Source organism: Bubalus kerabau, chromosome 23 (assembly GCF_029407905.1).
Source record: "Bubalus kerabau isolate K-KA32 ecotype Philippines breed swamp buffalo chromosome 23, PCC_UOA_SB_1v2, whole genome shotgun sequence".
Lineage (NCBI taxonomy): Eukaryota > Metazoa > Chordata > Mammalia > Artiodactyla > Bovidae > Bubalus > Bubalus kerabau.
The window spans coordinates 28,916,069-29,132,377 of record NC_073646.1 but is presented as its reverse complement, the minus strand read 5'-3'; the positions used below and the strand labels follow the sequence as shown (position 1 = coordinate 29,132,377).

General features: G+C 41.8%; 3 protein-coding genes, 2 long non-coding RNA genes and 2 pseudogenes across 12 annotated transcripts; 4 read left to right on the top strand and 3 right to left on the bottom strand.

The window, feature by feature from the left end:
- The first annotated feature begins 2,272 nt into the window (after positions 1-2,272).
- Positions 2,273-3,012, top strand: LOC129637919 (40S ribosomal protein S6-like; annotated as a pseudogene).
- Positions 3,013-14,012: 11,000 nt separating this feature from the next.
- TPST1 (tyrosylprotein sulfotransferase 1) lies at positions 14,013-117,173 on the bottom strand. Of its 2 annotated transcripts, XM_055562241.1 has the most exons (7): positions 116,918-117,173; positions 116,224-116,270; positions 84,284-85,229; positions 39,835-40,033; positions 19,983-20,033; positions 16,995-17,041; positions 14,013-14,571 (listed from the first exon to the last, which is right to left on the bottom strand). In XM_055562241.1, the coding sequence occupies exons 3-6, from the start codon at positions 85,126-85,128 to the stop codon at positions 17,024-17,026; spliced, it is 1,113 nt and encodes a 370-aa protein (XP_055418216.1). In that variant the 5' UTR covers positions 85,129-85,229; positions 116,224-116,270; positions 116,918-117,173; the 3' UTR covers positions 14,013-14,571; positions 16,995-17,023. The 2 variants fall into 2 exon arrangements, with proteins under 2 accessions (XP_055418216.1, XP_055418215.1); XM_055562240.1 differs by lacking the exon at positions 116,224-116,270.
- Positions 106,330-106,535, top strand: LOC129637659 (cytochrome c oxidase subunit 7C, mitochondrial-like; annotated as a pseudogene).
- A 118-nt stretch (positions 117,174-117,291) lies between the features above and the next one.
- On the top strand, positions 117,292-118,299 carry LOC129637921 (uncharacterized). The gene is made up of 3 exons (XR_008707634.1): positions 117,292-117,418; positions 117,840-117,967; positions 118,076-118,299. It is a non-coding gene; the product is annotated as an uncharacterized LOC129637921 (long non-coding RNA).
- Positions 118,300-152,884: 34,585 nt separating this feature from the next.
- CRCP (CGRP receptor component) lies at positions 152,885-194,093 on the bottom strand. Of its 5 annotated transcripts, none has more exons than XM_055562243.1 (6): positions 193,924-194,093; positions 184,542-184,578; positions 180,070-180,168; positions 178,686-178,780; positions 168,012-168,069; positions 152,885-162,396 (listed from the first exon to the last, which is right to left on the bottom strand). In XM_055562243.1, exons 1-6 carry the CDS (start codon positions 193,929-193,931, stop codon positions 162,247-162,249), a joined length of 447 nt encoding a protein of 148 aa, XP_055418218.1. In that variant the 5' UTR covers positions 193,932-194,093; the 3' UTR covers positions 152,885-162,246. The 5 variants fall into 5 exon arrangements, with proteins under 5 accessions (XP_055418218.1, XP_055418217.1, XP_055418221.1 ...); XM_055562242.1 differs by lacking the exon at positions 193,924-194,093 and adding an exon at positions 189,156-189,249; XM_055562246.1 differs by lacking the exon at positions 180,070-180,168.
- A 6,727-nt stretch (positions 194,094-200,820) lies between these two features.
- On the top strand, positions 200,821-209,854 carry ASL (argininosuccinate lyase). 3 transcript variants are annotated; one of them, XM_055562764.1, is made up of 17 exons: positions 200,821-200,908; positions 201,111-201,165; positions 203,602-203,796; positions 204,123-204,206; positions 204,474-204,530; positions 204,638-204,735; positions 205,896-205,973; positions 206,086-206,163; positions 206,547-206,599; positions 206,959-207,021; positions 207,366-207,480; positions 207,622-207,706; positions 207,804-207,863; positions 208,105-208,188; positions 209,223-209,303; positions 209,453-209,559; positions 209,666-209,854. In XM_055562764.1, the coding sequence occupies exons 2-17, from the start codon at positions 201,154-201,156 to the stop codon at positions 209,835-209,837; spliced, it is 1,422 nt and encodes a 473-aa protein (XP_055418739.1). In that variant the 5' UTR covers positions 200,821-200,908; positions 201,111-201,153; the 3' UTR covers positions 209,838-209,854. The 3 variants fall into 3 exon arrangements, with proteins under 3 accessions (XP_055418739.1, XP_055418738.1, XP_055418740.1); XM_055562763.1 differs by lacking the exons at positions 200,821-200,908; positions 201,111-201,165 and adding an exon at positions 201,788-201,838; XM_055562765.1 differs by lacking the exons at positions 200,821-200,908; positions 201,111-201,165 and adding an exon at positions 201,876-201,968.
- LOC129638185 (uncharacterized) lies at positions 205,756-211,232 on the bottom strand. Its single transcript, XR_008707720.1, has 3 exons — positions 211,104-211,232; positions 210,466-210,662; positions 205,756-208,323 (listed from the first exon to the last, which is right to left on the bottom strand). It is a non-coding gene; the product is annotated as an uncharacterized LOC129638185 (long non-coding RNA).
- Between the last annotated feature and the right edge of the window lie 5,077 nt (positions 211,233-216,309).

Sequence of the window (216,309 nt, the reverse complement as noted above, 5' to 3'; positions counted from 1 at the left end):
AAAGGGTCAATGAGCCTTGGAGGGGGCATGGCGTGCAGGGGTGGGTTCTTTCAGAACACAGACACTTACAGTGCTTGGATTATTTTTCCTCCAGGAGTCACTCAAACAGATAGTCCTACAGGCATGGGACCCTGCAATTAGTCAATTGGATTCTATCCTCCATGCCTCATTAAAGAAAAGAACTTTTGAATGCCAACAGATTTCCAAAGTACTGATCCAACTACTGAATTTTCTCTCCCAATTCTAATTCAGCGAATAAGAACAATAAAGGAAATAAAAATGGGAACAAAAGCATCCATCTTCTCTTCCTTCCAGTTGAAGGACTGGCCTTTCCTTTCTCTCCCAGCTTTGAGGAGGAGGCTGTTTGCCAGCAGCTTCCCAAGTCCCAAGGCACAAAAGCTTGGCTAAGGACACACTTGCTCAGAACTCGGCTCAGCTCTTCCTCAGCCTCTGACACACCCCCATTCATTAACCACTGCTGTTCCTTAGCCTTACCCACTGTCCACTTGAAAAATATGGCTGATGTTCAGATTGGCTCTCTCATTTCTTTTCTGAATCCCATCTACCCACCCCGCCCCCCCAAGTGTGCCTCACTGAATGCCAGAACCTTGAAATCTAAAAGCTACTTTTCCACAGTATCTTGAATCCTGGGTTCTACGGGTGACTTAACTTTCACCAAGCAGATCTCTGCACTTGAGATTTGGAGGGGGAAAGTGGACCCTGAGTTGGAGGCCTGCTTCTTGCTCTTTCAGCAGACCATCTCAGATGTGGAAGTGTTAAAACTTTTTTTTTTTTTTTGCTGTGGTGCAGCAGAGGTCCCCTGTTGGTCTTTACCTTCCTGGATTTTCAGAACTAGGGTGAGGGCATCCATTTTGCTGTCTTATTCATCTCTGTAATCAGCCTCCGTGGTCCAGAACAATGCCTGACATAGAGTAGAAACTCAACAGATGAATACATGAAAGAAATGTTCAAATAATTACTTCTCTCTGTAATTTTTTTTCTCCAGTATTTTATTGGTATTATTAGTATATAAAGGCATGGATTGTTATTGATATCATAGAGCTAGGGAATTTCAGGATGGCATCATTCTGGGTTGGTGAGAAGGGGCACCCGTCAAGTTGTGAAAAGTCCTAGGGGTGTTATCCAGGGCAGAACATTCAGTGGGGGGGCTCTTTGGTTTGAAGTGTACATTGGTAACCATGGTACCATATTTTCACTGTGCAAGATGACATGGGCCCCAAAGTGTTCTCATCCTAAGCTCTTTGTATGTCAGTTTTTATGAATGTTTTATATTTCCATGAATTAATTATAATAAAACATAAAATATAGATGCAAAAATAACTCATATCCAACAGTAGAAACTAACACAACATTGTAAATCAATTATACTCCAATAAAAGTTAATGGAAAACAAACAAACAAACTTGGGACTTCCCTGGCAGTCCAGCGGTTAAGACTTCCACTGCAGAGGGTGCCAGTTCAATCCCTGGCTGGGGAACTAAGATCCCACATGCCGCATGGTGCAGCCAAAAAGTAAAAATTAAAATAATGATAATAATCACATCCAGAATCCTATGAAAATAGTGTTTTATTATTCTTTTTTAAATTATTTATTTATTTGGCTGTGCCAGGTCTTAGTTGCAAGTATGTGGGATCTAGTCCCCCAACCAAGGATTGACCCTGGACCCTCTGCATTGGGAGTGCAGAGTCTTAGCTGCTGGACCAACAGGGAAGTCCCCTGAAAATAGTGTTTCATTATTTTGGTTTGAGGGCTTCCCAGGTGGTGCTAGTGGTAAAGAACCTACCTGTCAATGCAGAAGACATCAGAGATGCAGGTTCGATCCCTGGGTCAGGAAGATCCCCTGGAGGAGGGCATAGCAACTCACTCCTGTATTCCCTACTGGAGAATCCCATGGACAAAAGAGCCTGGTGGACTACAGTCCATGGGGTCATAGAGTCGGACAAGACTGAAGCGACTTAGCATGCACGCAATTTGGTTTGAGTTGGTAGCTGTCCTACCAACTGCTGCCGATTACTCTCCCACCCCTTTATGTCTCTAAGTGAACTCTTGTTCCAGGCACCTCTGGAAGCATTACAGTCAAATCTCACTGGTGGCTGGCTGAGTTACCTGGAGCCACATCCCCAGTTCTCCCTCCCACTCTCTTGACTGGCATTTTCACTAGTCTTATCAGTTCAGGTTTAAGCACTTCACAGTTTAAAAAGCTTTTAGTCAGCTCTTTGTGGCGCCTTGGAGGCTGTCGGCTGCTTCAGAATGAAGCTGAACATCTCTTTCCCGCCCACTGGCTGCCGGAAGCTCAATGAAGCGGATGATGAATGAAAACTTCGTACCTTCTACGAGAAGCATATGGCCACAGAAGTTGCTGCTGATGCTTTGGGTGAAGAATGGAAGGGTTATGTGGTCTGAATCAGTGGCAGGAACGATAAGCAGTGTTTCCCCATGAAGCAGGGTGTCTTGACCCATGGCTGAGTTCACCTGCTACTGAGTAAGGGGCATTCCTGTTACAGACCAAGGAGGACTGGAGAGAGAAAGTGCAAATCTGTACGGGGTTGCATTGTGGATGCCAGTCTGAGTGTTCTCAATTTGGTCATCGTGAAAAAAGGGGAGAAGGATATTCCTGGACTCACTGATAGTACAGTGCTATATCGCCTGGGTCCCAAAAGAGCGAGCAGAATCCGCAAACTTTTCAATCTCTCTAAAGAAGATGATGTCCGCCAGTATGTTGTGCAAAAGCCACTAAAGACGGTAAGAAACCTAGGACTAAAGCACCCAAGATTCAGCGTCTCGTGACTCCACGAGTTCTGCAACACAAACACCAGTGTATTGCTCTGAAGAAATAGCATACTAAGAAAACTAAAGAAGAGGCTGCAGAATATGCTAAACTTCTGGCCAAGAGAATGAAGGAGGCCAAAGAAAAACGGCAGGAACAGATTGCCAAGAGACAGAGGCTGTCCTCTCTGAGAGGTTCTACTTCTGAGTCCAGTCAAAAATGAGATGTTCTAAGAGTAACAAATAAGATCAGACATCAAAAAAAAATCTTTTATTCAATATGATTCCATCAAATGGGAAAAGAGTTTATCTGTGCCCTGATAAAATGCACCTTGTCTGCTGGTGTCCCCATCTCTTGGAACGGCTCCACCATTCCACAGCCTTTCTCCCCCGCAGGGACCCCTGCCCACTTAGAAACTGCCCTAGATTTGAGGTTAGAAGTGGCCTGCTTCTCTAAGGCAGTAAAAGAGTATCGGAAAAAAACAATTTGCCATGTGGGGGCTTCCTAGCACTTATATTTGTTCCATTTGTTTGGAACTGTCAGCTAAGAGTCCTTTGCTGCTGCTGCTGCTAAGTCTCTTCAGTTGTGTCTGACTCTGCAACCCCATAGACGGCAGCCCATCAGGTTCCCCCGTCCCTGGGATTCTCCAGGCAAGAATACTGGAGTGGGTTGGTGAAACATTAAAATATCCTGTGGCAATATAGGATTAAAATAATCTATAAGAGTAGGGGGTCTGAAACTTTTTCTGTAAAGGGCCAGAGTAAATATTTTCAACTTACCAGGCCATAGAGTTTGTATTTAGCTCCGTTGCTATTGAGGAAAAGCAGCCATAGACAAGATGCAAGTGATGTCATAGGTTTTGTAGTAAATTATGTCATAAGACATAAATGGTGTGGTCAGATTTGGTTCAATGGTTGTAGTTTACCAACCCCAACACTTCGCCAGTGGACCACATTTTGTCAGAACTCTCCACCATGACCTGTCCATCTTGGGTGGCCCTACACACCATGGCTCATAGTTTCACTGAGTTAGACAAGGCTGTAGTCCATGTGATCAGATTGGTTAGTTTTCTGTGATTGTGGTTTTCAGTCTGTCTGATCTCTGATGGAGAAGGATAAGAGGCTTATGGAAGCTTCCTAATGGGAGAGACTGACTGAGGGGGAAACTGGGTCTTGTTCTGATGGGCTATGCTCAGTAAATCTTTAATCCAATTTTCTGTTGATGGGTGGAGCTGTGTTCCCTCCCTGTTATTTACCTGGGGCCAAACTATGTTGGAGAAGACTCTTTAGAGTCCCTTGGACTGCAAGGAGATCCAACCAGTCCATTTTGAAGGAGATCAGCCCTGGGATTTCTTTGGAAGGAATGATGCTAAAGCTGAAACTCCAGTACTTTGGCCACCTCATGCGAAGAGTTGACTCATTGGAAAAGACTCTGATGCTGGGAGGGATTGGGGGCAGGAGGAGAAGCGGATGACAGAGGATTAGATGGCTGGATGGCATCACTGACTCGATGGACGTGAGTCTGGGTGAACTCCGGGAGTTGGTGATGGACAGGGAGGCCTGGCATGCTGCGATTCATGGGGTCACAAAGAGTCAGACATGACTGAGTGACTGAAATGAACTGAACTGAACTGAACTGAAACTATGGTGGAGGGCTTCCCTAGTGGTTCAGAGGTAAAGCGTCTGCCTGCAATGTGGGAGACCAGGATTCAATCCCTGGGTCGGGAAGATCCCCTGGAGAAGGAAATGGTAACCCACTTCAGCACTCTTGCCTGGAAAATTCCATGGACTGAGGAGCCTAGTAGGCTACAGTCCCTGCAGTTACAAAGAGTTGGACATGACTGAGCAACTTCACTTCAACTTCAAACTATGGTGGAGGTGATGAAGATAATGGCGACCTCCTTCAAAAAATCCCATGCATGTACTGCTGCACTCAGTGCCCCCAACCTGCAGCAGGCCACCACCGATCCACGCCTCCACCAGAGACTCCTAGACCAGTCTCTTGTGGGGTCACTGCTCCTTTCTCCTGGGTCCTGGTGTGCACAAGGTTCTGTTTGTGCCCTCCAAGAGTCTGTTTCCCCAGTTCTGTGTAAGTTCTGGCAGCTCTGTGAGGTTAATGGCAGGGTTAATGGCGACCTCCTCCAAGAGGGCTTATGCCATGCCCAAGTCTGCAGCACCCAGAGCCCCTGCCCCTGTGGCAGTCCAATGCTGACCTGCACCTCCATAGGAGACACTCAAACACAGTTCTGTCTCAGTCCCTGTGGGGTTTCTGGGTCCTGGTGCACAGAAGCTTTGTTTGAGCCCTCTGAGTGTCTCTGGCGGGAATGGGGTTTGATTCTAAATGGCAGTTCACCCCTTCTACCATCTTGCTGGGGCTTTTCTGCCCTTGGATGTGGGATATCTCCTCACAGCTGCTCCAGCACCATGCAGCTGCCACTCCAGTGCCTACCATCTTAGGAGAAAGCAATCTAGAACTTTCCCAATGCAGGGGATCTAGGTTCAATCCCTGGTCAGGAAACTAAATCCCACTAAAGATCCTGCATGCCACAAACATTATGGAGTCCCAGTGACAAATGGAGTTGTGACCACGTCTGTTTCACAGGGGGTCTAGTAGGTTCACAGAGGGTCTAGTAGGTTCACAGAGGCATACGTGGCTATTTCTCCAGCTCACAGTCAGGACGCCTGGTGGCTCACAGGGCACAGCCTGCAGCCATCCAGGACAAAATGTGGTCCACTGGAGAAGGGAATGGCAAACCACTTCAGTACTCTTGCCTTGAGAACCCCATGAACAGTATGAAAAGGCAAAAAGATACTACACTGAAAGATGAACTCCCCAGGTCAGTGAAGTGAAGTCAAGTCACTCAGTTGTGTCCAACTCTTTGTGACCCCATGGACTGTAACCTGCCAGGCTCCTCTGTCCATGGGATTTTCCAGGCAAGAATACTGGAGTGGGTAATATGCTACTGGAGATCAGTGGAGAAATAACTTCAGAAAGAGTGAAGAGACAGAGCCAAAGCAAAAACAACACCCAGTTGTGGATGTGACTGGTGATAGAAGCAAAGTCTGATGCTGTAAAGAACAATATTGCATAGGAACCTGGAATGTTAAGTCCATGAATCAAGGCAAATTGGAAGTGGTCAAACAGGAGATGGCAAGAGTGAATGTCAACATTGTAGGAATCAGCGAACTAAAATGGACTGGAATGGGTGACTTTAACTCAGATGACCATTATCTCTACTACTGTGGGCAAGAATCCCTCAGAAGAAATGGAGTAGCCATCATAGTCAACAAAAGAGTCCAAAATGCAATACTTGGATGCAGTCTCAAAAACGACAGAATGATCTCTGCTCATTTCCAAGGCAAACCATTCAATATCACAGTAATCCAAGTCTACGCCCCGACCAGTAATGCTGAAGAAGCTGAAGTTGAAGGGTTCTATGAAGACCTATAAGACCTTCTAGAACTAACACCCCCAAAAGATGGCCTTTTCATTATAGGGGACTGGAATGCAAAAGTAAGAAGTCAAGAAACACCTGGAGTAACAGGCAAATTTGGCCTTGGGGTACACAGTGAAGCAGGGCAAAAGCCAATAGAGTTTTGCCAAGAGAATGCACTGGTCATAGCAAACACTCTCTTCCAACAACAAAAGAGAAGACTCTACACATGGACATCACCAGATGGCCAACACCGAAATCAGATTGATTATATTCTTTGCAGCCAAAGATGGAGAAGCTCTATACAGTCAGCAAAAACAAGACTGGGAGCAGACCATGGCTCAGATCATGAACTCCTTATTGCCAAATTCAGACTTAAATTGAAGAAAGTAGGGAAAACCACTAGACCTTTCAGGTATGACCTGAATTGTCGGGAGCTGCCTTAGGCATTACTGACAAAATGGAGGCACGGCCCCCAGGCCCCTCTCCTCAGGCAAGGATCCCGGGATGAAGGAGTTAGGCCTTGTAATTCTGACTTGTCTTTTCCTCTCCTCAGCTGAGTTGACTGGAAAGGAATATTAAGGTGCTTATTGTTCTTGAGAGGAGCATGAGAAGGCACAAAGCCTTCTGCAGCTGTGCTCAGAAAATAATTCATAAAGTTAATCATTGACATTTGTTCAAGGACTTTTACAAAAGAGTGTTCCAGGATGAGCACATAGGCTGTAGCTTGAGGCCATGAGAGGGATTGATATCTGAAGCCTATTTGTGAGGAGAATGTTTATGGCAAAGGAGTTTACTGAATTTAGGGCTTAGAAATAATTAAAACAGTTAGAAGTTAAAGATTTAAGGAATGTTATAAAGTTAGCATATTTTACTATACTTATAGAAGTTAGGAATTTTTAGAGACACTATAGCTAGAAGCCTTTTTAAGAGACAGTGAGCTCAGGATGTTAGGGGCAAACAGGATTTAGGAAGATAAGTAGTAAACTGAGGAATGTAGCATGAGTTACAATGTAATCACAAGTTAACTATAGGACACATTAGAAGAGGTAGATAATAGATGATAAGGCTGATTCTGAGATAATCACTGAAGCAGGAACTCTGAAGAACAACAATGATTTATGGAGATAATAAATCTGGGAGAGGGGGAACTGAAAATGTCAAACCTCTGACCTAATGTTTCTGTAAAAGTATAAAAGAGAATCTTAAACTTGAAATAAGTAGGCAGTCCAAGAAAAATGAGAGGATGTCTCATTCACCGACACCGTTCACCTCTTCAGGTTGAATCCCTGGCTGCTGGAGTTGGACTCCGGCACTGAATCAAATTCCTTACGATTATACAGTGAAAGTGACAAACAGAGTCAAGGGATTAGATTTGATAGATTGCCTGAAGAACTATGAATGGAGGTTCGTGACACTGTACAGGAGACAGGGATCAAGACCATCCCCAAGAAAAAGAAATGCAAAAAGGCAAAATGCTTGTCTGAGAAGGCCTTACAAATAGCTGTGAAGAGAAGCAAAAGGCAAAGGAGAAAAAGAAAGATATACCCATTTGAATGCAGAGTTCCAAAGAATAGCAAGGAGAAATAAGAAAGCCTTCTTCAGTGATCAGTGCAAAGAAATAGAGGAAAACAATAGAATGGGAAAGACTAGAGATCTCTTCAAGAAAATTAGAGATACCAAGGAAACATTTCATGCAAAGATGGGCTCAATAGACAGAAACGGTATGGACCTAACAGAAGCAGAAGATACTCAGAAGAGGTGGCAACAAAACACAAAGTATACAAAAAAGATCTTCACGGACCCAGATAATCACAATGGTGTGATCACTCACCTAGAGCCAGACATCCTGGAGTGCAGTCAAGTGGGCCTTAGGAAGCATCACTACAAACAAAGCTAGTGGAGGTGATGGAACTCCAGTTGACCTATTTCAAATCCTAAAAGATGATGCTGTGAAAGTATTGCACTCAATATGCCAGCAAATTTGGAAAATTCAGCAGTGGCCACAGGACTGGAAAGGGTCAGTTTTCATTCCAATCCCAAAGAAAGGCAATGCCAAAGAATGCTCAAACTGCGTATCGCACAATTGCACTCATCTCACACTCTGGTAATGTTCAAAATTCTCCAAGCCAGGCTTCAACAGTACATAAACCGTGAACTTCCAGATGTTCAAGCTGGATTTAGAAAAGGCAGAGGAACAAGAGATCAAATTGCCAACATGTGTTGGATCATCAAAAAAGCAAGAGAGTTCCAGAAAAACATCTACTTCTACTGTATTGACTATGCCAAAGCCTTTTGCTATGTGGATCACAATAAACCATGGAAAATTCTTCAAGAGATAGGAATACCAGACCACCTCACCTGCCTCCTGAGAAATATGCAGGTCAGGAAGCAACAGTTAGAACTAGAGATGAAACAACACTGGTTCCAAATAGGGCAAGGAGTACATCAAGGATGTATATTGTCACTCTGCTTATTTATCTTATATGCAGAGTACATCATGAGAAATGCTGTGTTGGATGAAGCACAAGCTGGAATCAAGACTGCTGGGAGAAATATCAATAACCTCAGATATGCAGATGACACCCCTCTTGTGGCAGAAAGCGAAGAAGAACTAAAGAGCCTCTTGAAAGTGAAAGAGGAGAGTGAAAAACTCAACATTCAGAAAACTAAGATCATGGCATCTGGACTTATCACTTCATGGCAAATAGATGGGGAAACAGTAGAAACAGTGACAAACTTTATTTTGGGGAGCTCCAAAATCACTGCAGATGGTGAGTGCAGCCACAAAATTAAAAGATGCTTGCTCTTTGGAAGAAAAGTTATGACCAACATATTAAAAAGCATATTAAAAAGCAGAGATATTACTTTGCCAACAAAGGTCCATCTAGTCAAAGCTATGGCTTTTCCAGTAGTTATGTATGGATGTGAGAGTTGGACTATAAAGAAAGCTGAGTACCAAAGAATTGATGCTTTTGAACTGTGGGGTTGGAGAAGGCTCTTGAGAGTCCCCTGGACTGCAAGGAGATCCAACCAGTCCATCCTAAAGAAAATCAGTCCTGAACATTCATTGGAAGGACTGATGCTGATGCTGAAACTCCAGTACTTTGGCGACCTGGTGTGAAGAACTGACTCAATCTGAAAAGACCCTGATGCTGGGAAGGATTGAAGGCAGGAGGAAAAGGGGATGACAGAGGATGAGATGGTTGGATTGCATCACTGACAGAATGGACATGAGTTTGAGTAAACTTCGGGAGTTGGTGACGGACAGGGAAGCCTGGTGTGTTGCAGTCCATGGGGTCTTAGAGTCGGACACAAATGAGAGACTGAACTGAACTGAATCCCTACACAAGAGAAATAGATCTAAGTGCATTGTGATCTTTTGCTCCATCTAAATGCCTTAATAGTTAATACCCAGCTTCATGTCTTTTTAGAAATTTTTCTTCTTTTTTATAAACACTTGTGTCAAGGGCTGAGTTTCAATAGACTGCAACAAGGGGGCTGCTTGTTATGTACAGAAATACCAAACCTTCATTTCTAATTCAAGTCTCAGCTACTCATTTGTGACGAACAACTGATAGCCAAGACTTGATTATTAATTTTACTGATTTTTCATCAAAAGGAATGGCTAAATAATGAGACATCAGAAAATAAGTGAATGGAAAGTTCCTGTTAAATCTAACTAGATGGCTCATCTTGGGTAAGTCACAGCACTACTCTAGACCCCAGATTTTCTAAGATTAGGGCATTCAAACTCTTGATTTATTTCTTTTATAAAGCTCTCATTGTTTTTCACTTCTTTACTGAAAGTAATTCATGCTGATTGTAGCGTTTAGAAAACACGGTTAAGCAGAAAGACAATAAAAATACCCACAACTCCACCACAAAGAGATAAGACTGTTAATATCTTGGCACATGTCCTTTCTGTTGTCTTTCAATTTAGTGACTCCATTTAGTTTTCTATCCATCCTTTAAATAACAGAAGTGGGAGCAACCAAACAGCTTTGTGACTTCAAATTTTCACTTAATGTAATGTGAACATTTTTCCATGTTATGAACATTTTCTACAGTATCATATTAGCTGAATATTGTTATGTGGATGTACCATAAATCATTTAACTAAACCTGCCTTTCATTAGTTTTCTTTTCCAGTTTTTTGTTTCTCTAAACTTCATTGCAGTGGACATCTTTGTGGGGAAACTTTTACACATATCTATATTTCCATATTTCAACTTAAAAACTTTTCTGTACATTCAGCAGTTATTCCATGTCTGACCAACAGAGGGCATTTAGAGCTTTCCATCTCAGGGAAAGGCCATAAAGCCATTTCTACCAGACATAACAAAATAGTGGTTTTCTTTGGAAGGAATGATGCTAAAGCTGAAACTCCAGTACTTTGGCCACCTCATGCGAAGAGTTGACTCATTGGAAAAGACTCTGATGCTGGGAGGGATTGGGGGCAAGAGGAGAAGGGGACGACAGAGGATGAGATGGCTGGATGGCATCACTGACTCGATGGACGTGAGTCTGGGTGAACTCCGGGAGTTGGTGATGGACAGGGAGGCCTGGCGTGCTGCGATTCATGGGGTCACAAAGAGTCGGACATGACTGAGCGACTGATTTGATCTGATCTGATTGTGAAAAATATAATTTTGGATGTCCAGTAATAATCAGCAAACTCCAAAGGGAGAATCAAAGTCATTTATTTTTATATATAACCAGAACTCCTCCCTGCAAAACAAACAAACAAACAAACAAACCCTCAAATAGTGTGCTTTATTAAGACTTAAACCCAAAATGAATACAAATTATCTCTTTTGCCCAATTCAGAAAAGGAGAGCTCAGCTTTATGCAAAGACCTAAATTCCCCACAGAAGATAGTGATAAACAAGCAGGGAAGGGAGCTCAATACCCAAAATACAGGTCTTGCCAGAGAAAAGCCCAGACAGCCCCAGGATCTGGAGGTCCCTAGGAAGACAAATTTGGGGGCAACACTGGAGTCCTGCCTAGACTATTACTTATCCATCACCTACCAGCCAGGTTGTGGTAGGTAATACTATAGGTTTTGTTAGCTAGAGCCCATTGTTTTATGTACATTCTTCTTGATTTTCACCAAGATCACAAATTTACAAGGCAGCACTTCTTGGCACAATAATTATACCCAGCAAATGACTAAGTACAAGGTGGGTATTTAAATAGTTGTCACTCAGTGCTAATGACAAGTTTCTATTCTAGTAAAAAGATGATTATTGAGAGGCAGAGTGGTGGGTAAGGGTGTAGGCTCTACAGCCAGGTTGCCTGTACTTGCATCCTGATTCCATCACTTACTAGCTGGTCTGGAAAGCTAGTACTGCCTCCTGACCCAGTGTCTGTGAAAATGCTGCTGCTGCTAAGTCACTTTAGTTGTGTCCAACTCTGTGCGACCCCATAGACAGCAGCCCACCAGGCTCCCCCGTCCCTGGGATTCTCCAGGCAAGAACACTGGAGTGGGTTGCCATTTCTTTCTCCAATGCATGAAAGTAAAAAGTGAAAGTGAAGTTGCTCAGTCGTGTCCAACTCTTCGCGATCCCATGGACTGCAGCCTACCAGGCTCCTCCGTCCATGGGATTTTCCAGGCAAGAGTACTGCAGTGGGGTGCCATTGCCTTCTCCACTGTGAAAATGCAGGTAGAAATAATACCTACCTCTGGTGTGATTTTGAGAATTAAATGAGTTTAGACACATGCATTCAGGCACAGGGCTTGGACCATGAGAAGTTCTTGATAAATGTTTCTAGAGTGATTATGAGCCTTAGTGATTACTAAGATTTTTTTCCTCTCATTTTGAAATTCTATGACTCGTCATGGATGCTGCTGTCTCCAAGCTCCTCCTCAGACACTGAGGACCCAGGCCTCTCCCTGGCTCCACAGGTTCACCTGATGGCTGCAGCCACGGCTTTGCTGGCCCCAGGCAGCTCTCTGATCTTCACAGGTGACAGACACATCTTCCCCTGGTCCCTCACCCGGTTACCCCTTTTTAAATTTTACTCCACGTGTCTTTCATTTGTTCAACAGGAGTTCCATTTAATTCCATCGAATCATAACATTTCACAAATAATAGTCATCTTCATAGGGGTGCTCTAAGATGTCCCATGGAACAGAAATGCTTTCCTTTACAGGGCTCAAAAGAAATGTGCTCAGATGGGAAAATCAGGCTTTCTGAAGGAAGGAATGTCAATGGGGATACAGACATCATAGCGTCTGCTTCTCTGGGCCACTTGTGCAGTGGTTCTTCTTTCCTGAGCCAGCTGTTTTGTGCAATTGTTCCTTTTCCTGTTCCAATACAATCCCAATCATGAAGGTGGAGTCTCCAGAGGTGGGCAGCCATAGGGAATAAAAATCTTTATGTTCACCTGCTGCTGCTGCTGCTAAGTCCCTTCAGTCATGTCCAACTCTGTGTGACCCCATAGACGGCAGCCCACCAGGCTCCCCCGTCCCTGGGATTCTCCAGGCAAGAACACTGGAGTGGGGTTGCCATTTCCTTCTCTAATGCATGAAAGTAAAAAGTGAAAGTGAAGTCACTCAGTCATGTCCGACTCTTTGCGACCCCATGGACTGCAGCCCACCAGGTTCCTCCATCCATAGGATTTTCCAGGCAAGAGTACTGGAGTGGGGTGCCATCGCCTTCTCCGTATGTTCACCTAGGGCTGAGTATTGGAGTCAGGCTGGGCTACAGTTTACAAATGTCCTTGCCTCCCATTCTAATAGGCTCTGGAAGGGTGTGTGACCTCCTCCCTACAATGCTGGTAACATAAGACTAATACAGGAAATAAGGAAAAAACAAAAACACGAATTACATTATGCTAAAGCTGATTTTATTGCTTTCTGGAGGCTGGAGCAGTAATTAGAGCAGTAACAAGCAATGGGACTTAAGACAGCTGAGCCTGTAACAGAGCTGGGATTTCCCAGGGAAACAGGAGAGGGACTGGGTTTCTGGGCATCTGGAAGAAGCAGAAAATAGTGTAAGGGCCCCGGGAGGAAGTGTACTGTTCACAAGGGGTGCCAAGGCCACACTGTGGAGGCAGAACAGTTCAGATGTCATGTGTGAGGCATTAGAGAATCAAAGGTTTTTGAACAAAAGAGTGACTTAAGACATAGTGCTGAACAAAGGACTGCTCTGGCAGCAGGATTCATTTTCAGTTGAAGGGGACAGGGCTAGGGGAGTGGAGTGGAAAGAAGGATTGTAGGGTCAGGCTTGAAACCATGTCCGTGGCACTAGCTGAGGGGCCTCGTGTAAATGACTTGACCAGGCCAGCCTCTGTTTCTTCATCTGAAACTGATACGTTAGAGGCTTCTGGGAAGATTAATCATTTACCAAATATTTTACTAGGTTCTTACAATGTGCCAGACATTTTGCTAGGTGTCAGGGGTACAAAAATGGACACAAAAGACACATCTCTGCCTTCTAGGATCTTACCATCTAACATAAGAGACAATTTAAGAAGTCAAGAAACATTAAAAACTGCAAAGTGTGATAAGATGATATTGTGAATGAGGTTGGCAGAAAGGGCATCAGGGGAAGTCTCTCTGAAATTAGACTTTATGGAGACCAGACAATTGAGAAGGAAACACAAGAACAGGATTCTGAGACAAAAGCATGGTAGTGGGTGTCTCTGAAATAAATTACAGCAAAAACTCCACTCAGAATATCTGAAATACAGCAACTGAAGAAACTTTGGTTTATTAGATCATCATCTGATATGTCTTATTGCTTCTCTAAAATCACGGCAATGAAAACATGTAAACTAGCAGAGTGCTTCACATTTAAAGCTTTTATTTTGAAAAATAAAATACAAAAGTCATCAAGTTGTAAATGTATGTGGTAATTCCTCAACTTCTCAGAAACAATACAATGAATTATTTAAATAATTAAGACATTTAACATTATCCACATCAAACATTTCAACAGGTACAAGCGTTCTACAAAACATTAGAACATGTATAGACAACCTAGTCCAAGATGAAACTGCCCAATTTTGCTTACAGGATCCCATTTTTAAACCTTCCCCTTGAAAACAAAGTTTGGACTCTGGTAAGAAAAGATGAGGGCCAGAGCAGTTTTAACAGAAAGCATACATCCCAGCTGGGTTCCTTCTCCGCAGGGCTGTGCATGTAATTAGGATCGAGAGCGCTGTACATGGGAAGCAGGTCACTCAGGAGGGTCCCAACGTGTGCTGACATCCCACCCTCTCAGGGGAAGGAGACTGGCAAATAAGCAGGAGATGTAGGCATGCTACATACACTCCACTCATCTCAGCAGGGGACAGCCAGTCCTAGAAATTTCTCTGTGGCCAAAAAGGCAGCAGTCTTCCCTAGGGCAGACAAACAGAATGCATCAGAGGTGTGTACTCTAATCTCACTTTGTTCTTCCCTGCACGACACCACTTCCTTTCCAGCTGTGAGCCCAGCACAGCAGGGGAGACAAGCAGGGGGATAGACCACTGAGAACAGCTGCTTCAGAAGGACTACTGGAGAGGCGCACTCCCCCTCAGTTTGGGATGCTTTTAGCTGCCTGCCAGGAGCTTTGATATGCAAAACAAAAGGATGGAAGCCAAAGCAAGGGCTGCTCCTGCCCACTTCCAAATGACTGCAACTGTGATCTGCAATTGAAGCAACTCTGGGGGCATTTGACAGGGATGTCAAACGTCCAGGGGTCGAAGGCTGACTGTTTAATATCAAAAGGCGGATACTGAGGTTCTTTAAAGCAAACTTTAGGAGATACGCTGACTGCTGTTCATACACCGAAGGGATCCCAAAGACAAGACGGAAGACTATGATTTGTCTTGAGATACCTTGGTGTCTTCCTAGCTTGTCCTGAGTTCTTCTCTGATTGCATGAGGGCCACGACAGGCCTCGACAAGCAAACAGGGTGTATTGCTGCTGTAGTGGTAACTCAAAGCTGGAGTCATCTGACCTGCAAACAGCTGGCAGATAATGCATCCAATGCAGCCCTGTATGAATGTTTCCAGGAAGGAATTCATCTATACTTTTTTTTTTTTTTTTTGGCTGCACTGCATCTTAGTTGTCGCACGTGGGATCTTTAGTTGTAGCATTTGAACTTTCGAACTCAGTGGCGGCATGTGGGATCTAGTTCCCTGACCAGGGATTGAACCTGGCCCCCTGCATTGGGAGCATGGAGTCTTAGCCACTGGACTACCAGAGAAGTCTCTCATCTATACTTTTGAAAATATTTTGAATAAACAAAATTACACAAGGCCTGATAAATGCTGTTATACCTGTATGCCCACTGAGTTTAAGTCTAAACATTTTGCTCCTTAGCAAAAGACAATCATATATCCTAAAACCTATGAATAGTATAAATTCACTATCATTGGTAATTTTGACATGGTATAGCAGTATTCACTTTTTTCTATCTGTAATCTATTAATACACAGCATGTCATAAAAGTTTCTTATTCAGACTGAATTTTCAATCTCAGTTTTCTCATCAGTAGAACAGAAAAAATAGCACCTACTTGCCAGACTTGAATGAAATCATTCATATATATGTGTGTGCACATATATATATGAATAATTCATAAATCTTAAAGATATCATTTATCATATATTATTTATATACTATATATACGTGATGCTTGGTATTTCATGCCTGGTATGGAGTACACAGTCAATACATGGCTATTATATAAGGTAAAAACAGAACAGCAAACAAAACTATGACAAAAATCAGATTTTAATGAAAGCTTGAAAGTTTCAAGTTCCAAATGGTTGTAATGGTCCCCAACCTTTTTGGCACCAGGGACCTCAACAAGCAAACAAGGGACTGGTTTCATGGAAGATAATTTATCAATGGACCAGGGGTGGGGGATGGTTTCGAGATGATTCAAGAGCATTACATTTACTGTGCACTTCATTTCTATTATTATTGCATCAGCCCCATCTCAGATCATCAGGCATTAGATCCCAGAGGCTGGGGACCCCTGGTCTACAACATAACCACATTATTCAGACCAAAATGGAATCTTAAAATCTGGAGAGTGGCGTGAGGTCTGAACAGCCATGTCAGGAGGTCTAGGTTCAGAACCAGCTTTGCCACTGGAATCCAAGACATGTACCTGATGATCACTCAGATAGAAAGGGGGCCAAGAAGGCCTGCCCCACAGTAGCCCTTAACTACCAGACAACATGGCTTATAAACATATAACACCATAATGCATTAACATCAGCAAGGGCAGACTTGAAAAACCAACCAAGCAACTCCCAAAAGTATTAGCGCAAAAATGTTGGCACATGCCACACACAGAGGAAGCAGCATGGGTGGCGAAAGAATCCCTGGCTGGACGTCAGAAGACGGTGCTCATTACCACTGGGTTCTTCCGACCTATGATGTGACCTTGACCGATAATCTGGTCTCTCTAGGATCAGTTTCCTTATCAGAAAACAGGTGGTTGAGGGTGTTTCTTCAGCTAAAATATTTTACCATTTAACACCCCTCCTCATACTGAAAATAACAACTAATGCTGAGTGCTCACTGTGTGTCAGGCTTCGGGCAGACATTACTATGGTTCATTCTACCAATCTCTTATTTACATTGTCCTCACTGTACAGATGAAGAAACAAAGACACAGAGAAGTTAAGTAGTCTGCTCAATGCCAAACACAGTCAAGATTCCAATCCAGGTGAACGGACTCCAGAGCTGTGCTCCCCACCCCACCGTGCTGCCTCCTACGAGAGTGAAACCCAAAGGTCCAGGCCAGCAGTGTCCCCAACCTCACCTCATGTATGTAAGAGGTTCCTGGCTCTGCTACTCCACCTGCTCAGACTGTGGAAGGAAGCAAAAGATGTTTTAAAGTCAGTCAGCATGAGAAATGACTGCTCTTGTTGAAATATCAGATGTGGCTTGCAGGCTCTGATTAGACTTCCTAATGAATTCTGTCTGCTACTGCTGACAGTAAAGAAGACTGGCTTTTGTCTCTGGTTCTTAGTAGGGAGACTAAACCCTGGGAATTTTCCAGGTAACATGAATGTCTTTGTTATTTATGAGCCCCTGAGATTATACCTGAGTGTCTGCTAAGAGATAAGATGACTCAGTATGAGGGCTGATCACAAGGAAGACCAACCTGTGATTTGAAGGCTGGGCTGGGTCAGGGCCCCAGCCCAGCTTCTGGGTAGGGGACTTTGGGGATTGAGTTCAATTCTACAACAGTGAGTCAATCACACCTATGTAATTAGACTTCAATAAAAACTCTGGATGCTGAAGTTCAGTGGAGCACCCTGGTTGGTGAACACATGGATGTACTGTGAGGGAGACATACCCGCCCACCTCGGAGAAGGGCACAGAAGCTCTGAGTCTGAGACACTCCCAGACCTTGTCTTATTTGTTTCTTCATTTGGTTGGTCTTGACTTGTTTCCTTTATAGTAAAACTATAATCTTTTTGTTGTTGTTGTTTTTCCACACTGCAAGGTTTATGTAATCTTAGTTCCTAGACCAGGGATCGAACCCGGGTCCCTGGCAGTGGAATCGTTGAGTCCTAACCACTGGACTGCCAGGGAATTCCCAAAACTGTAACCTTAAGTACAGTGCTTTCTTGAGTTCTGTGAGAATTCTAACTAAAGATCAAACATGAGGGTTCTGTGGACTTCAGTTTTCTCTTTATTAGGAATTAAATCAAAGCCTTTTATAGGCTCTTTTCTAAGTACCTATGTGATGCCTTAAATGAAACTAACCTGAACAGGGGGCTTGAAGTGCCTGTATTAAGCCTTTTACTCTATTTTTTGTTATCTTTTCCTTATTTATTACAGAAATTCTCTATACTGATGAATCTTTTGTTTCAAAATTTTCTTCTACTTAAGGTGTACTTTTTTATATGATGCTTTCTAATAAGTAAACCTTCTCAATTTTAATGTAGTCCAACTTATCCATTTTAAAATTAATGATTAGTATTTTTTATAATGTTTAAGAAATCTTTCCCTCTTAAGGTCATAAAGATATTCTCTATTGCCTCCTAAACACTTTATTATTTTGCCTTTCACATTGAGTTCTATAATCAACCTGGAAAGGATTTTTATGTATGCTGTGAATCAGGGCTGTCCCATTAATTTCAGTCTCAAAGTCTCTTTCTTGACTCCTTCAGATTTATTACACAAAACAGCCTTTGGATTGGACATTTCTTTAAGACTGCCTCTTGATTATTCTCTGGCTCCAGCTGCCATAGCCTGTAAGTGACCACTTGTTCATGAATTCATCCAGGTTTCTGGTGCATCTTGCCCAGCCAAGGCTCAGGGCCCCTGTGCCCCCTTGTTGCAAAAGTTGATCAGTCTTTGGATAGACCAGGAGTCCCCTTGAGAAGATCTCTTTTCCCTCTGACTCTTGAGGACACATTCCAATTTCTCATACATAAAAGTAATTCAGTAGACAGTTGTTGAATAAATTAAATGAATGGATGGATGGATTAAAATTAAATATTTGTTAATAAGCATATACCATCAGAGAAGGCAATGGCACCCCACTCCAGTACTCTTGCCTGGAAAATCCATGGACAGAGGAGCCTGGTAGGCTGCAGTCCATGGAGTTGCTAAGAGTCGGACACGACTGAGCAACTTCACTTTCACTTTTCTCTTTCATGCAGCGGAGAAGGAAATGGCAACCCACTCCAGTATTCTTGCCTGGAGAATCCCAGGGACAGTGGAGCCTGGTGGGCTGCTGTCTAAGGGGTCACACAGAGTCGGACACGACTGAAGCGACTTAGCATAGCATATACCATGAAAGTAGTTTAAAATACTCAAGTAATACGTATCAATTATTAATGGTTGTTTTAAGACAAGGATCTGAGAAGACAGAGTTTTCAACCTTGGTTGAGATACAGCTACTCTTAGAGAAAAGCCTGTTTACTCTAGTCTTGCCTCAGGCAACACAACTTCATACAGTCTGTGAGGTTCCCCTCAACAACCCAGATCTGGAACACTTTTAGCGACTGAATTCAGTGCTGGGTCCTCATTTCCTATTAACAAGCTAATTGCTGTTAGCAGCAACCTGGAAGCAACATGCATTATCACCATGCAGGACAGGGACGTTTTCTCTTGGCTCAGGCAATAGTCACTGACTTCTTCCTACGACTACACAGGAATGGCAGAAGATAAGCTCTCGCAGGACACTCTGGGCTACTCTACATCTGTTGGCCATAACATCACCTATTCCCCTTCAACTCAAGAAACAATATTGGAATCCAAGTGAGTGATGGTGTAACATGACAAGGAGACCTCCGGATCTGCTTTAGTTTTTTTAAAAAGTAAAAGTTATAAGCCTCAAACTCACATCACCCACTCCCAGCTTGGTGAACTCGGTAGCTGAAGGCCAATGGCTGTGTGTAACATGTATTCATAAGTCTTCTAGGCTCCAAATGAGGAAAACTAAAAGGCAATGATGTACATGTAATATGAACAAAGGGTGGCTGTACATTATTATTTCAAGTAAGGTATCAGAAGCCTGGAGCAGATTCACCAAGGCAGGTTCCTTATTGGTGGGATGCTGTGCGGTTTGTGAGTGACCTCAAGCAATCAGATTTTAGTTATCAATAAAGTATTTCCCTAGCTTTGGAAGACACTGAGCCCTCTGAAATTGAGACTATGTTAAGTGATTGTCCAACAATTACCAGGAGCCAGTCTTTCTACCCCCAGCATATATCATTATCTCATTGAGAGGATGACTTCAGTGCAAGAGCCCATTTATTATTACACCAAGAGGAGGAAGCAGATACAGTACCTGAGGTTTTTCTTTAAGAAATTCAGGTAGCTGAAATTCTCCTTTATAGACCTAGAAAAAAAATAAAAGCCAAGTATAAGTTTAAGGAAATATTCACTGTTATCATCGCTTTGGGAAGCTTGCATTGCCTGATGGTGGGTGGGTTCACTGCTTCATTCTTGGTGAGTTTTGGAATAGGAAGGAAGTCTGTCAGTTCAAGAGCAGCCAGAGTTGAGGACTGAGTGAAATTTCTATTCACTCTGACCCCACCTGCTCTACTCTTGCCTAGGTGCTCCCAAATGTGGGCTGCCTGGGAGAAGGCTTAGAGTCTCTGAAGAAGAAAGAAAAGCATCCTAATATTCCAAGTTCCAATTATTTTATTAATAGCTGAGAAAGTAAGCCCTTGGCCATTTCTCTCCAGCATCCAACAAAGAATTCACACAATTTAGGAACAGGTTCCTCCTGATTTCCTTCTGAAATCTCCAGCTTTACTTTTCTTAATGTACCCAATATTCCCATAGTAATTTGAATATTAGGTGGTTCTTAAAATGATATATACTTTTAACCTCATGAAATCTTATAATTAAAAACTTGCACTTTTCAATATGTAAAGCTATGTTTCTAAAAGCAGCAATAATTAGGGAATAGTTTTTAAAAAGATGTGTAGGATCTTTACATAGGAAACCATAAAATATTATTGAGAGAAATCAAAGACCAGATAGGCACATCACTTTCAGGGATTGTAACATTCAATATAATAAAGCTGTCCATTCTCCTCACAGGATTTCCAATAAAAACTCTAGCATGCTTTTTGGGGGAAGAGGGAGGGGTAATTTCAAGCTGATTATAAAAGTTTTGTGGAAATGCATAGGGCCAAAAATTATCAAGGTAATCTTAAAAAGAACAAGGTGGAAGGGCTTATTCTAAAATATATTAAGACATTATTGAAAGTGAAGTTGCTCAGTCGTGTCGGACTCTTTGCGACCCCATGGACTGTAGCCTACCAGGTTCCACCATCCATGGGATTTTCCAGGCAAGAATACTGGAATGGGTTGCCATTTCCTTCTCCAGATCTTCCCAACCAAGGGATTGAACCCAGTTCTCCTGCACTGTAGGCAGACGCTTTACTGTCTGAGCCACCAGGGAAGTTAAGACATTATTATTCAGCTATAATTAAGTTACATTAAACATACAAAAGAAGCAGGAAAAGTAGAAAAAGTAGAAGCAGTAAAAGTTTTTCTTTTCTTGGGCTCCAAAATCACTGCAGATGGTGACTGCAGCCATGAAATTAGAAGACATTTGCTTCTTGGAAGGAAAGCTATGACAAACCAGACAGCATATTAAAAAGCAAAGACACAGTCAAAGCTATGGTTTTTCTAGTAGTTATGTAGGGATGTGAGAGTTGTACCATAAAAAGGCTGAGTGCTAAAGAATTGATGTTTTTGAATTGTGGTACTAGAGAAGACTCTTGAGAGTCCCTTGGACTGCAAGGAGATCAAACCAGTCAATCTTAAAGGAAATCAGCTCTGAATCAGTGGAAGGACTAATGCTGAAACTGAAGCTCCAATACACTGGCCACCTGATGCAAAGAGTTGATTCACTGGAAAAGACCCTGATGCTGGGAAAGACTGAAGGCAAAAGAAGAGGGAGGCAGAGGATGAGATGGTTAGATAGCATCGCCAACTCAACAGACATGAACTTGAGCAAATTCCAGGAGATGGTGGAGGACAGGGAAGCCTGGTGTGCTGCAGTCCATGGGGTTGCAAAGAGTTAGACACAACTTAGCAACTGAACAACAACAAAACATACAAAAAACACATACATACAAAAAATATAGCTATAATCAAGACAGTAAGGTTTTGGCACAAAGACAGACACATATATTAATGAAACAGAATGAAGAGTCCAGAAACAGACCCTCATTTACAGATAAATGATTTATGACAAAGGTGGCCCTGCAGAGCAGTGCAGTTAGAATGAATAAATAAATGTGTTTATGTATATAATGATATACCATCCTGAAGTTTTAGAAATGAAGTAATACTATACCAACAACCTAGATGAATCCCAATACATAATGATGATCTCCAAAAAATAATATAACATGTGTCTCCATTAAAATTTTTTAATATTTATTTATTTGGCTGCACTGAGTCTTAGTTGTGTCATGCGGGATCTTTCAGTTGTGGGTCATGGATTCTCTGGTTGTGGCATGCAGGCTTAGTTGCTCTAAGGCATGTGGGATCTTAGTTCCCCAACCAGGGATCAAACTCGTGTCCACTACATTGCAAGGCAGATTCTCAACCACTGGGCCACCAGGCAAGTTCCTCCATTTAAAACCTTTAAAGCTCAAAAACAGGCAAAGCAACTCTGATGTTAGAAATCAGGATAGTGTTTACTGTGGGGAAGAGTGGGGTGGCAGAGCTTGGGAAGAAGGATGAGAGAAGCTTGTAGGGTGCTGATGATTTTCTGTCTTGATATGGGTAGTGATTATAAACATTTTGTGAATATTTACTGAGCTGTGGTTTGTATACTTTTCTGTATATATATTATACTTCAAAAAAAAAAAAACTGAACAAATTAAGCCAGTAGCTTAAGAATTTACTAGGCTTGCTCTTTCACACACACACAATTTATTTAAGTACAAAGATGTCTCTTTCAACACTGTCAACAACGGCAAAAAATTGGGAACTATTCATGTTAATCAAGTGAGGAAGGTTTCCATCAGCAACAGCTTTGATAACTGTTGAGAAACTATAGAAAGAAACTATGGATTGTTACTGAGAAGAGTCAGTGGGTAGCCCCTCCGAGCACAGAACTACCTTTTAAATGGTGAATACTAAAGCCTACTAACTTAAAGGATTTCACTTGGGTATAAGATGACTTTCACTTCTAAAAGTAGCAGTATTCCTTCTGAGACTCAGAGAATGAATGTACTTTTTTCCTGTCTCTTCCTCTGCAATTTCTAAAACCTAGTCTATTCTTTAGGGTCTCTGCTACAGTCCTAGGAAGCCTAAATTAAAGCACAAAGAGACTTGATATTTCTTTAGCAATGCATCACACTGGAAACTGAGGTGGGTGTGCAGGATAACAAAAGTGCAGCTGCTAGGAGGGTCTCAAAAGCTGCCCCCATCTCCTTCATATCTTCAAACAGTCCCAGGTCACTGGAGAGCTGGTCTAACTGCTCTCCAAAGAATCTACATGTAAGAATCCTATTTGCTTTACCCCAGCCTCAGAGTCCAGAGATTGTTTCAGTTCTGTTCATTTCCCCCTAGTTTTACTGAGATACAACTGACATATAACACTGTATTACTGCTCCAGGCTTCTGACATAGGAAGTGTCTATATCATGCTAACACTGACTTCACGGTGCTTCTGTCTACTATCTGTGGGGCAAGCAGACACTATATCAAAACAGGGGCTCAAGTTATCAGAATGGGCTTTTTGTTTTTGCTTTTTACCAGATTCTCAAGTCTTTCCTTCTCCCTCTATTCAGGGAATTGAGTCCGAAGCCCCCCTCTCCAAGCCCTGGGCATAAGCTGCTCAGGCCTAGGGTCCTGCACCCTGGGTCCTTTATGAACCAAAACCAGTATGTTTGCTCTAGTACCCCTTCCACTGTTAGCGGGTTTGGTCCCTAACAAACTTTTCTTATATTCCTCACATCCTCTCAGGAACCGAGTCTTCTTTCTCTGAGCCTCTTCTGCTAGAATTCAAGTAGAAGGTGCAACACAAGCCCACAGCGTCAAATGGCTAGTCAGTGGCAGAATTAGGCTCAGAAGTCCCCAGCTCAGCACTCTCCCTTTATACTATGCTCTGCATCTTATTACTATTAGAAAATTCTTATTGTTAAATTCTTCCTTCTCTTTTTGGTTTGTTGTAAAAACCAGCAAGACCTAACAGAAAATATGAGTGGGAACATTAAATATTATAAGTGTCTTCCAGGAATCAATACGTTCAGAGAGGTAAGGCTCATATGAAAGGGGAAAAAAACACACCAAAACCCTAAATATGTGATATCGCAAATTTAATAAAAAAAAACAAAAAGGGGTCAGGCTAAGACATCAAACAAAAGGCTCAATCAACAAATAAGTGGGAAACTGTGTCTCCTCATTATCCTTTAGGGAAAAAAATGCTTCAAAAGTTAGGAGCTATGGTACTGACAGAAGTTAGGAACTTTCTATTGACCAAGCAATTTCTATTTAGTGCAGGAAACCAAGTACAGAATCACTTATAAAAACAGCGAAGTTAGAAATGGAATTTCCTCTGGCTAAAGGAATAGTGTTTCTGGACATTCTATCCTCTGGTACTAATGAACTGAGGATTTTACTAGACAGAAATGAGCTAGGTACTCAGAATCTAAACGTTCCTAGAGAACTCTCCCACCTCAAGCTCTGCAAACCAAGGAAACAAAAGTAGGCTTCTGATTTAGAGGGTGCACTGGAAATAAAAATAATAACAGCAGCTAAATTTGATTTTCTCTGCATCAGGTTGGTGCTGAGCATGCGTTTCATGTTTCCCCTTATCGAATCCCACAGTCCTCTGAGGGAGGTATTATTCTCTTTTTACAGATGAAGTAACTGAGGCACAGAGACATTAATTTGTCCAATGTAGTAAAATGGCAAGTTACTAAGTACCATGATTGAACTTCCATTTTAAAAGGGTCATCTTAATTGCTCTGTTAGTCTGCAGAGGATAAAGAACAGAGTCTGGAGCAACAGCAGTAATCTAGACAGGACAGGGAGGTGGTGGTGGAGGTGGTGCAAAGCAGTACCTTTGTGGATTTTCCCCCCTAATCATATCTAGATTTCCTAATAGACTAGATGTGGAAAGTTAAAGAGCAGAAGGGAGTCAAGGATGACAAAGTTTTTGGCTTAAGCAACTACCAACTGGAAATATGAAGTTGCCATCAACTCAGCTGGGAAAGGTTCTGGGATATAACAGATTTTCAGGGGTTTAATTTGGAAATGTTAAGCTTGAGACATCTACTGGACAATACATGAAAATATCAAGTAGTCAGAAATACAAATCTAGGATTCATGGAAGAGGTCTGTGCTGGGATATATAAATTTGAGAATCATCAACTTATAGATGGTATTTAAAACTTGATACCTGATGAGATGACCTAGGTGCTCAGGGTAGAGAGAGGGAGCAGAGGGCTTAACACTGAAGCAGGGGGGTATTCCAACATAAAGAGGTCGGGGAGAAGAGGGAGAACCAGCAAAGACTGAGAAGAGGCCACCAATGACAGAGAAGGAAAATTTTAAGAAGTGGGATTTAGAAGTCAAGTAACTCTGACTAATGTCAGATTCAAATTTGTGGAGTGAGGTATCACCAACTCCGTTATAAGCAAACCCTTCAGCTGTGGATTACCTAGAATACAAAGCTAGAGAAGGGAAGATAATTTATCTAAGCTGCCTGTGAAGCTTCAAAAACCCAAGAAAGAAGAGGTTCTGAATACTGACTGAAGTAGCAATGCATCTTCTTGTTATTTGTCCTCAGGCCACTTTCCATTTTCTTACAAGATTAATTAGAAGCTGACCGGCCATGCCCAGTACCACTTCACCTGCTACCACAGCCTCACCTATAGTAATAGTTTACAATTAAGATGTAAACAAAAGTCTCCATGGAGCTAAAATGGATGTTATTAACATACCTGCAGACTGAAGATTGAGTCTTCTATTTAATCAAGTCTTTTAGGTCCCTTTTCCTTTATACACATTTTTAACCATCACAAGTTATCTGGTTTCAACCTATAGCAATCAGATACAGCAAACAGGAAGGTAATGGGCAAGTACTGATAACTGAGAAGTGACAAATGAAACAAAGGAAGACACAGAAATTGTAAAAGGCAGATAGGAAGCCTTGAGTTCTTTAAGAAAGGGACCCACAGTTCTATATCCTATATAAAGAGAGGATGGGCATTTTCTAACACAAACAGTAATTTCCTTTGGATGAAATAAAAATTCAAATTATGATTAATAATTTACTTAAGAAGGTAACGAAATAAATCATCAAAATGCAGAGGAATTCTACATCAAAATATTAAGGTTTGGTCCTAAACGAGACACATCTACCCAGAAACCTGACTTTCTAGAATGATGGGTTCCCCAAGGATCTCAGACAGTCAAGTGTCTACAATTTACAGGAAAAGGTGGCAGACATGTTATGAGGCCTAATTCTGAATCTGGCTTGATCTTATGGAGAATATGAAACTATTTCTAAATTATTTTCATGCTAAAAGTGTTTGTGGCCACATTCCCTGATGATCCCTGTGTCTGGTATTTAAGACCTGTGTAATTCCCTTCCTTTAAGTGTGAGTTGGATCTAGTGACTAGATTCTAACAACTAGAATATGGCAAAAGTGATGAATGTTATTTCTGAGATTAGGTCACAGAAGTCTGTTTCTTCTGGCTTGGGTACTCAAGATGAACAATGACTTAACTCAAAACATTCTTTCAAAATAAGAAAATTTTAAACAACGTCCAGAAACACATACTAATGACCATACTACATGCACTGCGGATTTTAAAGTGCTACTTTTGCTCATTGTTTTCTTCAAAGTGTGTGTATGTATACACATATGTGTATATACACATTCCAAGGGTTAAAAGATTAGTCTTTTAACCTCTGGTTATGAATTCAAATTTCATTGTAAGCTCAAATCTAATTTATTCCTCCTTTCTGCCTTCTTCCTTCTTTCCATCCTCTTTCCAAGAGCGCTCAAGTGCACAGAATTGGATTACTTCTTAGTTCACGACAAACTTTCATCATTGGTCCATGCATGGCCCGCTATTTTTTTTGTTATGCAATTCACTATTTTTAATAATATAAAAAGCATTTCCTCTCGAGAAACAATGTTAGTTTCACATGCAGAGAAAACACAACTCCAGCCAGATATGATAATGCAGAAAGGAATCTAGATTTTGAAATTTACATCTTTAATCCCACTGGGCTCTTCTGGCCCACTAGAGACTTATTATCGCTAAAATACAAACATGAAACAGCTGATAACATGCATGTTTACATATTCTCATTTGCCTTAAAAGTATTCTGGCAGCTTTGCAAACCTCAGACTGGGTTTCTGCAGCATTCAACAATCGTGTGTTACAAACAATGGACAAATGCTATTAGTACATTCCCTATATCAAGAAGAAATATATTAATCAGTTCATAAGCATCATCTACTCCTCCAAAAATGTTTTTAAGAAAAAGTGTATTGACTTTTGGGTGAGGCTGGACAAGATGGATTGGAACGTAAATTGAATTGGGAATGTGTAATAAAAGTGACATAGGAACCTCTACAAGAAAGCAGTATAAATAGAGCAAACTTAGCATCAGGGGATTGATTTCCAGGGGAGAAAAGTTTAACATGCAGGATGATTAAGAAACTGTATCAGTTTACCACGGGATACTTACCAGGCAAGAATGAATACATCTCTATTCAAAGGTAAATGTGTTGAACATAATTTTCAGTAACACTGAAGGACAGTTAATACACACAGGTACAGTCAATAATAATTTTATCAATTTCCTTTCACTGGGGTGCTTTTCCTTCTTTTCTCAAACTAGGAACTTTTAACTTATCCTTTAAACATGACAATCCAGTAGAGCCAGTTCTGTGTTCACCTAGCATCCCAAATGCCTTAAATTTATGGCAGTTATCATGTTGAACTACAGTTAGTTACACATCTATTTTCAGCATACTTCTTAAGGAGAGGGACAGATCCTTAATTATCTGTATATCTTGGATGCAGGGATGAATGGACAGTTGGACAAAAAAAGAAATGAATGAAGAGATTCCTTCATAATGGTCTCCATTTTTACAGATGATGGACCAATGAGGCCAATTTACAGTACAGATTAAGCAGAGAAGCAGAAGAAGCAACTTCATTGGGCCCTCCCTGATTGGAACCTACTGAACCTTGAGGGCTACATATGACATTATGTTATAGAATACTGTTAACTCATTCTATTCAATTCTACTTTTCTATTCAATTCAATTCTACTTTTCAATTCTATTCAATTCTATTTTTGGAAATAAATGAATTCAAGAATCAACCATTAAAAAGAATGAAATAATGCCACCTGCAGCAACATGGATGGACCGAGAGATTGTCATACTGAGTGAAATAAGTCAGAGAAAGAGAAATATCGTATGATACCATGTATAAGCAGAACAGAAAAAGAAATGTTACAAATGAACTTGCTTACAAAACAGAAATAGACTCACAGACTTACAGAATGAATTTAAGTTTACGGGAGGAGGGATAGTTAGGGAGTTTGGGATTGACATGTACACACTGCTATATTTAAAATTAACCTTCTGTAATATTGCACAGGGAACTCTGTTCATTATTAGGTAACAACCTAAACCACTGGACCACCAGGAAGTCCCAGGAATTTCTATTCTTAAAAAGACAGCCTTAACGGAGAGAAAAGCCAAAGCAGATAAGTATGAGAACATATGTGAGATACATAAAAACATCACACATCAAAATACGCAGAGAATTTCTAAAAATCATTAAGGAAAAAGCAAATGATTTCGTAGAAAATTGGGTAAGAGACTTGAAAAAGCATTTCATAACATAGTTCAGTGGCAAATAGCATGAAACAGGGTTTGCTCTCTTTAGTTATTAAGGAATACTCATTTTAACCATAATAAAACATCACTACGCTCCTATAAGAAAGACTAAAATTTTAAGATTGACTCTAACATTGACGATGTAGAACAACTGAAATTCTCATATACCTGCTAGTGAGAGAATACAGTCACTTAGCATTATCTCCTAAATTTGCACATTCAAATGCCCTCTGACCCATACATTCATTCATTCTGTGATGGAAAAGATTAACTTAGCAGGGCTATTTTGCTCAAATGTTGCACATTCCCAAGAAAGGCCTATTTTCAGGACTGCTCTTGGCTGGCTCCAGGGATCTGAGCCTAGAGTGTTCTGTCTATAGGAATGCATGTCTGAGGCCTTGGGCTGGCCTGTCCCAGTTTGAGCAGCTAGTTTATGTTAGTAATTTATTTATGGTGAACATCTGTTTTTTCTCTGGGGGTGGGGGGGGGTCTACATGCCTACATGACCAATCCCCAATAAAAACCCTGGATTCAAAAGCTCTGGTGAGCAACCTGGTTGGGAACAATTCACATGTGTTGTCACACGTGTTGCTGGGTGAATGAAGCAAACCCTATGTGACTCCACTGTGAGGGACATTTCAAAGACAGCACCTGGTTTCCTCCAGAGTTTTTACCCCATGTGCCTTTTCCCTTTGTAAGTTTTACTTTCCATCTTTTTGCTATAATCAGCTACACTTGGAAGCATAAGAATTTTAAGACTACTGTCTTGGAAAATCCTAATGTAACTCTCAGGCATATTCTTAGCAAAAGTGCATACATGAGTTAAGACATGTACAAGGATATTGTATGTACAAGGATATTGTATATCAACATTAAAAGACATGTACAAGGATATTGCATATCAACATTAAAACATCCCTACAACTATAAACAACTCAAATGTCCAAACAGTTGTGCAACTATAGTATCACATTTAAAAACAAAAATGAATTACTGTGAAATGCAACAACATGAAACTCAGAACGACAGAAACCAGACACAAAAGAATACTGTCAATACCCTCCAGCTAAAGACTACCAGGAATATAGCTGTAGTTGAACATGTTGAATTCATTACTCCTTTAAGCAAGGGAACACACACACCATGGAAATGTGGGATGTCTCAGGAAAAGAGCATCAGGAAGGACTCTCATGATTTTGGTTAGGTGATTTGGGGAAAAGTCCAAGGAAACAGGGTTTTTCTCTGGACTGGGGGCTGCCAGCAAGCAGTGATTATTCTCTAAATGGGTATCTTAATAAATCTTATCTAAAAGAAAGGAACAATAGCAGTGAGAATAAGGCTGTTTTTGGTTAAGAAGCAAGAGGTGGGTATTTGGTATTTCATTGTTACTACAAAGTGGTCTTGTCTTTTCTCAGTTCATCGTGGTTAAAGAGGACTCCTGTATTGTGTTGGGGTTCTGTGAGATCATTGATACCCAGGTGAAGACCATCATATTTTAGTGGTGAGCACAAAAAGTCAGTTTCTAATCACCATGGGCTAGAGGTTGTGTCAGATCAGTTCTTTGATGTCTGAGGCTGCTTTTTTCCTTTCTTCAAAATAAACTGTATGATTTCATTTATATGAAATTTAAAAGCAAGCAAAATTAAATCCATGATGGCAGAATTTGGGATAGAAGTTATCCGTGGAAAGAAGGAAAGAGGAGGAAGAAATAATTTGGAGGTGCAGGCACAGGGCTTCTGAGTACTCCTACTGTCTCCTTGAAAAGCAGCAGCATCTCTGGGTTGAAAAGTGGTGGAAAAATAGAAAGGAACTGGCAGTAGTCTGCACAATCTTCATTCAGTGATAAAACACGGTCAATAGGCTTTCACTACAAGATGAAGTCTTTGTATGCTTGCTTGTCTGTCAAATCACTATTTAGGAGAACGTGTCACTCAGTTGTAAAGAATCCACCTGAGATGGAGGAGACGCAACACAAGCCGCATTTTCAATCCCTGGGTCAAGAAGATCCCCTGGAGAAGGAAATGGCAACCTACTTCAGTATTCTTGCCTGGGAAATCCCACAAACAGAGGAGCCTGGCGGGCTACAGACCATGGCGTTGCAAAGAGTTGGACATGACTTAGTGATAAAACAACAGCAGTTACTTGTTGAAATGCAAAATGTATTAAGTGAAAAATATATGAAGAATTCACATGAAGCCCACTGATACTTATTCAAGATTTCAAGTCCCAAAAATGAACATTTGAAAAAAGCAATGTTGAATGTCTATCAGTGTCACTACATTGATTCAACAACAACAGGAAATAATACAGGCACACCTTGGAGATACTGTGAGTTTGGTTCTAGACAATCACAATGAAGCAAATATTGCAACAAAGCTAGTCACACAGATTTTTTTGGTGTCCCAGTGCCTATAAAAGCTATGTTGACACTATCCAGTGAATCATAATCATTTTGCTGGTAGAGGGTCTTGCCTCAACGCTAATGACTGCTGACCATCAGGGTGGTGGTGGCTGTAGGTTAGGGTGGCTATGGCAATTTTTAAGAATAAGACAACAATGAAGTCTGCTGCACTGACTCTTCCTTTCATGAACGATTTGTCTGCAGCATACAATACTGTTTGATAGCACTCTACCCACAAAGTAGAACTTCTTTCAAAACTGGAATCAATCCTCTCAAACTCTACTGCTGCTTTATCTACTAAATTTATATGATATTCTAAATCCTTTGTTTTCATTTCAACAATCTTCATAGTATCTTCACCAGTAGTAGATTCTATCTCAAGAAACCACTTTTCTTGCTCATCCAGAAGAAGCACCTCCTCATGAATTAAAGTTTTATCATGAGGTTACTGCAATTCAGTCACATCCTCAGGTTCTATTTCTAATTCTAGTTCTCTTGCTGTTTCCACCACATCTCTAGTTACTTCTTCCACTGAAGTCTTGAACCCCTTCAAGTCATCTATGACAGTTGGAATCAACTTCTTCTAAACTCCTGTTAATGTTGATATTTTGAGCTCTTCCCATGAATCATGAATGTTCTTAACAGCATCTAGAATGGTGAATCCTTTCTAGGAGGTTTTTCACACAGATTTTTCAAGGAATAATTTTGACTTTCAAGTCTTATTTAAGAAATACCTTCATAATACTGTATCTTAGATAGAAAGCAATTCCTCTGATGGAGCTGAGCAAAGGACTTGCTCATTTTTGGGACTTGAAATCTTGAATCGTTCATTTTTGGGACTTGAAATCTTGAATAAGTATCAGTGGGCTTCATGTGAATTCTTCATATATTTTTCACTTAATACAAATTTCCTTTGCTCAGCTCCATCAGAGGAATTGCTTTCTATCTAAGATACAGTATTATGAAGGTATTTCTTAAATAAGACTTGAAAATCAAAATTATTCCTTGACCCATGGGCTTCAGAATGAATGCTGTGTTAGCAGGCATGAAAAAAAAAACAATCTCATTGTCCATTCCCATCAGATCTCTTGGGTGACCAAGTACATTGTCAATGAGAAGTAATATTTGGAAAGGAATATTTTGGGCTTCCCTTGTAGCTCAGCTGGTAAAGAATCCACCTGCAATGTGGGAGACCTAGGCTGTCTCCTTTCTTAACATTTGTGTGTTCACTGGAGGAGCACTTTTAATTTCCTTCAAGAGCTTTCCCTTTGCATTCACAACTTGGCTAACTGAAGGTGCAAGAAGTCTGGCTTTTGGTCTGTCTCAGCTTTCTACATGCTCTCTTCACCAAGCTTAATCATCTCCAACTCTGATGTAAGGTAAGAGGTATATAACTTTTTCTTTCACTTAACACTTAGAGGCCATTGTAGGGTTATAAATTGGCCTAATTTCAATATTGCTATGTCTCAGGAAATAGTGAGGCCCAAGGAGAGGGAGAGAGATGGGGGAATCACCAATCAGTAGAGCAATCAGGACACGCAGAACATTTGTCAATTAAGTTCACTGTCTTAAATGGGCATGGCTTGAGGTTTCCAAAACAATCACAACAGTAACATCAAATATCATTGATCACAGATCACAAGAAATATAACAATGCATACACAACAGTGCATTACTATTTCTTTCTGGAGGTTCTGCAGGCACAATGATCAGTATGAATGAAACTGTAATGTCATACAGGCTCTGAATAACACTATCAACAACCTTGATTTAATTTCTAATTGATACTTAAAGGACACTACATTCAACACATGCAAAATACACATTCTTAGCACGTGCACATTGTACATTCCCTGAGATAGAACAGATGCAGGACTATAAAACAATTATCAACACAAATTTTGATATGTTGTATCTTCTTTGTCATTCAGTTTAAAATATTTTCTAATATCTCTTATGATTTTTTTTTCTTTGGCTCATTAATTATTCAGAAGTGTGTTAATTTCCAGATTGTTTGGGCTATGACTTCAAATGTTGCCTACAAGAACTTCATATTAGGACACAGTATTTTTGGTCAAAGAAATATTCTTCTTCCTCTGTCTAAGGTTTATTTTTGCTAATAACAATCATTTTATTGAACACCTACTAACTCTCAAGTGCTCAAGATACAAAGTGTATATGTGGTCCATGCCTCTGAAAAACCCTTAGTATAAAAGAAGTAGTAAATAATATAAATGATACTATAACTGCAAGAGCAAAGACAGGCACGAAGAATAGCAGAAGAATCTGTGGCACATAAGAGGCGTCATGTGAGCTGAGTCTTAAAGGACGAAGTTGTAAAATGAAGAAGAGAAGCAAGTTAATCAAGGCAAGAAGAGCAAAGGTACAGGGTTGTTATAAAAATGTGCCAAGAGAATGAAAGGCAGGTAGTGTGGTGTGACTAGAAGGATAAAGAGAGATGAGGTTGAAAAGGAAGACTGAATGCAGCAGACGAAGAATCTTAATGCTGTTCTAAGGAGTTCCATTATGGTTATGAAACAGAAGATCTCATTGAAACGATAAGAAAACATCGGATAAACTTTTCTTTAGAGCCATCAAAGAGCAGTGGATGCAAAGAAGCAATGAAGTCTAAATGACTTCCAGAGAAGGATGAGTTCTTCAAAGGTGAGCGAAGAGTCTCTATCTTGAATCAACTGCCTAATCTGCATATAGGTAGGCAGAAAAGCAGGCCTACCAGAGGTGAAAGATTTTGCTGATAAGACAAAAAGAAGCTGAACTTTAAGTGGCAGTGTGAACTGGTATGATGAATTCAATCTAGAAGAGGCCCAGATGTAAAAATAAATCTCTTGGTCTAATAACTATAACCCAAGGGACTTCTGCTGAGTAAGCAGCAGAGGAAGCAGAGAAAGGAGAGAGATCTCCCAAACTTGTGTGGTCCTTAGATTCCAGGGCCCTGCTGCAGCTGCAATCCAGAGGTGAAACAAATTAATTTAAGCTTCAACCCACTCCCTACCAGCTGCTATTTTTAAAAAGCCAAAGAAATCAGCCTTTCATCCTCAGAACACAGGAAACTGCGGGTTGGGCTAAAGGTCAAATCTCCATAATTTCATTTAAATCTAGAAGTAAATGGACTAAAACTGCTGCTCAGATGCAGCTCAGTCTGACTCACTGAAATGTGAATGATCAGCCAAATACCCCAGCTGCCTGAGAGAGGAAAGAATATGCCCTATCTGGGAAAAATAAAGGAAAAATATTATCTAGGTTACTTCTTTTATAAAAAAGGTCCAGTATGAAACAAACTCTAAAATATGCAAAGAAGTAAATAAGCATAATTCATAATTAAGAAAAAGAGCCAAAAGAAAGACCCATGTATAAGAACTTTAAAATAATTATAAAAATGTTAAAAGAATTCAGAGGAGAAGATGAACAGAATGAGTGAAGAGATGGAGGATTCCAGCAAAGAAACAGAAATTCTAGTTCTGAAAAATAAATTATCTGAAATGAAGTCATTGGATGGGATTAATAGCAGGTTGGACACAGAAGAAGAAAGGATCAATGAATTCAAACGTAAGTTAATTAAAAGCAAATTAAACGTGAAGCAAGAGATGGCAAAAAGAGGATCAATGAATCTGGCACTTTTTAGTCAAACTGGCAAAAACTGAAGAGAAAAATCTTATAGCAGTCAAAAACAAAAAACAGGGCTTCCCTGATGGCCCAGCGGTAAAGAATCTGCCTGCCAATGCAAGAGAGCCTGGCAGGCTACAGTCTATACCATCAAAAAGAGTTGGACACAGCTTAGCAACTAAACAACGACAAATTCTATCAAGTGAACTATGTGTCAGAGAAGTACAGAACTGCTGAACTTTAGTACTCAAAAACAAAAAACAAACAAACAAAAAAATCTATCACATTCATAAGAATTTTAGTTGACTTCCCATAAAAACAATGACAAGCAATAAAATAACATATTCTGGGTGCTGAAAGTAAAACAAACAAGCAAACAAAACTAAAAAACTTGTCAATATAGAACTCTACACCAAGCAAAATATTCTCATATAATGAAAGAGAAATAATGACATTTTCAAGATGGTTGCATAAAAACAATGAAATGGCTATGCTTATATGAGACAAAGGAGATTTCCAGAGAGAAACATCAGAGATGATGAGACACACTTCATAATAAGAGCTAACTACTTACAAATATATAAAAAGGTATGCTCCTAATGATACAGATTCAAAACACATGAAGCAAAATTGATAGAAATAAAAGAACAAATTCACATCTTTATCCAAAACTGATAAAATTAGACCCCCCAAAAGCAATAAGAATTAGAAGATCTGAGCAACACTGTGAAACAATATGACCTAATCAATATTTATAGAATTCTGCAACAATTGCAGAATATACATCCTCTCAAGTGACATGTGAGAACATATGCTGGCCATAAAGCAATTTTCAATATATTTCAAAGGACTGAAACCACACTAGTGTATTCTCTAATTGTAATGGAATTAACTTAGAAACCAACAATAAAAAGTGTATCAAAAAATTTCCCAAGATTTGGTTGAAAAGTACCATTCTAAGAAGTCTGGGCTTTATCCTATAGTACTAGTGGAGCTATTCAAGGTTTACACAAGGGAATAGTATGTTCAGATACATTCAGATTTGAACTTTTAAAAAAAGTAACTGTCATTGAATATTTTTTTAAATGTTGAAGAATGAATACACTCACATACACAAAGGAGAATAAACCATAATTCATGTGAAAAATGAAGAGAAACTGAAATAAATAAGGTAGCTAAAAGAAGAGCTGAGTCAAGATAATTTCAAATATATAATCAAGGGGGCTTGGTGATTAATTAATTACATGTCATCTGCAAAGCTAGGTAATCCTAACTAACTTTGATCACTAGACAAACAGAAATGCTATGATGGAGACAGGAAAAACACAGAGAAGTTTTTGAAAACACAGGTGTGCAGTACAGGCTCTCCCGTTAATGCAAGAACATTGATTCCAACAGCTGTAGCTTCTCTTTTTTTCAGTGTGTCCTTTTAAAAAAAATTTATTTTAATTAGAGGATAATTACAATATCGTGATGGTATTTGCCATATATTAATATGAACTGGCCACAGGTATACATGTGTCCCTTCCATCCTGAAGCCCCCACCACTTCCTTCCCAACCCTATCCCTCCAGGATGTCACTGAGCACCAGCTTTGGGTGCCCTTATTGTTTGGTTCAGGAATATAAACCAACTCCCTCTCCCACCTAACTAATATTCAAGTTCCTTCTTGTTTGCTCTGTGGGTTCTGTACACTGAGACGTGCTCTTCTATTTGACTATTTGTTCTTCCTTAGTACTATCTAATCTGGTCTTCAACTGGATATTCCATTCACACTTGGATTTGCTTTTCAGCTCACTCTTCAGGTTTAGTAACCAGGTCTGCTACTGCTCTGTCTGGGGCTTGACCCATGTGTCCTGAGGGACTCTGCTCCCTGGCTCATAGACAGTGCAAATATAGATAAACACAGCCTAATCTCGCCCCTATTTTATATTCTTGCTCAGTTTAGAGAATAATCTGTTGAGCTTCTATCAGGGAACAGGTATGGACAATAAATTCATTTTGGACATTGAGTTTGAAGTCCTTGTGAACAACCAGGTGGAGAGATACAGAAAGCTGAAAAAAACGAGCTTGGGGCTCAAGAAAGAGACCCTAGGAGATACAGATTTATGATAATCAGCAAATAGATTGTAATCAAAGTTACACGAGTGAATGAGCTTTTCAAGGAGACTATAAAACAGAAGTTCTTAATCTGATGGGCTTTAGAGGCATCTATGAATCCATTAAAATTACAGAATAAAATTCTCTCTATGTATATGTTGTCTTATTTCTCAGACAGGGACCCATAGTTTTATTAGATCTCAAAGGTCTATAAATCTAAAAAGATTAAAAACCCACAGGCAAGGAGATTGCTAGAATGTAACCTGGGGAGGGAGACTGCTGGAATGTAACCCAGAGGGCGCTATTTACTGAAATGTGCTACAATTTGGGGATTAGAGACCTCAGTGATGGGAAAGGACATGGAATATGTTCGCATTTCATTTCCAGTTTACCATCTGAGTCAGAGAAGCCATGAAGCACATGATTTTCTACTCAAAATTGAGCAACATGTCTCCAAAATACACTGACTCAGACACCAATACTTCAAGACTATACAAAGTTGCATGAAAAACAACAATTTTTAGGCCTAGAACTTTGAATTCTATATTCCCAGTCAAAACGTGAATTTTCCCCCTACTCCCATCCCATAAATAAAAGGCACAATCTCCCCAGCCATCTTCTTTCTCTGGAGTCAATCTTATGTCACAGCTGACAAGCGAAGAACAATTTTTAAGCATTACCTTATGAAACTTCACGATCATCAATGCTCGAGATATTAGCATCTGAGCTTTTACAGAAAAAAGCCTTGAAAATATATAGCTTTGGAAAATTCCAGGAAACAAGGATGTCGGCTTGTATGCTTTATTACAAAAAGCTCAAAAATGCAACTTTGGTTCATACTTTATCTTTTTTCTCCCAAAATTACTTGTTAACTTTAGAGATAGACTAGGGAGGTTTTTTCCAGTGTATACTTTGAAACTCTTCAAAAGCCACAAATGTGTATGAAACAAACTCTCTAGTCACAAGGATTCAAACCACAGCATTCTTCCCTACTTAACCACTCAAGCAAGCCAAGAACACTCTAACCAGCCAACTCACATGTAGGAAAACTAGAATGTCTACTGCTTGGGAAACCTCTAAATATCATTTATACATGTACCTTGGTTTATAAAAACCATTTTAGTATGTACAAAAGCAAAAGCTATGAATTACCAATTACCAAGAGATTAAAAAGGACTATGATAATGGATGCTGGACTGTGTACTGTCTTTAGCAGAACATAATTGACAAAACTTTAACACACATAAAACTTTTTTTAAACTTAGGAAATAGTTTCATAAAAGAATATATGCATGTAGGTAATAATTGGAAATGTTTGATTATATTAATGAAACCTATTAAAATTAGCAAAAATCTAAAATAAAATCACCTATATTATGCTGATAGTTCAAAAGATTAAAAAAACTTTATCAACATATATCATGCACCTTAAAATTTTAGATACTCTGACATAGTTTAATTCCACTTTCATTATTCTAACCTTTAAAAAGAGAACCCACTAAAATGCAGTATGTGCAAAGATGTTCATTGTAGCACTGTTTGCCGAAGAGAAAATTATAAACAACAAAAGAAAAACAGTGAAATGAATATATAACATATACTAGGGAAACCTCATTCATTCATTCACTTTTCATTCATTCATTCACTTACTACTGTGTTTCAAAAGGATTTAAAGTGGTTCATATAATGTTATTTATACAACCATGAAAAATTATGTTAAAAAACATGTGCACGATGAGAAAATGCTCATGAATATTAAGTGGAAAGGGTGGGATATAAGATTTTGTGTGTGCAAAAGTAAGATTAAAAGTTATGCAATCTTACCTTTGTTTAACATGTACAGAAGAAAGGAAAATTCATCAAAATACTAACAATGGTATTTGTCTGGGTGGTAACATTATAGGTGAATTTTTTCCTATCTTTTTAATTTTGTAAGTTTTATAAGCTGAGCTTATAATTTTATAATAATGCTTATATATATGAAAAATATTAAAAGGATAAAGATAATTTTAAAACTAAAAAAATCTGCCTCCTTATATGATGGTTTATAAGAAAATAGCTCATTCCAAATAGCCACTAATGACTTGAAAAAAGAAAACAAAAGTAATATCTAAGAGGTAAAAATCCACATGGAAATCAGCCTCATGAAATGTAAGTTAGTCAATTAAAAGTATCAAAAGAAGGACAGAATAAAGAGATGATATAAGATTGTGGGGAGGGGAGAACACTGCATAAAAAGAGAATACCAAAAAAAGAAATTTTAATCTTGAAAATCAAATAGCCTATCAGTGACTTATGCTAACATGTTTGTCTTATTTAAACTGTAGTTTCAAAAAAGACTAAATCTAGAGATTGAAAGTAGAATTGTGGTTGCCAGGGGCTGGAGGAAGGGGGAATGTGTAACGAGTATGTTGTTTCAAATTTGAAAGATGAAAAAAGTCTTTGAGATGGATGGTGGTGACAGCCGTACAACAATGCAAATGTACTGAACTGTATACTTATAAATTGTTAAAATGGTAAATTTTGTTATTTGAATTTTACCACAATAAAAAAAAGAATACATTAAGATCCGATTTGAGATAGATTATTCAGGTAAGGTATATATTCAGATTTTTTGAGTTTTGAGCTTTTCTCAAATAAGATTATAGAGATGTGAGCATAACTTATTAAAAGATATAGTTGTAGTCATACTTTACTAGCAACTTTCTCTCGATCAGAGGGTAGTTTATTGTACCTATTTATAATTCTTCTTCTCATGTAGTCAATGCTTAGTTTTCAAATACCAAGAAATCATGCCTCATCTAACCAAAGTAAAGCAGCCATTAGATTCAGAATAAAAAGAAACTAGAAGTGAGGTCACTAACAATTCTGGTGTTTAGACTAGTTTATGATAATCAGCTAATAGGATAAATCTCTTCAACAGTAAGCACTACTCGTAGAAAATGGGAAAAAAGAGATTGAAGAATTGTCCCCACAGTCCCTGGAAAGAGCCATAGTTATCCTTAAAAAGCAGTGGAAGATTTCTGACGATGAAGCATTTTACAAATAGGATTTTTCTAATTTAAAATAATTTTCCAATCATAAAAAAAGCAAGAAATAAAACAAAAAACCTTCCCAGACCCAAATTCCATACCCAGTTTTCTCAATTCACTTGGAAGGTCTCACTTACCCTTCTGGTGTTTTCAAGGATTTTGGGATCAGGTTTTCCATAGTTAGGTGGATTGGCATATGGGTCATATCCAAGTTTGGCAAGCATGGGTGCAATCACTGCCATGTCTTGTAAAACATCTGGAGGTATCTTCCCAACCCATTTTGATAGAGCTCCCACATTGACTGGCTTGATGACTTGGTCTGTAGATCTCTCCACTCTGAAAACAATATAATCTGAATAAATATGTATTTACAATATCAAAAACAGTATTGGAAATTATTTTTGATGACTTTAAAAATTACAAGTCTCTGGATTATAAAGCTATTGAAAAGGAGCACATTTTTCAGGCTTAACATTATTTACTAGACTTTTTTTTAATGTTCTCAATTTCACAGCAATTATTGGCAGTCTCAGATTTCTAGAAATAGGAAAAAGTGTTAGCTGAAAACATCTGCACAAAAATGTATTACTGACACTTTGATTACAACATTCAGAAAAAAATAACATAAGATGCTCAGAAAAACAGCTGATCAACTTTCTTGAAATCTATCAAAAAAACACAGGTAAATAAGATGGCTTGATGAAAGATGACCAAAGGGACAGAAAGATGTACACATTATGTGAAAAAGTAAATACAGCAAAATGTTAATTGTAGCTAGTGGATATAATTCTTTCAGTTTTTTGTATGTTTGAAATTTTTCATAATACAATATTAGGGGGAAAATAGTCAACCACTATCCACTAACAATGCAAAAGATTCCTATGTCTTATTTTTTTGTTGATTTCCTAAAGAACTCTATTTTTTAAGGAAGAAAAGTGCTTTTATGATTTTTGCTATTACAAAATAAAAGTGTTCTAAATCTTGACCTAGATATTTACTTTAAGCCTATAGTGATACTATGTTTGATCAAAAACTCATAACATTAGTGCAAAATATAATATAAAAAGACATCTGTATTTAAATTGGATCTGAACTAGCAGATTTAGGCCTAATGACTATCAAATAAAAGTGGCAAAAAAAATGCCTAAAAGAGTTTTATATTAATATCATAATACATTAGAAGTCATTCAAACACAGTATTCTGATAAAAGGTTAAAAAAAAAAACCTTTTCCTTTTTCAATCTCTCACTGAAGATAAACATTATCTAATAAAGAATCCCTCAAAGGGGCTACACTCCTTCAAAAATACACAAGAGAAAATAAAATGATTCTTCCCTGGGATTCTGTGAGGCCACTAGACCCAGGTTTCCTCCCTGTCTTGATGGCCATCTTCTTTTTTCTCTCTCAAAAATTTCTCCAGGACTCCAATGCTCTCTTCACTCTATGCATTTTCCCTGTATGGCTTCATCTCTATGATCTTTTCTTGATATTTTTTTACCTGAGTGAAGAACATCCTAGTATGTCTAGGACAGGTCCAATTTAAATCAATTGCCCCCAGCTTAATGATGAACAGCACATCACACTCACACCCATAAACGTCCAAGTTTGTATGATACATTATATGGTCACCCTACCCATATACCCTGCACACACCCAAAAACTAAGGTAGTCCAAAACTGAACCCCTCATCTTCTGTTCAAAATCTACTTCTCTTCATATACATCTTATCCTGATAAATGGCACCACCACCTGTCTACAAAGCAAACCCAGAGATCTCAGATGGGACAGGGAGAAAGCAAGATCACTCCCAAATTATTCAAGTGCTGGAGGCTCTATCTTTGAGCAGGAAAATCTCTCCCACTGGTCTTACTGCCACTAACCTTAGTTCATGTCACCATCATTTCTCACCCAGATTACTACAAAAGTCTCCTAATTTCCCTGCATTTAAGTAGCTGGCTTCCCTGTCCAACTATCTTATCCTTCCACTAGAATATAAGGAGGGCAATGTTTTATTAAAAAGGGCTTCCTGGGTGGCTCAGTGGTAAACAATCTGCCTGCCAAAGAAGAGAAGTAGGAGACGTGGGTTGGATCCCTGGGTAGGGAAGGTCCCATGGAGAAGGAATTAGCAACCCACTCCAACCCAGTCTGGATAATCCCATGGACAGAGAAACCTGTGGGCTACAGTCCATTGGGTCACAGAGCTGGACACAACTGAGTGACAATGAACACATATGCATGCAACGGTGTAAATACTCCCACTATGGCTAATTTCAAGCTACCAACGTAATGTCATCAACCACAGAGCTGAGAAGAGATGCACAAAAAAGGTTTCTCTATGCTGGGAAAGAATTGAAGGCAGGAGGAGAAGGGGACAACAGAGGACGATATGGTTGGATGGCATCACCAACTCAATGGACATGAATTTGAGCAAGCTCCAGGACAGAGAAGCTGGGTGTGCTGCAGTCCATGGGGTCACAAACAGGCAGACATGACTCAGCAACTGAACAAACAGCTGAGGCAATCCAGCTCCAACAGACCACTGGGTATATAGGGCCACAGTCTCTTATCCAAAATTCTGAAATCTAAAAAGTTTCCAAAACTAAACATTTTCCTGTAACTCATATGGGAGCAAAATCTGAACTGATAAGAACCTATTTATAGTCTTTATTCTTCTTGGAGTAAACAATCAGTCTTTGATGCAGAAATATGTACTTGATTACAGAGTGCTGACCTAGAATGCACAGAGGATGTTATGTGTTATGTACATCAAATGACCTTTCTAGAATCCAAAAATTTCTGAATTCTAAAACACATCTGTGTTAACCAATGAAGTCGTACATAGATAGGGTCTTATATGTCATGATTGGGAAGTTGATTTTATCTTGAAAATGATGGGGAATGATATAAGGGTTTTTATTACCGAACTGACAAGACCAGATTTTATTACAGAACCAACAAGACCAGATCATCCTTATCTGCATTCAATATTGATAACTGTGGGAAGAGTAGACTGAAGGAAGAGGTAACTGCAGTCAGAAAAACCAATGAAGACGTTCAACTATATACTGAAAGAACTGAGAAATGATTAAAGCTTCAACTACTGTAAATGGCATAGAGATGGAAAGAAGAAAATCTGCACAAATTTTTTTAAACCTAAGACAGTGGCCAATTAGATATGGGGAGGAGAGAAAGGAGTCTAGATGAATTCATTTTTGACTTGAAGGACTGAATGTACAATGTTATCATTCACTAATAGAATGATCAATAGACAACATAGAGGGAAAGCTTAAGTATTATTGTTTAGTTTCATTTCAGATGTAGGGAACAAAGGAGAAGAGATAAATTTTTTTAGTAGTCAGGAAGTTTCCAAAAGTCTAAAGGAAAACTAGAGCTGACTAAGAGACTGAAATGTAGTATGTATTCAGTAAAAAACAGCTATTATTATTTTTGTGTCCAGATCGTAGCACTGATTCAGAAGAAAAGTGAGTCATTATTTATTATGATTGCATAAATGATTTACAGATAAAGTTCAATCATCTCCTGTCTGACAGACAGAATTCTAAAATGAAAAGGCTTTTTGTTATGTAACCACTGAGTCACAAGCTCCATTGGTAATGAATGCAGTTGCTATGTTGCATATTGCATATTGAGTGCAGCACTTTCACAGCATAATCTTTCAGGATCTGGAATAGCTCAACTGAAGTCTATTACTGCCAGGAGCTAGCGTGAGGAACTCCGCCCGTGACAAAGGTCATGAGGAAGGAGGCTCGGCATACGCAAAGGCGGAATCGAGCCTCAGGAGTCCCCCTGGAAATTCTCGAGCATCTACCCCCAAAACCAGAGTCTGCCTACTTTCTGCTTTGTGCTTTCACCTACACCTCTGACTTTACGGGGGGCTGTCCCCCACTACCTCTCTCTGAAAAAAGAATTAACATACAGCTTCAGTTAATAATTCCTGGGTGTGACAGTGTTTCAACCTACAAACTCCTTTGGAAATCCTCTAGCCTGCCTGCATAGGTTTTTCTGGCCACATGTGATTGTTCAGAGCCTCCCAACTGCGAGAGGCAGGAGATGTTCTAAACTGTCTAAACACAGATTCCTTTGAGTAGTTAAAAGATTGATTAGAAATTGTATTGGTGAAGGGTTTTTCACTTATTGGGCCAATGTTTGCTGCTAAGTCTCCATACCCCTTACCTACTGTGTCCTTGGCAGTGTATTGATTGATATAATGGGTGTATAGAAATTTAAGTAGTAGCCTCAATGTTTGTAACCTTGGACCCTTGAGTTAATTCTTTTCTTGATTGAGCCCACCTCACCTTTGCCCTATAGGAATGCAGCTTTGTCCAATGCTTTTTTGGAGGCTGGCGCCTGACTTTGGAATAATCAATCACCTTTAGAGAAAAATAAGTTTCTTAAAATGTTAACCGGCCTCCTGGCCAGAAGATGATGTAAATCACCTAAACTTTTGCATATGATAAGTTTGAAAGCCTGGCTTCGATTAGGATCAGGAACTGCTGTCCTTGCATGACTCCACCCCTTCCCCCATTATCCTCTATGCACAACTTAAGGTATAAAAACTACTTTGGAAAATAAAGTGCGGGCCTTGTTCACCGAAACTTCGTCTCCCCATGTCATTCTTTCTCTCACCTTCTGGCTGAATTATTCAGCCTCTTTTCTCCACTGAATTTCCTCACTGAGCTATCCTTATTTAACCACTCTTTATATCTTTAATTAACACTTAATTGATCTATTGTTTCCTGATGATCTCTGATGCCGTCTCACCTTCGAATACCCTGGATCAGCCGGGGCTGGACCCCGGCAATGGACTTCTTAAGGGGAAGAACTTGGGAAGGCCTACTGCATAGTGATCAGGTGCTTCTCTTTAAAGGAGCAGCGATGGCATTTTATGTTGTTGAGCATAAAATCCAAATTAAATATTTGGATATTTTGAGCCCACTATGTGTCAAGTGTTAGATATTAAGGATGCAAACATGACATGACGAGGTCATGGCCCTCCTCTCAAGAAGCTCGAGTCCCTTAAGAGAGATAAACATATACATGATTAATATGCAGCATGATAAATGTGATGTCAGAGGTTAGAAATCATATTATGGGAATGTAGATAACAGAACTAGGCCGTTCTTCTCCTGGAGTGGGACATGAGTCAGCATAAATTACCAACAGCTAGGGCAAATGTCAGCAGTCTATGGGTCACAGCCCAAATCCAGTCCTACTGTCTATTTTTATCTGTCCTTCAAGCTAAGAAGGGCTTTATATTTTAAATGCTTTTTTAAAAAATCAAAAGAGTATTTTATAACATGTGAAAATCATATGGAATTCAAATTTCTAAAGTTTTACTAGAACACAGCCACACTCATTTGTTCACATACTGTCCATGGCTGCTTCTGTGCCACAACGGCACAGCTGAGTAGCTGAGGTAAAGCCCTGTGGCTGGACCTCCCTGTGGTCGTCTAGTGGTTCAGAATCTGCCTGCCAATACAGGGGACACGGGTTTGATCCCTGGTCCAAGATGATTCTACATGCTGCGAGACAACAACTGCTACTAATAGTGTGCCATGCACAAGCACTGAGTCGGTGCTCTGCGGCCCATGAGTCACAGTCACTGAGCCTGCGCTCTGCAGCAAGAGAAGCAGCGTAAGGAAAAGCTCGCACACCACAACTACCGAGTAGCCCTGGCTTGTCTCATCTCAACTAGAGAAAGCCTGTGCGTGGTAATGAGGACCCAGCGCAGCCAAACATTTAAAAAAAAAAAAGAAAAAAAAGACCATACGATTCCCCAGACTTAAAATATTTATTATCCAGCCCTTTGCAGAAAAAATTCATCAACCCCAATCTAAGACTGTATCTTAATGGCACGGAGGGTCTGTGGCAGGTGGTGGTCTCATGATAGCCTTCCTCAAGAAGGACCACATCAACTTTCACACACTTGAGAGCCTGGTACATTAGAGAGCGACACAGAAGGAAAGCTAAGGATGTATTTGGAGCAGCTTTTGGGTGGAGAGGGAGAGGGAGGAGGAAAGAAACATAGTGTTTACTGTACTTATCAGATTCAAGAAAGACATTTGTTGTGTGATGAATAGGATAGGGGAAAATAAATTGAAAAACAAGAGACAGTGTGATCCCAATCCTCCAGGAGGTCACTGCTGGTTGGGGAGCCACACAAACTTCCCACTCTTAAACTCAGAGAATTGCTTTGTAGTTCCAAATCATCCCTTTTGGCTCATTTTTTTTCTCTCTTTCCATGGTTTCTAGGTATTTAGTCTGCCTTTTTTTCTAAGAGGCAGCAAGATGTAATGGTAAGAATGTGGACCTGGAAGTTGGGCCTGTGTGCTCTAGCTCTGTGATCTATGAAAACTCTGACCCTCAGAGACTGGAGATAATGGCCACTAGTAGGTAGAGACAGTTTGTAACACTGCTCAGAAGCACAGACTGGCGAACTATGACCCAAATCTGGCCTGCTTCTTGTTTTACAAATCAAAGTGCTATTGGGACAAAGCCACATCCACTTGTTTCTATACTATCTATGGCTGCTTTTGTGCTGACATCAAAGCTGAACAGTTATGAGAGAAATTATATGGCCTATGAAGTCAAAAATGTCTGGTCCTTTACAGAAAAAGTTTGTCATTCTCTGTTCAAAAGGATACAGTTAGGACTTCCTTGGTGGTCCAGTGATTAAGAATCTGCCTGCCAATGTCGGGGACTGGGGTTCAATCCCAGGTTTGGGAAGATTCCAACTAAGCCCGTGTGCTACCACTACTGAAGCCCGTGTGTCTAGACCCTGTGCTCTGTAACAAGAGAAGCCACAGCAAGGAGAAGCCCACACACCGCAACTAGAGAGTAGCCCCTGCTTGTGGCAACTAGAGAAAGCCTGCGCACAGCAATGACAGACCCAGAGCAGCCAAGCATAAATAAATAAAAACATAAATAAATATTTGTAAAAAGAAAACAGTTATTTGAGAGCTATGAACTTCCTCCAAAGAATCGAATTTTCTTCTCCAGACAACAATCTGCAGGCAGGATGGAGTTCACGCAATCTCCTTTACTCCTTCAGTCCTTCCAGAAGTTAACTAACACTTAGGCCTGAAGAGTACCTGAGTATAAATTAGTTCTCACTCCCATACCCTTTAGTCTCACAGGGGCCATAAAACAGAGCCTGAGAGATATATATTTCAACACCCACATCCCAGGCACAGCACTGCAAGGCAAGGCAAGGTATCTGTGACTCTGGGCAAGGCAAGATATCTATGAATCATATGTATTTCAACACCCACATCCTAGGCACAGCACTGCAAGGCAAGGCAAGATATCTGTGAATCTGCAGGTGAGGAGCTTGAAGCAGGAGTCTTAACTGTCCAGGCTCCCCTACTCTGCAGCATTCACAGTGGAAGGCATTCTTCCTCAGGGAATGGAGACAGTGCCAAAGTCTTGAATGACTGAGATGAACATTATTCTCCAAGACACTCATTTTAAAAGCATGGAGCTTCTACGCATCTTAGTTAAACACTACAGCTAGGCAGGCTGCCAAACCACAGGTCTGAATTATGATATGCAGCAACTACTACAGGAAACCAAATCCTTGGACTAAAGCATCAGGGCTAGAATGGACATGCAAAACAGAATGGGTAAAAGGGTAACATAATCCACACAGCTAGACTTAATACAGTAAAAAGATGAAACACCATTAAAAGTCATGTTTTCAAAGTCTATTTCACTCTTAGAAAGTGTTCAGGTTATGTCTTGTGAAAGTGGATTTTTAAATGTGTACACAACAGAAATTCAATTTTGTAAAACTGTGTTAAAATTAATATATGTGTGTTTTACATATATGCATAGAAGCACAGTAAAATGCTCACAATGAGATATGATTAAGTGTGATTTTTATTAATACATTCTCATCTGACTTCTCAGCATCTTCCTATTTTCTATGATAAATCATCTTTCTTTTTTAAGCCCATGTAATAGTGGGATGCATAGGATCACAAAGATTCACTCCAAAGTCTAATAATTATCTCAAGTTCAACATAGTCCAAACTGAACTCCTACTCTTATCTCCCAAATCTACTATGCCCACAGCCCTCCCCATCTCAGTTAAAAGCAGCTCGATTCTTCTGGCTGTGCAGGATAACACAAAGTAAAAGTGGAATTGTCTTTTGACTACTCTCTTTCTCTCATACTCCACATCCACTTCCTCAGAAAAGCTTGTCAACTATCCTTTAAAATGTATCAAATATGATCACTTCTCATTAATGTCACTGCTACTCCCGATTCAAGCCAACACTGTCTCTTGCCTGGATTTCTATCATATTCTTCTAATAGTCTCCCTGCTTCTTCCTTTATGTCTCTGTGGTCTATTCTCATTACACAAGCAGACAGAGCCTTTAAAAATACAAGGCAGATCTTGTCACTCTTCTACTCAAAATCCTGCAAACTCCACCCGTTCCCCCGCCCCCAATGTCAAAGTATTCTGAATCCACATCCTGCAAATGAGAGGGAATCTGAGAAACCACAGAATATTGTTTCATCTTGCCAAATATTCCCTAAAAACGAAGAAACCATATAGCAAAACCAAAACCCCATAACCAACATTTAAAACAAAAGTAGGTGACAAAGTAGCCCCACAAACCCCCAAATGCAAGTGTGGAAACAGCCAGCACAGCCGCAATACCTGCATAGAAGGAATGTTTCTGTGGGAGGAAAGAGAGGGAAGCAACATGGCATATGAAAGATAGCCATACTCTGAAAACCAGAACAGACCAGTCTGAAACACTAAAGTGGAAGGGTTTCACCCAAACCAAAAGATCAGAGTAAGAGGCCCTCGTAAGTTGAAAAAGGGATCAGTAGGCTGGGAAAAATAAATTCTTAAAACCAAACAGCCAAAGCTCCTATCCAAGACAGGGCACCACACTGAAGGGAAACTTCTGGAGAAGAATTAGAATAGGGAGAGAGACAAAGGAGTGAGCAAGTTCAGAAACCTTTGACAGAGGGGTACAGAGCCAGGAATCTCAGTAAAGCAAGCCATTTAATACTGTACCAAAAAATGAGAAGAGGGTGATCTGTGCAATTGATAAAGATATCCTGAACCATTACTCCTTCTAAAAGTTTAAGAAAATTATTTTTATGTACAAATGAACAACAAGAAAATAGAGGGGTTTTTTTTTATTATAAGGAAAAAAGGAAATAACATCTGTATGGATAAGGAAAAGCAGTCAGAAAGACATGGCCACAAAATATTAAAACTGTAACTTACTATTTTATTTTTTAAAAAAGATTTACTTGATTGGGCCAGGTCTTAGATGCAGCATGTGGGATCTAGTTCCCTGACCAGGGATTGAAGCCTGGTCCCCATGCAATGGGAGTGTGGTGTCTTAGTCACTGGACCACCAGGGAAGTCTGTAACTTACTAAGTTTTTTCTTAGCGTAAACATGACTTTTTTTTGCATTTTTTAAAACTTTTTATTTTGTACTGGATTATAGCTGATTAACAATGTTGTAACAGTTTCAGGTGGACAGCAAAGGGACTCAGCCATTTGTGTGTGTGTGTGTGTATATACACCTCATAACTTATTATTTTTAAACAGTTGCTGCTGCTGCTGCTGCTAAGTCACTTCAGTCGTGTCCGACTCTGTGCAACCCCATAGACAGAAGCCCACCAGGCTCCCCCGCCCCTGGGATTCTCCAGGCAAGAACACTGGAGTGGGTTGCCATTGCCTTCTCTAATGCATGAAAGTGAAAAGTGAAAAGGAAGTCGCTCAGTCGTGTCCGACTCTTAGCAACCCCATGGACTACAGCCCACCAGGCTCCTCCATCCATGGGATTTTCCAGGCAAGAGTACTGGAGCTAAAAGACATTTAAAAAATGATATAAGATAGGAAAGAACAACATAAATCATAAGTATAAAAACTCAGAAATGAAGTGACAGAACTCGGGAAAATCAGAAATGAAAAAAGATTATTTCATAAATGAAGACTAATCTTGAAAGAAAAATAAATATAATAGATACTCTTAAAAGATATTAAAAGTGAAATAGAATAATGCTTTCAAAAGACTTAAATGTTTTCCAATTTTAAATTAATTTAAAAAACTGGAAATAGAAGAAATACTAAAAAATAAAAAATTAATGAAGAGAAAAAATTCAAGACAAAGTGATCAAATTATGAAGGTCAAATAAAGAACAAAACAGCATTCAGCATATGAATAATAGGAAGTAGAAAATGAAAGTTAAGAAATACTAAAAACGAAAATTCAAAGAAGACACTCTTTAAAAAAAATTTAACTACATGATTGACAATGTACATGGTCTATCTGAGAATATCTGCTTTTTAATGATGAGTATCAAGCCATGTTCCAGTAAAATTAAAGGTACAAATAAAGAATAAGAATCAAAATTAGATTATCAGACTTTTCAACATCAATACTTGTTACCAGAAGAAAATGGAGCAATCTATTTAACATTCACATAGAAGAAAATTAAGCCAAGAATTTTATATCCAGCAAAACTGACTTTCACGTATAAAGGGCACAGAGAAACTGTTATCAAAATTAAGGACTCAGGGAATGTTGTTTCCATGGACACCTTCTGAAGACTCTACTAGAGCATAAGTTGGCAAACCAAACTTTCTCTGTAAAAGACTAGACAGCAAATGTTTTGTGACTTTCAAGCCACATTCTCTGTTGTACATCCTCCTTTAAAAAAAAATTTACAACCTTTTAAAACTTAGTAAATATCATTACTGGGGATTCCCAAGTGGCACAGTGGTAAAGAATTCACCTACGAAGGTTCAATCCCTGAGTCGGGAAGATCCCCCCGAGTAGGAAATGGCAATGGGTTTCCGTATTCTTGCCTGGAAAATTCCATGGACAGGAGGAGTTTGTCAGGCTAGAGTCCATGGGGCCACAGAGTTAGACACGACTGAGTGACTGAACATGAACACAAAATACCATTATTAGCTCACAGGTCATCCAAAAACAGGTAGCAAGCCAGTTTGCCAATCTCTGTACTATAAAATGAGTTTCAGACTAAAATAACTAGAGGTATGACAGAGGACTCAAATATCCTGACCAGGCAGAAGTCCCGAAACACCATTTTCTGCCAAATGAAACTAGGACATATTGAAGAAATGATTCCAGATCTGAGATGAGCCTGTAATAGCTCTTCATGCCAGAGAGCAAGGAAGTTATTAGACATTATTATGGTCATGGCAAAAGTACACAGACACCAATTTGAAGAAGTTTCTAGTGGCCAGAGATGGGACAATTTGAACTTCAATAAAAATAACTGCAATAGACTGAAATCATTAAATTGGTCTCTTGAGAAGATACACCAAGGAACCAAACTCATTACCTTAAAAACTAGCAAATTAAGAATAAGAATTAGGGACTTCCTGGTGGTCCAGTGTTTAAGACTCCATGCTCCAAGTGCAGGGGGCACTGGTTTGATACCTGATTGGGGAACTAAGTTCCTACATGTCACACAGTGTGACCAAAAAGATAAAAATAAAAAATAAGATGCTAAGAATGTACATTAAACAATCTGTTTTGGAAAAAAAAGAATAAGAATCAAGTATTTACCATGCTTTTTTCCTATGTGAACTGTAACCCTGGAAAACCAAATAAAAGATACAAGAAGGTATCTTGTTATAAAATTTTTCCAATTAATAAACAGAAATCTGAATTGGAATACAAAAATTTTGCAAGATCCAAAAAATTGATGAATCCAGGCACTGAAGACCAATGGTTGCTAAAATTACAAAAAGAAGGAAAACTACACATAATGATGGCCTTGCCAAATCAGATTTCTACAGATCTTGAGCCTTTGGATTCAGCTGCCAATTTGCACAAAGTACAGAATCAGAAGAATATGTTGGGGCTTTCCTGGTAGCTCAGCACTAAAGAATCTGCCTGCCAACGCTGAAGACACAGGTTCTATTCCTGGCCCAGGAAGATCCCACATGCCATGGAGCAACTAAGTCTGTGCACCGCAACTATTGAGCCCTCGCATAGAGCCTGTGCTCTGCAATGAGAAGCCAGCACAGTGAGCAGCCCAGGCACTGCAATGAGAGAAAAGCCTGAGCATTAGCAAAGACCCAGCACAGCCAAAAATAAATAAATAAAATGATAAACCACAGTACCATAAAAAAAAGAATATATTGAACAATCAGCAGTTTGACTGAAAAAATTTTGCAATAATCAAAATTCAGATTATTAACTTTACAGGCTAAATGACTCAAGCTCTTCAAAAAATAAAATGTATGGTAAAGAATGTTTTTGGCATGCCACACCTCTTGTAGGTTCTTAGTTCCCTGACCAGGGACTGAACCCAGGCTACCGCAGTGAAAGCACAGAGTCCTAACCACTGAACAACCAGAGAACTCCCTGGAAACCTTTAGATTAAAAGAAACTTAAAAGACACATTAAATTACTTTTAATGAGTGAGACTATAATATATAGATAACATATATAATATATAGATAACATATAGAGATGTATATATATAGTTCCTAAAACTATAAAGGAACATAAGAAGTTGATTTCTATAAAAGTGCCAGAGTAGTGGATAGTCTGGTGGGGAAAGAGAAGATTTGAGTTAGGGTACATGGAAAGGTTTCTGGACTGACTAATAGTCCAATTTCATGATATTGGTGATAGTTATAAGGGTGTCTGCCTTATTAAAATTATTAAACTAACTTTAAAACGTATTTATCATTTATTTGGCTGCATGAGGTCTTAGTTGTGGCATGTGGGAACTAGTTCCCTGACCAGGGATATAATCCCAGCTCCCTGCATTGGGAGCATGGAGTCCTAGCTACAGGACCACCAGGAAAGTCTCCCTTAAACTAACTTTTAAATAGTTCTTATGATGGTCTGCAAGGCCCTACATAAAATAAGCTGACTTTTACATACTCCCGTATCTATCCTGTTTCAGCCCCATTGACCTTTTTGCAATTGCTTGCCTAGGCCACGCATCTCCTCACTGGCATCTTCACAGAGGCTGTTTCCTCTGCCTGGAACACTCCCCAGATATCCACTTAGCTAAGTACCTCACCTTCTTCAAGACTTTCCTCAGACCTCACCTTCTCAATGAGGCATACCCTGACCACTCTATTTAACTACTAATACAACCCAACCCTCAAAATCTCCTAGGTCATGGTCCCCTTCATTCTTCTGATCCTTTTTCTGCGTTTATAACCTCCTAATATACTTTTTTTTTTTTTTTTATGTAGTATAGAGTTTTGGTGCCTCCTCTCATGAAGGCAGGAATTTTTGTGTTTCGTTCATTTGCTCTTGCTTTCCCACAGAGCTCTGCTCAAATTGTCACCTTACTGATGAAGACTTCCTTCTGTTCCTACACCCCAGGTCTTGGCAACTACCTATTTTCTGCTTTCTCTCTTTAGCATTTATTGTGCTCTGTTTAGTTGCTCAGTCATGTTTGACTCTTTGCGACCCCATGGACTGCAGCCTGCCAGATTCCTCTGTGCATGGGGATTCTCCAGGCCAGAATACTGGAGTGGGTTGCCATGCCCTCCTCCAGGGGATCTTCCCAACTCAGGGATCAAATCCAGGTTTCCCGCATGGCAGGCGGATTCTTTCCCATCTGAGCCACCAGGGAAGCCCTTAGCACTTATTATTACCTGACAAAAGAGACATTTAACTTGTCTATTTTTTTATGGGTAACTCGCAAATGCTAATGTAAGTTTCATGAAAAAAAGGATTTGTTATTTTGTTTTGTTAACTGCTATAACCCCAACATGTAGAACTTTGGTAGCACTAGTGGTAAAGAACCCGCCTGCCAACACAGGAGGCATAAGAGACGTGGGTTTGATCCCTGGCTTAGGAAGATCCTCTGGAGAAGGGATAGCAACCCACTCCAGTATTCTTACCTGGAGAATCCCATAGAGAGAGAGAAGCCTGGTGGGCTTCAGTCCATAAGGTAGCACAGAGTCGGACATGACTGAAGCAACTTAGCATGCAAATACAATGCCAGCTTGTAAAACATTACCTGGCACATGATAGGTGCTCAGTAAAAACATTTAGGTGAAATTCAAGTAGATTTTTCTATTCTTTAAGTTTTTTTTAATGAATGACAACTGAATTTTGCCAAGAGCTTTTTCAGCATTGAATGATACGATCATTTCGTTTTCTCTTTATTGATGTAGTGATTTAAAAGATTTTCTGATAGGAACCATTCTTTCATTTTTGAAATGAAAACTATTTGATGATAATTGCTGATCAGTCTTGATACACTGCTGAGTTTTGTTTACTAATATTTATGATTTTGGCATCAATGTGTATAAGATGATTGGTGTCAGGTTTTCTTCTCTGTAACTTCTGTTGGGTTCTGTCATTAAATCATGGTTTCATAAAATGAACTGGGGAGTTTTCCAATTTTTTCTCTATGACCTAAATTAATTTAAACAGGCTTGGGTTCATCTGTTTTTGAAAAGTTAGAAATAATTCAGTTCTTGATCATTCACAACGTTTTTAATGGTATCTCTTAGTCACATTTTCAAGCTCTGTGAAGCTAATCAACCTATTTAAGTTCTCCATCTATCCTGAAAAATCAGCTATTGTCTCTAGGCTTTCAATTTATTACAAAGGTCCTTCCATGTAGCATTCTCATACATTCTTTTCTATCTGTGATTATATCTCCTTTCTCATCCTTTATGTGATATATATTTACTCTCTTAGACTTTTATCAATACTGCAAAGGGTTTACCTTTTAATCGATCATCTCAAATACCGACTTTGGTTTTTATTCTTTCTACTATTTTTCTCTCTTTTATTAATTTCAGCTCTTAGCTACATTGACTTTAGGATCCAATACCATTAATCCTTTGTGAAAGATATGCCACTGTCCTAAGTTCCCATATAATTTGGGTCTATTTCTTATTTATCATTTATCAGGACAGATCAATCTTGATTCATACACAAGAATATTTTACTACTGAAGTACTGAGCAAGGTCTCATTAGAAGGGGTAATGAGGCTTTGATAGTAGCATAAAACCAGAGGTCCCATAATGTATGTTTAGTTGAGGCTAAGCAAGAAACATAGGTATCTAATGTAAGCTCACTGCAGCATAATAATGTGTGTATGCATTCCTGGGCTATCCCCCACCCAGAGAATATATGTTCCATAAGGACAGGATTTTTTGTCTCTTTTGTCGCTATACATAAACTGTCTACAATAGTCCTAGGCACATAATAAGAGGTCAATAAGTATTTATTGAATAAATCCATTTCTGATTCTTCAGATAAAAGCAGCATTTTTAGGTTTAGATTAATAGTTAGCACAAGATCAATAAAAAAAATCTCTCCCCTCCCCTGATCACCCTTCCTCTCCACTGTTCCTGGTCATATCTCAGGCCTTATTCTTCAGTTCCTTGACATTCTGGGATGAAAGCAGCTCTGTTGTGGTTTTGTCTCTGGTTGTTTTCTCTGTGTAGCAACATCCTGGTGTTTGGCCAGACTTGCATTCTTCAAAACGAACACATTTCATTTCTTCTTTATGGCCCACAAGTAGTTGTAAAAACACTGGCACTTCATTTCTTGAAAGTTCCCTCACTTGTTCATTCTGCTTTGTTCCTCCAGCATGAAATAACAGACCCAAGTTGGTTAAAGGTTGCTAATAACTGTCCTTAGTCTATTCTGGGCTTCAGGAATAAAATATTTAATTATTACACGCATGCATTCTCAGTTGCTAAGTCGTTGCTTATTCTTTATGATCCCATGGACTCTAGCCTGGCAGGCTCCTCTGTCCAAGGGATTTCCCAGGCAAGAATATTGGAGTGGGTTGTCATTTCCTTCTCCAGGAGATCTCCCTGAACCAGAGATGGAACCCATGTCTTCTGCATTGTTAAGTGGATTCTTTACCATTGAACCACCTGGTAACCCCCTATTTAATTATTACCTAAAAGCAAATAGGGTAATCGGCAGATTCATCATTAGAATTAGGTATATGTTTTTATCTCCTAAAGGTAAATTGTTTTAATATGTTATATTTTAATTTCAGGCTTTTAGCAATTAGAAGTAATGAAACTGTAGTTGGAATTTTCTTACACAGTGATTGAATTGTATAGTATTATTTATCTCTATTTAAATAACACTGAAAAGCAAGAAGGATATATATATTTCTTCAAAGTCTGAAATTATTATCTTTCACACGTGCAAGCAGAATTTCAAGAACAGTAACTTTTATAAGGTGTTTAACTTAAATTTTTATGAATATGCCCGTGTAACCACCATCCAGAATAAGATAAAGAACACTTCCAGACTCCAAACTGGCTTCTTTGTGTTACATCACAGTAGTAGCCCTATGATAACCATTGTTTTAACTACTACATACATCGGTTTTATCTACTTTTGAACTTCATATAAATGAAAACACATTATAAATTCATTTGTGTCTGGACTTTTATGAAAAGCACAGTATTTGTGAGATTCAACCATGTTGTATTAGCAATTTGTTCTTTGTTGAATAGTATCTTATCACATGAATATATCACATTATCTATTCCCCTGATGATGGACATTTGGATTTATTTCCAATTTCGGGCTATTTGTATAAATAGTGCTGCTATGTATATTTTGTAAAGTCTTTTGGTGTGATTTTCTTAAGTTTATAACTTCTACTGTTGTGTATGTATCCTGGAGAAATACGATGGGTCATAAGAGAGGCATATATTTTGCTAAACACCTGTAACAAATAGTTTTCCCAAGTGAATTTACTATTTTACATTAACAATAAGAGTTCCAGTTGCTTCACATCCTTGCCTACACTGTATTGCCTACTCATTTAATATTAACTATTCTGGTGGAAATGTAAGGGTATCTCACTATGGTTTTAATTTTTAACTCCTGTTGACTAATATTAACCCTACTAACTCATTCATTCACTATATCTATTTACTTAAGTAGATTTAGAACAGATCTCACCTCATTAATCTATTCAGAAATCATGTACTGAATGAAAGAAGGGAGAAGTGTGGCTTTATCTTTGCCGTTTTGAAGTAAGTGATCTTCTGAAGATGTCCTTTTTCTAGGGACCAGTTTGGCCAGTGCTAAGTCAACGTAGGTAGTGACTTTTCCCACGTTCTTTATTATTTTCTAAATACAGATTTGAATCTACTGTTCCTTCATATTTCAGCTTGAAGGACTCCCACTAGCACTTGTTGTAGGCAGTTCTTCAATTCAGTTCAGTTCAGTTGCTCAGTCATGTCCAACTCTTTGCAACCCCATGAATCGATGGACGTGAGTCTGAGTGAACTCCAGGAGTTGGTGATGGACAGGGAGGCCTGGCGTGCTGCAATTCATGGGGTCGCAAAGAGTTGGACATGACTGAGCGATTGAACTGAACTGATAATGAAAAGGACATCTTTTTTGGGTGTTAGTTCTAAAAGGTCTTGTAGGTCTTCATAGAACCCTTCAACTTCAGCTTCTTCAGCATTACTGGTTGGGGCATAGACTTGGATTACTGTGATACTGAATGATTTGCCTTGGAAACGAACAGAGATCATCCTGTCATTTTTGAGATTGCATCCAAGTACTGCATTTCAGACCCTTTTGTTGACCATGATGGCTACTGCATTTCTTCTAAGGGATTCCTGCCTGCAGTAGTAGATATAATGGTCACTGGAGTTAAATTCACCCATTCCAGTCCATTTTAGTTCGCTGATTCCTAGAATGTCGACGTTCACTCTTGCCATCTCCTGTTTGACCACTTCCAATTTGCCTTGATTCATGGACCTAACATTCCAGGTTCCTATGCAATATTGCTCTTTACAGCATCAGACCTTGCTTCTATTACCAGTCACATCCACAACTAGGTATTGTTTTTGCTTTGGCTCCACCCCTTCATTTTTTCTGGAGTTATTTCTCCACTGATCTCCAGTAGCATCTTGGGCACCTACTGACCTGGGGAGTTCCCCTTTCAGTATTCTATCATTTTGCCTTTTCATACTGTTCACGGGGTTCTCAAGGAAAGAATACTGAAGTGGTTTGCCATTCCCTGCTCTGGTGGACCACATTCTGTCAGACCTCTCCACCATGACCCGCCTGTCTTGGGTGGCCCCACAGGGCATGGCTTAGTTTCACTGAGTTAGACAAAACTCCCGGAGTTCACTCAGACTCACGTCCATTGAGTCAGTGATGCTATCCAGCCATCTCATCCTGTGTCGTCCCCTTCTCCTCCTGCCCCCAATCCCTCCCAGCATCAGAGTCTTTTCCAATGAGCCAACTCTTCTCATGAGGTGGCCAAAGTACTGGAGTTTCAGCTTTAGCATCATTCCTAGTGTGATTAGATTGACTAGTTTTCTGTAATTATGGTTTCAGTGTGTCTGCCCTCTGATGCCCTCGTGCAACACCTACCATCTTACTTGGGTTTCTCTTACCTTGGACGTGGCAGTAGTACATAGGCAGTTCTACAGATGACAAATCCTATAACTTTTTGTTCTGGGGGGATCATCTCATTTCTCCTTCATTTTTGAAGGATAGTTTTGACAGGCATATTGGGTTGGCCCAAAAGTTCAGTCAGGTTTTTCTGTAACATTAACTTTTGGGTCAACCCAATGAAAGGTTTAATTGATTTTTTTCCTTTCAGCACTGTGTATATGCCATCCCACTCCCTTTTAGGAATCCATGATTTTTAATGAAAATGCAGTTGTTCCTCTTATTGGGGATCTTTGCATGCCATGAGCCCTTTTCTCATGCTGCTTTAAAGGTTCTCTTTATCTTTCAAAGTTTGACTATGATATGTCTGGGAATGAATTTCTTTGGTTTTATCCTAGAGTTCACTATTTCTTAGATGCTTAGATACATATGTTTCATGAAAATTGGGGTTTTCATTCATTATTTCTTCAAATATTCTTTCTGACAAGGATATTAAATTCTACTACCAAAAAAAAAAAAAAAGGAGGGAGAAAGGAAGAAAAAAGAGGAAGGAAGGAAAGGAAGGGAGTAAGAAGAAAAAAGAGAGAGAGAAGGAAGAAAGGGAGAGACAGAGAAAGACTGTACTTGAACAGAAGACCAAAGATAAGGAAAAACTCTTGAAAGAAGCCAGAGGATTAATTATCCTACCTATAGAAGAGCAAAGATAAGAATCACATGTGACCTCTTCAGAAACCACGCAAGCAAGTAGAATGGAGTAAAACATTTTAAGTGCTGAGATAAAAAAGCCACCAGCCTAAAATTGTGTATCTTGTGAAATTATTCCTCAAAAGTGAAGAGGTAAAAGACTTTCACAAACAAATATTGAGGGAATTTGTTGCCAGTAGACCTGCCCTGCAAGAGATGCCAAAAGAAGCTCTTTAGAGAGATAGATATTGATATGGTTAGAAACCTGATCCATATAAAGGAGGGAAGAGCATTAGAGAAGAGGTAAGAAAAGGTAAAGCAAATTTTTTATATTTTTCTTGTTGTTAATTGATCTACCAGATAAGAATTTGCTCAAAATAATAATAGCAACTATGTATTTGATTATATATGCTTAAGTATTAGTTCCTGGAGAAGGAAATGGCAACCTGCTCCAGTATTCTTACCTGGAGAATCCCAGGAACAGAGAAGCCTCATGGACGATAGTCCATGGGATAGCAAAGAGTCAGACATGACTTTGCCACTAAACAGCATGTATAAGTGATATTAATGATAGCAATTATACAAGGGACAGAGAGAGGAATCAGGAATACTTTGCTATTATAAGGTACCTGAACTACCCAGGAAGTGGTATAGTGTGGTAAAGTGGATTTACATTAGTTGTAAATGTATATTGGAGACTCTAGGGCAACCACTAAAAAGTATAACTGACATGCTAAGAAAGGAGACAAAATCAAATTATATAAAATGGTCAATTAAAACCACAAATGGCAGAAAAAAAGTGGAAAACAAAAATAGGAATAATAAAGAACAAGGGCAGCAAATAGAAAACAGTATCACTATAGTAGACATTAATCCAACAATGATAAAAATCACTTTGAACATCAATGGTCTAAACTCACCAATTAAAAGAAAGTGACTGTGACAGTAGATCAAAAAACAAGCCCCAACTGTTTGTTGTCTACAAGAAATGCAATTTAAATACAAAGACACATATATATTAAAAGTAATCAGATGGAGAAAGATACATCATGTTGAACAATAATCAAAAGAAAGCTAGAGTAGCCATATTCATGATAGAAGGCTCAACTCTGAGAGATGTAACAATTCTTAATGTGTAGGTGCCTACAAAAAAACATGAGACAAGAAAGGATAAAAATGCAAGGAGAAAGATGAATTCACCATTATTGTTAGAGACTTTAACATGTCTCTAACTGAAATGGACAGATTCTATAGGAAGAAAATCAGCAAGGACAGAGTAGAGTAAAACATTTCAAGTGCTGAGAGAAAAATAATGATCAACCAACTGGGTATAACTGACATTTATAAAATACTTCACTCAACAACAGAATACACACATCTTAAGCACAAATGAAACAAACAACAAGATCACATTTGGGCTATAAAAAACAAAGAGAAGTTATACAAGGTATTCTCACAGACTAAAATGGATTTAAATTAGAAATCAGTAACAAAAAGGCAGCTAGAAAATCTCAAAATACTTGGGAGACTAAACTATACTGCTCAGTATTACATGGATCAAAAAAGAAATCTCAAGAAAAAAACTTATAAATACTTTAAAGGAAAATGAAAATACAATTTATCAAAATATGTGGAACACAGTGAAAACAGTGCTTAGAAGGAAAATTTTACATCACAGAGAATGCATATTTAAGAAAAGCAGCAGCAGTCTTCACATAGCCTGGTCGAGTGGACTGCCAGGACTCCAAGATGGCACCAATCATACTACTGAAGGACAAGAAGCTCCTGAAAGTCAAACTAGGGGAGCTGCCAAGCTGGATACTGATGTAGGATTCACCCATAAAGGCACTGCTGGAGTGTTTCAAAGAGGCTGTGTGCTTAGTTGGTCAGTTGTATCCGACTCTTTGTGACCTCACGGACTGTAGCCCACCAACTCCTCTGTCTGTGGGGATTCTACAGGCAAGAATACTAGAATGGGTTGCAAGGCCCTCCTCCTGGGGATCTTCCCAACCCAGGGATCGAACTCAGGTCTTCCACATTGCAGGCAAATTCTTTACCGCCTGAGCCACCAGGGAAACTACTGGTATTAAAACAAGTACATCAATGTGAATAAAGGGAGCATCGCTGGGCTTTCTATGGTGCTAGCTTTTCAACTAATGCAGTTCCTACAAGGACTCAAACATGAGCAGCTATGCAACTACCACTGAAGAGGGGCACTCTGCATTCCTGACCATAACCTTAGCCCAGCACCCTGAATCCTTTCATATAGTAATGGAGAATTAACACCCAATAAAAGGTGACTGGTTAGGGACTTCCCTGGCGGACCAGCAGTTAAGACTTCACCCTTGCACTGCAAGGAAGGCAGGTTCCATCCCTGGTTAGGAAATGAAGAGCCTGCATCCCAAGTGGTGCAGCCAAAAAGAAAAAAAAAATTTTAGTTATATTTAAAAAAAACTGGTTAAAAAACAGGCAGCAGAGAGAACAAGATGGAGGAGGAGTAGATGGGCATGGAGTACATCTCTCTCCACTGATATATCAGGAATACACCTTCAGACACAGAAGTGCATGCAGTACACCAGCTGAGAGTGGACAGGAGTACCTGACCAGTGGAAAAGAATATATAGAACCACGAAAAACTCAGTAGGATGAAGGAACTAGGGGAAAAAACAGGAATGTTAGTAAGACTGGACCTGCCCTTGGCGGGTGGGGGAACTGAAGCAGGGGTCCGATCCCCACAAAAGGGCAACTGTCTGAGTCAGAGGAGAAACATTTAAGGCTGAGCGTGAAACAGCTGATCTGTGGCAGCCTAAACAGAACGAGAATCAGATAGTCCTTGCCGCAGTCATATACACCCCAGGCAGAAACACTGATCTCCTGGAAGGGGCAGCGGCTGGGAGCTGGAGTTTAGGGATTCTGGAGCAATCCCAGGGCAAGGGCTGCTGTTGACTGTGGAGATGTGAGGGAAGAGATTGTGATGGGAAATGCTGGTGGAGGAAAGCCAGGCAGCCATGGAAGCAGGGCGATACTGCTGAGTGGCGTAGGGGGTGAAGCCTACAGCCTCTCTCTCCCCACACACACCAGCATTGGTAGCTGAACAATACAGAGGCTGGCCCATCAAATGTCTCACGCACTGAACTACAGAGTAGGACCCCAGTCAGGGGCGGGGGGGCCCTCTATGTCCCTGATGCCCCAAACAACAGAGAAGGACCCCAGGCAAGGGAGCCCTCTAAGTGCCTGAATGGTGGAGCTACAGAGAAAGACTGGCCAAAGAGGCTTTCTGATCGCCAGCTACATAGTGGCTCAAAAGACTCTGATAGGGTCATAACTCCTGCAACGAAGACAGTCCGTAGCCCTGCACACCTGGTGCCACCAGGGTCCCCGCAAGCCAAACAGCTGGACCACCTTCACACTCAACTCTCACTGAGGCAGAGCCGCCACAGGCAAAATAGTCGCGTTTATGCACACAGGATCGCTTCGGTAATGTCCAACTCTTTGTGACCCTGTAGACTGTGGCCTGCCAGGCTTCTCTGTCAGAGAGGGGGTTCTCCAGGCAAGAATACTGGAGCGTATTGGCCAAGACTGGTTGCCATACCCTTCTAGAGCACTGTATTTCCTGCTACCCTGGCCGCCAACCCCTCCTGAGTACCTGGTGCCGCCCAAACCCTGTGACCCAAGCAGCTATACCACCTCCACACCTGGCCCCCAAAGGGGCAAACCCAAGCCCTCCAGGGCAGCCTCAAGAGCTAAACCCCAGTGGATGACCCAAATGTAGAGGTGGAAATTGAAATCGAGGGGCAGCGTGGCTAAGGAAAAAGATCCAAATCCAAAACCTTCCCAGCAGCTGTACAAGCTGCAGATTAAATCCACATGATCAACTACGCAGACTCTGTCTATGGAATATATAAAAGACCATTGAAAGTGCCCACAAAAGAAAACGCACTAGCTCTGAGAGCTGTGGACACTGGAGGCAAGAACACACAGGAGTAGGAACAGATTAGAATCTGAGCAGCCCCCACAGCAGGTCCAGAGATGAGCAGTATTGGAGGGCATCCTAGGGAGGTAAGGTGGACTGTGATTCCCAGCTCGGGAAAGGACTCTGACAGCAGTGACTCAAGAAAAACATTTATTCTTCTTATTTTTTGACTTGTTCTGTAGATTCTTTTGGATTTTTTTTTCCTTTGGTTTCCGTTTTTCCCCTTCTGTTGTAGTTACTGATTTTATTGGCACTAAGAACCCCTATTAAGCTTTTGAGCTTTTTTTTTTCCTCAGTCATATTTTTAATTGTTGCCATAAACCTCTGCCTCTATGTTGGGCTTTTGAAGTTCTATGGAGTTTTCCTCTTCTTTCTTTTTTTAATTTTTTAAACCTATTATTATTTTTTCTACATTTATTTCTTTGTTTGCTTTTCCCAGTGTTCTTTTCCCCTTGCAGTTAATCTTTAAGGTATATAAATCTTTATCTACCTCTATTTAACTTTGCATATCTATTCTTTTCTTTCTCTCCTTTCCTCTCAACATATTTGTTAGTTTTATTTTCTTTGCTTTATTCCCCAATTGGCACCTTGCTTTAGTTTTGTTTTCCAGTTTGTGCTTTAGTTTTGTTCTGGTAGACATAACTTTTGGTTTCCTTTGTTCACCTGGTCAATCTATTGTACTTTATTTTTGTTGAACTGTTATGATTTTGCCTATGGGTGCATATGTATATGTGTATATTGTGTCACATTTTCTACTGTTATAAACTCTGCCTCTACGTTGGGCTTTGCAGTTCTGTGGAGTTTTCCTTTTTTTCCCCTCCTTTTCCCTTTCTTGTTCTGTTTTTTTCTCTCTTTTCTTTTTTATAATTTTAATTTTTAATTTTTTTAAACCTATTATATTTTTTCAACATTTATCCCTTTGTTTGCCTTTCCTACTGTTCTTTTCCCCTTGCACTTAATCTTTAATGTATATAAATCTTCTTTATCTATGTCTATTTAACTTTGCATATCTATTCTTTATTTCTTTCCTCTCCTCTCAACATACTTGATTGCTTTATTCCCCACTTGGCACCTTGCTTTAGTTTTGTCTTCCAGTTTGTGCTTAAGTTAGTTTTGTTCTTAACTGGTAAATATAATTTTTGATTTCCTTTGTTCACCGGATCAATCTACTGTATTTTTGTTGGACTGTTTTCACTATGCTCATGGGTGTATATGTATATGTGTATATGCCATTATTTTAATTATTAGTTGCCTGATTTTGTAACTGCCATTAATCTGGGGTTCATCTCTGATTTCTCATTTTTGGATATTTGTTTTAATCTCAATGCCATAACAAACCACTTGTGGAATCTTCATTCCTGACCAGAGATCAAGCCCTGAGCCTTTGGAGTCGGAGCACTGACTCCAAGACCCTAGACTACTAGAGAACTAACCCTAGTGAGTATCAACTAGTGAGAACTCACACAAAGGAAACCACTTGAATACAAGACCTGGCATCACCCAACCACCAGTAAGCACCCTAAACAACAAACAAAACAAAAATACAAACCCAATCATCAGCAGACAGGATTACCACCTTACTCAGCCTTTTTAGAGGAAAAACAAACAAACAAAAACTCAGCACAAATCTCACCTATAGGAAGCGCACACAAACCACTGGACCAGCCCTAGCAGGGCAGAAACTAAAAGGAAGAAAGAATTCAACCTTCTTCAAGGAATGAATTCAACTTTCCTTGAAGCCTTGGAAAAGGAGACCTCAAACACAATAACTTAAAAAAAAAAAAAAGAAAAGGCAGAGAAATACTGCACAAATGAAAGAACAAACTAGAAACAGAGAAGTTCAAATAAATGAAGAGGAAACAGGAAAATTACCTGAAAAAGAATTCAGAATAATGATAGTAAAGATGATTAATAACCTTGAAAACAAAATGGAGAAAATGCAAAAATCAATTAACAAACACCTAGAAGAATTAAAGAATAAACATAAAGAGACAACACAATTACTGAAATTAAAAATACTCCAGAAGGAATCAATAGCAGAATATCTGAAGCAGAAGAACAAATCAGTGAGCTGGAAGATAAAACGGTGGAAATAACTTCTGAAGAGCAGAATAAAGCAAAGAATGAAAAGAGCTGAGGACAGTCTCAGAGACGTCTGGGACCATATCAAACGCACCAACATTTGAATTATAGGGGTCCCAGAAAAAGAGGAGAAAAAGAAAGGGTATTAGAAATTTTCTGAAGAGATTATAGTTGAAAATTTCCCCAGTCAATCAAGTCCAAGAGGCACAAAGAGTCCCATACAGGATAAACCCAAGGAGAAACACACCAAGACACATACTGATCAAACTAACAAAGACTAAACACAAAGAAAGAATATTAAAAGCAGCAAGGGAGAAGCAACAAGTAACATACAAGGGAAACCCCATATGCTTAACAGTTGATCTTTCAGCAGAAACTGTGCAGGCCAGAAGGGAATGGCAGGATATATTTAAAGTACTGAAAGAGAAAAATATACAATCAAGATTACTGTACCCAGCAAGGATCTCATTCAAAATTGAGGGAGAAATAAAAAGCTTTTCAGACAAACAAAAGGAAAGAGAATTTAGTACCACCAAACCAGCTTTACAGCAAATGTTAAACAGACTTATATAGTCAAAAAATACAACAGAAGAAAAAAAATCTACAAAATAAACCCCAAACAATTAGAAAATGGAAATAGGAACATATATATCAATAATTACTTTAAATGTAAATAGATTAAATGCTCCAACAAAAAGACACAGACTGGCTGAATGGATACAAAAACAAGACCCATACATATGCTGGCTACAAGAAACCCACTTCAGACCTCAACACACATATAGACTGAAGTGAGAGGATGGAAAAATATATTCTATGCAAATGGGAAGCAAAAGAAAGCTGGAGTAGCAATCCTCATATCAGACAAAATAGACCTTAAAATAAAGAAGATTACAAGAGATAAGGAAGGACACTACATAATGATCATGGGATCAATCCAAGAGGAAGACGTAACAACTGTAAATATCTATGCACCCAACATAGGAGCACCTCAATACATAAGACAAACACTAACAGACAGAAAAGGAGAAATTGACAGTAACACAATAATAGTAGACGACTTTAACACACCACTCACACCAATGGACAGATCATCAAAACAGTCATCAAAAGCCACAGTCATCAAGACAGTATGGTACTGGCACAAAGACAGAAATATAGATCAATGGAACAAAATAGAAAGCCCAGAGATAAATCCACACACCTATAGACACCTTATCTTTGACAAAGGAGGCAAGAATATACAATGGATTGAAGACAATCTCTTTAACAAGTGGTGCTGGGAAAACTGGTCAACCACTTGTAAAAGAATGAAACTAGAACACTTTCTAACACCATACACAAAAATAAACTCAAAATGGATTAAAGATCTCAACGTAAGACCAGAAACTATAAAACTCCTAGAGGAGAACATAGGCAAAACACTCTCTGACATACATCACAGCAGGATCCTCTATGACCCACCTCCCAGAATATTGGAAATAAAAGCAAAAATAAACAAATGGGACCTAATTAACCTTAAAAGCTTCTGCACATCAAAGGAAACTATTAGCAAGGTGAAAAGACAGCCTTCAGAATGGGAGAAGATAATAGCAAATGAAGCAACTGACAAACAACTAATCTCGAGAATATACAAGCAACTCCTGCAACTCAACTCCAGAAAAATAAATGACCCAATCAAAAAATGGGCCAAAGAACTAAATAGACATTTCTCCAAAGAAGACATCCAGATGGCTAACAAACACATGAAAAGATGCTCAACATCACTCATTATCAGAGAAATGCAAATCAAAACCACTATGAGGTACCATTTCACACCAGTCAGAATGGCTGCGATCCAAAAGTCTACAAGTAATAAATGCTGGAGAGGGTGTGGAGAAAAGGGAACCCTCTTACACTGTTGGTGGGAATGCAAACTAGTACAGCCACTATGGAGAACAGTGTGGAGATTCCTTAAAAAACTGGAAATAGACATGCCTTATGATCCAGCAATCCCACTGCTGGGCATACACACTGAGAAAACCAGAAGGGAAAGAGACACGAGTACCCCAATGTTCATCGCAGCACTGTTTATAATAGCCAGGACATGGAAGCAACCTAGATGTCCATCAGCAGATGAATGGATAAGAAAGCTGTGGTACATATACACAATGGAGTATTATTCAGCCATTAAAAAGAATACATTTGAATCAGTTCTAATGAGGTGGATGAAACTGGAGCCTATTATACAGAGTGAAGTAAGCCAGAAAGAAAAACACCAATACAGTATACTAACGCATATATATGGAATTTAGAAAGATGGTAACAATAACCCTGTGTACGAGACAGCAAAAGAGACACTGATGTATAGAACAGTCTTATGGACTCTGTGGGAGAGGGAGAGGGTGGGAAGATTTGGGAGAATGGCATTGAAACATGTAAAATATCATGTATGAAATGAGACGCCAGTCCAGGTTCGATGCACGATACTGGATGCTTGGGGCTGGTGCACTGGGACGACCCAGAGGGATGGAATGGGGAGGGAGAAGGGAGGAGGGTTCAGGATGGGGAACACATGTATACCTGTGGCGGATTCATTTTGATATTTGGCAAATCTAATACAGTTATGTAAAGTTTAAAAATAAAATAAAATTAAAAAAAAAAAAAAAAAAAAAAAAAAAGAAAATTAATAAGGAAACATGAGTCTTAAATGATACATTAGATGAGATGGATCTAATTGATATCTTCAGGACATTCCATCCAAATGCAGAAGAATATAACTTCTTAAGTGCACATGGAACATTCTCCAGGATAGATCACATCATGGGTCACAAATCAAACCTCAGTAAATTTATGAAAATTGAAATCATATCAAACATCTTCTCGGACTACAATGCTATGAGACTAGATATCAATTATGAGAAAAAAACTGTAAGAAACAAAAACACATGGATATTAAACAATATATTTCTAAATAACCAACAGGTTACTGAACAAATAAAATAATTTCTAGAAGCAAATGACAATGAAAACGTGACAACTCAAAACCTATGGGATGCAGCAAAAGCAGTCCTAAGAAGGAAGTTTATAGCGATACAATCCTACCTCAAGAAACAAGAAAAACATAGAATAGACAGCCTAACACTACACCTAAAACAACTAGAAAAAGAAGAACAAAAAAAACCCAAAATTAGTAGAAGGAAAGAAATCATAAAGATCCAAGCAGAAATAAATGAAACAGAAATAAAGGAACAATAGTAAAGATTAATAAAACTAAAAGTTGGTTCTTTGAGAAGATAAACAAAATTGACAAACCCTTAGCCAGACTCATCAAGAAAAAAAGAGAGAAGAATCAAATCAACAAAATTAGAAATGAAAAAGGAGAGGTTAAACAGACAATGAAGAAATACAAAGAATTATAAGAGACTATTATGAACAACTCTATTAGTAAAATGGATAACCTGGAAGAAATGGACAGATTCTTGGAAAAGTTTGATTTTTCAAGACTGAACCAAGAAGAAATTGAAATTATAAACAACCCAATTACAAGCACTGAAATTGAAGCTGTGATCAAAAATCTCCCAGAAAACAAAAGCCCAGGAACAGATGGCTTCACAGGAGAAGTCTATCAAACATTTAGAGAAGAGCTAATGCCTATCCTTCTAAAACTCTTTCAAAAAATTGCAGAGGAAGGAACACTTCCAAATTCATTCTATGAGGCAACCATCACCCTGATACCAAAACCAAAGATAACAGAAAAAAAAGAAAATATAGGCCAATATCACTGATGAACATAGATGCAAAAATCCTCACAAAATTTTAGCAAACAGAATTCAGCAACACATCAAAAAGCACATACACCACGATCAAGTTGGGTTTATTCCAGGGACGCAAGGATTCTTCAATATACGAAATCAATCAATGTGATACACCATATTAACAAATTGAAAGATAAAAACCATATGGTTATCTCAATAGATGCAGAAAAAGCCTTTGACAAAATTCAGCACCCATTTATGACTGCTGCTGCTGCTGCTAAGTCACTTCAGTTGTGTCCGACTCTGTGCTACCCCATAGACGGCAGCCCACCAGGCTCCCCCGTCCCTGGGATTCTCCAGGCAAGAACACGGGAGTGAGTTACCATTTCCTTCTCCAATGCATGAAAGTCAAAAGTGAAAGTGAAGTCACTCAGTAGTGTCCGACTCTTCACGACCCCATGGACTGCAGCCTACCAGGCTTCTCCACCCATGGGATTTTCCAGGCAAGAGTACTGGAGTGGGCTGCCATTGCCTTGATTAAAACTCTTCAAAAAATGGGCACAGAAGGAACCTACCTCAACACAGTAAAGGCCATATATGATAAGCCTACAGCAAACATTATTCTCAACGGCAAAAAACTGAAAGCATTCCCCTTAAGATCAGGAACAAGACAAAGGTGTCCACTTTTACTACTATTATTCAACAAAGTTCTGGAAGTCCAAGCTACAGCAATCAGAAAAGAAGAAGAAATAAAAGGAATCCAGGTCAGAAAAGAAAAGGTAAAGCTCTCACTGTTTGCAGAAGATATGATACTGTACATAGAAAACCCTAAAGATAGTGTAAGAAAATTACTAGACCTAATCAGTGAATTCAGCAAAGTTGCAGGATACAAAATCAATACACAGAAATCACTTGCATTTCTATACACTAACAATGAAAAATCAGAAAGAGAAATTAAGGAATCAATTCCATTCACCATTGCAACAAAAAGAATTAAATATCTAAGAATAAACTTACCTAAGGATACAGAAGAACTGTACACAGAAAATTATAAGACATTAATGAAAGAAATCAAAGATGACATAAACAGATGGAGAGAGATTCCATGTTCCTGGGGAGGAAGAATCAATATTGTGAAAATGACTATACTACAAAATGCAATCTACAGATTTAATTCAATCCCTATCAAATTACCAATGGCATTTTTCACAGAACATTTTTTGTTCAAAAATTTCACAATCCATAAGGAAACACAAAAGACCCTGAATAGCCAAAGCAGTCTTGAGAAAGAAGAATAGAGCTGGAGGAATCAGCCTTCCTGACTTCAGATTATACTACAAAGCTACAGTCATCAAGACAGTATGGTACTGGCACAAAAACAGAAATACAGACCAATGGAACAAGATAGAAAGCCCAGAAATAAACCCATGCACCTATGGGTACCTTATTTTTGACAAAGGAGGCAAGAATATACAATGGGGGTAAAGACAGCCTCTTCAATAAAGGGTGCTGGGAAAACTGGACAGCTACACGTAAAAGAATGAAATTAGAACACTTCCTAACACCACACACAAAGATAAACTCAAAATGGATTAAAGACCTAAATGTAAGACCAGAAACTATAAAACTCTTAGAGGAAAACACAGGCAGAACACTTGAAGTCAAAGCAAGATCCTCTATGACCCACCTCCTACAGAAACGGACATAAAAACAAAAGTAAACAAGTGGGACCTGATTAACTTACAAGCTTTTGCACAGCAAAGGAAACTATAAGCAAGGTGAAAAGACAACCCTTAGAATGGGAGAAAATAATAGCAAATGAAACAACTGACAAAGGATTAATTTCCAAAATATACAAGCAGCCCATACAACTCAATACCAGAAAGACAAACAACCCAGTCAAAAAGTGGGAAAAAGACCTAAACAGACATTTCTCCAAAGAAGGCACACAGATGGCTAACAAACACATGAAAAGATGCTCAACATGGCTCATTATTAGAAAAATGCAAATCAAAACTACAATGAGATATCACCTCACACTGGTCAGAATCAGATCAGATCAGATCAGTCGCTCAGTCGTGTCCAACTCTTTGAGACCCCATGAATTGCAGCACGCCAGGCCTCCCTGTCCCTCACCAACTCCCGGAGTTCACTCAGATTCACGTCCATCGAGTCAGTGAGGCTATCCAGCCATCTCATCCTGTCGTCCCCTTCTCCTCCTGCCCCCAATCCCTCCCAGCATCAGAGTCTTTTCCAATGAGTCAACTCTTCGCATGAGGTGGCCAAAGTACTGGAGTTTCAGCTTTCGCATCATTCCTTCCAAAGAAATCCCAGGGCTGATCTCCTTCAGAATGGACTGGTTGGATCTCCTTGCAGTCCAAGGGACTCTCAAGAATGGCCATCATCAAAAAGTCTACAAACAATAAATACTGGAGAGGGTGTGGAGAAAAGGGAACACTCTTGCACTATTGGTGGGAATGTAAATTGACACAGCCACTATGGAAGACAGTATGGAGATTCCTTTAAAAACTAGGAACAAAACCACCATATGACCCAGCAATCCCAGTCCTAGGCATATACCCTGAGGAAACCAAAATTGAAAGAGACACATGTATGCTGCTGATCATTGCAGCACTATTTACAATAGTCAGAACATGGAAGCAACCTAGATGTCCATTGACAGATGAATGGATAAAGAAGTCGTGGTACATATACACAATGGAATATTACTCAGCCATAAAAAGGAATACATTTGAGTCAGTTCTAATGAGGTGGATGAACCTAGAACCTATTATACAGAGTTAAGTGACTAAAGAGAAAGATAAATACCATATTCTAATGCATATATACAGAATCTAGGAAAATGGTACTGAAGAATTCATTTACAGGGCAACAATGGAGAAACAGACATAGAAAATAAACTTATGGACATGGGGAGAAGGGAGGAGAGGGTGAGACATATGGAAAGAGTAACAAGGACACTTACACTACTGTATGTAAAATAGACAGCCAACAGGATGGATATCTGTATGGCTCAGGAAACTGAAACAGGGGCTTTGTGTCACCCTGGAGGGGTGGGATGGGGAGGGAGAAGTGAAGGAGGTTCAAAAAGGAGCAGATATATGTATACCTATGGCTGATTCATGTTGAAGTTTGATAGAAAACAGCAAAATTCTGTAAAGCAATATCCTTCAATAAAAAATAAATTAAAAAAATAGGCAGCAGAGGAAAAGAAAAAACAATAATAATTACAGCAGAATTCAACAAAGTTGAAAACAGAAAATCAGTAGGAAAAAATCAACAAAATCAGAGGCTAGTTATTTGGAAAGAGCAATAAAATGTTCCTCTCAGTACTAAAAAGAAATGAGCTATCAATCTATGAAAAGACAGGGAGGAACTTTAAATGCACACTGTTAATACTAAGTGAAAGAAGTAGTAAGAAAAGGCTACATACAGTATGATTCTAACAAAATGACATTTTGGAAAAGGCAAAACTATGGCGACAATAAAAATATCAGTGGTTGCCAGGCACTAGGGGCACAAACAAGCAAAGCACAGGGAACTTTTAGGACAGTGAAACTACTCTGGATGATTCTGTAACAGTGGGTATGTGACTACACATTTGTCAAAACTTGTAAAATGAACAACACCAAGCCTGAACCCTCCTGTATAATATGGACTCTGTATGATAATGATGTATCAATGTTGGTTTATCAACTGTAACAAATGGACCAGTCCGGTTTGGGATTTTGATCCCAAAAGGCTGTTCCTGTGTGGGGGCTGAGACTATATAGGAAATCCCTGTATTTTGTGCTCAATTTTACTGTGAAACTGAAACTTCTCTTTAAAAAAGTCTATTTTTAAAAATTAAAAAAAAAATCATCTTGGATTAGAAGAATTAATATTGTTAAAACGGCTATATTACCCAAAGCAATCTACAGGGTTAATGCAATCCCTATCAAGTTACCAGTGACATTCTTCACAGAACTAGGACAAACAATCCTAAAATTTAAATGGAACCATAAAAGACCCAGAATTGCCAAAGCAATCTGAGGAAAAAGGACAAAGCAGGAGACATAACCTTCCCAGACTTCAGACAATACTACAAAGCTACAGTAATCAAAACAGCACAGTATTAGCACAAAAACAGACATATAGATGATTAATGGAACAGAATAGACAGCCCAGAAATAAACCATACACCTATGGATAATTAATCTCTGACAAAGGAGGTAAGAATACACAATGGAAAAAAGTCTCTTCAGCAAGTAGTGTTAGGAGAGTTGGACAGCTGTATGTAAACTGATGAAGTTAGAAAACACAAAACAAATTCAAAATGGCTTAAAGACTTAAATGTAAGGCAGGACATCATAAAACTCCTAGAAGAGAACATAGGTAAAACATTCTCAGACATAAATCATATCCATGTTTTTTTAAGTGAGTCTCCCAAAGTAACAGAAATAAAAAGAAACAAATGGGACCTAATCAAACTTACAAATTTTTGCACAGCAAAGGAAGCCATAAACAAAATAAAAATACAACCTACAGAATGGAAGAAAATAATTGCAAATGATGCAACTAACAAGGGTTTAATTTCCAAAATATACAAACAGCTCATACAACTCAACAACAACAAAAGAACAAATAACCCAATTGAAAAATAGAAGACCTAAATAGACATTCTTCACAGAAGACATACAATGGCCAACAGGAACACGAACAGATGCTCAATATCACTAAGTATTCAGTTCATTTCAGTTGCTCCATCGTGTCCGACTCTTTGCGACCCCATGAATTGCAGCACGCCAGGCCTCCCTGTCCATCACCAACTCCCGGAGTTCACTGAGACTCATGTCCATCGAGTCAGTGATGCCATCCAGCCATCTCATCCTCTGTCGTCCCCTTCTCCTCCCGCCCGCAAACCCTCCCAGGATCAGAGTCTTTTCCAATGAATCAACGCTTTGCAGGAAGTGGCCAAAGTACTGGAGTTTCAGCTTCAGCATCATTCCCTCCAAACAAATCCCAGGGCTGATCTCCTTCAGAACAGACTGGTTGGATCTCCTTGCAGTACAAGGGACTCTCAAGAGTCTTCTCCAACACCACAGTTCAAAAGCATCAATTCTTTGGCGCTCAGCCTTCTTCACAGTCCAACTCTCACATCCATACATGACCACTGGAAAAACTATAGCCTTGACTAGACGGATCTTTGTTGGCAAAGTAATGTCTCTGCTTTTGAATATGCTATCTAGGTTGGTCATAACTTTCCTTCCAAGGAGCAAGCGTCTTTTAATTTCATGGCTACAGTTACCATCTGCAGTGATTTTGGAGCCCAGAAAAATAAAGTCTGACACTGTTTCCACTGTTTCCCCATCTATTTCCCATTAAGTGATGGGACCGGATGCCATGATCTTCGTTTTCTGAATGTTGAGCTTTAAGCCAACCTTTTCACTCTCCACCTTCACTTTCATCAAGAGGCTTTTGAGTTCCTCTTCACTTTGTGCCATAAGGGTGGTGTCATCTGCATATCTGAGGTTATTGATAGTTCTCCCAGCAATCTTGATTCCATTCCAGCTTGTGTTTCTTCCAGTCCAGTGTTTCTCATGATGTATTCTGCATATAAGTTAAAGAAACAGGGTGACTATATACAGCCTTGACGTACTCCTTTTCCTATTTGGAACCAGTCTGTTGTTCCATGTCCAGTTCTAACTGTTGCTTCCTGACCTGCATACATATTTCTCAAGAGGCAGGTCAGGTGGTCTGGTATTCCCATCTCTTTCAGAATTTTCCACAGTTTATTGTGAGCCACACAGTCAAAGGCTTTGGCATAGTCAATAAAGCAGAAATAGATGTTTTTCTGGAACTCTCTTGCTTTTTCCATGATCCAGCAGATGTTGGCAATTTGATCTCTGGTTCCTCTGCCTTTTCTAAAACCACCTTGAACATCAGGAAGTTCATGGTTCACATATTGCTGAAGCCTGGCTTGGAGAATTTTGAGCATTACTTTACTAGCGTGTGAGATGAGTGCAATTGTGCGGTAGTTTGAGCATTCTTTGGCATTGCCTTTCTTTGGGATTGGAATGAAAACTGACCTTTTCCAGTCCTGTGGCCACTGCTGAGTTTTCCAAATTTGCTGGCATATTGAGTGCAGCACTTTCACAGCATCATCTTTCAGGATTTGGAATAGCTCAACTGGAATTCCATCACCTCCACTAGCTTTGTTCGTAGTGATGCTTTCTAAGGCCCACCTGACTTCACATTCCAGGATGTCTGGCTCTAGGTCAGTGATCACACCACTGTGATTATCTGGATCGTGAAGATATTTTTTGTACAGTTCTTCTGTGTATTCTTGCCATCTCTTCTTAATATCTTCTGCTTCTGTTAGGTCCATACCATTTCTGTCCTTTATCGAGCCCATCTTTGCATGAAATGTTCCCTTGATAACTCTGATTTTCTTGAAGAGATCTCTAGTCTTTCCCATTCTGTTGTTTTCCTCTATTTCTTTGCATTGATCGCTGAAGAAGGCTTTCTTCTCTCTTCTTGCTAGTCTTTGGAACTCTGCATTCGGATGTTTATATCTTTCCTTTTCTCCTTTGCTTTTGGGGCATAGACTTGGATTACTGTGATATTGAATAAATTATTAGAGAAACGCAAATCAAAACTACAATGAGACAACACTTCGTACTGGTCAGAATGGCCATCAATAAAGTCTACAAATAACAAATGCTGGAGAGGGTGTGCAGAAAAGGGAAACCTCCTACACTATTGGCGAGAATGTAAGCTGGTGCAGCGAGTATGGAAAACAGTTACAAAGGTTCCTCAAAAAAACTAAAACCAGTTGCTATATGATCCAGCAATTCCATTCCTGGAGGGCCTCCCTGGTGGCTCAGCAGTAAAGAATCCACCGGCAAATATGTAAACACAGGTTCAATCCAGGAAGATCCCACATGCCATGGAGCACAACTACTGATCCTGTGTTCTAGAGCTCAGGAGCTGCAACTACTGAGCCCACATTCCGCAACTACTGAAGCCCACACACCCTGGAGCCCATGGAATCAAATATGACACAAATGAACGTATATATGAAGAAGAAAGACAGAGAACAGACTTGCAGTTGCCAAGGGGGAGAAGTAGTGGGGGAGGAATAGAGTGGGAGTCTGAGGTTAGCAGATGCAAATTGCTGACTGGATAAATAACAAGGCCCTACTGATTCACTAATAAAGAATCCATCCACTAATTCAGGAGACACAGGTTTGATCCCTGGGTTGGGGAGATCCCCTGGAGGAGAAAATGGCAACCTATTCCAGTATTCTTGCCTGGGATATCCCATGGACAGAGGACCCTGGCAGTCCATGGGGTCACGAAGAGTCAGACACAACTTAGCGATTGAGCACACATGCACACACTGGATAGCACAGGAAACTATATTCAACACCTTGTGGTAAACCATAACAGAAAAGAATATAAAAAAGGAAGTATATATGCATAATTGGATCATTTTGCTATACAGTAGAAATACAACATTATAAATCAACTATACTTCAATTACAAGTTTTTTTAATTTTTAAAAGGCATTAGTGAGCTCTGGAACAATTTCAAACAATCTCACATATTTATAGTTGGGGGCCTTCAAAAGAGAAGAGAAAAAAATATACCTGAAGAAATAATGTACAAGTTTTCCCACATTGTATAGAAACTATAAAATCCAGATTCAAAAAGCCCAACAGACTCCAAGTAGAAATTACCAATTTCAGGAATGACAGTTTCCACAGATTGTTACAGATTCGACAGATATAAAAATGACAATAAAGGAATGCTATAAAAAATTTATGCCTATAGGTTCAAGAACTGAGAAAAAATGGACAAACTCCTTCTGAAAGACACAAAACATATTCAAGAAGAAATTATTTAAATAACCTTTATCTTTTAAGGGCTTCTCTCATAGCTCAGTTGGTAAAGAATTCGCCTGCAATGCAGGAGACCCCAGTTCGATTTCTGGGTCAGGAAGATTCCCTTGAGAAGGGATAGGCTACCCACTCCAGTATTCTTGGGCTTCCCTAGTGGCTCATTTGGTAAAGAATATGCCTGCAATGTGGGAGACCTGGGTTTGATCCCTGGGTTGGGAAGATCCCTTGGAGAAGGGAAAGGCTACCCACTCCAGTATTCTGGCCTGGAGAATCCCATGGACTATACAGTCCATGGGGTCGCAAGGAATCAGACACGACTGAGCAACTTTCACTTTCTGTGTTTTAAAGAAATTGATACCTATTCACAAAATATATTAGTAAAAACACAGAACACAAAAGAAGAGACCTTAAAATGGTCATGGAAATGTCATATAAAAAAAGAACTGGAAAAAAAAACCTGACAATTAGACTGACAGCAGATTTCTCAAGAGCAACAACTGCAACTAATGGACAGTGGAATAATACCTTCAAAGTACTAAGAGAAAATTGCTGCCAACCCAGACTGAATTGAACAAAAATAATCTTCCAAAAATTAAAGACTTTTCCAAATAAAACTTAGAAACATTAAAATCCTTAGAATAAAAGAAAAATTAGTACACCCGAAGCACAAATGTAAGCAGCAAAAACTGAACAAAATCCCATCTTTTAGGCAAAAAATAATGGGAAAAGGGAGCCCTGGGGTCTAAAGAATATAGGAAACATCCTTGTTATTCTTGACAGTTTTCTCTCATCTCTTTCCCCTCATGGTGACACCCAGCATGCAGAAATACACAGTGATGGTGCACGCAGCTAAAACTGAGAGAAAGCCATACTTCAGGCCAGAATAACAAGAAATGTAGCCCCAGCTAGTATGTGGGGTGGGGGTGGGGGCGGAAATCAAGGGAAAGAGAGAGCCAGAGAACATGTCCCATAATTTTGCATATGAGTTAGCACAACTTCCAACTCACACCTGGGAGAGATGCAAGTAGCACAGCAAAGGCTTTGAGAATTAAACTATGAAATAAACTGCCACTGATGCTCCAAATTCACAAATGATTTGTCAGTGACAAAACCCAAAGCAGTATAGCAAACTCTGAAAAGTAAAATGATACTGGAAACATTATTCATAGAAGGAGACACAAACTTGAGGTTTAGAAACTAACCAGACTGATTACTCAACAAAACAAAACAAATCTTCACTCTCCAGAGGATTTTAGCAGGACTCAGAGACTCAAAACATAACTCCAAAAATTACTCAGATACACAGAACCAAGAAAATGTGATCCAATAATAATGCAAAAGACAACCAAAAGGTGCACAGAACAGGAGGGAACACTCTCTAAGTAATTTGTAAGGCCAGCAGTATGATTTAACGAAACTGAAACTTCACACCTCAGATTGAGACTTGAACCCACAGGCTGAGACTTGAACCCAGCCAAACCCCAGACTGGGATGTGAACCCATATTTTTTAACTAGACTCACTCACCTGGTGTCAGGACTTACTGAGGCTCAGGTTCTGTATGTCTCAGTGCAGAAGAAATTCAGTGAAAGGCAAAGTGATAGACAAGGACTTCACTTCAGATTTATTAATATAGGATGCTTGTGAGGGATACAAGCAGGTAGGCAAGGGGGCTCTGGCCCGAGAATTAAGTGAGTTACATGTTTATAATCAAAGGAAAGTGGGAATGGGAAGAGGACTACCTTCTTCCTCATTCTATGAGTAGACATTAGGCTTATATCACTAGATCCTCCACATCAGGCAGAAGACTGACCGTATAAGGTCAAACCAGGACTGTCCTGGTTCTTATTCAAATCAGAAGGGTGGTAACATATACTAAAATACGTCAAATCATCTCAGTTTTCATTATAATGAGGGTCTTCTACTTTGGAATGTCATCTTTCCCTTATAGTCCTGTCCTTGGTTCTAAGGATCATTATCTTGCTAGACTTGACTAGCAGGATGCAGGCCTCATTTTTTTAACTTAATGGTCTGAGGCACATCTCATGCTTTCATTGATAAAAGCTTTATAGTTAAAGTGTTAGTTGCTCTTTGCAACCCCATGGACTCTTTGCAAGCCCATCAGGCTCCTCTATCCATGGGATTCTCCAGGCAAGAATACTGGAGTGGGTAGCCATTTCTTTCTCCAGGGAATCTTCCTGACCCAGGGATTGAACCCTGGTCTCCTGCATTGCAGGCAGATTCTTTACTGTTTGAGCTACAGGAAAGTCCCTTATTTTGGACAGGGATCTCCCAAAGTTCCCTCAGGTTCCCTCTCTATCTATAATCCCCTAGTGGGATTTCTAAAACTACCTGTCTACCTACTCTATCCCTATCAAAACCAGACAAAGAGTGTAAGAATAATAAAACCTACAGGTCAGTATCACTCATGAAATAGATGTAAGAATTCTAAACTAAAAGTTAGCATATCATATCCAGCACTAATTAGATAATTAGTGCTCCACTAAGTTGAAGATTTACCAGAAATTCAAGGTTAAATCAACATTACAAAATGTATTAATGTAACTTACATAGTAGCTTCAAGGAGGGAAAAAGGAGTCATATAACTGCTTTAATCAAATAACCTCAATGGTAGGTTACTTCTAAATGGCTCCCAATTATTCAGTCACACAGAGTCATTTAAACAAATTAAAGGTGTGCCTCACAGGTCTCAATTTAACAGTAAGGCCTCTAGGAAGCTTAAGCCCATTATCCCTTAGGCATCTCAGCAGGAGTCCAAAGCAAAGAACAGTTTATCTCAGAGGTTTGTGGGGAAAACTATTATCCAAATGGAATGAACCCCAGTAAGATTTACAGAGGACCCATAAAGTTTTTGAGAAGTTTATCAGCAGCAACATTACCAACCTGGACTGAAAGAGACAGAAACAGTACAAAATGAAAACACACATTGGATTTCCAGAATTCTTCTGGCAGGAGATAGTCTGATAAAACCACACAGCTACAAAATATGTGCTATTTTTCATGAAAAAGAAACGATCACTCAAGAGCCCAAAGAGCAGAGCTGAAAGACATGGAAAATAATTCCTAGAATTATTTATATTCAATTGAGACCTAATCAAAGAATGTCTAACATTTTCCCAGATGGATTTCAGAATTGATATGAACCGGTGATACCTTCAGTTCAGTTCAGTTCAGTTCAGTCGCTCAGTCGTGTCTGACTCTTTGTGACCCCATGAATCACAGCACGCCAGGCCTCCCTGTCCATCACCATCTCCCGGAGTTCAGTCAAACTCACGTCCATCAAGTCGGCGATGCCATCCAGCCATCTCATCCTCTGTCGTCCCCTTTTCCTCCTGCCCCCAATCCCTCCCAGCATACTTTACTTACCCCAATATTTTGGCCACCTGATGCGAAAAACTGACTCATTTGAAAAGACCCTGATGCTGAGAAAGATTGAAGGTGGGATAAGCAGACAGAGGATGAGATGGTGGGATGGCATCACTGACTCAATGGACACGGGTTTGGTGTCCAGGAGTTGGTGATGGCAGGGAGGCCTGGTGTGCTGCAGTCCATGGGGTCGCAAAGAGTCGGACACAACTGAGCGACTAAACAGTGATACCTTGCCCTCTCCCCCCATTTACCTTCATTTTGAATAAAAAGGTCTATATCTTATGCCTGTTTCACCATTTTATACTAGCATTGGGGGCGGGGTGGGGACATAACTTGTATCTTTAGACGTATCTTCAGATTGAAAACTGTTGTATTCAAGGAACTGTATTTAATAAGGAACTACACCCAAAAGCCTCAACCACAACTAGACCTGATTTAGATGGCAAGATGAAGGACTCTGAGCTTGTAACAAGATAAGAATTTGGCACTTGGTGAGGGGGAAAACATATTTTGCATATGAGGCAGTGGCAACCAGAGGGCAGATTGGTTGACTTCTTCTAAAATGATTCCCAACTCCAGGTATTCCTTTGTGTAATACCCTCCCCTTGATTGGGGCTGGACCTAGAGACTTGCTTCTAATGAATATGGCAAAGATGACAGGATGTCATTTGCGAGATTAGGTTAAGAAGATGTAAATTCTGTCTTGCTCACTCTCCTTGACTCTTTTCATCTGCTTGCTCTGATGAAGTCAGCTGCTGTGTCAGTAACCATAGAGAGAAAGCTTCATGGCAAGGAACCGAGGTCCTCCATCCAACACCCATGAGGAACTGAATCCTGCCCAAAACCACATGAGCTGGGAAACAGTCCCTTACCAGTTAACCTTGACTGCAGCCTGTATGAGATTCTGAGCTATGAGACTCAGCTAAGACAAGCCCATATTATCAACCCACCGAAACTGTGACAAAATACACATTTGCTATTTTAAGCAAACACTGCTGCTGCTGCTGCTAAGTCACTTCAGTCGTGTCCGACTCTCTGCGACCCCATAGACAGCAGCCCACCAGGCTCCCCCGTCCCTGGGATTCTCCAGGCAAGAACACTGGAATGGGTTGCCATTTCCTCCTCCAATGCATGAAAGTGAAAAGTGAAAGTGAAGTCGCTCAGTCGTGTCCAACTCTTAGCGACCCCATGGACTGCAGCCTACCAGGCTCCTCCGTCCATGGGATTTTCCAGGCAAGTGTTCTGGAGTGGGTTGCCATAAAGTCACTATATTTTTAGGAACTTCCAGGTTGGTGAACATATCCATATGCAGAGAGCAGAGTATCCTTATATCATGGGGCCAGAAGCTCCTGTTTTGGGACCCTTACAGACGTCACCCTATGTACTTCTTCATCTGTACCCTTTCTAAGAATGGCTCGATTTTCTTTCTTAAATGCAACCTTTTAAGTGGGAATAAAAGAGAACTACCAATAACCAATGAAAATATAAGGTGCTCAAATTCATTAACAGAGAACTACAAATTGAAATTTCAATGAAGTACCATTTACTCTTACTCAATTAGAAAAATTAAAAAGCCAGGCTGTACTCTATAGTAACATTAAGTAAGATGGTTTGCTGTTTCTTTTTTAAAAAGCCATGTTGATGAGGATATAGATTTCTGGGGATTTGTATATTGACAGTAGCAGTGTAAGCTACTGTGAACTCTTTGGAAAACAATTTGGCATTACCTAGTGAAGCTGAATATTAACATCCCCCATGGTCCAGCAATCCTACGCTTAGGTGTGTATCTTAAGAGAAACAGCTCATTTAGTACCAAAGCAAAGGAGAAAAGGAAAGATATAAACATCCGAATGCAGAGTTCCAAAGAATAGCAAGAAGAGAGAAGAAAGCCTTCTTCAGCAATCAATGCAAAGAAACAGAGGAAAACAACAGAATGGGAAAGACTAGAGATCTCTTCAAGAAAATCAGAGTTATCAAGGGAACATTTCATGCAAAGATGGGCTCGATAAAGGACAGAAATGGTATGGACCTAACAGAAGCAGAAGATATTAAGAAGAGATGGCAAGAATACACAGAGGAACTGTACAAAAAAGATCTTCACGACCCAGATAATCATGATGATGTGATCACTGACCTAGAGCCAGACATCCTGGAATGTGAAGTCAGGTGGGCCTTAGAAAGCATCACTACGAACAAAGCTAGTGGAGGTGATGGAATTCCAGTTGAGCTATTCCAAATCCTGAAAGATGATGCTGTGAAAGTGCTGCACTCAATATGCCAGCGAATTTGGAAAACTCAGCAGTGGCCACAGGACTGGAAAAGGTCAGTTTTCATTCCAATCCCAAAGAAAGGCAATGCCAAAGAATGCTCAAACTCCCACACAATTGCGCTCATCTCACACGCTAGTAAAGTAATGCTCAAAATTCTCCAAGCCAGGCTTCAGCAATATGTGAACCGTGAACTTCCTGATGTTCAAGCTGGTTTTAGAAAAGGCAGAGGAACCAGAGATCAAATTGCCAACATCCGCTGGATCATGGAAAAAGCAAGAGAGTTCCAGAAAAACATCTATTTCTGCTTTATTGACTATGCCAAAGCCTTTGACTGTGTGGATCACAATAAACTGTGGAAAATTCTGAAAGAGATGGGAATACCAGACCACCTGATCTGCCTCTTGAGAAATTTGTATGCAGGTCAGGAAGCAACAGTTAGAACTGGACATGGAACAACAGACTGGTTCCAAATAGGAAAAGGAGTTAGTCAAGGCTTTATATTGTCACCCTGTTTATTTAACTTATATGCAGAGTACATCATGAGAAACACTGGACTGGAAGAATCACAAGCTGGAATCAAGATTGCCAGGAGAACTATCAATAACCTCAGATATGCAGATGACACCACCCTTATGGCAGACAGTGAAGAGGAACTCGAAAGCCTCTTGATGAAAGTGAAAGGGGAGAGTGAAAAAGTTGGCTTAAAGCTCAACATTCAGAAAACGAAGATCATGGCATCTGGTCCCATCACTTCATGGGAAATAGATGGTGAAACAGGGGAAACAGTGTCAGACTTTATTTTTCTGGGCTCCAAAATCACTGCAGATGGTGACTGCAGCCATGAAATTAAAAGACGCTTACTCCTTGGAAGGAAAGTTATGACCAATCTAGATAGCATATTCAAGAGTAGAGACATTACTTTGCCAGCAAAGGTTCGTCTAGTCAAGGCTATGGTTTTTCCTGTGGTCATGTATGGATGTGAGAGTTGGACTGTGAAGAAGGCTGAGCGCCGAAGAATTGATGCTTTTGAACTGTGGTGTTGGAGAAGGCTCTTGAGAGTCCCTTGGACTGCAAGGAGATCCAACCAGTCCATTCTGAAGGAGATCAGCCCTGGGATTTCTTTGGAAGGAATGATGCTAAAGCTGAAACTCCAGTACTTTGGCCACCTCATGCGAAGAGTTGACTCATTGGAAAAGACTCTGATGCTGGGAGGGATTGGGGGCAAGAGGAGAAGGGGACGACAGAGGATGAGATGGCTGGATGGCATCACTGACTCGATGGACATGAGTCTCAGTGAACTCCGGGAGTCGGTGATGGACAGGGAGGCCTGGCATGCTGCAATTCATGGGGTTGCAAAGAGTCGGACACAACTGAGCGACTGATCTGATCTGACAGATTCTAATTCTGGCCCTGCCACCTAAATTTCAGTAAATCATTTTGATCTTTCAGACTGATTGACTCAGACCTCTTCCCTATAAAATGAAGGGACTGAGTTAGATAATTTTACCTTTATTTTTCCTCTCACTAAAATGTTCTATATACTTAGAATTTACTATCTATGGGCTTCTCTGGTGGCTCGGATGGTAAAGAATCTGCCTGCAATGCAGGAGATCCAAGTTCAGTCCCGGGGTTGGGAAGATCCCCTGGAGAAGGAAATGGCAACCCATTCCAGTGTTCTTGCCTGTAGAATTCCAGGGACAGAAGAGCCTCAAGGACTACAGTCCATGGGGTCACAGAGCAACTAACACTTTCACTTTCAATACGGTAGATGCTTTTCCTCATACTGACTATACTCTACACAAAAGTCAACTATCCTTATTAACAAAAATATCTGGAAATTAAATATCAGAAGCCACTAAATTTGAATGATGGACTTGAAAGTCTGCCGTGCTTTTACTGCTATAAACTGGGTTTGCCTCCATTTTTGCCTCCATCAAGTACATAAAAAGGATAATTCATAAATTTAAAAATGAATTAAGTAAATGAAAGTGTAATGAACCAGTTAGAGAACTTTTTAAGAACTCATTGATGAAGCTCTCTCTATTCCAGGAAAGGGCTATAGTTTACACACACACACACACACACACACACACCCCTTTATTAGCTGAATATAGGGTCAAATAAAAAACATAAAATCTACTCACTTTGACAGAGATACTCCCCCAGCTTTTCCAATCATCTCTTCATGGTGTAATACTGAGTGGTTCCAAGGAATTTGGAGGAACTTTAAGACTGTTCTCATCCACCGTTCTGGATGTAAGACAAGTTGCTCATAGTGAACTAACATGCATTTTTTATAGCCAACCTCCATACACTGGTTATACATGGTCTCAATGGCACGATTCCACTTGGTCAAACAGTCCCTATAGCTGTTCAGGTCAAATCCAGCTATAGTAACTTTTCGAGAAATCATTGAATGCACTGATGCCCGGCCATCTCGGACCATCAGGAGAAATTTGGCATTGGGGAATAACCTAGCAAGGTAAGTTAAGGATTTCAAGGCAAAGGGATCTTTATTACATAAATAAGGGGCTGGCTCCCCATGCTTCACAATGATTTCTAGTAAGAAGGCCTGCATGGCAGAATCCAGCACTTCATCGGTGACACCAGCCTCATCCAAGCGTATTTTCTCCTTACTGGACCGTGACCATATCTGCTTCAGAGCCAGGATTCGAGGAATGACCCTGGTTTCCTCTCCACAGCGAACATCAGGGTGTGCATCTAGCATGGCCCTCATGAGCGTGGTTCCACTCCGTGGCACACCTCCAATAAATATTAAAGGCATATCTTTGTGATAGGCAAAGGTTTTATTGGCTTTGATGTCCAGGGCAGTTCGCACAGTGGTCTTTATGTTCTCCAGTTTGAGGGGCTGGCTACGTTCTTCTATTCGGTGATGGCATTCCATGGCGTGTTGGCCCAAGTAAAATACAGTCACAGAACTAATCACCAGACATGCCAATAGTAAGTTCTGCTTCAGTTTTCCAACCATCTTGATGTGATTATCTTGCTATTAAACAGATATTTTGCTCCAAATGATTTTCAGAAAACATTCAGGCCATGGACAGTGTACTTCAGAAAGATGACCAACATCTAACAGAGAAGGAAAAAGTTATTTTACCATCACACTGAGGTTGTTGACAAATTTAATAATCAGTTATCACCATTACATTTGAGCTAGAAAGAAGCTGAAGCAGTCCTAAGTACACTGATATTCTTAGAATACAAGCATATATAAATGAAAGCAAAAATAAATCAACATTTCTAATCAGAAATAGCTTTTCTTTATGTAACAATACTGAAGCTACAGACATTGCACAGAATGGAAAAATAAATAAAATTATTTCTAGTTAGCCAAGCAAATATTCAATATTCCCAAGTATGTTTCAAGTCTAACTCAAGGTTCATCTGTGATAGTCAGAGCTGCTTCATCACCAAGAATTCATTATCTCCACATTATACTTTAAAGAGAAATTACAGAAGAAATATACAACTATCAAATTTTTAAGACAGATTCAGTTTATTCATTCTATAAAGTATTTATTTAGATACAGTCCAGATACTTGGGCTTGGCTGAGGATAAGCTTTGAAAAGGACAGCAGTGCAATGACCCCTGCTCTCAAGAAACACAATCTCACGGGCAGACAGATATACAATGACAGCAAAATGCGATCAGTGCCTTAACAGAAATAAGCAGAGGAGACCAGGGGAGTGTAATGAAAAAGCACACAAAGCGTGCCTCAAGAAGCTACAAAAGCCTTATATAAAACGAGAGGAAAGACTACACTAAGCAACAGAAATTTGTGTGCAAAAGCACAATGGCATGACAGAACACAGAGTAATTAGGTGACAAGAAGTAGTTCAGAAGAGCTAGTATAGGGTGCAAAGAAAACTGTGTGTGTCTGTGATCTAGCCTTCAGAAAAACAGATAAGATCTGGGCACAAAGAATATTCTAAACTGAAGATACACCATGACCAAAGACACAGACACATAAGAGCAGAGGCATACACGTTAGACACATATACTATGTGCATGTAAATTTAACCTTAATTTCAGAGAGCAAGCGTGGTGTTTAATTTTATCTGTCAACTTCGCTAGGCTATGGTGCCCAGTGTTTGGTCAAACACCAGTCTAATGTTTCTGTGAAGGTTTTTTTTTTTTTAAATGACTGACATCAACAGACTGAACTGTGAGTAAAGTAGGTTATCCTACAAAACATAGGTGGGCCTCATCCAACAACTGAAGTCCTTAAGAGAAAAGACACATTTCCTGAAGAAAAGGGAGATTTTCCTCAAGACAACAATACAGAAACCCTGAGTTTCCAGCCTGCTGCCCTGAAGAATTTAGACTCAAGGCTAACATCACTTCTTACCTGCCAGACTGTTGTATGGATTTTAGAAATGCCAGTGCCATAATCACATTCCTTAAAAACTCTTGGAGATATATATATATATATATATGTGTGTGTGTGTGTGTGTGTATGCATATATATATGCTGCACTCAATATGCCAGCAAATTTGGAAAACTCAGCAGGTCCCACAAGACTGGAAAAGGTCAATTTTCATTCTAATCCCAAAGAAAGGCAATGCCAAAGAATGTTCAAATTACTGTACAACTGCACTCATTTCACATGCTGGCAAAAGTATGCTCAAAATCCTTCAAGCTAGGCTTCAGCAGTATGTGAACCGAGAACTTCCAGATGTACAAGCCAGATTTAGAAAAGGCAGAGGAACCAGAGATCAAATTGCCAACATCCACTGGATCACAGAAAAAGCAAGCAAATTCTAAAAATACATATACCTCTGCTTTATTGACTATGCTAAAGCCTTTGACTGTGTGAATCACAACAAACTATGGAAAATTCTTAAAGAGATGGGAATACCAGACCACCTTACCTGCCTCCTGAGAAACCTGTAAGCAAAAAACAACAATGGACTGGTTTAAAATTGGGAAAGGAGTACATCAAGGCTGTTTATTGTCACCCTGCTTATTTAACTTATATGCAGAGCACATCATGAGAAATGCCAGGCTGGATGACTCACAAACTGGAATCTGCCAAAAGAAATATCAACAGCCTCAAATATGCAGATGGTACCCCTTTACTGGCAGAAAGTGAAGAGGAACTAAAGAGCCTTCTGATGAAAGTGAAAGAGGAGAGTGGAAAAAGCTAGCTTAAAACTCAACATTCAAAAAATGAAGATCATGGCATCTGGTCCTATCCCTTCACAGCAAATAGATAGGGAAAAAGTGGAAACAGTGACAGATTTTATTTTCTTGGGCTCCAAAATCACTGTGGATGGTGACTACAGCCACAAAATTAAAAGATGCTTGCTCCTTAGAAGAAAAGCTATGACAAATCTATACAGCATATTAAAAAGCAGAGATATCACTTTGCTGACAAAGGTCCCTATAGTCAAAGTTATGGTTTTTCCAGTAGTCATGAACAGATGTGAGAGCTGGACCATAAAGAAAGGTGAGTGCCAAAGAATTGATGCTTTTGAACTGTGGTGTTGGAGAAGACTCTTGAAAGTCCGTTGGACTGCAAGGAGAGCAAACCAGTCAATCCTCAAGGAAATCAACCCTGAATATTCATTGAAAGGACTGATGTTGAAGCTCCAATACTCTGGCCACCTGATGCAAAGAGCTGACTCATGGAAAAGACCCTGATGCTGGGAAAGATTGAGTGCAAGAGGAGAAAGGGGTAACAGAGGATGAGATGGTTGGATGGCATCACCAACTCAACGGACATGAGTTTGAGTAAACTCAGGGAGATAGAGAAGGACAGGGAAGCCTGGCGTGCTGCAGTTCAAGAGGCTACAAACAGTCAGATACAACTTGGCGACTGAACAACAACAATCCTGACTGACAGTGAGTACACCTGGGGAAATTACTAACTATACTGGAAAAAGAATACATTCTAAGAAGCATGACTTCTAGCTATGAACTAATGAGAAGGTAGGCTAATTCTTGCTCCCTGTTGCCCCCTCCCCTACCCCCGGGCCTCAAAAACAAATTATAAAACAGGATGAAACTGACCAAAGAAATACAACAACCCAAGAAGCATTTATGTTTTAAAAACTGCTCAACACTGAGTAAGAACAGTGAGAACCTCCAGTGTTTGTGCCTGACTACTCCCACCCCACCATTCATACACTCAGCAGATGCAGAGGTTCGGCAGAGTAGGGCAAGGCAGAACAAACTACAAGGCCTAGAGCCTTTGAAGCTGGAATCAATAGAGATTGCACAGGCTGAATGGGAGCGTAGTGCACATGCCCCACTGTGCTGCCAGTGTGACATTCCAGCCGGCACGTGTGCAAGGAGCAAGAAGAGCTTGAGAAGTTTGAGGCTGTAGCTCATAAAACTGTTTGCCGTAACTACTGAGCCCGCAGGCTGCAACCACTGAAGCCTGCACACCTAGAGCCCGTGCTCCACAACAAGAGAAGTCGCCACAAGAAGAAGCCCACACACCATAACAAAGAGTAGCCCCTGCTTGCCACAACTAGAGAAAGCCCAAGCAGAGCAATAAAGATCCAGCACAGCCAAAAATAAATAAATAAATAAATAAAACCTTTTTTTAAAACAGACTGCAAAGAAAAAATTAAGATAATTGGTAGCAATATAGCATTGAAATATCTATGCAGAAAACTGTATCCATAACATAGAAGGCACACTTCAGATGTTACACCAGTATTTACTTTAAAAGGGAGTAAGTGGGAAGGAAAGAAAATAATGGAGAGAAAAGATAGTAATATAAAGAATGGAGAATTAAGATTCAACCTGAGGAAAATGACATTTTGGCTGAAGAAACTAAAACTGTATCACAAGCACAAAGGGGAAAAAAATCTTTCTGAAATGAAGAAAAGAGACATTAGTTTATACATGTGAGGGCCTACATTTTCAAGCAAAACAAATGACAATAAACTCAATCTGGAAACATCCTGGCAATTTCAAATACGATGATTTCAAATTTCAAATACAGTTCAACTTCAAATGTGAATGAAACAGTTTTGCAGGCTTCCAAACAGATAAAGAAAATAAAGCCAAAGGACCAAATAACAAGGTAGCATTAGATGTCTCTACAACATTAAATGCTTATTCTCTGGTTTTCTTGTAAGATACCTTTCCTTATTTTTCAAATTTGCTACAGTGAACATGTACTACCTTTCTAAGTAGGAAAAGAAAAACAAGTATTTTAAAAATAACTGGCATAGCCTTTTAAAAACTGATAGGTAAAAATCTGAAGAATGAGTAGGAATTAGGTAAAGAATGCTAAGAAGAGCACTCTAAACAAAACTAAATGGATACACAAAAGCCCTGCGATGGAAAGGCATTTTTCAAGCTTTCAAGGAGCAGGCTAAGGCTTAAGTAAATAAGACAGAAAGTGAATAAGAAATGAAACTGGAAAGATGGGCAGGGGTCAGATCTTATGAGTCAGGGACTTCCCTGGTGGTCCAGTAGTTAAGAATCCACCTTTCAATGCAAGAGACACAAGTTTGATCCCTAGTCAGAGAACTAAGACCCTACATGCTGTGGGGCAACTAACCCCACATGCTGCGGCTAGAGAGCCTACATAACACAACTACAGAGTCCACCCACTCCTGAGTCTGCGTGCCACAATGAAAGATCCTGCATATCACAACTAAGACCTCAATAAATAAATACATATTTTTAAAAATAAAAACATTTTGTGGATCAGGTTAAGGATATAAAATTTTATCATAGATACCATCAGATATGACTCATATAAAGATTCTAAGCAGGGAGCTACTTAATTCTATTTAGGTTTATATGATCTCAGTCTGGCCAAAACTATTTTAAAAAACAAAGTTGTAAGATTCACAATTCCCAATTTCAAAACTTACTACAGGGACTTCCCTGGCAGTCCAGAGTTAAGACTGTGCTTCCAATGCAGAGGGTGCAGGTTTGTCTCCTGGCCAGGGAAACTAGGAGCCCACATGCCATGCAGTGAAAAAATTAAAAACAAAACACAAAACTTACTACAAAATGACAGTAATGAAATTAATGCAATACTAGCATTATAAAACAGGCATACAGATGACTGGAAGTCTAGAAACAAACCATTAGATTCATGGTCAACTAACTTTTGACAAGGATGCCAAGATAACTAAGTGAGGAAAGAGCACTCTTTTCAACAACTGACACTAGGACAGCTCGATATCCACGTGTAAAGGAAGGAAGTGGAATACCTAGTCACCAAAATTAACTCAAAATGAGCCAGAGACCTAATTGGAAGAGCTAAAATGATAAAATTCTTAGACAAAAACAAAAGTGCAAATTTTTGTGACCTTGTGTTAGGTCATAGTTTCTTAGATACAACACCAAAAGTACAAGAGACAAAGAAAGAACAGATAAACTAGACTTCATCAAAATTTAAAATTTTTGTACTTCAAAGGCCAATATCCTAAAAGTGAGAGACAAACCAAAAACTGGGAGAAGATATATGCAAATCACATCTCCAGTAAGGGACTTGTATCCAGAAAATATAAAGAACTTACAATTCATCAGTAAGGACAAATAACCCAATAAAAAATGGACAAAAACTCTAAACAGATCTTCTCCAAAGAAGGCATACAAATAGTTAATTAGCACATGAAAAAATGCTCAACAATGTTACTCTTAGGAAAATGCAAATCAATACCAAAATGGGATACCACTTCAAACCCACTAAACAGCAACAATAAAAAACACAGACAGTAACAAATGTGGAGAAACTGAAACCCTCATATATGCCAGTGGGTGGGACTGTAAACTGGTGAGGGCATAGTCACTTCAGAAAACAGTAAGTCAGTTCCTCAAAAAATTAAACATAGAGTTACCATACCATCCAGCAATTCCACCCAAGAGAACTGAATACATGTGCCCACAAAAAGAACTTGTACACAAATGTTCATGGCATCATTATTCATCACCAGAAAGTAGCAACAACCCAAATGTCCATCAACTGATAAATGAGTAAATAATAAATGGTGTATCCATGCAATAGAGTATTATTCAGTCATAAAAATGAGTACTGATACATGTTACAATTTGGATGAACCTTAAAAACATTATGCTAATTGACTAAAGAAGCTCATAAAAGATCACATATTGTATGATCTCATTTATACAAAATATGCAGAAAAGGCAAACTTGTAGAGACAAAAATTAGTAGGTTCCTGGGGCTGAGGGGAAAAGGAAGATGGCAGTGACAAACATGTGGTTTCTTTTTGGGGTGATGAAAGTGTTCTAAACCCAGGTTGTGGGAAAATTTATGGTTTGTGGATTACATCTCAATAATACAGCTTAAAAAAAAAAGGACTACACACTTATTAGGATGGCTCAAATAAAAAATTCTGACAGACAATATCAAGTGCTGACAAAGATAAGGAGCAACTCGTTCTCATACATTGCACAATGGTACGTCCACTATAAAAAAGAGTCTGTGGAGTCGAATGACGTATATGGGGAAACAATCTAAAAAAGAGTGGATATATGCATAACTGATTCACTCTTCTGTACAGCAGAAACTAACACAACATTGCAAATCAACAATACTCCAATAAAAATTAAAGAAAAAAAGAGTCTGGCAGAGTCTAATCAATATAAACATATACTTATCATACAACCTAACAAGTGCACTCCTGAGTTCTATAGAAATGAAACCTACATTTCGGCCTGAGGCTCCAGAATGCTCAGTAGTTGTGGAGCCCGGGCTTAGTTGTTCCGTGGCATGTGAGATCTTCCTGCATTGGCAGGTAGATTCTTAACCACTGGACCACCAGGGAAGTCCTTCTACTCTGAATTTTTAAAAGAGGAATTGCTAAGTCAAAGAGTGTAAGATGTGCTTTATTTAAAAACTTTTAATACATATTTTATTTACCTCTTTCTCATTACCCTACATTCAAATCTGACAAAATTTCTGCCAGCTCTCCCTTCAAAATATAGTCAGAATCCCACCACTTAACACTTCCACTAGGACCATCCAGATTCTCCACCAGGATTTCTGAAAGGTGCCCTTACTTCTGCTCCTGCCCCCCACAGTCTGTTCTCAACTCAACAGCCAAAGAGATCTTTCCAAAACTTAAGTCAGAACGTGTCAATCCTTTGCTCAAACCCTGGTATTATCCTTCAAAATGGTCTTGAAAAGGTTTACTTGAAGACATCCAACACTAAATCTCATGTTAAATTCCTCTGTCTCATTCTACTGATTCTGTCAATAGTCATCAAAAGCACTGATGGAAGTCAGGCTTATTAACACTATTCCCAAACAGTAGTTTGCTGTTCAAAGTGAAATAGTAGAGGCTTCTTCACATTAGAGGCTTAATAAGGACTCAAATGAAGGCAACTTCCTCTTCACTAAGGGACAGTTTGGGGTAAAGAAAACCCTGCCATGTATCCCAGCATGTGTCCTCACAACTTGATGGTTGAGTCAATTAACATAATTTGAGGTGATTTTTTTCAAGCCTTCATTACTGTTGTATTTTAAATTGAACACTGTCTTCCCCAACACACTTAGGGAAAAAAAGTATGTTCTATCTCCCCTTCCAAATGTTCAAAAGCAAGTAAGACAGTAGTCAAAGACCTTGTAAGAGATACAGAAAAGGAAAAGAAGAGGATTCTCGGCTTCCCCAGAAATATTCTCATTACTTTTTACTAAGTTTATGAAGCCTAAGGTCCTGTCCTTTAGATGTTTCTTAACTTGAAGAATCATAGAGCATGAATGCTACTTTACATCATTTGGTCCAAGGCCCAAGTAGCACATTCTTCTCACCACCTCTTTAAATCTTACCTGTTCTTCAAAGGTCACTCTTCATTTATTGGGTATATTTTACTTACTCCAAAAGCTTTTAAAGTCCTGAAGCTCAGAAACCTTGTCTACGTCCCGTTCCCTACCACAGCATGCTTCACAGAGCGCAAGGTCGCAGTGTACACTGAGCCTTCAAAAAGCATCAGTAAACTACTCAGACTCAGAAGAAAACATCTATAGAAAAGAGACTCTGCAGAGCTTGAGGCCTCTATTCATACCTCAATACTGAGTCTTCTCAATCTCTGGGAAAAAGTAGCTCTATAATTTAAGAAGAAAGCTTGTCTGATAATTACCATTACATATTTGACCACTGTCCGCCTGCATATGCACACACATGCACTCTTACACTGGCCTCTTTCCATTTCCTAAAGTCCACATCACTGTATTTTTAGACAAGGAGGCTCAACATTTTCTCAAATGGGACATTTACAAAGCTGAGGCTGAGCTAGAAGGAAACATGAGAAAGTTCAGTCTCATTTTTATCTCCAGGAGGAAGAAAAAGCACAGCCTCAGACATATCTGAAAAATTACTATTAACAAGACTTCTCTTCCCCAGAAAGCCAAATGAAAGACTCCCAGAAATAAAGTTCTGGAGAAAACGAAAAGGCTGACATTATACTTCATACTTGGATCACTGTAAATTTTATAAAGATTTCTAAGCAAACAGTTTCAGTCAACAAAAATAGGGGTGTAAGAGACTGGTAGTCAGCAGACCATGCCCAACACTCGGCACATACACACAGGCCCACATGTGCTCATGAGCACATTCTTTACATCCTTCCTTTAAAATCCGGAAAGTAGCCATGTGCTACATACAAAGATATTCTGGGTAGATTTTCCAGCAAAAGATAAATTATAGGAATGCAACAATCCCCTAAAAGCTTTCTTTCCTTTGTTAATCATTAGCTTCTTGGTTTCTGTGCTTATTCATGCCAACCAATGTGGCAAACAGAAACAGCCAATGCTACCTTGCCTCCTGTCCAAAGTCCTGTCCAGAGATGGTTTCTCTATTTGCTTCCAGCTTTTTAGCAAAAGGAAAAATTCATGTCTTTGAACTTGACGATTAGTAAGTGTCCAGGGGTTAATTTGAATGAGTTTTGTCATTTAGCAGAAACTTCAAATAAACCCACTGCTGTAAAACCAATCTTTATGTCTGCTCATGATGAGAGTACCAACATAGGAACATCTTTTTCTAGCCACCCCCTGGTGACTGACTGGCACTAAAACAAATGGTAAGAAGAATACAGTATACACAACTGCTGATCTCTGGGAATCTACTGGGACTCTGGGAGTGTACTGGGATTTTGGTTTCAATAAACCCCATGGCCAGAAGGGAAAATGCTGGACCTAATGCCTCATAGTCAACAAGAGTCCAAAATGCAGTACTTGGATGCAATCTCAAAAACGACAGAATGATCTCTGTTTGTTTCCAAGGCAAACCATTCAATATCACAGTAATCCAAGTCTATGCCCCAACCAGTAATGCTGAAGAAGCTGAAGTTGAATGGTTCTATGAAGACCTACAAGACCTTTTAGAACTAACGCCCAAAAAAGATGTCCTTTTCATTATAGGGGACTGGAATGCAAAAGTAGGAAGTCAAGAAACACCTGGAGTAACAGGCAAATTTGGCCTTGGAGTATGGAATGAAGCAGGGCAAAGGCTAATAGAATTTTGCCAAGAGAACGCACTGGTCATAGCAAACACTCTCTTTAAACAACACAAGAGAAGACTCTACACATGGACATCACCAGATGGTCAACACCGAAATTAGACTGATTATATATTCTTTGCAGCCAAAGATGGAGAAGCTCTATATGGTCAGCAAAAACAAGACCAGGAGCTGACTGTGGCTCAGATCATGAACTCCTTATTGCCAAATTCAGACTTAAATTGAATAAAGTGGGTAAAACCACTAGACCATTCAGGTATGACCTAAATCAAATCCCTTATGACTATACAGTGGGAGCGAGAAATAGACTTAAGGGACTAGATCTGATAGACAGAGTGCCTGATGAACTATGTATTGAGGTTTGTGACACTGTTCAGGAGACAGGAATCAAGACCATCCCTTAGAAAAAAAAAATGCAAAAAAGCAAAATGGTTGTCTGAAGAGGCCTTACAAATAGCTGTGAAAAGAAGAGAAGCGAAAAGCAAAGGAGAAAAGGAAAGATATACCCATTTGAATGCAGAGTTCCAAAGAATAGCAAGGAGTGATAAGAAAGCCTTCCTCAGTGATCAATGCAAAGAAATAGAGGAAAACAATAGAATGGGAAAGACTAGAGATCTCTTCAAGAAATTAGAGAAACCAAGGAAACATTTCATGTAAAGATGGGCTCAATAAAGGACAGAAATGGTACGGACCTAACAGAAGCAGAAGATATTAAGAAGAGGTGGCAAGAATACACAGAAGAACTGTACAAAAAAGATTTTCACAATGCAGATAATCACTGTGATAATGTGATAATCACCCAGATAATGCTGTGATCGTTCACACTCACCTAGAGCCAGACATTCTGGAATGTGAAGTCAAGGGGGCCTTAGGGAAGCATCACTAAGAACAAAGCTAGTGGAGGTGATGGAATTCCAGTTGAGCTATTTCAAATCCTGAAAGATGATGCTGTGAAAGTGCTGCACTCAATATGTCAGCGAATTTGGAAAACTCAGCAGTGGCCACAGGACTGGAAAAGGTCAGTGTTCATTCCAATCCCAAAGAAAGGCAATGCCAAAGAATGCTCAAACTACCGCACAATTGCACTCATCTCACACGCTAGTAAAGTAATACTCAAAATTCTCCAAGCCAGGCTTCAGCAATACGTGAATTGTGAACTTCCAGATGTTCAAGCTGGTTTTAGAAAAGGCAGAGGAACCAGAGATCAAATTGCCAACATCCGCTGGATCATCGAAAAAGCAAGAGAGTTCCAGAAAAACATCTACTTCTACTTTATTGACTACGCCAAAGCCTTTAACTGTGTGGATCACAATAAACTGTGGAAAATTCTGAAAGAGATGGGAATACCAGACCACCTGACCTGCCTCTTGAGAAACCTGTATGCAGGTCTCAAAGCAACAGTTAGAACTGGACATGGAACAACAGACTGGTTCCAAATAGAAAAGGAGTACATCAAGGCTGTATATTGTCACCCTGCTTATTTAACTTATATGCAGAGTACATCATGAGAAACGCTGGGCTGGCTGAAGCACAAGCTGGAATCAAGATCACTAGGAGAAATATCAATAACCTCAGATATGCAGATGACACCACCCTTATGGCACAAAGTGAACAAGAACTAAAGAGCCTCTTGATGAAAGTGAAAGAGGAGAGTGAAAAAGTTCCCTTAAAGCTCAACATTCAGAAAACTAAGATCATGGCATCCAGTCCCATCGCTTCATGGCATATAGATGGGGAAACAGTGGAAACAGTGGCTGACTTTATTTTTGGGGGGTCCAAAATCACTGCAGATGGTGACTGCAGCCATGAAATTGAAAGACACTTACTCCTTGGAAGGAAAGTTATGACCAACCTAGACAGTATATTAAAAAGCAGAGACATTACTTTGTCAACAAAGGTCCGTCTAGTCAAGGCCAAGTTTTTCCAGTGGTCATGTATGGATGTGAGAGTTGGATTGCAAAGAAAGCTGAGCGCCGAAGAATTGATGCTTTTGAACTGTGGTGTTGGAGAAGACTCTTGAGAGTCCCCTGGACTGCAAGGAGGTCCAACCAGTCCATCCTGGGGTAGATCAGTCCTGGGTGTTCATTGGAAGGACTGATGTTGAAGCTGAAACTCCAATCCTTTGGCCACCTGATGTGAAGAGCTGACTCATTTGAAAAGACCCTGATGCTGGGAAAGATTGAGGGCAGGAGGAGAAGGGGATGACAGAGGATGAGATAGTTGGATGGCATCACTGACTCAATGGACATGGGTTTGGGTGGACTATGGGAGTTGGTGATGGACTGGGAGGCCTGGCGTGCTGCAGTTCATGGGGTCGCAAAGAGTCGGACACAACTGAGCAACTGAACTGAATGTCTAGGACACAAATAGAGACAAGAGCACATGTTAAACTCAAGCATGGCATTTCTAAAGTTCAAATCCAATGAAATGATGTCTGGGAATTACTTCAAAAATATCTGAAGGCAGATGTGTGGGAAGGAGAGAAATTATATGACTATGAGTTAATCACTGTTGAAGCTGAGCGATGAGTACTTGAGGGCTCAACATAATTTATTTCTGTATATGTTTGAAAATTTTTATAATAAAAGGGTTAAATGAAATAAAACAAATAAAAAGTTCAAGTTACCAAGTTCTAACCTTCTCAGACTTATAAATCAGAGGGCCATGGCAGGCTAACCTTCCTATCCTAGATTCTTCACTTATGTTTATTGTCTTTTTAAGTCACCCATGAGAACACAAAGAAAAGAAAAAACAACTTTGCTCAAACTATACACTCTTATTCAGTTATTCAATTGGGCAATTTTCCCACCAACCTCTCAAGTTTAGAATAGGAAACTATTCAAGTAACTACAATAGGAAAAATAGAAAAGAAGATGCCAGTGAAATAATATAAAGGCAGCCTAGTATATTAGAAAGAAGACTTGGGCTCTAATCTGAAATTCATTTTATCTTAGCCACATGGAACTAGATAAATCACTGAGCATCAAGTTCCTCATTCATAAAACAGGGATAATGATAAACTCTTTTCCAGATGTAATTAGAGTAGAAAGTATAAGAAGTAAGACCAAAGAGACAACGCAAAGATAAAGGAACACCTGCAAGTTCTCTTGTTTCCCAGGCTGCTGTGACCATCAGGTGAACACCCTGTGAAAGGACCTCTAAAGAACACAGGCCTGTGGCACCCCTCATACACTGGCTTTGGCTCTTCCTCTAGCTTCATGTCTTGGCATTCCCCCCAGAAGCCTGCCCCTTTCAGGACCACCCTGCATCCACACCAGGCCCTCCACACACACCTGGCCCCTGCCCACGCTGCTGCCTCCTGTGTCAAGCCCCATTCTCTGTTGTACATGCCTCCTCAGTGCTCTTTACTCATTCCCCTTCCCCTCAAAATCAATTGCTTCCTCTTCTGTAACCTCAAGCCTTGGTAAAAACACATTGGTTTGCACACTCACACACTGTATTGTGGTTAGTTTACCCCCACTAAACTATAAGCTCCCTTAGAGCACAAATTAAAACCCATTCGTCACTCATGCAGCAGGTGCATTATTATCAAATAAAATATAAAGGAATTTATAGATGAATAAGCACTAGTGAGATCTTCTTTCTTAAATCTCCTTAAAATGCCTACAGAGTCATCTGAAAGAAAGCAAATGTTCAACAAATAATGTCAAAAATGAAACCAGGAACTACAAATAAACAAAACCAAAGTAATCTGGAGGCCATGAAACAATTTTGCAATCCCAGTCATTATTCCAACTGAGTTTTTTCAATTGAATCTACAAAATTCATAGAAGATAGGGAAAACAACTTTTCCAACACTTTGGAAAGAACCATACAGATATTAAGGTGGTAGCAAAAATATTTTAACTGTTATGATACTAATATTAATCAATGGAACAAAATAGAAAGCCTCAAAAAACAGCCCCAACTACATATATAAATTTTTAAACCAGTCACAAAACATCATTTACCTTATGGCATTGGTTTTTCTGGGGCTTCCCTTGTAGCTCAGTCAGTAAAGAATCTGCCTGCAATGAAGGAGACCCAGGTTTGACTCCTGGGTAGGGAAGATCCTCTGGAGAAGGAAATGGCAACCCACTCCAGTATTTCTGCCTGGAGAACCCCATGGACAGAGGAGCCTGGCAGGCTACAGTCCATGGGGTAGCAAAAGTTGGACACGACTTAGTGACTAAACCACTACCACCATTGGTTTTTCCAGTAGTCATATACAGACGTGAGAGTTGGACCACAAAGAAGGCCAAGCACCAAAGAGCTGATGCTTTCAAACTGGAGAAGTGCTGGAGAAGACTCTTGAGAGTCCCCTGAACTGCAAGGAGAGCAAACCAGTCAATCCTAAAGGAAATCAACCCTGAATATTCATTTGAAGGACTGCTGCCTACTTTGGCCACCTGATGCGAAGAGATCCTGATGCTTGGCAAGATTGAAGGAGAAGCCAGCAGCAGAGGATGAGATGCATCACCAACTCAATGAACATGAATTTGAGCAAACTCCAGGAGACAGTGGAAGACAGAGGAGCCTGGCATGCTCCAGTCCACAGGGTCACAAAGAGTCAGAACACAACTTAGCGACTGAACAACAAAGAACAACTGGGTTCCCTCAACCACACTCCTACACTCACCCAGCTTCATCTATGGCAGCCCCCTATTTATTTTTTGATGCCTCACAAATCTATATGCAGCCAAAACTTCTATGCTAAATCCCAAGAACTGATCATTCAAAAACCAAGGGATAAACTCTATCTGGATTTTCCACTGGGCCTATCAAATTCAAAGAACACAAAATGGAACATATCTTCTCTAGTAAATCAATCCTCCTCTTCAGTTTTCTCTACTGGTAAATGAACCACTTCCTCCCAAATGCACAAGCTAAAAATCTGGGAGCCTTTCTGTAGCTCCTTTCTTAATCTCTTCATACACAGCAAGTAAAGTCCTATCAATTCTGCCACCTTTATAGCTCTTGAATCTTTTCTTCCTTTTCTTCCCTTGCTGGTATGGCTTTAATTCTCACCCTCATCTTATTCTCAAAGATAACTCCACAGCCTACTGACTAGTACTCTCTGACTTCCTTTAGTCAATTCATTCACTATCCTGTTTCAGGAGAGATCTCTCTAAAATGTAAATAAACTTATGACACTCCCCTGCTTAAAACTCTTCAATGGCTTTCTACTTCTTTCAGAAAAAAGTCCTCACCATAACATAAGGCCCTTCATGATCTAGTCCTCACCTGGCCCTCAGCCTCTGCTTTTACTACTCCACATCACCAACACCCCCAATGCACACACACACACACACTCTCTCTCACCCAATGCTGCCTTCATCTTAACAACCTGAAGCACCACTTATGACTCCCACTCGTCCTTCAATATTCAGTTTCAAGACTATCCCTTCTAGGAAGCTTTCCTCACAGCTCTCTGCTTCATATGACACAGGTGTCCTTCCTAGTGCCCTTGTACTTACCCATATCTTATTTCTTCTTAAGTAATTCGTCTTTTTTCAGTAGATTGTGTACTCCTTGAAAGTAGGGACTTTTGAATGAGTTAATGGATTCTTGATTGCCAACAAGTTAATATAACTAGATTCTATGAGTGTAATTAGCTATAAAGATACTGACTACATCTTTATCCTACCTGCATATTGAGCATCAGTAAATGTTGCGTGAACCCACTAAACTTTTTTTCTCACTAAAATCCCAGACAGCTAACATTTCACTATAATTAGAATATTGATCAATCTTTCTTCCTGATTCCAATGTGAAAATACAGTTTGACTATATTCAGAAAGACTAAAGTACAAAGTTCAATTCTTGTTTTTCCCCCTCTGGCCCTTGCTCTTCTAATCCACTTTCTTTATTGATCAGTCTATTTCATCTATCATTTCACACTCTCATTGATGAATAAATCAGAATCTTACTTTTTTTTTGTACTCTCGTAGTCTCACTGCAACAAACCAGAAGATAAAGTAACACTTCTGTCCCAGAATCATTTTACATACAAGGAAACTGAAGCTCAGAAAGAATAAGCAACTCATTTAAGATATCAATACCTGGCAAACCAAGCTGGACCCAGGTCTGGCTCTAAAACTATGATGACAATTCCATAGTGCTTCCCTAGGCTTGGCATAAACAAAAAGCAACATAGACAACATGAATATGCAAATGAAGTGAACTTAAAACTCTGGCAGTGTTATAAGGCTTTCATCAGCCTATGGTTTAAAAAATGCACCTAGCTTTTGAATTATCCTATTTCTGTCATCTCAGATCTAATTAGAATGTTAGAAGAAAACTCTAAATCCATGTACGCATTCTGCTTTATTTGCATAAACGAATACCATGCATTTTTGCACACTTTCTGCAAGTCCCTGATGACTTCATCAAGATGGGATCAAGAATGGAGAGCTAGATCTGGTCCTAAGAGATAACAGACATACATGAAAGGCGTCAAGTAGCTCTACAATTTCTGTGTTTTTCTGCAGTTTAGTTTTGCTTCAGTACAATCACTCTCAAATGTAAATAAATCCCCACTTCTGTCAAGAGAAATTATGTGTCTGACACAAAGTTACTCAGAGCTGGAATTCTGCGACCTTCTTCATAAAAATTTGGGTATCAAATCTTTGATTAGAAATCACTATTAAAATAATTTCTATGAGAAAAATTGAATTTTGCCTTTATACTCTTATATTCCTGTACCTTGCTAAAGATTATATAGTATAGGGTGTGGTTGGTATATTTTTCCAGAGTAGACCTCTTCCTTTAGTTCAATAATAAATGAATAAAATGCAATTCCCAGTAACAATACTCAAAATGTGGAGCATTCTTGCTATAAAACTTACTCTTACACTTCAATTAAACAAATATTTACTGAGCATATAAATGAGTATGATTCATCATTTGCCTTCAAAGAACTAGCATTTAGCAGGAGGGTGGAAAAGACAAGAAATTAGGATGCATATTCTCTATATATATGTATATGATGGAATTATAAGGTCATACAAAAGATGTGAAAAAATACAAGTTTTCCAAGAAAGGATCACATCCATAGGCTCATAAATGAATCTTAGAAGATAAACAGAACTCCCACTGTGGGAGTGATGGAAGAAAGAGTGTTTTGAGCAGAGAAAATAAGATAATAAGAAGCCTCAAACTAGAAAGGGATAGCATGTATTCAGAAAATAATACAAGTAGTCAGCTTAATCAGAGTGCAGAAAAATAAAAGCAAACAGGAAAAACAAAAATGTCTTGAAGTTATCAGTAACCTAAAAACTGTGCTAAAACTAACGTATGAAACACTTCTATGACATAAATATAAGAAAAGGCTAAAGGTAACACATCCAGCATGGCAGAGGAAAGACCTCTAAAAGCGTGATCTTCAATAAAATTGATGAGAAGGCTGGCACAAATGGTCAAAACCAACTTTTTCAGAGATCTTAAAACTAACCAAAAGCTTGCAACAATTTAAGAAACATTTATTCATGAAAAGCAGCTGACTTTCAGTAAGCAAAGCAAGCTTTATGGCATTTCAATTTGCCCTATTTCCCTCTTCCCAGCTCCATGGAAGCCTGGGAAACCAACAACCAGTAAACATGGCAGCTGTGAATAACAGCAGCCCAGAAGCCACTTAAGGAGCAGAAGAGGTTAGCAGGCCCCTTCAAAACCACATCTCTAAAGAACTGTACTACTTAGGGCCTCCCTGGTGGCTCAGTGGTAAAGAATCTGCCTGCCAATGCAGGAGACAGAGGTTCGATCACTGGTCTAGGAAGATCCCACATGCTGTGGGGCAACTAAGCCGGCGCCACAACAGCTGAACCTGCCCTCTGGAGGCCAGGAGCTGCAGCTACTGAAGCCCACGTGCTCTAAAGCCTGTTTTGACCCAAGAGAAACCCCTGCATTGAGACGCTAGAGCACCACAACTAGAGAGTAGCGCCCACTTGCCACAACTAGAGAAAAGCCTGCACAGCAACAAAGATCCAGTACAGCCAAAAATAAATCAATAAAATTATTTTTAAAAAGATTTGTACTACTTAACCTGTCCAGCAGCTCACTGGAAAAACTCCATTCTCAGGGCTTATCCTTACTGGACCTGAATCAGAGCACCCTCAATGTGAACAATCCTATCCCAGGGCATTTGTTAAAATTATCAGAAACAATTTTTTTAATGCCACAGATGTTTGCAGTGGCAACAACAACTGGGGCAAACACATTGATTCAAAAACTTAAAAGGAAAAACTGAGGAAAGAGATGTACATAGAAGGTTCAGAAAAGCTTCAACATATTTTTAGGAATCTGGAAGGCAGTACATACCCAGGAAAGGCCTAGGAAGGCCCTATTCTCACCTCTGTCTGATCTTGATGTTCTACACAAGCAGAAAGTAAAGGTTAAGGTCAATGTAAACTGCTGGTGCATGAAGGGAGCCATGACACACGGAGAGACACACACACACACAGAGCCCCTCCACTAGGCTGGGGGACTTACGGGTTGAATACATTAAGGAAATCTGCCCAATCATTTGCTAACCACTAAGAAAACCAAGCAGAGGCTTCAGTGGTTACACAGGACAAAGGCTACAGAGTTAACAGAATTAGTCCAAAAAAGTAAAAAACAAATAGCAAAAACAACAAACCCCTGGGAGAGAGGGTGATTTCCAGAGTAGCTGCATTACAATATTTAAAATGTCCATTTTTCAGCAAAAACCATGAAGGACACACCAAAACAAGAGAGTATGACCCAAACACAGGGGGAAAATGGCAGTCAATAAAAACTATCCCCGAGGAAGCCCAGGTATTAGATTTAGTAGATAAGGAGTTTAAATAAGCTATTGTAAATACATTCAAAGAACTAAAGGAGAGCATGTCTAAAGAATTAAAAGGAATTATGAAAATGATTTCTCACCAAATAGAGAGTATCAATAGAAATAAAAATTATTCTTTAAAAAAAATAAGCAGACATTCTGGAGTTGTAAAGTACAATAATTAAAATGAAAAATTCACTAAAGGGGCTCCACAGTAGATTCAAGCTAGCTGAAGAATCTGCAAACTTAAAAAGAGATCAATCTTCCAGTCTGAATAACAGAAAGAAGAATGAGCAAAAATGAATTCAGCCTCAGATATGTGGGATATCATCAAGTATACCAAAATATGCCAAAGTCTCAGAAGAGACAAAAACAAAAAATCAGACTTACAGAAATAGCTGAAAACACCCTAAATTCAGTCAAAAATATTAATCTCTAAACATCAAGTAGGATAAATCGAAGAAATGTATAGTTAAATACATTATAATCAAACTGTCAGAAGCCAAAAACATGATATTGACGATACCGAGAAAAAAGTGACTTGCTGCATTCAAAATCCTCAGTAAGATAATGAGCTCACTTCTCAGTCAAAACCAGAGGCCAGAGACAGTGAGATGACATATTCACAGTGCTAAATGACAAAGAATATCAATCAAAAATTCTATATCCAGTAAAACTATCCTTCAAAAATGAAGGAGGAACTAAGACATTCCCAGTAAACAAAACAGAAAGAATTCAATGCTAGAAGGGCTGCTTCCTTTCCTTAAAAATATTTTTTAAGGAAAAAAGTAGATTTCTTCCTATACAAGAAATAAAGGGAGCCCTCAATGCTGAAATGAAAAGACACTAAACAGTAACCCAAATCCACATGAAGAAATAAGCACTAATAAAGGTAACTGCACAGATAAATACAAAAGACAGTAAACATATTTTTGCTTGTAACTTATTTTTTATATGAAAGGAGACAACTGCATAAAGCAATAACTATAAAACTGTTGACAGGATTTGTAATACAAAGTATGTACCTTGACAATAAGATTACAAAGAAAGAGGAAATGAGCAGAACTCTATTAAAACAAAGTTTTTGTGTACTATTGAAATTAAATTGATATTAATCCAAAGTAGATTGCTCTAAGATATTAACTATAATCTCCAGAAAAATAAAAAATATTATAATAAAAGAAATAAGCTAATGAAAACATACACTGGAAAATATTTAATACAAAAAAATTTAATCCTGTCAACAGTGTTATAGTTATTGCTTTATGCAGCTGTCTTCTTTCAAATAGAAACAAGTTACAAGCAAAAATATGTTCACTGTCTCTTGTATTTATCTGTGCAGTTACCTTTATTAGTGCTTATTTCTTCGTGTGGATTTGGGTTACTGTCTAGTGTCTTTTCATTTCAGCACTAAGGGCTCCCTTTATTTCTTGTACAGGAATAGGAGGAATAGAGAAACTAAAAAGACGTTAAGACATATAGAAAACAAATAGCAAAATGGGAGACATATTCGATTGGCCAGGGCTTCCCTGGTGGCTCAGCCAGTAAAGAATCTGCCTGCAGTGCGGGTGACCTGGCTGCGATCCCTGGGTTGGGAAGATCCCCTGAAGAGGGCATTGCAACCCACTCCAGTATTCTTGCCTGGAGCATCCCCATGGACAGAGAAGACTGGCGGGCTATTGTCCATGGGGTCACAGAGAGTCGGGCATGACTCAGCAACCAAGTACAGCACATTCAGTTGACCAAAAAGTTCACTGGATTTTTCCATAAGATGTTACCAGGAAACCTGAATGAACTTTTTGGTCAACCCAATAAATCCTAATATACCAGTAATCACATTAAATGTAAATGGATTAAACACTCAAGAGGTGAGGATTGGCAGAATGGATCAAAACAGAAATAAAAAACAATTTAAAAAAATCCAAATCTATGCTTTCTATTAAGACATACTTGTAGAAAGTATGTCAACATATTAGGTACATATGTAAACACATATGCACCTAACAGAAACCCCAAATATAAGAAGCAACAACTACAAACTGATAGAATTGAAAGGAGAAATAGATAATTCAATAATAATAATAGTTAGAGACTTCAATACTCTACTTTCAATATGGATAACATAACCAGACAAAGGATTCACAAGGAACCAGAAGACCTGAACAACACTCAAGTCAACTAGATATAGCAAACATCTATAAAACAGTCCAAACAACAACGGCAGAATATATTTTGTTTTCAAGTGCACATGTTAACATTCTCTAAAACAGGCCATAAAAGAAGTCTTGGTAAATTTAAAGGATTGGAAACATACAAAGTATATTCTCCAAAGATAATGGAATGAAACTGGAAAACAATAGCAGAAAAAAAGCTTAGGAAATACACACAAAGATGTGAAAATAAACACTGCTACTGCTACTGCTAAGTCGCTTCAGTCGTGTCCGACTCTCTGCGACCCCATAGACGGCAGCCCACCAGGCTCCCCCGTCCCTGGGATTCTCCAGGCAAGAACACTGGAGTGGGTTGCCATTTCCTTCTCCAGTGCATGAAAGTGAAAAGTGAAAGTGAAGTCGCTCAGTCGTGTCCCCGACCCTCAGTGACCACATGGACTGCAGCCTTCCAGGCTCCTCTGTCCATGGGATTTTCCAGGCAAGAGTACTGGAGTGGGGTGCCAATAACCAATGAGCCAAAGAAGAAATCATAAGGGAAGTTAGAAAATACTTTAAGATAAAAACACAAAACCTATGGTATGTAACAAAAGCAGCAAGAGCCACACTATGAGAAAATTTATAGCTGTAAACACTTGTAGTTAAAAAAAAAACTCAACTCAGGGGAACAAGGTCGTGAGGAAAGGAGTGCATGGTACGCTGCTGCCATTTCTTGTGCCTTCAGTCTCTGCGCCTTTGGCACTATGATGGGACACAGCGTTCAGAGGTTCACAATCTTTGTGGTCTGTAGGAGCCACTAGGAAGAAAGTCCAGGGAAGAATATACCATTTTCAGTGGAAAACAAGTGTAAGTTACTAGCATGATTTTGTGTTCTGGGACTGGATTTGCTGCACTTTTCTTTATAGTAAGACATTAATTGCTTAAAAAATTATCCATGAGACAGTTATGAAGAGGATCATTTTAAGAGGTGCCATCTCTGAAAAAAGGATCAAACATTTGAACTCAGCAGCCTTGTTATGTTTGTAAATAAACTTATGGCATAAAAAAAGATCTCAAGTTAGCAAGTTATACATCTTAAACTTATACAATGTTATGTAAATTATATCTCCATTTTCAACTTTTAAATTTTAAAAATTAAAAAGATTTCAAATCAACAACCTAACTGTCCACTTCAAGAAATTAGTAAAAGAAGAACAAACTAAACCCAAAGCCAGAAGGAAATAATTAGTGAAATAAATACAGAAGAGAATAAAAGAATACAGAAAATCAACAAAATAAAAGGTTGATTCTTTGAAAAGATCAGAAGAATTGACAATCACTTAGCTAGACTGAACAAGAACAAAAGAGAGAAGACCCAAAACTAAAATCAGTAAATAACTACTGACTTTACATAAATGATTATAAAGGGCTATAGGGAATGCTATAAAAAACTATAGTCTAACAAATTACAAAACCTACATGAAATGGACAAATTCCTAGAAAACACAGAGTACTAAAATGAACTCACAAAGAAGTAATCTGAATAAAGCTATAACAAGTAAAGAAATTGAATTAGCAAACAAAACTTCCCACAAAGTCCAGGACTAGATGGCTTCACTGGTGAATGCTATGAAACATTAAGAATGAACACCAACCTATAAATTCTTCCAAAATACAGAAAAGACAGGAACACTTTTCAACTCGTTCTGTGAAGCCAGTTTTCCCTGATTCCAAAACCAGACAAAGACAATACAAGAAAACTATAAACAAATATTCACTACATAAATGCAAAAATCTCCAACAAAATAGCAGCAAATCAATCCAGCAACATATATAAAGGATCACACACCATGACCAAATGTGGTATATCCCATGTGTGTAAAGCTGACTTAACATATGAAAATCGATTAATGTCACACACCATTATTAATAGAATAAAAGACCAAAAACCACCTGGTAAATCTTAATAGGCGCTGAAGAAGCATTTGACAAAATCCAACACTCTTTCGGGCTTCCCTCATAGCTCAGCCTGCCTGCAGTGCAGGAGACCCAGGTTCGATTCCTGGGTCGGGAAGATCCCCTGGAGAAGGAAATGGCAACCCACTCCAGTATTCTTGCTTGGAGAATCCCATGGACAGAGGAGCCTGTCATGCAGTCGGACCCGACTTAGTGACTAAACCACCACCACAACACTCTTTCACAATAAATACAATGAATACGCTAGAAATAGAAGAGGACATCATCAACTTGAAAAATGACAACTAAGAAAACCCACAGATAACTTCACATTTAACAATTCCCTCTAAGATCAGGACCAAGACAAGATGTACACTCTCACCATTTCTAATAGTATTATACAGGAAATTTTAGCCAGGGCAAGTAGGTAAGAAAAAGAAAGCAATCCAGATTGGAAGGAAGACATAAAACTACCTCTCTTCAGAGAGTATAGATCATATATATAAAATTCTAATAAAACACTAAAAAACTATCAGAACTGTTACATGAGTTCGGTATGATTTTAAGATACTTGACTAATATAAAGAATTCAATTATATTTCTATATATTATCATTGACAATCCAAAAACAAAATTGACAAAAGAATTCCACTCACAATAGCACCAAAAGAATGAAACATTAAGAAATACACACAGGGAACTCTGCTCAGAGATATGTGGCATCCTGGATGGGAGGGGGTTTGGGGGAGAATGGATATATGTACATGTATGGTTGAATCCCCTTGTTGTCCACCTGAAACTATCACAACATTGTTAATTGACTATACTCCAAAACAAAACAAAAATTAAAAAAAAAGAAAAACTGGAAAGTGGATAAAAATACATGTATGTAATGACTAATCTAAGATGCTCCTTAGTTTAAAATAAATGAAACAAACAAAAGAAAAATATTTAACCAAAAAAAATACAAAATTTGTACACTGAAAAACAGAAAACGCTTTTGAAGTAAATTAAAGATGATCTAAATGAGTGAAAAGTCATCACACACTCATGAGTTAGAAGACTAATAAGAATTAAGATGCCAATATTCCCCAAACTGTTCAATGCAATCTCTATCAAAATTCCAATCAGACAACGGTGTCAAGACAAATCAAGTAAAAGAGTAAAAGAGTATTTTTACAACATATGGTGCTAAGACAACTGAATATCTATAAGCAAAAAATGAGGTTGGACCCCTATCTCATACCTTATACCAAATTCACAAAGATGGATTAAAGATCTAAATAAAACTATGAAACTCCTGGAAGAAAACATAAGAGGAGATTTTCATGACTTTGAACAGGCAGCAGTTTCTTAAATATTAAATATGAAACACAAAACACAAGCAACAAAAGAAAAAAAGACAAATTGGACTTAATCAAAATGTAAAAACTTTATGCCATCAAGAAAGTGAAGACACCTACAGAATGGGAGATTTATATCTGTTAATCATATCTGATAAGGGTCTACTATCCAGAATATATAAAGAAACCTTACAACTCAGAAACAGAAAGACAAATAACTCAATCTGAAAATGGACAAAGAACACAGATTTCTCCAGAGATATACAAATAGCCAAAAAGCTCATGAAAAGTTGCCCAACATCTTTAACCATTAGGGAAATGCAATCAAAACCACAATGAGATATTACTTCACACATATTAGGATAGCTAGAACATGAAGGTCAGACAATAACAAGTTTTGGCAAGGAGGTAGAAAAATTGGAACCTTCATACATTGCTAACAGAAATGCAAAACAGAGTAGCCATTTTGGAAAACAGTCTAGCAGTTGCTCAAGATATTAGACCTACAGTTCTAGAGTTATATGACCCAGCAATTCCACCCACAGGTGTATATCCAAGAGAAATGAAACATGCGCACCCAAAAATTTGTACACAGATGTTCACAGCAGCATTAGTCATAATAGTCAAAATGTACAAATACCCAAACACCCATCAACTGATTAATATATAAATGTGGTCTACACACAAAACAATATTATCCAGCAAGAAAAAATAAAATACTGATACATTCTACAACATGGAAGAACCATGAAAACACGCAAAGTCCAAGAAACCAGTAACAAAGGACTACATGTCGTATTACATTCATATGAAATGTCCAGAACAAGCAAATCTGTAGAGAGAGAAAACACATTAGCAGTTGCCAAGGGACAGGGATTAGATTTGATAGACGGAGTGCCTGAAGAACTATGGACGGACGTTCGTGACACTGCACAACAGAAGGCGGTGATCAAGACCATCCCCAGAAAAAGAAATGCAAAAGGGCAAAACGGTTGTCTGAGGAGGCTTTACAAATAGCTAAGAAAAGAAGAGAAGCTAAAGTCAAAGGAGAAAAGAAAGATATACACATCTGAATGCAGAGTTCCACAGTATAGCAAGGAGATATAAGAAAGCCTTCCCCAGTGATCAATGCAAAGAAATAGAGGAAAACAAAAGAATGGGAAAGACTAGAGATCTCTTCAAGAAAATTAGAGATACCATAGGAACATTTCATGCAAAGATGGGCACAATAAACACAGAAACAGTATGGACCTAACAGAAGCAGAAGATATTAAGAAGAGGTGGCAAGAATACACAGAACAATTATACAGAAAAGATCTTCATGACCCAGATAATCACAACGATGTGATCACTCACCTAGAGCCAGACATCCTGGAATGCAAAGTCAAGTGGGCCACAGGAAGCATCACTACCAACGAAGCTAATGGAGGTGATAGAATTCCAGTATTTCAAATCTTAAAAGATGATGCGGTGAAAGTGCTGCACTCAATATGCCAGCAAATTCGGAAAACTCAGCAGTGGCCACAGGACTGGAAAAGGTCAGTTTTCATTCCAATCCCAAAGAAAGGCAATGCCAAAGAATGTTCAAACTACCACACAATTGCACTCATGTCACATGCTAGCAAAGTAATGCTCAAAATTCTCCAAGTGAGGCTTCAACAGTATGTGAACTGAGAACCTCCAGATGTACAACCTGGTTTTAGAAAAGGCAGAGGAACCAGAGATCAAATTGCCAACATCCGCTGGATCATCGAAAAAGCAAGAGAGTTTCAGAAAAACATCTATTTCTGGTTTATTGACTATGCCAAAGCCTTTGACTGTGTGGGTCACAATAAACTGTGGAAAATTCTGAAAGAGATGGGAATACCAGACCACCTGACTTGCCTCCTGAGAAATCTGTACGCAGGTCAAGTAGCAACAGCTAGAACCAGACATGGAACAATGGACTGGTTTCAAATTGGGGAAGGAGTACGTCAAGGCTGTATGTTGTCACCCTGCTTATTACATCATGCAAAATGCCAGGCTGGATGAAGCACGAGCTGGAATCAAGACAGCTGGGAGAAATATCAATAACCTCAGATATGCAGATGACACCACCCTTATGGCAGAAAGCGAAGAAGAACTAAAGAGCCTCTTGATGAAAGTGAAAGAGGAGAGTGAAAAAGCTGGCTTAAAACTCAACATTCAAAAAACTAAGATCATGGCATCCGGTCCTATCACTTCATGGGAAACAGATGGGGAAACAATGGAAACAGTGAAAGACTTTATTTTCTTGGGCTCAAAAATCACTGCTGATGATGACTGCAGCCGTGAAATTAAAACACGCTTGCTCCTTGGAAGAAAAGCTATAACCAACCTAGACAGCATATTAAAAAGTAGAGACATTACTTTGCTGACAAAGGTCTGTCTAGTCAAAGCTATGGTTTCTCCAGTAGTCACGTGTGGATGTGAGAGTTGGACCATAAAGAAATCTGAGCACCAAAGAATTGATGCTTTTGAACTGTGGTGTTGGAGAAGACTCTTGAGAGTCCCTTGGACTGCAAGGAGATCCAACCAGTCCATCCTAAAGGAAATCAGTCCTGAATATTCATTGGAAGGACTGATGCTGAAGCTCCAATACTTTGGCCACCTGATACGAAGAACCAACTCATTGGAAAAGACCCTGATGCTGGGAAAGACTGAAAGCAAGAAGAGAAGGGGACAACAGAAGATGAGATGGTTGGATGGCATCACCGACTTGATGGACATGAGTTTGAGCAAGTTCCAGGCATTGGTGATGGACAGGGAAACCTGGAGTGCTGCAGTCCATGGGGTCGCAAAGAGTCGGACAAAACTGAGCAACTGACCTAAACTGACAGGACAAATGGGAGTTGGAAGTGACAGGTAGGGAGTGCACAGTTTCTTGAAAACGTTCTAAAGTTGACTGTAATAAGGGTTGCACAGGACTTCGCTGGTGCCTCAGTGCTAAAGAATCTGCCTGCCAATGCAGGAGATCCAGGTTTGATCCCTGGGTCAGGAAATCCCCTGGAGAAGGAAATGGAAACCACTCCGGTATTCTTGCCTGGGGAATCCCATGGACAGAGGAACCTGGCGGGCTATAGTCCATGGGACTGCAAAAGAATCTGGCACAACTATAGCAACTAAACAACTAAAATATACCAAACATACTAAAAAAAATTATACCTTAAATGGGCGAACATATGAAATGTGAATGATAGCTCAATAAGGCTGCTACCAAAAATAAAAGAAAGTAGACTGGGCCCTATGCATGAAACTTTTTAGGGCAACTGCTACTAAAACAGAAGACTTTTCTTTTTATTGAAGGGTAACTGACTTACATTACTATATTAATTTTAGGTGTACAACATAGTGATTTAATATTTTTAAACATTACAAAATGGTCACTACCATAAGTCTAGTTACCACCTGTCACCATACAAAGTTATTACAATATTTGACTACATTTCCTATGCTATATATTACATCCCCAAAATTTATTTTATAACTAGAAGTAATTCTTAATCTCCCTCACCTATAAAAGATTTAAATAGGATCCAGAGTCTCCTAACAAAATACCACAAAGGTCCAGGATACAATCAAAAGTCAGTCATCAAAAGCCAGTATAAAAGTGTGTTTAGCCACAAATTTAACCCAGGAAACAATGGAGTCTCAGTTTCCCTGGAACCTCTTAATAGCATATGGAATGGCTTCCAGAATTTTGTTGTTCAGTTGCTCAGCCGTGTCCAACTCTTTGTGACCCCATGGACTGCAGCATGCCAGGTTTCCCTGTCCTTCACTATCTCCCAGAGTTTGCCCAAACTCATGTCCATCAAGTTGGTGATGCCATCCAACCATCTTATCCTCTGTCATCCCCTTCTCCTCCTGCCTTCTATCTTTCCCAGCATCAGAGTCTTTTCCAATGAGTCATTTCTTCATATCGGGTAACCAAAGTATTGGAGCTTCAGCACCAGTTTTTCCAAAGAATATTTACAGTTAATTTCCTTTAGGATTGACTGGTTGGATCTCCTTTCAGTCCAAGGGACCCTCAAGAGTCTTCTCCAACACCACAGTTCAAAAGTATCAATTTTTCAGTGCTCAGCCTTCTTTATGGTCCAACTCTCACATCTCTCATGATTACTGGGAAAACCATAGCTTTGACTAGACAAACCTTTGTTGGCAAAGTGATGTCTCTGCTTTTTAATACACTGACTAGATTTGTCATAGCTTTTCTTCCAAGGAGCAAGCATCTTTTAAGTTCATGGTGGCAGTCCACAGTGACTTTGGAGCCAAAGAAAATAAAATATGTCACTGTTTTCATTGTTTAGTCAATGGGTAAAAGGAAGTAATGAGCTTTCCTGAATTCCGTGAGCCTTTATAGCAAATTATACACCTGAGGAGGGAGTTGTGAGAAGCCTCAATTTATTGCCAATTGGCTTCAAGTACAGGTCACAACCTAGGACTTGGAATTGGTCTGAAGTTGAGAGGAGTCTTGTGGGACTGAGTCCTTAATCTATGGGGTCTGCACTAAATCCAGGTATTAATAGTAATAATTAAGTTAAAGTGTAGAATACTCAGTTGCTGTCTGGAGAATTGGAGAACTATTTAATGTGAGGGAAAAATCTACATATTTGGTATCAGAAGTGCTGTGAATAGTGTAAGAAACAATAATTTACCTTTAGGCATAATCACAGACCTCAAGAAAATCCTAGTTATGAGAAAAATGGGCCCATGAGAAATGATTTAAATAAAATTTGGGGGGTAGGATGAGAGGTGGGAGGAAGGCTCAAGAGGAAAGGGATATATACATACATATAAATATAAAATGATGACTGACTTGCATTGTTGTATGGCTGAAACTCACAACATTGTAAAGAAATTACCCTATAATTAAAAAAAAATTTTTTTTAATGTGATAAGTACTTTAACAGGTAAATGTACAAAGTCAGGAAAGTAACCATGCCAACAAAAGTGACATTTACATTGATTTTTAAAGGATGAGTTAAATGCTACATATAGCTCCTCACCATTCTCAGTCCCTCTTAGAGCTCTCAAACCAGTTCTCAGCCTTTGCTGCCTATTACTGCTGCATGAGAAAGATTTTTTAAATGAAAAGGTCTGGCCCCACAGCAGACCAAGACTCAGAATCTCTATGGAGGCCTTGATCCCTTCATCCTCAACCTTTGAAACTCCCAGGTGGTTTTAAAGTAGAGCCTGGGTTGAAATCTGTTCAGGAAAAACATAACCCAGGCCACAAGCAATCTTCTGGCAATAAGGAGAGAAAAGAAAAGGATTTCAGGTAGCAACAACAGGATCTATGGCAGATATAATGATAGGAGAGAAGAAGAGGATTCTAAAGTTTCTAGGGTACAGAACTTAAAGTAGGAGGTTTGTGGATGTCCCTGAGGCAGCTATGAGTAAGAAGAGAAAGGAAAAAATACCCAAGTTTGAAGTACAAGTATCCAAGTATAGTTATCCAACAGACAAACATATGAAATACCTGAAGTTCAAGAAAAATGAGGACTGAATATATACCATTGTAAACCAAAAATATTTTTTTTGGTCATGTTTTTCCAGTGCTCATGTATGGATGTGAGAGTTGGACTGTGAAGAAGGCTGAGCGCCAAAGAATTGATGCTTTTGAACTGTGGTGTTGGAGAAGGCTCTTGAGAGTCCCTTGGACTGCAAGGAGATCCAACCAGTCCATTCTGAAGGAGATCAGCCCTGGGTGTTCTTTGGAAGGAATGATGCTAAAGCTGAAACTCCAGTACTTTGGCCACCTCATGCGAAGAGTTGACTCATTGGAAAAGACTCTGATGCTGGGAGGGATTGGGGGCAGGAAGAGAGGGGATGACAGAGGATGAGATGGCTGGATGGCATCACTGACTGGATGGACATGAGTCTGAGTGAACTCCGGGAGATGGTGATGGACAAGGAGGCCTGGCGTGCTGCGATTCATGGGGTCTCAAAGAGTTGGACACAACTGAGCAACTGAACTGAACTGAAACCAAAAATATACAGGTGCTACTAGAAGCCATGAATGAAAGTGTAATAACACAAACTAGAGGACAGGGGAAGGAACAGAAAACAAAATCCTAATGAATACCACATTAATCTGAGGGAAAGAACATCAAGGCAATGTTTCATTTTGGTTTGTTTTGGATGGTGAAAACCTGAGCATGTGTGCAAGCTGAGAAAAAAAGAGAACATAGAACATGAAAGATGTTAGCCTCAGAAAATAATACCTTCTTCCTCTGATAAAAGAAAAGGCGATCAGAAATCAGATAGGTACAAGCACACAGATAAACGACAAACCCTTAAGGGTTCAGGGCTGATGCCTACCAATTCTGCGAAGAGGCAAAATAAGAAATGTAAAGAAATCAAGAGTAAGATAAGTCAAGTCAAGATGAGGAAAATGGTAAAGATCTAGAAATAGCAATGAGGTCTAGGTACATAAGAGGTACATAGGGAGTCAGTCAAAGGATCTCCAGGCAGCTCAAGCAAAGCTGGAATCCAAAAGTTTAGAACAGCACCAGCAGTTCAGTCACACGCTTTCCTCAAGCCTCCAGGAGCAGAAAAAGCCAACTGTTGGATTCATCCAGGCTTGTAAATCATCAGAGCAAATGAGCAAGAATGGCTGGAGGCCAGTAACACGGCTTATAATTTTCAAAAGTCAAACTTATTTTATTCTTTTTAAAAATCGACTCTAGTTATTTCCTCTGATAGCCAGAAAGGGGGGCAGGAGTGGCTAATTCCTCCTTCACTCTGAGAGAACTTGTCAGAACTTCCACTCCTAAGCATTTCTGATCCCTTCCACGGTTGATTCCAAGAAATCTAAACCTGATTTCTCTAGGTTTTTAAAGGATGAAAATTCACTGCGGGACTGGACTATCCAGCTGGGAGATAAACACTCTAAACCCTTCTTGGACACAATGCAATTTCAACTAGGAGGTGGGGGCTCTTCCTTCCCTAAAAATAAAAGTTCAGCAAAGGAGATGGGGTGGTGGGACTAAGTTGCAAACCTTACTAAGAACTCTTTACAAAGCCAATTATTAGAAAACAATACATGACACAAAGATGGCAAAATTCAATTATTTGGAATGACTGCTGTAAGTAAATAACTGACAATGCTATCTCTTCATCACACTTGGAGGTGCCTAACTCATCCTGCCACCTCCCATTCTACTCTTGAGGAACTGGATACTGGACGTCTTGCTACCACTATCTGGAGGGCACAAAGGCCTCAAAGGAGGAAGAGGGTAACACGCGTGAGCATCTACCACATACCAGACCTACTGTGTGCCAAACTCTAAGCAACACACTTTACATGTTATGGGTGTAGCTCATTTAAAGACGACTTACGCTAAAATTGTAGACCGGGCACTCAGGAGAGGAACAATGTCTGAAGGCTTAAGCGTAGAGGAAAAGATGTGTTAGCGACGGTGGGGGATGAAAATGGAGAGAGAAGGGGCGAGTTGGGAAAGGAAAGCATCTGGGGGCAAAAGGGCAAAACCCAGGGACACAGGGCGTGGGGTGGGGGGCGGGAGGGCGCGAGTGAAATGCCTAGAGGACCCCGTACAGGGGGGCAAGGATGGGGTGAGCCTGGGGAAGGGAAGTCCCGGTAGAGACGAGGGCAGAAGTCCGATCCGGGGGGCGCCCTGGCGGCTCATCCCCGGAAGGCGCCCCAAAGGACTGCGGAGGCTGGGAAACTGTGCCGGCCCTGCCTGAGGGACAGGAAGGCGAGGAGGGGGCGGGAGAGAGCGGAGGCCGACCACGGCGGGGGCGAGTCGGGCCACGGGGAAGCCCGAGACCGGGAAACGCGGGCGCCGAGGACAGGGGTGCGGGCTCCGGAGCCGGGCCCGGCAGGGCCGGGACACGGGGCTCCGCGCTGAGGGGGCGGGGCTGGAGTAGCCCCAGGGGAGACACGCGGGCCGGCGGTGACTGGGGCCGAGGGATGCCAGGACAGACGCGGCCGGGACTCGGAGCCAGGTGAGCGGCGGCAGGGAGACAGCGGGGCCGGGGCGGCGCGCCGCCACGAGCGCGGCGTCCCCCTTACCTGGAATGAGCGAGGAGCCGCCGAGCCGCCTCCTCAGCATCCTGGGCTCAGCCACTACTGCCACGGCCCTAGGTGGGGGCCATTCCGCCCACCCCGGGAGCCCGCCCTCACCGCCAGGCGCAAGCTGCTGCCAGCCTGGCCCGGCCCAGAGGAGCTGCGCTGACACGACCCGCGACCGCGGCCGCCTCAGCAGCGACTCCCGCGGTCGCCGCCTCAGCGCCCGCAGCCGGCCTCCCCGGCGGGCACGGGATCACACACGTGCGGCGATTGGCTGCCCGGCTCCCAGCCGGGCGATGTGTCGGTCTCTCTGATTCGTGGGTTCCACAGGCTGCCCTCCGAGGGGGGCGGGGCTCGGCCTCCCGCCGGGCCCGGCAGGCACTGAGGAGAGGGGTGGGTCTGACGTCCGGGCCGCGCGGGCGGCCCTGAGTCCCGGTGTGTGCGCGCGCTCCTTGCGGGGTTCTGGGGCCGCCACCTGCGTGAGCGGGTGGTTGCCGAGCAACGGTGCGCGCGGCCTAGCTGGGGGTAGGGGGGAGGCCGCGGACAGGTGGCGGTCCACGCAACCCCAACCCCCACGGTGGGTGGCCTTCATCCTGGAAACCTGGGACCCGACAGGAGAAAGAGCTTTTCCAAGAAATCCTCCCTCTGCCTGTCCCTGCTTCAAATAGCACCTCAGTGCTTGCTACTAGCAGAGGAGATTTCACCTCATCGGGGTGATTCGAAAGTGCAAATATCACATTCGCACAAAATTATATTCCACACCAAAGTATAAATGAGTGAGAGTGGATTCTGTACCCACCAGAGAGGCGGAAACCCCGATACCTGAAAGTGAAAACTAGGAGAGGAGGGAAAAGGCAAAGAGAAGGAGGACATTGGGGAGAGGGCTGAAATTTCACAACTGAAAAATAACCATTCCTGTTCACAGGTCCTTCCTGCGGACATATCCACAGCACGTTCTGTCGAAGCAGTTATTTCAGCTCTGTGTACATAGACTGGAAAAAGCATGGGCTCTGTCTACAATCTTGGAATGAGTTTTGTTGTCTATAGAACTAGGTCTGTAAACCTCTGAGAGTTGCTGTAAAGATTAAGTGTACCTATGTGCTCAGTCATGTCTGACTGTGACCTCATGGACTGTAGCTCACCACGCTCCTCTGTCCATAGGATTTCCCAGGGAAGAACATTGGAGTGGGTTGCCATTTCCGCCTCCAGGGGACCTTCCCAACCCAGGGATAGAACCGCATCTCTTCCATTGCAGGCAGATTCTTTACCGCTGAGTCACTGGGGATGTCCAAGTTCAAGTGAGGTCCACGCAAAAATGTCTACAGGAATGTTCATAGAACCGTTACTCATTATAGCCAACAAAGTGGAAAAAACCCAGATGTCCATCAGCTAATTAATGAATAAGTAAAATATGACATAGCCACACAATGGAATATTACTTGACCATAAACAAGAGTGATCAGATCAGATCAGTCGCTCAGTCGTGTCCGACTCTTTGCGACCCCATGAATCACAGCACGCCAGGCCTCCCTGTCCATCACCAACTCCCGGAGTTCACTCAGACTCAAGTCCATCGAGTCAGTGATGCCATCCAGCCATCTCATCCTCTGTCGTCCCCTTCTCCTCTTGCCCCCAATCCCTCCCAGCATCAGAGTCTTTTCCAATGAGTCAACTCTTCGCATGAGGTGGCCAAAGTACTGGAGTTTCAGCTTTAGCATCATTCCTTCCAAAGAAATCCCAGGGCTGATCTCCTTCAGAATGGACTGGTTGGATCTCCTTGCAGTCCAAGGGACTCTCAAGAGCCTTCTCCAACACCACAGTTCAAAAGCATCAATTCTTTGGCGCTCAGCCTTCTTCACAGTCCAACTCTCACATCCATACATGACCACAGGAAAAACCATAGCCTTGACTAGACGGACCTTTGTTGGCAAAGTAATGTCTCTGCTTTTCAATATGCTATAGGTTGATCATAACTTTCCTTCCAAGGAGTAAGCGTCGTTTAATTTCATGGCTGCAGTCACCATCTGCAGTGATTTTAGAGCCCAGAAAAATAAAGTCTGACACTGTTTCCACTGTTTCCCCATCTATTTCCCATGAAGTGATGGGACCGGATGCCATGATCTTCATTTTGTGAATGTTGAGCTTTAAGCCAACCTTTTCACTCTCCACCTTCACTTTCATCAAGAGGCTTTTGAGTTCCTCTTCACTTTCTGCCATAAGGGTGATGTCATCTGCATATCTGAGGTTATTGATATTTCTCCTGGCAATCTTGATTCCAGCTTGTGTTTCTTCCAGTCAGTACTGATAAATGCTACAACAGGGCTGAATCTTGAAAATGTCCTGCTAGATGAAAGAAGCCAGTCTTGAAAGACCAGATATTATATGAGCCCCTTTATATGAAATGTCCAGAACAGGCAAATCCATAGGAAAAAACAAATATATTAGTGGATGCCTTGGACTGAGGGGGAAGTAATTGCTAATGGCTATGGGGCTTTTTGATGGGAGGGAGTGATTGATGAAAATGTTCTAAAATTGACTGAGGTGATAGTTGTGCAATTCTTTGAATATATTAAAAAAAAAAACCCACTGAACTGTTTACTTGAAGTCGGTGAGTTACATGGTATGTGGATTATATCTGAATAAAGCTGTTATTTTTTTTAAAGAGCAAATAAGGTAATAAACCTCCAAGAGCCTCAGGCTATGGTGCCACTCTAAGAACAAGGGATCACTATATCTGGTTGTTTTCCCTTTATTTGATTGACAAAATCTTGTAAGCAATTCGATCTGACGAAATTTAAAGAACTACCCACCATGATATTTTTTCTTTGGAACATTAAATCAAATAGGAAGCTGATCTAATCTGACCCAAGCTGCTTTGGGGCAGCAGAAATGGACCACTAGTATTAGAAAGCTCATCAAAAGAAAAGGAGCAGGACTTCCCTGGTGGTCCAGTGGCTAAGACTCTTTGTTCCCTATGCAGGGGACCCGGGATTGATCCCTGGTCAGGGAACTAGATCCCACAGGCCACAACTAAAGACCCCACATGCCACAACAAAGATCAGAGATTCCCTGTGCCATGCAACTAAGACCCAATACAGCCAAATAAATGAATAAAATAAATATGAAAAAGAAAAGAAAATGAACAACGTTGGCAGGCAGAAAGCAAGAGGAAAGGGAAAGGACACAGCATTCTACAAGGTGATTCAGATACACCTGCACCCAAAGTGGTTTGATTAACCAGTCTTTTAACATTAAGAGCTATGTCCCATTCCACTTCCTGCATTCCAGACCGCTTCAGGCAAACAGCTCACCCTGACCTGAGTAATCTTGAAGCCACAGACAGCACCATGGGGCATTAATCCCTTAAACACAGCCCCTGCCAGCCTCTCTCCATGAGCCAGAAATGCAGCTTTGTGAAATGACCTCCACAACACCCAGAAAACACTTCACCCACCTACAAGACCTGGGGGGAAAAAAATTGAGTAGCCAGGTAGGAGCTTGGTGCTGGTATCTCTTATATAAACTCTGAGAACAAATTCCAGATGTAGGGAATTCCATATGAATGGTGGACGTGAATCCCAGTGAAATCTGGCAGGGATGTTAGCTCCTTGCCTGTCCCATGCCAGGATGTTTCCCTGAGCAAGACAGCTTCAGCTCGCCCAGGGACCACACTGTCTGTTAAAAAAAAAAAACAAAAAACAAAAAACAGCTGCAAATAAGGAGCTGTTTGATCTGAAGTAAAGCTCCAGAGCTGTATGGGAACAAAGTTTTTCTGCTTTTCAAAGCTACCCCAACCCATACAGTATATGTTAAGAAAATAGACTCCAAAATATACTCTTAAAAGAACACAGTTAAAAACAGTATATATAATATGCCCATTTGCATTTTTTCAAGTACACACAGACACACAAACACACTTGTGATTTTCAGAGATCAAATCAGTCAATCCTAAATGAAATCAACCCTGAACATTCATTGGAAGGACTGATGCTGAAGCTGAAGCTCCTATACTTTGTTTAGCCATCTGATGTAAAGAACCAACTCATTGGAAAGGACCCTGATGCTGGGAAAGATTGAAGGGGTGACAGAGGATAAGCTGGATGGCATCACCAACTCAATGGATATGAGTTTGAGCAAACTCTGGGAGATAGTGAAGGGGAGCCTGGCGTGCTGCAATCCATGCCAGGATTGCAAAGACTCAGACACAACTTAGCAACTGAACAACAATAATAGAAACTGACAACAGTAGTTGTTTCTGCAAAGGAAACTGAAGAACTTGAGCACAGAAGAGGGAAAGACATCTATTTTTTACTATGCATACCTTCTGGCACTTTTTGAAATGTTGTGCCCTGTGCTTGGATTATCTATTTGAAATGAATAAATATGTAATTTTTTAAAAGACTCTTTTCTGGAAAACTCACTGATCAAGCCTTTATGAACATCCAGTTCACATGGCATATGTATTGCTCTGTGTCATTTAGTGACTCTCAGGTTCAGCACATATTCTCTGAATGCCCTGGATCTATTTTCCCTCCCCAGCTATATACCTCTTCCAGGTGATCAGCTCAGATTCAGAGACCTTACCTGAGAGCCTAGACAGCTTCTCCCTCTGACCAATAGGCAGTTCAAAGGACTCAGAGACTGCTTCTTTCAAACAGTCTGGCAGGTCCAAGAAAAGAGAAGAAGTGGACGAGTGTTCACTGACACCCCGGTGAGCACCCGGAAGCCACTGCCATCTTCTAGGTCAACCTTTACCCTGCTCCTGCCTCAGAGAGTCATCTCCCAGCAAGCAGCCCAGCCCTTCAGAGCTCTTATTTTATTTTCTTCCCCAGCTTTTCTTTTCTGAGACCCTCTCCATCCCTTCCTCTCACCTCTGCCACCACTCTTTGGTTTTGCTTTGGTTTCTTTTATTTGGACTGAGCCATGCAGCTTATGGGATCTTAGTTCCCCAAATAGGGATCAAATCTGGGGCCTGGGCAGTAAGAGCTCTGAGTCCTAACCATTAGGCAACTGGGGAACTCCCTGCTTTGGTTTCTGGAAGGACAAAAGTACAGCCGCGCCCACAAATGGCACTTCCATTCCAGGATCTGGCATAGAGAGAGGATGGGGGACAGAGAGGGTCTCAGAAAGGGAAAGCTGGGGAAGAAACTCATGCCAAAGGTATCACTTTTTTATTCTCTGTCTCGGACCAAGAGAGCTAGAAATGAGGGTCAGCAGCAAGGGCATCTGCTGCTGAGATGGCATCTGGATTTAGTAAAGGCAGAGGAACCAGAGATCAAATTGCCAACATCTGCTGGATCATGGAAAAAGCAAGAGAGTTCCAGAAAAACATCTATTTCTGCTTTATTGACTATGCCAAAGCCTTTGACTGTGTGGATCACAATAAACTGTGGAAAATTCTGAAAGAGATGGGAATACCAGACCCCCTGACCTGCCTTTTGAGAAATCTGTATGCCCGTCAGGAAGCAACAGTTAGAACTGGACATGGAACAACAGACTGGTTCCAAATAGGAAAAGGAGTACGTCAAGGCTGTATATTGTCACCCTGCTTATTTAACTTATATGCAGAGTACATCATGAGAAATGCTGGGCTGGAAGAAACACAAGCTGGAATCAAGATTGCCAGGAGAAATATCAATAACCTCAGATATGCAGATGACACCACCCTTATGGCAGAAAGTGAAGAGGAACTCAAAAGCCTCTTGATGAAAGTGAAAGTGGAGAGTGAAAAAGTTGGCTTAAAGCTCATGGCATCCGGGCTTATCACTTCATGGGAAATAGATGGGGAAACAATGGAAACAGTGTCAGACTTTATTTTTTGGGGCTCCAAAATCACTGCAGATGGTGACTGCAGCCATGAAATTAAAAGACGCTTACTCCTTGGAAGGAAAGTTATGACCAACCTAGATAGCATATTGAAAAGCAGAGACATTACTTTGCCAACAAAGGTCCGTCTAGTCAAGGCTATGGTTTTTCCTGTGGTCATGTATGGATGTGAGAGTTGGACTGTGAAGAAGGCTGAGCGCCGAAGAATTGATGCTTTTGAACTGTGGTGTTGGAGAAGGCTCTTGAGAGTCCCTTGGACTGCAAGGAGATCCAACCAGTCCATTCTGAAGGAGATCAGCCCTGGGATTTCTTTGGAAGGAATGATGCTAAAGCTGAAACTCCAGTACTTTGGCCACCTCATGCGAAGAGTTGACTCATTGGAAAAGACTCTGATGCTGGGAGGGATTGGGGGCAGGAGGAGAAGGGGATGCCAGAAGATGAGATGGCTGGATGGCATCACTAACTCGATGGATGTGAGTCTGAGTGAACTCCGGGAGTTGGTGATGGACAGGGAGGCCTGGCATGCTGCAATTCATGGGGTTGCAAAGAGTCGGACACGACTGAGTGACTGAACTGAACTGAACTGAGAGTACATCATGAGAAATGCTGGGCCGGATGAAGCACAAGCTGGAATCAAGATTGCTGAGAAAAATATCAATAACCTCAGATATGCAGATGACACAACCCATATGGCAGAAAGTGAAGAAGAAGTAAAGAGCCTCTTGATGAAAGTGAAAGAGGAGAGTGAAAAAGTCGGCTGAAAGCTCAACATTAAGAAAACTGAGATCATGGCATCTGGTCCCATCACTTCATGGGAAATAGATGGAGAAACAGTGGAAACAGTGGCAGACTTTATTTTTTGCACTCCAAAATCACTGCAGATGGTGAGTGCGGCCATTAAATTAAAAGACGCATGCTCCTTGGAAGAAAAGTTATGACCAACCTACACAGCATATTGAAAAGTAGAGATATCACTTTGCCAACAAAGGTCCATCTAGTCAAGGCTATGGTTTTTCCAGTGGTCATGTATGGATGTGAGAGTTGGACTGTGAAGAAAGCTGAGCGCCGAAGAATTGATGCTTTTGAACTGTGGTGTTGGAGAAGACTCTTGAGAGTCCCTTGGACTGCAAGGAGATCCAACCAGTCCATCCTAAAGGATATGAGTCCTGAGTGTTCATTGTAAGGACTGATGTTGAAGCTGAAACTCCAATACTTTGGCCACTAGATGCGAAGAGCTGACTCATTGGAAAAGACCCTGATGCTGGGAAAGATTGAAGGCAAGAGGAGAAGGGGACGACAGAGGATGAGATGGTTGGACGGCATCACCAACTCAATGGAGATGAGTTTGAGTAAGCTCTGGGAGTTGGTGATGGACAGGGAGGCCTGGTGTGCTGCAGTTCATGGGGTCGCAAAGAGTCAGACATGACTGAGTGACTGAACTGAACTGAGCAAGGGGTTTGGACACAGATAATGGGGAGGACAGGCTCCCTTTGCTATGCAAGTGCAGGAGCAGAGGTTCTTCAGAGAGCATGGAAATGGCCTTGGGAGGAAGTGGAGAAGTGGGGACAAAGAGTTCTCAAGGGTGAAGGCAAAAATGGTGATGATACAAAGTCATTTGTCTACCTGATCCTCCATCCTGTTTCCAGGACAGGGCTTGGCACTGGTCAAATGAATGGATGAGTGAGTGAATGGATAGATGATTAGCAAAAACTGCAACTGGGGCTTCCTAGGTGGCTCAGTGGTAAAGAATCTGCCTGCCAATGCAGGAGACATGGGTTTGATCCCTGATCCGGGAAGACCCCCCATAAGCAGAACAACCAAGCCTGTGTGCCACAACTATTGGTCCTGTGCTCTAGAGCTCAGGAACCGCAACTGCTGCAGCCCACATGCCCTGGAGCCTGTGCTGCAACGAGAGAAGCCGCTGTGATGAGAAGCCTGCCCACCACAACTGCAGAGTAGCTCCCGCTCACAGTAACTACAGCAAAAGCCTGAGCAGCAACAAGACCCAGCACAGCCAATAAATCCATAAATAAAAGCATTTAAAATAAAAAACACCTGCAGCTGCTAAATAGACATTTCTCTAAAAGGCATATGAAAGTGAAAGTCACTCAGTCGTATTCAACTCTTTGTGACCCCACGGACTATACAGTCCATGGAATTCTCCAGGCCAGAATACTGGAGTGGGTAGCCCATCCCTTCTCCAAGGGATCTTCCTGACTCAGGAATTGAACTGGGGTCTCCTGCATTGCAGGCGGATTCTTTACCAACTGAGCTATGAGGGTATCCCAAAAGATGGCATATGGACGGCCAATAAGCACATTAAAGATGCTCAATATTGCTAATTATTAGAGAAATGAAAATCAAAACTACAGTAAGGTACCACCTCATACCGGTCAAAATGGAGAACTTGTGATACAGTACAGAGAACTCAGCTTGTTGCTCTTTGATGACCTAGATGGGTGGGATGGGGGGTTGGGGAGGGAAGTCCAAAAGGGAGGGGATATATGTATACATATAGCTGATTCATTTCATTGTACAACAGACACTAACACAACCTCATAAAACAATTATGCTCCAATTAAAAAAAGAGTCTACAAATAAATGATGGAGAGGGTGTACAGAAAAGGGAACCCTCCTACCCTGTTGGTGGGAAGGTAAGTTGGTACAACCAGTACGTAAAACAGTATGGATGATCCTCAGAAAACTAAAACTAGAGTTGCCATATGGTCCAGTAAGCCCACTCCTGTGCATATATCCAGGCAAAACCACAGTTCAAAAAGATACATGCACCTCTATAATAGTGCTCACAGCAGCACTATTCGCAATAGCCAAGACAAGAAAACAAATGTCCATCGACAGATGAAAGGATAAAGAAGATGTAGTATATATTTATGGAATACTGCTGCTGCTGCTGCTGCTAAGTCGCTTCAGTCGTGTCCGACTCTGTGCGACCCCATAGACGGCAGCCCACGAGGCTCCCCCATCCCTGGGATTCTCCAGGCAAGAACACTGGAGTGGGTTGCCATTGCCTTCTCCAATGCAGGAAAGTGAAAAGTGAAAGTGAAGTCGCTGAGTCCTGCCCGACTCTTGGCGACCCCATGGACTGCAGCCCACCAGACTCCTCCATCCATGGGATTTTCCAGGCAAGAGTACTGGAGTGGGGTGCCATTGCCTTCTCCATATGGAATACTACACAACCATAAAAAAGAATGAAATAATGCCTTTTCCACAACATGGATGGACCTAGAGATGATCATACTAAGTCAGACAGAAAGAGAAAGACAAATACAGTATGACATCACTTACATGCGGAACCTAAAATGTGAACCTATCTACAAAACAGAAAGACTCACAGACACAGAGGACAGACTGGTGATCGCCAAGGCGGAGGGGGCTGGGCAAGGGGCAGAGTGGGAGGTTGGGTTAGCAGATGTAAGCTATTATATATACACTGGGTGAACAACAAGGTCCGACTGTACAGTACAGGGAACTCTATTCAATATCCTGTGATAAACCATAATAGAAAACACATGAAAAAGATGTACATACATATATATAACAGAATCACTTTGCTATATAGTAGGGATTAGCTCAACACTGTAAATCAATTACAATTTAAAAAAAAAAAAAAAGCTGCAGCTCTCAGTGAGGATGAAGGCAGCGGGGCAAAGCAGAGAGAGACGCAGGGGAGAGAGTAGGAGGGCACTCAGGGCCCCACCTGGAAGCACAGGGGACTCCAGGTGAGGGCTCCAGAGCCAGAAATCCTTGGTGAGAACTGAAGGTTAAACTCTCACTCAACTTAAAGTGACCCCAGAGCCCTGGCTGATTTGAGACAAGATGAAACACCTACCTGCAAACAGCATCAAAGAGCCAATGAACTGCAGGAGACACTTCACGATTCTCTTGAAGCTTGTGGGTTAGAGGGATTTGAGACAAAAAGAAAATGGTGACACAATTTAAAGAAAAAGGGGAAAAAAATGAGCATGTCTCTTCGCTTTCCCCACCCGTAGATCCAGGAAAACTGGCCAGGTCAGGCCCTTCAGCCACATCATCATTTTAAAATGAAAATCCAGCCCAGCCTATGAGCAGGCATTTTCCAAATGGCTACAGAACTCCTGCACCTTCCAAAAATACCTCTTCATGCACCTCCTGCCAGAGAAGGAGGGCCACATGCCCAGGCTGGAACTAACCCACTGGCCTTCCTGAGCCCAGGAGTTGCCCCTCCCGTGTTCTGCAGGCCCCAGATACAGGAAATGCCCACTGCCTCATGGGGAAACCTAGCCAGACAGCTACTGGTGCTGAGCCCAAGACTGGGAATAGAGCAGCTTCTGATTCCACTTGCAACAGAGATGATGTGACTTCCAGGAGTAGTTGCCAAACCTCGCTATGCATGTAAACCACCTGTGCAGCTTTGACACCGGGCCTCTGGTCAGCTTCATAAAGCAGAGGCTCTGGGGGAAGGATCCCCCTGAATCCCAAGGGAAAGAGGCGGGGGTAGTGACGGGGAGGTGGCACTTCGGGAACATCAGAAAGGCTGGTGGACGATATTCTGTTTCCTGAATTGAGGACTATCTGGTTTGTTCACTTTGTGAAAATTCATCAAACTATACACACATGTGCACTTCTCTGTACATTTATTACACTTCAGTTTAAGAGGGAAAAAAAAGCTCCCAGGTCAATCCTGCTCCCCTACCAGGTTTCAGACCTGAGCTGGAGGTTCAGGATGAAGGGTTTAGGTTACACAAAAGAGAGAAGCTAGGGGGGACTTCCTTTGTGGTCCAGTGGTTAAGAAGCCATCTTCCAATGCAGGGGATGTGGGTTCAATCCCTGGTTGGGGAACTAAGATCCCTCAAGCCTCAGGATAACTAGAAACTCACACACTGCAACTACTGAGCCCTTGCACTCTAGAGCCCGTGCTCTGCAACAAGAGAAAAAAAAGAGAGAGAGAGAGGCTGGATGCTTTCGAGTATTGGCTGGAGTAGGTACAGGATCTGCCTCCCTTCTTAAGCAAGTCTGTGACCCTCAGCAGAGAAAAGCTACACAGAAGGCAGTTAGGAGGGGCTTTCCAGGTGGTACTAGTGGTGAGCAACCCGCCTGCCAAGGCAGGAAACATAAGAGAGGCAGGTTCAATCCCTGGGTCGGGAAGATCCCCTGGAGGAGGAAATGGCAACCCGCTCCAGTATTCTAGCCTGGAGAATTCCATGGACAGAGGAGCTGGTGGGCTACAGTCCATAGAATCACAAAGAGTTGGACACGACTGAAGCAACTTAACACATTAACAGCACATTCTTTCCTGTGACTTTGGTTTTCCCTCCCTGGTTAAAGAGGCTGCGCAGGCTACCAGTTTCTTGCCACCCTCCCAGGTCGCTTACCTGCTACTCCTACAGGATCTGGGGGACTCCAGCACATGCAATTTAACAACGTCCAGCACCAGTCACTCTTCTAAGTGCTGAGCACAGAGCAGTGAACAAGTCAATCTCCAATGCCCTTTGGATTACATTTGTTAACAATAAAACAGCCAAGTTATAGAGTCGGACATGACTGAAGTGACTTAGCATGCATGCATGCATTGGAGAAGGAAATGGCAACCCACTCCAGTGTTCTTGCCTGGAGAATCCCAGGGACAGAGGAGCCTGGTGGGCTGCTGTCTATGGGGGTCGCACAGAGTCGGACACGATTGAAGCGACTTAGCAGCAGCAGCACCAACCAAGTTATTTTTACCAGCAAAATGGATTAATCCAGGAGCAGCAAAAATCGCACTTTGGGATGTGCAACCGTTGCGGGAGAATGGGAGACAGAGAATGGTCTCATTCCAGGTCTCGGGCAAGTCCCTGGGACCAGCCCCAGTTGAGGGTCTTTGGCTTTGCATAGGAGAGAATTCAAGAGTTAGCCATAGTAAAATGAGAGCAGGTTTATTTAGAGAGATACACATTCCATTGGAGAAGGCAATGGCACCCCACTCCAGTACTCTTGCCTGGAAAATCCCATGGAAGGAGGAGCCTGGAAAGCTGCAGTCCATGGGATCGCTGAGGGTCAGACACGACTGAGCGACTGCACTTTCACTTTCATGCACTGGAGAAGGCAATGGCAACCCACTCCAGTGTTCTTGCCTGGAGAATCCCAGGGACGGAGGAGCCTGGTGGGCTGCCATCTATGGGGTCACACAGAGTTGGACACAAGTGAAGCGACTTAGCAGTAGCAGTACACATTCCATAGACAGAAAGTGAAGTGTCTCAAAACGCACAGTTTTTTAAGAATAAGACAATGATGTAGGCTGCTGGCTCTTCCTTTCATGAACTATTTCTCTGTAGCATGCAATCCTGTTTGATCGCACCCTTCCCACAGTGGAACTTCTTTCAGAACTGGAGTCAATTCTCTCAAACTCTCCCACTGCTTTCTCAACTAAATTTATATAACATCCTAAATCATTTATTGTCTGGTCAACAATCTTCACAGCACCTTCATCAAGAGCAGGTTCCCATCTCAAGAAACTACGTTTTTGGCTCATCCAGAAAAAGCATCTTTTTGTGCATTAAAGTTTTATATTGAGGTTGCAGCAACTCAGTCACATCTTCAGGCTCCACTTCTAATTCTAGTTCTCTTGCTCTTTCCACCACACCTGCAGCTACTTCCTCCAGTGAAGTCTTGAACCCCTCAAACTTATCCATGAGGGTTGGAATCAATCAACAGTTTCCTCTAAACTGTTAATGTTGATATTTTAACCTCTTCCCTTGAACCACAAATATTCTTAATGGCATCTAGAATGTGAATTCTTTCCAGAGATTTTCAATTTCCCTTGCCCAGATCCATCAGAGGAATCACTATCTATGGCTGTTATGGCTGTATTTCTTAAATCCTAAGACTTGAAAGTCGAAATTACTCCTTGGCATGAAAACAATACATCAGTCTCATTGTCCATCTCCATCAGCACTCTTGGGTGACTTGGTGCAGTGTCAATAAGCAGTAATATTTAGAAGTGAATCCTTTTTTTCTGAGCAGTAGGTCTCAACAGTGGGCTTAAGATATTCAATATTTGTAAACATATGTGCTGTTATTCCAGGTTTTATGGTTTCATTTACTGAGCATAGGCAGAATAGATTTAGCATAATTCTCAAGGGCCCTAGGATTTTCAGAATGGTAAATGAGCATTGGCTTCAACTTCAAGTCACCAGCTGTGTTAACTCCTTAAAAGAGCAGCTTTGAAGCCAGGCATTGACTTCTCCTCTCTAGCTATGAAAATCTCAGATAGTGTCTTCTTCCCTGAGAAGGCTGTTTTGTCTACATTGAAATATCTGTTGTTCAGTGTACCAGCTTCATCAATTCTCTCTGGTAGATCTTCTGGATAACTTGCTGCTGCTTCTACACCAGCCCTTACCCTTTACCTTGCACTTTTATGTTATGGAGCTGGCTTGTTTTTTAAGACTGCATGAGCCAACCTCATCAACAGAGCCTCTTGATGTAAGTGAAAGAAGAGAGGGAAAAAGTTGGTTTAAAGATCAACATTCAGAAAACAAAGATCATGGCATCTGGTCCCATCACTTCATGGCAAATAGATAGGGAAACAATGGAAACAGTGACAGACTTTATCTTTCTGGGCTCCAAAATCACTGCAGATGGGGACTGCAGCCATGAAATTAAGAGACACTTGCTCCTTGGAAGAAAAGTTATGACCAACCTAGACAGTATATTAAAAACCAGAGACATTACTTTGGCCAACAAAGGTCCATCTAGTCAAAAACTATGGTTTTTCCAGTAGTCGTGTATGCATGTTAGAGTTAAACTATAAAGAAAGCTGAGCGCCGAAGAATTGATGCTTTTAAACTGTGGTGTTGGAGAAGACTCTTAAGAGTCCCCTTGAACTGCAAGGAGATCCAACCAGTCCATCCTAAAGGAAATCAGTCCTGAATATTCACTGGAAGGACTGATGTTGAAGCTGAAACTCCAATACTTTGGCCACCTGATGAGAAGAACTGATTCATTGGAAAAGACCCTAATGCTGGGAAAGATTGAAGGTGGGAGAAGGGGAAGACAGAGGATGAGATGGTTGGATGGCATCACTGACTTGATGGACATGAATTTGAGTAAACTCCGGGAGTTGGTGATGGACAAAGAAGCCTGGCATGCTGCAATCCATGGGGTCGCAAAGAGCCGGATACCACTGAGTAATTGAACTGAACTGAACTGATCCAACCTCTGCTAGCTTCAAATTTTTCTTCTGCAGCTTCCTCACCTCTCAGCCTTGACAGATCTGAAGAGAGTTAGGGTCTTGCTCTGTGTTAGACTTTGGCTTAAGGGAATGTTGTGGTTGATGTGATTTTCTAACCAGACTAGTGAAACTTCTTCCATATCAGCAGTAAGGCTGTTTTGCTTTCTCATCATTTATGTATTCACTGGAGTAGCAATTTTTCTTAATTTATTTAATTGAAGGATAACTACAATATTGTGTTGGTATCTGCCATACACCAACATGAATCAGCCATAGGTGTGTGTGTGTGTATATATATATATATATATCCCCTCCCTCTTGAACCTCCCTCCCAACTCCTACCTCATCCCACCACCCTAGGTATCATTGAGCATCTGATTTGAGCTCCATGCATCATGCAGCAAATTCCCACTGGCTATCTGTTTTACATATGGTAACGTATATGTTTCAATGCTTGGAGAAGCAATTTTTAAAAATACTCATTTATTTGGCTGTGCCGGATCTTAGTTGTAACACACAGGACCTTTAAGTTGCGGGGTGCAAACTCTCAGTCGCAGCAAGTGGCATGTAGTTCCCTGAACAGGAATCGAGTCTGGGCCCCCTGCATTGGGAGTGTGACGTCTTAGCCACTAGACTACCAGGAAAGTCCCTGGAGTAGCCACTCTAATTTACTTCAAGAATTTTCCCTTTACGTTAACAACTTGGCTAACTGTTTGGCCCAGGAGGCTTAGCTTGTAGCCTATCTTGGCTTTCAAAATGACTTCCTAAGTTTAATCATTTCTAGCTTTTTTTTTCATTTCTAGCTTTTGATGTAAAGTGAGAGACATGTCCGTCTTCCTTTCACTTGAACACTAAAAGACCATGGCAGCGTTATCAGTTGGCCTAATTTCATTATTGCTGTGTCTCAGGAAGTAGGGAGTCCTGAGGAGAGGGAGAGAGATGGAGGAATGGCTGGTTGGTGGAGTAGTTAGAACAGACACATTTATTAAGTACACCATGATACATGGGTGTGGTTTCTGGTGCCCAAAACGATTACAATAGTCGTATCAAAGATATCAAAGATCACAGATTGCCATAAAAAACATAATAATGAACAAGTTTGAAATATTTTAAAAATGAGCAAAATGTGGCACAGAGACACAAAGTGAGCAAATGCCATTGGAAAAATGGCACCAGTAGACTTGCTCTTGCAGGGTGGCCATGCCGTGCCATCTAAGTCGCTTCAGTTGTGTCCAACTGTCTGTGATCCTATGGACTGTAGCCCACCAGGCTTCTCTGTCCATGGGATTCTCCAAGCAAGAATACTGGCATGGGTTGCTATGGCCACCAGCCTTCAATTTGTAAAAAACACAGTATCTGTGAAGTACAATAAAGCAAAGCACAAAAAACAGGGTATGCCTGTAATCTGTTTTCAGTTTAATTCTCAGGCTGCAGCCACTGAACCTAAGAGGAGCAGAAGACAAGCGTTGTCTTGCCTACCTGACTTCACAAGGCACTCAAGGTGAAGAAGGCTTGCTCATGGGACTTCCCTGGTGGTCCAGTGGTTAAGAATTCACCTTCCAATGCATGGGGCAGGGGTTCGCACCCTGGTAGGGAAAATAAGATGTTCCATGTGGAGGGGCAACTGAGCCCACACGACAAAACTACTGAGCCCACGCACCTCAATTAGAGAGAAGCCCTCATGCCACAACTAAAAACCAGCATGGCCAAAAATTAATTAATTAATTTAAAAAAAAGACTTGCTTACCACTCAATGTGCCCTTGTCTCCACCCGGGTCCTGTGCTCATGCATAGCCTTCTACATGCGTGGTACTCCTCCACGCAGCCAGTGAAAAATCAGTGCAGCTCCACCAGGACCATCCTCACATTGCTCTGAAATGCCAACTCCACTCGGAAGGGTCTCACCTCTGTGACTCTTGTGAGCTCTGCCCTACTTCACACCTTTCTTAAGGCCCTTCTCCTGTTCCACTTCATATTCTTGTTCGTTATCTATTTGTCTGGTTCTCCCCTATCAGATAGGAAGCTGCTTAGCTGGCAGATGAACTTTTCCCTGAAACACCCAACACTGTTTCTGGGCCCTTAAGAGGCCTTAGAATGTTTGTTGGGATGGATTAAATGAAATGATGGGATGTTACCTCCCCGGAGAATAAACAGTTCACTTTGTTCTACATCTCTGTGATTCACAGACAAAAAATTTTTTTTCTCTTTTTTAATTGGAGAATAATTGCTTTACAATGTTGTGGTCTCCACTGTACATCAATGTGAATCAGTCATAATTATATATATTCCCCTCCCTGAAATTCTTTAAACTAGAAAAAATTGGTGAGAACAGTACGATCAACTTCAGTATATATATCCTTACCAAGTGTCTGTTGAGTCATCATTTTGCTAACATATGTTACATTTGCTTTAATCTCTCTCTCTAGCTAGCTAACTATAATTGTCACTATTTTTAGTTATTGAACCATTTGAGAATAAATTAGACATTGTGTCTTGCATCCCTTTACACCTATATACTTCACTGGTACCACTTAAAAGCAAGAACGTTTTCTTCTTATACAATGATCCAATGAAAGAAATTCAACACTGATAGGATACTATTATCCCCATGCTTAGTCGCTTCAGTTGTGTCCGACTCTTTGCAACTCCATGGACTGTAGCCTGCCAGGCTCCTCCGTCCATGGGATTCTCCACGCAAGAACACTGGGGTTGGTTGCCATTTCCTACTCCATAATTATCTCCATGTACAGTACCTATTCAAATTTCCCCAGTTGTCCCAATTATGATCTCTAAGCTATTTTTTTTTCATTCTCATTGTCTACTGAACAAAAATGTATAACCTAAAAGTTGAGAATTATGTTTTATTCCGAGGACTTTCTGAACACTCAAGCCCAGAAGGCAGCCTCTCAGATAGCTCCGAGGGACTGCTCTGAAGAGGGAAGCGCCAGGTTATATAGGAGTTTAGCAACAAAACCAGGTAGTAATCAAAAGATTACTGTTAACAGACCCCCTCTTGGTCTTGCCAGAAGCCCCCATGCAGTGTACTTAATAAATTATCTCACTTTCTAACTTCAAAAAAAAAAAAAAAAAGATTACTGTTAATTAAAGCAGACATCTCAATTAATCTAGTGCTTGTGTATATATGGGAACATGCAAGAGTCTGGGCTCACTGAAACCATCCTTTATCTGCACCTTAGCTGTCTAGGGCCAATATCCAGTTCTTTCCCATCCTGAATTCCCTCAGGGCTCGCCCTCAGGTGTAGCTGTAACGTGAAGGTTGCAGCCTCCTTTGTTACTGATATGGCAGGTGATGTTTTTCATTCACATCATCTATGCATTACATTTAGTTATTGTATCATTTCATCTCATAATGTAGAACAGTTTCTCTCACTTTCATTCTTGAGGCATACTAGTTATTTGTAAAACAGCCTTCAACTTGACTTTGTCTGCTGTCCCAGGTTATGCCTTTGGGGGACTGGAAGGCTCTGGGAATGAGGTTGTGCCTTTCTCAGAATATGGCAGCAGGAACCCACACGAGGTCAGTTTCTCCCCTCATCAGTCGCGTTAATTTTTTTGTGGGGGGCTGCAAGGCTTGCCTGTGCCCTGTGTGTCCATGCTCAGTTGTGTTCAACTCTTTGCAACTGCATGGACTGCAGACTCGTCTGTCCATGGGATTTTCCAGGCAAGAATATTGGAGTGGGTTGCCATTTCCTCTAGGGGATCTTCGCAGGTCAGGGATTGAACCCACATCTCCTGAATCTCCTGCACTGGCAGACGGATTCTTTACCCCTGCGCCACCTGGGAAGCCCAGTTGCAAGGCATGTGGTCTCTTAATTCCCCAACCAGGAATCGAAGATGGGCCCTCAGCAGTAGAAGTGCAAAGTCTTAACCACTGGTCCGCCTGGGAAGTCTGGGTCAGGTTAACTTTGATGATCTGGTTAAGGTGGTAACTGCCAGGCTTCTCCACTGAGCACTTACAGTTTTTCCTTTTGTGCTTATAAGAAATCTGTGGAGATGACCTGATATTTTAGAGACTGTGGAAATACTCTGTTTCCAGTCTGATGATGATTCCTGCCTGATGCGCCTGCCAGTCATTCAAGGAAAGTGGAGTTGGCCAGTGGCCTGGAGCTGGGGCTCTGGAGCTCACAGAGCCGGGATGCGCAGAGAAGGAAGCACAGCAGGGACAAGAAACTGCAGAGAGCAGGGCAGGCAGTCTGAGGGCTACACTGGGAGCAGCTGCAGCTCACTGCGGTGTAGGTGGTGGGCACCTCAGGGCAGTCCCGAGGGTACAGGCCCTTCACCAGAATCAGGACCGGGAGAGGGACCAGTTTGCTGGAAGCAGAAAGACCATTCCATTTGTCCTTATTCCCTGGTGGCCCCTGGTGCTCGGTGCAGGAAATGCCTCAGAGGCATTGTTTCCAGAATATTTCCAGGGGCTCCCAGTGAATGTGAAGGGATCCAGACCTCTGGGCCTGGCCTGGCCCTTGCAGCCAGGCTCCCCCACACCCCTCCCCCGCCCCTGCCTGTTTGCTCCACTCCTGACAAATATTTGCTCTGCTGGGTACACAGCCCTGGGCTGGCAGTCACGGTGGAACGCAGGCAGTGCATACCCACAGGACACCCACAGCCCCAGACCAAGTGGCCACGAGCTCCTGTGTGCTGGACAGTTCCTTTCCTGTGGCTGCTGTAACAAATGACCACAAATGCGGCAGCATGACACAACAGGAACTTATTCTCTTCCAGTTCCGGAGGTCAGAAGTCTGAAATGGAGGGGTTGGCAGGGCCGGGCTGTTCCTGCAGACGGTAGGGGAGAATCTCTCGTTGCCTCTTCCAGCTTCTGGCAGGCCTTCGCTTCCTGGCTGCAAACTCCAGTTTCTGCCGCTGCGGTCACTCTGCCTCCTCTTCCTCTCTCTTCTAAGGAAACTTTTCTTGGTTTTGGGCGGGATCTTAGGGACCCCCAGATAATCCAGGATGATCTCCTAGTGAGACTCTTAACTTATTACATCTGCAAAGATCCTTTTTCCACACAAGCTCCCACTCACAGCTTCTGGGAGTTAGTGCACATCTTTGGGGGGCCACCAGTCACCTCGCTATGAAAGGAATTCATGTCTGCTCTTCCACTCTGCACAAATATTAGTTTTCCATATGTTTCTCCAACAAATTCTGTACTTTGCTGATGGTCAGGCGTCATTAAAGTAGTCCCCAATGGCTGTTTTGGGCTTACCCAAATACTTTTGTCCTCCCCCCGCCACATCCAAACACACACACACAAAATAACATATCTGCACACAGATGGTTACACACTGTCCCCAGGTCCTTGTACAGAAATGTGCATGTGTGCTGCGGTCCTTCACTTGACACATATTTGTTGAGTGGTCACCATGTGCTAGGCCCTGTGGAGGCACTGGAAACGCTGCAGTGAACGAGGCAGCAAGCCCACGCCTTGTTTACATTCTGCTGAAATATTTACACGCACACACAATGATGTATGTAGATGCAGAGCCCGCAAGGTTTTTCCATGCCCGGGGCTCCCAGAAGGACTGAAGTCAGCAATTCCAGGCCACAGGCAGCAAGGGGATGTGAAGGCCTTTAATGCAAATAAACCAAGTCACCAGGAAAGTCATTTTTAAAACAACAAATCCTTGATTAAGTGAAACACTTGTGGGCAAGGGTGAACTCCCCACCCATTTCTTAAAGCGCAAAGCACTGTTATGGAGGTGCTTGGAGTTCTTGGGTGAGAGAGGAGTCTGAGCAAAGGGACCAGCTGGGCCTTGAACAGCCAGCACATGCTGGATTTGAGGTCAGCCCTAAGGACAAGGCGTGCTGGGCCGCCTGGAGGAGAGAGAGCGTGACCACAAGAGACAGCCGGGGCTCAGCCGTCAGCGATGATCTGCAGGGTAAGGTAAGACTAATGACTATATCCTGGCAGTATCTACCCAAACCGGCATGCACACTAGTGCAGTGGATGCATGATGTGGCGAGTTGGCTAGGCTGGTCTACAGACTCCCAAGTTCCCTTTCCAGTGGGACTCTGGTTAGGGTGGGCTACCAGTGAGACTTTCTCATGAGATTCAAAGGACAGAAGGAAGACAGGAGCCACGGTGTAGCTCACACACAGTTCTTACCTGTAATTCACTCAACTCTCTTTTCCCCTGGATCTTCCTTCCTGAGTGCCTGTGCACAAGCTTGTACCTGGGGGGCCCTAGACTGCTTGTGACCTTCCTTCCTTTATTGAGTGAAAACTGTGGGTAGTATTCTGCAGGGTTTTCTTTATTTCTGACATTTTTTTAAAGTCACATCTTCAGTGAATAAGAAGAGGGTCATTTCATACCCCAGAGCTTCCAGAACTGGCTGCTATCTTGACTCTTCCTGGCCCTTTATATTTTCATATAAATTTAGAATTAGCTTGTCAAGTTCTACTAAAAAAACATGTTGAGAGACAGACTCACAGACACAGAAAACAAACCAAAGGGTTTGTTACCAAAGGGGAAATGGAGAGGGAGAGGGATACATTCGGACTTTGGGATTAACAGATACATACTATTATATATAAAATAGATAACCAAGGGGGACCTACTATATAGCACAGGGAGCTATATTCAATATCTTATAATAACCTATTTTGGAAAAGAATTGGAAAGATATATATATGGGTTTCCCAGGGGACACTAGTGGTAAAGAACCTGCCCTGCCAAAACAGGAGACTTAAGAGATGCTAGTATGATCCCTGGGTCAGGAAAATCCTCTGGAGGAGAGCATGGAAACCCACTCCAGTATTCTTGCCTGGAGAATCCCCATGGACAGAGGAGCCTGGCGGGCCACAGTCCATGGGGTTGTAAAAATCAGACATGACCGAGCGACCATGTGCATGCATACACACACATACAAACACACATTTATAACAATCACTTTGCTATACACCTGAAACCAACACAACATTGTAAATCAAATACATTTCAATAAAAAGTTGTTTGGGGAAAAAAGAGAAATCAAAAACAGAAGAATATAATCATTAATAATTATAAATAAAAAACCTTTACAAAATAAATAAAAATCAAAATATAAAAACAAAACAATACCAAAAAAAAAAAAGTTGAGATTTTGATAAGGATATATATAACCTAGAAATCAATCTGGGGAGAATAAATCCATGAGTTTTTCAATCCATGAACATGCTGTATTTCTCCAGACTCATACATAGATTTAATGAATACAAAAGAATACATCAAAATGGTGGGAGAGCTGGCTCAATGGATACCCCCACGGGAATGAATGGCTGGCACTATCCACTCTTGCTTCCTGCTTCCAGGCTGCCAGGTTTTCATGTGACCTTGTCCTCTGCCCACAGCTAATTGACTCAAGGGAGGGGAAGGCACCTGCCCCAAGCTGATCCAGTGAGTGCTTTCTCCCAGAATTTTTGGACCAGAGACTGAAAGAGAGTTGAAACAGACTCTTTTTGGTGTCTGAGGCTGTGAAAATATAAAACTTAGGTGCTGTCTACAATCATGTTTCAGATCATGTGAACTGGAGGATTGATTAGAGGCAGCTGCATTGCTGAGAAAAAAAAATGACACTCAGAGAGGCACAGAAACAAGACAGAGAGGCTGGTGGTGTTTGAATCTGTGATTTCATATAGTTTCTGAGTCCCAGTTGCAGTCTTGCTCTTGGGTTCCAATAGACCCATGTTCCAAGAGAGCCATTGATTCCAAGGGTCCATTGTTCCTTAAATCCATCTTCAGGTGTAAGCTATTTTGAGTTTCTACTGCTCACAACCAAGGTACCTACATACTGCAGTTGAGTAGACTGAAAATGGCTGATCTCAAATAGATTCCAGATGAGCAAGCCTCAGCACCTGGACTTAACAGGCTCACATTTTGGACTGTAGTCTGGTGCTCCTTTCGAGCACAGGCCAGCACTCTTTATTCCCTTCTTCTGCAAGAATTTTGCTGCCTCTCTTGGGATAATTAATCAGAGGCGAATGGTCTCATCCTCTTTTTTTATGCAGGATTTATCTATTCTAAATACTTGTCTTATTTTTATATGTGGATGCCAAACTTTGGTTAGAATTAATTACCATATTTATTCACTAAGATCACCTGGATGATCACTCTTGGGCTGTTATAGGCCCGACTGGCAAGTGTTGCATAAGTCAAGATGTCAAGAGGAGCCCCCCCAAATAAGATGCAAGCACCAGATGGAACTTCAAAAGAAATACTAAATATCTTCACCACTTCTGCCTTTCTAGGTAAAGACCCTATTCACCACAAGGCAGGGATTGTTATAATGACAGGAGAATAAGGTTCTGAGTTTTCAGGAGATTGAAGGGAAGAATTTTGAAGATACTGTGCTACAGGGAGAGGGTATGTCATATATATATATATATATATATACACATATACATATACATATATAGTGGACTGTCTGTCTATATAGACAGTCCACAATTTTGCTAATTTCAAGTCTTAGTCTACACTTTTGTATGTTTCATACACTATATTCTGACAGACTGAATGCAACTTTCAAAGACTGAATTTGCACTTGTATCTCTCAGCTGACTCTAGATGATTTCAGGCTAATTCCTGGGGTTGCTATATAGCTGCCAAGAGTTCCATTTCAGCATCACCAGTTGTCTTCAGTCTCAGAATAGCAACTGATGTCATTATTTAAATATTTAATTGAATAGAAAATACAATACAAATGACATTGTCGATCAGTGATAAGAAACAAAGATCTCATGAACTTGAGACAAAAGTGGGGATGATTAGCTAGCTAAAATTAGTGACGCTTTAGCTTCAAGTCAGGTGTTTATCACATTGAAACTAGTCAATTGCATGCTTATTTGTGAAGGAAAATAACAAACTTTTGTAGGACGATTTTTCCAGTTGACTAGGAAAAGTGTATTCTTTTGGACAGGGCCTGAAGTGTTGTATGGTCCACTTCTACGGCTCTGAGAAGCATAACAAAGATAGTTGAGGGACTTCCCTGGTGGCCCAGTGGTTAAGACTCTGTGTTTCCAATGCAGGCGGCATGGGTTCAATTCCTGGTGGGGAACTAGGATCCTACATCCTGCAACATGTAGGAAAATGCAACATGTAGGAAGTGCAACATGGCCAAAAAATTCAAAAATTAAAATGAGCCTTTAAAAAAAAAAAAAGATAGTCAAGTTTTCTTATGTTCTAAAAGGCAGCCTATTCTTGGCCTTTTCAATGTAACTTTGACAGCTCCAAGAAGGTTCTGGCCACCACACTTTAACAAGTTTTTAAAAATTGTATCAAGTTCCAAACTTTCTAAATCAAGGTTATATTACTTTTGCTAAAAACAAGACAAGACAACAGATCCAAAATGAAGTCACTTAGGCTAAGCCCCATGTCACCTAATTGAGACTTAATTCTAGTTTTGGCCTCTCCTGGAAATGGAGTCTTAAATCAGTCAACGAGGAATTACCTGGTCAGCAGTAGTGAAGACTCTTACTCTCCCCTAAAGAAAGATGACCTCGTCACAACCAATCCACTCTTTGCTAGTTTAACCTCCCTACCCTGTTCCTTCTGCCGGGAAGTCTTCTATTTTGTACAGCTCCTGGGCGCTCCTTTCTATCTACCAGGTGGGATGCTGCCTGATTCATGAATCATTAAATAAAGCCAATAAGATCTTTAACATTTCCTCAGTTGAATTTTTTTTACCACTTTGTAATATAAAAATCTCTACAACTATCGATCTATAGCTAGATGATGATAAGAGATATATAGATAGATAGGTGATAGATAGGAAGATATTCAGTCAGTCAGTCTTAAAGTAAATCAACCCTGAATATTCATTGGAAGGACTGAAGCTCCAATACCTTGGCCTCCTGATGCTAAGAGCTGACTCACTGGAAAAGACCCTGATGCTGGGAAAGACTGAAGGCCAAAGGAGAAGGGGGCAGCAGAGGATGAGATGGTTAGATAGCATCACCGACTCCACGGACATGAATTTGAGCAAACTCTGCAAGATAGTGAAGAACAAGGGAGCCTGGAGTGCTGCAGTCCCATGGTGGTGCAGAGTTGGACACAACTTAGTGACCAAACAACACGAAGGGAGATATTCTCTGAGACTAATCGAACCCTTTAGTTAATGATGTCTCGGTCTGATTCTCTAGGAGAAAAAGGATCCAGGACTGAAGACGGGGACTCTAGACTTTCTGAACCAATGAGTTAAAATAGCTTAGGAATGTGCTGTCTGTTGGGAAATAGCCACACAAGGACACATTTTACTCATTAATGCTGATGCTGGCCAGACTGCTTTCCAAGAAAGCCTGCCCTGTCACTTTTTCCAGCCATTCTTGTCTGAGGACACAGAAGAAATTAAGAAAGCCTGGGTATTCTTGGAAGGGACACTGTGCCTCAGTTTGGTGGCCAGAGTCTCCGCAGGGGTGTGTGCAATGCAGGGTGTGATGACAGAATGAGCAGCTCCCTGGGTCCTCTGGCAGGAGAAGGGGATTCAGCAACTGGCCACTTCCAGAGACCACACTCCCCAGGTCTGGAGGCCTGAGAAGAATCCACTCCAGAATCCAAGCATGATCCTATTTCCCCTCTGCTTCTGAAATGTGGCCAGGGCTCACTTGGCAGCCAATTATTCTATCTCAAGAGATTTTTTTTAGGCCATGCCGCACTGCACGTAGGATCTTAGTTCCTGGACCAGGGATCAAACCCACGCCCCTGCACTGGAAGCACAAGTCTTAACCATTGGACCACTAAGGAAGTCCCTATCTCAAGAGATTCTGCAACTTGAATAACTGACTTGGAAGGAAGGAACTCAGCACCCAGTAAAGGTATCCCAGGGGGTCTTAACTGACAGCACATCACCTGGAGAGGCGTTTCAAAATTCCTAGACCCTGGATGGCCAATCTGAACCCGCAGAATCAGAAAATCTGGGGCTTGGGCCCATGCAGTTTGAGAAAGATTGTGGAGATTCTAACACAAGCCACAAGTGAAGGACTAATGCAAGAGAATATGGTGCCAGTAAGGCCAGCCCATGGCCTTGGTACCTTTGTCTTTTTCAGGACTTCCCTGGTGGTCCAGTAGTTAAGACTCCGTGCTTCCACTGCAGTGGGTATGGGTTCGATCCCTCGTAGGGGAAGAAAGATCCCACATACCGCAGTGTACTAAACCAGGCTTCTCATTTTAATGAGTACACAAATCACACATCTTGTTCAAGTGTAGAATCTGATTCAGCATGTCTAGGGTCGAACCTGTTAATTTACATTTCTAGCAAGTTCTCAGATGATGCTTATGCTAATGGTCCATGGTCCACACTTTGAGTGGCAAGGGGGCGGCGTCAGTGGTTCTTAACCTGGAGCGATTTTGCCATCAACACCCCCAGGGGACATGTGGAAGTGAAAAAATGTCCGGAGATGTTTTGGCTTGCCAACTGGGGAAGGGGAGGGTGTTAACCACCAAGCCAGTGCCAAGGATGCTGCTAAACATCATGCAGAGGGTAAGACAGAATCCACAGTGAAGAATCATCCAACCAAAGTGTTTGTGATTCTGAGGTTGAAAAACCCCAGATTAGACCAAATGCAGAATTTATCAGGTCTCTGAAAAATAATCAGTCTTAACTCCTTGCCCCATCAAAGGTAGAAAAAGGTTGGCAATTGGATTTAAGGAGGAAATTTTTTGGAGAGAATTTTCTGGGAGAGGTGTGTTTGCTCCACACCTAGTGACTGAGAAAAAGGATGCCTCAGAAAACTCATTCAAGTACCCAAAGCTTCAAAGAAGGGACTTTAAACATCCAACAAATCCAAAACCTACGCACAGCAGAAATGTTCAAGTAAGAATTTGCCCATTTCCGTGTTCTCTCTTCCCCATGTTGGGAAGCACTCAGAAGTTAGCCACTTGGAGCTGTTCCCCCATCTGGGCTTCCCACCTGGGTCTTGGACGGACATTTGGGTTGTTTCCACCTTTTGGCTGTTGTGGCTAGCGCTACTGTGACCATTTGTTTGCAAGCTTTTGTGTAGACATGTTTTCGTTTCTCTTGGGGATGAACTTGGGAGTGGAACTGCTGGGTCATATGGTGACTCAATGCTTAGTCATGTCAGGACCTGCCAGGCTGTTTTTGCTGTGGCGGCACCATTCACACCGCCACCCACACCCTGAGGTTCCCACTTTCTCCACATCCTCAACACTCACGGATATGAAGTGGTATCTATCTCACTATGCTTTCAATTTACAAATCTTTGATGGTTAGTGATGGTGAACATCTTTCCATGTGCCCTTTGACCATTTGTATTCCTTTCTTGGAGAAGTCTGTTCAGATCCTTTGTCTATTTTTTAATTGGATGACCATTTGTATTTCTTCCTTGGAGAAGTCTGTTCAGATCCTTTGCCTATTTTTTAATTGGATCATTTGCTTTTATTAGGATTCCATGGCAAGAGTTCTTTACGTGTTCTGCAGACAAGTCACTTATCAGACATAAGATTGGCAAATACTGCCTTCCATTCTGTAGGTTAGCCTTTCACTTTCTTGAGAGGGAGCAAAAACAGCCCATAGAGGAATCTTAGATTTGGCAAAAATACCCAGGCCTTAGTATCCCTGTCATACATAGTCATGGTCTGGGGCTGCCAGTCAGACACTGGACCCAGTGTGAAGGCTGAGGCAAATCATGAGATGCAAAGAGCTGAAGGCTGCCAGCTACCTGTACACCTGGCAGCTAAAAGACACATTTCTTTTTTTAATATTTATTTGACTGTGCCAGTTCTTAGCTACAACACACAGGATCTTCGATTTCTGTTGCAACATGTGGGATCCTTAGTGTGGCACCTGGGATCTAATTCCCTGGTCAGGGATCCAACCGGGGCCCCCTGCATTGGAAGCACATCTTAGCCGCTGGACCACCAGGGAAGTCTCAAAGGGCACATTCTTTCTTGAGGGAGATCCAACTGTCACATCACGGCTCTGTGTCTTTTGTTTCCAAAAGGATAATCCCATAAAATATATTTCCTTTTTCTTTTTTTCAGAAGCAAGATGAGGAGAGGCAGTGTTTCATCTTCAGCCTGGGTCGTGCAAGCCAAGGGTGTCTGTAATGTCCTCTGGTGGTGGTTCCAGGATGAAACAGCACACCCAAGAGAGTACCTTCAAGTGGAGGCCAGATGCAAGACAGACCTGGAGTCCCAAACATACCAAAGGCTCTTGAACACAGGTGCCTCAGAACACAACATTTAAGAAAACTGCAGGCCTGGACTGTGCGTGAAGACAGCAGAGGACAGAATTAATGCCCCCTAAACCGACACTGTTTCCTGCCTTCTTTCCCACTGCTTCTTCTAGTAGCTTCTTATCCCATTGTTGCCAAACTTGATATGTGCATGCTAAGTCGCTTTATTTATGTCCAACTCTTTGTGACCCCATGGACTGTAGTCCACCAGGCTCCTCTGTCCATGGGACTGTCCAGGCAAGAATACTGGAGTTGGTTACCACGCCCTTCTCCAGGGGATCCTCCTGACCCAGGAATCGAACCCATGTCTCTTCTGTCTCCTGCGGGTTGACAGGTGGGTTCTTTACCACTAGCACTATCTGGGAAGCCTGCCTAGCTCCATATCAACACACTATTCTGTAAATTCATGGTGGACGCTGGGATCCCCCAAAGGAAATGAAGATCCCCATTCAGGAACGAAGCACATGTTACCTCAGAGTGACCCTTACAGATAAGCCTCAGCCACAGTCAAGAAGAGCCTCACTGAGGAGAGCCACCCTGAGCAAGGTCACATCCTCGCATCAGGCAGCCCATGTCTAAGGACTGATCGTCACAGGAGGATAAAGGGCAAGCCCTCTCACTCCCCCTCCCACTTCAAATCAGCTCTGGAGCTTGGTCCCAGCTGCAGCCAGAGGCAGCTCAAGGCTTCCACGGAAATATCAGCAGATCCTGCTACCCTTTGTCTCATTCCATCCTGCTCCACATCAAAGGACTCTCCCATCAGCATAGTTCTGCAGTCTCAGAACTGGGATTGGAATAGTCCATCCAAAGCTCTGGGCGAAGCCAAAACTGTAACACAGAAGCTTAGAGCAGAAGTCAGTTCAAGGGGATACCGAACACAAGAACTGGCCTGGATGCTGCTTGTGGAGCTCTGCAGATCCAAGAGGCCAGGAGGGGGTGAGGAGGAAGAGAGAGAGACGCCACTCAGAGTGTATTGCACTGCTCAGATTGCTCTTCTGGAAAATTTAGCCCTAAGAAAGCCACCAGCTTTCCAGCTGTAAATCAATTTCAGTTATTCCTCTCTTCCCTGACTCAATTCCTCTCTCCTCCTCTCTTTCTCTTCTTCCCTCCCTCCCTTCTCACCTTTCTTATCTTTCTTCCCATTCTTCTAACTTAATTTTTTCCAATGATTAAAAAAGAAAACCTATTTATTATAAGCATTTTAGAATGCAAAGTATTAATATGGAAAGAAAACTATCACTCAGAGATAATCACTAGTAAGTAACATTCTTTAAAAAATTTTTTTTCACAGAGACCGTTTTTAAAACCTTTATTGAATTTGTCACAATGTTGCTTCTGTTCTATGATTTGTGTTTTTGGCCTCGAGGCATGTGGGATCTTAGCTCCCCCACCAGGGATTGAACCTGTATCCCCTGCATTGGAAGACAAAGCCTTAACCACTAGGCTGTCAGGAAATTCCCATCACTAGTGACATTCTGATAGCTCCTTTTGGCCTTACTAATGTACAATTTTTAAAAATCATAGATGAGAACATACTTGAGGTAGACTCTTGCAGTGAAGTCCTCCCATTGGTGCATGCTTCCTTCTATCCAAGCCCTTGACTGACGCCCTCCCACGCTGACTTTGAGCTTGGTCATCCTGACTAGCTTTGGCTAACATTGATATAAAGGCCTGGATCTAAGTCCTTTCCCCCAGTACATACACACACACACACACACACACACACACACATATGTAAATATGACAAGTATACCCCAAATATTTATCTATTCTCATTCTGATATCACACATTATCACAGTTTCACAGTGTATTTTCTACATCAGAGAGAATGTCTCTAGTATTACTCTTATTTTTTGTAGATTTCTCAGCACTTACGATGTTGATTCTTTTTTTTTTTTTTTTTTTACGATGTTGATTCTTTCAAGTAACCGTGTGTTGGACACTTGCCATGTTTTGGAGCTGCTTCTTTAGAGCATCTTTGCTTTACAGACTCTGCCTTTTCCCCATCTCCCTAGAGAGAAGCCAGGAAATGTGATTTCCCTGCCTCCCTTGCAGCTAAGGAATAGCTATGTGACCAAGGCTCCAGGAATCCCACCCAATCGGATGAAATTTTAGAAATAAAACAACATGAGAAAGTGTGCTCTGTGTAGAATCTGTTTGTTTGCGAGGGTGACTCCTGACATCTAGCTCTGACAGCCAATAATAGCTGTGAGGTTGAGTTTCAGGCATCAGTGTGGTATTGGTGCTGGTGGCAGTACTGGTCACAACTGGTATGCATGCCTGGCATCAGTGCTGATGGGCTCAGTGCCCAGCAGTGGGAAGGCTGGTTCCCTCATGAGGTCAGTTCTGCAACATGTCTGGGCACTGTTCCTGGGAGCTCAGTGCCAAGGGGTTCTGAGAGTTCCCCAATGCTGATTCATAAATACCTTTTCCATGCAGACAAACTAGAGGGTATTTTGATATTTGTAACTGAGAATCTTGACTGACACGCTTGGTAGAACTAAATTAGGGGGGAAAGGCACTGTATCCAAAATGAATTGCAGGTGTTTTCTGAAGTCTAGACTAACCCTTGACATTTAACATGTGACCCATGTGGATGAGCAGCACCTGGAAATTTCTTAGAAATGCTAACTCTTACCTGTACTTCAGTTTAACTGAATCCAAAATTGCTTTATAACAAGATCTCCAGGGAAACTGTAAACACAGAATGAGAAGCACTGGTCTAGCAATTCCCAACACTGGTTACACTTTAATAAAATCACTTATTTTTTACATTAGGAGGAGGCTTCCATGGTGGTTCACTCGTAAAGAATACCCCTGCCAGTGCAGGAGACATGGGTTCGATCCCTGATCTAAGAGGAGCCCACATACTTCAGAACAACTAAGCCCATGCACCAACCAGTATTGAGCCTGTGCTGTAGAGCCCAGGAACTGCAACTCATGAAGCTCGCATGCGCACAAGGCCCGTGTTCTGCAACAAGAGAAGCCACCACAATGAGAAGCCCGCATATCACAGCTAGAGAGTAATCCCTGCTTGCTGCAATTAGAGAAAAGCCCACCTAGCAACAAAGACCCAGTACAGCCAAAAATAAGTAAATAAATAAAATTATAAAATTGCTCAGGGACTGTTTTAAATACTGATGTCCGTTTACATCCTACATGGTAACAATTGATTCAGAAAAGAATCATCAGTGGAGCCAAACCACAGGGCAAAAGCTTGTTGGTTTTTCTGCACAGATCAAAGAATTTCCCCACAGATTACTTATTAATTATAAAGTGGGGGAAATGACCTTTACAGCAGAGAAACCTGGCAGACACTATGTAAACAAGTGATAAAACATCACAAATAGTCAAAATGACAGCATGAGCCTAATAAGAACATGACATCACCTATCCACAATTTCTGCCAAAAATGATTAACCTGAATCCCATACTGCAGTTGCAAAAACCAGACAAATCCAAACGGACAATCTGCAAAACACCTGTCCAAGCTCCTCACAAAAAGTTTCATGAGAGTCTAAAAAGACTGGGAACTATTCTAAATTAAAGGCAACTGAAGAGAAATGATAAGTAAATGCACTGTATAATCTTTAATTACAAACTGAATTGGGGGGGCAGACTAAGAAGGACATTTTCAGGACAATTTTGGGGAAATGTGGATATTAGTTAGTAGAATTAGATCAATGTTAAATACTCTATGTGTGATTATTATAATGTGGTTTGTGAAATTAATTCTTAAAAAATTCAGCTCCCCAGACCCACATTTCACTACTCATCACCTCTCGCAAGGAGGGTCAAGAGCAACATGCCAGAGCCACACCCAGGAAGTCACTCTGTGTAGTTCCAGCTTACAGCTTTACTGGCTGAGCTCAAGGCAGATTTTAAGGCTCAGACCACAAACTGGCTGCCTGTGAGCCAAATGTAGCCTGAGGATTCATTTGTTTGGCTTGTGTGGCATAATTAAGTTCTGAATTAGGTACTAATGTCTTAAAAGAAGAGATTTCACATAAAACCATGTATGTCTGACTTTAAAAAAACCTAGCCTATCTGGCTAGGGGGTCTCCAACTGACCATCTTTTTTTAAAAAAATGGTGTATCTCAAAACCTTTATTGAGGTATGGTATACATACCCAGGTGGTGCTAGTGGTAAAGAACCCCTCTGCCAATGCAGTCGACGTAAGATCCCTGGGTTGGGAAGATCCCCTGAAGGAGGGCACAACAACCCACTCCAGTATTCTTGCCTGGAGAATCCCAAGAACAGAGGAGCCTGGCAGGCTATAGTCCATAGGGTCACAAAGAGTCAGACACAACTGAAGTGACTTTGCCCATACAGACAATAAACTGCATATATTTTAAGTGTATATAGTTCAGTGTGACTTGATGAATGTATGCTTAGTCACTCAGTTGTGTCCGACTCATATGACAAATGTATATACCTGTAGAACCTCCACTACCACGAAGATAGAGAACATTCCTATCATTCCCCGAGCTTCCTTGTGCCCGCCTCCCACTACTGGCCCAGGGAACCACTGATCTACTTTCTCAGTATAGTTTTGCCTTTTCCAGAATGTTATATGAATAGAATCACAAAACATGTACACTTTTGTGTTCAACATGTTTTTATCCATGATGTTGTGTGTACTGGTAGTCCATTCATTTCACGGCTGTACAATATTCGATTGTATGGACATATTACAATTTGTTTATCCAAATTCCTGTTGATAGACTTGGCTTATTTTTATTTTTGTCTATTTATGAATAAAGCTGTTATGAATTTATAATAAAGCCTTTTTGTTTAAAAAAAAAAAAAAGGCAACAACAAACTCCTCTAAATTGAAATTGGGACAGGCCTGTAGGGCGAGCTCTCGTGACCATGATGCATCATCAGTTACACCAGACAGGAAGAGACCTTACCTACATCTCTTGACAGGAAGGTGCCTCTACATTACTATCCATCAGGGGGAGGAAAACATCTTTCCACTCCATGATGGCCCAGCTAATCAGACTGTAGAAGCCCAACCAATGAGAAGCCACCATACTTTGGATTCCTGGCTTCTTCCAATGGACTCTTTGGTTATCACAGCACCTCTCAACTCCCTCCTTTTCCCCATAAAAGCAAGTTCCTTTTCCTTGTGCTCTGGATTTGCCTATGGTGTGCTGTCATTCACTTATACCAAATTGGAATTCCTCTGCTATCAGTAAATAAACTCACTTTTGCTGCTAAAGTAGCTGGCTATTATATTACTAAAGCTGACATACTTGGTGTCAGAAGTGGGATCCAGAGGAGGTGGACGCCAGAGATGATGGCTCCCAGAACTGAATGAGGTACCTGCAAAGTCCCTTATGCTCATTGGTTCTGTGGTCAGCATCTGCTTTCAGTCTGGAGTCTCATTTTGGGTTCCAAGCTCCACTCTTTTTGCACTTTGAGCTCCTGGACTTCATCTGGGATTTGGAAAGGTTTTGTTCTTTCTGGATCAAGGCTTCTTCATTAGTTGAGTATTAAGTTGTTTTCTGGAGCATGGTAGTGAGGTTCTCTTTTGAGGACGAAGCTAAGTGGGATCTAAGAGTTTGTTTTATTCCTTTTGGAACCTGGGCCAGGACTGCAGCAACTTTCTTAGAATTCTAGGCTAACTTAAGAAAATAAGACTCTGGCCATCTAAATGTCCTGAGGGCAGCCCTCCTTTGGGGATTCCAGTTGGTTCCATGTTAAAAACTACAGGCTCCCCACATGTGCATTTTTAACAAAGTGGGCTGAAAAATCTGAAGGTTACTCAGAATTACCATGGCCATTATGAGGAATTTTCAATCTTCCTAAACTCATTTTTAAGATTACATTGGAGGACTCTGATTTTAAAATTAAAACAAATGGTATATTTATTTTTGTTAGTACCAATAAGCTTTCAAATACACTCAATACTCTAAAATTGCTTCTCGGCAAGGTACTGTTTCTAAATTGGCAGACAGAACCAAAAAGCTAGATTAAAAACAAGAACAAAATGACTTCTGAAACCTCCTACTTCTTATGTTCCCCTCCCTCTAAATTCTTTGTCTTAGGGCCATCTTGTGTATCTTCTTTGGCTCTTCTGTCTCAGGACTCCACCTTGTACTCTGGCCCCACCCCCAATGCCATCTTCCATCTGTCCTCTGTGAAAACCAGCCCCTTTAAAACTGAACTATCATCTGAGGATCCAAATGTTAAACCCCTAGTTACTGTTTCTAAGTTAACTGGAGCAAATAAACAAGAAAGAAAGATTTAAACAGCAATTGCCTTAGATTTTTGGTATTTCTGTCTGTTGAAGGGTTTTGGGAATTCATCCATCCTGTTCAAAAGGGGGAATCTTTGTTTTAAAAAAGTTCACCTTAAGGAGCACTCCTAAAAGAGAGGAGTCCAAATCCTTAGGGATCCAATGTAATGCATTCTTTGATTGATTTGCAGAAGCTTCTAAAAGGCAAATTGACTTCATAAAGAGCTCTAAAAGCATCCTTACAGTATGCCAGAAACACAATTTGGATCTAACTATTCTTTTGAGTTTGATCTGAGACACGGCTGAAATTTAAAACAAACCGAGAGGGTCCCTGTTTCCTTCTGTCTGTATTTTCATGTGTCTGTATGTGTGTGTGTGTATACATGTGTGTTATAGATGTGATTTTTTCATTTCCTACCTGCTGATGGTATTGCTAAAATTGATCTGCAGAAGAGCTCTATTTAATTGGCTTAAAAACAAACAAGCAATGGGACTTCCCTGGTGGTCAATGGTTAAGACTTCAAGCTTTCACTGCGAGGGGTCAGGGTGGGGGGATGGGAGTTGATCCCTGGTCTGGGAACTAAGATCTCACATGTCACAAATCACAGCCAACAAAACCAAACCAAACCAAAAACAACCCAAAGCATTTATACCAGTTGAAATATAACAGACTGGATCCAGCACTTTTCAGGTTTATATGATCTGAGATTAATTTTGGCATATTAAAGCAAGTTTGGAGTTTTTAAGTAAAACAAGCATATCTTTAGAGCTATCAACACTGAAAATAATGCAGGCATACAACTTTTATTCTCCTTTAGTTTACTGGTCAGGTAAGTTCATGTTATCTTTGTTACAAAACTTGTCAGCAAGAAAAGTAACTTGGTATGATAAAATTTTTGTGAGTGATCTAAACAAGTAAATTGGATGTGAATGAGATAGAGGTTAACAGGCATTGCTTTTAGGTAGCTTCCTCCAATCTTTTTGAGGAATGTTCTTATGTACTTTTTTTCCTACTTTTTTTTTCTTTTGTTTTCAGTCCCTATAAGAAAAGAGAAGAATTTTCAGTAATGCTTTTCAAACTACAACTGGTAAATCAATGAATCATGAGATTGAGTGGAGGCACAATATGCTATCTGTTTAAAAGGAACAGACTAGAAAATTATGAGACAACATTGCACATAATAAAGATAAAAATTGCACCATAAAACTTTTTTTCAGTTACATATATATGTCCATATGCTGTTATAAACTGTAGCTTTCACTGTTTTAGTAAAAAAAAAAAAAAATTTAAGCTTTGACCCAGAGGACAGGATAGACTGAGGGACTGACTGCTCCCCATTCCCATTTGGACTCAAGAATGCTGACACCAAGGATGAAGGGAAACTTGTTATACTGGGTTGATCAAAAAGTTCCTTTGGTTTTTAAGTAAAAATAAGACACATTTTTCACTTTCACCAAGAACTTTATTGAATATCATATTCACTGTTTTGTTCCATAACCTGCTGCCATTTTCCAGGCAACTTCATAATTCCACCTTTCCCCAACTTTTTATCTTTTTGAGCAAAGAACTGTTACAGGTGCCTTTTACTCTAGGAAGCTGAAATTTTTTTTGCCATTAAGATAATTTTGAAAAGACCAAAATAAATGGAAATCCAAAGGTGCAATGTCTGGTGAACACTGCAGATGAATCAGAACTTCCTAGCCAACCTGACCAGTTTTTGCCTGGTCATCAAAGAAACACGGAGTTTTACGTTACCTTGATGGAAGATTGTGGGCTTTCTGTTGACTAATTTTGAACACTTTTTGTTGATTGCTGCTTTCAGTGGGTCTAATTGGGAGCAGTACTTGGTGGAAATAATTGTTTGGTTTTACAAAAGGAGTTCATTATAGAGGACTCCTTTCCAATCCTACCATCTTCCAATATCACTTCTTTGGATGAAGACTGGCCTCTGGTGAGGTTGGTGGTGGTTCATTTTGCTTGCCCATGATCTCTTCTGTTCCACGTTATTGTACGGTGTCTACTTTTCATTGCCCATCACAATTTATTTTAAAAATAGAAAGTTTCTGCCATGTTTCAGTAGAATCACATGTGGAAATATGGTCAAGGTTTTTTCCACTTCACTTATGTAGAACCCAAATTTATCAAAGTGATTAACACAAACAAGCTGGTGAAAGTGATTCTCAATGCTTGATTTGAGTATTTTGAGCATGTCAGCTATCTCTCAAGTGGTACAATGCTGACTGTTCTATTAATGTCTTGACTTGATCAGTATCAACTTCAACTGCTCTACCCAACTGTGGAGCATCATCCAGTGAGAGATCTCCAGCCTGAAACTTCACAAACCACTTTTGACATGTTTGATCACTCACACCACCTTCTCCATATACTGCACAAATCTTTTTTGTGTGTTTCAGCTGTGTTTTTCTCTCTTGAAATAATAAAGCACAATATGCTGAAAATCTTGCCTTTTTCTTCCACCTTCAATATTAAAACAGCTATACAAAAATTTACTACTTTTGATAAATTTTTAATGCACACAAGTATGACAGGTGTAATAATATAATCTAACAAAACTGTTTCAAATGAAGTTAAAAACAACTGTTACTAGAGCCATCATACAGAAAAAAAAATCTAAGGAACCTTTCAGCCAACTCACAGAATCTGATCACCAAAGCATGACAAGCATGACTGAATGGTGGGCTGTCCCACCGTCTTTCCTGTGCCCCATCTTCCATCTAAGCTGCAGAGTCAAGACATTCTAAAAATTCCATTTCCCTGACCCCACTGCAGCAGAGCACCAGACGGTAGTCAGCATCCACTCATCAGGTGCTGTGGTCGACTCAAGATTGCTTGCATCCCTAACCCTAACTCTACTCCTCCCACTGAGAAAGTGAAAGTCGCTTATTCGTGTCCAACTCTTTGTGACCCCATGGACTATACACTCCACGGAATTCTCCAGACCAGAACACTGGAGTGGGTAGCCTTTCCCTTCGCCAGGGGATCTTCCCAATCCAGGGATGGAACCCAGGTCTCCCTCATTGCAGGCAGATTCTTTACCAGCTGAGCTATCAGGGAAGACTCCCACTGAGTGGTGGAATCTAATTCCTCTTCCCTGGAATCTGATCTGGCCTTGGGTACTTGTTCAGCCAAAAGAATGCAGCAGCAATGACCTTCTCAAACTCTGAGTGCAGTTCATGAGAGGCCTTGCAGCTTCCATCTAGGCCACCCTCTTGGAATGCTTGCTCTAGGGCCTTTGTCATGTGAGAAATCTGACTGCCCTGGGACAACCATGCTGTCTGTGACCCAAACATTGTGAAGACCCTGGAGGATGAGAAAGTATGTGGAAGTGCTCATTACAGGCATGAAGAAACTGTCCTGGAAAGAAATCTTTCAGCTGTAACTGCTTCCAGCACACATCAGAACCACCCAACCAAGCCCTCTCCTGACTCACAAAATTATGATCAAAATAAAAGTTATTTAGGCCACAAAGTTTTAGGGTACTTTGTTACATAACAACATTAACAGAAGAGATTTTTCTTCTCAAAACTTGCGTTTAGAATTGGGTTAAGCAGAGAGACAGTGGCATGCTTTGCTCTTAGGGTGTCTTGAAGTAGATCTCTGATAAACAGGGTACTTTATTTCAGGCCTCCACCCTCACAGGTGTCAGAGTAGGGCAAGTTCTAGGACAGGACACAGGAATCAAGAGCCATTGCGCTGAGAGAATCCAAAGGCTAACACTAAGGACCACAGGAGAGCCAGGAAGAGCTTGGGGTACAAAGTCAGAAATGAAGCAAGACAGATAAACGCAGACAGCTAACATCTGCTGGACACTGACTATGTCAGGAACGCATCAGCACTCTGTGAACATGGTTTCATTTGATAGCCGCCCCCACTACTATCCCAGGTTACTCTGATTACTCACATTTCATAAATGAAGAAATCAAGGCACAAGAAGTTAAGTAATTTCACAAAGTCCTACAATGGGTAAATGGCAGAGCCTGGATTCATCTGGCCCAAAGCTGGTACTCCTGCTAGCCACTCACCAGCATGGCTCCCAAGAGCCAGGGCCAGGTCACTCAAAGGAGGACAAAAACCAATTCTTAAAGAATTCAGTTATAAGAGAGGGTTGGTAATCCTCCAGACAAGGAGCTAGGCGAGATGACCCCAGCTGACAGGACAAAGGGTGAATCCCCGGTGATGGAGGTGAGTATGGGCCTGTTGGAGATGCCCAGTTATAGCTGGAGAGGTGAGTGTCCATCACGAAGCCTGAGCCAGGAGGGCACCTGGGTCTGAGGCACACACCTGCCTCGTGCATCCCTGCGATCATCTACCAGGCTTAGGCTGCTGTCAGCCCTGGAGTCAGCCTCCCATGGTGGAGACCTGCAGACACAGGTTCAGCACCTCCTCTACCAACCTCATGTGATCCTAACCCAGTAGAGCTTGTTTGTGGCTCCATTTCTGACCGAAATCCCTCCTGTGGCCTCGCCTGCTTCTGGTGACTTCTCCCTCCTCCTGGCACTCAAACCATGGCTTCTCTCCAGGTTTTCTGGATAAGCATGCCGTGCCCTGGCCCTGACTCCATGGTCTTCCTATGACTCAGGGCTCTGGCTCCCTGCCCAGGACCCCACCCTCCCTATGTTCTGCTCCTCCCAGCTAAGGCCCCAGAGGAGGAAATAATAGGAATGTTTACCTCAGAGCTGCTAGCTTACTAAGACCCTCCACCCTTACCACTGAATCAACAACTTGGGCCTTCTGGTTCTGTGAACACAGCTACTGACCCAACCACACCTGCAGAACACTGAGGATACACAGTGACCCACGAAGCTGCAAGCAGGGGATCAGCCTGAGTGGCTGGTACTCCATCAGGGAACTGGCTCCTCACTACAGAACACACCCAGCGGCCCACAGCCCACAGCCCTGAAGTCTGCTTGTCCTACCCTGTCTCGAGGTTGAGGGTGTTCAAGCAAAAGGAAGGAACATCAGAAACAGGCTTGCTCAACAGACCTGATGCCTGGAGTCCCAAGTCTTGAGCTAACACTTGCTTCCCAAACTCCAGCACACGAGCTTTAGTTCAGTCCAGAGTCTGCTCCCATTTCTACTCTCACTAGGAGCCCTTCCAGCGTTGTTTCGGCTCTTCAGCTTTAGTCCCCTCGTCTGTGACAAAGGGAATAATGCATGGTAAGCACCTAGGGCAGTATCAGGAGCACAGCTGATGAACAAAAACAGCAGCCATTGATTCAAGAAAGAATCATCAACAGATGCTTAAGTTAATGAGTGAAAGTCTGATGAAGAACAAGATAGCTATATAATCTTAAAGATGTTGTCGCTGTTCTTGTTTAGTCAACTAAACCATGTCTGAATCTTCTACGACTCTGTGGACTGGAGCCCACCAGGTTCCTCTGTCCATGGAATTCTCCAGGCAAGAATACTGGAGTGGGTTGCCACTTCCTTCTCCAGGGGATCTTCCTGATTCAGGGATCAAACTCGCGTCTCCTACACTGGCAGACAGATTCTTTACCAGTGAGCCACTTAAGCCCAACTTTAAAGTAGCTCTACACAAATTACTTATTAAAGGGAAAATAATCAAAGGACACTATCAAGAGACTGAAAAAACCCACAAATGAGAGTAAATATTTGCAAAGCATACATACGACAAGGAGTTAATATTCAGAATAAAGAACTAAACTTCTACAACTCAACAACAACAAATCTAATTCAAAGGACTCAAATAGACATATCTCCAAAGAAGAAATACAAGTGTTCAATAAGCTCAAGAGAAGATACTCAATATCACTAATCACCGGGGAAATGCCAATCAAAACTATTATGAGATACCACTTAAAATCTATTAGGAGAGCTATCATTAAAACAAAAGCAAAACAGAAAAACACGTATGTTGGCCAAGGATGTGGAGAAACTAGAATCCAAGTGCACAGCTGGTGGGAATATAAAATGGTGCTGCCACTGTGGAAAGATGGAAAAGGCACTGTGACAGTTCTTCATCAAGTTAAAAACTGAACGGCCATATAAATCCAGCGACTCGACTCCTGCATTTATACTCAAAAGACTTGAAAGCAGGGATTCAGATACTTGTACACCAATGTTCAGAGGCAGAAACAACTGAAGTTGTCCACCAATAAATAAAATGGATCAACAAAATATGATGTATCCATACAATGGAATCTTAGCCATAAAAGGAGATTCTGATGCCTGCTACAGCACGGATGTAGTGAACACTGTACTTGGTGGAATAAGGCAGACACGGCAAGAAATATTTTATGATTCCACTTGCACTAAGTACTCAGAATAGGCAACTTCACAGAGACATAGAACAGAGCTCACCAGGGGCTGCAGAGAGAAGGGTAGTGGGCTGTATTGTTTAATGGTGAGTTTTAGTCTGAGGTAATAAAAAGTGTTGTCAAACTAAATGGTGATGATGGCTGCACAACACTGAATATACTGGGTTGTTAAACTTAAAATGATAAACTTTATATTTTACCATCATTTTTTAAACATAAAGGGTGCTGCAGTCGTGTCCGACTCTGTGCGACCCCACAGACGGCAGCCCACCAGGCTCCCCCGTCCCTGGGATTCTCCAGGCAAGAACACTGGAGTGGGTTGCCATTTCCTCCTCCAATGCATGAAAGTGAAAAGTCAAAGTGAAGTCGCTCAGTCGTGTCCGACTCTTAGCGACCCCATGGACTGCAGCCCACCAGGCTCCTCCGTCCATGGGATTTTCCAGGCAAGAGTGCCATTGCCTTCTCCGAACATAAAGGGGACTCAGGTCTGAAGCAGTATGAAGTCCCTTTGAACTCTCTAAACTGACTGGTGAGGGCTTGCTTGACAGTGGCCCACACTGAGAAGACACATGTGGGATAAAGTTAAAATTGAGCAGAACAGGAACAACAGACAATGAAAGAAGAGGTTTGATTTCAGGGTCTTTAAGGGCTCGGCAGTAACATCTGGGGCTTGCAGGCTATGGGGTCCATGGTGCAACTTCTCAATTTCACAGGTTTGGCCTGAGAGTAGCCATAAACATACATAAGTGAATGAGAAGGGCTGTGTTTTAATAAAACCTTATTTATAAAAAATAGGAGGCTTCTGCCAATCCTTGGTCTAAATAAAAGTGTGGGAGGGGAAGACGGTCGGCAAGGCATCATATTTTTTAATATTATATGAACACAACAAAAGAGGGAGCCCTGTGAGGTTAGGAAAACCATCCTGAACCACACAACTCCTTCTAAAAATTCCAGGAAACTAATTTCATATAAAAATAAACAGCAGAAAATTACTAAGGTCAAATCTCAAAGTTATTATTTAAAAAAAGACAGAAGTATAACATTTCTGTAAGATGAGACCACACCAGAAATACATGCATACAAAATAGCTCTAATTACAACCAACTATTTTAAAACTAGCTAAATATTAATAAGAAAATTATATATGACATGAAAGAACCGCGGTGAATGGAATTAGAAAAACTTGTAAGAGTTTTACTTTACTCAAAGTAACACTTAGAAGTAAAAGGGGAAAAGATTAAGACTAAATTAGAAGAAACACAAGACCAAATAAATGCAATTTTAAAATGCCTTTGGGAAAACAGGAGGAAAATTTTTCAAGAAATCACAGAAGACAGTAAAATGATTTGAATGAAAATGACAATATGGCAGATTAGCAAAGAAGAATTGATACAGAATACAGAAGTTTCTGAAGCAGAGAACTGAAGCAAGTGAACACAATATTCAAAAATCAAGAAAATATACATTAAAAAATCAAGGTATACATATCCTGGTATAAAATCAAGAAAATCTGTAAACACTTCCAGGAATGTTCTCAAATTGAGGAAAAAATATCTAAAACTATATATACACCATGCATCCATGTATCTAAGAATACTTAAACCACCAATACCAAGACACATTCTAGTAAATTCACCAGACTTTCAGGAGATAAAAAATCCTTTATGCATCTAAGGGGGCAGAAAAAAAGCAAGTGGCTTATATGAGAAACAAAAGGAGGATATTGTCAGGCTTTTTAACACCAATGCTTGATGCCAGAAGAAAATAATAGAGTAACTGAGTATCTTAAATCCAAGGCAAATAAAATGTGACTCAAAAGACTTTGTATCCAGCAAAACTGACTTTCATATATAAAAAAGCACATACTATTATTAACATGCAAGAGCTCAGGGAGGGCATTCTGGAAAATAGCAGATATAAGCCCAAATCTTGAGTTAGAATTTGGGTAGTGGAAGAAGGGGTCTAGTATAAGCAGATGGCATAGTATAAACAAAAGCATAGAGATGGGGAAACAAAGAATATTTTCAAGGATTGTTATTTTTTTCACTAACTTATTCATCCTTCTGGAGAAGGCAATGGCAACCCACTCCAGTACTCTTGCCTGGAGAATCCCATGGATGGAGGGGCCTGGTGGGCTGCAGTCCATGGGGTCGCTAGGAGTCGGACACGACTGAGCGACTTCACTTTCACTTTTCACTTTCCTGCATTGGAGAAGGAAATGGCAACCCACTCCAGTGTTCTTGCCTGGAGAATCCCAGGGACGGGGGAGCCTGGTGGGCTGCCGTCTATGGGGTCGCACAGAGTCGGACACGACTGAAGCGACTTAGCAGCAGCAGCAGCATTCAACCTTCAAGTCTAAACATTACTTTCTCAGAGAACCTTCCCTGATCCTACCAGACTAGGTCAGGTTCTCTGTTACGTGCTCTCTTAGCTCATTCTTGTTTCTAATTTGAACCACTGTTGTTATAACAAAATAATGAATTGTGAAACTGGTCATTTACCATCCCCTCCCCTAGAACATAAAGCTTTCTGAAGCCAGGGACTCAGGATGACAGAGTCACATCATAATCCCACTGCCCAGCCCGAAGCCTTGCATCACAGTCACTCAAAAATGTGCTGAGTTAATGAATGGGTGGATCCACTTAGCTGGAATGGAGGGTTGTACACAAGACTACAAAAATTGGGAATTTTACTGGGAATCAGATTGTGAATGACCTAGAAAGCTAGGGTTAAATGCTTAGATTTTTATTCTTCTTGCTTTTTAAATTTAAAAACAGTGATGATTTAGCAAAGAATATACTGGAGGATTAAGTCTCTCATCTCTCACTAGGGTATAAACTCGAGAGCTGGTGTGCTTCCACAATGACTGATTAGGAAAACAATACCCATTATTTTATAAACGAGCCTTTAATAAATGTCAAGTTCTCTGAGGTGGTAGTGGGTACCTTTTAAGCAAAAAGAGGCAAGGCCAAAAAGTTCGTTCCATAATGTCTTATGGTAAACCCTGAATGAACTTTTTGGCCAAGCCAATATTTGGCTAAACACTCTGAATTAACTTCATCTTTCAAGGGCTCAGTAGCACTTTCTTAAAAGATCAACTTCCCTCAGTGCTGTGTCTCCCAGAGTGACTGGATTGGGTGTCAGTCTCTATGTTTTGGGACATAATTTAATTATGGACTATACCTTTAATAACTTTCAGAGGCCAAGGACAACATGCAAATAAGCACACATTTTTTTTCTTTTTAAAGAATAAAACAGCCACCCAGTCAAAAACTGAAGCGCACAGAATGATATAAAGTGAAAAGCAAGTCTCACAGACTCCCAGCTCTCCTTCCCAGATGATCCTGGTTCAGTTTCTTGTGTAAATTTTTATTTCTAAAATGTTGTTATTAACGCAATAGGAAAATTACACAGTCCATATTTCTTATGAAGGTTCAATCTTCTAGATCCTGTTTGACCTAATCAGAGGCTAAATTCAGGTCCCAAATAAAGAAACTTAAAATTTTCTTGAAATCCAACACAAAACTTAGATCTAAATAGACTCAAGGAAAAAAACAAAATTAATACGTGTATGTATTATTTTTTAAGTCAGATTTCATTTTACTTCTTACTACCCACGGTAAAATAAACTCTTCTAAGATTTTTTAAAATAGTGTAAGTTGGTAGTCATCTGGAAACCATTTATTAACTAATTAAACCCTAAATCCATGCAGAAAAAGTATCAAATGCACTCAAGGTCAAAATGAAACAAGGACATAAGCACCTGTACGCCTTGACAAAGCAACAGCTCCTGGTAAAATTCCTGATATTCAAGAGAGATTTAAAAATAAATGTCCTGTTAATTTCAATGTTGCCCGTAAGCAGATCTCAACTGATCCTTAGATGATGAGGTTAAGGTAAACATAACTGCCTACTGGGGGGGCTGAAATAACCTGGGACTTGTAAGAGGTGGGAAGTAATCCAATTAACAGAAGCATTGAAAATATGTGATCTTACAACAAAATGAGTACCAATTTGAAAAATGTCTATGGGCATTTTCTTCTCCAAATAGAGAGCAGAGTGAATACGGGGAATTAATTTTAAACAATACTCCTAGGATCTAAGGCAACCATATATCTGGGGCTACTAAACTCTCCAAAGCCTGAATATTAACAAGTTCCTTGCATGGTAATTATTCTATTATTTTCAATTTAAAAAACTAATGTAACAGTCAACAAATTCAAACCCTTCTTAAAATCAGCCTCTAGTTCTTCATACTCCATCCACAAAAAGAGCTACGTAATTGTGCCCTCTTTATTTAGGGTTTCTTCTGTTTGGGGGAGGGGGTGGCGCCACAGCTTGCAGCCCGTGGGATCTCAGTCCTTACTACGGATGAAACCGACACCCCCCGCAATGAAAGCACTGAATCTTAACCACTGGACTGCCAGAGAACTGCCCTTTCTCAAAGATGCAAACCATTTGCCCCCTGTGCAAATGAGGCTCACATGGCTGCAACAGGCTGCACCTGTCACAAGGCAGAAACCTGAAGGTGTTCAGAAAGGCAGGTGACACGCGGCCATTCAGTCTTCTGCTGCTGCTGCTGCTGCTACGTTGCTTCAGTCGTGTCCGACTCTGTGTGACCCCATAGACAGCAGCCCACCAGGCTCCTCTGTCCCTGGGATTCTCCAGGCAAGAACACTGGAGTGCCTCTTTTCACCTGCAGTGAGCTGGTGTCCTAACATCGAAGACTAACTAGGGAAACTGCTAAACAAAGCCCATGCCAGTAGAGGAAAGGGGCCTTTAGACCTGATGAAGAGCTGTCCAGCCCGTTCTTTTATTTAGTTATTTTTAAAATATTTACTTGGACATGGTATCTTCGATCTTCGTTGTAGCATGCAGGAATCTTTTTTTTTTTTTCTGAGTTGCAGCATGTGGGATCTAGTTCCCTGACCAGGGATGGAACCTGGGTCCCATACATTGGGAATGTGGAGTCTTAAGCCACTGGACCGCCAAGTTCCTAGGCCAGTCTTTTCTTATATCTATTGTTCTTAAGGAAAAGATTCCTCTAAGGTGAGCCAAGTTCAGTGGCTCACTTTAACTTAGAGCAACTATTTGCTGCTTCACGAGTTTCCAGCCATCTAACAGGATTCTCCTAAGTCAGCTCTCACTCCAGCAGTGCTCTGCATCCCTGCTTGGGAAGCTCCAAGGGAAGCAGATGAAATTAATTAGGATACAGCCCATCAAAGCCAAGGCAAGTATTTTACCAGCTGTGTACAGAGACCTTCCCACAACCATGGCAAAGGCCACAGAAGAAATATTTTTACCACTGAGAGTTCCACAGTCACTGTCCTTTTTGACTCACTCTTCCTCTTTTCAGCTCTCTGCCCTGACAATCTCAGCCAGTCCACCATGTTTGTTCTCACAGAGGCACAAGGATTTCTTTTAAGATTATTTTTGTGGTTTACCCAACTAACCGGGAAATCAGGCCTGTTGGGATAGACGGTAAAATCAAATAAACAATTCTTTGAATGTCTGGGAAACGGCTGCTGGGCCTTCAACTTCAGGAGACACTCGGGCCAGCTGTGCTCTTCTACGCAGGGTCCTCCTCGTCCATCGCCACGTCGTCGCTGGCATTCTGCTGCTGCTCGGCCTCTGGCCCCGCGGGGAGGATGCTTGTGACGGTGTGGAGCAGAGCTTCAATCTGCTCCTCTGTCAGCCGTTCCTCACTCTCCTCCACCATCTGCAGAAGGAAAGAAAACCCCCCAGGACTTACAAGGAGCCTCACAGACTGGGCCCACCCCCGCCCTCCCCTCCTCATGTTGTTCCTGGTCTCGGCCCAGCCCCTCAGCACAGAGCTCAGGGTCTGGCTCCTGAGCTGCCCTGGGTCTCCAGGCCCTTTCCGCTGTAACTCCCCAGGAGGCAGAAGCCTGCTCAAATTCCAGGGTAAGCCGATGTGGCTGCTCCACACGAGTCAGTGAAAAAAGCAAGCTGCAGGTTAGCATTTTTTCTTAAAGAAAAAGCAAACCCTAACAGTTCTCTACCCATCCACCTACACACAAAAATATGCTACATATACAAAGAAAACTCACCGGGGTAAAATGGCATTTTATATACACTTTGGTGTATCACAACCAGCACATCTGTTAACTTCTGTACTGTATCAGCAGCTCAGTTGATGACTGCCCACTATGTGCCAAATGGTTTGTTTGCTTTTTCTAATCCTTACTACTATCCCCACTGACAACAGCTCCTGGGCCTGGCACTGCGTCTTGCACGTCACACCCATTTTTCCTTTTAAACCTCATGACAAGCTCAGCAAAGGGCAGATCTAGAATCCCAAGCCAGACCTGTCCATCTCTGACTCCTACAATCTAACACATGCCATGGGCCATTGTCATCTCCTGGGGATGCAGAACAGGAGCCTGAGGAGTGATGGCTGGGAAACAATCTCCCACCGCCGCATCAAAGATCCATTTATAGCCCAGTTTCTGAAATGGTCCTGGACATCTGAACACAAAGATGAGATCCACACTTGCAAGCCTAACCTCTAATCCTCAACATTAATAAACACAAACACAATGCCATCAACCATCTTGTAAAAGCATCATGCAAGCAGTCCAGTTATTTAGCCACGCTCACTTGCAGGCATTAGCCATCTGTCAAAACAGCTTTCTCAGCTAAAGGTGTCCAGGGTCTGTCCTATGGCATTTCCCAGTAAAAGTCTCTGAAATCTGGCAACGAAGACCAAAAGGAGGTCCAGAAAGAAATCCTGGCAGATTTAAGTACAGCATGATGACAAGCTAGGCTTACAATCCTCAAAAGGACTTCAGTCTGACTGCCTAGCTGCACAAACAACAGTGCAGAAGTTAAAGAAGCCAGGTGACATGCCCAAGATCAAGGTTCTGGCAAACCACTAGCCTCTTCATTCACCTCAGTCCAAAAATGTTTCCACAACTAGAGAGTAACACTGGGTGTTCTAGAATACAGATTCAGAGTGAGAAAAAAAAAAAAAGATCCAGAGTGAACCAATGGAGCTACTTCCCATTATGCTGCAAAGTAAAACAACCACATTTAATAAAGATTCAAAGGCTCCATGTAACTTTTCTACTGAAAAAGAAAAAATCCTCAAAAGCCCACTTTTATTTAATTTTAATTTTTTTATATTATAGTCTTTATTTTTTTCTATTTTAAGAATAATTTTTATTTTTTATTTATTTTTTTTACTTTACAATATTATATTGGTTTTGCCATACATCAACATGCATCCGCCACGGGTGTACACGTGTTCCCCATCCTGAACCCCCCTCCCTCCTCCCTCCCCATACCATCCCTCTGGGTCATCCCAGTGCACCAGCCCCAAGCTTTCTGTATCCTGCATCGAACCTGGACTGGCGATTCGTTTCTTATATGATATTATAAAAGCCCACTTTTAAAATCAGCCATGTAAAATTACAGTCTGTAAAAGGAAATATTCTACCACACACTGCTTCCAAAGAATGAAGGGGGAGAAAGGAGAGATATACCTGATTTGATAATTTAATCTTGAGAGAAAAATGATCTCTATTCAGGAGAACAATGTCTCCCAGCTTATGAATAACTGGCACACACAGTTGCTGATGAACCATTTCCTGCCGCAGGTGAAGAATGTGAAAGAGACTGTTGTGAGACCAGTGACAACCTCCCATCATTATCAACGCTCCTTCTCACAATCACTGCACCAGAGCTTCTCAAGGCCGCTGTACGTAAAGCGAGGACAATCAACAGACGAGTACAAGGAGGCTCAGCACCACAAGGAAACTGATCTGATCTCACAGCAAACAGGGCAAGGTCTCTTGAGACTTCGAATCCCAGCTCCTCCTAGAACTCCATGGCCTCCACTAGGAGGTTTCTATCAGCTCCTCTCTTGGAAACACTGGATGGCACACCAGAGTCCACTGATTTGAACCAGTTTGGTTATATGAGCTCTGAGGGGTCTTTTTAGAAAACCAAACAGGGAGGATTTCCACAGGCCACCTTCCTGCATCCAGTCTCTGGGTCTGACAGATCTGGTTTCAGTTAGGTGTGTTCTTGGCAATAGGGCTGACAAGCTTTACTAACTTTTGGCCAAAGGTGCCAACAGCAGATGCTTTTATTAGCAAACAACCCTCAGGAACAATTATAGTCAGGAAAATTTCTTTCCCAGTCACAGAAGAAAATATGAACTGTATTAAGCAAGATGAAATATACACAAAAAAGAAACTTGCAGAAACAAAAACTTACTAACCCCTCTTGGATCGCTAGAGTCAAAAATAATAACACTACTCTTCAACTTTTCTCTCCAACACAGAAGTAACAGAGCTCAAATAAATGCAGAGTGGTGTCTCAACATTCCAAAATATCAAAGGGTTCAAGTTGTTTAGAATATAAGGGCAAATGAAACGTAAAAAAAAAAGTATTTGAGGGGAGTCAACATAAACGATAAATTTTTTATCAAATGTGAAGATTATATTAGTTACCAGGGGCTGTCAGACTGGGCTGCTGTACTCCAAAAATGTTTCTCACTTAGTCTAAGTTGCCAAGCCTAACCTCCTGCTCTGCTCAAAACAACTAAAAATCTAATAACAGGCACTTCTAGCTATTTGACCCAGAACAGTTCACTTTACCTCTATAAATTTCAATTTTCTCTAAAGTAAAATTAAAGTAATGCCTATAATAAGGACCAAAAAGGACACACATTTCAGTGTTTTATAAAGCAGGAAACTATATGATTCCAGCCTTTTTATAATCACTAAATTACAACAGGCACCGACGGTAGCGCCGATTAGGACCGTGGCCTGTGAGGCCCGGGAGTTTACATTCTGTTGTCAGGCCAGAGGTCCCAAACGGTCCCAAATGAAGACACTAAAGGGCACGGCAGAAGTCTCAGAGCTGGTGGCCTCTCCACCTCCTCACATACAGCAGGCAGTCAGCTGTGGATCTGAGGATCACAACAAACCATGGCTGAAGGATTAACCAGGATAATCGAAAAAGAGAAGTTTTTTGGCCTCCAACACTGAATCCTGACAGATGCTGGATGTTGGGATTACTTCTGGACCTAGGGAGAACACACGGCTGTAAAGCTAACATGGGGAAATTCTCAAGTTCTCTGCACCTTCCTACCTAGGGAAAACCTCATTTTTTTATCCCTTTCTGGTGAGAAGAGACCTTGCTACACACCTTGGTAAATGACTTGCTTACCCTTTATGGCCAGATCCCTGGCTGGGAAAAATCTGGCCAAAAAATGCTGGGAAACAACACAGACAGCTTTTAACAAGGTCTATCTACCTGCGGAAAGGAGGAGAAGAGTATAAACACAGTCTGAGGAGACGTCAGAGACCTTTCTCCTCACCATGCAGCAGCTCAGGGCTTAGAGGAAGAACAGGGCTTCTGAATCACACAGACCACTCAGGCACCCACTAGCCGAGACTACGGTGAAGGCATTAAAGGTGATACACACAGTTTCTGGCACTGAGTCTGGCATAGAGCAGGCCATCTTAATAGCAGCTAATCCTACCAAGTCCTGAGAGCCTTCCGCAGGCTCCAGGATGAGGTCACGCTAATCCTCCTCATCTCTTCTCTCCATCTGTCATTAAGCCATGAATAACATATGTTGCTGATTAAAGTTGGAGGAGACATGACATGTGATCTTTAACCCAGAGGGATGGGGATTATTTTCTTGCTGTTTTGTTTTTTTTTTCTTTTCTAAGCTGAATTTCCAATATAGTCAAAAGCATCAGAATAATTGACGGTATTAGAAAAAAAAAGTTTATTTAGCCTGAAGACCAGTTCCCCCTAAAAGACACCCTTTATGGAAGGAATTCTTCTAATTTAATTTTGGGTGCATTTTAAAGGGTAGAAACAAAATTCTGAGAGGACAATAAAACTTTTAGTCAAAAAGTAAATATCCCAGGACTCTCTTAAAAAAGGGTTTGGTTTTGTTTTTTTTTAAGCAACTCTTAAATATCAGAGGTATTTTCTGCCATTTTCTTCCACATTTTTCTAAAGGAAATTTGATAAAGAGCTAAATACTTCTAAAAGTGATTTTGAAAACTGCTTTATTTTCATTTTATTAATTCTCCAGCCAAAGTTTTTTACTCACAATTGAATGACCTGCCTAATATTTAAGAGCTTAACAGTGGTCTCCACCCGGGACACGGAAGGAAAGCGCACCACACAGAAGGGCCACAACCGCTCAGTCTGCAATCCGGGGCCACTTCACAGTCTCCTCACATCTCCTCTGCCGTCTGCCCTGGCACGCATGCATGTGTGTGTGTGTGTGTGTGTGTGTGTGTGTGTGTGTACTCGCGCGTGCGCGTGCGCGTCCTCAGTCGCTCAGTGGCGTCTGATTCTTTGAGACCCCCATGGACTGTAGCCCACCAGGATCCTCTTTCCATGGGATTTTTCAGGCAAGAATACTGGAGTGGGTTGCCATTTCCTCCTTCAGGGTATCTTCCTGACCCAGGGATCGAACCCACATCTCTTGTCTCCTGCATTGGCAGGCAGCTTCTTTATCACTGAGCCACCTGGGAAGCCCTACTCTGGCTTTCCCAATCCTAAAACTTAATGCTGTGCTTGCAGTTCAGCCTCTTTAAGTATTGAGTTTCCACTGAATGGTTACATGCAAAGGGAAACTAGATGATCAAATGTGTGGTTTGAGAAAGCAAACCGTGATTGTGGTACGGAAGACGGGCGGGCAGCGGCTGGACTGGAGGTAGGAAAACAGTGAGAAGATGACTGTAAGAGCTGAGCAGAGAAATAACAACAGGAATTACTGCAGTGCAGCAAGGGGAGAAGAAAGAGCAAGAGGTAGGAGAAGGAAGAGAAGCCGCAACTGACCGACTAGGAGCTAAAGGGAAACGAATGACTTCCAGGAGTCTAGCCTGGGACACTGGGCCAGGAGGGTGACAGCGTGAGCCTGCGGCAAAGTACACACATGCTCCATTCATCGAGAGAAGAAATACAAGAGGAGGAGGTCAAAAGTGTGTGTGGGGCGGGGGTGGCGAGGGGGGAGGATAAACTCCACCAGAGCCATGCTGAATCTAACCCTACAGAGAAGCAATGGCTAGAAGGGTGTAGGACATGGAGGAGACAAAGAGCTGCCAAGTCAGATCCCCAAATCCTACAGAAGGAGTGACATTTCTCCAGTCTTTCCTTTTCCCGAAGTCCATAGTAACTAGGATCAAATTGTTGAGGTTTCCTTTCACTTATAAAATGGATGGTCTAGCAGTCTTTTCAAGTAATGACAGTTTCTGGCTTGTCTGAGGTCAGCCTTTAGAACCCATTTTACATCTCAGACCCAGAAACCAACCCATCCACGTTCAACCCTCCCTCACTCACCAGCTGGATCTCAACAGCAGTCACAGGCCTGTGATTCAGCAGCTGAAGCTTTTCAGCTCTGTCAAAAGAAAAGTACAGAGCCTTCACAACTCTTATACTCCTAAGGACTTTGAGTCTTCACCAAGCAGTTTAGAGGACACTTTGTCAGATAACACATGGAAGAACAACTTGGAACATGGCCCTCAGTTTCTTCAACTGTAAAATGAAAGAATAAGAATAGGAGAGTCCTCAATCAGTGACTCTTACTCAAGGGCACAAACATGGATTAGAATCCTAAAGAGTCCAGAGGCTTGGGTTATAAGAAATGTAACAGACCGTACAGCTGCAGTTTTAATAAACTGTATTTGGGAAATCTTAATTCAAATTATAGAAAGTAAAGATTTACAAAATCATCTTGGTTGTTCATCACTTACAAATGGTTGAAAATTCCTTTATGAGGTTAAGACTAAATGTTACTCAGACTTGACCTGTTATCTTAGTAAACAAAACCAAAGACTCCAAGGAGACAGGAGGTAATACATGGTAGTATAAGACAAAGTTTTCTGCCCTCAAAGAGCTTATAATCCAGTTGGGAAAAGAAGACTAATAAAAACAAATTTTAACAAAAGATTCACAATGAAGACACCAGTTATCTGCCACAAGACAAAATATAGCTCATCGCTGCACGGGTGGTTAAAATGCATGTGCTCTCAAAGATGACAGAACTTGTGGGATGTAGGCTCAAGAGGGAGGGAGACGTGTATACCTATAGCTGATCCACGCTGACGTACTGCAGAAACCAACACAACACTGTAATTATCTGTTAACTAAAAATAATTTTTTTTAAAAAAAAGGTAGGACTTGAAAAAAAGTGGCTTCAATTGTTTGCCACCCCTGTGCAGGTGACAATTTCTACATTTCTCTCGGACCCTGGAGCTCTACAGCTTCCTCTTTTGAATTCAGTTCAATAAACATATTCTGGAATAAAGTGATGAAGAAGCCACCATTCCCAGAGCCAGGTGTCTGGGGAAGCAGTAGTTACCCAGTTCTCCCTAAGCCTTGGTTTCATCACCTGTCAAACAGGAATGACTACAGTACTTACCTGTCTCATGAGAAGGTTACAAGGGACAAAAATTTTACCATTTAGAGCAAGAGTGGCAACCACTTATTGCTTACTTTCCATATGGCAAGCACATTTAACCCTCAGACTTGACGCTGAGATGGTAAAGAAATAATTTGTCCATGGCTACACAGCTAGTAAGTGGCAGAGCTGAGACTCTGCTATCCAAGCTTATGTCCTGAACCATCTGCTTCTAAAAGTATTCAGTGTTCATAAAGACGACTCACACAGTCGTTGCCCCATAAACGGCAGTCAGGATTAAGGCAGTGCAGTCAAGTTCTACCCCTCATAAGCCCCCAAACATGCACTCTAGCCTTGAAGGAGGGCATGGCAGCCCACTCCAGTATTCTTGTCCAGAGAATCCCATGGACAGAGGATCCTGGTGGGCTACAGTCCCTGGGATTGCAAGAGTCGGACATGACAATGCTCTTTCTTTCTTTTTCAGAGAGGAGAAGACTCTTGCACTGGGCCCTTAAGGATTTTCTAGGCAAAAAGGATGAGAGGAACAGGCAGTCAGGGCAGGAACAGCACATGTGAACATCCAGAAGAACGAACATTCATGGAGTTTTAGGAAATGGCTGCAAGAGAGGCTGTGGGACTCGAGGTTGAGAGTCAGCTGGGACAAGACCACAAAGGGCCTGCACTACCAAGGTGTTACTCTAGAGACACCAGAGAGCAAGCAAGGAAAGGAGGGGGCTGGCTGGGTCTGGAGAGCCCGGGAAAATGGAGGCAGAGACACTGTGTAACACTCCCAGGTGAGAGAAAGCAAAGCTGTGTACTTAGGTGGCGGCGGCGGCAACGAGAGTCCTGACCTGCTCCTGGTCGCCCTCAGGTACAGTCAACAGGCCCTGATGACCGCCAAGGCTGGGTATTTAGCCTGTTTGGAAATACTGTATGAACTGAAATCTGAATTTGAGTTTGTGGTACTTTTAGAGCCACAATGAAGAACTCACCCAATAGCTTCTCTAGTCATAGTTCGAGTTTGGTCTAGAACTAGAGAAAAAGATTTGAGCTGGCTTTATTATGAAGGAGTATGCAAAACCAGGAGAGTGGATATCACAGCCCAGAGGCCAGCTGCAGAGGAAATGAAGACCCACGGCAGCCACCGGCAAGCACCTCTACTCACGGGGCTGGGGGAAGGCTGCAAAGGAGAAAGGAAAAGTCCAGGACAGAAGGTATCACCAATAGTGTCAAATGCTGAAGAGAGGACAGTAGGTTGACGGTAGAGAAGTCACTGGATTTGCCAAAAAGGAGGGCACTGGTGGCTGGTCAGGCAGTTCAGCGCAACGACAGTGGAGGCGGCACCTGGACTGAGAGGCCTGGGGAGTAACTGGAGGAAGTTCCTCTTCCTTTGAAAAGCAATTATCATCACTTTATTCAAATCTTCCAAATAGTCTTTGGTCTACACTTTTAGTATAAAAACCCCACAAGATGTGCACCACAGTACAGCTGGAGACATACAACACAAGGTCCACAACAGACAAACATAACATGTAGACAGCACAAAACTTAGGTGAACTGAAATTGTAAGATAAAGCAAAATCCAATTTTGGAAAACAAAAATTAAAAGATTAAGGATCCCAAAATATTCTTAGCCCTAATGAGCTTTCACTGCACTCAAGTCATTTTGGAGGGAGGCATTCACAATATGATCCCATTAACCCAGCTTAGGAATTCTTGGGAGCCATGAGCGGCCGCACCAGGCACTCCGACAATAAATGGTAACCAGTTTCTGATTTGAAAACTCTAAAATTTTGGCTCTAAATTAATTTCGCTCTAAAGTCACCAGGCTTTAGAAAGGCACCTTCTGTGTCGCCCTCATATTTTAAACTGTTTTCAGTATGGTTTATGTTGATATGCTTTGATATCAGACAAAACTCCGTTTTTCTGGCACCAAAGCAAATCTGGGTTTGGTTCATGTATATGGAGAGTCTCTGAAGAGGTTACAAAGGCACTCTCCACGTCTGTCTAAGGAGATCCAAAGTAGAAGTAGTGGAGTAGGTGCTAAGGGCACAGAGCGGGTCTCAGAGGATCCTTGTGAAAGACTAGGTAAAAGATGACAAAGGGAACTTCCCTAGCAGTCCAGTGGTTAAAAACCTGCCCAGTCAATGAGGGGTACACAGGTTCAAGCCCTGGTCAAGAAAGATTCCACATGACGCAGGGCAACTAAGCCCATGCTCTGCGAAATGAGAAGCCCAAGCACCTAGAGAGGAGCCCCCACTCAACTACAACCAGAGACAGCCCGTGTGCAGCAACGCAGACCCAGTGCAGCCAGAAATAAGTAAGTTTTAAGAAATGACAAGTGGGAGAAGTGCAAGGAGAGAAGGAAATAGGTCTGACTGCTTTCTGTCCTGCACGAGAGTCAATGGAGACTGCTCGGAGGGAACATTAGACTCAGGTGAAGGGTGGGATTAGAGCAAAGGGTGGAAAGGAAAAGGCAGGCAACCAGTATGTTTCATTCATAACAAGCAACATAAACAAAAATAAATCAAAGACTTACAGGAGATTAAAGATAAATCAGAATAATCTGGCGACTTTAATTAGAAGATCGAAGTCCTCTGCAAACCTAATGTCATGTTATGACTAAAAGCAAAGACCAGTATGGTACAGAGGAACTAAAGGAAGATCCTGAGGCCTGCTTCAGCCACATTCATTTTATGAACAAGTACCTCCTTCACATCAACCCTCAGGGAGGTACTGCCACCACAACACACACGGTTCCTTATTAAGTTTGAAAAGTGACTTAAAGTTTGGGCACCAGAAAGATACCCCAACAACACGTGTCTAAACCACAGCTGCAGGTTAACATGACTAAAGAAGTTATATTATAAGAAGCTATGTGATGTCTTTGCTGGCACAGAGGTGGCCTTGGTTCCTCACCAGATGGTGGAACCACCCTCTGAGCCACCCATGGAGAAACTTCCCTTCTGCTGAATTACAAGAACCCAGGCTCCCTTCAGGACCGCAAGCTGAGCAGCACGGGGCGGGCACTCTGGCAGTGGAGGAGGAACGCTGCCAGCAGCAGCCTCAGGATCGAATCTGGCACCTGAATGATACCCTCCTCTCACCGGCACTAAGCCATGGGACTCTGGAACCTAAAGGGCCAACAGTCACAGACTAGGCCACAGGCAGATACCACGAGGTGCCAGAAAAGCAGCAGACACAGCAGGGACTGTGGTAGCCCCTGGTGTCCCGACCTGCTGCAAGGTCAGAGGACAGACCTCGCAGCAGGCAGGTCAGGCAGTCAGACCAACCAAGTTCTCTGCTCTGCACCCCAGGAGCTGAGCCCAGCTGAAGTTCAGTCACAGGACCACATGCACTGCAGGCACATTTTGGGGGATGGGGGGGTCCAAACATTCCCCCTGACTTGAGAGGCTCATTTTTATTGTCTCTACTTTCTCTCCTTCATTTAATTCACTGCACTTTAGCTCCTGCCCCAAATGATCACCAAAACTGTTCTCATTTAGGGGCCCAGAGAGCTCCACACTGATCACTCTAGAGGGCTTCTCTGCCCTGCCCTGTCTCTGGAACACTGCTGGTCACTCCCTCCTTAAAACCATCTGCCCTTGCAGCTTCCACACACCATTCTTCCCTGATTCACCTAGCTTTCTATTCCCTCATCTCTTTACAGGTTTCCTCTTCCGCTTGCCTCCGTGGCATTCCCGTGGTGCCATCTTTCATCCCTACTGAGTTCTTCATCCAAACCTTACAATCTCATCTGCCGTTACAGGTTAGAACCAAGAAATTCATGTCTTCATGTAGTGAGAGCCGATCTCCAGACCTCTGTAACCAACTACCACCTAAACACCCCAGACACACCTCAAACTCAACCTATCCCAAAGCAATCTGACTACCTTTCCCAACAAACCAATTCCTCTCTCCATACTTCTCATCTTGGTGAAGAGCCAAATACACAGGCCAGAGTCATCCCCGACTCTTCCCTCTCACCCACTGCCCATATTAAGACACTAAGAATTACTGATTCTATTTCTTTCGAGGTATCTGTCCCCAGCCCCGCCCTCACCATTTCTACAAGCCACTTCAATTCTTCTTGGCTAAAGGGCAAATGCCTGTCCTCAAGCATCTGCCACTTTTTCACTCTACCTTCATTCTTACAAATAAAGTACCTTTTAAAAGATAAAAATCTGGTCATCTCATTATCCTGCTTCTAATCTTCCCACTGTCCGCACAGTTTATAAACTTTCTTCGTTCAACCTTCAGAACCCACGGACATCTGCTGTTTGTCAGTCTCTCTAGGTTCAAATGCCTTCATGTCCCCTAAGCACTCATATTCCAATTAAATGAAACTGCAAACATTACACAGGAACTACTTCCTGATTCCAGGCTCTAGCATATCATGTTCCCTCTGCTTAGAAAGCATGTGTTCACTTATATCTGGCTGACTATTACCTTACATGAAAACCCAGAGTCACCTCCCACAGGCAAAATGCTACACTCAAATTCTGACACTTCAGTGTCTCTCTGCTATGTCCCCACTGCCATAGCACTTACATTGTAGCTATTCATCTTTGTATCCCTACTAAGACAAACCTAGCATGAGATAAACATGAGTTGAAAAACAAAGAGCTAGAGTAGCAATGACTTGCAGGAGACATTCCAGAGACAACTGTTCGCACAGTGGGGAAACAAGGGGCGAGACTCCAGGCTCTCTAAGCAGAGTAACCACATTCCAGATGTTAGTGAAACCTGCACCCATCTATCTACTCTGAGCTTTGCTGCCTCCAGATTACTCTTGGACTTTTACACCCAAAGTCAAATAAAACATGGTTCCTATCAAACCCTCAAGAACTTTAGCAGTGGAGGTTTTTAAGCAAATTAATGGAGCTCCAGTTTGTATTACTAGAACCGGGTCACTGAGGGGCTATTATCTTGAATCTCCTCTTCCTGAGAAAAGGATAAGAGAAAAACTCTAGCAGGGGATATTCAGAAAAAAGAATTAAAGAGCATTTCAGCAGTTTCTGTCACACACGTGATTCCTGTCTTAAAATGCACTGGCTAGCACAAGTGATCCAGGTCTTGATAGTACGTGGCAAGCAGCCCCCTGAGTCATAAGGCACTGAGGCCAGATGAATTCCAATGGGCTGCAAATAAATAGTTTGCCTGCTTCCAGAGGAGCCAGACCCAGCTACAGTGAAAGGCCCCGCAGCCGCCTCTACTGGTTGTTTTCAGAACAACACTGCCTGGAGCAAGGCAGATACCTGCAAGGGCATCTGTTGGAGCCCTGGCATGTTCATGTGTCTCGGGAAACAACCTTTAATGAAAAGTAGGCACATATGTGGGGAAAATCAGAGAGAGACTGTGCATGCCTAGGGAAAGAGGCACACTCAGAAAAGACCTGAGAAGACCTTGAGTTTATACCTCAAGCTGATTCTCAGCACAGAAACAGCCCACTATAATACAAAAATAGTAAACAATAAACAAAAGTCAGAAAGCCTAAGGAAAAGGAAGAAAATCTGATTTTGAGCTATGATTTTATTAGATCAAACATCCAGTTTTCAACAAAGAACTCACAAAGTAAACAAAGAAACAGTTAAGTATAGCCCATGCAAATATATGAACAAATTAACTGTCTCTGAAAAAAATTAGTGGTCTCTGAAAAAAACCCGACAGAAAGTCTACTAGACAAAGGCTTTAAAACAACCATCTCAAAAATAAATAAAACATTAAAGATGCTCCGAGAATTAAAAGATGTGGAGAAAGTCAAGAAAACAATGCATGAGCAAAATGGAAATATCAATAAAGAGACAGAAAGAAACAAAAAGAAATTCTGGAGCTGCAAAGCACATTGACTAACATGAAAATGACTAGAGGGATTCAAAGGCAGATCTGAACAGGCCAAACAAAGAATCAGTAAACTTGAACAGAAAAAAGGATTAAAGAGAAGTGAATAAAGCCTAAGGGGTTGGTGGAACACCATGTGATGAACCAACATATACATTTTGAGAGTCCCAAAAGGGACTACGTGACCATCAAGAGACGAATGGTTAAAGAAGATATGGCATGTATACACACACACAAACACACATAGACAATATGGAATATTACTCAGCCATAAAAAAGAATGAAATACCATTTGCAACAACATGGATGGACCTAGAGATTATCACACTAAGTGAAGTAAGTCAAAGACAAATGTATTATATCACATGTGGAATCTTAAAAAAAAAAGGCCCCAAATAAACTTATTTACAAAACAGAAAAAGACTCAGACACAGAAGACAAACTTATAATTACCAAAGGAAAGGAGGGGTAAATTAGGAATTTGGGATTAAGAGATACACATTCACTATATATAAACAAATAAACAACAAGGACCTCTTATACAGCACAGGGATCTATATTCAATATCTTGCAATAACCTATAATGAAAAAGAATCTAAAAAAAATATATATATATATGGATAACTCAATCAATATGCCATACACCTGAAAGTAACATAATATTGTACATCAACCATGCTGCTGCTGCTAAGTCACTTCAGTCGTGTCCGACTCTGTGTGATCCCATAGACAGCAGCCCACCAGGCTCCCCCGTCCCTGGGATTCTCCAGGCAAGAACACTGGAGTGGGTTGCCATTTCCTTCTCCAATGCGTGAAAGTGAAAAGTGAAAGTGAAGTTGCTCAGTCGTGTCTGACTCTTAGCGACGCCATGGACTGCAGCCCACCAGGCTCCTCCGTCCATGGGATTTTCCAGGCAAGAGTACTGGAGTGGGGTGCCATTGCCTTCTCCAGTACATCAACCATACTTCAGTGTAAAACTTACTTTGTCTTTAAAAAACAACAACAATAAAAACAAAGCCTTGGGAATATGTAGAAAAATTATCAGAGTTCTAACAGTTGCGTCTTTGGAGTTCTGGAATGAAAGGAGGAAGAGACTGGGGCAGAAAAAAATGTTTAAAGAAATCATGGTCCAAAACTTCACAAACTGGGGTAAGAAATAAAAATTTACATAACCAAGAAGTTCAGCAGATAAACTTTAAAAAAAAATCATAATCAAATCCTTTAAAGACCAAATATAAAGAAAAGTATTGAAAGCAGTCACAGGACTTCTTTTTTAAACTAACATCTTTCAAGAGCTGAAAGAAAAGATCATTCAACCCCTTGAAACTATCCTTCCAAAATGAAAGAATATATATAACACTCCCATTTGAACCAAAACTAAGAAAACTGTAGCCAGCAGGCCTGTTCTAAAACAAGCGCTAGTAGAAGCTCTTTAGGCTGAAGTAAATGCTAAAAAGTAAACATGAACAGGAATGAATGATGAAAAGAAATAGTAAAATTCTAAGTAAACATGAAAGACTATTTTTGTCCTCTTAACATTCTTTAAAATATGTATTGGGTTGGCCAAAAAGTTCGCTCAGGGTCTCCCATAACATCTTACGAAAAACTGGAACTAACCTTCTGGCCTACCCAATAGTGTTGATGAGGATGTGAAGAAATAAGAACCCTGTGCATTGCCTGTGGGAATGTAAAATGGAGCAGCCACTAAAGAAAACAGTATGGTAGTTTCTCAAAAAATGAAAAATACAGTTATCCTAAGATCTAGCAATTTGGCTTCTGGGTATATACTCAAAAGAACTGAATGCTGAATCTCCAAGAGGTATTTGTACACTTGTGTTCACAGCAGTACCATTATGCATAACAGCCAAAAGGCAGACACCACCCAAATATATACACTAATGGATAAATGAATAAAATGTCACACATACATAAGGTGGGATATTATTCAGCCTCCAAAAGGACACCCTGACGCATACTACAGCATTAATGAGCCCTGAAGACGTTATAAATGAAATAACCAGTCACAAAAGAACAAATACCGTGCAATTCTCCTATGAAGTACTTAAAGTAGCCAAAGTCAGAGATACAAAGCAAACTGGTGGTTACCAGAGGGAGAAGGGAGGATGGGGAGTCATTGTTTAATGGGTATACAGTTTTAGTTTGGCATGATGAAAAACTATCCTTTGGATGGATGGCAGAGATGATTGTACAACTGACTCTATCTAATGCCACTAAACTGCACACTTATAAATGGTTAGAAATGGGGCTTCCCTGGTGGTCCAGTGGTTAAGAATCCACCTGCCGATGCAGAGGACATGGGTTTGATCCATGGAGCAGAAAGATCCCACGTGTCTCAGGGCAACTAAGCACGTGTGCCACGATTACTGAGCCCATGAACCTAGAGCAACAAGAGAAGCCGCCGCAATGAGAAGCCCACATCCAACTAGAAAGCAGGCCCTGCTCACTGCAACTCGAAAAAGCCTGTGCAACAAAACAACAAAGACCCCGCATAGCCAAAAATAAACAAATGTTGTTTAAAAATGGCTAAAATAAAAATACCACAATATTAAAAAATATTCAGATTTTGTAAAAAGACATATACTGTACGTTTCTATTTATACGAGGTATTAAGGGTAGTCAAATTCATAAAAACAGAACGGTGGTGTCAGGGGCTAGGTTAAGTAGGAAATGGGGAGTTGTTTAATTGGTATAGTTTGTTTTACAAGATTAAACAGTTCTGGATGTTGACTGCACAACAGTGTGAATACTATAAATTAACTTTAGACTTAAAAGTGGTTGAAATGGTACATTTTGTTATGTTTATCACAAAAGTAAAACTATAAATAAACATACATAAACACATACAGGCACACATTTGAAAAAAACTTGTCTTCATAGAGAAGAGAAACAAGGGAGAAGGGCACTAGTTTACTGACAATGCACCAGCTGTGTGCCTGAAACAATACCAAATGTTTCCTCCAAAAGAAAATTTCTGATTATTCTGAATGAATGACAAATGCCTTTTTTGGATTTATCAGCTGTGTTATTAATTCTAAAAGACTAGGGTTAGTTTTTTCTCATGGAAACTCTTGCTCTAATTCTTAATAATGCTTTTAATTTCTACAAACTTAACTTGAGGTTAAAGTGTCTGCCTGGAATTCAGGAGACCCGGGTTCAATCCCTGGGTCGGGAAGATCCCCTGGAGAAGGAAATGGCAACCCATTCCAGTACTCTTGCCTGGAGAATCCCATGGAGGGAGGAGCCTGGTAAGCTACAGTCCATGGGGTCGCAAAGAGTCGGACACAACTGAGCGACTTCACTCACTCACTCACTCAAACTTAACTTATTCAGGAAAGTCATCAAGAAAGTAACTGGGCACAAGAAGAGCAGACAGAGTATTATCAAGCCATTTTTGCCCCACAAATGTCAAATGACTTAATTCACCAACTTGATCAAAAGATTGTAATTTATAAATCCTATTTTTCAACCAATTTAGTCTGAATGTTGAGAAGAGGTTAAGGGACAGATTTGGGGGAGATTTTTTGAGATTAAAAAGCCCACTGTGTTCTATTTCTGGCTCTAGAAGGATCCCAGGGTGGAAGTCTCAGTTGTCTCATATACAATCCTAGGATCCTACTGTAAAAGAGCACTGTGTATTGATTATAATTCAAAACCCAACTAAATATAAACACACAGTTGCAAAGGATGACTTTTGCAAGCTATCATTTTCATTATGTGTCAGTCTTTCCCCACTTAATATTATTTTTACTTACTTGGTCAACTTGTGGCTTTTCATTGCTGTCAGAAATTCTCTCACAATCTCAGGACTCTGGTGTTTGCATGGTGTTTTTGATATGTATTTTAATGTCTACGGAAAAAAAGGAAAAAGCAAGCGTAAGACAAATAGCTCTGAATGAACTATAGACGTTAAAGAGATGAACTATATAAAGTAAAAGAACACGATTGATAAATGATTCTAGGATTCTAAACACATAATTAAATGAACAAAATCAGATAGGAAGGAATGATGACAAAAGTGTTAAATCCCTTCTTTTCCTTAAAAGAGATTATGATGATTTAAGGCAAGTTTTTTAATGTCTTTGAAAAGATAAATTAAAAGATAGTTAAATCCAAATCTTTATAAAACAAAACGAAAACTGAAAGCAAATAAATAACAAGAAAAAATAAATTAAAATGACAGATACAAAATCAAACATATAACAGCTTAAATGCTCTTTTTTAAGAACAAAGCATAAGAATGGGAGAGAATGCAACAAACTATCAATTAGATATTAAGATTATAAATTACTTTTAATACTTTCTTTATACATTTTGGTACTTTCTAAGTTTTCTACCATAAAAAAGTATCACTTCCGCTGTAATAAAGAATTTGTCTTTGCCAAAACAGATGATCTGGCCTTTGCCCTCTGCTTCCAGGTGGTAGTCTTCATACGCTTGGAACATCACACCTAATAGGAGTGTGTTTGTCTGGGAGCCTGACGTCCTACTGGATAGTCTTAATAGTAAGACTGAGAGTAGGGGCTTTGGGTCATGCAATATCAACCGACCTGGAGGCTGACATGAACTACACAGGCAATCAATCATTCAATCATGCCTAGGTAATGGAGTCCCAATAAAAACTGGACACCAAAACTTGGTGGAGCTTCCTTGGTTGAAAATGTTCTGAGTGTATTAACACACACTGACTTCGAGAGAAGCATGTTCTAACTCCACATTAGAGAACAATGGAAGCTCTGCCTATGATATTTCTCCTGGCACCTGCCCCAACTGCTTCATCCCTAGGCCAATTTTAATCTGTATCTTTTCCTTGTGATAACCTGTAACTGTGAATATAATAGCTTTTAGCAAGATCTATGAGTACTTTCAGTGAATTATTGAACCTGAGGGTTCTCTTGGGGTGCTCTGACTTGCAATTGGTATTAGAAGTGAGGGCAGGTTTTTTATTATTCCCTCCTGTAAACTTTGCAGTTGGCCAACACTTGCAATTGCCCAAACTCTTTCCACTTCTATAAACAGAATAAAAATGGAGTTACAGTAAAACTTCTCAAGTCAGATAATGGATAGCCAGTCAGCAGCAAGATAAACCAATCCCCTTTAATAGTAGTTTGGGTAGACCCTCTGGAAACCTAGACTTACTTCATATGTGATAGTATTCAAGTTCTGTTGCCCAGAACTGTGTTTATTCTTTCCACTTTCTTTACGCTGCTCTTTCAAATCAGTTAGTAACTGGAACACCTAGGAAGAGATATACAAAAAATTTTCATAGATAAATTTGAGAAATGTATCTATTCCAAGGTCAATGATCTTGAAGGATAAATAGAACATCTCTTTCTTCTCATAAACCCTCCTCCAAACTCTTGCATTAGAGCAAACGAATCCAAAAAGCATTTGACTTTTTAAAGATGTTATTTTATCTAAGTCAAACAGTATAAATTCATTTGTTTACATAAGCTATTTCAAGTGTTTCCTATCAATATAAACCATAAAACTCTAAACAAAGTGGGTATAGTGGGAACATACCTCAACACAGTAAAGGCCATACACGACAAGCCCAGAGCCAACATTGTACACAACAGTGCAAAGCAAAAAGCTTCTCTTAAGATCAGGAATAAGACAAGGATGCCCACTCTTGCCTCTTTTATTCAACTTGGTACTGGAAGACCTAGACAGGGCAATCAGTCAAGATAAGAAATAAAAGGCATCCAAAGGGATATAAAGAAGTAAAACTGTCACTATTTGCACATTGCATGGTATTATTTACAGAAACTCCTAAAGACTCCACCAAAAAACTGTTAGAACTAAGAAATGAACTCAGTAAAGCTGCAAGATACAAGGCCAACATACAGAAATCTGCTGTGTTTCTATACACTAATTAAAAAAAAAAAATTCTAATCATTATAATTGCAACAAAAAAGACAAAACACCTTGGAAAAAATTTAACCAATGAGGCAAAAGACCTGTCCAGTGGAAACTATAAGACACTGATAAAAGAAAAAGTCAAGACACAAATAAATGCTCGTGGATTGGAAGAATATTGTTAAAGTGTTTGTACTACCCAAAGCAAACCAGATTCAGTATAATTCCTATCAAAATTTCAATTGCACATTTCACAGAAAGAGAACAACCCTAAAATTTGTATGGACCACAAAAGACCCAGAATAGTCAAAGCCATCTTGAAAAAGAACAACAAAGCTAGAGGCATCACACTCCCCGATTTCAAACTATATTACAAAGCTATAGTACTCAAAACAGTACAGTACTGGCCTAAAAGAGATGCAGAGATCAATGGAACAGAATAGATCCAGATATAAATCCACACATATACAGCTAACTAATTTATGAAAAAAGAGCCAAGAATATACAATGGGGAAAGGATAGTCTCAATAAATGGTGTTGGGAAAACTGCACAGCCATATGGAAAAGAATGGAACTAGATCACTACATAAACCATACACAAAAATTAACTCAAAATGGATTAAAGACTTGATGGAAGATCTGAAACCATAAAGCTCCCAGAAGAAAACACAGGCAGCAAGCGCCTTGACACTGGTCTTGGCAATGAATTTTCGGATTCAACACCAAAAGCTAAGGCAACAAAGGCAACAATCAACAAGTGGGACTATATCAAACTAAAAAGCTGCTGCGCAGCAGAGGAAATCATCAACAGAGTGCAGCCTACTGAATGGGAGGAAATGTCTGCAAATTATTAGCTGATAAGGGGTTAATATCCAAAATATGTAAATTCCTACAACTCAAAAGCAAAAAAACAAATAATCCAATTTAAAAATGGGCATTTTCCCGAAGAATACATACAGATGGCCAACAGGTCCACAAAAAGATGTTCAACATCACTAATCATGAGGGAAATGCAAATCAAAACCACAATGAGATTATCACCTCACACCTGTTACAACGGCTATTATCAAAAAGCCAAGAAATAAGTATTGGTGAGGATATGAAGAAAAGGAAGCCACTGCATATGATGGCTGGGGATGTTAACTGGTGTAGCCACTACGGAAAACAGTGAAGGATTATCAAACAATTAAAAACAGAACTACCGTATGAGTCAGTAATTCCACTTCTGGATAACTATCCAAAGAAAACAAAAACACTAATTTGAAAGGATATATGGACATCTAGGTTGCTTCCATCAGCAGATGAATGGATAAGAAAGCTGTGGTACATATACACAATGGAGTATTACTCAGCCATTAAAAAGAATACATTTGAATCAGTTCTAATGAGGTGGATGAAACTGGAGCCTATTATACAGAGTGAAGTAAGCCAGAAAGAAAAACACCAATACAGTATACTAACGCATATATATGGAATTTAGAAAGATGGTAACAATAACCCTGTGTACGAGACAGCAAAAGAGACACTGATGTATAGAACAGTCTTATGGACTCTGTGGGAGAGGGAGAGGGTGGGAAGATCTGGGAAAATGGCATTGAAACATGTAAAATATCATGTATGAAACGAGTTGCCAGTCCAGGTTCAATGCACGATACTGGATGCTTGGGGCTGGTGCACTGGGACGACCCAAAGGGATGGTATGGGGAGGGAGCGGGGAGGAGGGTTCAGGATGGGGAACACATGTATACCTGTGGCGGATTCATTTTGATGTTTGGCAAAACTAATACAATTATGTAAAGTTTAAAAATAAAATAAAAGTAAAAAAAAAAAAAAAAAGGATATATGAAGCATTATTTATAATATCCAAGGTAAGGAAATAACCTAAAGTGTCCATTTACAGATGAATGGATAAAGAAAATATGGCATGTGTGTGCGCACATGTATATATATATATACGTGTATATATATATTTATACACACATACATGCACACAGAGGAATATTATTCAGTCATAAAAAAATGGAATCTTGCCAACTGCAACATGAATGGAATTTGAGGGCATTATGCTCAGTAAAATAAAGCAGAGAAAGATAAATACTCTATGATCTTACTTACATGTGGAATCTTAAAAACAACACAAAACCAAAATTCAAGCTCATAAAGAATAGATGCATGCGAGAGACAGCAGGGAGGGTGACAGAACAGACCAAAATGCTCAGATGTCACAAACTTCCAATTATAAAAGAAAACCATGGAGATATAACGTACAGCATGGCAACTCTAGTTAATACTGTACTGCATATCTGAAAGTTGCTGAGAGTAAATCTTAAAAAGTTCTCATCACAAGAAAAAAAAATTATGTGACTATGATGTTAATTAATTACTTATTGTGGAAATCATCTTGCAATATACACAAATATCAAATCATTATGTTGTATGCCTGAAACTAATATATTTGATTATACCTTAATTAAAAAAATTTTTCCAAAAACAAATTAAAAAAAAAAAAGATTTTGCTTCTTCTCCAATATGAAAATCTATTTTATTTCTGGAAAAGAAAAATTACGAGGCAAGTGATAAAAGTGGTTTACCAAAAAAAGGGGGGGGAGGGGCAGAAATGCTATAGAACTTTAGAAGTAAACTTTTCCCACAAGGAAGAAACACATGTGTATTAGTGCTAAGAAGGGTCAGGAGGAAATCTCTCTCCTATTTTGGAGATTATACCAGAAAACTGTGAGAAGCACAGTATCACGATATAGTAACGACTAGATACAATGCAACCGTCCCCTGCCTGTCGGTCCTTTCAGATATAGTGGCTTGAGACCCCATTAATGCAACGTTCACAAATGGATAAAACGCTAAACACCTTGTCCAGAGGCCTAACGGACAAGGAGATTTCTAAAAGCCAATGGCTTGACCATCTCCTTCCTGTTATGACTAGAACCCATTTAAGATGAACCTTTAGGAAGGAAAGACTACGGCCCACTGTGTTAATTCTACTACCTTCTACATATATCACACAATGAAGACTTAAATCTCCTCTAAGTCTTCCTGAGTTTAGACCCTGACCTAAGAAAAATTGACGAATATATGAATTGTTCTTGCTATACCCAGAGTTAACCTATCAGATGGTTTTGCTATTACCAAACAACACCCAGGTATAATAGAAAGTAAGCAGAAGTAATGGTCTATCTCCCCTCTCACCAACCTTTTTCCTTCCTTCCTTTCTTTCCCCAGCAACCCAACCCTCAAGCCCCCAAATTCCAAATCTGTTAGTTCCTACTAATTACTCATAATGGTGAGTCAACTAAACTCTCACTTCCAAAATGAAGGTGTTAATACCTATGAGACCATTATGAGGATCAAAATAATAACTTACAAAAGCATTTTACAGCTAAAGAGTGTTAATTTGGAAAAGGCATACATTTTTTAACAGAAAATTTTTACAAACAGAAACAGTTCCAAAATAGATGCTTCCATCCTATGAAGGCATCCCAAATGAAGATCTAAAATCTCTAGCATTTGGAGATGGTTGCCTACATGAGCTAGAGCCTTCTCAGCTTTCCTGAATTACTGTGTGTGATTTACCAAGCTAAGAGTATTCCAAAGTCCACCAGATGGTGCCATCTCTCTTATTTTAAATGGGAAATCCAAATGAAGTCAGTCATTTCTAACCAAAACTAATTCAACAGCCTTCAGAAGCAGAGGGCAAACAATCAGAGAGGAAAACACAACAGTCCAAAGCAATTTACCTCATAGTTACTGAGCAGCGCAGCATTGGCATCCTTCCTGCAAAACAAAGTAAACTGTCATTAGTCTGGGTCCCTATCCCTCTGTGGGAATGAAATATATAAGATAATCCCTCTGTTAAGATTCAGTAGCCCAGTTCAGAAACTTGGGGACTACAATCCCCAAATTGAGAAATGTCCTAAATCTCACTGGTTTAGCTGGCGATGCACAAATTCAGAGCAAATTCTCCTCTTTAAAACTGAAGTATATCACAAACACATCATCAGGTAGGTTACTAAGATACTCTACTTATCCATGGTCCAAGTAGGCAGATGTTAGAGAGAAGTCAGACATCTAGAGGAAGTTAGTAGTAGGAAGAACCCGTGGGCCAAACCACAGGAGTAGGGGGATGGCAATAAACAGAGGGTGCTAGAATTAGCTGGAGAAACAGAGTGCCCCCTCATCCCACAGCCATGCCCTCTCCAGCACCTCTGCCTTCCACCAGCTGTCGACATTTTGGGCAGCTAAGTTTTCCTGCTGGATCACCAGAAATGAGACCCTTAACACTAACATCACTCCTGGAAATCCCAGCGATGTCAGGAATCCCGCCCGATTGGCACAAAACTCCCAAGGTGTTTATCTGCACTGTCAACTCAACAGGCAGAGTTCACGTGTAGAGCAGTGGTCAAAACCCTGACCCCTGTGCAACAGTCAAGGCAAATGTCACTTTCATGTATGAATGAGCACAGCAGTGTAACTTGCATTAAATGACCACTGATCCATTCTACAGTATCGCATCAAAAAGTACATACTGTTCTTAACGGTCTATAATAAGAATGCAATTTTATTAGTAACAATTAAGAATTCAGTTTTGACCTACTGTATGGCACAGGGACTATATTCAATATCTTATAATAATCTATAATGGAAAAGAATCTGAAAAAGAATATATATGTATGTATCGCTGAATCACTTTGCCGTATACCTGAAACACTGTAAATCAACCCTACTTCAATTTCCAAAAAACACAGTTTTGAAATCAGACAAATCTGGGTTCATGTTCCAGCTCTGCCACTTACCTGAGTTTTACTGAATTAATTACCATCCCCCTAAGCATCCCCATATAAAACAAAAAGTGAAGATAAACTAGTACTCAGAAGCGTAGCCTGGATTCTAAATCCAGCTCCATCCTCCATTAGATATCTGAATTTGGGCAAGTTATTAAACCCTTCTGTGCTTACATTTCCTCATCTATAACATGGCAATTATAGTACCAACCTCCTAAGATTTTTATAGGATTGAGCTGATACATGTGAAGTACCTGAAACACAGTAAGGACTCAATAAACACCATCTATTACCACTTCTGCCTGTGCTACCACCACCACCTCTTCCTACTTCAAAAAGCTGTTCTGAGGATGAAAGGAAAACACAAATTTTAAAAGTGTAACAGCCTGTGGTTTACTAGGATCGCCCTAAAGGAAAGCTGTAAGACATCATTTCACTTTAATTCTCACTAAAAAGCCTGTGATGTACGAGCTATTATGATCCTTCCTCATAGATGATGAAATAGGTGCAAAGATTAAAAACTGTGCTCAAGGGCACACAGTAAAAAAGAAAAAACTGAAGTGGACAATAACTATGGGATTGTAAAAAATAAAACTGGATGGAGATCAGTAATACAGAATCAACTCACCAAGGAGTTTGTATTTGACATAATGTGCAACAAAGATAACTGTCTGTTCTTAAACTAGGAGAGAGGCTGTAAGGTGAAAACGAGGACACAAAATTTCAAAAACATGGGCGGTTTCCCCAGTCAATAAGTAAAGCAAAACAAGCAAGAGGTGGACACAGCATGCAGCCAAGACCTAGGTCATCACACAGCGCTGTCAGCACCGTAATCAAAACAGCACAAGGCTTACCAAAGGTTACCAGTCATTCAACAGAGAGCCAGGATTTCATCAAGCGAGGCCTTGCGCAAATGACAATGGCATTTAGGTCACAGAGAATATATTTAAAAGGAACCTGACACAGGAAGGATAATGCATAATTAGGGGCACGACATGGTTCATTTAAAACTGGAAATGACAAATCAAGCCACATGTCATCCTTGACTACTTAATCAGGAAGTCAGCCCAAGAGCCTTCCTATGATCTTTGCTTGAAATTGAATTACAACTCCCTGTGTGCCATAACATTCAGGGGTACCAAAACAGCCCTTCCTGGAACAGGGTGGTGAAGAATTACAAATGCTGTTCTTTCTCAAGGCCAGTGGATCCATCCCAGGTACCACCGTGACAAGTTCACCTCCAAGTCCCAGCCCCTCCTCGGTCATGCAGACTATTCCAGGCCCTGGGAAATCTGTCCTTGCTGTTCAAGTACTGCCCCACTGCCCAACCATGCTGTTAACTGAGAGAATCCCAGGAACATCTCCTGCCTTTTCTAGAGTCAATATACAAAGGATAGGCGCTCCCTTCCAGGTATATTGTCATGAACCTGTGTTTTGGGGCCAGGAGAACAATGGATCTTACTGAATCTTGTACTCTGGTGGGCACAACTAATTTACCCACTGATATTTTATTAGGAAGATATTAATTTTTTTTTTTAAACCAACTAAATGCTAATGGAGTAAATGCAAAAAATTCTAGGCATTCCTTCATTCAATAAAATATCGGGCTTCCCTGGTGATCCATGGTTAAAATTCTGCAATTTCACTGTAGGAGGAACAAGTCTGATCCCTGGTCAGGGAAGTTTCACATGCTGATTGGTGTGGAAAAACAAACAAACAAAAAAATCAATGAATACAGTGTGTTTTTACTAAGTCCTAAATGAGTTGTGTATATTGGGGAAATTTTTTTTCAATGCAGTTTTTATCCTGAAGAAGTTCCTGTAACCACCACTAACTGGCAGGCTGCTGAGAACAGGATATGGTGAGATTTGAGAAACACCTTAATCAAGTTATCTAACTCAACAGCACCAATAATGATGATGTGATGCACTGAGAAGGAAACATGCCTTACAGCAATCCAGTCCCAAATAGTTAATTTAAACCTAGTTACGAGGATATAATCAGACAAATGCAACCTGAGGAAACTTCTTCAAATCCATTGGCCCAGATCCTTCAAATATCACTATCATTTGTCCTGATACCAATGTCACAAACAGAGGCTAGGAAACTGTCTTAGAGTGAAGGAGGTTAAAGAACCCTAGAAACAAAGGCAATGTGTGATTCTTGATTGGATCCTAATACAGTTTCTCCTAAATCTAGCTAAAACATTATTTAGACACTGATGAAATTTTAATATAGATTGCATTTTAATAATAGTGGTTATATAAGCACTAAATCCCCCAAGTATGATGATGGTATTACAGATACATAGGAAAATGCCTTTTTAAGACTGATAACATGACACAGCTGTAATTCTCAAATAGTTCAGTAGAGACTTAGAGAATGTGAGAGAGAGTGAGAGTGTGTGTGTGTGTGCACACGCGTGTGTAGAGAAAACACATGCATGCCTATGTGGTGACTCTAAGTAAACGACATACAGGTACTTGTGATGCTCTTTTTGCAACTGCTACATGGGTTTAACTTTTCTCAAGGTAAAAACTTGAGAAAAATGGAGAATGTAAAACTAAAAAATTCCAGGTTTTTTTAAAAAGACATCAGTATAACTTGTAATTAAGGACCCTCTCTTCCAATTTTTTTTTCTTCATACTCTCTTGTAGGACTTAGAATAGTGCTGATATTACTTATATTTAAAGCAAATATTCCAAGTGAATTTTAAAGACTGTGTGAATCTATACTTACAAGAGGGCAGTCACCTAAGCTCCTTAGCTGACTTGCTATTTGAAATTTAACCTGTAAAATCTGCTTAACTTGCTGAATCAATTTAATGGACACAAACAACTACTCTGGAAAACGAAATTCTGAATAAACAGAACAAAATGATCTATTGACAGACTTTCCTTAGAGGCACTCACGCACAAAGAAGTCCAAGCAAACAGTGCCTAGTAACTGTCACGCAGTCAACTCTTACGAACACAATGACGAACGGAATTGCTCAAATTCTCCTATGTTTAATCTATGTTACTAATTCAAGTCCTGTTCGGAAAAACTAAACTCTGCTCCAAGAAAACTGAGCAACCTTCAAAGTCAATGAACAAGTTAAAGTGTAGCATGCACTTGGGAGCCAGCAAACTCTTTCCAGCCCTGTTACTGACCCGCTGTAGGACCTCTTAGCTAATGTCTCTAAACATCAGTATTTCCAGTTGAAAGATAAAGGAAATTCTGACACTCTTTCAAAAAGATGATACAGAAGAAAGTCCATTTTCCCTAACTCTGTATCTTAACTTCAAGAATAAAAGGATGAACACAAAGTCTTCCAGGCATATAAATAACCCAGAGGCATTAGACAAAATCAGTCAAACAACAAATACCTCATGCATACAAATACTTAATCTTGCTATGAATATTTGGTATCCTTTCATCTGACGTGATGGTGAAAACGTTTTCATTTTTAAACTCTCCCTTTCAACCAAATAAAGCATAAATATTCCTTAACCTTAAAAAACTTCTAGTGTATATTATATGTATCATTCACATACACTAGGTAGTTAGGAAAAAAAAGTAAAAACTCACAGGACTCTTCCATCCATGCCTCCTCACTGCAGGTCCTAGGACTGCCTGGCAGAGGTACAATACATTAGCCCTCTCAGAAACCCAGGGTCTCCTGAAGATCCTGAGGACCACACTGTCAGAGATCACACCTCACGCTGGAGACCTGGCAAGATAGGAAGTTAGGTGTCCAGACCATCCCATTCCAGGGGCCCTGCCACCCCCAAACCACACGCCTACCTCAGAAAACCTCATTTTCCCAAAACTGCTAGCCACAGAATTCTTCATTGATCAACGACTTCTTGGAAGAAGTGGGCAGGTTACTACCAGAGAAAAAATTCTTGACGGAAATCATTTCACTTTGGGAAATCAGATAATTGATATGCTAAGCAATCAAGAAACTAGCTCATTAATTTATATTAATTTAACTTCTTAAACTAATGAAGTACTATATTACTTCACTCAACAAGTACAGTTAGCCCTTTGTATCTGTGGATATGAAACCTGCAGATACAAAACTAGTAAAAACAGAAGGCCGACTATATTTGTTGAAGGCCTACTGTGTGCCAGTGCAGTGCTAAGCGCTAGGTGAACACACACTGGTCCCCGCCTTCATGGTACCTACACTCTCACGAGGAAGACAAAGCACCAGACAAACATACATCTATTATTGTAACTTGTAATTATTTAAGGGGAAAATAAACCAAGGTTCTGTGAGAGACAAAAAGCAGGACTGACTTCAGATTTACCAAAGAGGAAAAACACTGAAAAAGGATACTCAACCTGAGATGTCAAAGAGGTAAGAAAAGGGCAGAACAGGAGGAAAAGTATGCCAGGAAGAAGGAACAGCAGTGCAAAGGCCCGGAAGTAGTAAAGGGCTTGGAGGGTTATCCTAATTACCTGCCTACCAGTGCAAAGTGTGTGTGTTCAGGGGAGGGTGTATGACAAGAGACCACGCTGGTGACTGCGTGAGGTTAAACAGGGTCTTGTGGTCCTACTAAGAAATGCAGATATCCTCTAAGCACAAAACAAAACCAATGAAGGATTTTTACACAGAGAGTGATTTGATCTAATATTTTAATTCACTTTGGCTGCTGTGTGGAAACAGAATGGGAGGGGGCAGGGCAAGTGTGAAAACCAAAGGCTATTGTTTAATCCAAACCAGAGAAGACTGACAAAAATTAGCAGTGGGGACAGTGAAAAGTTACTGCAATCAAAATTCATTCTGAAGTTGGAGGTTACAGGAGTGGCTGATGGACTGGATTTAGCAGTGAGGAAACAGGGCTCGATTTCTGGTCAAGGCAAGTGTACGGCTAAGAGAGAAGAGCTAGAAATACATTCTAGGGAATCATTTTCATATAGATGGGTAAAATGACCAGGGGAGAGAGTATGGAGAGTAAGGGTCCCAGGACTGAGCCCTAAAATGCTTCAACATTTAGAAGCCAAGCAAAGAAGGGGGTTCCAGGAAAGAAGACAGAGAAGTAGTCCTTGAGGCAGGAGGAAATCCAGACGAGCATGTCAAAAAGCCAGGAGTTTCTGTATCAATTACTGCTAAGGGATGGAGAGAAAGCTGAGGTCAGAAAATCAACCTCTGGTTTGACAAGATAGGTAAATCTACATAAGACCCATTTCTGTAGACCAGTGAGGATGGAAACTCAAAGAATGATGGAAAGAAATAAAGAGTAAACGACACTTCTAAGAAGTTTTCTGGTGACAGGAAGCAGAAAAGGAGCCACAGGTAGACAGGATGTGGGGACGGACAAAGGATTTTTTTCTCCTCAGCAATTTTTACTTTTATTCATATGCATCAGATCAGATCAGATCAGTCGCTGAGTCGTGTCTGACTCTTTGCGACCCCATGAATCGCAGCACACCAGGCCCCTCTGTCCATCACCAACTCCCGGAGTTCACTCAGACTCACGTCCATCGAGTCCGTGATGCCATCCAGCCATCTCATCCTGTCGTCCCCTTCTCCTCCTGCCCCCAATCCCTCCCAGCATCAGAGTCTTTTCCAATGAGTCAACTCTTCGCATGAGGTGGCCAAAGTACTGGAGTTTCAGCTTTAGCATGATTCCTTCCAAAGAAATCCCAGAGCTGATCTCCTTCAGAATGGACTGGCTGGATCTCCTTGCAGTCCGAGGGACTCTCAAGAGTCTTCTCCAACACCACAGTTCAAAAGCATCAATTCTTCAGCGCTCAGCCTTCTTCACAGTCCAACTCTCAGGAAAAACCATAGCCTTGACTAGACGAACCTTTGCTGGCAAAGTAACATCTCTGCTTTTGAATATGCTATCTAGGTTGGTCATAACTTTCCTTCCAAGGAGTAAGCGTCTTTTAATTTCATGGCTGCAGTCACCATCTGCAGTGATTTTGGACCTCAAAAAATAAAGTCTGACACTGTTTCCACTGTTTCCCCATCTATTTCCCATGAAGTGATGGGACCAGATGCCATGATCTTCGTTTTCTCAATGTTGAGCTTTAAGCCAACTTTTTCACTCTCCACTTCATATGCATACCAAGTGTTAATTTGAAAAACTCAGTGGCCACAGGACTGGAAAAGGTCAGTTTTCATTCCAATCCCAAAGAAGTGCAATGCCAAAGAATGTTCAAACTACTGCACAATTACACTCATTTTACATGCTACAAAGTAATGCTCAAAATTCTCCAAGCTAGGCTTCAACAGTACATGAACCCAGAACTCAAAGATGTTCAATCTGGATTTAGAAAAGATCAAATTGCCAACAATCGCTGGATCATAGAAAAAGCAAGAGAATTAAAAAAAAAAAATCTACTTCTGCTCCACTGACTATGCTAAAGCCTTTGTGTGGATCATAAACTGTGGAAAATTCTTTAAGAGATGGGAATACCAGACCACCTTACCTGCCTCCTGAGAAACCTGTATGCAGGTCAAGAAGCAACCGTTAGAACTGGACATGGAACAACAGACTGGTTCAAACTTGGGAAAGGAGTACATCAAGGTTGTATATTGTCACCCTGTTTATTTAACTTATATGCAGAGTACATCCTGCGAAATGCCAGACTGGATGAAGCACAAGCTGGAATCAAGATTGCTGGGAGAAAACATCAATAAACTCAGATATGCAGACACCACCCTTATGGCAGAAAGCGAACCAGAACTGAAGAGCCTCTTCATGAAGCTGAAAGAGGAGAGTGAAAAAGCTGACTTAAAAACTCAACATTCAAAAAGCTAAGATCATGGCATCTGGTCCCACCACTCCATGGCCATTTTTATGGCTCTTGATACAGGTAAGTCTTCAAAAGAACTGAATCAAGTTATATTATCATCAGTAGTGTATGAGAATTACTGCCCCTGCCCCCTGGTCTGGCCATACTTTTAGTATTTTTAAAAATGTGTATGTGTGAAATGAAGTCTCAGTGTCACTCATTCATAAATTACTCCAGGTCACCATCCAGCCCTTTTCACCTGTCCATGCCTGCCTTGGCTTCCCAACTGAGTCACAGCGAGGGGACCAGGACTGCCTCCATCCATTGGCAGAGTTTAGTAAGACAAGGGATCTTTTTTTAAGACAGATAAATTAAAACAGGTTTGTATGCTGACAGGAAATGCTTAGTGAAGAGGGAAAAACTGATAATGGGTTGGACTAGAGTAATATACATGCGTGTTTTTTTCAAGTTTCATATTAAACCCCATTAGTGGATTGCAAAATCAATTTAATGGGTTAACATTCTATTTTAATAAAAGAGAGTATCAGAGTGTATGGTATTGTCTTAGGAAGCTTTCATTTACATATACCTACTGTGCTTTTTTTTTTAAGCCTGAAAAACACTAATACATGTAGACATTAAACACGAGGCACAAAAACATAAAGGAAAATGTATGAATCAGTGCCAAAGAAAACATAATATGGGGACGACTATAAGTTAACGTAAAGAGAATCAACCCTGAATATTCACTGGAAGGACTGATGCTGAAGCTGACGCTCAATACTTCTGCCACCTGATGTGAAGAGCCGACTCTTTCAAAAAGATCTGGATACTGAAAAAGACTGAAGGCAGGAGAAGGGGACGACAGAGGACGAAGTGGTAGGATAGCATCACCGACTCAATGGACATGAGTTTGAGCAAAAGCCGGGAGATGGTGATGGGCAGGGAAACCTGGCGTGCTGCAGTCCACTGCGTTGCAAAGAGTCGGATACGACTGAGCGACTAAACAACAAAATAAATTGTCAACCATGGAAAAATTCATTACACAATAGGCGCAAAAATTTCCATTTGCAGGAGGAACAATGAGCAGACACGGAAAAGGCTATGCGGAGTTAAAACTGTTAGAATGGCTTTTACCCTCCACACACACACACACACACACACACACGGCTAAACACACAAACTTCCCATCAAACTCGGAGAGCGCTTCTTCTGACTAACGCCTCCCCAGGAGCCCACGGCCCCTAAAGAAAGCTCCACCCCAGGATTTACCCATCTTTCCTCCTGGTACCTCCAGGCCGGACCCAGGGCTTTATATCTCAGTCCCCGTTCCGACACTGAGCCTGGCTCCCCACGGTGACCCCTGCAACAAGAGTGAGTGGATGAGGGAGGGAACAGGCACTTAAAGGCAGCTGGGCCAACTGGCACGCCGCCCCGCGACCTGTGCACGCGGTGGGAGTGGGCGCGAAGGTCATCGGGCCAGAGCGGGAGCCCCTTCCTCCCCGCGCGCCGCGACGAGAGGTCGCCCCAGGCCCACGTCTGCCGGCTCCCAGGGCCGAGACGTCCCGAGCTGTGAGCGTCGGCCGAAAGCCCGCGACCCACTTACACTTCCATATTGCCTCCGCCTCTTCTCCTCGGGTCACCAGCACACGCCGAGCTCCAGGCCTCCGCGCCGCGGCTCCCGGCTCCGCGCCGAACTCCCTGGAGCCGGCTCCGCTCGCCGCGGTGCACGCCGGGATCGCCGCGATGCACGCCGGGAGCCTGGAGGACCCCACCCCCACCCCCACCCCCACCCCCGCAGGGCCGTGAGTAGGGCGGGCCCCTCTGGCCATTTGAACCCCTATGCCCTTCGCCTGTCTCGGAATCAGAATTTTAGGCGTTTGCGAGAACATTAAGCTCACGTTTTCGTTGTCTAGGTTGTATAGAAGTAGTATTAACTTAGTGAGTTTCCAAAGACATAATCGGACTAGCAGGTCTTTGCGGCGTGAAAGACCCCTCGGATAGTAGCGATGGCTAGGGGCGAGGCGGCCCGGAGCTCTATTTCTGGACCTGGGTGTGTTCCGTTCAGTTCCTGAAAATCCAGTGAGCCTGCATGCCTAGGTGCACTTTTCTGTATGTGTGTTATATTTGAATAAAACGTTCTAAAAGGTGTGTGTGTGGAGGGGGGGGACCCAAAAAACCTCAGCCTCCTTCCATTTCCCATTCATCGGAGTTACTTAGCAGGGAAGTGTAAAGAACCTTAATGAGAAGCACAGTCTCCGACCTTTCGACCTTTCGGCCTTCCTAGGAATTTGCCTAAAGGGAATTACAAGATACTTGAAGAAAGATCGATGTGTTGCTAGAAAGAAAGATACTAGAAGAAAGATCGATAATGTTGCTGAGATAGAGCGTAAATGCTCAGCAATGAGGAATTGATCAATCTTGTTTCACCCATACAGTATAATATATGTAACATGAGAAATCATGTAGCATAATTTATATGCTGGGGAAATGCTCAAGATAGGATTTTTAAAAGATGGAAAATGATGTGGTATGACTCTAGTAATTTAAGGAAAAATAAGCATGGGGAAAAAATATCCTAAGAGTATTGCCGCTAGAACCACCTAATCTACTAAGTTTTGTGTTCTTAAAAAAAGACATCAACAGAACCGTCAGTGTCTATTATCTTCTGGATTTTTGGTATATTTGAAATATTCCTCTAAGACTGGAAGGAAATATGCCAAAAATGAGAATGACAGGTGTCTTTTGTTTTTTTAAAATGCTATCTTTTAAAATTTTTATTTATTTATTCATTCGGCTTCTCTAGGTGTTTGTTGCGACATGCGGGATCTAGTTTCCAAACTAGGGATGGAACAAGAGCCCCATGTACTGGGAACATGGAGTTTTAGCCACTGGACCACCAGGAAAGTTTGCGGTTGGTGTCTTTAGACAATGAGTCAATTGCTAATTTTTTCCCACTTTTTTTTATAGCTATAGCAGTTATCATTTACTAAACATTCCAATCCCAAAGAAAGGCAATGCCAAAGAATGCTCAAACTACAGCACAATTGCACTCATCTCACATGCTGATAAAATAATGCTCAAAATCTCCAAGCCAGGCTTCAGCAATATGTAAACTGTGAACTTCCAGATGTTCAAGCAGGTTTTAGAAAAGGCAGAGGAACCAGAGACCAAATTGCCAACATCCTCTGGATCATCGAAAAAGCAAGAGAGTTCCAGAAAAACATCTATTTCTGCTTTATTGACTATGCCAAAGCCTTTGACTGTGTGGATCACAATAAACTGTGGAAAATCCTGAAAGAGATGGGAATACCAGACCACCTGACCTGCCTCTTGAGAAATTTGTATGCAGGTCAGGAAGCAACAGTTAGAACTGGACATGGAACAACAGACTGGTTCCAAATAGGAAAAGGAGTACATCAAGGCTGTATATTGTCACTCTGCTTTTTTAACTTCTATGCAGAGTACATCACGAGAAATGCTGGGCTGGAAGAAACACAAGCTGGAATCAAGATTGCCAGGAGAAATATCAATAACCTCAGATATGCAGATGACACCACCCTTATGGCAGAAAGTGAAGAGGAACTAAAAACCCTCTTGATGAAGGTGAAAGAAGAGAGTGAAAAAGTTGGCTTAAAGCTCAACATTCAGAAAACGAAGATCATGGCATCTGGTCCCATCACTTCATGGGAAATAGATGGGGAAACAGTGGAAACAGTGTCAGACTTTATTTTTCGGGGCTCCAAAATCACTGCAGATGGTGACTGCAGCCATGAAATTAAAAGACGCTTCCTCCTTGGAAGGAAAGTTATGACCAACCTAGATAGCATATTCAAAAGCAGAGACATTACTTTGCCAACAAAGGTCCGTCTAGTCAAGGCTATGGTTTTCCCAGTAGTCATGTATGGATGTGAGAGTTGGACTGTGAAGAAAGCTGAGCACCGAAGAATTGATGCTTTTGAACTGTGGTGTTGGAGAAGACTCTTGAGAGTCCCTTGGACTGCAAGGAGATCCAACCAGTCCATTCTGAAGGAGCTCCGCCCTGGGATTTCTTTGGAGGGAATGATGCTAAAGCTGAAACTCCAGTACTTTGGCCACCTCATGTGAAGAGCTGACTCATTGGAAAAGACTCTGATGCTGGGAGGGATTGGGGGCAGGAGGAGAAGGGGACGACAGAGGACGAGATGGCTGGGTGGCATCACTGACTCTATGGACGTGAGTCTGAGTGAACTCCGGGAGTTGGAGATGGACAGGGAGGCCTGGCGTGCTGCGATTCATGGGGTCTCAAAGAGTCGGACACGACTGAGTGACTGAACTGAACTGAAACATTCTCTTTGCAAGGTTCTTGATAAGTGCTTTACTATTCCATGATTTTAACAGTTAACAGTTAACAGTGCAGGCTTTGCAGGCAGCCTGTGATTCTATTTACCTCCATCAGTTTCTTAGGGGTCATTTAACCTTGGGAGTTTACTTAACTTCTCCTAACCTTAATTCCCTAATGTATAAATTATGGATCTGTTAGATATCTAAAGTGCCTAGCACATACTAAGTGCTCAACAAATAATAATTACTGACTGTACAGTCATGACACTCTATTCGGTAGTTTCCTTTGTTATCCAAATTTTACTACTGAGGAAACTTGAGCCAAGCTTGGAGAGATTATAATTTACCCAGAGTCACTCATCTAGGCCTGTAGGGATTTAAACCCAGGCAAATCTGAACAAATACATGAAGTGTATTAAATTGTCAATAGTGATTAATGACTGGATAAATGCAACATGCAGTATTAATACAATGGAATACTATTTAGCAATAAAAAGGAATGGAGTACTTATACATGCTACAACATGGATGATCCTCAAATACATGCTAAGTGAAAGAAGCCAGACACAAAAGACAGCATATTATATGATTCCATTTATATGACATGTCCAAGAATAGGCAAAAAGAAAAAAAAACAACCTTTAGAGAGGAAGTGGATTAGTAGTTGCTGCTTAGGGTTGGGAGGGGGTAGAGGTGGTGATGGGAAGTTGATGGGTACTGAGTTACTTTGGAGAGATACAAAAATGTCCTAAAATTAGATTGTGGTAATGATTGCACATTCCTGTGAATTTACCAAAAAAACAATGAAGTGTACACTTTAAATAGGTGAATTGTAAGATATGTGGATTATATATCAATAAAGTTGTTAAAATGGTTTTTACCGGTATTTGCCTGTGACACCTGCATTGGAAGGGAAGTGAGGGGAATTTTTAACATTTAACTTTACACATTGGCAATTTTTTAAATGTTTTTCAATATACATGTTATTTTATTTTATTTTTTTACAAGTTATTTTAAAACTACAAAATAGAAAAAAAATTTTTTTGGCCAAGCCACATGGCTTGCGGAATCTTAGTTCCCTGACTGAAGACTGAACCCAGGGCCACATCAGTGAAAGCACCAAGTCCTAATTACTGGACCACCAGGGAACTCCCTACAAAAGTATTTTTAAAACAATTAATTTACTTTAAAAATCAACAAGTAAATAAAATGCCAACCCAAACGCAGATGGCCTAATTCATGTGGAGATTCCCCGTTGTTATTCACTCAACAAACATGTACTGACGGTCCACTGGGTGGTGATGATACATACATGAATAATACACACCTCCTGCCCTGGCTGGCTGCCAGCCTAGTTGTGAACGAGCTCTGGACATCAACAACTACAATCCCCTGTGTTTAGACGCTATGGAACAGAGGAGGGGATGACTAATGAGGTGGAGAGGCGTCCCAAAGCCAGGGGTGTTTGAACTGGGTGCAGGGAAGAACACACAAGGCCAAGGCTTCAAGGATGGGCTGCCACAGAAGAGGTGAGTGCCTCTGAGGGCCCCATGATAAGATGGCTAAACTTGTTTCTCTGACAGATGCTCCCCTAAGACTTTTCGGGCCATATGCAGCCACCCAATCTATCCCATGGGGACAGCCAAGTAGTCAGGAGAGAGGCCCAACCCCAAGGGAAGGCTGCCCACAAGGAGCCTGAATAAAAAGGTAACCCAGGCCACATAGCTGAAATTCCTGCCTGGCCTGTCCCCACTCAGAGCCCCCCTGCAACTTTCCTAACTTGAGGCTGCCTGTGGAGTCTCTGTTGTTTCCCCCAAAAGCACATTATCCTAGAAAATAGTTTTTTGGTTTTTTTTTTCCTTAACAGCTAATTTTTTAGGCAGAGGTATTAAGTACTGGATATACAAAGGGCTAGAACAAGAGCAAAGCTTCATGTATGTCCTCCAAGGAGAAATATCCTGTTGAACATTAAAGCATTCAGGTTTAGAGCTCAGAAAAAAATCACAGAGCTTTTGAAGGTTTAAGTAGAAATTGAAGCCTTTAAAGTGAACTCACCCAGGGAGAGTCTAGAATACTAAGATTTGCTTGATGCTTACAAGTTGCCAGAGAGCTGATCTGAGCCTTTCACAATTGTACACTCATCGAATCCTCACCAAATCTCCTTCAGGATATGTACCAGGCATGGTGTTAGCATGGTCTCATTCACTTCTCTCAGGAGTTCTCAGAATTAAGCACTATGATCAGCCCGAGTCACAGAGAGGACAGTGAAGCTCACAGAGTGGTCAAGAAGTGTCCAAGCCAGGGTTCTCACTCTTATCTGGTCAACTCCAACCTCGCCTGTCTCCTGCCAACATTAGGGATTTCTCCCTGTTCTACACCAAATTCTTCCTAGACCCTTTTGCTGTACCAATGTGGACATTTCAGGGGACAGAGACCAGACAAAGTTTTCAGTCTCCCAAGGAAGGTAAATTCCATACAGCACTCAGGTCTCAGCTGAAAATGATTCATTGTCTGAACAGTCCTGGACCGCCAAGCTGGCAAAGAAAATGAACACAGATTTGCTTGGGGTCAAGGCTCCCCAGATGGATGTTCTTGCTGCCTGTACAGAACACTGGCTTTGTGGTCATACTCCTGAAGGTCATTCTCAGCTCTGCTACTTCCTAGCTGGGTGTTTTGGGACTCCCAGCCTCAATATTCTCATCAGCAGAATGGGAATAATTATAGCATTGACCACAGAGGGTGGTTGTGAGGATCTAAGTACATAATCGCTATATAATATGATCAGCATAGATAGAGCCTGGCACACAATTAGAAGTCAAGAAGTATTAGCTATCATTGTCATTTTGTTTGTTCTATTTATATACTGGAAATGCCTCCGGCTATCTCCAAATTTCTTCCTTAACCTTTTCTTCCCTCAGGCAGGAGCCAGAGCTTTGGATTTCTGAAGATGCTCAGGAGATGTGATGATGTAAGAATGTTTCCTTTCCCTCCCAGTCTCCCTCTTTTCCTGGGAGCATACAGGAGCCCAGAGCTAGGCATCTGCATCAGTGGGGAGTCTTTCCAACACTGGCTCCAATATTGATGGATGAAAGGGAGTAGCAAGACAGGGAAGGAACGGTTTTCCAGGCATAGGGAAGAGCATTTAGGAAACCTTGCAACAGCTTTATGAATTCTAGGAACTCCAAGTAATCCCACACTTGAGTGAGGGCTAAAAATATTCAACCCACGAGGTATTCCAGCTATTGGTCCAAACCTTCTCAGTTGACTTTCAAGGCCGTTTTACAAACTTGCCCCAACCTACTTCCTACTTCTCCTCCCCACCGCCATCCTCAAGCCCCTGACCCTTTGTTATAGCCACTCTAATGGTTTCCTATTCTCCAAGCAGGTCTTTCACTTTCCTGCCTCTGGCCTCCCGAACTTTGCCCAGGCTGCCCATCCCCTAAAGGGAATGTCCTAACGACTCAATGAACAGGAATTTGAGCAAACTCCAGGAGATAGTGGAGGCAGAGGAGTGCTGCAGTCCAGAGTGTTGCAGTCCATGGGGTCCCAAAGAGTCGGACTTGGCGACTGAACAACAAACCCTCATCTTCCAAGACCCAACTCAGGGTACATCTCCCCCAGAATGTAGAACTTCCAGAGCAGAAGTTCGAGACCCCCTAATCCCTAGAACCCGGGCTATCATTTCTGCTGAATAATTAATCATGTCAAGAAAATCTTTCCTGAATACTCCAAGATAAACGCCCCACTCTGCGCTGTCCTCTATGCCCCGCTGCACACCTTGTCCATGCTTTGTTATGAACTTCTTGAGGCAAGCATCATTTCTTTTTCTTCAGTGTCTAATAAACTGTACCTACCACATAGGAGGTGCCGAGTACGAGTTTGTTGAATGAATAAAGAATCGGTTGTGGCTTTTCACCTTCCATGTCCTGTGAGCCCGCCAGGCACGGCCCAGAGTCTTTACCTCTACCCCTATCCCGGGTCTCCCTCCAGGGCCTGGAAGTCTGCAGCCTTGAGCACTGTCGCCCAGGTACCACCCTTCCAGTCCCTTACCCTCTCACTGGGACCGCTCAGCCCAAATCCGCTCCGGAGACGGCTCCGCCCACAACCAGGATTGGAGGGGGAGGCAACGCCCACCTGGAGGGGCCGCCTGGGATTGGTGGGTCCGCCGATGGGAGGCGGGGACAGCGCCGAGCCGCTGTTGACGATTTCCCAGCCAGAAAAGCCCAGCCTACTGGCTGGGCAAGAGACTCGCGGCGCGGCCAGGCGGCGTAAGTGTGCGGCGGCAGGACTGGCAGGACGGGCGGGAGCGGAGGACGCAGAAGACCCGGGAGAGCGCGCTGGGCGCTGCCCACGTCCGCCTCCTCCACCGACTGCCCTCCGACGGGCGCTGTGCCCCAACCCGGTGTCGGACGCGCCCGGGGTACTCCGTCCGGTGGCCTAGGAGGTCGTCAGTCCCGCCTTGTTTTTTAGACCCGGAGGACCTAGGCTCCCGGAGGACAAGGAACCGCCCAACATGGCATCGGAGGTGAGAGGGACCTCGGGGACGCTCGTCCTCCAAGCCTGCAAATGGGGACGAGGGGCGCCCTGGGAGCCAGCCGGGGCGTGACCTGCGCCTGTCGCCCTGGGGTACTGTCCTCTTTGGCTCCAGGCAGGCTCCCTGGAGCACCTGCCAGAGCTCGGAAGATAACTTTGTCCCTTCTTCCCTGTGTCCCCACCACCATCTGCTCTCCCGCGTCCCTCACCCCTCCCCAGCCTGTGTGGCAAACCCACCATCCCGCACTCCTGGGGAAAGCGGCTCTGACCTCACCTGACCTGACAGCGCTCTTGGCCTGGCGGGGAAAGGTGCCTCCCACTCACTCAGCCTCCCCACCTGTTCATTCCTTTCTTCCCTCCCACTCACCAGCTACCCCACCCCACCCCTCCCCATCCTGTGCCCCTCCCCTGCCTTAGCAGTTGTCCCTGTGCAGCCGAGTCCACAGGATTCCTGTGTTTGTTAAGAGCCAGGAGGCAGGGAATCGTGCCCTGTGGCTCCAGGACCTGGTGGCTTCCTGTCCCACTGGCCCCTCCCCCTCAGAGCCAGAGGACTCCTGGGTTCTCTCCCTGACCGAGTGGCAGGAGTCTGAGGCACAGATCCCTTTTCTTGGGCCTCGATTTACCGGCTGATGGGGAGAATATTAGCTGTCTGCCGCCTCTGTGAGGTACCGTATGGTGAGGTCACTGCTTTGAAACTTTCAGGTAAAAGGGCTGTTTCCTTGATGCCGAGAAGGGAACCCTGGGCCTGGGAATCACAAGGTGTGGGTTCCAGACCCCTCTGGCACCCATTAGCTGGCAAGTCACTTCCTCTGTGGGCCTCAGTTTGTTTACTGAATAAATGGGTTAAGACTGTCTGCTCTGCTAGCTTCTGCGTCATGGCAGAGGGCCTGTGGCAGGGCCTGGGCTTTGCAGCCAAACAGACTTGGTTTCTGAAGCAGTCATTCAACCTCCCTGAGCATATTTCCTCATTTGTAAAATAGGGGTAACCTCATAGAGGGCATAACGGCATCTGGAAATGCCTAGCACAGGGCCAAGCAATAGTAGGTGTTAATAAATCATGGCTAATGACATTAAGAGGGATAACACTGGTGTTTCCTGTGTGTGTTCTAAATTGACTATTGCTGGGAATTCCCTGGCGGTCCAGTGGTTAGGACTCCTGGCTTTCACCGCTGAGGGCTAGGGTTCAATCCCTGGTTGAGGGAAATAAGATCCCACTACCTGCATGCATGGCAAAATTTTAAAAAATAATAATAGCTATTGTTCTTTCGTCTCAGCCAATCAATGTCCCTCTCCCCTCACCCCTCACATCCTTCTGGCCCAGTTATGCCCTGGTTCATAGCAGTGCCCTCTCCTGCCACCTTGCCCCTCCCTTGGTGTACAGGTGGTAGCATCTCACTCTGACATCCCCCTGGAGTCCTTTTAAGCCTGCCAGCGGCATAGGAGCTTGGACCTAAGCTCCATTGCAAAATGGGCTGCCTTCAGGAGACCAGGGCGCTGGGCGACCTCTGCTTGCCCCAGGCTGTCCTGTGGGTTGGTACTAATTGGTCTGGCTGCAGCCCCAGTTGTTAAATAGCTGTTATTACTAACAACCCATGAAGGGAGTCCAGGGGCCTGCTGGGGGAGGGGATGCCAGGTGATGCCATGCTGAAGGGCAGCCTGGCTCTGCATCCTGACTGGCTGGCCGAGGCCCTTGGGCCCCAGTGGTCAGGACCAGGGCCCCACGTGGTGCTTTGCTGGAGATCTGGGCTTGGCGGGGCAGCATGAGGGCAAGGGGCGGGTCCAGCTCACAGGGAGGGCAGAGACTGCATCTGCAGGGCAGAGTCCACTGGCAGCTGAGGTTGCTGGACACTGAAGTGTCAGCTCCCAGCCTGGGGTGGTGGTGGAGGGCCCAGGGGGACATGCAGAAAACAGGAGTGGAGCTAAGGCACACCCTGACCCCTGGTAGTCCTCGGCCCCTCCCTCAGTAATATCTAGAATTTACTGAGTACCAGGCACTGTGCTGTATATGCAATTAGCTTAATCTAATTGAATACTCACAACAACCCCACCAGATAAATACTATTATTATTCCTTTTGTGTAGAGGGGCAACCCTGAGATTAGAGAGGTTATATAAAGGCCTATGGTTAGGTGGCTAACAGAAGCCTGGGATATTGCAGGGGGACAGAGGAGAACTTATGTCCTCAGTGCCCCATGATGGGAAAGAACCCTAACTTCAGTGTCCAGTCAGGTTCCCACATTCACTCCCTGACCGACTCTGGGCAAGCTCCTGACCCTCTCTGAGCCTCAGTTTCCTTATCTGTCCAGTGAGAATAACCCTGCCCACTGGCTCCCACTGCCATCAGACTGGGTAACTCTCCTGAGGGCTCTTTGTGGGAGGCATTGTTCTCAAGGGGGAAGGAGATTAATCACTTCTGCCCTTCTGGCCAGAGCGGGAAGCTATGGGGTGGCCGGTTTGTCGGCACAGTGGACCCCATCATGGAAAAGTTCAACTCGTCCATCACGTACGACCGGCACCTCTGGGAGGCGGATGTGCAGGGCAGCAAAGCCTACAGCCGGGGCCTGGAGAGGGCGGGGCTCCTCACCAAAGCTGAGATGGACCAGATACTCCATGGCCTGGACAAGGTACTCTCCACACCCCCAGGCCCACCCCAGAGCACGCCCCACCCCCTTGCTGTGGACGCAGGCTTTCACCAAATCCCCAAGTACAGGCTGCAGTAACATCCCCAGATGACAGGCTTGGGATCTCCCCTCGTAGTGATCAGATGCCTAGAGAGGTGCCCTTCAACCACGTGCAGTGCTGACCGTCTCTCTTCATCCCTCAATGCCCCTGTGATCCTGTGGCTCCTGAGAAAGGTGCTCTGGACCTGAGATGCTCACAAGGAATGCTGCCAGGACTCAGCTGCCGATGCCTGCCCTCCTGACACCCTGTGTTGCTGCCATCTCTGCAGGTAGCTGAGGAGTGGGCTCAGGGCACCTTCAAACTAAACCCCAATGATGAGGACATCCATACGGCCAACGAGCGGCGTCTGAAGGTGCGACACCCACTGCCTCATCCCCTACCCCTCCCCTCTCTGTCTTGCCTGGGGCCACTTGAGCATAAGCACCACCATTCTGTTCACTTCATCACTGGGACTTCAGAGCAGGAGGCAGCAGCAGAGATGGCAGAGATTGGGCAGATCCAGGAGACCCCAGGGCAGGGAGGGAGAGTCACAGGCCAGGGAGGAAGTGGAGCTGCCTGAGCTGACCCCACAGGGCTGTGAGCAGGCAGATCCCAACTGCATGCCTCCTTCCACCCCCAGGAGCTCATTGGTGAAACTGCAGGGAAGCTGCACACGGGACGAAGTCGGAACGACCAGGTGCCGCCACCTCCCTGCCCCCCCCACTGGGGGCCTTCCTAACCTTGGGGGGTCCAAGGAGCAGAGTTAGGGCTGAGTCCCTGAGTGCCAGCTCCTCCTCCCCCCAGGTGGTCACTGACCTCAGGCTGTGGATGCGGCAGAATTGCTCCATGCTCTCAGCCCTCCTCTGCGAACTCATCAGAACCATGGTGGATCGGGCAGAGGCGTGAGTCCCGGGGTCACCTGGTGGCAGAGAGGGCCAGGAGGGCAGCCAAGGTCTCTGCTCTCCCGAGACAGGCAGCCTGAATGCCAGACCTAAGTGGCAGGGTGAAGAGGGCAGGGGGGCCAGGCTCTGGGGTACTGGGAGCCCCAGAACCCCTGGGCCGAGTGAGGCAGAGCAGCCAGCAGCAGGCCATTTCTTTCAGCATCACCTACCCACAGCCGGCCCAGCTTGACACGCAGGGGAGCTCACCCTTTGTGGATTCACAGGCTGGAGGCTAAGGCACCAGGCAGGTGCCCTGAAGCCTGAGGAAGGGGCTGGCTTGCTGGGGCTGCCAGAGAGTCCCTTCTCAGCTGCCTGCATCTCAGGTCCCCCATCCCTGCCCAGCACCACAGGCAAAGGAGAGAGCTGAGGGCTGCCTCCCACTGACCTCATCCCAAAGCTCTGTGACATGACTGCTGAGAAGAGTCTACTTGTGTCAGAGACAGGGTTGAGCCTTCCTTGTCCCAACTCCCGGTAACCCATTTCACTGACTTCACAACTAGGGGAAAACAAGGGCCCAGAAATGTCAACCTGTGGGAGACAGGTGTTGGGAGAATAGGGAGTGAGTGCTAATGAGTAAGGGTTTCTCTCTTGGGATGATGGTACACTTTAAATGGGTGACTGGTATATTAATTATATCTCAATAAAGTCATTAATATTAACAAACCAGAACCATCACCCACAGCATCTCTGCTACTGTGCAGCCTACGCTAAAATGCTCCCAGCTTTTCTGGGCTCCTCCAGGGCTCCTCTCATGCTCACAAACTCAGCCTCTCAGTGCCAGTGGTACCGGCCGTGCTCCTTCCTCCCTGCCCTGGCCCCTGCCCAGATCTGCTGCCAAGGTGCAGAGGCGGGAGCTGAAGGTGTGATCTACATCAGGTCCTACACTCACCCCCTGGAGGCCCCACAGCCATAGCCCAGCACACTGCCTGCTTCCCAACCTTCGCTGACACCGTGTTTTGTCTTCAGGAGGTCACTTGGTGCCTCAAACAGGCAGACCCTTGGCGAGCCTGCCCTGCTGTTCCCAAGAGGGCCCCAGGCCTGCAGGGTCCCAAGTGTGACAGGCAGGCCTCACCTGAATCTTGAGAGCCCCTCACACACCCTGTCCTTGCTCTTCCCCACAGAGAACGTGATGTCCTCTTCCCAGGGTACACACACCTGCAGAGGGCTCAGCCCATCCGCTGGAGCCACTGGATCCTGAGGTCAGAGGGGTCATGATGGAGACTCGCTATGGAGGATGTGATGAGGGGGCGTGGCAGAGGGGAGGGGCCAGGCCAGGCTGCCCTGACCCTCTGGCCTCCTGGCCTTCCACAGCCATGCCGTGGCTCTGACCAGAGACTCCGAAAGGCTGCTGGAGGTGCGGAAGCGGATCAACGTCCTGCCCCTGGGGAGGTGAGCAGGGCCCAGTGCTCAGAGGGTGGAGTGGGGTTCCTGCCACCTAGTTAACGTGGTCCTAGGGGTTCAGCAGAAGAGGAGGAGCCAGGAAGGACAGAGGGGGACCGGAAGCCAGGTGATCAGCCTCCCTGTCCAGGGTGGGAAGGGGACCATACATGGGCCCTCAGCTCTAAGATGAGAACGAGTATGTCACAGCAAAGCCAGGGCTCTCTGGAGAGCCAGCCAGCTGTGTTTCCCCACCTGTGGGGACAGGTGTCTGGCTCCCAAGCTGACCAGGCTCTGGCCCTGGCAACCAGCGCGCAGCATGCGTGTGCATGTGTGTACGGCCAGGGCCTGCCTGTGGGAGCCCTGGTCACTCAGAACCCCACCCCACTCTGCAGCGGGGCCATCGCAGGCAACCCCCTGGGTGTGGACCGGGAACTGCTCCGAGCAGGTGAGGCACCCTGCCCCTCCTTTCCTGGGAGACCACCCTCAGTACCTGCCAGGTCCCACAGACACACACCTAGAGAGGGCAGGGGTCCGGGTGAAACTCTGGTTTGTTTCTGTGGACACGAGGCTAGAGTGGCCTGGGGAGGTCATGCTAGGGGTGTGTGGAGCTGGGGAAACTCAGGACTCCCACCTCCCTCCTGGGACCTGTACAAGAGACCTCCCCAACTCCTGCCCCTCCCTACTCTGCCTCCCTGAAAAGGGGTCCAGGGGGAGGTGGCTGGGCAACCTGGTTCGGGGAAGGGAGAAGGCCCTTCCCAGCCCTCCAGCCCAGCCCTATTGCCTTCCCTTTCCCACCTCACTCAGAACTGGACTTTGGGGCCATCACCCTCAACAGCATGGATGCCACCAGTGAGCGAGACTTTGTGGGTGAGTCCTGGGAGCCAAGCACGAGATGCGGGTTTGATCCCTGGGTTGGGAAGACCCCCTGGAGGAGGAAATGGCAATCCACACCAGGATTCTTGCCTGGGAAATCCCATGGACAGAGGAAGAGTCAGACACAACTTAGCAACTAAACAATAACAACCTGGGAGCCAGCCCGCCTGTCCTCCAGGGCCAGTCCCCTGCAGTGTGTGCTGCCTCTGTTCCCCCGCCCTGGCTCCTCTCCAGCTTCCTGCCACCCCTGTATGGCCCACCTGGAGCTTCTCCAGGCTGGGTGAGCAGCAAGACAGGCCTGGTGAGCAGATAGCTTGCTCTCTCTTTTCTCCCACAAGCCGAGTTCCTGTTCTGGGCTTCGCTGTGCATGACCCACCTCAGCAGGATGGCTGAGGATCTCATCCTCTATGGCACCAAGGAGTTCAGCTTCGTGCAGCTCTCAGACGCCTACAGGTGAGGCTGCGCCCACCCTCGCCTAGCCCTGCAGCCCCCGGAAGGGCTTGATTCCTCCCCACCCCTGCCCCGGGCAGAGCTGCCCAGCAGACCAGCCAAGTGGTGCGGGAGCCCCTTCAGCCCCAACATCTGTGTCTCCAGCACTGGAAGCAGCCTGATGCCCCAGAAGAAAAACCCAGACAGCCTGGAGCTGATCCGGAGCAAGGCGGGGCGAGTGTTTGGACGGGTGAGCCAGGCAGGGAAGGGGGCACGGCCTCAGGGCTGACCCGAGGGTCCAGAGGGAACGTCCTGGACAAGCTCTGAAGTCCTCCCTTTCCCCGCAGTGTGCTGGGCTCCTGATGACACTCAAGGGACTTCCGAGCACCTACAACAAGGACTTACAGGTTCGGGACCCCCTGTTCTACCTCACACACCAGTTCTCGGGGTCTTGGCTCATCCGGGCAGGGGCCCCACAGAATTGCCACCTCCCATCGTGTACACCCAGCCCTTGACCACCCTGAGAGCTCTCTCCTCTTCCTCAATGCGGGGTGTATGAGGTACTGTGTGTTCCCAGTGGGAGGCAGTGGGGGTGCCTCCGTGGGGACCCAGCTCCTGGGGCCTTACTTCCTGCCATGTGTCTCCCAGGAAGACAAGGAAGCCGTGTTTGAAGTGTCCGACACCATGAGCGCCGTCCTCCAAGTGGCCACTGGTGTCATCTCTACCCTGCAGGCAAGACACTCCTCTTCTCCCCGAGGCTCTCAAACTTGGGGGTTGTGTGCCAGGAGGGTGATCTTGAGAGGAGGCAGGTGTGGGTGGGTCTGGAAGACCTGCGGCAGAGGGAGGGGGTATGTGCTTGGTCCTGCCCTGGGAACAGTGAAGAGACACAGTTAAGCTGCTGCAGGAGAATGGAAGTGGGTTAGACCCAAGGAGCCCCCTCAACTGGCCCGACCAGATTTCTTTTTAAACACTTACTGTGGGAGAATTCAATATACAACAGTGGAGAGGATATAGGATGACCCCTGGGCTTCCCCAATGGCACAGTGGTAAAAGAATCCCCCTGCCAATGCAGGAGACCTGGCTTCGATCCCTGGGTTGGGAAGATCCCCTGGAGGAGGAAACCTGCTCCAGTATTCTAGCCTGGGAAATCCCATGGACAGAGGAGCCTGGCAGGCTACAGTCCATGGGGTCACAAAGAGTCAGACACGACTGAGCACCCACACATGCACACATAATGAACCCCTACATAGTAACAGCATTCAGCTTAAACAGTCAGCTCACAGGCCATTCTCCATTCAACTATCTTTACCCGTTACCCCACCCACCATTGTTTTTAACCAAATCCCCCGCATATAATTTCATTTCTAAGTATAGTTCAGGGTACCTCTCTAAAGTAGTGGTTCTCAAAGTGTGGTCCCGGGATCAGCAGTATCAGCATCACCTGAGAACTTGACAGACCTGCAATCCTAGGCCCCCCTGCAGACCCACTGAATCACAGGCTCTGGGATAGGCCACACGATCTATAGTCTAATCAATCCTGCAGGTGGTTCTGATGCATTCTAAAGATCAGGAGGCAACCCTGGTAACACAGCTAACACTTATCAATAGTTGGGAAATGGTAGCTCAAGCAGAAAGCAGGACAGGGTGGGTGAGAGGGGGTCTGCCCAAGGCAGGGGACATCCTGACTGAGCGGGGTGGGTCTGGGGCGGGCAGCTCCAGGACCCAGAGCCCCCGGATTCACTGCCAGCCTGTCCTGCTGTCCCCAGATTCACCGTGAGAACATGGGACGGGCTCTGAGTCCTGACATGCTAGCCACTGACCTCGCCTACTACCTGGTCCGAAAAGGGGTGAGTGTGGGGCAGCCAGGGTGGAGGGGCCAGGGGACAGGGATGTTCCCCAGGCCGGGGTTGGGGGGGCCGTGGGGGCCCCAGCACTCCAACAGAACAAGGGGTGGAGAAACCTGTGTCAGCACTGCCCTCCTCCCTGGCTCTCCCAGATGCCATTCCGCCAGGCCCACGAGGCCTCCGGGAAAGCCGTGTTCATGGCCGAGACCAAGGGGGTCGCCCTCAATCAGCTGTCACTGCAGGAGCTGCAGACCATCAGGTGCGTCCCCCTTCCTGTCCTCCCCCCATCTGCTGGGAGGCAAGCCCAGGCCCTCTGAGACTGGGCTGGCCGAGAGGTCTTGGCCCACCTCCGCCTCCCCCCCCAGCCCCCTGTTCTCGGGCGACGTGAGCCACGTGTGGGACTACGGACACAGCGTAGAGCAGTACGAGGCCCTGGGAGGCACCGCGCGCTCCAGCGTCGACTGGCAGATCGGCCAGCTGCGAGCTCTCCTCCGGGCACAGCAGACCGAGAGCCCTCCCCACGCCTCTCCCAAATAAAGCGGGCCCTGAAAGAGGCTGTGTGTGTTTCCTGCCCAACCTGTCTGCCTCAGTGGTGGGCTCTGACGGGTAGCGGGTCTGCTGAGCCGGCAGTAGAGGCCATCAGGGAGGTGGAAGAACCCGGTGACATAGCTAGAGTCAGCGGATGCGGACGGCCCAAGGGGGTCTCACGTGCACCTACCTCCTCCGCCCCGGTGCAGGCCCCGCCCCCGTCGCCGACCCACACAGGCCACGCCCGTCACCGACCCGCGCAGGCCCCGCCCCCGTCACAGCCGGGCCTCACAGTGATTTCCAGCCTTGGGTGTCTAGGCAGCCCTGGCCTCCTTGGATCCGTGGTGGGACCTGACGGGCTTGGCTCACCCAGTCAGCCCCCGTCCAGCCCCCTTCCTTCTGGGGCCCTCCCTAGGCTCCCCTGCTCCCATTCTCCTCTGGGTTAACCCAACCCTTCCCTGGACCATCCAGCCGCACTGCATGGTGCCCTGTATCTTCTTAAAGGGAATGCTGTATCTGGTAGCAAAGTTGGTCATCCGGATAGTGAGTGATGCCTGGCACTAGGTGAGCCCATGCGTGGGTAAAGACGACGCTTTCTCCACCCTGGAGAGTAATGTACAAAATGGCAAGCACTGACCTTGAGGTGAGGCCCACAGACAGGTGGTGCCAGAGGGGTCTGCCCATGCTGTGGTCAAGGGAAAGGATGGTCACGTTGAGGCTGCAAAGAGCCTGAAGTGAGGTCTGGCACGTGGTCACTGTTCAATAACAGCAGGTCCCCCGAGCCAGCAGAGATGCAGAGACCTCTTCTATTAATACACAAATCTCACCAAAATCCTGATAATAAAACATAAATTTCAGACATTTCTTAACAACAAAGATAAGCAAGCTAAACACAAAGTATGAATAAGTCCTCCAAGTGAGTCTGGGAGCAACAAAAAGATTTTGTAAATTAAAGAACAAAAACTCTGGCATTGGGGGACACTACACCAAATTCCCAAAAGGGTCAAAGCTATGGGTCACAGCATCTTCTAGAGCAGTGTTTCTCAAAGCCGGGGTTCCTGACTATTATCATCATCTTCAAACTTGTTAAAAATCAAATTTTCAGTCCCCACCAAGACCTGTTGTTCTTCAGTCGCTAAGTTGTGTCTCTTTTGTGACCCCATGGACTGTAGCCTGCCAGGCTTTTCTGTCCATGAGATTTCCCAGGCAAGAATACTGAAGTGGATTGCCATTTCCTTCTGCAGGGGATCTTCCTGACCCAGGGATTGAACTCACATCTCCTGCTTGGCAGGAAAGTCTTTACCGCTGAGTCACCTGAGAAGTCCCCAGCAAGACCTACTGAATCATTCTGGGTGGGGTCCAGCAATCTGTTTTAACAAGTGCTTCAGGTGATCCTGATGTGTGCTCAGGTTTGAGAGGCACTGATCTTAATCTTGTTACACAAAGTTGCTGCAGACCAGCAACATCCACCTCACCTGAGGCCCGCCCTGATCTACTGATTCAGAATCTGCACTTTAACAAACTACCCAGGTGATTCCTGTACACTCTTAAGTAAGAGTCAGAAATGCTGATTTGTGGATAAACAAGAAGGGTTTATTTTATAGTACAGGAAAACTATATATTTGGTAACTTGTCGTATCCTTTAATGGGCTTCCCAGGTGGCTCAGTGGTAAAGAATCCACCTGCCAGTGTAGAAGATGTGGGTTTGATCCCTGGGTCGGGAAAATACTCTGTAAGAGGACATGGCAACTCACTCCAGTATTCTTGCCTGGAGAATCCCATGGATAGAGAAGCCTGGTGGGCTACAGTCCATGGGGTCACAAAGAGTCGGACATGACTGAGCAACTAAACAAAAATAGTAGAATTACAGTGTTGTGTTAATTTTGTGTTAATAGTTGTGTACACTTTGTGTACAGCAAAGTGACTGTACATCTGTATATACAACATATATATACATTCCTTTTCATATTATTTTCCATTATGATTTATCTCTGGATATTGAATATAGTTCCCCATGCTGTACAGTAGGACTTTATTGTTTTATTGATTCTACATATACCAGTTTGCATCTGCTAATCCCAAATTCTCAACCCAGATCTCTCCTACCCACTATCCCCTTAGCAGCCATCCTTCTCTTCTCTATGTGCCTGATTCTATTTCTGTTTCATAGATTCATTTGCATTGTCCTATCTTTTGACTGATCTTTCTGCTTTTTTATAAGGACCCTTGTGATTACATTGGAACCACCTAAATAAACCAAGATAATCTTGTCTCAATATCCTTAACTTAATCACATCTTCACTTTTTATCATGTTAAGTACCAGGGATTATTCAGTACCAGTTGCAAGTTCCAGGGATTATTAATCAGCTTACTACATTCTGTCTGGCTCTCAAAGATTTATGTCTGTCCCACATGCAATGTGCATTCACTCCATCCCAAGATCCCTCAAAGTCTCAACTCATTACAGCATCAGCTCAAGTTCAAACTTTCATGTAAATCTCAGCTCAGAAGTCCCATATCTCATTATTTAAAATGGGTATGAATGAGATTTTGAGTATGACCCATCCTGGGGCAAAATTCCTGGATATCCATGAACCTGTGATTGTGGTGAGGATTAAATGAGTTCATACATAAAAATTCAAGAAATAAGAGGACTTCTGTGGTGGTCAGTGGTTAAGAATCTGCCTTCCAATGAAGGGGATGTGGGTTTGATCTCTAGCCAGGGAAGTAAGATCCCACATGCCTCAGGGGAACTACTGAGCCACAACTACTGAGCCCACGTGCTCTAACAAAAGATCTCCACGTGCCTCAGTGAAGATCACCCATGCCACAACTAAGACCCAAGGCGATCAAATAAATATATATTGAAAAAAATAGCCTTTAAAAAATTCTAGAAATAAATTATCTGCTACTAAAATATGCCATTTCCTAAAACAGGAACAGGATAACAGTTATAGACATTTCAGTTAAAAAAGACAAAAGGGAATTCCCTTGTGCTCCAGTGGCTAAGACTCTGTACTCCCAATGCAGGGGACCCAGGGTCAATCCCTTGTCAGGGAACTAGATCCTAAATGCTCCAACTAAAAGATCCTTCATGCTTCAATAAGATCTAAGATTCTGCATGTTGCAACTAAGACTTGGTACAGCCAAATAAGTAAATAAATATATAGTTTTTAAAAGTCTCTGGGCTTTTCTTCAGGAAGGGAGGACAAAATAAATTTATTGGTTTGCTAATCTAATGTTCTGCTAATCTTGAAAAATACTGATTCTGATGAATTTTGGTATGAAGCAGAATTACAGTTAAACACATTTAACTTAAAAACATTGAGAGGCAAAATATCATATATTACATAATGTATATAAAACATCCAGATTAGCTAAATCTGGAGAAAAAAAATAAATTAGTGGTGGCTTAGGGCCGACTGGGAGGGGCAGAAGGATAGATAACTAAAAGGCACACAGAGTTTCTTTTTGAGGTGATGAAAATATTCTGAAATTGGTCATAATGGTGGTCGTACATATACATGAATATACTAAAGTTCATACTGAGAAATTTGTATATTTCCTATTAAATCATTTCTTATTAAAAAAAGTTATATACTTTAAATGGATGAATTATGTATGTGAATTATATCTCAATAAAGACATGTTTAAAGACATTATAAATCAACTATACCACAATAAAAATTTTTAACAAACTGTTTAAAAAATAAACCCTATGACGCTCTTTGCTGAATCTACCATGAGAAGACTATTTTCAGCAACCGAACTGTCGACACTCCAGAAAACATCAAAATCCCTCTGGAGAGATACACTGTCGTAGGGAAGGGCCCCAGAGAGGTCCTGCAGGCCAACAACAGCAGGCTAGAACTCAGCCTCCTGGGAAGGAAGAGGAAGGGACTCGGGTTAACAGTGGAGCAGAGAGGAACCAGTTCCAGCTCACACAGTCTCTAGCCCAACACAGCACGTAATCAAGGGTGTTCCACTGGGCTTCCATCACAAGACAATGTGTGTGTGTGCTCACTTCCCCATTCGAGTCCTTATTCTGGAGAGCAGGTCTCATTGAAATCTGAAATTTCTTAGATGAAAAATCTGCAGGGCTCATATGAGGCCAGGGATTGTTTAATGGGTATCTCATGCCCTGAAAGTGATTTGCATTGACCTTAAATCAGATTCATCTGCTTTGATCCAACAAGCCACACAGTTAAAAAATCAGGATATCAGGGACTTTGCTGGTGGTCCAGGCTAAGACTCCATGCTCCTAATGCAGGGGGCCCAGGTTCTATCCCTGGTCAGGGAACTAGATCCCACATGCTGCAGCGAAGTTGAAAGATCCCATGTAGAATACTGACCTAAGACCCGGCACAGGCAAATAAATGAAAATAAATATTTAAAAAATAATAATAATATCAGAAAAATCTGGATGTTATCTATGAAAAAGAAACCAGTCTTCAGGCTGTCAATAAGATCTAAGACTTGTCTAGCTATGGAAACAAGAAGATGCCAAATGATTCCCAGGACCTGTTTGTGATATCTTTAAAATACAATGAAATTTGACCTTTTTTATTTATTAAAATGTTTTTTATTATTACAATTTTTTTTTGGCCACACTGTGTGACATGTGGGATCTTAATTCCCAGACCAGTGATCAAACCCATGCACCATGCATGGGACGCACAGAGTCTTAATCACTGAACTGCCAGGGGAGTCCTGAAACTTCTCTATTGGAAAAATAAAATAAAAGGGAAGTCTCACACATGTGCTCTGATCAGCTGAGTGTCTGGTTACTTGCTTGTTAGGCTCAAGGCTGTGACCCTCCCAACTTTACAAAAAAGAGCAAAATGGCTCTCTGAGGCGGCCTTACAAATAGCTGTGAAAAGAAAAGAAGCAAAAAACAAAGGAGAAAAGGAAAGATATACCCATTTGAATGGACAGTTCCAAAGAATAGCAAGGAGAAATAAGAAAGCCTTCCTCAATGATCAGTGCAAAGAAATAGAAGAAAACAATATAATTGGAAAGACTAGAGATCTCTTCAAGAAAATTAGAGATACCAAGGGAACATTTAAAATGCTAAAATAGACTAATACCAATAGACTTATATCATGCTTATAATATTTAAAATTAGAAAATTGTAGGCAAAATATATTTCATTAACCAAGCTAGAATTTAAGAGGGAAAAAAGCAAGAGTCCAATTGTCTTGAGTATATTTATAAGCAAAAAGAGTATTTTTAAGTGAGGTATATAAGCAAGCATCTCAGTAAAGTCTTCCTCAGAGTAAGGAAAATACTAGGGGAGCTCTTATATTCTTATATTCAATCATTTCCTCTCTTTACTACTTTTATATTCCTGAATGTTTTAGTCATGATCTTAGAGCTTTGGTAGATTTTCCATGATGAAAGAGATTGTTTCAGTAAAATTTATCATATGCTTTTTATGTATTGAGATTATGTGATTTTTTCTTTTATGCTATTAATGTGATGTATCACATTGACTGACTTGCATAAATTGAATCATCCCTGCATCCTGAATGTAAATTCCACTTGATTCATGGTGAATGGTCCTTTTAATATGCTGCTGACTTTGGTTTGCTAGGTTTTTTTTTTTTGGTTGCACTGGGTCTTAGTTGCAGCATGCGAGATCTTTTTAGTTGCCGCATGTGGGATCTAGTTCCCTGACCAGGGATCAAACCCAGGCCCTCTGCATTAGGAGCTCAGTCTTACCCACTGGACCACCATGGAAGTTCTGGCTTGCTAGTATTTTATTGACAGTTTTTGCATCAATATTGATCAGAGTATTGACCTGTAGTTTTCTGGTACTGTCTTTCTTTCTGCTTTGGTATCAGGGTCGTGCTGGCCTCATAAGATGAGTCTGGCCTCGTCACATATTTTGGAAGACCTCGGGGAAGATTGGTACAAAGGTAACCATTTTAAAGAGTACACTCAGTGACATGTGTTGGGCAACTTGCAGTATTGCCCATCCATCACCTCATCTAGTGGCAGAACATTTTGATTACCCACAAAGGAGGTATTGTACTCATTAAGCAACTTATATGCAGAGAACATCATGAGAAATGCTGGGCTGGAAGAAGCACAAGCTGGAATCAAGATTGCCGGGAGAAATATCAATAACCTCAGATATGCAGATGACACCACCCTTATGGCAGAAAGTGAAGAGGAACTAAAAAGCCTCTTGAAAGTAAAAGAGGAGAGTGAAAAAGTTGGCTTAAAGCTCAACATTCAGAAGATCATGGCATCTGGTCCCATCAGTTCATGGGAAATGGATGGGGAAACAGTGGAAACAGTGTCAGACTTTATTTTTGGGGGGTCCAAAATCACTGCAGATGGTGACTGCAGCCATGAAATTAAAAGACACTTACTCCTTGGAAGGAAAGTTATGACCAACCTAGATAGCATATTCAAAAGCAGAGACATTACTTTGCCAACAAAGGTTCGTCTAGTCAAGGCTATGGTTTTTCCTGT

Coding starts and splice junctions, on each gene's coding strand:
- TPST1 (XM_055562241.1), bottom strand. CDS start 85,128: ATGGTTGGAAAACTGAAGCAGAACTTACTATTGGCATGTCTGGTGATT. Junction 40,034..84,283: donor GGGGGAGTATCTCTGTCAAA/GTGAGTAGATTT, acceptor TATTGTTTTCAG/AGTGGAGAGATCTACAGACC. Junction 20,034..39,834: donor TCCTTGAAAACACCAGAAGG/GTAAGTGAGACC, acceptor TTTTTTTTCTAG/GTCTATAAAGGAGAATTTCA.
- CRCP (XM_055562242.1), bottom strand. Junction 168,070..178,685: donor AAAAGCCACAAGTTGACCAA/GTAAGTAAAAAT, acceptor TTCTTTTGACAG/AGCTGAAAAGCTTCAGCTGC. Junction 162,397..168,011: donor CTGCTGTTGAGATCCAGCTG/GTGAGTGAGGGA, acceptor TTCCTTCTGCAG/ATGGTGGAGGAGAGTGAGGA.
- ASL (XM_055562763.1), top strand. CDS start 201,803: ATGGGGAGAATATTAGCTGTCTGCCGCCTCTGTGAG. Junction 206,164..206,546: donor AACGTCCTGCCCCTGGGGAG/GTGAGCAGGGCC, acceptor CCCACTCTGCAG/CGGGGCCATCGCAGGCAACC. Junction 207,481..207,621: donor CAGCTCTCAGACGCCTACAG/GTGAGGCTGCGC, acceptor CTGTGTCTCCAG/CACTGGAAGCAGCCTGATGC.